This window comes from Natrix helvetica (genome assembly GCF_964273705.1).
Source record: "Natrix helvetica genome assembly, chromosome: 1".
NCBI classification, from domain to species: domain Eukaryota; kingdom Metazoa; phylum Chordata; class Lepidosauria; order Squamata; family Natricidae; genus Natrix; species Natrix helvetica.
The window spans coordinates 234253290-234509895 of NC_138548.1; the positions used below are offsets into that span (position 1 = coordinate 234253290).

At 39.1% G+C, this 256606-nt stretch overlaps 3 protein-coding genes across 4 annotated transcripts; 1 reads left to right on the top strand and 2 right to left on the bottom strand.

Annotated features, from left to right (window-relative positions):
* The first annotated feature begins 22184 nt into the window (after positions 1 to 22184).
* On the top strand, positions 22185 to 85434 carry LOC309399122 (ABC-type organic anion transporter ABCA8-like). 2 transcript variants are annotated; one of them, XM_081966634.1, is made up of 39 exons: positions 22185 to 22332; positions 22933 to 23048; positions 24136 to 24337; positions 25146 to 25322; positions 27569 to 27669; positions 28118 to 28344; positions 33751 to 33889; positions 35820 to 36005; positions 36336 to 36468; positions 38381 to 38552; positions 39330 to 39388; positions 40231 to 40341; positions 41838 to 42013; positions 43020 to 43139; positions 43529 to 43667; positions 44780 to 44870; positions 46680 to 46819; positions 47501 to 47620; positions 47887 to 48070; positions 49720 to 49883; positions 51090 to 51217; positions 52078 to 52215; positions 53946 to 54059; positions 59004 to 59180; positions 62898 to 63011; positions 64208 to 64333; positions 66337 to 66408; positions 68145 to 68236; positions 70704 to 70827; positions 71764 to 71896; positions 72814 to 72905; positions 73799 to 73965; positions 74230 to 74305; positions 75673 to 75767; positions 76408 to 76527; positions 77524 to 77664; positions 82461 to 82540; positions 82932 to 82987; positions 83383 to 85434. In XM_081966634.1, exons 2-39 carry the CDS (start codon positions 22944 to 22946, stop codon positions 83458 to 83460), a joined length of 4869 nt encoding a protein of 1622 aa, XP_081822760.1. In that variant the 5' UTR covers positions 22185 to 22332; positions 22933 to 22943; the 3' UTR covers positions 83461 to 85434. The 2 variants fall into 2 exon arrangements, with proteins under 2 accessions (XP_081822760.1, XP_081822761.1); XM_081966635.1 differs by having other exon boundaries at positions 22276 to 22332; positions 22937 to 23048.
* Positions 85435 to 96105: 10671 nt separating this feature from the next.
* LOC309399117 (cholesterol transporter ABCA5-like) lies at positions 96106 to 152396 on the bottom strand. The gene is made up of 40 exons (XM_081966623.1): positions 152265 to 152396; positions 151420 to 151616; positions 149023 to 149147; positions 146220 to 146424; positions 145410 to 145571; positions 143386 to 143483; positions 141221 to 141450; positions 137562 to 137703; positions 135051 to 135239; positions 133712 to 133859; positions 132153 to 132321; positions 131284 to 131342; positions 130919 to 131029; positions 130523 to 130698; positions 129821 to 129940; positions 127119 to 127257; positions 126926 to 127016; positions 125129 to 125268; positions 122568 to 122687; positions 121970 to 122171; positions 120503 to 120675; positions 119866 to 119996; positions 119522 to 119659; positions 119109 to 119222; positions 117875 to 118045; positions 115801 to 115914; positions 115173 to 115307; positions 111083 to 111148; positions 109682 to 109773; positions 106573 to 106696; positions 105794 to 105911; positions 105597 to 105688; positions 103424 to 103599; positions 101781 to 101856; positions 101593 to 101687; positions 100539 to 100658; positions 100285 to 100434; positions 98303 to 98382; positions 97628 to 97683; positions 96106 to 97209 (listed from the first exon to the last, which is right to left on the bottom strand). The coding sequence occupies exons 3-40, from the start codon at positions 149125 to 149127 to the stop codon at positions 97102 to 97104; spliced, it is 4935 nt and encodes a 1644-aa protein (XP_081822749.1). The 5' UTR covers positions 149128 to 149147; positions 151420 to 151616; positions 152265 to 152396; the 3' UTR covers positions 96106 to 97101.
* Positions 152397 to 155986: 3590 nt separating this feature from the next.
* Positions 155987 to 234528, bottom strand: LOC309399111 (cholesterol transporter ABCA5-like). The gene is made up of 40 exons (XM_081966609.1): positions 234126 to 234528; positions 228797 to 228909; positions 226873 to 227077; positions 224967 to 225128; positions 223915 to 224012; positions 221021 to 221250; positions 217619 to 217760; positions 216493 to 216681; positions 215605 to 215752; positions 213666 to 213834; positions 211390 to 211448; positions 210983 to 211093; positions 209035 to 209210; positions 208084 to 208203; positions 206231 to 206369; positions 206015 to 206105; positions 204036 to 204175; positions 203614 to 203733; positions 202888 to 203089; positions 198035 to 198204; positions 195248 to 195420; positions 193290 to 193427; positions 192032 to 192145; positions 187920 to 188090; positions 186679 to 186792; positions 185112 to 185249; positions 182071 to 182136; positions 180046 to 180137; positions 178693 to 178816; positions 177845 to 177962; positions 177650 to 177741; positions 176937 to 177109; positions 174494 to 174569; positions 173980 to 174074; positions 168366 to 168485; positions 168069 to 168218; positions 163814 to 163893; positions 160950 to 161005; positions 160415 to 160559; positions 155987 to 157147 (listed from the first exon to the last, which is right to left on the bottom strand). The coding sequence occupies exons 1-39, from the start codon at positions 234127 to 234129 to the stop codon at positions 160455 to 160457; spliced, it is 4983 nt and encodes a 1660-aa protein (XP_081822735.1). The 5' UTR covers positions 234130 to 234528; the 3' UTR covers positions 155987 to 157147; positions 160415 to 160454.
* Between the last annotated feature and the right edge of the window lie 22078 nt (positions 234529 to 256606).

Consider the following 256606-nt stretch of genomic DNA (forward strand, 5'->3'; position numbering starts at 1 on the left):
TGAGAAGTATTATTTCTTAATTTACTCTCTTGGAATTAACAATTTACTGTAGAATAGGTTTTTAAATTCTCAATAGCATGTCAGTACATGGAGAATATTTGTTTAAACCCCAGATTTAAGTGAGTATTGTCTTGTATTGTGATAATATCTCTGGCATCAACTAAATGGCTGTTTGCTTTTTGCTTATTTAGCTTCAGGGTTTATTGGATTTTTGAAGTCATCCTGGTTTCATTTGCTTGATTTGCCTCTTCCCTGATCTACTAAAAGTCTAAATATTTTTATCTTGAATTATAATACAAGACTCAGGATTTGACAGTACCATTATGAAATCAAGACTCACATAGATTTAAATAAGGAGTTTTAATGCGTGCATTGGGTAGACTATAGAATCTTAGAAACCACAATAAGAACCTCCAGCCTTTTTTAAAAGTCATAGTTGCATATGTGAAGTTAAGTTGAAGAATTATATTTAATACATTGTTCATTATGTGACTTTAGGTTCTAATATGCATCACTTTATACTTATAGAATTTTATCATCGGATTTCCCCTAGTTTAAATATACTGGAAACATGGATTAATTTTCAACACTTTCCATTTTAATTATAATCATTGACCAGAATTAGTGGTTACGTCATAAGAGGTCCTCTTTGCCTCAGCCTCAAATAAATTGCTTGATTCCATTTAAATCCTGATAGGTATTGAAATTGGTTATTGGTTAAGGTACCCTTAATGTTTAATTCATTAAACATTAACATTATTAGCTAACCATATCTTTAAAATACACAGTAAGTTCCATGATGGCTATTTCCAGCCACAGTCAAGAATAAAACTACCAAATAATATTCCCATATTTCAATTTAGGGAAGAGACAGCAAAGAATTGATAACCATGGCAGACTTCTGTTGATCTGTTATTTCTCCAGACTAAACAATGGCGGAAGTAATTATTTTCACATAAACTCTGCATGCGACAAATCCTGAGTCTTGTATTATAATTCAAGATAAAAATATTTATCTATATTTAACATGTCTATTGGATATATCATATCGGCACGGCTTGGTGAAAACCAACTCTAAAGGTTTCCTGTGGTTATTGTTAGATCTGGGCAACGAGAGAACAGACTGCGGACACGAAGTGACTTAACAGCTCTTTATTAGTAGTAGTAGTGATCCAGCTTGCTCTGTGGCCGGAGGGTTCCCCTTTTATAGTACTCGGGTACGCCTCTCGACCAATCAGAGCGATACCTGTTTCCCGCTGTAGCAGCGGACCAGAGAGGAGACTTCCTCCGATATATGTTAATATCTAACACCCCTCCCCTCCTAGACGGAACGTTGCGGTTAGTGACATAGTCCTTTAGGTACGTTGGTGTTTGTCTTACTCGGGAGGAGCGTCGCAGTTCGGGTTGGTTGGAAGTAGTTGCAGGATTGGTTTCTTTCTGTGTTTCGTTTCCGGGAGTTTGCAGGCTCTCGTTGCTTTGGCGTTCGGGGATCTGCTCCCCTTCGTTGCTTGGGGGTTGTTCCGTTTCGCGCTCGATCTCTTGTTCTGTCCTTGGCTCGCAGGTGTCGTAGATCTCTGTGTTGGGGCTCTCGAGTGGCTGGCTTTGCAATGGCAGGTAGTTCTCGTTTTCTGTTCGTAGATCTGAGTGCGCCAGGCGATCCCGTAGTTGATCGATGTGCCTTTTCCAGTTCCGCCCATCTTCTAGTTCCAACAGATACGATCGTGGACCCGTGATTCCAATGACCTTTGCTGGCATCCACAATGTTCCCCCTGCATAGTTGTGGGCGTATACTGAATCCCCTATGCTAAAACTCTGAATTTTGCTTGTAGAGTCTGGGGGAGCTATGGCAGAGTAATTTGGGTGAAGACGGTCCAGGTGAGACCGTAGACGGCGGCCCATGAGTAGTTCAGCGGGGCTCCTACCCGTCGTTGCACTGGGAGTAATGTGTTGGATTAATAGGTAATGGTCAATGCGTGTTTGCCAATCACCTGGACCCATCCTAGCGAGGGCCTCTTTTGCAGATCGCACCATTCTCTCCGCCTGTCCGTTTGATGCCGGATGGAATGGCGCGACGAGGGCATGCCGAATTCCCTGACCTGCTAAGTATGTTTCGAATTGCATGGCCGTGAACTGGGGCCCGTTATCGGATACCAGGAGGTCGGGCAGGCCATGAGTGGCGAAAAGTCGCCGTAGAACCTTAATGACTGCCTCTGCCGTGGTTGAAGTCATTAGGACTACTTCTAGCCATTTGGAGTATGCATCCACAACTATAAGGAACGTCTGACCTTGAACTGGCCCTGCGAAGTCGATGTGTATTCTCGACCAGGGTGCTTTTGGCTTTTCCCATTCAGTGGCGGGCGCTTCCGGGGGTGCTGGTCTTGATTCTTGGCATGGATCGCAAGTGGCCACCCACTCCTCTATCTCTTTATCCATGTTTGGCCACCAAACATAACTTCTCGCTAACGCCTTCATTCTAACGATCCCCGGGTGCCCTACATGTAATGCCTCTAACATGTAATGCATAAGGAATAACAACTCGATCCCCCCACAATAAACAACCTTGTAACACTGAGAGTTCGTCCCGTTTTGACCAAAACACTTTGAATTCCGGGCCCACGTTTCCCTTCGGCCACCCCCTCCAAACCCAAGTTTGAACTTGTTTTATTAAATTGTCTTTAGAGGAGAACCTTGCAACGTCGTAGGAAGAAACCGGTCCAGAGTCCAAACAGTCAATGAGCAATACCGGTACTTCGGGAGTGGGGTCTGGCAGAAGGTCAGATAATGGGCAACGGCTGAGTGCGTCTGCGTGTCCAAGAGTGGAGCCCGGCCGATGAATTAACTTGTAGGAGTACGCTGCCAGGAAAACAGTCCACCTGGTCATGCGTGGAGAAAGAGAGACCGGAGTGGGGCGGTTTCCCGCCAAAAGTCCCAACAGCGGTTTGTGATCTGTGATTAGTTCAAAATCGCGGCCGTAGAGGTATTCGTGGAAACGTTTTACTCCAGCTACAGCAGCTAACGCTTCCCTGTCCATCTGGCTGTAGTTCCTCTCTGCCGATGAAAGAGTCCTAGAGTAGAAGGCGATGGGTGCTTCTTTTCCGTCGGGCATCCTGTGGCTGAGGACTGCGCCAACTCCAAAAGGTGATGCGTCGCAGGTCAATACCAGCGGTAGGGTCTGGCTGTATTGGACTAACAGCGAGTCAGTGGTGAGCAGGCGCTTTACCCCGGCAAAAGCTGCTGCTTCGGATCGTCCCCATTTCCATGGTGTGTTCCTCTGGAGTAGACGGTGTAGTGGCTCAGCAACGGTCGCCTTTTGTCTCAGAAAAACGCTGTAGAAGTTAAGTAGTCCGAGGAAGGCCTGCAACTCGGTCTGATTTCGTGGTGTGGGGGCGTCCTGGATCGCCTTAATTTTCTTTGAAGTGGGGTGTATTCCCTGACCATCGATTCTATAACCCAGGAATTCTACGCTAGGCACGTTAATTTGGCATTTTTCCTTTTTTAGGCGGAGACCCTTCTCTCTGATTCTGGCCAAAACAGTTCTGACTCTTTTGTTTAATTGCTCCTCGTTTGCAGCGGACACCAAGATGTCGTCGAAATAGGGGACGACTCCCGGTATCCCTTGCAAAAGTCGTTCCATGACGCTCTGGAACAATCCTGGAGCAATACTCACACCGAATTGTAGCCGGTTGCATTTGAATGCTCCTCTATGCGTCACTATAGTTTGGGCCTCCGCTGTGGCGCTATCTACAGGCAACTGCTGGTAAGCTTGTGCCATGTCTAATTTAGCAAATACCTTTCCTGGCCCCAACGAGTGCAATAAGTGCTGAACTACTGGCACAGGATATGCGCTTTGTTGTAGCGTGACATTAATTGTGCATTTATAGTCGGCGCAGATGCGGACTGACCCATCTGGCTTGACTGGGGTCACAATGGGAGTTTCCCAACGCGCGTGATCCACCGGCTCAAGGACTCCTTGCTCCACTAACTTATCTATCTCCTTATCTATTTTTGGGCGCAGTGCAAAAGGCACTCGTCTCGGCTTAAGTCGGATTGGCGCCACTTTGGGGTCTAAATTAAATGAGATTGGTTTACCCACATACTTACCAAGACCGGGGCTGAACACATCCTCGAACTCCTTAAATATCTGCTCGGCGCTGCTGTTCTCCACGGCGTTTATTCCGGTGACTTCTAACCCCAAGGCTTCAAACCAATCAAGCCCCAGAAGGTTCTGTAATGGCGCGCTGGCGATGGTCACGGGCAGCTGGGCTATGATGTCCTTGAAACGGATCTGGAATGTGCCTTGGCCCACGATGGGGACTCGGTTCCCCTGGTAGTCTCGAAGCAGGATGTCTGGAACGTGTAGTTGGCTCTTTTTGAGGCTAGGGATAGCCTGTTTCATGGATGCCCATGAAATGATCGTCAGGGATGATCCTGTGTCAACTTCCAGCTCGCAAGGTGAGCCCTCCAAGAGGACTGTGACTTTCAGCTTTTTAGGCCGCTTGGTGCGGACCTGGCTTATTGTTGTGAGATACGTTCGCAACTCCTCTCTCTGGGTCAACTCTATCTCAGCATCTGTATCCTGAAAATACTCTCGTTGAGCGTCTTGATAGAACGCTCTTTCAGCTCTTTGTGTGTAATCTCTCTGGGGATACGCTCGCTCAGCTCTTTGGGAATTTTCTCTCTGGGTAAACACTTGTGGATTTCTCTCTGGGCGCCCTTTTTGATTTCGCCAAGCCCCTGGGTTGGGCTTCTGTTGGCGGTACATTGGAGGCTGCCGTGAGGCAGGGACTTCGCTCCGGCACACTCGTGCGATGTGCCCAAGTTTGTTGCAGTGCGAACAAACAATGTTCCTGAACCTACAGGTAGACCTGGGGTGATTCCCTCCACAGCTTGCGCAGGGCGGCAAACGGAATCCGGGTCTCCCCCCAGGCCTCAAGTGACTGCTCCGCATCAGGTGACTGTCCTCGAACTCGGGATCCTCGTATTCGGGGCTTGTGTCCTCGTAGTGAACTCTGGTTTGCCTTGGTGATGGCTGGTTTACGCTGAACCCGCGTTGTATGGTTACTGATGATTTCTCCGCTGACTCTGACGCTCTTGCTTCGTTTAGAGCTATCTGTAGGGTTAAATTTGGGTTTGCCAACAGCTTCTTTTGTAGTGAAATGTCTCTTAACCCACAGATAAGCTGTGCTAAAATATGCTCGTCCAGATCCCTGAACTCGCAGTGAGTTGCTGCTTTGCGCAGGGCTGCAACATATTGGTTGATTGATTCTCCCGCTTTCTGGTTCCGCGTGTTGAATTCCTTGCGGCAAACGTGGCGGGAAGGTTTTGGCGCGTAATGAGTCTGTAGAGTCTGTTGCAACGCCGTCCATGATACTGCCTGTATCGGAGTAGGCGCAGTGAGGTCTCTGGCCGTGTTGAAGACTTCTTTCCCGCAGTAGCCGAGGAAGATGTTTTTCTTTCAGGCGTCGGTGATCCCCGTGTATTCGTTCGCTTCGAGAAAACACTCGAAACGAATCATGAAGGCTTCCCATTCGTCGTTCGGGTCGAATGGAGCGGGGGGAGTGTGCATCGCCATCTTATCTCGTTCGAATTTGCCGCGCTGCGGTGACCTGAGATGGCTGCCGGAATTTCTGCCGAATTCCTGGGCTGGATCAAATCCGGAGATTCTGGAGTAGCGGTCTTCGTCCTATCTGTCTCTCGATCCCACCTTCGTCGCCAATGTTAGATCTGGGCAACGAGAGAACAGACTGCGGACACGAAGTGACTTAACAGCTCTTTATTAGTAGTAGTAGTGATCCAGCTTGCTCTGTGGCCGGAGGGTTCCCATTTTATAGTACTCGGGTACGCCTCTCGACCAATCAGAGCGATACCTGTTTCCCGCTGTAGCAGCGGACCAGAGAGGAGACTTCCTCCGATATATGTTAATATCTAACAGTTATAACATAATTAAAAGAGTAAATATTTCTCCCTAGATGTCACAATCACATAGTTAGATAAGCATAAACGTAGGGATTCTTTCTTGATGCCTTAATAGAGGAAAACTGCACATGGGGGTCAATAAGTGCTTTTATTTGCTCATTCGCTTTAGTGACAATATTTTTTTTCTCCATAGATATGGTAGTGAGGGGAGGGGAAGAGAAGAGAAGAAGCATATTAAATAGCACCCATTGTGATTTATTAAATGTGTTAAGCTGGTTGTGGGAAGCCTATGGGAAACATGCAACCCCCAGACCCCTTATTTTGCAGTCCTGAGTGCAACTCCACATCATATTGCCAAAATACAACAGTAAATCCACTGATTTTCAGTTATGTGATTCTTTTTTTCCCAATTTCCTTTGGGATTGACACAATGATTATATCACGACTTAAAATTAATGTAGTTGGCAGGCTCCTTAGTCACTCCTCTTTTCATTCAAATGACACCTGTGGGGATGACCTTGGTCCCCATGGGAAAGCTCTTTGTTATGTCTGTGAAACGTCCCATTTATTCTCTCCCTCCCCCCAGAATGTTCGGCAACTATGAAGTGGCAAAGGAAAAAGGAAAAAAATGGCTTCAGCCAGATTAGATTCAGAGTTGACAGGTACTTTCTGGTGTGGGAGTTGACAATGAAGTCCATCAAACCACAACGTTATTGGTTTCCTTTTTCTCAACCCGTTCCCTCTGCCTTCATTTTTTTCCAATCCTTAATTTCTTTGAGTGATTCCTTCTTTTCTCTTGTTACCTTTGAAATGTAAATGGCATGTTTCCTAATCAATGATAGTCAAGCCTTAATTCATCAACTCTTACCCTGTGCTGTAATGTATTATCTGCCCTAAGGAGACATTGTGAGTCTTAACTGCATTGTTTACTTCTCCACACTGGAGCCAAAAGTCATCCAATGAACTTCCAGTGAATTCTTGTATCTGTGGGTTTGAATAAAACATGACCCTTAAATTTTATTCCAAAGCTGTAATCATTACACCACATTAATTTTTGTAGGTTTGGGTATCTCATGGCCTTTAGTTGCACTTCCTGCCATTTATTATTGCATTATAAAATTTCCTAAACTTCTGGACGTTAATTTACCAATAGAAATAATGACTGGAAACAAAAGAAAAAAACACTCTGTGTAACATGTCATCCTCCATTAAATATTTTCTCCAGGTAACAGTTACATTCTCATAGTGGATATAACCTGTGTCTTCTTGTGTTATGCTAGGTCTCCTTGTCTTTCTCAGGCTGAGTTCTCATTTACTGATTTGGTGGGAAAAGCCAGCATTTTACATATTTTCTTTGCAGTGGTGGGTTGCCAATTTTTGCACTACCGGTTTGGTCGCGCTCACGCACGTGCTCACACATGATGCTTCTGCGCATGCGCAGAAGTCTCCAGATGGGTGGGCAGAGCTTCCTGCCGCCACTACTACCGGTTTGCCCGGGAGCAACCCATCTCTGATTCTTTGTCACATCTGATTCTTTGTTACATCTCAGACACTTCAAAAGATGTTCTTAAAATGGACAAAATTAAACAGGATTCTTACACCACATATATTTAGGGCAAATTACGGGGGCTAGTACAGCTGTAACAGAAGAAAATGCTGCTGCTTTCTTGGCTACTCTCCTCAGGAGGAAGCCCTGTGGCCAACCCGACCATGGGGAAAAAAATGCCTGGAAATGTATGGAGATATTAAAGAGATAATACTGGATGCTGCTTTTATAGCCATGAATTGGTATAGGCAAAAATATCCTTTTAATCATGAAATCCCTACCACAAGATATTCTATTGCTTCCTGATAGGATCCACTATTACAGTACCATGCTATTTATTTTCTTTATGTGTTTGTTTGCGGTTGGAGTATAAGAAATAGATCAAGCATTGTCATTTCTACTTTGTTTTTAGAATAGCTTGTGCTGTAGAACTCCAAAGTCATTTTAAAAAAATAATAAAGAACCTTAGCAGGTGGGTTGACCAGAAAAGTAAGCTCCGTGTTTTGTTAGTCAGATAAAGATGGACAGATGTTAAAGGTTAGTACATATTTGATAGCAGCATTAAGGACAATTGGGCTGTCTAAGCCATCTGATTCATTTCATTCTTGCATTTGATCTCTCCCCTTTTTTTTCTGTAAAAGTCCAGGCCAAGTTGGTGTTGCTTGAAAGTACATTTCTATGAGAGATGGCAAGAAGAGAATAGCAATAGCAACAGCACTTAGACTTATATATCGCTTCACAGTGCTTTATAGGCCTCTCTAAGTGGTTTACAGAGTCAGCATATTGTGCGCAACAGTCTGGGTCCCCATTTTACTGGCTTCGGAAGGATGGAAGGCTGAGTCAACCTTGAGTCAACCTGGTGAGAATGCCCACCGGAGTATGGGAAGCCTTGGGTGGAGAATTACAAAGGACTGAGATATTTACGAGTTCTTCAATTGATGGAGTCTTGCTAAAACAACTTGAGTCATCTAGTTGCATTTTGCATCTACCTGAACGCTGATCTAAATTTCGCTACAGAGGTGAGCTTCACCGGGTTCTGAGCAGTTCGAGCAAACCAGTTCTTACTATTTTGTGCAGTTCTGAGAACCAGCTAATCACACCACTGGCTGGTCCCACCCATTCTGCTCCAGAGCTGTTGGAGGGGTGGCTGAGGCTGCAGCGCATACTTCCCAGTCCTTTGTTTAGGGGAGGGAGGGAGGAAGTATCTCCAAAATCAAATGCTTCCTTTTCTTGCAAGAAACATTGTTAAAGGGAGAAATGATGAGTGAAGGAGAAGGGAAGTTCTGTAACCAGAAAAACTGAGAATGAAAACAATGCATCCCAGTGAAATTAGAACTGGTTCTTTGTGAAGGATCTGTGAAAGTTTCGGAATATTGCAATACGGTCCAAGGAAAAAAAATTAAAGCAGAATGATTTAATTAAAAGAGAAGAGAAAAAATTGTAAGACATCTATTAACTAACTACTTTGAAAATGCCTTGCAAATGTGTTTTCATTTATAATGGATTGGAAATATTTGCTTGACTATATGCTTTAATGTTCAAAAAGAATAATCTTTATCATTATAAGCAGAGATGTATTCTTCAAGGTTTAGTGCATTTTGAAAAAATCATTATGAATGCCACTGTAGAACATCATTTCTCACCAAAAACAGGTATAGAATAGGTTGTGCTTCGCTGAACTGGAAGTGACTGTGAGACGGATCTGTGAGATGGAAACTTATCAGACAGATCCAACCTAGAAATAAGAAGAAATTTCCTGACAGTGAGAACAATTAATCAGAGGAATTGGATGCCTTCAGAAGTTGTGGGTATACCATTGTCAGGGGAAATTTCACCCTGAGCTAATGAGGTGTAGACCGTCGGCTTTCCTAAAAAGTATATCTTCAGAAAAAGCGAAAATAAGACCAATAAGAAGTTCTAATTAAAAACAAGCTTTAATATAAAATAAATAAATAAACAAATCTATCTAATTGTTACATTTTGGCAAGAGCAATTGTCGTCCACCTTCTTGGCAGACGAATAGAAGAATAAAAGTAAAGAAGTCTCTGGAATGTGTGATGTATTAAGAAACGTGTTAAGAAGCATGTGCAGTAAATCATTGCTGATAAGGCCTATGACCTGCGCAGTAATTATTCAGTTCAGCTAGCAAACAACGCAGTGACAACCATCACTGGAGGTTTTTAAGAAGAAATTTGTCCATAATATTATAGAGTCTCATGCTTGAGCAGGTGCTTTCCAAGTCTGTTATTCTTTATAAATCTCTCCATTCAGGCCACTAGGTGTGGTCGCGAGCGGAAGGAGTGGAAGGGAGGAGGAGGGGGAGGATATCGTTCCAATACATGGCTCTTTGATTCCAACTCCCCTTGTAGGGAGGGGCAGATACGAGGACAGATCAAGAACTCGCAGTCGGTTGGGAGACCGTGGGTGTTGGTCACACCTGGTCGCTTGTACCAACCTCCGCGTTCTAGGTGGTCAGGAACTGCAGACCCAGGGCCTGAGGCTGTTGTTATGCAATGCGAGGTCCGTTGTTAATAAGGCCCCCCTCATTTACGATCTTATTCTTGAGGGGGAGCCGGACCTCGCAGGAATAACAGAGACCTGGTTGGGCCACGAGGGAGGTTTACCCCTCGTGGAAATGTGCCCACCAGGGTACCGAGCATTTCACCAGCCCCGGGCCCAGGGAAGGGGCGGTGGGGTAGCAGCGATTATTCGGGAGGATTTAGAGCCGAGGGAGTCCACTGTGCCACAGACGTCCGGGTGTGAGTCCCTTGTCGTGAAATGGGGCCCTGGGAGACAGCTGGGCCTGCTGATAGTATACCTGGCTCCTCGCTATACATCAGCGGCCCTGCCTGAACTCCTCGAGCTGATCGCATCGGTGGCGGTTGAGACCCCCAAACTTTTAGAGATGGGGGATTTTAACCTGCCATCGGTGGGAGAAGCATCCGAGGGGGTTCGGGAGTTCATGGCTTCCATGACAGCCATGGACCTGACTCAATTGATTCAGGGCCCAACACACGAGGGAGGCCACACCTTGGACCTTGTTTTTGTCTCTGGCCAGTGGTTGAGTGATCTGGGAGGAGGGAATTTAACCATCACTCCCCTGTCATGGTCAGATCACTCACTCCTCCGACTTGACTTCCCTGGTGCTACCCCCCGCTGCGGGGAGGCGGAACTGGAAAACACTAGATGGTTCCGCCCCAGGCGCCTGATGGAACCAGATAGGTTCCAGACGGAGCTTGGGCCACCTCCTGCAGCCCTGACCCGCCCCCAGTTAGAGGACCTGGTGGTCGCGTGGAATAATGCGACCACCGGGGCCTTGAACCGGGTGGTGCCTTTGCGGCCTCTCCGGCGGCAACGATCCACCCTGGCTCCTTGGTTTACCGAGGAGCTAAGGGTGATGAAGCACCGCAAGAGATGCCTAGAGAGTCGTTGGAGATCCTCCCGTTCCGAATTTGACCGAACACAGGTACGAACCCATTTAAGGACGTACCTTGTGGCATTGAGAGCGGCCAAACGTCAATATTGTGCCGCTCTCATTGCATCCGCAGAGAACCACCCTGCCGCCCTGTTTCGGGTGTCCCGCTCCCTCCTGTTTCAGAGGCCGCGGGAGGCCCCTTTACAGGGTAGGGCAGAGGAATTTGGGAAATATCTGCAGGATAAAATCGCTCAAATCCGGAAGGATTGGGTCCCTTTCAGTGGTCTAGTGGAGACGTCCGCGGCGAGTCTTGAGAGACCAGTCTGGGAGGAATTTGACTTGGTTGCCATCGAGGATTTGGACAGAATGCGTGGACGACTGCGACCTACCACATGTTTACTGGACCCGTGCCCCTCCTGGCTTGTACTGGCATCCTGGGAGGTTACACGTGACTGGCTCCTGGGCCTAGTGAATGCTTCATTGGGTGAGGGGTCTCTTCCGGCTGCCTTGAAAGAGGCGGTGGTGAGACCCTTGCTCAAGAAGCCTTCCCTGGACCCTACGGAGCTGGCCAATTATCGTCCTGTCTCCAACCTTCCCTTCTTGGCGAAGGTTGTAGAGAGTGTGGTAGCTTATCAGTTTCCACGACATCTGGAGGAAAATGATTATCTAGACCCGCGCCAGTCCGGCTTTCGCCCCGGGCACAGCACGGAGACGGCCTTGGTCGCATTGGTGGATGATCTCTGGAGGGCCAGAGATAGGGGTTGTTCCTCTATGCTGGTCCTGTTAGATCTCTCGGCAGCTTTTGATACCATCGACCATGGTATCCTGTTGCACCGACTGGAGGGGTTGGGGGTTCGGGGCACCGTTTTGCGGTGGTTCGGCTCCTACCTTTCCGGCCGGACGCAACGTGTGTTGGCAGGGGAGCAGAGGTCGACCCTAAGCCCCCTTACTTGTGGGGTGCCACAGGGGTCGGTCCTCTCGCCACTCCTGTTCAACACATATATGAAGCCGCTGGGTGAGATCATTCGTGGTTTCGGGGTGAGATATCATCTGTACGCTGATGATAATCAGCTGTACATTTCCACCCCGAACCACCCCAACGAGGCCGTCGAAGTGATGTCCCGGTGTGTGGAAGCCGTACGGGTCTGGATGGATGACAACCGACTCAAGCTCAACCCCTCCAAGACGGAGTGACTGTGGGTTCCGGCCCCCCGGTTCAACCAGTTAATTCCATCTCTGGCCATCGGGGGCATACAACTGGCCCCCGTGGAGCGGGCGCGCAATTTGGGCGTCCTCCTGGATGCCCGGCTGTCCATGGATGACCATGTGACAGCCGTGGCAAGGGGGGCGTTCCACCAGGTTCGCCTGGTGCGCCAATTGCGCCCCCTATTGGACCGGGATGCCTTACGCACAGTCACTCATGCGCTGGTGACGTCTCGCCTCGACTACTGCAATGCTCTCTACATGGGGCTTCCCTTGAAATGCACTCGGAGACTACAGTTGGTCCAGAATGCGGCCGCGCGGGTGATTATGGGGAGTACAAGGTAATCCCATGTGACACCTCTCCTGCGTGAGCTGCACTGGCTTCCTGTGGTCTATCGGGTGCGTTTCAAGGTTTTGATAACGATCTTCAAAGCGCTCCATGGCACAGGACCTAGCTACTTGCGGGATCGTATTCTGCCCCATACATCCCTGCGACCAATTCGCTCGCACAGAGAGGGACTTCTCCAGGTGCCGTCCACCAGACAGTGTCGGGGGGCGGAGCCTAGGAGCAGAGCCTTCTCTGTGGCGGGCCCAGCCCTGTGGAATGACCTCCCCCCGGATATTAGGACTACCTCTGACCTCCGCTCCTTCAGAACAAAGCTCAAGACCTACCTTTTCCAAGTAGCTGGCCTGGCTCAACCATAGTTTGATCATATCGCTCCTGACGGGTTTTTAATTTTGTAATTTTACTTAGGGGATTTTAAATTGCAATTTTAATTTTTCTCCATTTATTTATCTACCTCCTCCATGTATACGTCTATATTTATGTGTATGTATTGTCTATATTTGTATTTTACGTGTTTTTATTGTACGCCGCCCTGAGTCCTTCTGGAGAGGGTGCGGCTAACAAATAAAATTTTATTATTATTATTATTAGTATTACCAAGAGAATGGTGATAAACTGTTAGATCAGCATGGGAAGAAAAGACTCCAGGATAAGAAACTTTCAGCACCTTTTATTTCCCTAGCTGTGCAATACAATCTGCTGGCAGGCTGCCGAAGCTCTCTATTTAATGAGCCGGCCAATGACTGCAGTTTAACTTTCCTGCTGCTTGGCGAAACAATCAGCAGTAGCATGCAAATCTGTGCAATGTACTTCTGTATGTAACACCCCTCCCCTCCTAGACTGAGCATTGTCCAATCCGTGGCCGACGTAACTCACATAATCCTGTAAGTAGGTGGGGCATTTCGAGTTCCTACTGGACCTGCGCGGTTCAATTGTTCCTATGTCCTCGGCCGGTGCGGTCAGGCCTGCTGTCTCTCCGGACTCCTAGGATGGAACCTCCTGGAATCCTTGTGCCTTCCCATGTAAGTGTGCCAGTCTTCGGAGTGTGGGTCGAGGATTGCTGGTGCAGGCGATGTGTGTGATCCCATCCTCGTTGCCAGTGTTAGATGACTCCAGGCTTATTAACTTTCAGCACCTTTTATTTCCCTAGCTGTTGCAATACGAACTGCTCGCAGGCTGCTGGAACTCTCTATTTATTGAGCTCTGACAGACCAGCCGGCCAATGACAGCAGTTTAAATTTCCTGCCACTTGGTGAACCAAACAGCGGTAGCATGCAAATCTGTGTGATGTACGTTTGTACGTAACATAAACAATACTTGGAAATGTACATCAGGTCTTCTAAAAATTTCATCTTATTGGCTAGTATCAAAGGAAAGATGACTTTAAAAATGCTTCCTCTCTCACCATAACATGCAAGACGAGGAGATGACTGACTAAGAGGGGAGGGGCTAAGAGAGGCCAGGGAAGGCACCCCTCAATGTGAGTGACATTGAGTTGCCCATGCCCACTCAGCCATGCCCATCAAGCAGTCATTAGGGCAGAGAAACTATTGTTAAATTATTTGAATCTCATCACTACATCACTAGTACCTGAGTTTTACCTTTGAAACTCTACCATATATTATTAACCTCAACACTATGACCACCTAATGCCTTGAATCATTGGTGGAAGATTATGAACAGATAGATGGTTTTATAATGCAGCTCAAGTAGTAAACTATGGCTTTTTATTTAACTTCCTGCTGGAGTTTCATTCATTAAATTCATGAAACTCATGATTTAATGAAACTTTGAAGAAAGTAATTGTGGAATCTGAACATCTGTTAAATAATTCACTTTATTTGTGTAATTATACTGATATAAATGATGCACTAAAATCCTGATTTAATGGTCATTATTCTATAAAACAGGAGTGGAGTCAAAATTCATAAGTTCCTAAAATACCTACCTTGAGTTCCTCACTGTTGTTTCTCAGTAGAAAATCAGTGTAGCAAGGAATGCGTGACAGGGGATGTAGCAATAAAGTAAGGAACCTTTGCCCCCACCCAGTTTAGTGAAGGAGGAAAAGTCCGGATATATCATGTGACCCCACTGTGACACCAGAAGTTTGACACCCCTGGTTTTGCATGTTGAAAACAACACGATCTTTCGAAGTGGCCTAGAAACCAAGAGACTAGTGATACCTTAGCCATGAAGGTCAGCTCAATAAGCCCAATTACTTTCCAAAGATTGTTATTGTAGGGGAAATAGGAGGAAGGAGGAGTATTAGGTATGTTCACCATCTTGAGCTATTTATCAAAATAATAAAAGTGGGAAAGAAACAAACAAACAGAGTTTCCTTGAAAATTATCAATAATGAACTACAAGACATGGGTAATAAGCATGAGCATCTGTATCAAGGGGTACTCATCTATTTAGATGATATCCTTATATATACCAAGACCATGGAACAACATGTAACTCTTGTACATCAAGTGCTTAAAAAGCTGCTGGAAGCACATTTATACATCAAATTGTCTAAATGTGAGTTCCACAGGATGCAATTGGATTACTTTGGGTTCCGCATTTCAGCTAAAGGGGTGGAGATGGACCCCACGAAAGTAAAGGTGGTGTTGGCCTGGCAGGCTCCTAAAACCTGCAAGCAATTGCAAATTTTTTAGGGTTTGCCAATTTCTATCGCCAGTTCATCCCATCCTTTACCCAACTGGCCCTTCCACTAACTGACCACTTACATACAAAAAGTCTCAGGACAAACCCTCAACCGGAAAGCCTGGTTGTGTGGGCCACAGTGTGTCAGCAAGCATTCAAGCATCTGAAGTCCTTGTTTGCAATAGAGCCAGTACTGAAACATCCAGATCCCACTAAACCATTTGTGGTCCAGGCAGATGCCAGTGATGCGGCAGTGGCCGCAGTCCTCTTACAAAAGAACAATGAAGGAGCCCTACAACCGTGTGCCTACACCTCGACGAAGTTGACAGGGACTGAACGCAACTGGCCCATTTGGGAGAAGGAGGCATTCGTGGTCCAGTGGGCCCTGTGACATGGCGGCATTTACCAGAAGGTGGAGGGATACCCTTCGAGGTCTGGATGGACCACAAGAATTCGGAGGCCTTCCAGATCCTGTGAAGATTGTTGCCAAAACAAGTTAGATGGGTCTTATATCTTTGGCAATTCAACTTTCAATTAAAATATATACTAGGTGGCAAGAACTTCTTAGCCAATGCCCTCTCCCGCAAACCACAATATGACAATAAAAGGGAGGATTTAGTGCAGGCTATCATTCTGATCTCACAATCTAGGGTGTTAGCCACTCAACAGGCCCCACCGGCACCAAACCTATATGCCTAGGGGAAGGACCTCCCCAAAGCAATCCAAGCAGCACTCTCAATGGACCAGTGGTTTCAGGAAAATCAAACTTTATTAACATAGCAAGAGGGCTTTGCCAGGAAGGGGTTGAAGTTATACGTACCAAGTGTGGTATAGGTGGCCATGCTGCGGGTTCCTCAAGACTCTGTATTTAGTAAATCACCAGTTCTGGTGGCCACTCATGAAGAGGGACATAGAGGATATGTAAGGAGTTGTGTTGTTTGCAGTACCATAAAGACCTGGCCTGGCCAGTGGCAGATCTGATTTGCCCATGGGAACAAATAGCCATGGTTTTCATTCGTGGATTTACCGGACAGCCAAGGGAACAAGGTCATTTGGACGATAATAGACCTGTTCTCAAAGCAGGCTCATTTTGTAGCATATACTGGCCTTCCCTCTGCTAGGAAGCTGGCCAAACTATTTATTGCCCATGTCTATAGACTCCATGGCTTCCTCAAAAGGATAATTTCAGACCGGGAAGTGCAATTCACTGCCCGGTTCTGGCGCAGATTTGTGGCAATGGTGGAGTCTTCAAAGCGACTTAGTACAGCCTTCCACCCCATGACCAATGGTGCCATGGAGATGGCAAATGTGATGCTGGAGCACTACTTAAGGTGTTATTTCCAGTATCAACATACCAATTGGGCTGAACTCCTCCCCTTTGCAGAAGTTGCATATAACAATGCAGTGCACAAAAGTACGGGGTTTACCTCATTTCGTGTGGCTAGGTGGGGGGGAGTTCATCCCAATTCCAAAGTATCATCAAGTGCTCCCAGATGACATGACCTCGCAGGAGTGGATAGCTTGGATGCAAAAAGTTTGGAAAGTGGTGAGGGATGTGTTACATCACTCTTTTGCCACATATAAAAAGAATACCAACAAAAGGCAGAAGGCACAAGGACCTTTCCATGTGGGCCAGAGGGTATACCTCTCCACTAAATATCTCAGGCTGCTGTTGCCATGTAAGAAACTCGGGCCCAAATTCATTGGGCCTTTCCCAATCATATTAGTCACAGTGCAGCTAAGGCTCCCCCCTATTGGGGAAAACACATCCAGTCTTCTACTGCAGCCTGCTCCAATCAATTCAGGCATCTGATATCAGAGGAGACCTGGTACAGCTGCCAGCCTCGGTTACTGTAGATGGGGAACAGCACTATGTAGTGCAAGATATACTAGATACCAGGTGGCACAAAGGGCGGTTACAATACCTTGTTTTATGGAAAGGTTATCCCCTGTCAGAGGCATCATGGGTTCACAGTAAGGACTGTAGGGCGCCCCACCTAGTAGCGAGATTCCACCGCAGACATCCCATAAAACTGGGGGAAGGGATCCTTCGGCTCCTAACTGACTGTAATGTTTACCTCCCCAGATGCCATCTCCATGGTAAGAGGGGCCGCATGTCAGCTCCGGTGAGCCTAAAGGTCCGGAGCTGCCATTAGGGGGGGAGAGGGGGCAGGGAACTGGGTCAGCTGCCAAGACTTGTGTTTACCAGATGGAGATTTCCCTCCTCCACAGCAGTCCAGCTGAGAACTCTACATAATTCTTCATGACTGACTGCCATGAGGTTTCCACTGAGAACATTCCAGAACTGATAACAATCCATGATTGATTGCCAGGTGGTTTTCACTCTGGGTCATGAGGTGATGGGTGTGAGCGTGTGCAGGGGTGGGGTTTAGCCTAAATACGAAGTAACTAAAAAAGTTACTGGGGAGCCCCGGGAGTCAGCTCTGACAATGTATTCATTGCCTTAATGCTTTGTTGGTCAATTCATGCCGGAGGAAGAAGATAAACTGCATTTTCAAACCGTCTTTGGTGTTTGGCTGTTTTCATTAATCCTTCAGAACCTGACATCCAGTTAACATGACTCAATTTTTAGACAACTCTACCTAGATGACTGAGACTCTTCATTAATATCTTGCTCAAAACTATGGTTTTTGGTGACTTAATTTCTTTATTAGATTGAGATAGGCAAATAAGCTCATAAATGATCACTTTTGAAGTAATGTGGCAAGAGGTGAAGCACCTGATAGACTCTCTGATACTGATTTCCAGTGAGTTGTAGTGAACTTTCCAGAAATGATGTTTCATGAACGCTGATATTTTTCCTAGCAGATTTTTAAACTAGCCACTTGAGCCTGTTTATTTATTTATTCCATTTGGAGACCACACAACTTCCACAAGTTCCTAGGGGAGGTTACAGTAGAGACAAAGAAACAGAAAACCAAACAATTAAAGCACACATATGCGTCTGGAAGAGAAAAACACCCAAACACGCCAAATCTGCAAAAACTAACAGACTTGGCATCCATGCTAATCCCGGGGCTGGGAGCACAGCCATGTTTTTAATGACTTCCTCAACAGCTGTAGGACTGGAACCATACGAATCTCTGTCCACTCCCACTCCATTGTTGTTGTCCCCAGATAATCTGTTGCAAATGTTTCTGTTCCATAGTTTGCATTGCAATATTTGATTTAATAAGTAAAACATGCATAATTCAGTAGTGTCTCCACTGTTAAATATTGAACATTTTGGGTTAGACTCCTATGAGTTTCTTGAGAAGAAAAATATTCCATGATAAAATGGGCACTTTGGACAAGGACTAAGCTAGCTTCAAAATTATGGGGAGGTATCATCTCAAGGGAATGGTCAGAGAAAACCATAGGGAGTGCATGTGCAGGGGAAGAAAAGCAAATTGGTTTTCAAGCCAGGTCTAAATCAAGTAGATATAAGCAATGTAAGTTTTTATACAGTAGAACTCTGCTTCAGTCTTGAGTAGCACAGCCTTTCTTTGGAAGAGGCAATTGGTTTGAATAAACTAATAACCTGATGTAGTATGAAATCCCTCTTCCAGACACCAAATTGGAAAGATTTAACACCCTGAAGTGACTAAGTCACTTTCTAAAGGCTTTCTGCAAATTCTTAATGATTTTTTAAATTAAAATATATGGAAACTGATCCTTCCCTGCCATTTCTTCAGTCTTCTGTCTGCTTAAAACGGTGCATACTGATCTGTACTGCAATATTTGAACATTTTGCAATTGCGAGGAAAATATTTGTTTTTGTACTGCTTTCAAGTTTTATGAAAAAAAATGGGATTCTAATGAAGTGGAAATGGAAACATATGCCATTCTTTTAAATATAGTCAAACAGATTTCTGACATCTCTCTGGAATAGCAAGCTAAACAGGGTCTCTTGAATTGATTTCTGATTTCTAAACAGACTGCCTGCCCTGTACTATCATTTCCTTTTGTGACATCAAAGCCTTAAACTAAGAAGGGTCATATGCTAGAACAATCTCTGATTGTTGTCTGACTATCTGGTCACTCGGACGTAGCCTTCTTTGAAACATCCTCATATCATTTATTTCTGTGCCTGCTACATGGGATGTTGGCATCTTGATTAGAGTGTGCATACTTAACTTTATGAAAAAGTACCCTACAGTATTTCAATATTGCCTGGTCTGGAGGATAAATAATCAGTGGAGTTATACCTTAATTCCTATTTCTTAAATATATGTATTTTAAATTAATTCAATTTTTACTGAGAGTGTTTTTTACTAAACACAACAAATCAAGGCTTGTGCATCTGACCTTTCTTTTCGCAGTGGTCAGTGTTCATATTTAATTTTATTTATTCAATTGATATGGTCACTCACCATACCGTGGTCACTCTGGGTGGCTAACACTGTTTTGCTGCTGTTCAGCCACTCAGTTGTTTCTGACTTTATATGATGAACATCGTTTTATCCAGATGATGGGCCAGGAATTATCTGAATGCTCATGCTGATGTCATTTGTGATAGTATCAAGTGAGCTTCTCTTCTCTTGGCCTCCTTTTTTAAATTACCTGCAATTGCGTTTGATTTTTCCAATCAAGGTTTCCTCCAGCGACCCTTGCCTTCACATGATGTGTCCAAACTAAGTAAGCTGTAGCTTTATATTAGTACTTCTAGTGAGCAACCTGGTCTTACTTCATCTGCTACTGAATAGTTTGTTCTTGTGGTCCAATTACTATCAATAATTTGTGGATGAGTTTTCATGGTCATATGACAATGTGATCTTTCCACCCTTTTGTGTTTTGTCCAGATACGTCTTAGCATTTTTCCTGAGTATTATTTCAAAGCTTGTCCCTGTGAATGATTGAGCCATTCTTGAAAGATAAAATCACCCGCTATCTCAACTTCTCTATTTGCAATGGGTTGGCGTTGACTGTTGGCATAAATGTAGTTATTTTTCAAGGTTTCTGAAAGGCAGAAAGGATGCAAGGTAACCTTTACTCTGTATATGTTTGCAGTTGTGTTCCATTTAATAAAATCCCTCTACTTCCTCCCCAACACTGCTGTGCTGTAAATCTGAGCCAAATCTATTGCCTTGTTGGACCAAACCTTTTGGCAAATACTAGCAGATATAAAAAACAAAAAGCTGAATGAGCAGGAATTATGGCTAGCAACAGATAGTAAAAACAAACACTTATTATACTTTGGCCCATTTAAACTTTTCTTTAAAATTTAAAGCAAATTCATTTAGATGTCATTATAAAGTGAGAATTTGATTGTTTGAGGGGATTTTGCAGTTCACTGGCCAAGCCTGTTTCACAATTTGTTTTGAAAATCGTGGAAGAACATTTAGTTCATAGTGACTGCATAGTTGAAAAGGAACATTGGAGGTATTACAACTCGGCATAAATTACCCAAAAAAATCCCATCAATTTTGCAAAACACAATACTGGACCTGTGAGGAACTCAAGGATGGGCCATTCTCTTAGATAGCTTATTCAAGGTTGTCTGACACCCTTTCTTGAAGTGACCTCTATTACTCATGCCATACAAAGCATCTCACCAGGGCAAAGCTAAGCCTTTTTACTCAGTCCTATGGGTCCTCAATTAGAGCTGAGATGCTTATCAGAGTGGCCTTGGAAGTCTGCTAGCATCAGAATCTGTGCAGGATCTGATGCTTTCGTCAAAACAACAAAAGTAGCCCTGCAATTCAAGTTCTGACCCATTCATGCAGAAGTGTGACATCATGTTGTGACAACAAAAAGGATGGAACAATGAAAGGGTATAATGCTGCTTTCTTCATTTGAAGCCCCTGTGGAGGCTTCAGCCCAGTATGACATTCATCTACCAGTGCAATTTTAATAACATACAGACAAACTCTATTTATTCTGTCAGAAATCTAAACCTGGAAGTTATTGAGAGTGGATATGGTCCTGTTGCAAAAACAGTCTAAGAAGAGGAACTCTTTAGAATAATGAGAAGTCCATTGGAATTTGTGTATGGACTAGGGTCCAATTAGATTTCTGGCTGCAAAAGAAACCCCTAATGGGGAGAGATCAATTTTTCATTAACAAAATTTTATTCCCCATGAAAGTATGAGAAATTGCCATGCTACTTTACCAATCTTGGGGGGGGGGGGTGTCTTGTTATTGAAAGTTGTATTTTTCAACAATATTGCAAAGTTGTTGAAATCAACATAGTGCACCAGCAGGGCCAGCTCAAACTACTATGCACCAAAAGACATTGTGATATTACGTATACAAAACTGAGCAGTTGATCTTTTTTCCTCCTTCTACCCCGGCCAATAACACAGTCCTGAGGAAAAAGCTATCTTTGGTGGACTATTATGAATTGCATAGTACACACAGAGCTTCCTCCATTCTCTCGTTTCTGTGTCCAAATCCACCCTGTTGTTTGTTTAAGCAAATGCAGACTGACACACACATCTAGCACAAGATGTCTCATTTTGTCCTGATTGATTGTTCTATCCAATGTGAAACATTGAGAGAATATAAGTAGCTGAGCCAATCAGTTGGACTACATTAATGCTGTGTAAGAATCCTTATCACACTGAAAACAAAATGGCTCAAGAGAAGCCCCATCTCAATCTCCATTCAGCATCTTCTAGCATCTTCTATATTATGCAGATTGTTCACTCTACTTCAAGTTTTCTCAAACTTGGCAATTTTAAAGTGTGTGGAGTTCATAATTCCCAGTTGCCAAGTTTGAGAAACATTGCTTTGTTCAATAGCAGGTCTTCAGCTCTAGGAGCTGAAGTCCACACATCTTAAAGTTGCCAAGTTTGAGAAACACAGATCCACCTCAAGCTAGGGTTGAACCCCCAAAGACAATGAATCCTACACATCTTAATCTCATTTCCAGATTTGTGTCTTTAAAAATGCATATTTTTCAGCTAGGTGCAAGAAAAAAATATAAATGTTAATAAGTTCTTTGTCTCTCTCAAACTCTGGAATATAACAAGTTCTTTTTCAGAAATACAGCTGTGTGAACACTGATGAAACCTTCAAAACAAAGAAATCTGTTCAGTTTATTGGGGGAGGGAAAATCGGAGGAGGGAAAATAAGAACACCAAAGTATTGTGAAAAACTGGCTCTTGGCTGGGTTAATGAATTGAAGGAATGAAAACATGAAAAAAAATAGTAAGCTGTTGTAGCCCCCCTCCCCCAAACAAATCACATTCCAGATGGACATTGGCTTGATTCTGTAGCTATCTTTAATTCCATTTCTTCTTCAAGTTGTTTAAGGTAAGGATTTCTCTGTTACTTTCTCCTGACTGCATTAAAACACAATCCAGTTGTGCAGAATACTATTTAGATTTCAAGCATTATGTTTGACTCAATCTGCATATGCCTTACCTGGATTTATCTTGTTGAAGTGGATCATGCTTCTGAGTAAAGCTGTGTCAGATTAAATTATGTTAAAAGAAAAATATTTACTCAAGTTTGTTAGGACATTGTGTTGTTGTTTTTTCATTGGCAGTCTAAAGATTATGGATAATTGCTTTCTGCATTGTTGGACGCTAATATGGACCTTTACTTGGACACCTGGAAAGGCTACTAAGGGCAATGGAGTAGATGGGAATTCTATACATGAGATTTGATTGTTTTATGTTTTTGTCAGTCTATTCTATTGTATTTAGCTAAGGAAAAAGTGGCTCAAATACTCTTGGTCAAATAATTTTAAGTCAAAACCCTGCATGGATTTCACCTGTATCGATCTGTTTAGGAAATAAATAAATGCACAGAACATGACCCCATAAACAAGGAAAGGAGGAGGATTGTAATATTTAACTTGTGCCTCTCGCTACAGCTTGCTTGAAGTTAAGATTTCTTTTTTATTTCAAGCAAGCCTTACCATGCAGATGGAGTACATGCGAAAAAGAAGCTTGTGTCAACAGACTGCTGCGCTCTTGTGGAAAAATATAATTCTGAAATGGAGGATGAGAATGCAGAGTTTTCAGGCAAGTGTCAAGCAGTAACTTTCACTTCAGTGAAAACAATACCTTTTCCCTGCCGTTACTCCCCATTGAGATTTCTTTTCTTCTGCTTTCCTTTCTCTATTTTTAAACAATGAAACAATGCAAAGAAACATAGAAACAATGAATAGTTGTGATTCTAATGTCAAAAATTGGACTAAAGATGATTTGTGTTTATTGTGCAACTTGATGAATATAATTGGTTTTGAAAAGAGAGGTTGATACTCATGTGCGTCTGGGTTTTGGTTCTCTATCAGCAACAGACTTTGCTAACGGTCTATGACGTCTCAAGAACTTTTAATGCGCGATAAGGGTACAGAATAAGATGGAATGGGTTTGGGTTCAGCTTACAGACAGACCACAATACTTGACTGCACACTGACATAGCAGGGATGGTCTCACATTTGGAGGACTTTGAGGATACAAAGACAAAAGGGAAAAAAATCAGTTTGTACACGTGAAGTCCAAAAAGTCCATTAAATAAGTTTAAGAAAGGGCAAGTTAAAAGATCTTTAACTTCTTGCTAAAGGAATTTTAACAACTTTCTTGAGTTGCTAACATTTCTTCTTATAACCAAAAAGAGGGCAGACACCATCAATTTAAACACTTTCCTTTCTGTGCAATATAGGGAAAATAAGAGTTTTTTTGAAAGGTAATCTTTTCAGTATCAAAATTAAAATTCTAACACTTTAGGAATAAGGGTGGTTCTAAAAGCATTTTTTAAAGCTTCGTCCCACCTCCCATTAACCAGTCAGCTGAATTCAAGATGCCTTTTGGGGTTAAGAATAAATGTGTGGATAAGCAGAGCTTCCGCATTGGCATTAGAACTTCTCCCCATGCATATTTTATATGTGCTTCTGAAGGGTGTGATGCCAATTGGCACACCTATAGGCGCATAAATGCATGATGTGAAAGTGTGCATGTATGCAGCATCCTAGATTCTCTTTTGCTATATTTTCATTAGTGTAGATCCCCCAATGATATGCCTATCATTCAAAATAGAGTTGCCTTGCTGCAATCATTCCAAAATACTGTAATGGGTGTTATAACTTGAACTTTTTCATATTTCCAGGAATGGTTTTGTTCCCTGGTTCTCTTCAGCATAATACTGTTATCAGCATTTGGATTTTTATATCAGGAAGCTGGCGAAATACCTCATGCTCTCCTCGGAAAACCTTCATTTAATATTACTGGAGTTAAACTTTTGTATGCTCCAAATACTAAGATGTCAAGAGAAATAATGAAGAAAATAGAAACACTCTCTCCTCTAAAAGGTATAAATATCTGTTTAATTGTTTTCAAAGACTTCAATAGATGCTAATTTCAACTGGGCAGGTTTAGACTGAATTTGGTAACTATGGAAAAAGGATTGCAGGTATCCTCCAATGCTGTTCAAACAGCACATCAATTTAGACAAAGTGAGCAAGAGAGCCAGTTAGGTCTGATGGTTAAGGCCCCAGATTAGGTTGTGAGGAAAATAGGAGGAGGAAGGAATATTTGATATGTTTGCTGCCTTGAGTGATTTATAAAAATAATAAAGGCAGAATAAAATAAATAAATACCACTGGTATATGAATTATGACTAGTTTCATATATCATGCTACCTGTGGTTTGTCTGTGATATTCTTTATATATTGTAACCAACTGATTTTGTATAACCTGCCAATAAAACATGTTTTCAGATGGCTATAGCACTGTTTTTCTTATATGAGAAGCAAAAATTAAACAACTGGGGGAGGGAGGATTGCATTTTATTATGATGGGTGAACCCAGCCAATACATTAGGCATGGAGATACGTTTGAGATCAAGATATCTATCGAATAGATGAACGAAAAGGCTTTGACCCTTCAATCATGCATTTCTGCTTTCCTATCTCCTTTTATTTAACTTAGGTATTAACAGAGTTTAGGCTACAAGATCAAATATCAATCTAGTTTTTTAATATTCTTTTGGCCAATTTTTTGGTAGTAACCCTTGAAATTGTTAAGTGATATAGCTAATAAAACATCAGCATGCAAAGACATTTCTCTTTCCCTGTCCTATGTAGGATTTCACTTACTGACATGATTTCTATGCTAAAGGTATTGAGACAAAAGTGATGGAAGATGAGAAGACCATGGAAGATGAGAAGGCCATGGCATCAGCGCAGGACTTCAACTTAGATATTATTGGAGTTGTATTTCAAGATGAAATGTCCTATCGACTCCGATTTCCTACCTATAGAACAGTTACACCACACAAAGAACTTGCTGTTATAGGTAATTCAAGATGGCTGTTATCTCCTAATTCTTTGTGTATGATCATACCAAGCCAGCAGACTAAGGCTCCATTTTATCTGAAGCAATTTTATTTTATTTTTAATAAATTAGTGTCTAAAGTTTGTCCTGTTGGATAGAAGTTGGTATTGTTAAGTAGGCATCAGTTGGTATATGAAACCCTAAAGAAATCTAGGGGATTGGTTTGTTTGAAAGGGCTGCATGGTTTTGGAGCATATGGGTATGAAAATGCTTGGAATGTATCCATGTAGTCACCTTGGATCTTGGGGGTGGGGGGGAGAAGAAACACTAAAGAAAGAAAGAAAAACATAAAAGGAGAATGACTGCAGGAGAGAAAATATAAGTCCTGTCTGATTAAGTTTTAGGGTTAGGGTTAGGATTGATCATCCAATGGAATGAAGAGGAAAGAATGCAAAAAGAGAAATAAATCAAGACAGATAGTAGCTACTTGGAACACAGTAAGGAGAATTATGTCACAAAGTACTAGAGATATGTTTGGAATTATGCTAACTGGGAGTTTTAAAGAGTATTTAGTGGAAAGACACTGTGAAGGAACCTGTAAATTTAAAAAAAAATGCATAAAAGAGACAGGCTTACTTAGATTTATGGCCTCCTCTGTGGGAAAGCAGACAACAAATTTCCTACCAACAAAGTGGTAAGAGAATGCTAAAAAAAATGAGGATGAGGGAAAGATACTGTGTAATCTGTAAAGGGAAAGTACAAATATTGGAAAGAATATAGATAAAACAGGAAATAGTTATGATTATAATAGGCAGAGAAAATGGAGAAAAACTTAACAAAAAAAGTATTTTGAAAATTAAGAGAAAATAATAATAAGTCTAAAATGGAATGATTAGAATTAAGCTGCAAGGAATGCTTGCTGTGGCGTTAGGAGCATATTGGATGGAAATGTGAATATATGAAGGGAAGAACTTGAATTGTTTGCACTGAATGTTAGACAGATTGCATAATAGCAATGAAGCGCATGGATCTGAAATTAATGTATCAAACCTTAAAATAGTTATGGTTCACATGGAAAAGGAAATGAAATTGACAAGTTGTAAATAAATGGCAAAAAAATAAAGCAAGTAAATGCATTTGTGTGCTTTGGTAGAATGTTTATTAAAGATGGAAAAACAAATGGAGAGGATTTGTTAATAAAACTCTACTAACTTGACTCTATTGGCAAGATCTCAGATTGGGTGGCTTACAAAACTTGCACCAAATGTGGTATTTTAATACTTTTTATGTTTCCTCAGTGTGGTGCATTGTTATTTCATTATTATTATTGGTCTCTATTTTGTTTTATCTATTTTTCTATGTCACCTTGAGTTTCTTTGTGGTTAGTTGGCTTATTAATTGAAATGATTAATAATGTGCAAATGCTGATTGGAAGGCAGGGGCTAGCTTGTTGTCTGTGACAAGGAAGGAAGGAATGTTGTCAAAGGAAGTAAAAATGGCTAAAAACACATTTCTGTCCACCTTGTTAAATGAACGTGGGAGTTGTATATGCCAGGAAAAACATAAATTGAATGTGGTATCAATAAGTTAAGCACATATGCAATATATTTACAGTGATCATACAGCCTTTATTATAAAGGATGGTCCTGTTTCAGAAATCTGTTCTTTAGATTAATTTGATTTAATTATTGAATCTTGAATTTTCCTTTGTAAAGCCAAGTTATAAACAGAAACATTAATTTTCTTATACTTATGGACCTCTTTCAGGATTGTCCTTTATTTTTTTCCAATAAACTATGATCATGTAAATATGTCTGACCCAGTTCAATAATGACAGCACTTAAATTAGAGTCTTCAAATCAATAGTTTGAGTGGAAATAAGAATTAGAAACAGCTCCCATTTTCTTCTTGACTTTAGATAGGAGGATGTATTATGCTGAGTATTGTTTAAGATGTCAGTGAGTTATATTGTCCTACTCTTGTGTAAGATAATTTTAGTTGGCTCCAGTACTTCAAGTGCCTGAGGAAATCAGTGAAGTTGGTAAAAAGCAAAGTTCTTCCATTTCTTTGCTCTTAGAAGAGAGGGACTTGGTGCTTCTCAAGCCTTTCTGATGGGCTGTTTTGTTCAAGGCCGCAGCGCAGTGAATCATTTTCCTGGAGATCATCAAGTCCAATGAAATATCAACTTTTCCCCAGTTAATAAGGACTGTAATTTATAAGATTGAACATATAATATTGTAAAAGCCTGCTTTTCTTCCTTTTTGTAGATACATGTTTCAACTTTTCTTCAATTTATTGTGAAAATCCAAGGTATTGGACTCAAGGCTTTGTCTCACTGCAATCTAGCATTGACAGTGCACTTATTGAAGTAAGTGGATAAGCCTTACTTTTACCTGCAGCAGTGGCAGCCACATTTTCTCAATTTTGTTTGAACAACTCCTCTGTTCCTTTAATTTTATTTGCAGTTTTATATATTTTGATTAACCGGGTTGCTGTTTATCCTACTCACTGCCTCTGGATCTCCCTGCACTGTAGAGTAAAGCTCATTCTAATCTACTCAGAGAGTACACAAGTGCTTTCCTTTTCCTAAGTATGTCCTTTTCTTGATTCCAGTATTACATCGTTAGGTTTCTGTATCAGGTCAACATACGTACAGTACATACATACATACATACATACATACATACATACATACATACATACATTAAGTAATTCAATCATCTTTTCTTTATAATGTAATTGTCCAGGCGGCCTGGCATATCATCTATGGAATAAGTTATCAGTAATTTTAAAAATGTTTTTGTCTTTTCTTCTAGAGGATCACCAATCACTCTGTTTGGGAAGAAATGACTTCTATTAATGGCATCCGTATGAAATCACCTTCTGTTACAATAGGATCTGAATTACAAAATGGTGTGTTCCTTTGGACCTTATCACTGTGTTTTGCTCCATTTATGTATTTCTTGGCACTAACTCTTTCAAGAGAGAAAAGGAAATTAAAGGAGGTGATGAAGACGATGGGACTACGAGATGCAGCATTCTGGTGAGCTATGAAATTGGCTATAATATCTTTTTCTTAGCTTAGTCTCTCTGGCAGGTTCTTACAAGAAAAAAAGAGGATGAATACATGCCAGCCGGAAAGCTCAGCACAGAATTTAACAAAGCTCTGATCCTGGAGCTGGTGCTGTAAATAGTAGCTCCATGTTGGGTTCTATTTCCTTTGGACCTCTAAATACTTATGTGACTGATGCAGAAGTAGGTTTTGACCAGTTTGGTACGGTACGGCTGAATAGGTAGAAATCGACCGTACGGTAGCGTACTGTTAGGACTGATGTCCTGGCTACGCACCCTTATCGGTACGGTTCCCTGGCCTGGGTCTGCTCACTCCCTCGCCTGCCCAGTCACCACTTGCTTGCTCTCTCACCCCACCTGTCCACACCATGCATGCCCCGCCCAGCCAAGGCTCCGAGGCTGCAGGTACCCAGGGAGGAGGGGGGAATGCTGCCCATCTGCCTGCCCCCTCCAGAAGCAAACGGGCAGGCCCTGGGACGGTCAGCAGCCCATGCGCCACCACCATGTGTTCACTGTGGGGGCACAGCACCTGGCCGGACGCGGCTGCAGCTGTCAACAGGACGTGAAGGAGCCGCCGTCCAGCAGAGTGTTCTGAGGTCAGTGGGTTGGCGGGGAGGTTGTGTGGGGCTGGAGGTGGCAGGGCAGTGGGTGCCGAGGCCGCCCTGGGTACCTGCAACGGGACACAGCAGCTTCTGGGCAGCCGCTCCTTCGCGTCCCGTTGCTCCTTCGCGTCCCATTGCAGTTGGCTTTCTTCTGATGATCCTTCCTCTCAGGGGCAGAAGGTCACTCCCAGCCAGGTAGGATCTCTAGGAGAAAGCCTACTGCAACAGGATGCGAAGGAGGCACGAAACGCAAAGGAGCGGCCGCCCAGCAGCTGCCGTGTCCCGTTGCAGGTACCCAGGGCAGCCTCGATGCCCGCCGACTCCAGCCCCAGTTGGTGGGTCAGCTTTGTAAGGTGCCATATATTTTATGGTGCACAACATCTAGTTAGGTCCACCTCTTGTATCCCTTTGGAAAGAAAGAAAGAGTAAGAGTAAGAGAGAGAGAAAGAGAGAGAAAGAGAAAGAGATAAAGAAAGAGAAAGAAAGAAAGAGAAAGAAAGAGGAAGGGGGAGAGAGAGACAAGAAAGGAAGAAAGGAGGGAAGGAGGGAGAGAAAGAAAGGGAAAGAAAGAGAACTCATGACCAAAATTTTGGTTGCTAAGCGTTGTTAAGTGAGTTTCACCACATGTTACAAGTTGGCCATGCCCAGCCAGTCACATGACTGCCAAGCTACGCCCACAAAATAGGCCACACCCACTTAATAGGTAGTAAAAAATTTGAAACCCACCACTGGACTGATGGTGTCACCACTCAGGTGCTTGTTTCCTCTTTATGTAAATGGCAATTCTGGCCAGCCATTCTGCAACTTAGTTAAATATAGCTAAATATTCTCACATTTGCAATTTTGTAAAATACTTTGGTAAATTTTTCAACTTTGATGGGCAATCATATGTACCACATACTGTGCCTGTTTTCTGTTTTTATGCTAAACAGTGTTATTTATTTACAGAAATAATTGTATTCTACCTATTTTGAAGCCTTGAAACTTTTCTTTCCCACAAAAGAAAAAGTTTCAAGTCTTTAAACATAAAGCCATCATAAATAATAAAACCTATGTATAAGTCAAATTTACCACTGTTAGCACTCATATATTTAAGGGGGAAAACAGTAGAGTCTTCTTGAAGATCAATAAATTGGGGACACCATTACCTCAAGCAAGATATTCCCTCAAATGGGGCAGCCACTGGGAAAGATCATTGATAGGACTTTTACCTTACATAGGGTAAGGATCTCTGATATTGGTCAGAAGAGAAGGTAGTGCAGGCATTTGAGAGGGTAACTTCAACTTATGAATTTATTATGAATTGGGTCCTCCCATAGCTGTTGCTCATTGGATAAAGTTTACAGTTGGCTCACCTCCTCTTCTAAGTAAACATTTATGTTTAAAATTCTCTCTTTTGACTCGCCCATTCTTTTCTGTATTTTATGCAACTAACTCTACCCCAGAGTCTGCTAACATTCACTGCTGCTTCTAATTCTGCTTCTACCACTTTTAATTTCTCAAAGATATATCTGCACCCACTAAGTAGATCCTCAAGTGGAACAGACACTTTTTTATCCCCTTGAAAATTTCTTTACACTGTTGCACATTTCCTTATGCTCCTAAAAACTCAAATAATGATACTCTTTGTAGATGCACCTTAAAGCATCTTTCTTTCCAGGGATCACCCTCCAGTTTAAATACCCAACATCTCAACGTGGAGCAAATGTCTTTGGGATGTATTTAACAACCTTTGCAAGTATGTTTTTAGGAGTGGGATTGGAAGAGGCGTAATGTCACTAGGGTCTCCTCCAAAACTGGATCATCTGCTCATTTTAGAAAATTGCTTCTAGCCACCGAAGATTCACCATGCTCTAGGTCATTTGGATCAATTTTGGCAGGACCAGAACTCAAGCCCAATAGCATTCTAGATGGATTTTACTCCACAGCTCTGCTCTCTTAAAGGAGAATTAGCTGTGGAGAAAAATGGAGAGTACAAAAATAAAACAACATGTGAGCTAAAAGGACTTCAACATAGAAGTAATTCCATACAGAACAAGGAGCCTTACAGCAACTTCCTTAATCAGCCCAAGATGTCACTCCTCTGTCTAAACAAAAGAGATGCCAAAAATTGATAGCCATGGAACTGTTTTCTAGATTTCTTTAGTTGACAAAAGAAGTTTTCAAGAAGAGCCAGTAAATCGGTTGACTTCCGGTCGCTGCAGGCGACAGACATTTCGTCTGCCGCTTGTCTTCTCGGTGGGCTCCGTTCAGGAGCACAGGAGACCTTGGAGGGGTCCCCTGCTGCAGGGCAGCTTGTTGGAACCCCCCAGACTCGGCGGCAGCCAGTGGGGGGTTTTCCAGCTTCGCCCCAGGAGCTGGGGAGCAGAAGGGGGGGGGCATGCTTGCTCCTTCGCCGAATGGGTTCCAGAAGGAATAAGTTAATCAAAGGAAGCATGGCTGAAATGTTGGTCATGGAGGATCCTTCCTAATCTCTTCAACTATCAGTAACGGATAAGCAGCAGGCTATCGTAAGCTCCTGTTCAATCTATTTAAAACCGAAGATTAGAGGGGGGAGTTTTTTTTAACCCCCCCTCAGACAAAGCGGCATTTAAACTCTCTCTCTCTACTTTGGAACGGAGAAAGAACAAAGGCTGACCTGCCACTTGAATTAACTATGCGGGAAAGACTGAAATCACAGTTGCAAGAGTGCTTGCTGAGCTGTTTTTAAAAATCAAAACTTTTGCTCTTCTCCCTGCGAAAAGGAGGAGTCAAGATGGCTCCCCTCCGTTCTCGTTTTTGTACTTATAAATGAAGTCTGCCTTTTGAAACCACCCTGGGGAAAAATGATAATTTCTGGCATCTTTTAATACTTCCCTTGAGGGTGCTCTGGATTTCTTCTGCTACGTGGACTTTTTGGATTTTGATTATTTGGTTTCTCTCTTTCTGGTGTACCTCTGTGTCTTGGAACAGTGAAGAAGAATTAACTTTTTACTTTCGGATTTGCCTGCTACCTTGGACCAGCCCAGCTGCGCACTCCAGTGATGCCATTTTCTTTGTAAAAGACTTACCATCTCTGAACTTAGACAATGGGACCTAAGAAACCACCAACGGGCAAGTCACTATTGGCTCCCGCCTCAGCGACTTCCAGACCAAGTACCCAGCAGCCGAAAATTACTTCATTGCTACAAAAAGAAGCGGCTGGAGAGAGCTCAAAAGAATTATCTGTCAACCAAATGTTTCAGGAAATTATGAGAGGTCAAAACAAACTGAGGAAGGAAGTGGTAGATCTCAAAGACGAACTCAGAGGGTTACAACATAACACAACAGAAAATTGACAAAGAATTGCGGTGCTGGAGGAGGGGGCAGCTGGGATGGGGGAAAAGGTTAAGGAGGTCCGAAAGGGAAATTTAGAACTGGAAAATTTTATGGCCAAAATAGAATCTGAAAGAATGTCTTTTTTTCTCAGGTTACAGAACCTACCAGAGACAGAAAATGAAGATCTTAAAGATATTATGAGCACAATTTTAGCAGAATACCTTAAGAGAAACAAAGAGCAAATGTGGTGGGATATGGACCTGGTCTATAGAATTAATTCAGCATATGCCAGAACCCATAATGTTCCAAGAGAGGTACATGTTAAATTCCTCAGGAGGACCATGAGAGATGAGGTGCTAGGGGCCCAAAGGGAGGGACCTTTAAAATACCAAGATAAAGAAATTACCATTCTAAAGCAAATTCTGAAAAAGATAAGAGAAAAAAGAAGGAAGTATTCTTCCTTATCAAAGAAACTATACAATAGAGGAATTTGGTTTAGATGGTTATTGCCAGAAGGAATGCTGATCTTCTGGGAGGGAAGCCGAATTAGAATTAAGACAGTGGATGAGGCCGAAGCCTTTATTAAAAAACATTTTTTCTCTCCCAGAGGACGAAGATAGCGGAGGTAGGGAAAAAGGCAGCAATGTACAAGACATGGGGAAGGGGGTGCTATGGCTCCACCTGGGGACAGGGAGGAGGGAGCAATATCGAAAAGGCTCAGGTCACAAAAATAAATATATCTGAAATATTATTGTAATTGTTGATATACTAGAAAGTGACAAAGAAAGAGATGATTGAACACATGGTTGATATAAAGTAAGAATTCTGTTTATGCTTATCTTTTATATGTTATTTTTAAAATTGTAGAAGTGTGAGATTTGGAGGGATTTCTACTACTATCATGGGAGCTACCAAAATTTTCTATGTACCCTATTACCTTTTCCCCATAAATGTTTTAAAACCAATAAAAAATTTTACAAAAAAAAAAAAAGAGAAGAGCCAGTAAATCCTCGCTCTGAATAGCAAAAGGAAAAGACCCACAAAGCATATTACCTTATGTGGATATTCTTTGATTACATCGGTCATTATTTTAGGGATACATCTGCTTTATCTTTATTTGGAAGAGTCATCCTTGGCTCCTTGGTGTTGATCCGCCAAAACATTTAAATAAAATAATAATAATTTTATTTTTCTGACACTCCTTGAATTGTTGTAGACAAGGGGTCATGGAAAGGCTATTGAAGGCCTCCACTCTTCTTCATATTGGTCTTCTGTTCCTAACAAGACACACCTGCCACATACCATTTAATAAGAGTCTCAGTTTCACAGTCACAAGAGAAGGCTTTCCTGCAATCAATGTTTTTCTCCTGTAGGCTAGGGCCATAATATTGAGCTAAACTGGACAAATAATTTAGGGAAGGTGGAGAAAAATCAGATAAATGTTATCAAGAAGCTTAACAATGTCTTTTTCTTCATAGGCTCTCCTGGGGTTTGCTGTACACCATGTACATCTCAATTCCAAGCATGGGGCTGACGTTTTGTCTGAAAGCTACGTATTTTTACCTAAGCAGCAATTCTATCTTATTTGTCCTATTTTTCCTTTATGGCATTTCATCTGTAAGTCTTGGGCTTTCCTTTTCTCAGTTAAAATTATATGTTTAATGCAATATTTAGAATAAATATTTCTGTTCTGCTGGAGGACAGTTTCTGGACCAGATTAAGAAGAAACTTTTTAAATAGTAAATTAAAACATTTATTTCTCAAGTATTATCTCTTTTTAATAAAGCACCCAAACCTGGGAATCGTTTGAGGGAGCCTGGAGATACCAGTTCAATGAAAGTGCACCTGGACAGATTATTTCCTTTAGCAGAAAGCTCTTTTGTCTAGTTATATGAAAGATAGGAAAAACCATACCTCTCTGTTTGGATTCATTGACATTTATTTGATAAGCTGACTGCACCTTTCCAAAGAATATTGAAAATATGGGTACATCATTTGTTTCTTGAAAAATTTGTGATTAGATAACTATTAAATGTTTTATAGGCAATTATTCAGAATTTTCAGCTCATCCCAAATGTTGCGGTCTGCTAATTGGCTTGGATTGGTTAAAGAGAACCTTTTCATTTTTGGAAAAGGTACCCTGAGTATCACTTGACTGAAGTTGCTATATGGATGTTCCTGTTTAAAATGTGTATATAATAAATGCTAGATGCAAGAGAGAATGTGAAGGTGATAAGGAGGGGGGAAAGGAGATGGAGGAATATTGGAAAGTTTCAAATTGTTCAATGGATCAGAGAAAGTAGATTAAGTGGAGGAAAAGATGGATTTACTGGATAAATTACAAGCAGGAAAAAAACCCAAATGTGTGGAAAATGTGTGTGAAGGTGGAAGATGAAGAAAGATGGAGTCAATAGCTAAAAGAGGAAGGAAGTATATGGAGATGTTAGTGCCCAGAAGAATTGTGAGGGGGTAACAAAATTAAGTATGTACATATTACTAGGGACAACTGGAGAGTTAGGGTAGAAGATAGAGATGGCTTTTTGGTGGTGGAATGCTGGGAGAGTGAAACAAAACTTTCCACTCCCTCCACTCCTTTACAGCATTGAAGGTGGGACACCATCTTCAACACATATACCTTAAAACAAAAACAGTGAAGTGAGAATAATGTCATTTGGCATTGAGAACGAGTGAGAGAGCAGAACCAGGATAGGGCAACTGAGAGCTTCTGCTTGTGGCCAACTAATTCACCATTATAATAATCACAAATGGAATACACAGGTCTGTGTTGCTCTCTGAAGAATCTCTTGCAAGTTTTACTGGAGAAGATTCTTGGGGAAGATCCCCACATGGGATAAGAAGACTGGGGGTTTCTCTAATTTGTAATAGTTAGGGCCAAGGGTGGGGAAATGGACACCCTCTAAAATAAATGTATGAGGGGGAACATTTTTATGCAGTTGTGATATAGTAGGAAAACTTTCCAAAAAGAATGAAGTTCAGTAGCCATGGTTCTAGGTTAAAAAGTTCAACCATCAGTACTGAGTGGCTAAGCAATGAAGCTGAATAGATTATGGAGCATGGTGGCATTAGGAGTCTGTGCAAAAATAGGAAGCAGAAGTAGGTGCCATATTCCATCTGTGGTCCCACAGTCTTTTCATGTTGAAAATGCTGAATGCCTCAGCACCCAGACAATATGGACTCAAGTGGACTCTACTGCTGATTGAACTCAAATGGACTCAATTCATTCTGCTGATGATTTTCTAACTCTCTTAAGTTGAGCATTTACAGTTTGATTGGACTCCATCTCCTCTTTTTTAGAGATATAATAACATTTTGGGAAACGTGGCTATGGGAAGGCATTATGCACTGTCTTCCTATTAATTCACCTCAGTTTGAATCCTGGCCAGCAAGTATCTACTGCAACAATTTATCTTTTTAATGTAGAGCGCAACAATTACATAAAATACAGAACAATAATTCCCTCATTATATTTTATCTTGCATATTTGTAGAGACTGTACTAACTGGCAATCTTCTTTCTTCTTTCACAGATATGTCTCTGTTTCATGTTGAGCTCTCTCCTAAAGAAATCCAGAATCACTAGTTTTTCTAGTTTCATCTTGATTTTTTGTTTGGGAGCCCTCAACGTTCCTACAACAATCAGGTTGATACCTCCAAGTTTGGAGTTGATTTTGAGCATCTTCTGCCCATTTGCCTTTGGCGCTGGGCTTTCAAAGGTAGAGTGGCGCACAGTATTTTACTTCAAAATTCTATCTTCCTAATCATGATACAACTAACAGAAAACACATCTGACACTCACTCTGGTGGCATTGGTATTTCTCTTCCAAAGATATTTTGATAGGAATACATAGCAAACTGAGCATGGGCACAAAATGGCATTCCATTCTAATCCTTCCTTTCCATACTGCTGAGACCCATGCTTCCATTCCAAGGGGGTTAGAATCGGATCAATAGTTTAATTTACTAAACAATTAGTTTCATTTCAATTCTTTGATCTTTTCAATGAGAATTTGATTTACAAAAAAAACTTTGTTCTTTTCATGCAGATTCTCCATTTTCAAAAATATGGAAGGACCTTTGATTTTACTGACTTAATGTTTGAACCGTATGGTTATTGCTTGCTTATTGACAGCCTCTTATACATGCTGCTGGCTTTCTATTTTGATAAGGTTGTGCCTGGTAAGAACATTACTATGAATATATTACAGTTTGCAAGTTGCTTTTCATTTCTCAAGTTGCTTTTCATTATCTCAGAAGCATTTTTGAATTAGGAATTAACTGTAACTGGCCTGAAAAATGGGGGGGGGGGATAACAAAGTTGAGACAGCAAGTGTTATATCTTTCTTTAGAATAAGTTGCCTGAAATTCATCTGAAGCTCCTAATACAACAGTCTTGTTCACATATCATGCATACATGTAAGAGCTGTAGACCATTTTAAAGAAACCAGTGCTATGCAAAGCACTGAAATTGCTTTGTAAGCAAATGAAATTAAAGGTGGATGATGAGAAAGAAGGAAAACTTTCCCTTTGTTTTCTAAACCTCAGTCATTTTGTGGAGCTCATGATTTCCATTGGCTTCTTATTTTTGTGTTGCAATTCCATTCGCATTTATTTTCTCTAAATGACCAATAATTCCAATGCATTGTTTTCATACAAATCAGTCACTTTGCATTCAATTCACAAATATTCAGCATCCATTTTAGTCTCTTGTTTCACCATTAACACATTTGACTGCATTTATGGTTCTCCTGACATATCCAGCTTCCACTTACATCCACAGAATTGGCAGAAAACTGCTTGTATACTTAGCTATTCTCTTGACAAACATCTTCACAACAGAATTATTCCATCCAATATTTTTCTACCAGCATCTGCACATCTTAAATATTCCCATTCATGATCCTGTTTTTAGTAAATATTCTACCAAGATATACAAATTCACCCACTTATACCAGTTTTTTTAAATTTATACATACTTGCAATTGTTCATTCCATTTTTCCTGTGAAATACAACTGCTTCCTCTTGGATACTATAATTTTCACTCTCTGTTTCTTCATAATGTTTGCTGCAAATATTTGGGCCCTCAGCCAACAGTATGTAATCATCATTACCAATGGCCATCACATTCCTAACCAACACAATTAATAATACCACAATAATTCCTTATACAATGCTAAAAATATGCAAATCAGCCAAAGGAACATCACATCTTTTTCTCTTGCTCCCTGGTTAGTATTAAACCTTTTGCCAAGCATCCCATTTATTCTCCATCATCTACACTTCATGCAAACAGTTCTATAATTCACACCTATTAACACCATCTACTTCTTCTAAATTTAATTTCTTTTAAATTCACAAGCACATAGTATAGTATGAAAACAGAATTGTGGTAAGCCATGTTATTCCGTGATGTTCTATGGAAGTGAAATTTGAATTTTCAAGAAGGATAGGAAGAGTGCTAATATTTTTGAACTTTGGTAGTAGAGAAGGGACCTGAAAAATACCAAGGACAAGCAAGGAAACAAAAAGATGAATCAACAAACAAATCAATCCAGAATACTCACTTGAGTCCTAAAGAGCAGGCTCATATTGTCTTACTTTGGACACATTTCACAAAGACCTAAGTTTCTAGAAATGATTCTAATTCTGGAAAAGGTAAAAAAAAAGAGAAAAGAGAACAACTAACAGAAAGATGAATAGACTCGGTTATAATGGTGATGACTGTATTATTGACTCAAAAGCATTTGCAGATAAACAAAATGTAGGTTACCGGCCTTAGTTATACCAGTGCTACATGCAAATTTGTCTGCTAATGACATGGATATTAAGATTAGCAAGAATTCTCAAATGGATTATATATACCTGTGTGTTGCTTTTGCCTATTTTCCCCCTTTTTAGTTTTGATGTAGGTTATAGGTAGAGAGCTGAACTGAATGCATCAATTCAGTTTATTGTCAGGTTCACAGTTACGAAAATATTACAAAAGAACAATGAAGTCTAGGGTTGTACTTTATTGTAAGTTCAATGCGAACATTAAGAATTTAGTTATTTTGGATTTATGACAACTTGCTGTTTGTAAAATACTTTTAGACAAATATGGGGTGCCTTATCCTCCATTGTTTTTCTTGAAGAAGACCTATTGGTGTAAACCAAAAAGCCCCTATACTGGGGATGTTCCTACGAGTGAATGGAGTCATGGGAGTATCTTCAGTGACAATGCTGAGCCTGTGCCTCCTGAATTCAATGGGAAGGAAGTCATAAGGTAAGAGACATTGAATCTGGACATTCAATAGTGTGAGCATACTGTACATTTATTTTACTTATAGGTTCTGCTCTCAGAGGACATTGGGGAAGATTCATTCATAAGGAGAAAATAATATGCTGTAAGAAATATATTTCTGCTTCAACAGATAGTCTTTGATTTATGACCATCTGAATGAGGGGGGAATTATCACCAGTCCTTGCAGTTGGGGCTGTTAGTCACATGAACACAATTTATCCACTTGGCAACTATTATGATGGTTGCAGCATCTCAAGGTCACATGATTGCCATTTCAACCCTTTACGATGGCTTCTTACAAGCAAAGACAATGGGAAGCCTGTAGGAGGTTACAAGTCGCTTGCATTCCCACTGCTTTTCACCCCGTCTGGTTGTGTTCTGTAGTGTCAACCTTCAGTTTCCACCTGGTCTGCTTACTTGAAATTTCCTCTTCCATATCATGTTACATGGGGTCCTCACTTAATGACCTATATGGTCCTGGTGTTAAGCTTTACAACCACATCGCTTAGCAAAGTGCTATCATAGCCTGAGGACTACCTGCATTGTCTTTTATTATAGTTTTATATTATAGTTCTATATTTATTTTATTATGTGTATTGGACATATACCAAAGGAAAATGCATCCCATGTCCAATATTTACTATGACATATTGAATGCTAAATTAATATTCTCCTATTTCAAAGTGATATTTTGAGTGATTCTGAAATTTGTAAGAATCCCACAATGTACTGACAAATAACTATTTCACTATTTTTTAGACTGAATAACATTAAAAAAATATATAAAATGAAAAGCACAGAAACAGAAGCTTTGAAAGGTAAGATACCTACACTTTAGAATATATATTATTGCTTTGATTCTATGAAATAGGACAGAAATGACACAAAACATTTGGGAATCAGGGCATCTGTAACATATGCAATACCATTCTTGAACCTCCAAAGTTAGACCATTTTTTTAATAAAATGGGCACAACTTACAATTGCCTATTTATATTAAATGTTTGGGTTTTTCACATGAAATCTCATAAAACATTTGTCAAGAAAACAGAATAAATATATAAAATATTTCAAGTCTTCTCTGACTTCACATAATATCTCAGGGATCAAAGTGTCAGCAATTCATGAGATACAGTAAACTGTCATGATTTTATTAACATATGGGATTTTGGGGACAAAGAGGGTATTCAAAACTATTGTGTGGCTCATGTGAAAAAATAGCACCTAACACAGACATTTCTGCTCTCCTTTTTTTTTCATTAAAGTTTTTTCTTTTTCTTTTCTGCTCTCCTTGTAGGGAAAGCTTCCTGAGATGCTTTAAATTTTAGAATTACATTTAAGTAACTTTCAAAGGTCAGCTTTCTGGCCAATCTCCAGGCCTTTTACACCTCCATCTCTACATTCTCCATCAGTCTCCTAGGCACTGGTTGAAAAAAGAAAAGCAAATTGATTTTTAATTTCCTCTCATACCTTGATAGGAAGTCCTGGGAGGAACTGGTTGCATGAGTGCGAGCAAAAAGAAAAAAATGACTGGCACTAGAAACAGTAGCAATTATAAAATTCAGGATTAAAAAATGTGAAGAACTTGGTGTTTTCTCTTGTTAGATGCCTCAACATATCATTTAATATATACAGCAAATATGACTTCTTTATATATTAGGATTGTCCTTGGATATTTATGAAGGTCAGATCACTGCAATACTTGGTCATAGCACATCTGGAAAAACTACATTGCTAAATATCCTCAGTGGACTTTCCAAACCATCTGATGGTAAGAATCAAAAATTTAAAATGAATTTAAATGCCAGCCCAGTCTCAAAGTAGGTTCAGAAAAGTGCAGCCCTGTTGGATTTGATCATGGTCCAGTTTAGTCCCATTTCCTGTTTTCCACATAAACAACTAGGTATCTTGGGAAAAACCACAACAGCCCTTTTCTGCTGTTGTTCGCTAGCAAAGCATCATCGATAAATTGTTGTGACTCTATAGGTAGTTTTATTTTTCATGAAGTTGTAAAACCCAATTTTCAAGTTTTGAAAGTTTGAAGTTTCTTTAACATAAGATTGTAATTTATGATTTCCTAGATCTGTGAAATTTCATATATCTGGCAGTAATTATTTTATAATTTGAACAACACAGATTAGATCAGATTAGTCCTAGTTAAATGCAAATAGTCCTCGACTTACAACAGTTCATTTAGTGACTATTCAAAGTTACAATGGCACTGAAAAAAGTGATACATGACCATTTTTCACACTTTTGACAGTGGCAGTATCCCCATGGTCATGTGATTTACATTCAGATGCTTGACAACTGGTTCATATTTATGATGGTTGCAGTGGTCATGTGGTTACCTTTTGTGACCTTTTGACAAGCAAAGTCAATGGGGAAGTCAGATTCACTTGAAAACAGTGTTATAATTTAACAACTGCAGTGATTCACTTAACAGTTGTGGCAAGAAAAGTCATAAAATGGGGCAAAACTCACTTACAATTTTTTTCCTTAGCAACATAAATTTTGGGTTCAGTTGTGGTTGTAACTCAAGGACTGCTTGTATTATTTTAGTACTGACATGACATTTTAAATTGATATTCCAATATGCAGATTAATATTGATGTCTCTTTGAAAAATGTTTAGTTATTTTCTTCCCAGTAGTCTTTAAAGGGGAGCTAATTTGATACACTGGTTTAAGGCACAACAGAAATCGGAAGACTGGGACATGTAGTCTTACCTTAGGCACAAAGCCAGGTCAGTGACCATGGGCCAGCCATTCCCACTCAGCACTAGGAAGGAGGCAAGGACAAATCTCTTCTGAAACATTACCAAGAAAACTGCAAAGACCAGTCAAGGGAGTCGCCAGGAGTTAATCCTGAGTTGAAGCTCCCACTGTTTCAAAGGCAGCTCCAAGCATAGTGTTAGGTGATGAAGGGATGAGTAATGGAAACTGGAGCATACTTCTTCAGGAATGGCTTCACCTGGTGCAGAGGGAAGCTGGAGGAAGCTTTTCCTGTCCATGGAGCTCCTGAAGAGCTCCCAGACTGCACTACAGACCAGCCCCTGTTGGAGCGGGGGAGGGGGTGATAATCCCCTTTAGTGCTAAAGTTAAAACTAGCTTAGGAAGACAGTCACTATAATATATATTATAATAAATTGGGTAAATAACAGAAAAGCCCATTTGAAAAGCAGCTTTTTAATTCATCCTATTCTAAAGTAATAGCTGTCTGTTGAATTGGAAAATTCTCTAAGTAATCTTTTTGCTATTGCTTACAGGTTTTGCATCCATATTCAAGTACAATGTATGTGAAAAGGAACAGATGGAAAAGATTTGGGAAATAAGTGCTATCTGTCCACAATGGAATATTCAATTTGAATTTTTAACAGTGAAAGAAAACTTAACAACATTTGCTAAAATAAAAGGGATACCATCCAATGCTGTAGAAAATGAGGTAATAATGGATTCAGTTATATTCTTTGTCCTGCACAGATTTGTGTTGCACAGGTGGTTATCTTCTACATTTTTCCCTTTTAAGCTTCTTCCGTTGTAGAACATTGCTCCTTTAGATTTGATAACTATATTGTCCTCTGATTGTTATTTAGCCAGACCATTCTAGAAAACTTCACATACACTTTGGAATCAGTAGGACAAATGTGTAGATAACCAACTAAATATAAAGCACCAGGGAAGTCAGGAGATTCAGACAGTTCAAATGAGTTCAAATAAAGATTTATTGCAAGTTTAAGCTCTCTACAAGAATCTGACCAACTAACAGTGAAGGGAAATAAATGGCAGGAAAGAGAGGCATTCAAAGTGGGCTGGACTTAGATCTCTTGTGGGCGCAAGGGGACTTGTGACTTTTGACGTGTTTGACCCCTTCCTCGGGCTCAGCCTCATCATCTCCTACACTTAATTGCTTGATGAATATTTAAAACTTACTTATTTTATTTACCATCCCAAATTCCACAAAGCACTATTTGAGAAAAACCCCGTAATAGACTATTTGTCTGCCAATTGGATCAGGGTTTTTAGCCAATAGATAGGTAGACTGCCACTTCCACAGCAATGAAAATAAGATGAATAAAAAATGCAAAAAATTAGTAGAATATAATTTGCCTTCTTCAGGAAAATGATATGCAAACTACGGCCATGTAAATTTTAGGTATATGATCCGCCTAAACAAGTACAAAAGATTCAATTTTCAGTGCTTGATATTGATTTGCAATGAAATATTACTTATCAGTCGGGAGATCAATACAACTGAAAACATCCAACATCCAATAGTCAACAAAATTTTAAAATGCTTCAGACATGAGCAACATAAATAAGATCCAAGCATACATTAAAAGCTAAGTAAATAAAATATATGGACTGCCTGTTTATTTCTTTCATTCAGTTAAGAGACTGACTTTAGTCTAGGTAAGGTGCAAAATAATTGAAATGTATATATTTTATAGGTTGAAAAATTGTTGACACTCTTGGACATCAAGGCCATACAAAACACCCAAGCTAACTATTTAAGTGGTGGACAAAAACGAAAATTATCTCTTGGGATTACATTTTTAGGAGAACCACAGGTAAACCCACTATTAGGCAAAAAGTCCCATTGTAGATATACCATTAGTTATGCTTTTTTGACTAATACAGTGCTTTCATCCTTACTTATGACTTGCATAGATAGTAATCATGGAGATCCCTAATTCTGATATGTTTCCCTTTCTTTCAGCTTTAGCCTCTCAACCCCTTTCCTAATATATTTTTGACCTTTACAAGTTAAATGAAATTTGTAATAATTTTAATAAAATTATTTTCTATTACCGGTATATTAAAAAAATCTAAATATTATTTCAAAAGTCATACAATTTTGCAATATTCTTGTGACTTCATAATGAGAAACTGTATATCAACAATGAATGCTATGTGCTAATGTGTTGGATTAAGATATGCACTCAAATGTCTACTGTAGGTGTTATTATTAGATGAGCCAACTTCTGGATTGGATCCATATTCTAGACACCAAGTGTGGTCTCTCCTGAATGAACGCAAAGCAGATCGAGTCATTTTATTCACTACCCAGTTCATGGATGAAGCTGATATCCTTTCTGGTGAGCAGACCTCATACTGAAGCAGATTAAAATGTAGGAATGAAGAAAAATTATAGAAATAGTACTTATTGTAATTTTATTTCTTCAAAAACCATTATTTCTCCTACTGTTCTTATTGATCGGATATGTACAATACAGTACAATACAATAGTAGAGTTGGAAGGGACCTTGGAGGTCTTCTAGTCCAACCCCCTGCCTAGGCAGGAAACCCTATACCGTTTCAGACAGATGGCTATCCAACATCTTCTTAAAGACTTCCAGTGTTTGGGCATTCACAACTTCTGGAGGCAAGCTGTTCCACTGATTAATTGTTCTAACTGTCAGGAAGTTTCTCCTCAGTTGTAAGTTGCTTCTCTCCTTGATTGGTTTCCACCCATTACTTCTTGTTCTACCCTCAGGTACCTTGGAGAATAGTTTGACTCCCTCTTCTTTGTGGCAACCCCTGAGATGTCTTTTGTTGAATTGCACTAAGTCAGCTGATCCATGTAACTTCTTAAATCCAGTCACATATTACACATCAGTCTGCTTCTCCTATCAGTTTCAGGATTTTCATGGATTGCAGTTGTTCCTCTCTCCCCTACTAAGCCCATTGAACCTCTTACTCACCTTTTACTTTCAGTGACTTTTTAGATCCGTCAATGTTACTTCCTGTTCCTTGTATATTGATTGTTCTATCTGCAGATAGATGGAAATTTATTTATTTATTTATGAACTTCTTACTGCCTATCCCCCTGAGATGGATTCAACTCAAAAAGTACTAGAAGACCTCCAAAGTCTCTTTCACCCCTATGATTCTATTCCCTCTTCCATTTCAATGAAATCTAAAAAAAAACAAAAAACATTTGGATGTGGATATGTAAGTTACCATTCTAGCCACTGTTGGCTCATCCTATCTTAAAGGTTCATGCTAGCCTGTCTACTTTAAATTTGCTTATTTCTTATGTCTGTAAGAATTAGGTCAAATTCATATGCCAGTGACTATGAATATTTTATGCCAAACCAGTGCTTTATTTTATGCATGGACTCCACTAAATCTCCAACAACTATATGCTTAATACTTTGAATTTGGCAAATATTATCAAACTAAAAAATGCTATTTGCTTTTTATGTAGACCGGAAAGCTATTATCTCACATGGGAGGCTGCAGTGTGTTGGTTCATCCCTGTTCTTGAAGAAAAAATGGGGCATTGGCTATCATTTAAGGTACTAGTAATATGTTAGTGTTATGGATATATTTTCATTGTAGTTTAAAAGCTTAATGTTAATTCTATGCTGGAATATTTAATCCATTATTTCATTCCTTCATTTGTTCTTTTCAGATTTACACCTTGCTTTTCCATTTTGAAATACAGACCCTTGAGGCAATTTAGCTAAATGTAAAACCAAATCTCAATAGTGGAGAAAAGTAACATAGAACCAAATAAAGAATAAAATTAGTGAAATAATAAATATATTTAAAGTTTGTTTGAATGTGTGCTTGAATTGTAAGAAAGAAAGGCACCGAGAAGCATACTTGAGGGAGTTTGGAGTTCCTGCTAGCCATATATAAATTGAATGTGTTTAGAAATGGCCAGAAGGGCCTCACAAAGGCAAGAATTCAAAACAGAGCTGCTCAATTTGATTGGGGGACAAAACTGTTCTGCTTACTGATTTGGTAGCTTTATAGCCCATCTTTCCTCCAAGGATTCAAGGTGGCCTACACAGCATTCATTCTTTCATGATTTCACCAAAACAGGGAGGAAGATGAGATAGTGAATGGCCTCAAGTCATCTAGTAAGCTTCCAAACTTAAAGGAGGATCTACTTCTATCCCACCCTGTTCAACAGCTTAACTACTGGCTTTTCTTGAAATTATGTCAGAAAATCTGATGTCTGAAAACATCATTGTAGAACAACAGACTAAATATCTACTTCCTCAAGGATGCCAACTGATGTTGCCATTGTGCCATCAAACAGACCAGATGAGCGAGACCAAATACTTATATTTGCACCTGTAATATTATGTAGAATTGGGTCATCACATTTTGAAAGCTATGTAATAAAGTTGGGAAAAGTGCAGACGAGGGCAACTAGAAATGTGTGTTTCTGCGTGTTGAGCTTTTTTGTAAGATTTGGCTAGAATGTAAAGCACTCTATATTGTTAAAAAGGCAACTCAGGGATTATGAATGACATAGAGGGCACGGACAGGAAAGATTTGATTCATTCAAAAACACTAGACTGAAAGTGAGTGGAAGAAGTTTTAGAACAGATAGAGCATCATTAACCTGTGGCATTAATTATCATAATGTATGGTGATGGCCGTTAATTTGGATGGCTTTACAAAAGGAGTGGATGAATTCATGGAGGAAAAGTCTACTAAGAGCTATTAATTCTAAACGTTCGATATTGCCTCCAAATATTATTGGGAAAAGAACAATGTTTGGTCGTCCACTTACTGCTTGCAAAAACTCCCAGAAGCCCCTGATCAGCTATTATGGGAAACAAATTACTGGACTATGGATGTCTTGATCCAGCAGGATTACCCATCTTATAACATTAATGTAAGAAGATGAGCCATTATTTAAAATTCTTTTAAGAATCCAGTATTTTTGAATTCCAATGTAAATATACTTAACATACCCTTCCTTCAAGGTGAAATGATTAAAATATGTTTAATGGTCTACTTTTATATTTCCCAAATGTTTTGAGAACGGTCTTATCACATATGCCCCAATCAAATCTAGTTTAAAGATGCATTTGAAAGAAAATAAAGTTTTTTTATATGTATGCTATTTTTTAAATTAAATATGAAGGAGGGTGAATTAGTGAAGCAATTATAAACTAGGATACACAGCCTATTTTATTTAAAATCATTTTAATTGTAGCAAGTCAGCTCTAGTACCAGCTCTATATTGCTTTATGAAAGTTTAGAAAGCATGAGATAAGCTGAAATCTGCTTTTAGTTGGAAGGATTCATTGAATACTCTGAATAAATGGATGTCCTGGACCTAAATTGTTATTTAATATGAATAGGATGCATACAAATGAGTTTTGTGACTTTGAGAGAATAACATCACTGGTCAAACACCACATCCCTGCTGCAAAAAAAACAGGACAACGTGAGAATGAGCTAAGCTATACCCTGCCCTTACAAAATGTGGATAAGTTTTCAGGTAATTTTCAAGATGTATAAATAAAATGAATTTAACTGCTGTTTCCTAAAAAACCCAAACAGTTGAGACAATGAACCATCTTTCCTGGACAACAGAGGAAGGTTGTTTAATATTATTTTCTTACCAAACCAGATGAAATTTTGTATTACCCTATGTCCAATCCTTTGAGCAACATACAGATTAAAATATGATAACAACCATTAAAAACTAAGTTCGTAATTAACATTTCATATGATTAACCACATGAGAACAGAGAACCAAATAATTTAATCCTGCTCTATAATAAAGAGAACATAAGACCCATCTTTCACAGACAAAAGCTATTATCATTAAATGGCAGTAAAGTAAAGAAATCAAAATTCTAACTTTGATTAATAAGACCAATGAAAATAAATGCATTGCCCATAAAATGCATTGCCCATATAGCAATGCAAATTTGTTGTAGGTAAATTGTTTGTAAGTTTGTTGTAAGTTTAATTTATAATATGTAGTGAATGCAGGATATTTTTTGTGTCAGAGTATATTTTGCTCTTTTATCAATTTATATACTATAGTTATAGAGAATGTTTTATTTCACTGTTAGGGAATTAATATTATACATCATATATACTTGGGTATTTGCCCCTTTAAGTTAAAAGGATATATCAATTTGGTATGTGTTTTCCTTTGTTCAACACGTAGATTTGTTCAATGATATGGATCATCAGACAAACCTAGGGCTCATTAATTATGGAGTTACCATGACGACTTTGGAAGATGTCTTCCTGAGGTTAGAAGGAAATGAAAATATGAAGGAAGAAGGTAAAGTATTGTTTTCAATATTGTATTATTTTCAGGCTTCCTTCTGAGAAAACTGTGTGTTTGGAGTGATAACTATGGATTTTCATTGTTTTCTTCTATCTTTCTGGAGAGCCATGGGAAGGTACTAGACTGATCTTTCAGTAACAAGGGATGTAGCAAATAGAAAGAATAGGACGTGAGAAGAGGAAAGAGCAAGCATGGATAAACAAAAGGATTTTCCTTCAGCTGAAATAAAGATATTGTTTTGACTTTTAAAATGGTTTTAGAGTATGGAATTCTTCATGAAGGGGAAGCTGCAGGAAAGGATGAAACGGAACAGGATCGGCTGTTTCTCTCAGACACGGGAAAGGTGACTGTGAAAGGCACAGACCTCTGGAGACAACAAGTTTGTGCCATTGCAAGAATGCACTTTCTAAACCACAAGAGAGAGAACAAACTCTGGGGAACCTTGTGAGTGCCCTTTTTAAAAAAATGATTTATCAATTTTATCTTTAATGCAAGAAGACTAGTATGGAAGACTAGGCCACAGGCTGTGATCATAGAGTTTCGATGCCTCTATTAACCTCGAATAAGCTAAATAAAAAACAGATTTTAGTAACACTTCAAATTTGCAAACCTACAATCAGGGGTAAAATTCAGCAGGTTCTGAAAGGTTCTGTAGAACCGGTAGTGGAAATTTTGAATACTCAGAGAACTGGCAAGTATCACCTTTGGCTGGCCCCAGAGTGGGGAGGGAATGGAAATTTTGTAGTACCCTTCCCCTGCCACGCCCACCAAGCCACGCCCACAGAACCAGTAGTAAAAAAAATTGAATTTCACCACTGCCTACAGTGATTTGGAACAAAACTCAAGAGAAGATAATGTAGTTCACATTTCTCCCTCCAAGTTTGGAAAGAGAACAATGATCTCTGATAGGGGACACTAATTCAATTATTCCAGCTACTTCATTTCCCTTGCTATGCTTCCAAACTACCCCAGCCCTTTATTCTACTCAAGCCTAGAGCTGGCCTATTTATATTGCTTCTTCTTGCTCGTCTCAGAAGGAAATCATTTAAAGCAAATCCCGAAGCTAGGAGTGAGACAAGATCATTTAGTTCTGCCAAAATCAGAAATTTCAATAGTTTCATCATTCAAATCTTTCCATGACAACAGATCAATTCTTGTCCATGCCTTATGTTGGTTGTTTCTTATTTTTTCAATTTACAAAAGTATCTTTTGTGTTAATATAAAATATTGTCAAAGCCTCTGAAATGCCATAGTAGCACTTGGGTAGATAATACTATTTTGAGATTTTGAAAATATAGTATTTATTATATAGATGCAGGCAGTCCTGACTTACAATAGTTCATTTAGTGACCGTTCAAAGTTACAATATCATTGAAAAAAGTGACTTAGGACAATTTTTCATACTTACAATGATTGCAGAATCCCCATGGTAACATGATCAAATTCAGACAGTTGGCAACTGACTCAATTTATGAGGGTTGCAGTGTCCCGGGATAATGTGATCATCTTTTATGACCGTCTAATAAGCAAAGTCAATGACTAAATCAGATTCACTTAAGAAATGTATAACTATCTTAACAACTGCCATGATTCACTTCACAATTGTGACAAGAAAGGTGGTAAAATGGGGCAAAACTCACTTAACAAATGTCTCGCTTAACAACATACATTTTGGGCTCAATTTTGGTCGTAGGTCAAGGACTACCTGTACTTAATTATGAATAGAATATTCATTCAATGAAGTTCCCCAGGAGATGACTGTAGTGTAAATAGATCTGACCAAAGTAATTTTTAGGATTAGTTTACTGCTTCCTTCTATACGCAGAGCACAGGAGGGAGATCTCAACAAGTAGGAAACATCTACTTTCGTTTCTACTTTCACAAAGCTACTTTGCTTCTTAAAAACATTTTAAAACTTTGATATAAAGTTCAGTCTGTATGGAAGACTGAAGTTGCTCCCCAGTCCTTCAAGAATAACACTTCATTAATTATCAAATGTTTCTTCTCTATAATGACTAATTTTATAAATGCAATAGAATGGAACTGATCAAGTATCACTTTCTCCTATCTTAATCAATATTTCATTATCCTAGGCTACTACTTACTGGAGTTATGTTAGCACCTTATATTATCCAATTTACAAACTACTCTGTTTGGTTGAATCTTCAGTATGAAGAGATTCATCCTGGGCTTTATTTTGAGCCAGGGAAACAGTTTTTCAAGGAGACATCAGGGCTTCTGGTCCTTAATAATACAGGTAAGAATGCAAAGAAAAATTGAGGCATTGATAGTTTTATGATATTCCTAATGGGGGTTAATTCTGTTGGCTGCTAAATGGGATTGAGAACGTTCTCCTGAACATGAGCTGAACTTAAATCGGCTGAAGAATAAAGTCAGAGGTTTGTGAGACAGTTGGTGCCTTACCAATTCTTTATATCTAGTTTCAGACTGCAGGAGAAAAACCTAGTAGAATTCCAAGCTGAACCATCTCTGTTCAAATGCATTGTTAAATAATACCAATTTTAGGAACTTTGGCACAGTCTTATTTTAAAATGATTTGATTGGAGAAAATCAGGATGAAACACCAAGTGGTTTATGCTGGGAAATCCTATCTCTTTCTACCAGCCAAAGTGACAAAAGGGAAAAAAGACAGAAAAGGGACCAGGTGAAAATGACATTGAGTCACACACTGAAACTTCAAGAAGATACCTGAAATATAGCACAAAGTTAGCTAAGGTACAGCACAATAAATCTAAAAGGAGATTTCCTCCCATTCCTCACCCATTCCTTTGCTGAACTAGGACACATTTTGATCCAACACAGTTTCAACCATGTTTTAGCAATTTAGAATTCAGCAGTTTGTTGGCTTAAAACGTCTACAATAAATAAATACCAAGATTTATGAGTTTCAAATTGGGAATCTCTCCTTTTAGTGTTGGTTTACAAAACACAAATTAAAAAAAAAAGAGGAGCAGAAAATGGGTATACTGCAATGGAGGACTAGTTCAATCAGCAAATTTTGCAATCTCTCTTATTCTTAAAAGGCATTTGGAAACCAGCATATCATTCATAAAATATTGTATCAAACAATTGAATAACAGCTAGAAACCCTCTCTAAAATTGTTCCTTTTAATGTAGTAGATCTTCTTATAAGGATTGGCACCCTCAGCACATTTAAGATCCTAGAGACAATACCTGCTGAATTATATTATCTTAAAGTCAGGATATAAGAATTATACCTTTTACATAAGCTTCACTAAGGGGCATTATGCTGGATGAGAAATTTCACTCAGCAATGTTTGGAGGCCATGGTTTCCCAACCTAATGGCAGGTATAGAGATAATTAAATTTAAATTCTGTACTGTTCATTGATTGGATGCTTTTGTCTTTGTTTATTTGTTCTGGTCTCTGGTCTATGACTACCTTGCAAATTCATTTTGTCTTTTTTTTTTACCGTTTCCAGGTGGAAAAATTGATAATTTTATCCAGGCACTGAAAAGTCAAAACATCCTGATGGACGTCATCTCTGGTAACATAGTCAATGACCAGCTGGTTCACAATGGGGCCATCAAAGTAGAACTTGAAAACAAGGTAATTATAAGTTCTTTTCCTCCTTTCTGAGAATGGACCAAGGAATCTAATATGATTGCCTGAAGAGATGATAAGGTCTCTTCAAGAAAACACTGTGGTACTTTAGTGAAGCCATAATAACCGGGGGGGGGGGGACCACTACTTCTTCATGTATAATCTAAAATGGACCCCATTATAGAGATGCTAAAGAAAAAGTAACGTTTCATCAAAAGGAATAGAAATATACAGTATTTCTACTAGGGATACAAATAACATTGCATTGATGCAAAGAAGGATGTCATGTGGAAAATTATATATTTTTTTATATGATGAATTTTTATTTTATTACCAGTATGTTAAGAACATGGATTTTTTTTTTAATGAGCAAGACAGATTCTAAAAAAGAATTTAAAACTCAATTAAATTAATAATGAGACTTCTCTGGGATGGCTGTGTTCTGCTTTAATGGATGGTGATACCTAAGAAATAGCATATGTATGTCAGAGATCCACAACATATGGTCCACAGTGAATGGTCAGAGTAACTGCTAAATCAAAATTTTTAATGAGCCATAAGGAGAAAAGTATAAAGTATATCTGGGATAATCACACTGTTACTAATTTGCCCTGATCGTGCCTACTTTTTTGTTGAATTATGATCCCACATACTTTGGGAGGAAATTAAGATCTCAGTTCAAAGGTCAAATTAGACCTTAGCTTGAAATAGGTGCATTCATATTTTTTTGCCTTTTTTCAAATTAAAAAAAAAAGGCTTTATAAGAAGTTAAGTCTGCAATTATGTAAATTACATTCTTTAGAACTGTTCTCCCAGCACTTTCTTCACTTGGGTCCCTCGTGTTCTGACTTTTTGTCTTGGTTCAGAAATACAGGTTCACACTTATGTGCCACATGGAAATAACTAACTGCTTTCCTGTGCTTGTCAACACTATCAGCAATGCACTTTTGCATATGTTTAATTCTACTGCCCATCTTCGAACCTGGAGTCATGTATTTATCAGAGTAAGTGTTCCAGAGAAATATCAAATGAAGGAGTTTTTGTATGCAGGAAGCAACAGGGAAAATATTTCTGTTTACTTTTCAATATAATCTATTCATAGTTTTCAGGATATTATGTAAAGGTAAAAGACGATTGCTAGAAAGCATCAGTGGTGGGAGGGCTTAAAATGTTCAAGGAGTATCTCCTGTAATGTTGTCCCATCCCTAGTCATTCAAGGGGAAGTTGAATTTTATGCAATCAATGAGATTGCATTCCAGATGAATGTTGTTTTAATGACACAATTGTATGTGGTTAAAAGAATAGTCATGTGACTGGGCTAGACTAGTATTTATATTAAGACTAATAGAGTACCACAAAGTTACTCCTGAACCATGAGACCATAGTGTTTCTCTTACAAATATAAAATTTATTTTACAATATCATGCACTTTCCACTTAACATATTCATCAGTACTTGTTTGCTCTCAGTCCATTGAATCCTGTTGCTCCATTGTGGGCTTTGCAGAATAGTATATCTGAGTTCTCAGTTTTGAAAGTTAAGTTAAATTTGGCAAGCACAACTTTTTCAACCATCATAAGCATGGTTCCCACTCAGTTCTTGTGCAATTGCCACAATGAAAAAAAGTCAAGAAGCATCATTAAAATCATTTGAGCCCCAAACAGAAAATATCCTTTTACTAATAAAGGAGAATATTTGTAGCTCAGGGTTGAAATGAGGGGCCTCTGGTTTTCTCTGAGTTTGGTTGTTTTCTTGCAGATGTTTCATTACCCAACTATGTCACATCATCAGTGTGAGTAAGGAATAGGGTTTGCTTTCAATTAATATTATACTGGCTTGTCCTATCAATGTTGGTGAGAGTGGTTTTGGAGGTTGCTTGGTTGGGTTATTTACTATTAGCTTGTTTGACAGTTCCTTGATTGAGGTACTGTTTACTTCTTGATTGTTGGTCTGGTGTTAATCTTGGTGTTAAACTATGCTCATCTGGGTGTTAATTGCTGATGGGTAAATATTTCAATTTTTTTGTTCCTTTTGGGTTTGTTGATTGCATCTTTTGCACAATATATAGATATTGCTTATATCTATGTTTCTATTCATGGCCAATTTGTCAGAGTGCCAGGCTTCTTTTTTGGACTTGGCTTGGCCCAAGATGGTCACAGTTTCCCAGTTGAAGCTATGGTTAAGTTTGTCCATATGTTGTGAAATTAAAGAGTTTTCAACATAAATCAAAAGGCTCAGCAGTCTCAGAAGAAGAAGAAAAGGCGTCATCTACAGCATAGAGTGTAAAGATTGCAACATCCACTATTTAGGACAAACAGGCAGAAGACTGACAGAATGCATCCCTGAGCACCAACTAGCAGCCAGAGGACAAACTATCCTTACTATTCTCACTTTATGGATTATTTCAGAGCATCTCCATTTCTCTCAGAAGGCTTAAGTAGTAGCAGCCTGGTCTGGACATTCCCTTCCTTCGGAAAATGAGTGCACTGAAATACTACATAATCAATAATCAAAAGGTACAACATGCAACTAAGCAGGAGGGAGGCAGGGCCAAAAGTTACAGCAAGAAAGTCAAGATCCTCCAGCTATGGTTACACTTATTTTAAAGAAAATAAGTACATAAGAAATGTTCTTTGTTCTTTCTACGCTTACTGAGTAAACAGGTTAATAATAGCTATTCTATTATGACATTTTATCACAAGGGAATTAAAACATATTTTAATTTATTCCTCAGGATAATTTACATTCTGAATTCTGGGTTTTTATGGAAATATACATGCTTGCAGCCTCAGTTGTTTTACCTGCTTTTCCACCACAATTTGCAATGCGAAGCAATCAAGATTACATGGTAAAATAATTATATTTCTTTGATTTCTTCAATATTTTATGAAGATATGCCTATATTGTACTTCCATCTGGCATCTGCAAATGTCAGCAGGAGTGAGTTAAGAGGTTCTATCACATGCTACTGGTGGACAATATTTGTATTCAGATTTTACTTCTCATTATAGCAACAGTTTTTTTTTAATAATTGCAATTCTCTTGACTTTGTGCTAATGCTATTTAAGAAAAATACAAATGTAATTTTTTAAAAAAAAAATTGATTGATTGGATTTCAAGGTTGCCTGAATTCCAAAAAAACAAAAATAGCTTTTTGGGTAAAGGTTCCCCTCGCACATATGTGCTAGTCATTCCCAACACTAGGGGGTGGTGCTCATCTCCGTTTCAAAGCGAAAGAGCCAGCATTGTCCGAAGATGTTTCCGTGGTCATGTGGCCGGCATATTAAATGCCGAAGGTGCAGGGAACACTGTTACTTTCCCACCAAAGGTGGTCCCTATTTTTCTACTTGCATTTTTTACCTGCTTTCAAACTGTTGGGTTGGCAGAAGCTGGGATAACTAACAGGAGCTCACTCCATTACACAGTGCTAGGGATTCAAACTGCTGACCTTTCTGATCGACAAGCTCAGCGTCTTAGCCACTGAGCCACTGCGTATATATATAGCTAGCGTTTTGGGTAGCTTATAATATTTCAAATAATACATATATACTTTAAAAAGTATAAAACTACATAAATAATACCTGGGAAAAATCATGAGGGGCGTCAAAACATGTTAAACCCCAGCTTGGGAAGAGTCTGGCCTTAAAAGACTTCCAGAACATTTGAAAGGTAGAAGTTGTACATTTTTCTGAAAGGATGGTCTTCCAGTTTTCTTATACCATGATGATGACAAATTGATGACATGCGAACAGTGACATCAGCATGCCATCATTACATACATGCAACCTTATTTTTGAGGCAAGTGTGTAGGTTTTGCTGCACATGTCCTTTGCTCTTCTTATACCATAACTATTACATTAAAGAGTGATGCAACACTGAAAGAAATTATATCTTACATTGAGAAACAATGCCCAATACAAAAAGAAAAGATATAATTGTTTTAACAAGATTTTAGAAGACTTAAGACTATTAAAAGGATCTTACATCTAAAACTGTATTAAATGAACAAGTAAGTTTATCCAGAATGGTCATTTAACTGGCAAAACCAATAATAATGTCAGAATATGTGTGCATGTATACAGTGGTGGGATTGGGCGTTGGAACTTACCTGATACGCTCATTCTCACTGCAGGTGGAGACAGCAGTCACGTAGGGTTCACTCTGTCCAGTAACTCTGTCCAGGGCTGAGTCTACAGATTATAAAGCCTTCCTCCTTGCTGCTCTTTCCCAGCTTTTAGATGAAGACATGATGTAGACTGACATGTAGTTGATATGGAGAAAGAGAATAAAGGGAAACCAAGAAAAGGAAAAAAAGGACCAACCTAATACTAATGAAGGAGAACCTTGACCGGAACAGGGCGGGGGTGACTGCTGTCTCCACCTGCAGTGAGAATGAGCATATCAGGTAAGTACCAAAGCCCATTCTCCACGATTGGTGGAAACAGCAGTCACGTACGGACATACCCAAGCTAGTCCCTAATTAAGGGAAGGATCTGGTCCCCGTGGAAGAGGAGTCCAGGGAATAGACTTGCTGTAAAAAGAGGTGACCGTAGAAGCAATGGCTTTAGAGGCAAAGCGAGCTGAGTTAAGCGCAGCAGAAAACTTGAGAGCTTGTTTTAATTTGTTTAAATCCTTGTGGATCCTAGTGTCTTTATTTGGGATCCTGCTCTGAAGTTGCTTTAGCCAAAGGAGGGCAGATCTGCTAAAAATGAGGAAGAAGTGGAAGCCCTAATAACCCAGGCAGAGGCCTGGTGACCTTTGACAAGCATTTGTTCTAAACGCTTGTCTTCAGGCTTAAGTGAATCCTCAGGAGCACTGGCAGATGCATTAGGAGAGGCCAGAGCTACCATAGGCAGGTCGATAGCTGGAAGGTCTAGAGCCTTAACTAAGGCAGGTCCTATATTATACAGGTGCTTATCAAGAGAATTAGGAAGAGGACCGGTGCCAGGAGAGGCCCATTGCCTTTGCACCACGTTCATAAAACTCCTAGGAGAAGGAACTACCTCCTTCTCAACAGTAGGTTCTGGGAAAAAAGAATCCTCAGAATCTCCAGTGTGAGAGGCTGCAGGCTCAGGATCCAAGATAGGCTTAAAACCAGCAATCTTCTTTGCCTTAACGGCAAGGACCTGAAAAGAGCCAATTTGAACAACCACACAAAGGCTGATTGGTCAGGGGCCAGTTCCTCGTCCTCAGAGAGGTCAGAATCTCTGGGGGGCTGCTCATCCTTATCCCCTGCTGCGGCAGACCTAGAAGCCAAAGGATCCACAGTATCCTTACTACAAGAGTGTTTCTTTTTACTCTTGGATTTAGACCCCTCCGATTTAGATTTAGAACTGTGGCCAGAGGATCTCTTACATTTGAGGCCAGCGGCTATCCCCTTTTCAATGGCAGAAGAGATAATGGCAGCTACATCAGGGGTAATAGGAGGGGTAGAAGCAGGGGTTGGTTCAAACCCCAAAAATCCTGGGGAAGAGGAAGCCTGATCTGCCACCAGAGAAGGGCCTGCAACCTCTAAGGTGTCATCCTCACTTTGAGGAGAATCAAAAAACCCTGTACCATCCTCTATCTGAGAAGGAGAACCAGGTTCAGAAAAGGAATCCTCTGAATCAGAAGAAAGACCCACAGGAAGAAGGCTACCAGGAGAGACAGGGATCACCTGGAATGGGTGAGGGCTCTCTCTGCCATCCTCTGTGCGCTTGCTGGGAGCTGTCTTGTGCGATGAGGACTTGAGCTGCCCCTTTCCCCCTTTTTTTGTGGTCTTAGGACAGTGATGGCGAACCTTTTTTGGCTCACGTGCCATAAGTGGGGGAGTGCAGGGGGGGTTGTGTGCGGGCGTGCCACACCCATAATGCAATGCACAACACCCAGTGCGCATGTGCACACTACAGTTGCGACCCCCATTTTTGCAAGCTTTTTTCACCCTACCCAGGCTCCAGAGGCTTTATAGGAGCATGGGGAGGTTGAAAACAGCCTCCCCCGCCCCCCTGGAAGCCCTCTGGAGACTTCAGGGGGCTTCCCTGAAGCCTTCGGAGTGCTCAAAACGACCCTCCGAGCAAACCGGAAGTCACTTCCGGTTTGCTCGGAGGGTCGTTTTAAATGCTCCGAAGCCTTCAGGGACCTTCAAGACACTTCCCTGAAGCCTCCGGGGCAGTCAAAACAACCCTCCGAGCAACAACCCTCTGAGCAAACAGGAAATCTGTTCCCGAACTTCCGGTTTGCCCATAGGGCCGGTTTTTTGCGTTCCAGAGGCTTTAGGGAAGCTCATGAAGCCTCCGGAGGGCCTCCGGGGGGGACGGGGGAGGCTCTTTCCGCCATCCCCAGGCTCCTATAAAGCCTCTGGAGCCTGGGGAGGGTGAAAAACGGCTTTAAAAAAGGGTGAACTCAGCTGGCCAGAGCGCGCGTGCGCTGGCCAGCTGACAGGGCAGCGCCTTGCGTGCCCTGACAAATGGCTCCGCGTGCCATAGGTTCGCCATCACTGTCTTAGGAGCCTTTGCAGGGAGCTCCTCAGCTGCCTCAACTGCCACCCTTTTCCTAGAAGTCTGAGCTGATGAAGAGCCAGCAGTAGGGCTCTCTGGTGGAGAGGGCTGGGTGGAGATTACTGCCCCATTTCCTGTGCTGGAAGCCATTATTAGAAGTCAAGCAGAAACAGCCACCCTCAAGGTAAATGCTGTAAAAGAGCCCCGTTATCGACTGTTGGCTTCAAAATGGTGCTCGCTGCTTTTCGCACCAAAATCAACTGTCACGCACTCTCTGCTGCTTGAAATGGTTCCTGCTGCAATCTCTGAGGGAAACAGCGATCTTCCTGAGAGCTTTGCAGCCCCAGCGTTGTGTTCCTGACAACAACCGCAGGGTTACCACCCTTGAGCTTGTCACCGGGGCAACCTCCAGCAATCCGCTGGAAAGAGAAGTGTCGGAGCCGCTCCGCTGCCTAATACAAGCCTCCGACAATCGCTGAGAGGAAAAAAAAGCCTCTGTTGCTTTAAAATGGCTGTCCCAGCTGTGCGGCTAGCTCCGCGGTAAGGGACAAAGCCCCTTGCTTAATATAACCACTCCCCCTGCCTGCAAGATCTTAAGAATGGAAAGGAATGAAATGTGAAAGTTTTAGAAATAGCCAATTATTAAGAAAGAACAATATAATCAAAGAAATACAACTACAACTCCAGCCCAGAACTGGCTGAGTCTAAAAAGCTGGGGAAGAGCAGCAAGGAGGAAGGCTTTATAATCTGTAGACTCAGCCCTATTGGTTACTGGACTATCACTAAGATACAACACTTAGTGATAGTCATAGGTTACTATTAGCAATCAAATCATAATAGGAAACAAATAAAACAATATAAATTGTAAAGATTCAAGCAACATGGTTAAAGTCATAAATTGGAAGAGATAGGTACTAGGAAGGATGAGAAGAATCATAGTAATACAGTCTTAGTAAATAATTTGACAGTATTGTGGGAATTAGTTGTTTAGTAGAGTGATGGCATTTGGGAAAATATTTGTAAATAGGAAGAAATGAGAGAGGAAGGAGGGGCATTCAGACTTGTAAGGTACTGTTACTACAACTTTAAGTAGTAGTGGCCTACATAACTTTCATTTTCTAGGCTGGTTGGCCATGAAAGGCTGTTAGGCTTTGCTGTGATATATCAACTTACTACTTACTGATGAAAGGTGTGGGAAGGAAGGAAAAAGTAGCATTTTATTTATCTCTGTCATATTCATGAATTGAATTTATCTAAACCTTTAATTAAATAGTTTAGTCATTATTTGGTATTTTTATTTCCTTTTTTTTTTCTAGATAAGAACTCGCTCCCAGCTGCGGATTGCAGGACTTTTTCCTTCTGCCTACTGGTGTGGACAAGCTCTTGTGGATATGCCCCTGAATTGTATTCTACTTTTTTTAGTTCTTTGGCCATGGTTTTTAAAAATAGGAGTTGCAGATCCTCAGTTTATACACAGCTTGATTTTCTGCTTGGTAATTGAATTTCATTCATTTTTAACATCTGATTTGCCATTTTTAATGACAGGCATTTATATCTACCTTTTTATAATAATTGTAATACAGGTCGTCCTCAAGTTTAGTGACCATTCAAAATTACAGTGTTGCTGAAAAAAGCGCCTTATGACCATTTTTCACACATCTATTGCGGCATCCCCATGGTCATGTGATCAAAATGTGGATGCTTGGCAACTGATTCATATTTAGAATGGTTGCAAAGTCAATGGAGAAGCCAGAGTTACCTAACAACTGGGTCACTAACTTAATAAATACAGTACAATACAATACAATAGCAGAGTTGGAAGGGACCTTGGAGGTCTTCTAGTCCAACCCCCTGCCTAGGCAGGAAACCCTATACCGTTTCAGACAAATGGCTATCCAACATCTTCTTAAAGACTTCCAGTGTTGGGGCATTCACAACTTCTGGAGGCAAGCTGTTCCACTGATTAATTGTTCTAACTGTCAGCAAGTTTCTCCTCAGTTCTAAGTTGCTTCTCTCCTTGATTAGTTTCCACCCATTGCTTCTTGTTCTACCCTCAGGTGCTTTGGAGAATAGTTTGACTCCCTCTTCTTTGTGGCAACCCCTGAGATATTGGAACACTGCTATCATGTCTCCCCTAGTCCTTCTTTCTCTTAAGCTAAACATACCCAGTTCCTGCAAACGTTCTTCATATGTTTTAGTCTCCAGTCCTCTAATCATCTTTGTTGCTCTTCTCTGCACTCTTTCTAGAGTCTCCACATCTTTTCTACATCATGGTGATCAAAACTGAATGCCGCATTCCAAGTGTGGCCTTACCAACGCATTATAAAGTGGCATTAACACTTCACGTGATCTTGATTCTATCCCTCTGTTGATGCAGCCTAGAACTGTGTTGGCTTTTTTGGCAGCTGCTGCACACTGCTGGCTCATATTTAAATGGTTGTCCACTAGGACTCCAAGATCCCTTTCACAGTTACTACTGTTGAGCAAGGTACCATCTATACCAGTGATGGCGAACCTTTTTTGGCTCACGTGCCATAAGTGGGGGAGTGCAGGGGGGGTCGTTTGCGGGCGTGCCACACCCATAATGCAATGCGCAACACCCAGTGCGCATGCGCACACTACAGTTGCGACCCCCATTTTTGCAAGCTTTTTTCGCCCTACCCAGGCTCCAGAGGCTTTATAGGAGCATGGGGAGGTTGAAAACAGCCTCCCCCGCCCCCCTGGAAGCCCTCTGGAGGCTTCAGGGACCTTCAGGGGGCTTCCCTGAAGCCTTCGGAGTGCTCAAAACGACCCTCCGAGCAAACCGGAAGTCACTTCCGGTTTGCTCGGAGGGTCGTTTTAAATGCTCCGAAGCCTTCAGGGACCTTCAAGACGCTTCCCTGAAGCCTCCGGGGCAGTCAAAACAACCCTCCGAGCAACAACCCTCTGAGCAAACAGGAAGTCTGTTCCCGAACTTCCGGTTTGCCCATAGGGCCGGTTTTTTGCGTTCCAGAGGCTTTAGGGAAGCTCATGAAGCCTCCGGAGGGCCTCCGGGGGGGACGGGGGAGGCTCTTTTCGCCATCCCCAGGCTCCTATAAAGCCTCTGGAGCCTAGGGAGGGTGAAAAACGGCTTTAAAAAAGGGTGAACTCAGCTGGCCAGAGCGCGCGTGTGCGCTGGCCAGCTGACAGGGCAGCGCCTTGCGTGCCCTGACAAATGGCTCCGCGTGCCACCTGTGGCACGCGTGCCATAGGTTCGCCATCACTGATCTATACTGTACCTGTGCATTTCGTTTTTGTTGCCTAAATGTAGAACCTTACTCTTTTCACCACTGAATTTCATTTAGTTAGATCCCCAATGTTCAAGTTTGTCAAATCCTTCTGTATCTTAAGCCTATCTTCTGGAGTGTTGGCTATTCCTGCCAGCTTGGTGTCATCTGCAAATTTGATGAGTTCCCCATTTATTCCCTCTTCCAAATCATTGATGAAGATGTTGAAGAGTACTGGGCCTAAAACAGAGCCTTGGGGTACTCCACTGCATACCTCCCCCCATGTAGATGCAGTTCCATTGAGGACTACACATTGAGTGCGGTTGTTAAGTGAACAGTGATTCACTTAACAACTGTGGCAAGAAAGGTTGTAAAATAGGGCAAAATTCATTTAACAAATATTTCACATAGCAACAGAAATTTGAGGCTCAATGGCGGTTGTAAGTTAAGAACTACTTGTAGTTCCTTCTACAGACTTTGAATGACAGGACTATATATAAGTCTTTAATCATCAACAGTCTGAAAAAGCCACTCCCCAACCATGAACTAGCAATAAACTGGCAATAAACTGAGAGAGGAACTTTGTTTCCATTCGTCACTTTTAGAAGACATGATGGTTAATGGCCAGTGGGATTTGTGGGGTATGAGCATAAGTGAAGCCAAATGCAAACTGAGATTTGGAAATAAAGTTAATTAAGAAAGAACTGATTGTTTCCACTAATATACAAGCTGACTAAAACAATAAGAGGATTAGGGGAGGGGGGTTTCCCTGGAAAGGCGGATTTCCCCCCACCACAAAATCATTCATTTAGACACATTGCCCAAGCCTTGCTCAAATTCCCTACCACCAGCAAGAAAGATAAGACGCAGTCCTCAACTTAAGGTCACAATCAGCATGGAATTTTGGCCGCTAAGCAATGCAGTTGTTAAGAGAGACCTCACATGACAGGACCCAATTTTACAAGCATTTTACCTTGGTTGTTAAATAAATCATATGGTCATTAAGTGAATCTGATTTCCCCAATTGACTTTGCTTATCAGCTGCTGGCTGAAAAGGTTCCAGAGCATGCAGGAGGATGATCATATGACTGTGGGGTGGGGTAAGGGTGGTAAATTTGAGGATGGATCATGTCCCTTTTTCTGAGGCCATTGTTAAATGGATGGTCATATGTTGAGCAGTACCTGTAAGGAAAGCAAAAGTAAATTGAATTGGTCGATATGGTACATCATTCCTACCAATTCATCTCATATAATGAGGAAAAAATACTAAGAAATATAAAACATTGCAAAAATATTACCGGGCATTAGGCATAGCTTTTACAGAAATAAAAGGAAATACATTGATTCAAAATATATAGATTAATATACCTTCAATTTACAGTAGCATTTCCTAAGATCACTTTTTATTTTGCTACCGTTCTTGTCCTTCACAGTGCAAAGATTTTGACATTCTTTCTTTCAAGGGTGTGGATTTTCTCTAGCTGGAATGTTTCAAGTTTGATAACCAAGCTTTGCAATGTATGCATAAATTGTCACAAAAATGCCTTACAATGAATTAATTTCGCTCAAATTCACTCAACCAAACCACTTGCTATGTCAGTTTGGTAAATAAGTTCCTTGTACTTAAAGCATTGTATGAAACTTTTGTAAAAGAGCCAGTTTGATATAGTGTTTAAGATATCAGGCTGGAAACTGGGAGGCTCTGAGTTCTAGTTCTGTTTAGGCAAAAGCCAACTTGATGACCCTGTGTCAGTCATATTCTCTCAGCTCTAAGAAGGAAATGGTGAAGCACTTCTGAAAAACCTTGCCAAGAAAACTGTAGGGACTTGTCCAGGCAATTTCTAAAAATCAAACATGATTAACAGAATAAAAGACATTATTATTAGCTATTAAAATGAAGGAGACATTTTTGCTTTTTTGGTAAGACATTAGCCAATTGTTAATACAGAGCTTTCTTTTGGGCAGGTGGCATTTTTCCTCGGCTACAGCGTATCAATTGTTTTATTCCTATACATAATTGCCTTCATATTTCGCCAAAGAAAGCATGCTGCCAGTTTTTGGTCGGTCACCTCTATTTTAGTAAGTATATGCCCAATGTATCCATATGCTAGGAGCCGCTTCTTAGCAAGGGGTGGTTGGAGGCAACTTGATGTAACTATGTGGCCTGGAAGACTGTATGGTCACACTGCTAGGCAGAAAGGCTCCAGTTGGGAGAACGAACTAGAAGGTGGAAGCTGTCTTTCAAAAGTGGACTTGTATGGTCTGCATCTGGGCTTTAAAAGAAGGCTAAGCATTGCGTCATTCTGTTGCCACTTCCTGCCACGTACCAAACATGTGCTGCAGTGGCTGTTTCCTAGGGAGACAGATTGGTTTTATGGGACAGAATTTTTGCTGTTTGTTGCATGCCGGTTATAGACAGACAGAGAAATAGCCTTGAAACAGAGGTGGGTTACTCCCGGTTCGGCCTGGATCAGGCAAACCAGTAATGGTGGTGGCAGGAAGCTCCGCCCACCTGCCTGGACACTTCTGCGCATGTGCAGAAGTGTCATGCACGCTCAGGAGCGAATCGGTGTTAAAAAAAATGGAAACCCACCTCTGCTTTGAAGCAAACATTAAGTTCTGGGAAGAAAGAGAGTATTAAGAAGAGATTCAAGTTGACCCCTCCCTGTCACCTTGGGGTGTAAGAAAGAGGGGAGAAAAAGCATAATCAGACTTGGAAGATTCTGTAATTATAGCCGATTTCAATAATTTCTATAGAGTTATTTCCTGATTGAGTCTCCCTTGCAGGGCTGATATTGAGGGAGAATTTTGCTTTCCTCTTAGCACTACACTTATTGGATATATACATGCCTCTTAATGTCATTGTAACTTTGACAGCAAAGACCTGAGGCATTCAAGGAGATAAATCTCAGAAATTAGCAAGATACTGGTGCTCTTGAGATTTAAGGTGTCCTAAGTTGTTTGAGAATCCCAAACAAAAGAGTGATTCAATCAAAATATAAATTGTCTTATTCAATGGTGAAAAAAATAAGATTAGTAAATCTCATTTCCCACAGCAGGTTTAATTATAGAAGCACAATGAAGGAAGAGAAACATGAGGAGAAGAAAAGCAGTCTCTGTTTCATGGATAGCAATGATCAAATCGAAAAGTTAGGGTAGTTTAATTGAAATCACCATGTAATGTGTTAAGTCAAGACAGATGTTATAGAAAAGAAAATTGGATAAAGTGACTTCATTTGTTAAAAATATTAAAATATTTTCTTCTTTCATTTTAGGTCATGCTGCTTTTGTTCATAACAACTGTCATGATGATGTCAATTACAGAGCACTACATAGGCCACCTGTTAAGTTTTTTTGTTCCTATGTTTCCAGTTACAATTTTTATAATTTCTTTTACAAGGGTAAATGCAATATTATCTATTTTTTCTTAGCCTCTTCTTATGAAAACTGGAGCTGACCATAAACAGTTTTTCATCCACCCAGATTGTATAGGGCAGTGATGGCGAACCTATGTCACGCGTGCCACAGAAGGTCGTTTTAAGCGCTCCAAATGCGTCAGGGAAGCCTCTGGACAGTCCCTGAAGCCTTCGGAGCACTCAAAACAATCCTCCGAGCAAACCAGAAGTCACTTCCGGTTTGCTCGGAGGGTCGTTTTAAGCGTTCCGAAGGCTTTAGGGAATCCTCCGGATGGTCCCTGTTCGCTCTCCCCAGGCTCCTATAAAGCCTCTGGAGCCTGGGGAGGGCGAAAAAAGCATGTAAAAATGGGGGGGTCGCGCCTGTTGTGCATGCATGCGCAGTGGGGGGTTGTGCATTGCATTATGGGTGCGGCATGCCCTCACATGACCCCCCTGCGCTCCCCCCACTTGTGGCACGCGAGCCAAAAAAGGTTCGCCATCGCTGGTATAGGGAATACAGTAATTGGGTAAAAAAGAAAGTTCTCTGAATTTTTCTCAGGAAACAGAACTTTTCCAACGATTTCTCAAGGGCAGGAGTGCCTCTTCCCAGTAACCCTCCAAAACCTTGGGGATTTCACTAAAATTCATTTTTCCTTCAAAGTGAATTCTAGCGGAAACTTTTTTCTTCTTCTGGGATCCATGTGTCAGTTTGTTTTTGTGTGTGTGTGTGTCTCATGGCTGCAGCCAGTGGATAGTCAGACAAAGCAATGTCATAAGCCTACAACAAGCTTAAATGGTTGTCAACTTCAGTCACAATCCCATTTGCTTAAGTCTATGTAGAGCATGGGTTGGAAAGCCCAGAAGAATGGGGCAACATTCGTATAATAGAAATGGGAGATTTGGGCCCTATCTGACCAAACATCTCAAGTCCCAGACTTAGTTCTGAATTCTGCTAAGGTTTTATCAATCCCCAATATATCAGGTCTTGAACAACTTGCATTTGCAGGATGGGTGCAAATCCATTGTTCAGGATCAGATGAACCCAGGAGTACCTAAAAAGAGAATTAGAAAGAACCAATTCTACAAAAGTTCTGCCATTGGTTCTTATTTGAACTAATAATATTCAGATTTACCCAGGCTCCATACAGACGCACAATTCTGGAAAGTTAGTTAGATTTGTGGATCTCTGGTCAATGCCTGGAGGAAACTGATTTTACAAAAGAAGGAAAGCTACCCCTCCATCTCTCCTCCAAAGGAATCCTAAATTATAAACAGCTTTATCTATTTTAGAAACTGATTTAATAGTACTCAAACTATGTTCTGTTTTAACTATTATTTTATGGGCACTTAAAGTATACTACAGTATACCTGTTTCTTTTTGTTTTCACCTTTATACTGTAGTCACTTTCTCTAAAGCTATTTTTCCTATATCCTTTCACCTTTTGTTTTCACCTATATAGTAGCTATAGGTTTTTTTCTCCAGAGTTCAACCTCTCTCTCTCCTTCTTTTCTGTTTAGACAAAATGTCTTAACTTTTTTCTGTGCATTTTCTTTTTATTTATTCCCAACTGGGCTTCTTGACTCTTGTCCTCTTCCAAGTCTTTCCTCAGTCTGAGGGAAACAGCTGAAAGATTTTTCTTCAGGCCAGACCAGAGGGAAGGAATTCTCTATCTCTCTTCCCCCCCTCCCTTCCCAAACTGCTGCCTCCTTTTCCTTCTGTCTTTCTCTGCCTATCCTTGAGTATTCAACTCATCGACTCTTTGCTTTTCTTTCTGGGCTTTGCAAATAGTTGAAACTGTTTACTGTGAGGCCTGAGGCTGCAGAGCTCCCAGGCAGCCATCTTGGTTCCTTCCCCTCCATTGATTGGCAGTGGCTGAAGGGAAGGGCTCAGAAGGTAGTGGGGAGAAGCACAGGGATTTAGAATTTAATCTGGCAGTCTGCACTTTCTTGAATGAGCTAGAAATGTGGAAAATAAATGTCCTTTTTTATTCCTTCTGCTTTTAAAATAGCTGCTGGAAGGCTATTATGCTGATGAACATGATGATTCAACTCTCACATCGCTCTTTATATCTACTTTCATGGTGAGGGACTGAATGTATTTATTCATAGTACCAGGGGTCATATTCACATATGTACAAAAAGGTTCAAAGGAATGTTTTTGTTTAGCTAATATTGGGAATGGATTTTACATTATTTCTTTAGCCCTCCTGAGGCATTAAAATAACAACAACAACAACAACAACAACAACAACAACAACATCCAGTAGCTGTATCCAAAAAATCATGGGAGCACAAAATGGAAAAAGTTACCAAAAATGAGAAGGTGAAACCTTGTTGGACTTTCGAATACAGACGGATGTTGTATTCATTTGGAACACAACACGCCAGATATCACAGTTGTCAAAAACCGAAGCGTACAGTTTATTGATATCACTGTACCAAGAGACACCAGAAGAAAAAGAACTGGGAAAAATCATGAAATATTGTGACCTGGCCATTGAAACTACATGATTATGGATGAAGCATGTAACAGTGATACGTATTGTCATCATGCTTTATCATGTTCAAGAATTTTATAAAATACAGCTTACTGCAATAACAGCAGTGGAACTGCAAAAACTGTGCTGCTTGGAACATCATACATCTTGAGAAGATACTTGGTTGAGACCTAGGATGCTGGTAACAACCCGTATCAACCATTAGTCAATTATATTTGTGATACATTTTTAAATGTTCATTTGACTAAGTTTCATGTTTAATGAATAAAAGAGATAATAACAACTATGAGAGCAAGGGTCAGGAGCTTGCCCCAAACCATGAAATTCTACCTGTGAGTTTCCTCAAAAGATATCCACCCACTTTTGGTCTGGACCTCAGAATATAGCCATTGCACAAACAAAGGCAGTCATTAATACTATACACTGCTATCTTTTAAGTGGCACCACTGGCATAGTGTGATAGCAAGCAGATCCACTACGGGTTGCAGGGGATTATTATTGTCATGAGTATAGGGTTCCTGAGAATGTGATATGCCTGAATATCCTCTATTTGAAAGAATGAATGAACTTTTTGTGAGGAGTCTGGAGAGCAGAGCTTGGAGAAGGATGGAACAAGTTCCTTTTATTGCTTTTTATTGCCATGGCCAACAGAGAAGGACAACATCCTCCAAATAGATCTTTCAGAAATCAGCCTTTTTACTTAGCAATCAGACCATGATTGCACAATAAACTTCATGCTAATCAGTGTGATTACTTCTAAGTTGTTTTCTACAGTCTCCTCTATCTGTGGAGAATGATTCCATGGATAGATGTTGCCTGTTGTTTACCTTCTACAAACAGGATCAACAGCAACGGGGAAGTGAAATGGACTTGATTTCCTAGGACATTCTTTCAGTGCTCCAAAATATTTTAATTCTGTGTTGAGTACAGCAAATTGGATATAAAACCAAACCCACCACCAAATTTGTGAGGCTACATTGATTATGCCTTTATATCTATTTCATTTCTCAATGAAATTGTTGAACTATTTGCTTTATAAGCTTGATTCTACAATTGTGCTTAAGAAGTCAATTAAAAAGTTTGCATGACAATGTCTTGATTTCAAAAACTGTATGTGATTTATGTCCAAGCCATTTTAATGAAATCATTTGTAATTTATGACTGGTGGAGAGGACCATAGTTTGGATTGAACAGAAGCATAGTGTGAATTGAAAATTATTCTGATTCCTGCTGAACCAATCAGAACATTGTTCTGTATAATCTGTATAACTATACAGCTGGATGTCTGATTGTAATTTTCTATTTTTGCTTCCATTTAGCCCTACTTGCAGAGTATAATCCTCATATTTTTACTGCGTTATCTAGTGATGAAATATGACCAGACAGCTATGAGAAGAGATCCTATTTTTAGGTTTGTATATATTGTAATATGCATACAGTGTGTTTTGTATGTGTGTGTCAGTTGGATGAAAGCAATTCTATTAATAGTAACATTGATTAATTGATTGATTGATTGCATGCCATTAAGTTGGAGTCAACTCTTAGTGACCACATAGATTTTCTCCATGACAGTCTTTCTTTATCTTGTCCTTCATGCTTTGTAATGCTGCTGTCATCGCTAGTATCATTGAGTCCATCCACTGGTTTTATACTCTATTTTCTTATAACAACGGTCTCTTCCAGGTCCTTGGGAAGGATTCAATAGATTAATAGAAATGTCAAATCCAAGGTAAATATCTGGCTTATTGTGCAATCAATAATAACAATTTCCGTTTGGGCCATACTTTAGGATATGTTTGGGCCATTCATTGGCCCTCCACCAAATCATATTTGGTATGGTTGAATGTATAGTGGTTAAGCCACCACCAGTATAGTTCTTGATATCATTGAAGCTCAAGCTCTTGAAGCTCAAGCTCAAGCTCTTAACATGGCAGAAGATGCACAGCAAAAGTACAATCTTGGCACTAGTCTCAGAAGAATTAGAGTAATAACCATTGATTATTAATTTAGTATTGTTTTAATATTACTAAATAGGAAAATTATTAATATTTTATATATCTGTTTTTTGCAATTTATGTTCCCTCCCAGAAACAATCCTCAGACCTGATGACACAATACAGCAGGATTGGAAGGGGAATCTAAGTGATACCACTCATTTATATTGTGAAAAAATAATATTTTACATAGAATTTTTATTAAACGTTTTAAATAAGAAGTTAAAAAGTAATGTAAAGTAATATAAAGCAAGGAAGAAGAAAAAAGTAAAGGAAAGAAATCAAAAAGCAAAAAGTGCAAGAAAAAAAGTTCAAAAAAAAATAGAAAGGAAAGGAAAAAAGATGAAGTGGCTTCCAATATTCCTCACAATAGTTATAAGTAGAAATATATTTTGACTTTTCTGTCTAAAGTTACTTCATAGTCCTCTTTGTCAGAAGCTATTTTTATTTTATTCAAAAAGTCCAGAAGAGGCTTCCAGTCACCAATACATGAGTTAATATATTTTTTTCTAATCAAAGAAGCCAATTTATCTATTTCAGTAAAGTATTATTAACTTCCCTAGTTCTTCCTTCATAGTAGGTGGTGTTGAATCGTTCCGTCTCTGTTCATGTAATAATTTTGCTAAAGTAATCATATATTATAATTATCTTCCATGACTTTTTTCTAACTATTTAGTCATTAATCTTAAAAGATTAAGTTCTGGCTTCAATTGAACATTAATCTTTACAATCATCAACTGTATATCTAAGTATGTATTTTGAATCCATTTTTGAAGCTTTTTTTTCCACATCCACCATGCATGATAAAATGTCCATTCATGTTTTCTCACACTCCAACACATATTAGGGCTGTCTTTCTACATTCTACATAATTTCTCCAACATCACAAATCACACTTATTTTATAGAAATTCTCCTTTACACAATGTAAATTTAAAGTTTATCAAATAAAATAGCAACAGCATCTAGAGTTATATACCGCTTCACAGTGCTTTATAGCCCTCTTTAAGCAGTTTACAGAGTCAGCATATTGCCCCCAACAACCCGGGTCCTCATTTTACCAACCTAGAAAGGATGGGAGGCTGACTCAACCTTGAGCTGGTGAGAATTGAACTGCTGAATTGCTGGCAGTTGGTGGTCAGCCGAATTAGCCTGAAGTACTGCATTCTAGCCACTGCACCACCGCCATTTCAATGAACCATTGAAGAAAAGTAGAAAAACATTCATCTGTTATATATGAATGATCTGAAGCTATGTAGGAAATCAGAAAATGAAATTCAATTTTCTTCAGTTGTGAAGATATTAGTGAGAATATCAGACTGGAATTTGGATTTGATAAATATGTCATGTGCCTCATAATGAAAAAAAGAAAAACAAAATGAAGGAGTACAATTTACTAATGGGTCCAACATGGTTGATGGATCACTTTCTATGGCAATAAATGCCAACTTGTTGCCACTATCAAGTGATCATTTGGATGTTGACTGCTCATTTATGGTAGCTCAGTGAGAGAGAAAGTAAAAAGGTCAACAAAGTGTGATCTTGCCTGTGGTGCAGGGTGGATGGAAGGCCAGTTACAATCTGGGAAGAAGCATGTGACAAAAGTCCTCTACTTGCAGGCACTGATGTTCTATGCCAGATATCACTTAATATGTCAGGTTTCTTTCCCATAGTCATTTTGTTGAGGGATTTTTCCAATCATTTCTCATTTAATCTCAACATGGTTCAGAAGTTCTGAACCTTCTGCTACCTTCCTAATTGTGATAGTAATAGTATACTTTATTGATTAGTCAGTTGACAATATCAAAGCCTTCCTAATTGTAATTACCATTTATTCTTTGATATGTAATCACTTGAGACCTGTTGTTATATCTTTGATCCCTAGGTTTTCTCCACAAAGAAAAAGAACCCATCAGAATCCTGAAGAGCTCAGCCAAGCAGATGACAGAGATGTCCTAGATGAAAGGAGCAGAGTTCAGAGTGCACTGACTTCTGACAATGAAGGAGAGGTATAGCATAACTATTGGGCTTTCCCTATTTTGAAAAACATGTATAATTTGTTACAAATATATAATTGATTTGCTTATGAAATATAGGTAAAGGCACAATCCTGCACAGCGCCCTACCTAACACCTTTCACGCTGCAAATATACTTTGAATGCCTCAAGGACATTGAAGGGGAAAAAAAAAAAAAACCAACCTCACGAGTTCAAAACACCCAGATAATTCTGTGTGCAGAGCAAACAAAGTGTTAGTAGCAGGCAGGATTAGGCACTGAGAAGGGTATGGGCATAAGCTGAATCTCCCCAAAAGAGATGCTTTTGACTTATGCTGGTGTTGATAATGAACGATTCCTAGTCTTAAAATGGAGAGGTGTTGGTGGAAGCCAAAAATCTTTTTATATATTAACGTATAGCCCAATCCTCCAGGAAACCAGCATCAAGAAACAACAAGCAGCTTTTTAATGAAACCAAATGTCATAAGAGGAACAACATGCAGGAAGAGCATTTGAAAGAGATTGCAAAGTAGATTGCACACCAGAATGTCCAAAACCATTTACCAAAAGTTAAGGCATTTATGGAAGGTTTAAAACAAGCGGGATCTAGGCATTGTTTTTTCTATTGTAAACCATCATTGCTGAGGCAGTGACACAGTTATTGTTCTTCTATTATCCCAACCAGTTTAAGGAATTATTCTTTAGATAGCAGTTCTCATAGACAGATAATAATATGGCAAGCAGACAATGGGAAAGATATGTCTGAACACACTGGGAATCTGTTCCAGGCAGAAATAAGTTGAGCTACAATGGCCATAGGCTTGAAAAGAAGTAGCCACTCCTACTTATTTCTTTGAATTCCCAAAAGAGATTGTCTCATACCTAGATCAACTAAGTGTACAAAATGGACATGAGTATATAGTGTAAGCAATATCTTCTCTCTGCTTAGAAACCAGTTATCATTGTCCATGACTTGCGCAAGGAATACCAACATGGGAAGACTTGTTCCTCTTCTTGCTTCAAGAAGAAAAAGGAAGAAAAAAAAGTGGCTACCAGAAACGTCTCCTTTTGTGTTAAAAAAGGTTTGATTGGAACGAACAATATTCTTAACTCAGCCTCTATTATAAATCTATTATAGTGATTGATCAGTAAAAATTAAGTAAGAGAAGCATTGTGGGGTTTGAAACACTAAGGCCAAATCTGGGATAGCAACGCTCAGAATTTTACCAAGCAAATGATCTGTAGGGGTAGATTAAATGTGACATATTTCCCATCAGATTCTATTATTTAACCACAGAATTCAGTTAAACTGTTATCATATTAAGGTCAAACAATATGCCTTTTCTCAGTCCCCACTTTGGAGTGATGTTGAGGACCAGGGTATATTCTGGAATTTAGTACATAGCATACAATAAGACTACTGTGGGCCTGATGAACTTTGGTCCTCCCTTGCTTCAGTGTATGAAGATAGTTAATGCCCATTCATAGCAAGAAAACATAAAATGCATTGGAAAGAAGAAAGAAGTTTACTTATTTTTTAATGCAAATTTAACAAATAAAGTTAGTCTTTGACTTACAACCACAGTTCAGCCCAAAATTTCTGCTGCTAAGTGAGACAGTTAAATAAGTTTTGCCCAGATTTATGACCTTTCTTGCCATAGTTGCAAGAAATGAATCACTGCAGTTGTTAAGTTAGTATCATGATTGTAAAGTGAATCTTGCTTCCTCTTTGACTTTGTTTGTGGGAGACTACAACTGTCATAAAATTCTTGAACAGTTCTTTTCCAGTGACATATGAGTGCTGTATCTTTGTCTTAAGATTTTATTTATTGATATTTTGAATACAACTCAAAAAGATAAGCCAAGGTACTCCAGTATTCATTAAATTGACAATGTAATAACCCAGTTTGTATTCTTATGAATTTCTACTGAGTTCTCATTAATTCATTTCATATCAGTTCACTTGGCTCTTTTTTAATGGCAATATTTTATTTTGTAGGAGAAGTTTTAGGGCTTCTGGGACCTAATGGAGCTGGTAAAAGTACAACAATTAACTTGATAACAGGAGACACAGAGCCAAGTGCAGGACAGGTAAATGTAACTTTAACTATTTTAACAAGAAAGAAATTGCAGAGCATAGCTTCTAGAATTCTTCCCAGCCCTTTTTCCAGCTGATACCATAGGGAGCATCAGAATGTTTTCCTGTATAACGAAGTTACATATTGTGTCTATAATGTGTCATCTTTGTATGTGAATGTGCCTATATAGGGGAGAGGATGGGGTAGGCTTCATATATTCCTCTCTGGGTTATATGATCAGGAGGAAGAATAGAGTATGTGGCTAAGAATGGAGCAGATGGCAGCATTCAAAATTGTTGCTTAACTGACTCACCCACTGGGAGCACTGGGAGTTTTTCCCAATGTTGTTTTCCCTATATCCATCCATCCATCCATCCTTCTTTCCTTCCTTCCTTCTGAAAAAAAAAAAGATCAATGGATGGCAGAGTCCAGAATCCATTTCACATTTTTATATCATTGAGTTGGAAAGAACAAAAAGTAAACTTTGAAAATTTCTTGCTCTTCCTCATATTTATATTGCATTGTAAATGTTATTTAATTTAGGAGAATAAAGAAAATGAAATAACTTTGAACTAGTTTATTGGAAAACTACAGATGTGAATATTAAAAAAACAACCCGGGTGTTAATTTATCATTGGAAGTAGCGACTGGAGACACAAAAACTTCTTGTGAAGTTTCATATGTTGTTCATAAAATCTTTGCTCTAGTAGTTAATAGCTGCTGTTTTACATTAGGTGTAGCCCTATGCGATCTCTCTTCATCTTTCTTGGATTTGGTTCTGAGTGCACTATTTGGTATGAAATACTTGTATTTCATATACATTCCTTGTCACCTTACTGATATTTCAAAATATATTTTTACATTGGACAAAACAAATGAGATTCTTATGCTACCTATTTGGAACAGGTGCATATTAAAGGAACCAATGGAGCTGTGACAGAGGAAAATACTGCTCTTGGCTACTGTCCTCAGGAGAATGCGCTCTGGTCCAATCTGACCATGAAAGAACATTTGGAGATCTTTGCAGCCGTAAAAGGGATCAACAAGGATGATGCTACTATGGCCATAAATCGGTATGGAAAAAGAATCCTTTTTAATAATTAGATCCCTGTCACAAGATTTGTTATTAATAGAAGTCAGTTTGTATATTCAAAACTGAAATATATTAATAGTTATAATTTATTAAGTAATTATTTTCAGTTTTGACTTTTCTTTTTTGGCTATTGAACATCAGAATTGAAACATGAACCAATATTACAATGGAATGTCTTTTATTTTCTTAATATATTTGCAATTGCAGAATAGATCAAACATTGTAAGTTCTGCTTTGTTTTTAGAATATCTCAAGCTCTAGAACTCCGAGGGCATTTAAAAAAGACAATAAAGACTTTAGCAGCTGGATTAACCAGAAAAGTAAGTTTGGTGTTTTGTTACTCTGGTGCTAATGGACAAACATGAAAGGGTTGCTAAACGTTTGGTAGCAGCATCAAGACCAAATTGGACCTTTGTTATTTCCCCTTATTTCTCTCAGCCATTCTACTGCTTTATCTCTTGCATTATGTGATCTCCTTTTGTGTTTGTGAAAATCCAGGCCATGTTAGTGCTGTTTGAAAGCCAATTTCCATAAGATGGTGGCAAGAAGAGAATGCCTAATACAGTATGGCATCTCTAATGGCATGGACAGCCATGCTTGGAGCCCCTGGAAACCTGGATTCAGTCTTTGTTAAGCACCAAACCTTATATAGCACGTGACTGGCTCATGTTTTACTTGGAAATATTACATTTTTAAAATCTGTTGGACATTTGGAATAATGAGATGAGTTGTTGGAGCACAGAGCATCTAGTCAAACAATACCGCCATATTAAACAATGAATTTGCTTAACACATGTTCTGTTCTGCGTAGCAGGCAATTTAAAATTATTGATTGGAAAATTACCATCTAGTAAGTTAAAAAATTCATTCCCATATATTAAGGTTTAACCTGATTCATGCACGCTGTAAAATATTCCAAATTCTTTGGAAAATATTTTATTATTGGTATAAGACAAGATGAGAGGACTGGAACAAATTGTTAATAATGTGATTGGATAGAAGGATAGATAATGTACTAAGTACACTGGCAGCTGATGGATGAGCTTATGTGTATATACTGTGATTGTATGGCCATAACGGCTTCGCTGCGCTGCACTATTTTAAATGCAAAAACATTTTTTTTAAAAAAAATCCAAACTGATATATTTCTATAGGAACATCATAGAAGTATTAGTGTGATCCTAAATAATACGTGGCAGGAAATGTGATATATTTCATAATTTTGTTTTGTCAAGGTGACTTCCACTGTCTAGAACAAATTGTGAAAGATGAGGAATGTTGGTATTGGGATTTAGTAGAGTGTTGAGGCATAATGAACATTTTTAATTTCCTGGGGCTGATTATGCATTTCTGCCTTCATTATTAATAAACACTTGATTCATCCCGGTCCATAATAATTTCATATAATAATAATAATAATAATTTTTAATTTATTAGCCGCTCCCTCTCCAAAAAGGACTCGGGACTAACAAGATATTTTGACATTTTCTGGTAGGTTGATTAAAGCCTACTGAACATTTTAGCAGTCTTTTTTCTGACATATTCCTACAGAGCTTTACAGATTCAAAAATGTGTCATTGCAGAGCACTTTACAAATATCTTTTTAAAATTATGCCTTCACATTTCTCTTCTGTGTTTGCATGAAATATTGTGATTTCTAAGATAAGATTCATTTTCTACATTTTAGCTGTGCTTTGCTCTCAGCATGTTGGGTAATCCCACTCTGATGCTTTTGGATGAACCAACCACAGGCCTGGATCCAAAAGGGAAGCGCCAGGTGTGGTAAGTGACTCAGGGATTCACCTTTAGAATAAGAGTTGAACGCTTATAAAAAAGAATTCTAGTCTCCCCATTTCCTTCCTTCCTTTCTCCTTTAGTTCTATTGTGTAGGGTGGGGAGAACCTCTACAAATAATATATAAAGCCAATGACTAAACATTACTTCTTACACCTGAATACAGAGAAAGCATCTGACAATATTGTAAGAGGAAATACTTCCAATTCATACCTCTAGAATATCTCAAGTCACTGTTGGAAAATGTTTTTATGTTCCTATCTGTGCAGATAAAGAATCTGACTCATGTTGAGGAAAACTGGTTTCCTCCTAAATGGCAGATTCTCTTCCATCTTCTCTTCATGATCCCAAAAGTTAAAAGAGGAAACTCTTGAGTCTTCCTTGAGGAGACTTTAGTCATTTTCCATGAGGGGGTGGGGGGAGAGAGGTAAGGAGAAAAAGATGCAGGTTTTCTTATCTCTCTTTACAATTCCTTCAATGCAAAATTAATTTGGGACTAGATGGGGGTATTTTTCCTTCTGCCATGGAAGATGTGCCCATCAGTTATGCAGGATCAGAACAGAATGGCAATGGCCTTTGGAGTCGCTTCAAGGTTGCTTAAACTTCCTCAGCCATTTGTTGTCAACAGGAGAGCAATTCACACTATGCTGCAGGAGAAGGATGAAGGAGTCATTTTGACAACTCACCACATGGAGGAAGCAGAGATGTTGTGTGACCGAGTAGCCATCATGGTGTCTGGACAGCTAAGGTGGGTTTCTTTAAATATTTTACCTATATAACAGGCTACCCAAAAGGAGAAAGTATAGATAAAACCCAAATAGAGAATTGCATTAAGCAAAGTGATTGAGGTAAAGGATAGTTCTAGTTCTGCTTCTATTTTTTAATTCAAAGAAGCTTGCTTTCTTCAGTTGATGATATCAATATGTTTTCTAGGAACTGCTTAAGTAGCAATTTTCTATTTCTAAGTAGATTGTGAGGACACAAAGACAAATGCTGAAACTGAATGAATTACAGGGGAGTTCAGATGACCCCTCAATAGACTAGAAAAGATATCATAGATATTACACAAATATTACATCTCATAGATCAAAAACATATACCATGGGTAATGGTAACAGGTGTCCTGTGTGTCTTTGATACAGATAGCAGATGCTCTGGGGTGAAGCTTTTTTATAATGGGCAAAGAACGTCCACATGAACAAATGCCCAAACTGGGCCAAAATATGTATTCACCTTGGATAATTATCTAAGTAAAGCCATTTCCCATGCGGGCAAAATTCACGATTGATGGGAATTGGGATAGCACACAAGATCATCTGACTTCATATAGGTATTCTCTGAATGCAAGGGAAAGAGCAGCTGCATGAAATACTAGTGGAAATAAACTATATTTCAAAATCGAATTCACGGATACCATCAGTGTCATGTCCCCTCTGTGGCAGCAGCCATTTACCTGCCCATTGGTCTGCATGTGAACTGCCTGGGACTTGCAATTTTTCTGAGGCTTCCCCACTGACTTTGCCTGTTGGAAATCAACAATCCACAATTGTTGCTTAACAATGGCAACAGGGAATGCAGGGAATGCTGTACTAAGCGAGAAGGTCAGGTGACATCAACTTTTACAACCATATTTCTTAGCAATGCAAATTCCAGTCCTAATGTCTGTTGTTAAGTGAGGACCTCCTATGCTGAATTAGTAGTGCCTTGAGACCATATGGTATATGATAATCCTTTCTTGCTGCAGATGCCTTGGTTCAATTCAGTATTTGAAAAACAAATTTGGGAAAAATTACTTGCTACAAATAAAAGTAAAGGGAGTAGAACAAGGAGATCTTGTGAATACTCAGATTCTAAAGATTTTCCCACAAGCAGCACGTCAAGAAAGGTAAGTTCTCTGCAAATTGACAGGTTTTATTTAAAAAAATTAATTAATACATTCCATATTATTCTTCCATATTAATTCCATATTAATTAGTATTTTCCATATTATTCTAATAATGAATTTTTCAACTTTTTTTGTTTATGGGATGTGTCAAATTAACCAGCTGAATATGGCTTTCATCTGTTGCCTCTGTTCACTCTGCCTTTCATTAAGGAGCCAATACAGCCTGATTTATTTGGCATTAGTGTGTATTTTCTAAGCTGAATTAAGGTTCTCACATGAAGCTGTTTTCCGAAATTACTATCAACTACTGCATAGCTGGAGAGTTTCAAGTAAATGGAAGTGTAAATGTTCCTTTCCGTCAACCTCACATTAAACAGGAAGTTTTAATACTGTGGAAAACTCATATGCCGGGATACTGTACAGTGGTGGGTTTCAAAATTTTTTGGAACCTCTTCTGTAGGTGTGGCCTGCTTTGTGGGAGTGGCTTGCCACCCATTGACTGGGTGGGAGTGGCTTGATGCCCATGTGACCGGGTGGGAGTGGCTTGCCGCCCATGTGACCGGGTGGAGTGGCCAAGACAATGTCGCTGAATTATTTGCCCCAATGGATAAACTACAATAAGATTAAAATAAGTACGCAAAACAATAAAAGAGCTACTTACAGAAAGAAGATGACTGTCCTTGCCAGTCTTCAGTATCACTGACTCCAATGAATGGCCTGCACAAAGAAGACACACAGAAATGAACGCTTCCATTGCATGCACTGCATTAGGATGCAACAAGCACACAAAACAATAAAGACAGCTACTTACAGAGAGAAGATTACTGCCTTGCCGGGTCTTCTGCACACCACCACCTCACCACCTTGCTCCAATAACCTGCACAAAGAAGAGACACAGAAAGGAAGACTTTAATCGCATGCACTGCATTAGGATGAAACAAGCACACAAAATAATAGAAAAGGAAGGTTACTGTCCTTTTGTGTGTTGAGGTCACCCACTGACCACCTTGCTCCAATGAATGGCCTGCACAAAGAGATACAGAAAGGAAGACTTTAATTCCTTGCACTACTATATTAAGGATGAAACAAGCACACAAAGCAATAAAACAGCTACTTACATAGGAAAGATAACTGTCCTAGCGGTCATACTCTGTTGCCTCTTCATCCTGTTAAATAATACTAACTGCAGAAGAAATAAAACAATATTGGACTCAATTGTGGTTGTAAGCTGAGGATTACACTACAGGTAAAGAAGGGACCTCTGCTTTCACCCAAAAATGTTTTCAGGAAGGATGTCCCCCAACAAACAGGAAAGATATAGTCTTTCATCCAAGACGTTAGATCAAGAATGAATGTCATAGGTAGTTCACAAAGCAATACAGATTTCTTTTTCTGAAATTTAGTTCTCAGTTCAAAAAAACAGGAATATATGAATTAGGTTCAGTACTTAGGTCAGTCCAAGTAGCTATTCAAGAGTTAGTGGTTAGAAGCAATGGTAAAGCAAGATATGGATTTAAAACCAGAAATATTTTGTTGGCTATTTGAAAGGGAATACAATACATATTTAATTTTACACATGTTAGCAGCTGCTGGAATTGTGTTTGCACAACAGTGGAAAAACAGAGATATGAAAATGAATAAATATTAGAATGTGCAGGAATAAATAAATTGACAATTAAAATCAAGAAGGCTTTGAATACTTTTTCATGTGGGATTTGTTTTAGCAATTGCTAACTAACAGAAACAGAAATTAGAAATCTAAAAGTATGAAAGAAAACACCAATTATGTAAGGAAAGGTCACTAAAATGTATAAGGAAATATTATTAGTACTTGATCATTATTAATGCATATACAATTGCAGGACATTACACACCCACAAACTATGACAGTGCCAGGAAAACACCAAAAAATAACAATTTCCCCCCAAAAGACTGCAGATGAAACCAGTTTTTTTCCCTAACCCTAAGGACAGGAAAGATAAAGCCACTGGAATAAAAACCATCAAGGCATTGTGGGAAATTATAAAGGACAGTGCCAGGAAGCTCACAGAACCAGCAACCACCTCACAATTACCTAAACAACCAGGTATCACACAGAAACACACAAAATCTGGCAAAGCTGCCTTGCACCAACCTGACCTGCCCATAGAAAAGCAGCCACTTTGAGACACATAAACCATGCACCAACCTGCACACTTAAAAGTAACATATTGCATCACAAATAAACCATTTGCAAAAAGGAATAACATTTCTTGTAATAAACATATTCTATAAACAATAAATAAATAAAAATTCCCTAAAAATAATTTTAAAAATATATTCTATAAATAAGAAGAAGTCTTTAAAAACCATTAAAATAATCCATACACTATAAATTACAATAAAACCATTAAAATATTCTATACACAATACTTTTAAATGTATTGAGTATAAAATATTTTTAAATGGTTTATTTCAATTTATTGTTGATAGCATATTTTTTAAAATAGTCTAAGACAATTTAAAAAAAGATTCCACACACAATAATTTAAAATGAAACCATTAAAAATATTCCATACACAATAAATTACAATGAAACCATTAAAAATATTCCATACATAATACATTACAATAAAACCATTAAAATATTCTATACACAATACTTTTAAATGTACTGAGTATAGAATATTTTTAAATGGTTTATTTCAATTTATTGATAGAATATTTTTAAAAAATAGTCTAAGACAATTTAAAAAAGATTCTACAAACAATAAATTGAAATAAACCATTTTTAAAAATTCTATATTCGATACTTTTAAATAAAATGATTTTTAAAAATTCTATACACAATAAATAAAATATTCTTTTAAAAAAACATTAAAAGCATAAAAGAAAAAAAACCTGGATCACTTACCAGCAGGCAGAATCAGCAGCTCTCCGATGCGATGGATAGTGCAGGAAGCAGGCAGGCGACGAGGCAGCAGGTAAGCTGGACTGAAGGGACAAGGGACAACCAGGTCAGCTAGCCAGGCGAGACTGGAGACGGGCAGGGGGAGGGGGATAGCAGGAAACCCCCTTCGGCCACGAAGGCCTTCCCTCGCGAAAGCCACGAACTGGTGTAAGCTAACCTCTCCCCCCGCCGCCGCTGCAGCCCACCTCCTTTTGGCCATGCGGCGGATGCCAGCTCGCGGCTTTCGCGAGCAAAGGCCGCGAGCTGGCGTAAGCTAGCCTCTCCCCCACCACCGCCGCCGCAGCCCACCTCCTTTGAGCCACGTAGCGTACATCAGCTCATGGCTTTTGTGAGCAAAGGCCTGAAGGCCTTCCCTCGCGAAAGCTGCGAGCTGGCGTAAGCTAGCCTCTCCCCCCCCGCAGCCACAGCTCACCTCCTTTCGGCAACGTGGCATACGCCAGCTTGCGGCTTTTGCGAGCAAAGGTCTGAAGGCCTTCCCTCGTGAAAGCCACGAGCTGGCATAAGCTAGCCTCCTGCTGCCCCTCCTCGGGCTTACTTACCTAAGGGAAGCAGTAAGCTGCTGGAAGGCGAAGCGAAACAAAACGAAATGAAGTGAGGACCCGCCACTCTTTTAAACGGGTGTTAGAAGCAGGTGGGTCAACTCCAGCCCGCTCACTGATTGGCTGGACTCCAGCCAATCAGTGATCGGTGGGCTGGGCTAGTTTAGTGCGGACAGGCAGGGGAATGAGCGAGCTGCGACGGAATGGGCCGTGCGAGTGAGCGACAGGCCCGGGGCAGGCGTTCCAGAACTTACTTCCGAATCCACTGATGGAACCTCTTCTAACCGGTTCGGTAGATTTGATGAACTGGCTTTACCGAACCGGTGCGAACCGGTAGGAACCCACCTCTGTTGGTGGTCATGGTTAGGCAAGCCTCCAGAGAGTTCTCTATTTCTCTTGGGAGTAGTTAAACAAATGGCCCTCCACCGACCTGTAAGGCTCCACCGGCAAAATTGTCTGGCAAGTCCACATGGCAAAAGTCCAGTAAGACAAAGGTAGTTCTAAAGGCAAAGTCTTCAGGGCTAGGGCAAGACAAACAGCAGGCCATAAAACAAGGTGGTGTCCAAAAGAAAAGCAGTTCCAAAGGCAAAGTCTTCAAGGCTTGGGCAAGACAAGAACAGTCCTCAAAGAAAGGCAAACTACGTCCTCGAAAGCAAGGCAAAAGGACTGAGTCAAGGCTGGGGGAGTGTAATCTGAAAATAAACACTTGTTCCTGGCAAAAACTCCTCCTTACAGTGGCTTCTTAAATTCTCCTCATGAGCAATCAGTTCACCCTACACTGACTCTGACTCCTCTCCATTCTCCCCACTTGGGGATCGAGCGGGGAAGGCATTTGCTCATCTCCAGAGCTCCACCATTCCTCTGCTCCACTGCTTGCCCTTTCAATCTCCTCCTCCCTTCCTCGGTCAGCTTGAACCCACTCTTCCTCTCTGGCTACTCTTCCAAGACCCGAGGGACCCGGGACTACCTCATCCTCATCCCCAGGTCATTCCACATGGGCTATAGGAATGGCTCCTTCCCCTTCCATTGGCCCAGGCTCCCACTACTCCTCTGCCTCAGACCCTGGCTCCGAAAGGGTCAAGGTACAGGATCCGAGATGCAAAGGGATGTCACATTTATTTTCCTTGACAGATAGGGCATCTTGCATGCAGATTCCTTTCCAAATAAAGCAGTCATAGCTGTGCCCCAAAAGTATTGCTTTTATGTTCTCTGCCAACTTTTCTTTTTCTGTACAAGTAGATCTGGTTGCTCTATGTTAGTATTTTGTGTTAGCTTAATAACTAATGATTGGCCTCCCTTCCTCTTAGGATATCCACCTTGTTGGCCTATAAGATACCAATGGAAGATGCCTTGCCTCTCTCTAGAGCCTTTGCTATGCTAGAAGATGGTAAGTTGGAATAAATTTTGCAGTGATTTGTAAGGACCTGCAGACTGCCTGGCAGCTAGATCAGGGGAAAATTTGTTGGCCACCTCAATTTCAGCCACTCACAATGAACAGGTTCATGCAGTACTATGATTTCTTGCCAGGTTCACCCCCAATTTTGAGTGTGAGTTTCTCAAAAAGGGTAATCAAAAGGAATAATCTTCCATGTCAAAAGCATTCTTTGGATAAGGCACTATGTTAACTCTTAAAAATCTATGTAGATGGTATCACAGAAAGTAAAGAGATTTGTGTTGGATAGAAAAAACAATTGTGCAAAGAGGAAGGAAAGCAAATTATTACTCAAGTCAGATGTAAATCAACCAGCTATAACTGACTTAATATTTTATTTACACAGCTAAACAGCGCTTCAGTCTTGAAGAGTACAGCTTTTCTTTGAACACTTTGGAACAGGTAATGGCTTAGATATTCAAATAACACAGTGATGTTTATATGAGAAAGTACTCTCTTACATCCCAGAATTTTTTTAAAAAATAGCTGGTTTATAAGGTATTTTGGCTATTTGAGGCAGGAGGTGAAACTCTTCAATCTCAAGTGACTGGAACAATTGAAAGACTTATTTTAAATAAAAAAAAAACATTTTAATGCTTTAGCCTTCCATAGATAAATTTACCTTTGTGTTTCCACCTCAAACAAAACACAGACATAAACTGCTGTAATCCATTATGCAATTATTTTATATTCTCAGATGTGCCTAGATAGAAGCCAGAATAAATGCTAGTAGTTTATAAACCTAATATACTGTATGTGCAATTCCTTTGTAGCTATTGATTTCTTGTATTGTTTAGGTATTCCTGGAACTGTGCAAAGAACATGAGCGAGATTATTTCGAATTGGCTCCAACTTCTGAGTGGAGAGAACTGTAACACCAACAAGATAGTTGAAAGACTGATCAATAACCAAGACAAACAGCAGTTTCTTCCTCCAGCAAAAATGAAAGGACAAATAGGTTGAGCACTCTAAGAAATGTTGCATCTGGATGTCCCATGAACAAAAGATATTCTGTAGTCTTCTCTATGTTTAATGTATGCCTAGTTGTCTGTTAGATTAACCCTCATATTTATCATGTCTAGAGATATAACATTTCTGAATATTTCACAACTAACAGCAAAATGAATGTTTCTGCACTATTTTGTTTTTCATGAGAAAAACTGGAAATGGAAATATATATATTTAAAATATATTCTTTATAGTCTAGCATACAAACATGTATAGATGGTATATTTTTATCAGAATGTTTTAATATTTCTAATACAGATAACAATTCAATGTATGCCCAGTATTTATTGGGTGGATAAAGAAACACCTATACCAGTGGTGGGTTTCCATTTTTTTTACTACCGGTTCACTCGTGCGCGCTTGTGTGCACGTGGCACTTTTGTGCATGCGCAGAATCATCCAGGTGGGTGGGCAAAGCCTCCCGCCGCCGCCACGACTACCAGTTCATCTGATCCAGGCCAAACCAGTAGAAACCCATCTCAGACCTATACTCTAAATACCTATGTATTGTTGCATTCCTCATCTTATACAAGCTGTATACTCACTGCTTTGTAGCCAAGTGTCATTTTTTCAGTATTGTCACATGAAAAGATATATTTATGTAAATATTTACAAAATATGAAGAGGTGTACTGACTTTTGTGATATACTGTATGTATTGTTGCTATCCTCATCTTCCATTTTACTAAATAGTAATACAGCTGACTCAATTAATTATTGCACTAGGAGCCATTAAATATCATCACAAATTGTTTGCCAATCTGCTTCTTGTGAAATGACAAGAACAAGAGATGAACAAGCTTTTTAAATAAGAGAAATCCCCATATGCCATTGTTAAACCATTAATTTGACATAAAAGTATACTGTTCCATCTAAGGGACTATTTTTGCAGACTTTATAGATTTAAAACCTTTGATGCCATTCTCTGTGATATGACTTGGTAGAAATCTGAAAAGATCACAATAGATTGTTGGTGATTCCAGTTGACTAAACAGCTGGAAGTGGATGCTCCTCTTCAGATTAGAAGTAATAACAGGGACAATTTTCTTCCCCATCCTATGGGAGGAAGGGGATAAGGAAGACTGCGTATTAACATAGAGTTTGTCTATTTTTTATATTTTATATTAGAATTATCAAAAAAATTACTGACTTCATTTGATGGGTAGGTAAAAAACAGTTTTGTCATATACAGATATATTTATTAGCCCCAATTGGATAGAGAATATTATGGGCTTTAGCTCTTTGTAAGGAGAAGTCTGCTGATAAATTACCAAAAGACAAAGTTACTGTTTTCAAACTACTAAGCACACACAAAATTGGTAACTAAATAGAGACAATATTCCTGTAAAAAAATGAGTACATTTATAAAAACACAGTAACTCAAGAAACTAAAAGTAAAGAAACTCACATCCTGGACAGGATTGAAAATTGTTTCAACTCCTACTCTCAAAACAACACTATAGAGCGCTACACACCAAAACAACTAGACACAAGAACAGTTTTCCCCAAATACCTTCACTCTGCTAAACGAATAATTCCCTCAACACTGTCAAATTATTTACTAAGTCTGCATTACTATTACTATTAATCTTCTCATCATTCCTATCACCCATCTCCTCCCACTTATGACTGTATCTTTGTTGCTTGTATCCTTACTATTTATATTGATTGTTTCCTAGTATAATTTGATTGCTTATTTGTACCCTATGACAATCATTAAGTGTTGTACCTTATGATTTGTAACAAATGTATATTTTCTTTTATGTACACTTAGAGCATATGCACCATAGACAAATTCCTTGTGTGTCCAATCACACTTGGCCAATAAAGAATTCTATTCTATTCTATTCTAAATAACTATGCTCAAACTTTTAGTAATGTTTAGAGAGGGAGTCTTATTCCAATTGTTTTACATGCTTTTGAGATTTATAGCTCAGTTTATGGCCTCAAAGTACCCATACATAGTTACTGATTTTGGTCCACTGATGGACCAAATTTTAACTAAATTTTAACAGATTTAGTATCTGGTATGCCTGTAATTAAAGTCTCGCGTCATAATTGTTGGATAAATGCAATATTTTCTTCAATTATCTTTGTGATAATCCTAATTCTATTGGAGAAAAATTATAATACACATCTTAGTAATTGTGGTTGTAATTTGTAATTTTTATGGGGTTAGAGATAGTTAAAAAGACAGATCAACAGAGTTGAAGGGAATCTTGTAATCCAACCTGCCCAAGGAGGAGACTGTACACTATTTCTGACTAATGGCCAGTGATGAAGCTCCCACAACTTCTGATGGCAAGCTATGCCATTGGTTGATTGTTCTCACTGTCAGAAAAAATTCTTCTTATTTCTAGGATGAATCTCTCCTTGATCAGTTTCCATTCATTATTCCTTGTCTGGCCTTCAGATGCTTTGGAAAATAGCTTGACCTTCTGCTCTCTGGCAGCCCCTCAAATATTGGAAGACTGCTATTATGTCTCCCCTGGTCCTTCTCTTCACTAAACTAGCCCAGTTCCTGCAACTGTACATCATATATTTTAGCCCCCAGTCCCCTAAAGACCCTAAATAAAGAGTAAGCAATATAGAGGTTTGAAAAATTAATTTATTTGCTATTGTTTTCATTACAAATTGGCACAAAGAAACCTATGACTCCCCTTTCTACATATCCAGTTCACATATTCTGACCTCAAAGCCTACAGAAATGTGCTCATTTTAGTCTCCTATCTGTATAGGGCAAATTCAGCCATATTGCTCATGAAAGTTGCTTCTAGTCCTCCATGTTGGATGGAGGAAATCAAATACATTGCACACATACTTTTAATATGCTCCCAGTACAAGATGGGTGACACTTTTTGTGAGAAAAATGTGCAGTGGTGGAAGTGCAAACAAATACACTTTTCCTACTAGATCAGAAAGACTAAAATACAGATAATCATGGAAGGTTTTACTGGATGGCAAAATAAAGTTAAAGTTTATAATAATATTAAACTCTTAGTGATGTATCATTATTGAACATTATATAGAAAATAACTTGTTTAAGTAATAAATATATACATCATTGAAATACCACAGGATTGTTTCTTTAAACACAATTTATGTACCATTTGTTTCAAACTGCACTTTTGTTGCTCTAGAATTAGAACAATTGTCTTAGAAAATTTAGATTTAGTCAAAAATACTGTCACAAAATTGTTAACCTGATTGATACTTTACATTAGCTCTTATTGTGTTCTATTTTATGTTATCCTATCTATTTAACTATTATATTTCAAATATTTAGTTTATATGGCCAGGGAAGATTTGAGAGAGCTTGTTGTAACTGTGATATGGCAATTGAAGTGCTTATTACTGTTTGTTTTTTAGTTCAAAGTGAAGAGAATATTTGCATTCAGTTTCAACATCATAGTAAAAGGAGGACATAAATGTTAGTAAAATATTATTTAGAGATTGCTCTTCCCAGGTCAGAAAATTAGCAGAATAATTGAATGGAGGCCTGACCATGGACTGTAATCAGAAGCCCTGGATGGAATAGGAGAAAGCAGTATACAGTAAGTGTGTTGGAGTAGATGAATTTTACATCCAACCGTGAATTTTCAAGCTGCTTGCTACATAGAAGAAAAGTGCGGGAGTGAGAGGAAGTATGTTTGCATGACTGAACAAATGAGTATTGGAAGAAGGCAGAAATGATATCAAGACCTGATAGAATGAAAAGAAACTTGACATGGCAAGGAAAACCTATATGAAAAATAAAATATTACAAAATATTCCGACAGTAGAATGATGTCCAGAATTGTGCAGTTTTCTTAGGAAATTTGCCACATGAAACATCATAAAAATGACACAAATATTTCGGTGTTACTGATTAATATTGGAATGTCCAGTATGAATGGTTTTAAGTAGTTTACACAGTGGCAAAATAACAAGCAAAATGTTGTAAAACAACTATTTTAGAACTTTTCAATATAATTGTTTATTAATATACTTCTTACAGTTTTGGGGCATTACTGGTCATGAAGTACATGTTTATATATGAGTATGGACAATTGTGCAAAATTACTTCTGTGGTTAAAAATGTTTATGTTTTTAAAAATCAGATTATTTTATTTATTTTTCAGCTTCTAAGAGAAGACAATCAAGAATTCATTTCCAAAGTTGTTAGAATGTTGTTGCTGCTCTGTTGCACCTCAGGAAATAAAAATTGTTTGAGTGCCAAATTGTGACATGTTGTTTTCAACAATCCAGCTGTATGAAACAGGCAGAACACAGAAATATATTGAATTTGGTGATTCAGAAGGAAATGCTGGAAAACAGGGAAGTTGGAAGAGCCTGTGGCTTTTGGGAAGCTGTATTGATGAAATAAGATACAGAAAAATAGAAATAGTTGCTTGTAAGTCTTGCTGAAATTCCAACCTAACTTACTTGCCTCAAGTAAGTTTTTAAATAATCTCTTCTCATTTTGCAAATAGATGATATCATTGTCTTCTTGCCTCATTTGCTGGATGCTCGGACTAGAGATGATCATATCAATGGAAGTCCACCTGTGGGTTCCACTCAGAGGTGGGTTCCTACCAGCTCGGACTGGTTTGGCCAAACTGGTAATAACTTGGCAGCCTGGGTCGCTGGAACCAGCAGCAACCTAGGCCTGCCATGCCCCCAAACCAGTTCTTTAGTCATCGGCATAGGTGCCACCATCTTGGTGCCACTCCCTCTTTGTGCTTGAACTGAAGCCCATTGGTTGAGATCACTCACATTTCAAGTGATATGGGATTTACAGTACTATCCCATAATTCTCTCAGACATGAACATAATTATATTTGAAGCCTGGACATTGTACACCCTATAATTTGCTCTCAGAGCCTCACTACTTGCATGGATTAGGTTTATAATCCTATCCATGCATCCTTCCTTGACAGTAAGTCTTCTGGAAAACAATGGGCCTTCCTCTGAGTAGATCTTGATAACACTGTCATTGTCTGCTTGGAGTGTTTTCCTTGCTATTCAATTAGTCCAGTCAAAAGCTTAAACTGTAATTTTTCTCATCAGTCATACTAAAGCTGATAATCTTGTAATGCTTCATAATGCTGCTTAAATACTTGAATTGTAGGAATTAAAAGGAACAGTAAGAAACTTGGCATCATATCATTTTGAAATTCAAAATGCCTAGAGCAGTCCAGAAATCCATGGCCAGGGCTGAGCTCCAATTTTGCAGTCTAACAGCAGCATTTCAGTTGTTTACTCAGTTGGGTTGTAATTAGCTGAACCAGATCTCTAATGTATTTTTTCAGGGATGTGATTATGAAAGGTATATGAAGCACTTTTGCTTGCTTACTTGCTTGCTTTGCCTCTTCCGCCCCAATAGAATCTGTAGGTGACACTGAAGTGGATTTCAAGTAGAAAGTTATTCGTGTTATAACAGTAGGTTCCACATGTAGGTTTTCCTAGGTGCTTCCCAACCGATAGCATCTTAGAGAGGTGGAGCTGCTACATCACAAGCAAAGGTCCCTTGGGTCTTTTTCTCGGTTCCAGAACAGTGGGAGGTTATGCAACCACTCCCCTTCCCATCAGGCTTGACTCCCACATCCTTCCCTTGGCTACAATACTATTACATAGCTGTCATAGAAGAGAAGCCATGGTAATCCCAGGAATATGAGAAACAGGACAGAATGTGCAGGTACATTTTGGGCTGGAACATTGAAAGGAAAGCCAGATCGCCACCTAGAGGCCTAGTATGCTATTTCTTCAATTATTCTTGATTAACCTCTGCTGTATTCTAAGATCTTCACAAAGATTGTAATGGCAGCTATGATTTCACATAATCTGTTTTGTTAGAGTCCTTCAAACTTTACTTCATTGCCTAATGTAGCAATTATTTATTTATTGCCTTTATAGCCAACCTTTTCTCTGAGTGCTTATGGTATTTTACCTTGGACTCTCTCTTTGTTCATTTTCAGTGGCTCCTTCTGACCGTTTGTTTTCTGCCTCCAGCAACCATTATGGTTAGACATACACTCCCTGCACAATCGGGGCTTTCGCACATGTGCAGGGAGTGTATGGCGCCTGTGTGATGCTCCACTGAGTAGCTGGAGCATCACGGAGTATCATGGGCGGTAAGTAAGCATGCACGCTATGCGTGCTTGCTGCGCACATGCACATGGTGGACGCCCGGCCCCGTTGCAACGTACCCCCACTGATGTAAGGGTTGTGCCAACTTCACTTAGAGATTTACAGGTTAAAAAAAAATTGGTGAATAGGATATGCCATTTCAGTCAGTGCTTTGTGAAACTGTCTATGTCAAGAGTAACAGCTTCTAAATACTTCCTGTACAAAGTTAAGATCATTTCTCATCTTGCCTTTGGAATTTTTCTCTCTTTTTCTGTGCAGAACGTTTCTAGAAATAGAATGCCCTGAATATTTGACAGATATTCCATAATATTTAAGTCTAGGAAATGCCAAGATCATCCCCAAACATTTATTTTTCTTCCTGCAAATGCTTTTTTTAAAATTTGGAAGTATCAGATTGTTGTCATGTCAGATTTGATTGCTTCAGTAACTGTGGGACATTAACTTATTTATCTTTAATTGAATCTAGTCTTCCATCCCCTTGAACAATATTCTCTGTGTGGCTTGATGCCACAGAAGCCCAAATCATAAAAGAGCAATTCCTGTGCTTAACCATACTTTAAACCAGTGCTTTCCAAACTTTTTTTCCTTTATTACCCAAAACCGCTTATCAGAAAGTCTTCCTGAACTTCAAGGACCTGTCAGAAATCCTTTCCTTCAGCACCGCCTGCAACTTCAAATGGTTGCTGAAAAAATTGGTGTAACTTAAGAACTATCTGTGTTATAAAAAGAATGTCTTGAATGATCTTGCCATTTCATCAGTTATCATCTTAATAGGAATACTCTGGGAGATTTTCAAATACATTTAAGTAAGTGTGTAATTTTCTCAAGTTTGGTAAGCACTGCTTTAAACAATGACTATAGTGATGAGGTTAGAGAAAAGGGTTTCTTCTTTGTTAGTTGTTGTATAATCATAGTATAGATAGTATTGTAGATTTATGGACAGCTAATCAATGTCAGTTAAACTGATCTCTGGTAATCTTCATACCAGTGGTGGGTTCCTACCGGTTCGGACCGGTTTGGCCGAACTGGTAGTGGTTTGGCGGCCTGGGTCGCTGGAACCAGCAGTGACCCAAGCAAGCCACGCCCACGAACCGGTTCTCTGGGCAGCACTATAGGCTCTGCCATCTTGTTTTTTGCTTTTGCGCAGAACAATTTTTATTGCATTGTGCATGCGCGCACACTGCGTATCAAGTGTGCGCATGCAAAGTGCGCACACGTGCATGACGCAGCCATGAGCGAACCAGCAGTAGTGACTGCTGGAATCCACCCCTGCTTCATATGCTATATGGCAAAATATGTTTTCCAGTTATTCAGAATATTTGTTCCTTTTGAAATCACTAGTTAGAAATATTAAGGTATTGTTTTTATAACATTCCCCTATCCATGCATTAAATTATAATCTAAAAATGGTTTTGTATTAGAAAAATGTCTATTTTTACAAAGGTACAATTGCCTAATAGTGCAAAAGTCATTACTTCCACTCTGCCCATGGTCAATGGTTACATAGCACCAGTGAATAAATTTATCCCAGTGGAAGATTTGAATGAAATAATGACAATGTGATTAGGAAAGTGTTTGACTTCCCTGGCTGTATTGGTCAGAAAAAGCACAGAGAAGCAGAAGCCAAGGCAACAATTTTATTATGAAGCATCTCTTAATATTTTGTGGCACTCCTGATTGAAGCGACACATTTCCATGTGACTTTGGACCTTACTGCAGCAATGATATCTGGGTGCTTCTAGCTGAAGCTTTCATCATGACATTTGTATGTGGGGGGATAAATTTTTGCTTCTTTCAGAATGTTGTGTGAACTCACCAGATGTTTACTTCAACAAAGAAACAAAGCTGATTTCTATGTCACTAAGACATTAATAAATTATTCCTCTTTTTTATTTTGTCTTGTCTGTCCAAAAAGAATTAGCAGCAACATTTTAAAAGCTTGTGGGCTTGTGCGTGTACCTTTAATTGTTCATCTGGCTAGCAGGAACCTTGATGGTAATAATCCTGCCAACAGATCAAAAACTTATTTATGCATTATATTTATAAATGGACATAGTTCGTAAGTGAACTGGAATTTATTCAAGTATTCTGACTCTTTGCAGGATGTGTCTTTTTCTTGGCTATCACTAAAACCCAGAATTGGGCCAAAGAAAAACTGTAGCTGCCAAAGGCAGATATGTATAAAATATTGAAAGAATAAAGCAGTAGCTCCACCTAGAGGTCTGGGGATGCTATTAACTGTCATTTCAATTCCCTTGTAGTATTACATCCAATCAAGTGTGTAACTATTAATGTTCGGTGGTGGGTGAGAAATAACCAGGGAATTTGACCCGCAGAAGACTTTGTGACAGTAAAACTATGAACTGTCTCCCCACCCCCAAGTTAAGAGGCATGGTGGGTCAGTAGCTTAAAGGTGCCGGAGATGGTTTTTGCTCTGGCAGTTCGAATCCTAGAACTTCTGGAGTGAGCTCCCATCACTTGCCTCAGCTTCTACCCACCTAGAAGTTTGAAAGCATCTTACATATGAGTAGATAAATTAGTACCACAGGTGGCATTTTGGGCAGAAGTTCAGTGCTGGACCTGCCCAGATTCGACACCCAACAGCAAGGTGATATCAGTGATGAAAAAAAAACACAGATGACGCCACAGACGCTACTCATCTTTCTGGTGCAAAGCTAGTTTGTCCCATTGGGTGCACCCTAGAAAGCGAATGACCACAAACTAAAGAGACCAGGACTCTTTGGTAGCGAAATTACTTTGTGCTAACACTGTAGTCTCCTGACTAATTGTAATAACCATATGCTAAATAATAATAACTCCAAGTTAAGATTTCTTTAATCTTAACTCCTATAACTCTTTTTCCTGTTGCTGCTTTCAGGAGTTGACCTTTTTTATGGAACATCTTCAGTCCCAATTGTTCTGAATGCTTAGGACCGTGATGGCGAACCTATGGCACGCATGCCACAAGTGGCACGCAGAGCCATTTTTCCTGGCACGTGGAGCCATCACCAGTTCCTCTTCCAGGTTCGGTTGCAGCAGCCAGCTGGTCTTGACGCGCATTGCCGTGCCAGAAAGCAGATGTGGAGCCACCCGGTGTGCATGTGCACGCCAGGAAAATGATCTTTGTTTCCAGGGTGCACATGCTCATTGGCCATTTGGTGATCTGGTTCTTGGCACGCATGCACATGCAAAAAACAGCAACAGGAAGAGCAACGACCTCGCATGCCAAAAGACATGGAGAGGGGTTCCCGGCCATCGTTTCTTAGCGGAGTAGAGCTGTGATCGGGGCTTCCCTCTCTCCCTCCCTGAGCGGGCTTCTTGCATGGCCCCAGCCCTCCAGCCCATGGCTCATCTGCAGTCTGAAGTGCCTGGCCGGCGCGGTCGCCCCAGGAAAGCAGCAGCAGCCACAAGGGGAAGGGCAGGAGCGGCCGGCCGGCCCCTGCAGCTACTCCTACCCTAGCCAGAAGCAGCACTATGACAGCCACTGGGGGGAGGGGGCAGCAGCGGCAAGGATGGGCTTTCCTCCCTCCCCACCTGAGCGGGCTACTTGCACAGCTCCAACCCAAGGCTCTGATGACGATCCACGGTCTGGAGTGCCTGGCTGGCTCGAGCGCCCCAGAAGAGCAGCAGCTGCAGCCATAGGGGGAAGGGCAGGAGCAACTGGGCAGTCACCGCAGTTGCTCCGTCAGCGAGCCAGGCCCTCGGTGGCATCTTTATGAGGGTAGCTCACCTCCCTGCCAGCAGCTCTTCCAGCGTTCCAGCTGGAAGCAGCAGGGCAACAGTCGCCATTACCAGGGGTGAAAGGGTGGTGGTGGTGAGAATGGGCGACCACTGCCCCTTCGTCCCTTCCCCAACAGTGGCTGTTGCACTTCCGCTTCCAGCCGGGATGCTGGCCGAGTAGCTGCTGGCAGGGAGGCGAACTAGACGCCGCTGAGGGCCTGGCAGAATATGTCGCGGCTGGAAGTGGCAGCGCTCTGGACCGTGGATCCTCAACAGAGCCGCGGGCTGGAGCTGTGCAGGAAGCCTGCTTGGGTGGGGGAGAGGGAGGGAAGCCTGGGACTGCCCGTCCTCACCATCGCCACCTCATCACCCCTGGTAGCGGCAGCTGTTGCGCTTCTTCCAGCCGAGATATAATCTGCCAGGCCCTTGCTGGCATCCCGGTACCAGGGGCAAAGGGGTGGCAGTGGTGAGGACGGGCAGTCCCAGGCTTCCCTCCCTCCCCCCCGCTCAAGCAGGCTTCTTACACAGCTCCAGCCCGCGGCTCCGATGTGGATCGCGGTCCGGAGTGCTGCCCCTTCCAGCCGGGATATATTCTGCCAGGCCCTCAGGGGTGTCTTTATGCAGGTAGCTCGCCTCCCCGCCAGCAGCTCCGTCAGCATCCCGGCTGGAAGTGGAAGCGCAACAGCCGCTGTTGGGGAAGGGATGAAGGGGCGGCGGTCGCCCGTTCTTGCCACTGCCACCCCTAGTAACGGTGAGTGTTGCGCTGTTGCTTCCAGCTGGAACGCTGGAGGAGCTAGGCAGCAGCGCTCCAGACTGCGGATCCTCATCAGAGCGGACTGGAACTGTGCAAGTAGCCCGCATGGGTGGAGAGGGAGGGAAGCCCTTGTCCGTCCTTGCCACCGCCGCCCCCTCGCCCCTGGCGGCTGTCACAGTGCTGCTTCTGATTGGGATGCTGGAGCAGCCAGGAGGAGAAGCTGCCATGGGGGAGGTGGGCGGGGCAGACACTGATTGCAAATGCTTCTGGTGCATCTGATGGAACAGGTAGAATGACTACTGGGACCTGAGGCAGCGGCGGCATGAACATAGGCAACACGCCCGGCAGAAGCAGCAGCGGCAACAGCATTGTAGAGGGCGGAGGATAATGCCCAGGGGTTGCCCCAAAACCCAGGTCGGGAACATGGTCTCCCAGGGCGTCGGCTAGCCAAATCGCGGGCCTTCGCAGGCCGCAATAGAGACAAAGTCTGTGCTCCGGGCGGGGTGATCGCGAGGCTTGGGACTCGGCGCGGGACAGCTCAGCCACCCCCACCAAGAGGAGCAGTTTCCTGTTACCTCCGAAGGTGGCGCGGCGTGGCAAGCACGGCTGCTGTGGGTGTAAGTGGAAGGTGCTGGGTCCATTCTCTCCAAAACAGCCATTATATTCCTCCCTGGGCTCTGTCTCCTGGGCAGGCAGAGCAAGAGCCCAGGGCCAAGCCCATCGGCCACAGCCTCCATTTCCAAGAGCAGGCTGTTCAATCTCCCCCAGTGCAGTCCGGGAGACAGCAAAGAGGGCAGGGGGGCTGTTTTCGCCTTCCCCAAGCTCCTTGAAAGGCTCTCGAGCCTGGGAAGGGCGAAAAACAGGTCAATTGCGGGCCAAAAGGGGGGGCGCACGCAGATGCACAGGGGGGGGGTTGCGCACATAGCATTATGGATATGGCACACCCGCGTACGCCCCCCTTGCGCTCCCCCCGCTTTTGGCACGGGAGCCCAAAAAGGTTCGCCATCGCTGGCTTAGGAGGAGGAAAAGTAATTACCATAAGTTAGAAAAGAGATAGCTGAAAGTTGTTCTCATTTAGACATGAGTAGATACCCTGCACTTTTAGCAGTTTGCATACAAACAAAAAGAAGAAAAAAATCCACAGTATCAGGTGGCTGATCGGAAAGTAGCCATTTTGGCTACTCTCTGTGGAAAAGCAGCAATCTTGACACAAATCATCAGGAGATCAGTTAGTCTTTATGTTATAGGTTATATGTTTGATAGACGCAAAGCAGTGGTGGGTTCCGGCCGGTACAGCCCAGTATGGACATATCCAGTATAGAGCTTCAGAAGGCCCATCCGCCTGCCCACGTTCCTTACCTGTATTTGACCCAAGCAGGCCATTTGCACATGCGCACGCAGCATATGGTGCCTGCGCAACACTCCGCCGAGCAGCTGGAGCGTCGCAGGGCAGTGGCTGCACATGCACGCGCAGCGTGTGTGCACGTGATGGGCACCCAGCCCTGTTGCAGCATACTGGTTGCGACGGGATCCGGAACCCACCACTGATGCAAAGGATGCATCTTGATTTTCTACCTGGTAACAAGTGTGGCCCTTTGAGTTTAAAAGTGTTAAATGATCCCCACCCAAAGGGAACTCACTATGGAGTGCAACCCTGCACTAAAAGATGCACTCCTTCTCTCTTTCATACAGACAACGCAGGTTCAAAGACAGAGAAAAGATGGCATTACATTTCAAAGTATGTCGCCTAAAGATTCTTCCCACTCTTAGTTTCAGTTATTTTGATTCTCCAACCAAGCCGAGGTGGATTGTATAAGAAAGTGCTCATGTCACTACCAGGAATAAAAGTTCCCCTGGGTTACCACAACTTGCAAAGCAGTCCAACTTGCTTGTTCCTTCACATATCCATTTCAAAAATGATCTTTATTTGGTATGACATCTTCATCACAGAATAAATAATAGTTAATGGGAGGCAGCATTTTTTAAGTTTATTATAAGATATACCTGAGCTGCAGGTCACCTAAATAAAAACAATTTAAAAGCTAAGTACTTAGGCAACTGCATTTTTTAGGATTATATACAGTATGTTCAAATGAAAATTGACAAAAGGTTCCGGGAACCGGCAAATGCCTTTAGCAGTATCTTCTGAAAAATGATACTATTGATTATATAATGATTATTGTACATTGATCGGCAACATTAACAACAAGGAAAAAAAGGTACTTTGGAATACAAAGCGATTCTTAAAATAAAATTTCATAAAATGCACTGCATATAAAAAGTTTGATAAATATACATAAATAGTGGGGTAAATCCACTGCCCTATAAACTCAGCTCATGGAATTGAGCAAAATACAGTGGAGGCCCATCTCTTAACTGAGAACTACCTGAAGAAGGTGGAGATTGTTAATTTTTGCTAATCTTACCTTCCTCCTGCATCCTTGAGTACCCCCAACTATAATTTTTGAGATTTCCCAACCCTGCAGAGGGGAATATTATTTTCATAAATTTCATTGTACATTGATTTCTTTCTACTCCCATTGTAAAAGAAAATACAAAGGAACACATGACTGGGATCTTTTTCATAAAAATAAATAGTAGATTAATGCAAAAACTGATTCATTGGCTGCATTATCTGATATGCAAAATGCCATGCTTGCTGCAGACTTAGAAAAAGATATAGCCAATTCTATTGCCCCTTGATTGCAGGTTGCACCCTAATAAGATTACTAAAAAAAAAAGCCATTTCATCCTATCTATAGCATAGTAAGGCAAAGAAGGTGAATTCTTTCAGCTGTATAAGAGTATGTTATAGTACTCAGTGCATATTTTTTAAAAAGCATCAATTTTCAAGGCAAAAAAGTGCCTTAAAAATGAAACAGCCAAATTCTTCAGTGTGCAACAAATCAGAAAATTACTCGATCTTCCTGGGATCTTTCCCAACTAATTGTTCCATTTAATGTAGCAAAATTGCTGTCTTCTTCCTCTTGTTCTTTGATAAGTTCCACAAATACCTAAAAGAAATGAACAGTACATGAGTGCTTTAATGACAACTTTTCCTCACTAGAATGCCACTCAACAGGTGGGCAGATTTGTGACCTGAGTTTATTAAAAGATTCAAAAATCACAGTGCCTTTGTATCCCTTAATCATTTGGAGATAAACCTCAGAAGGAAAAGGTTCTCCATTGTTATGTGTTGAGACTCTGCGTATAGAAAAATCTTCCTGCTCTTACAACATTGTGAATGAAAAGTTGCCTCTAAATGACATCCCTATGCCCTTTGTTGCAGAACAAGAAAACAAATGGACATTTATGAAATTATGGATGGAAATGACAATTTCATATAACAAAGTGACTGCTTTGAAATTTGTGGAAAATATACATTTAGAGGGCATATTATGATTTTTGTACCATAAATCTTTATCTAATTACCTGGTCAAGTGTTGCTTGAGAGAAGCTGTATTCTTCAACATTAAAGGCATGTTTTGCTGTTAAGATTGTCAGAAATAATTGTTTATTATTCACTGAGAGACTATATATATATATATATATATTATACCAGTTATACAAAATGTGATTGGGGAAGGACTTTATATGCAATTTAATGACTGATTCTGACTTCTATTAAGGTTGTCAGAAGTGTCCATTGGATTCCTTTTGAAGGAATTGTCATGGTATTTTATGCATACAGCATGACAACAAATGTTAAAAGGGATGGGCCTTGCGGTAGTACAATACTGCTTTTCTCATTTTCTTGCTCCTGTGCACACTTCCAAAGGTTGCATATCATCAGTTACTAACATGGCAGTAGATAACTTTGTGACAACGTTTGACAACTTAATGCCATGATGCTTTAATGCTATAAATGTGTTCCATAAAGGAAGTCCAAAAAACTATAAGCTCTACTAATTAGAAAGCAATATGAAAAAAAGCTTACCAGAAAACAAAAGGTTGGATAAAAAGATAAATGCATATAGAAACTTAGTGTAATAGGATGATTTTAGTGATGACAGACAACAAGATGAATTTTAGTTAACAAAATTAAGGTGGGTAAGTGAGGTTGAAGGTTCTATTATATTTGGTGTACTTACAAAATTTAATCCTTACCTTCTTCCAGTTTAGAAAAAACCAATGCTAGTGACTGGACATCTTCTTTTGGAATTTTATATGCCAAAATTGAAGCAAAACTGTAAAAAAGTGTAAAAAAAAAATTGGATAAGCCTCAAGAAGAAGTACATGGCTTTAGCCATATACAGTAACTATTATGATGTACAATATGAAATCACATCTGCCTGTGCTTTAGCTGAATTGGCCTTCATATGCATTTAATTCTTCTCAACAATCTAAGATTTTATAATGTATTGAAGTATATGTGCAGATCCAAACATTGTGGCCTTTTGTAACTAACAGTTGGAAATTTTGTCAATGGACATATTTTCTGATTTTTTCCAAGATTTTTCTGATATAGCTCCCAGTGTGCCAATAACTACTGGGATCACCATGACCTGTTTAGGTCATAATCTTTCTATTTCTATTTTCCTATCTTGATACTTTGTGATGTTCACCAAGTTTTTTACTCTACTATCTCCTGCTATTGCCACATTAGTTATACATGTCTTCTTCTTTATAATCACAATTAAATCTTTATCAATTTGTATTCAGAAATTCCACAATATTGTAACCTATTTGTTCTTGAGTACTTTCTCAGCTTTATGTTCCCTCCAATTGTTCATTACTGGTACATGATAATTCTTGCAGATGTTCCAGTAAACCATTGTGGCAAATTTTTGGCAATCAGTTTGTATGATATTGTTGCACCAGTTGAGTATAGGATCTAGTGCAGTGATTGCGAACCTATGGCACACATGCCGGAAGTGGGCATGTGTAGGATGAGAGAGTAAGGTGCTGGAAAAGGGAGTAAGAAAAAAAGAAAAAACTTCCTCCCTTTTCCAGCACCTTAAAGCTACAGGACATGAAATTAATTTTGAAGGAACCAGGTTAATCTCCAAAACTGAACACTTCAACAAGAGAATAATTATGGAAGCTATCGAAATAGAGAAACACCCCAACATGAATAAACGTGACGACACGTCCCGCCTACCAGACATCTGGAAACCAGCCTTGGTAAACAAACGTGTCCCACCTACCACCCAGGCCGTTACAACACAAAACAACAACGGACCCACAGCCAGCACCAATCTACCAATCATGATACAGCCACACATCCAATCAATCCACTTACTGAAACAAAGCCAGTACTCCACACACACACACCAAGATTTATAGAAAGACGGCAGCTCCGGCCACGCTTTAAGCCAAAAACACCAGCCTGAGGATGGCGAGTGAGACCTCGCCGAAACGTTGCCAAGACAATCTCAATCTTACATGGGAAAAGACCCAAATTCAACAAGACCAGCATCCTACACCCGTGAAAATCTACGAATGTATGTATGTATGTATGTATGTATGTATGTATACATACATACATACATACATACATATATACATATATATACACACACACATTCGTAGAAGTATATAGCAGACTACAGTAGATATTAAAATATACAAGAAACAATATACAACAAATGTAAGAGAAAAGGAGAATAAAATAGAATTAAAGCACTGATTCACAAATATTACAAGTGACAATAGCTAGAGAAGGCCAACACAAAGACATATTTTAAGATGCATAAAATATCTGGCTCCTTTTACTGATTACTGCATTTGTATATGGCTTTTACGCACCCAGAGTCACTCTGAGAATGAGGTAGGAGATATCTATATTTGACAAATAAATCATAGCATAGGTTTCTCAAAGTTACCAATATATGATTAAAGAAGCCTTACTTTACCCCCTATAGTGGTCATGCTGATTTAAATAGTCTCAATGATAAGTAATAATCATTGTTTATAGGAAAACATAGGAAAACTCTTTCATAAATCAAAAAGTTTGATTTATGAAAGATGTTAGGTAAGTTCCTTATGTGATTGAAAGCACTATTCTGCCTTTAAATAATTCAGATTTCAATAGGCTTAATTATAAGGCTACACATGATCAAATCTAGAATCAATCCATTAACGTTTACCTTTTCAGACAATTTGCATTTGGAAAAATGCTCAAAATCTTCCTTTGAAGGTATTCCTTCTGCTGTGATTCTGGTGGTTCTTTTAATTTCATTTCTAAAAAATATCCCCTGCCAAATTTAGTCTTGAGATGTTGAACTGTTCCAATGTACCTATTTGTTGGATGGGGAAAAGATGAAATAGATAGATAATGAATTCACAATCATGTTTTAAGTTTCATTTTTTTAAGAAAAAAAATAAGATGCTAAGGAAATACCTTAACTTTCCAGATACCAAGACAGCCACACGATCGCAAATTGCCTCTGCTTCTGCCATATAATGTGTTGCCAGAATAGCCGCTCTCTCTTTACTTTTAAAGGCTGCTCGGATTGCTTTCCTATACAATATAATGCACAACTCAACAAAGAAGTATAGGTTCCTTAACTAAGCCTCTAAATGGTCTGATTTTAAACAACATAGTCATGTGTAATGATGTAAAATAATCTCCTAGCCCTTTCACAAACTTGGGCTCCAAGGAAAGGCAAAAGTTAGTACTAAACGTTTGGTTTTCTGCACCATGTAGAATGATAGACCTACCTATGAAATAGATGGACACATATATAATAATCCTTGCTGATTTCTATGGAGGGCCTAGACCAGTGAAGGTTAACCTTTTCGGCATCGAGTGCCAAAACTGGAGTGCACTGAAGCACCGGAACCCGGAAGAGAGCAATTGACCGGTGCACATGCGCACTACGGAACTCAGAAAAGCTGCTGGTGATAGTGCATGTGCCCACAGAGAGGGCTCTGCATGCCACCTCTGGCACAGGTGCCACCTCTGGCATGCATGCCAACTCTGGCATGCGTGCCATAGGTTTGCCATCACAGGCCTATAAGTCTGTTTCAGAACATTTTTTAAAACTCTGCATATGAACCAAGAAATGATCCATTCACTCATTTAGGAGAAAACTATTCTTATTTCTCTTCCTCCTTCTTTCATCTTTCAATACTATTATCGCCCTCATTTTCATTTTTTTATTCCATTCCATTCTGTTTTGTATTTTTTCTTCAATCTGTGAACTTTCTATTCTCCTGAATCCTGATCTCTTTTCTTTCCCTGAAAGTTTTATTAAACCTCTACAAGATTTAAACGTTGATAAATCCTTGAATAACAGTTGAAATTGAATTATTGAAACAAGAGCTTAGAAAGCCATGATTTTGATAGTGAAAGAAGGATACTAGGCTTTATGAAACACTTACGTTAAATTACAACTTAAATTACACAGAAAGCAACATGATATTTCCTTCCAGTACTATGGGAGGCTACTTACCACATGTGCTGTATTGCTATAGGGTCCATACCAGTGGATGGCTCATCTAATAGAGTGATATGAGGATTACCAAACATACTTAATGCAAAGCATAACTGAAAAAGAAAGAATCAGAAGTGATTATTTTGCTGTCCATTTGCTTTATATAACACAACTTGCACAATCATTTTTTTAAAAATAGAAAATACCTTTCGTTTGACTCCTGCACCAAGTTTTTTGACTCTCTTTTGTAGATGTTCCTTAAGGTCAAGTGCTTTGGAAAAACTGTAGAAAACAAGTACATTTTGTAGTCTTTAAAGAAGAATATTAATAAAGTGTTTAAAATTTGCACATTTAAGAAACAGCAATCTGACTCATAAAAGCATAGAAAATGAGGAAAAGGTAGGATAGACTCAGCACATCATATTTAATTAAAATATTTTCAACCCCCACTTTAGGACATAAAACTTTCCCAAATAACTAACAACATAAAAATAATATAATAAATGTAAGCATTAATAAAAACCAGTGATAATAACAAAACATAGTTCAACAAGAAAGTTGAGAATGAAAAAAAATTCATCACAACCATTGACATATCTATAAAGAGAAATTGGGAGAAAAATAAATGAACACTGGGGTTTTTTTCTTAAGGCCGATAGTAATCGGTTTTGAGAAGTATCACTGTTTTGTACAGTCCGGAGGTATGGGGCCACACAAACTTTTGAAATACCTTATGGCTGAAATGCATGAGTTTTCATTTTTTGCTAGCATAGAAGCCAGAGTAATATGTTGTCAATCTCTCATCAAGTATGATAAATATCAGACATGATTACCTATACTTTTTAAAAAATTATCATGCAGCGCTGTTTCCAAATACTTTATACCAGCAATAACTATAACCCATTTTTGGTGACTTCACTTTTGAAAATTTCAGCAGGAAACCGCAGAATGTTGGTAGCAAAATTTCCTGCTCATTTTGGCTGGTATTAAGTCTAAAGGCAGAGTTAGATCTACAGGATTTATATATGTATTTTCATCAAATGTGATGAAGGACCTGGTATTTTATTGAACTCAAATATAAAATATAAAGTTTCATAATAATTAGTGGAATTACAACTATCATGGTTGGCTACACAAGTAATTATTAAAATGCTTTTGTTCAAGGAAAATTATGAAGTATATGTACAAGAATGAAGAAACTGAGATTTTCTTGGTAATAATATAATAAACTAATGGTATGTGCAGGCACCTTGACTTGCATTAATCTATTGCATAAATAGCAACAGACTTAGACTTACATACTGCTTCACAGTGCTTTACATCCTTCTCTAAGCAGTTTACAGAGTCAGCATATTTTCCCCAACAATCTGGGTCATCACTTTACCTTCCTCAGAAGGATGGAAGGCTGAGTCAACCTTGAGTCTGGTGAGATTTGAACTGCCAAGCTGCTGGCAGCCAGCAGTCAGCAGAAGTAGCCGGCAGTACTGCATTCTAACCACTGCGCCACCATGGCTCATTCATGTTGATTTTGAACTATATGCAACTGAAGTTTGTATTAAACTATATGCAGCTGAACTATTCCCAGTAAATAAATATAAAATAATAAATATACAATTTGAAATGTGCCATCTTTTTTTAAAAAAAAGGCATTCTTTGGTGAAACGGTAGGTAATAAGTACTTTAAATAAGAAAACAAAAATGCCAAATGTAAATAAAAAGTCAATTATATTAGAATCTTTATAGCATTTATAAAATATTAATACAATCAGTATTTTCAATAAGATCGTGTGGTTGCACAATAAGAGAAAATACAATTAATGTATACAAAAATTAAATACGTGATTCTTACCATTTTATGACTTCGATCCTGTCACTAGGACTCATTCCTTTGATTGCTCCATAAATTTCAAAATGTTCTTGTAATGTAATATTAGGCCAAAGTGGGTTTGTCTGTGGACAGTACCCCATGTATTTCATGGAATTATCCACAATATTTTCACCTAAACAATAATCTCCCATCAGCACCTGCGGATACAAGAATTTCTTCTCAGTATTCCTTCATAGTGTTTCTAGTCAAAGGAGGTTGTGAAAAGTTGAATTCACTAAAATCTTAATGTTAAATAAATATGAGAGACAAAATGCAAATTTTTATTTTATCAAAAAATGTATTCTAATGACTATAAGAATTTATCCAGGAATTTATTTTCCAATAGTCTTCCGTTTTTTATTGTTTATAAAATTAATTCATTTAATTGCTTAGGTTCATTCCCATATTCTATTGATTACTGGGATTAATAGAGTGCATCAAATCTGTGCATGCAGTCACACAGAGGATGAATCCAAATGCTCAAATATTGTCAACTTACAGGGATCTTTTCTATGTTACTGACCGAGCTATAAATCAAATGTATAGGCCATCTGATTCACTATGGCTTTGGGTAGTGTAAAAGTTAAAAACACATTCAATGCAACACAAAGAAGGTACTAACTCAAAAGGTTCATATACCAAGCACATTAGTAAAATTACCACCAAGACATATATTAAGGTGACCAACCGTCCTCCTTTAGGGAGGATAGTCCTTCTTTTGTAAGTTCTGTCCACCCTCGAAAAGTGTCCTCCTACATGTTCTCCTTTTCGATATTTGAAGACTAATCTGTTGAGCGTTATGTGACGTATTTGTATTTGACATGACAATTCCTCAAGACTCGGTATAGTACGGTATAAGACGCGATTATGAGATGCATGCGCTCCGCACGGGAGACCTTGAGAGAGAGCGCCGCGTGCAAGTGGCTTTGTTTACTTCTTACCAAAACACAACACGGCACATACGCACGCAGTAGACTGGCGGTACATCGGCAATTGAATGACTCACGGTAATTATTTCTTTCTCAGTGAATATTCAATTATACAGAGGTAAGTACAATTCACATTTTATTAAACAGTTTTTAATGGTGTTTTTTTTACTTCATTGCAAGTATATTGAACAGATATTGAATCTTGTGTTGAATTTTTATCTAAAGAAATGCTAGACATTAAAATAGACGACAATTGTCTCTTTGAAGAAATTAGAAGACTGAATGTATATTTAAATTCTGAAAAATTAATACAATGGGAAAATCAACATGTTGAAATTGATAAAGATGGGTGGATATTTTCAGCCATTTCAAAAATGAACATATTCCATGTGAACATTTATTTATACTTGTTCAATTTATATTGTGCTGCCCTGGAACTAATGCAGCAGTTGAAAGAGTTTTTTTCAATTGCCAATGATTTTTCGACAAGTGAGAAATCGAGATTGAATGTTGATACTCTAGCTGCAGCATTTGCCGTAAAATTCAATATGAAGGATATTTCTTGTTCAGATATTTCCAATATATTGTTACAAGATGATACATTGACAAAAAATATTAATTCAATAGAAAAGTACTCATTTAAATAATAATTAACAGGCATGTAAGCATAATTACAATATAAAATGTTGCAAATGTTTTTATTATGCATATATCATATTTTAGTGTATTATTGTTGCAATGAATAAAATATTTCTTTTATTTACGATATATTTTTTCCAATTTATTTGTCCTCCTTTTCATTGTAAAAAAGTTGGTCACCTTACATATATCCCTAAAGCAGGCCTAGGAAAAGAGGCAGCTCTATAAAGCAGCAGAATAAGGGCAACTCAGAGCCCCCTGGTGGGAGGGGGGAGGGGGAAATAATTCCAGAGGGCAGGCTCTCTGAACATTGCTGCCTGGGTCCCATCAGTTGGCACAGCTTTGAAGTTATAAATATTTGGTTATCCATGTGAGTTTTAGGTAATTTTTTGCTAGTTAGAAATAAAATATTTATTTCAACTGATATTTTGTCATTAACAGTGCTGAAATACATATATTTCAATAAGAAATATCCATTTCCTTTGCCTAGAAAGCACTGTGAATCTTGTGGATGGGACCTCAATAGCGATTAATAAGCAAAACTAGTCAGAAAGAATGGATAAAAAGATTTGATCAAAATTATATACTTGGCCTGAGGTTGGTTCAACTTCTCCTGCTAGAATATTAATCAATGTACTTTTCCCAGCTCCATTGGGGCCTAAAATTCCAAGAACTTCTCCTAAAAAAGAAGCAAAAAGGGGGGGGGGGGAACCTGGTTTTTTTCAACAAGTTAACTGTTTCAATTTTGACAAAATGATTACGTAGTAAATAATTTAAAAGTAACCTTTCTTAACACAAAGTGAAAGATAGTTCGTTGCCATTTTTTTCATTTTTCTTCCAAGAATGAAATCAGTCTTTCCATCATATTCTTTATGTAAGCTGATGACCAATACTGCAGGTTTCTAAAGAAGAAAAATATATATTAAGCTTACACTGTATCAGCATGTATATATGATGCAAAATAATTCCTTTCAAATGTCATTATTTATTTTAGTCAGCATGATTAGCCAAAGTAGGAATAGCCTGAAGCCTTTTCTGTTATTATGAGAGAGATGGACATTGTAAAAATGAAAATGGGTGCAGGGTATCTCAGGTTAGTTCCATTTGACATTTCTCTACATACTCCTGTACCCAGGACTGAGAATGAGGGGAATAATATGGCTGCTTCAGGGATATAATCAATCTCATGAAGATCAGGTAAATGATAAAGATCCCTTTGTGATTTTACTACAGCTTGCTTTCTCTGATCCCTGGAGGGATTAATTCCCAGTATACTTTAGGTTTGTATTAATAACTGCAAATATGGCCTATGGACAATTATTTCATTTCTGTGTTATTGTCTGTGGAGATTCTCAGTCATCTAGGTCACGGTTACCCCAAAGGTGTTTTTTCAAGAAGCAACTGGACTTTCTTTGTTTTTCCTTAAAGATGTTCCGCTTCTGTCTTGCCTTTAAGGAAAAACCAACAAGTCCAGTTGCCTCTTGAAAAAGCACCTTTGTAACTTTCTGTATTATTGTATACATAGTGCCATTAGCATGGGAGGATTAAGACAGTCTCGTTTACCTCTTCACAGTCCTGGCAAGTTATCATCTCTTTAACTTTCAGCTTTTCGGCCATAACATCTTCATCGCCATCGTCTTCGTGTGATACATCTAAGAATTTACAGGCTTTGAGCCGCGTAGAAGCTCTGGATAGAAAAACATATTCAACCTCTGCTTTTGGGACTTCTAAGTAGACTGCAAAAAGATACAATCTAGTACGCCAGACAGTAAGTCTTATCCTATGGGCAGCTATATTGACCAAAGCCTAAGATCCTTGCTGCCAAATGATAGTGCATTCAAGTGAAGGACTTTGTCATTTGGAAGCATTTTCTCACTTCATTGCAAGGATTCTATAGTTGTTTCTCCCTCACCCTGACTCTTGGAAGGAACCCTCTAAGCCAGGTGTGTGCAACTGGCACCCCCCCCCCAGGCTGGATGTATCACGTGCAGGCCACACCCATCTCAGCTCCGCAAAGGCAAAGAATGTTGCAATACATCATGTGACACGATTGAGTTTCACACTCGTGCTCTAAGCAAAAACCATAATAAAGGGTGGCCCAATCCATGTTCTTATAATTACCAAGGGCTATTCTGCTGAGAGAACAACAGAATGGATGAGGAGGTAGTCCTCATAGAGAAACATCATAATAAAATCCCATTATCTGTACATTCATTTGTCACAATAGGAAACATACTGCTGGATACAAACATAATCCACAAAAGAAATGTGGGAGAAGCATAGGATGCCATGAGGAACTTACAAAAGACGGAGTAAATTTGGAAATGCAAAGAGGAAGGATAAAGTATCTATATGAAAACATTTTGAGAAGCATGGATTTTCCTGGATCAATAGTCTTAGCAAAGACAGTTCTGAAAAAGCCAAAAATCCTGCTACTTTAAGAGAACACTCAAGACCAGACTAGCCACACCTACTCTCTCTCTCTCTCTCTCTCTCTCTCTGTGTGTATATATGTGTGTGTGTGTGTGTGTATTTGTGTTACAACCCCTGGTATGCCCAAATATGGGAGGGAGCTCACTCCTCCCCCTAGTATAGATCTATACTAGTCTCCCTTTATTTATTTATCAGTACAAATACAACATATATATATATATATATATATATATATATATATATATATATATATATATATATATATATATATATATATATATATATATATATATATATATACACACACACACACACACACACACACACACACACACACATACATATTTGTTTTTGTAGATTTTCATGGGTGTAGGTATGCTGGTTTTGTTGTATTCGGGTCTTTTCCCATGTAAGGTTGAGATTGTCTTTGCAACGTTTCGGCAGGATCTCACCTGCCATCTTCAAGCTTGGGCTTAAAATGGGAATGGAGCTGCCGTGCCACCAAGACTTACAGCCCAAGCTTGAAGATGGCAGGTGAGATCCTGCCGAAACGTTGCAAAGACAATCTCAACCTTACATGGGAAAAGACCCGAATACAACAAAACCAGCACACATACATATATATATATACATACATACCAGTGACGTGCGGTGAAGGTTATGGCTGGGGAGGCTGGTGACGTCATCAGGAAGGCGGAGAATGGGACCACGTGTGCAGCACACGTGGTCCCATTCTCCGTCTTCCTGAGTGAATATTAAGAGGACCACGGAGTGCACTGATCCGCGTAGCATTGCTTCCTCCACCGGCGCCAGTCCCTTCTCCCCCCCACTCCTTCAAGGTCTCCCACCAACCCAAAGCCCGATCCCCAGCTCCCTGGGCAAGGCTTGAGCGGGGTGTATGGGAAAGCAACGTAAGGGGCTGCGCTTTCATCCCGCTCAAGCCTTGCCGCCTGCAGCCACCGCCCGCCCTCGCTGCCCCTTTTGTTGCTTTCCTGCCCACCTCTAAGGCGCGCCAAAGCCTCCTTCGTCCCCCCCAGCGCGCGCCCTTTTTATTTCCCGCGATACCCCCCCCATTTCGGGAAAGCTTTCCCCATTGCCTGGGCGGTGAGGGGGCCGGCTCCTCTCCCCCCACTCCCTCCGTCCCTGCCTCTCTCCTCAGCCCCAAAGCTCCGTTCGCGCAACTCACTTCCAAGGCGGTGGCTGGAGAGGCGTGCAAGAACGGCGAGCGGTTTCCCACCAAAGCGGCGTTTTGCGCACAACAAGGAAAAGTCCGCGGTGAAGCCCTTGTCGCCCTGAGCTCTTGTTTGCGCTTCCGCCACTTTTTCTTCGCTCCATCCCGCTCCGGCTCTGGAAGGGCCGGCGAGGATGGCTCCAGCCGAGAGCGACAGGGAGGAGAGGAGGGGGTAGCTGCGGGCTACCTTCCGCCCCTGCCGTGCGCACCTCGCTCTTGTCGGAGCCTCGGCTGCCCACAGCTTCCACTGAGAACCGCAACTCCGCCCGCCTCCCCAAACCAATTTCGAAATCATTCTTTATTCCAAATGTGCACGAAAAGCTGGAAAAGACAGCTGGGTAGATACGTGTTTGCGTTCCAGCTACCTAGCACTCTTTTCCACCGATCGCGGACACTTTTCGTGCGCATTTGGAATAAAGAATGATTTCGAAATTGGTTTGGCGAGGCGTCCGCGATCGGTGGAAAAGAGCGCTAGGTAGCTGGAACGCAAACACACATCTACCCAGCTGTCTTTTCCAGCTACCTAGCGCTCTTTTCCACCGATTGCGGACGCTTTTCTCTCCTCCCTGTCGCTCTCGGCTGGAGCCAAGATCGGTGGAAAAGAGCGCTAGGTAACTGGAAAAGACAGCTGGGTAGATGCGTGTTTGCGTGCCTTCGTCATCCGGAAGCGCCGACAACATTTCTGCCTCCGCAGCTCCCGGGTGCGGCCGGACGAATGTATATAATATTATAATATTATATATATATAGTATATAATATTATATACTATTATTTCATGAAGAGAGGTGAGGCCCTGCCTCCCCTGCCTCCCCTGACCGCACGTCACTGATACATACATATATACACACACACATACACACACACACACACACACATAGTCTTTATGGACAAAAAGCTTCAGTGACAACAAGCGTTCTTTTTCTCAAAGAAGCAGCTTATTGTTGTCAAGTTTGTTTTGAAAAAGTAATTTCAATACTCATTTTTAAAAGAAAAATGCAAAATACTTGCCTGAAGAAAGGGTCTGCTCTCATTGATTTGCCTCCATGTTTCACCTCAAGATGTCGCAGAAGAAAGAGCCAAATTATACATTGCAAATAAGGCTAAAAGAAAGAGAAAAAACAAAAAACAACATTAACACCGCTTTGCTCCAAATTACATTTTAAGTAATTGCATTGGGGAAGCAATTGCTTGCTGATTTCTGGTAAAAAGAAAACAGAACTCTCATAATGTATACTACATTGACATTGTTAAACACTGTTAAAGTACTTTCATCTCAAAGTTCAACAGAGAGAGTTGAATTTTGCCCAGAAAATGCAAATGAAAAATCTTACAATATTAAAGGCTTTTTTTCCATTTATTTCTTATATTCATTTTATGTCATATACTTTATTTCATATACTGATATGGCCTTTCCTCTCACCAAAGTGACTCTGGCTAGTAAGAAGAATGTAAATTTAAGCAATATATCTAATTATAAATGCAATATACGATCACAATTTAAGAAAAAGGTACCTGAGAATAAAATCTCAAACAAAACAAACCAATTAAGCTTCACTAACTTCCTGATTCTCATGCTTGGAGAGATATGGAGTATTTTCTGGGAGGCCAGCAAAGTAGGGGCAAATCTAATAATAAGTGATTAGATATTCTAGAGGGCAGGCACTGAGACCAAAAAATAATATATTAGTTTTCTGATATTTCAATTTTGTCATTTTTTCCTTGTACTTCATTACCTTATTCTTTGCCTCCAAACTTCTTATGTTCTTATGTTCTTCCCAAAAAATTATAATAATATATTAAAAGAAAACTAATAAACTGATGGAAATCTTTATCTTTCATTGTATTTTTTTGATTCTTATCTGAATGGTGCACTTAGAACTATTTATTGTTTATTTTGGAAACTTATAGGGCACTTCCATTTTTTTTAAAAAAAATGCTTAAAATGTTGGACAATGTTTAAATATTAAGAGTATGGTTAGGATAAAGGGTACACATACAGGTTGTAGTTCCTGTGCTAGACCTGAACTGAGATCCAGTTTTTCCCCCCAAAGTGTATCAATTGAGAGGAGGCATTTAAGAGGAAATGGGTTGCTTTTAAACACAGCTCCTAATAATCAGGATATAATGCTGTAAGTTGATTTCTAGGATATGTTCACAAAATGAGGATATATTTGATAGTAACTCTAACCAGAGCTCACCAAATTAGGTAGCTTTCACATGCCATGACTGTTCTGTTAAAAAGGAGTACGTGAGCTTTTGTTAATATATTGCACATGTTGCATGAGTTTAGAATATAGAATGAAGAATATGATAATTCTATTCAGAGTATAAACAAGAAAAATATATGTAACAAAAATTCTTAAAATGTATAAGATTTCCTGAATTGTCAAGAAAAAATAGGATTCTTACCGCTACTATTGAAACCAATAATCTTTCTGAACTTCTTTCCACTTCTTGGCCAATCTTCTTTGTCTCCTAGCAAGACAATAATTATTCCAATTATTTTTTCATTTTTGGGGGGATGATGAAGATGATTCATTTTAAAAAATCCTCTTCTTATGTTTCAACAATAATTCATATTTTGGAATACAACAGCAAATCATTTCTTGTCCCAAAGGTGTTTTTTTTTTCAAGAGGCAACTGGATTTTCTGGATTTTCTTTGTAGATGTTTCGTTTCTCATCCAAGAAGCTTCTTCAGCTCTGAGTTGAAAAAAAAAACCAGAAAGCCCAATTTCCTCTTGAAAAAGCACCTTTGGGACAACCTGAATAACTGAGAATTTCCATAGACAAATCTTTTCTTGATTTGATTCGGAATTCTATTTAGCAAACCCAACTATTTTCCAAAACAAGCAGTGTGGAATGTAATTCCACTGACATTAGTCCTATAAAACTTGTCTATCAGAAAGTTCCTAATAGCTGAAAAGACATTACCAAGCAATTTCTGAAAATGATTAGAAAAGGAAGGAAGGAATCTGGTGTCCATTTCAAGGCTCCAACTATAGTTTGAGCAAGAATCCCTTGATTCTCAGAGCTCTAAACCTGACAAAAATCATTGCCTTATGGTCTCATGAGTTGTAAGAGCATTTGAGAGAGATCTGAAGTCCTCTCCTTGTTCAGAGAATTATGAAGAGCTGGTCTGTTTGCCAGCTCTTCATCTTGCCATGGTCATTGGTCCTGCTTTTTGTGAAGCAGTCTTTAATTGGCCATTTCTTTCCAGAAAGTTCAAGGCTGTTTAATTCTGATGCCAAACCAGAGTTCTTCAGCTGCCATGGAACTCTACAGTCTTATGACTGCTATATAACTCTTTGGTTCCTTCTCTGGATGCATTTACTGATAAACTTATTCCTTTGGCAATTGAATATTGGACATTGTTTGAAAGATCCATCTCTCATGTCTTACTTGATAGGGCCCTTAAAAAGATACGGGCATGTGAGAGAATTCTCACAACAAGGCTGTTTTTACCCATAGCACTACAGATATGTAGCTGTTTTTACTCATAGCACTACAGATATCGGCCCGACACACGAGGGAAGACACACTCTGGACCTTGTTTTTGTCTCTGGCCAGTGGCTGAGTGATCTGGGAGGAGGGGACTTAACCATCACTCCCCTGTCATGGTCAGATCACTCACTCCTTCGTCTTGACTTCCCTGGTGCTACCTCCCGCTGCGGGGAGGCGGAACCGGAAAGTTCCAGATGGTTCCGCCCCAGGCGCCTGATGGAACCTGATAGGTTCCAGACGGAGCTTGGGCCACTTCCTGTAACCTTGACCCGCCCCCGGGTAGAGGACCTGGTAGTTGCGTGGAATAATGCAACTACCGGGGCCTTGAACCGGGTGGCGCCTTTGCGGCCTCTCTGGCGGCAACGATCCACCCTAGCCCCTTGGTTTACCGAGGAGCTAAGGGTGATGAAGTGCCGCAAGAGACGTCTAGAGAGTCGTTGGAGATCCTCTCGCTCCGAATTTGATCGAACACAGGCACGAGCCCATTTAAGGACATACCTTGTGGCATTGAGAGTGGCCAAATGCCAATATTGTGCCACTCTCATTGCATCCGCGGAGAACCGCCCTGCTGCCCTGTTTCGGGTGTCCCGCTCCCTCTTGTTTCAGAGGCCGCGGGAGGCCCCCCTACAGGGCAGGGCAGAGGAATTTGGTAAATATCTGCAGGATAAAATCGCTCAAATCCGGAAAGATTGGGTTCCTGTCAGTGATCCAATGGAGACGTCCATGGCGAGTCTTGAGGTATCGATCTGGGAGGAGTTTGACTTGGTTGCCATCGAGGATTTGGACAGATTGCGTGGACGACTGCGACCCACCACATGTTTATTGGACCCGTGCCCCTCCTGGCTTGTACTGGCATCCTGGGAGGTTACACGAGACTGGCTCCTGGGCCTAGTGAATGCTTCGCTGAGCGAGGGGTCTCTCCCGGCCACCTTGAAAGAGGCGGTGGTGAGACCCTTGCTCAAGAAGCCTTCCCTGGACCCTTTGGAGCTGGCCAATTATCGTCCTGTCTCCAACCTTCCCTTCTTGGCGAAGGTTGTAGAGAGTGTGGTGGCCTACCAGTTTCCACGACATCTGGAGGAAAATGATTATCTAGACCCGCGCCAGTCCGGCTTCCGCCCCGGTCACAGCACGGAGACGGCCTTGGTCGCGTTGGTGGATGATCTCTGGAGGGCCAGAGATAGAGGTTGTTCCTCTATCCTGGTCCTATTAGACCTCTCGGCGGCTTTTGATACCATCGACCATGGTATCCTGCTGCGCTGGCTGGAGGGGTTGTGGGTCCGGGGCACCGTTTTGCGGTGGTTCGGCTCCTACCTTTCTGACCGGACGCAGCGTGTGTTGGCAGGAGAAGAGAGGTCGACCCTACGCCCCCTTACTTGTGGGGTGCCACAGGGGTCGGTCCTCTCGCCACTCCTCTTCAACACATATATGAAGCCGCTGGGTGAGATCATCCGTGGTTTCGGGGTGGGATACCATCTGTACACTGATGATACTCAGCTGTACTTTTCCACCCCGAACCACCCCAACGAGGCCATCGAAGTGATGTCCCGGTGTGTGGAAGCCGTACGGATCTGGATGGATGACAACCGACTCAAGCTCAACCCCTCCAAGACGGAGTGGCTGTGGGTACCAGCTCCCCGGTTCAGCCAATTAATTCCATCATTGGCCATTGGGGGCATTCAACTTGCCCCCGTGGAGCGGGCGCGCAATTTGGACGTCCTCCTGGATGCCCGGCTGTCCATGGATGACCATGTGACAGCCGTGGCAAGGGGGGCGTTCCACCAGGTTCGCCTGGTGCGCCAATTGCGCCCCCTACTGGACCGGGACGCTTTACGCACAGTCACTCATGCGCTGGTGACGTCCCGCTTGGACTACTGTAACGCTCTCTACATGGGGCTTCCCTTGAAATGCACCCGGAGGCTACAGTTGGTCCAGAACGCAGCCGCGCGGGTAATTATGGGGAGTACTAGGTACTCCCATGTGACACCGTTCCTGCGCGAGCTGCACTGGCTTCCTGTGGTCTATCGGGTACGTTTCAAGGTTTTGATAATAATCTTTAAAGCGCTCCATGGCTCAGGACCTAGTTACTTGCGGGATCGTATTCTGCCCCATACATCCCTGCGACCAATCCGCTCGCACAGAGAGGGCCTCCTCCAGGTGCCGTCCACTAGACAGTGTCGGGGGGCGGCGCCTAGGAGTAGAGCCTTCTCTGTGGCGGGCCCAGCCCTGTGGAATGACCTCCCTCCGGATATTAGGAATACCTCTGACCTCCGCTCCTTTCGTATTAAGCTTAAGACCCACCTATTCCAAGCAGCTGGCCTGGCTCAACTTTGATCTAACCATATCGCTCCTGACGGGTTTTTACTGGGTATTTTAATTATATTTACTTATCTAGGGGTTTTTAAATACTGTATTTTAATTGTTTTATTTATCAGCCGACCTCCTCCTTGTGTATGTCTCGGTATATGTCTCTGCTATATGTTTGTTTTGTCCACATATTTATTTCATATATTTCATTGTACGCCGCCCCGAGTCCTTCGGGAGAGGGTGCGGCTAAGAAATAAATATTTATTATTATTATTATTATTATTATTATATCAATTTGACTACCATTAAAATGAAAATAAAATTTGATGAGGACTGTGCATGCAAGCTATATTCACTCTCCCAATACCTTGATATCTTTAGTGCCTGCCTTTTTACATAGGTTTTAGAAGTTTTAATTCTGAAATGAATAGAAGAAATTGACATACAAAAAAAAAATTTCAATACAAAAAGTTGAGAAGCGGTCAGAACTCGTAAAGGGTCCTAATTTGGCTTAAAGCTGAAATTTGGATAAAGCATTCTCCCTGTCTCAATTGTAGGCAAATTGCTGTTTTGAAGACCTATTATGGTTGTTTATCACATTTAAAATATGTAATATATTTTGAAATTTAAATGTATAGTGTTCTTTGGCACACTAGAATTCTGAATATTGAATTTAGTCTATTGTAAACTTACCTCTAATAAAGTAATCAGGCAGCCAATAAGAGGGTAGATTGGAATGAAGATACAAAAGGATATGTGAATTATAATGGCTGCTGTATACCATTTTATAAATGCAACATCCGTAACAATAATACAGATCAAAGCTACCTGAAAGAAAGAACAAATAGAATCATAATAAAATTCACGGGGAAACATCAAACTAGAGTTCTTCTTGTCCCTGTGATGTTCTACATTAATGCTGAGACAGTTGGGAATATCTTCAAAGCATCTTCTGACTCTTACAAAACTCATAGCTGCTTTTACAACTTTATCATGGTTTGTTAAGACAGAATTTGTGTGTTCCCCATAGTAGATAAAGAACTTCAAGGACTGGGATGGTACATTATGCAACACCTAAACTGGACATTATAACTTAGACAACAATGATTTGATTCATTGTAATAAACGAAGCTCAGAGAAAATAGACAGATATACATGAAGTTTACCGCAAACTAAATAAGAATAAGGGCACACATGATTTAATTTTTTAAAAAAGTTGAACTCATGTATATTCCAATGTGAAGCTGTACACATAAACAGAGAAACGTAATTAGAAATTTGAATAAATGAAAAAAAAATTTGGCTCTGCCTCTTTACTCACAGTTGGAAAAATGAATGACCAAAATTCTTTGGTGTTTTGTACACTTTTAAAAGTGAAAGAGACAACATAATGGAACAGAATTACTGAGGGTACATAGCCTATAATGCAAAAAGCCTGCAAGAAAAGAAATACATTCATTAATATGTAATTTTACACGTTTTTATTTTTTTACAAATTATCCTACAAGATAAAAATAGTAAGAAGCGGAAGCCATTAAGAATTGTGCAAAATGTCTTGAATTCAGTATTGTTTCAAATTTGTAACTTTTTTAAAGTTCAGATTAATATTTTCTGAATGAAATATTGCATCTGAAACAGGATGTTTTGATTGTTTGGAAGCACTTTATATGTAAAAAAAAACATCCAGAATAATTGAAACAACCTGTTTTGAATATGAATCAATAGATTTTCATTTAATACAACTATTTCAAGCTTAAGACAGGATGTTTCGTATATAAAATTATTAGAATTTAAGAGATTCAACATCTTTTTATTTATTTATTTATTGAATTTATATTGCTGCCTATTCACCAGGGCAATTGCAAGGTGGCTTACCGAATATAAAACCACATTTAAAATAATAAAAAGTAACAAAAAGAATCAAGTAAGTTAATATAGTACAATATAACAAAATCACCCCCCACCTCCCACTCCGGCAACAGATCACACAAGCCATTTAATGGGCTCCATCCCGCTCTGGGTTCCCGAGACCCGCTGGCAGAATCAGGTCTTCAGTGTTTTCTGGGGCCATTCTAATCTCTGGGGGAATGATGTTCCAGAGAGAGGGAGCCACCATGGAGAAAAACCTTCTTCTGGGTCCCACCAGGTGTATCTCCCTCAGGGATGGGACCCACAACATTCCCTGCCTTCATGCTCTGACAGGTCGGGTAGATGTGACCGGCAAGGGACGATCACTCAGATAACCTGGTCCCAAGCCATGAAGGGCTTTAAAGGTGACAACCAGCACCTTGATTTGCACCCAGAAGCAAATCGGCAACCAATGCAACTCTTGCAGGAAAGGTGATACATGTGCATACGAGGGTCTGCACAAAACCATGTGGGCTGCTGAATTTTGCACCAACTGGGGCTTCCGGATGCTCTTCAAGGGATAAGCATTTACCAGGGATGGACATTTTTAAAAAGGGAGGGTCCGGACAGGGGTGTCAAACTCAAGGCCCACGGGCCAGATCTGGCCTGCAGGGTGCTTAGAACTGGTCCACAGGGCTGGCCTGGAAACAGCAAAGGATTGGCTTGCAATGCCTCTGCTAGCAAAAACAGAGCTTGGGGGGGGGAGACTCAATTTTCGCTGGCAGAGGGTTGCAGGCCGTTCAGGCCAAAAACAGGGTGTGGGGGACTGTATGTGGGCCAATGGGCTCCGTTTTCGCTAGCAGAGGGCTATAGGCGGCCATCCAGGCTGAAAACGGGGGTGTTTTCGCTGGCAGAGGGCTATCAAAACAAACTAAAAAAAAAAAGGAGACATGTTTCCCCCTTTGCATTTGAGCATGCAAGAAGGGACAGGAAAGGAGAAAGGGAAAGAGGAAAGACAAAGAAAAAGATGAGAAGATGGGAAAAGAACAAGGAAGGATAAGTAAGGAAAGAGGGGAAGGAAGAAAAAAGGATAATGGAGAGGGAAGGAAAAAGAAGAAAAGGAGGGAATGAATGAATGAATGAATGAATGAAGGAAGGAAGGAAGGAAGGAAGGAAGGAAGGAAGGAAGGAAGGAAGGAAGGAAGGAGATAGATTATAATGAGAGTGAGTGAGGGTCTCAGGGAAGTCCTGCCTTAGCATTTGGGCTATACAGGTGAGTCCTGTGTAATGCCTACCATGCCCTGCCACGCTCACCATTGCCAGGTTCCCTGGCCGGCCACACACACACACACACACACACACACACACGCACACACACACTGGCCCACCGAGGTCAAACACACCCCTAATGCAGCCTGCAATGAAATCGAGTTTGACACCCTTGGTCTAGGAGTACAAAATAATACAAGACCTGAGTTTATTATCAGTAAGTGGAAATGAACTGAAGAAAAGCCAAAGAACAATTGTTGGAACGTAAGAAGACTTACAACAGCAAAAATCTTCATTGGGGAAAAAATAATTTCATGATAAACACCAAATAAGATCCCCGTCATGACAAGAAGAATAGTGTAATATAAAGGAATGTCGACTAATGCTTGTCCACACCAATACGCAGATGGATAAAGGCCAGACAACTTAAGTTGAGTATAAGCTTTAATCTGCAAAAAATAAATAGGTTAAAATGAGTATTTGATACAGCATATTGGAACAAATCTAACAACTGTAATCACAGCTTTTAGTGGGGTTCTTTTTGTTTGCTTTTAAACTCAGAAATCAGTTTAGCCAGGACAGGAATAGCTAAATATTCTAAACTAAATGTGTGTGCTAAAAAATTACATAGATATAGATAGATGATAGATGATAGATAGATAGATAGATAGATAGATAGATAGATAGATAGATAGATAGATAGATAGATAGATAGATAGAGGGAGAGGGAGGGAAGGAGGGAATGAATTAGATTGGCTTTTTATTCAAGTTGTTCTCAGGCATAGATATATGCTACTTGCTCTACTTTGTATTATAAATGTGGTTAAATACTGATTGATTGGTTTAATTAATTTATATAGCCACCCTACTCAGAACATAAATCAAAGCAGCTTACATCATCAATTAAAGGTACATTAAAATTGAAATATGAAAAACACAAAGGAGTAGCATATAAATTCATAACTACTGGGAAGTGGGGGGAACTCATCCAATCAGACATCCTATTTTCATATTCAATATGTGGAGAAAAACGACATGGCTTTGACCCTTTCCAAAATGCAGGCAGGTTTAAGCTAACCACATTTCAAGGGGGAAGTTGTTCCAAAGAGTGGGAACAGTAATAGAAGCAGGGAATGATTTTTTAAAATAATGTATGAGTTTCAAACTAAAATATATTCAAATATTGAAATAAATTCAAATATTTACCCAACATCTTTTATACATTGAATATAAATGTGGGCAGACAAATCAGGCTTTTTAGACCATGGAACCAGGCTTCACAAACAGCAGGTGAGGGTGTGCGTAGCTTCACCTGCATGAGTGGTAGGTATTCTCACAGCTCCATTTGTGCAAGCGAGTGTACTCACTTGCCACTTGCCCAAAACCACCACCCACCCACCCCGCTTCTAGTCTTCCAAGCCCGAAAGGTTGGGGGGCCCTGCTTTAGACTAATACATGGATTTTTTTTGTTGCTTCATGTGTTTTTTTTTAAATGATTTAACGTAAAGTTACCCTATGATTTTCTGCATTCTCCATAGTAAAATATGAAGGCAATCCAGTCATGGTAACACCTACTGTCAAACATTGAACAATCATCACCATTATGAAACTTCTATCAGTAATTTCCTGAAAGATAAAAGTTGTTTGTAATAGAAATGAGATGAAACTTAAGTGACACATAATTTACTTTCAGATGTTTATGACTGGTTCAATATTTTTTTATTCTAGCTTGTCTGGAAATGAGAAAACAAGAAGCACAAGGGAAATGGCAAATTGGCTGTGTTTCATCTTGTGACTCACAAATTGTACAAATAGACAATGCAGGAGAAGTGCAACTTGTCTTAAACATCTGTTTCTACAGAAAGTAGTACTACTTTCTATCATTTTATTTTATTATATCAGAATTTGAGTTTTCATTTACTTACTTGAATGAAAGAGCTAATCCAGACATGGATGTTTTCAGTTACATTTAAGTTGTGTAGGTACAAATTGCTAATGATGTTCATCATGAGAGGTAAAGAATGTAGCATGGTTCGGTTAAAAGCAACTTTAAGGACATAGCTCTGCAAAAACAATAAAGATTTAACTTGTTAGCTACAAATCCAAAGCAGCAACACATATCAGCTTTGCCCTAGTTAAAACAAAACTAAATCCAAACTAAATAGAGCGTTGGATGGAATTACTGGTTTTTAGCAAAACTTATGTTCTAAATAAACTGTTAAAGGCCATGCGTTACTAGCTGTGAAATATAAGTTATATATCTTCTCACCTTGCTTACATGAACTACATTTAATGCTGCATTGTGAGGAGAAATTGATACGTAATCACTGCCATTGAACATTTCTGTCAGTATATTCTGGCTCTGAAGTCGGTTTATGATCATGTCGTCAATGTTTATACCTAGAAGGTAATGAATAAAGGAAGACAGTGATCATTAACAAGTCTTTGTTATTCCAATAATCTCTCTCTACATTCAAATGAACATAATGGTTACATTGCACTTCCCCATTCATGCCACGGAGAAAAAACAGTTCTTCATATATATTCTCATTGAATGTATGGAACTGCAGTTACAACAGGGAAGTCTATCACTTCAGCAACACAGCTCTTCTAGAGCCTTGGATATCAGGAAAAAGAGAAACATTTGGCTGCAAAAATTGCTCACTCTAGTTTCAATAAATTGAAAAATTCAGGCTGAGACTAAGCATCTCAGCCATGTATGGAAAATATTCTTTCAGTTGATTTACAGTGTGTATATTATATTAGAACAACAACAGCAGCAACCATAATATTTAAATGTTCACTTGACTGAGTTTCATGTTTAATGAATAAAAGAAATAATAATAGAAATGAAAAGGAGTAGAAGAAAAAAACTGGAAAAAATACTGGTACTTTTTATTACTTACTAGTGCAGTTTTGAATAAGAAGGCTGGTTTTGTATTTATGATGAGTCTCATTTGGTTTAAGAAAGTATAAATCTGGAGAGAGTTTGATAGGAGCCATAGCATTTTTCAAGTATTCTTGATACACGTGAAACATAAAAATCTCAACACAAAGAAATACTAGGAACAGTGCTAACCTTTAAGAGAAAAAAAATAATAAAGTTGAGTCAAATTACATTAAAGGATTACTGTCCTTCAGAGTAAAAGTGGACTAACATCTATTTGGAGTTGATTTTTTTTTCTATTAAGAAAATCGGCCAATCTATCTATCTATATTAAATTTGCTAAGTACAAACGTATACTAAACATGTCTGAATGCATCATTGCTGAATAGTAAATAATTCTGATTTGGCACTTTTTCAGAATAATAAAATTTTAAATAATCTTAATTTCATCTGAGGTATTTTTGAAAATCATACACAGAAGGAAAATTAAGTATGAACAATGCGAGGCAAAAAAAATAAATGAAGTGAGCAATGAAGAATTTTTTCAATGGAATAAAAGTTCATGATAGAATAAAGGCAGAGAAAGAACAGTTTACAAGACTGGGAGAGTAAATAAAAGAAAAAGTCATAAAAGTATAATTATATTATCTTCAAAAAGTTGCACTTTTAATTGCAGAAATAAATTAGCAAAGTTCTTAATTTTAAAAAATAAATAAATTACGGAGGTCCAATAAGCTTACAAATATGTTCTCTTGACAAGTTCTCTTACTGGTGAGGAAAACATTCTAAATATGCAATATATGCACAAGAAGAGTTTTCCACTCCTACAATTTTAAAAGCTTTCTTATTTTAGAAAATTGCTTGAGATTTATAAAGTTAAGCATGAATCACAGCAGTACAGTTTGTACAGACTAAACATTAGATATGAATGCTGGTCTACATGTATAGTCCAAAAATAATCTCTGATTAAAATTAGATTTATATAAATATCACAGTTGGAATGGAATAGAATAGAATAGAATGGAATAGAATAACATTATTGTCACTTTGAATGTATATTAATGGTCATCCATTAAAATGAAAGTTCATTACCACATTACTGATATCTCTTAAGACTGTTGTGAGAACTGACATCAGTTTCTTTTATCTCTAATTAGCCTTTCTTTTTTCCCAGCTTCTGGGTACTTAACATTCCAAAGTAAGCAACCTGTGTTGCTCAGCTTGTTAGTATTAAAAATTACTGCCTCAGGTTTGCCCATCAACTCAGTTTTTCACTGATTAAATCCTCAAGAGAGAAATTTCCTATATTTAAAATCACAAACTGTATTGTTATTTTCAACAAGTTACATTTAATTCCACACAGGACATATTTTATAATTTTGGGAACTAGTATGATCAACCAATTAAGAACAAAGTTTCTTATTTCTATTTTTCATATCAATTAAACTTTCCAAAATGTGGAGGAAACTCAATTGAAGATACTTACACTTCTGATATTGATTTAATGTCACGATTAAAATTGTGAAAATGAACCTTTGCAATAACAAGGGCCTGCTTTCTCCAAAGTGATTTATTGCTTATCGCGCAAGATTTTCTCCTAGATAGCGTTAACAGACTTTGCTCCAGTTCATCAACAGAACTCCTGTTCATTTTGTCTTCAGCTTGCTCTAAGTTAAAAACACCAAAATCTAGGAAATAAAGGAAAAAGGAAAAAGAAAAAAATGATTATAAATTTATCTTTTCCAGCTAGCTCTGTAACTCTTGGCATCACATTGTTAGCAACATCTCATAATTCATTAAATTAAATTAAATATGTCAGCAAATGCTCAACAATATTTTTTGAGAACATCATCACTATTCATGGGAGAAAAAAACATCCACATCCACATACATATACTCTTTAAGGCACAATTCTTAGAAATAAATATATTACTATTTTCTTGGAGTTTTAATCATCTTGTACTATAGTTTTTTTTAAAGAATGTGATTTTGTACAGAAGTCTCCAAATTACAAATAAGAAATATGCTTTTAATTAATTCACCATATGATAAATACCACATGAAGTTATATAACTAATTCTTACCCCGTTGGTCAGTTTCTGCTTCAACTTCCAGTTTGAAAAACACATCTTCTAAAGTTGAGGTAGAAAGTCCATAAGAAATAACACCCAAGTGGGAATGAGTATCTAGATCAGCAAAGAGTGCTAGAGGGAGCGGAAGAGGAAGAAGAATTATTTCCAAAAAAAACCTTGGAGCACCTTTCTTCATTCCTCTCTTCTCTTCTTTCTTCCTTCCCTTTTCTTCCCTACCTCCCCCTCTTTCTTCCTTCTTCCTTTCCTTCCTTCCTTCCTTCCTTCCTTCCTTCCTTCCTTCCTACCCCCCTTATTCCTTCTTCCTCTCCCCCTTCCTTCTTCTTTCCCTTCCTTCCTTCCTTCCTTCCTTCCTTCCTTCCTTCCTTCCTTCCTTCCTTCCTTCCTTCCTTCCTTCCATATAAAAGTAGCAAGAGTGCTGTTGAATGCCTTTTCAGATTATATATTGATTAGATTTATAGTTGGGCTAATTCTATAAGACTTGGAAGGTCTTACAGGTAGTCCCCAATTTACAACCATTCATTTAGTGAACATTCCAAGTGCCTTGAAAAAGGTCACGTGGCCATTTTTCACACATATGACCACTGCAATATCCCCATGGTCACTTGATTAAAATTCAGATGCTTGGCAACTGGCTCACATTTATGACGGTTGCCCAGGATCACGTAATCATCTTTTGTGACTTTCTGATGAGCAAAATCAATGGGGAAACCAGATTCACTTTATAACCGTGCTACTAACTTAATAAATGGTATGATTCCCTTAACAGCTGTGGCTTAACAATGACTTGCTTAGTAATGGAAATTTTGGGCTCAGTTGTGGTCCTAAGTCGAGGACTACTGTACTTAGTGTGAATTCCAAATTAGGAGTTTTGAGGACTACCTGTACTTAATTTTTTTTAAAAAAATGCAACAAAAGGAAACAGAAATCATTTGCAACCAGAAAATGCAGTTCTTCAAGGATATAATACCATGTAGGGGCTCAATACTCTCCTAAATCAAGGGTAGGGGAACAACTATTATTTTCAAAGACTTCTTGAATATCACCAAGGTATTCATCATATGAATCTTGGGGCAGGGGAGATTGCTATTCCAGTGGGGATTGCTATTACTGAAAAGGTGTGTTTCCTGGATCCTGTTAAGTAACGGTTGGGAAACAGCCATGCAGGGAAGGAGCCTTAAGTGCAGTATTAGTCTTGAGACACTGTGCAGCCACAAGACCTCCAGAACTGACCTCCTACGCTCTTAAGTTCCATAAAACATTATCTATCTGTTCTCAGGCTAAGGCTGGTAGTCTGGGTGGATTCCTTATTATAGACCCGTGATGGCGAACCTATGGCACGCGTAGCGCCCACTCTGCGGGCATGCAAGCTGTTGCCCCAGCTCAGCTCCACTATACATGTGAGCGCACCTCCCGCCAGTCAGCTGATTTTTTGGTCTCTGCCGCACATGCACACGGCCTGTTTTTGCTCCTATGGGGCTGCAGGGAGGCCTCTAGGTCCAAAACTGGGTATGTGGGGAGGGTCATGCGCATGCACGGGGAGAGGGAGCATTGGGGGACACATAGGGGGGTGCATTATGGGTGCGGGCAGGCACACAGGCTGTTGTGCGCATGTGCACACGCTTTCAGCACGCAATTACAAAAAGGTTAGCCAGCACTGTTATAGACAGAATATAATAAAGTAATGTGGTTGAATATTACATGTGTAGGTCCGGTTACTTGTGCCTGAATGTAACATAGTTTAATCAAAGGGACCTAGGATGTGGCTACTCTGCCTGGCTTTACATGATAGGCAGAAACTATTTGACATATATGAAATATGTCATGGAGGATTTTCTAAGTGGCAACTGTTACAATGAACTGTGAAGTGCACGTTATGAAGCAATGGAATCCATTGCTTCACAATGTACCATGATCATATGGCTGCATTCCAGGCCAGCTGCAACTTCTGAGTGGTCCTTAAAAGCGTCATGCATGGTTCATTGCAACACTCGGCTCTGAGGTGATTAAGGCTTGAGTGATTGTCTAGAATCTCCTAATCTAGGAATTGGCACAGCTGGTGCCTGAAATGAATCTCTTCAAAGTCCTTCTTATTCACAGCTGCCACCTGCTCTTTGAGCAGGAGCTGCAAGTTGAAGAAAACCACAGACTGTTCATTGGTCCTGAATGGGGAACTACTACCCCATTCAGGACTGATAATGGAAAATTTCTGGAGTGAGAATCTTTCTAGGATTGATTCTAGTCTGTTTCTCTCCATACAGACTCACACAATCTCCAGACTGAAACAAGACATTGGAAGCATTACTTGGGCAGTCCAGGGTTAAGATAGTGTACATAAACTGGGTATTTTTGTTGAAATTCAGAAGAATGGAGCACAATATGGATAAGAAATAGACAATTGTTTACTTTAACTGGAACTGTTGGGCTCCAGGTGTGCAAAGAAAGAACGAAGAACAATAAACAGAAAGACTCCAGGTTAAGAATGAATTCTGTCCCCAAATCTAAGGTTATTTGCCTTCTCTCCCCCCCCTGCCGCCCAGAGAGAAAAACTGTACCTGAAAATCTGTCTGTATCTTTATATGGCAAGGCATAGACAAGTTGCTCTTCAGTCTCCTTCAACAGACTGGCTCCAGGGATATGCTGCCTGATCAAGAATGCTGTACCTTCCGTGTTACAGTACCTGTCTACCTGCATACTAAAGAAGATCAAATACATAGCAGGGATAAAAGCATTATTGCTACATCATGGATCTCATTATTTTTAAACATAACAAGCAAGATTATAATAGAGAATGTGTACCAGGATCCTCCTTAGTAGTTCATACAGTATATCTATGGTTGTGCTATCTAATTGCTTTAGTCTAGCAAGATTCTGTGTACAAGTGAACAACAATAAAGAAAAATATTAAGAAGTAACTCCATGGGTTGTTCTTGGTTCTTGGTCCTGATAGATAGGATCAATAGTAAATGTGTTGAAGTTTCTTGCGGGTGGCCCTTTTTCTCTGGAACATCATTTCCAGACCCGTATCTTGATACTTTCCCAAAAGACTAAAAATGTGGTTTTTTTCAGCAGTCCTGGGGACTTCAAAATGGAAATGGAGATGACCAAGTGATTTGATTGGGTTGCTGCTGACATGGAGGGATGAGATGGGGTTTTTGTGGAGTTTTCTGTTCTGGATTTTTAAATGTTGCAAGTCGCCCAGTCACTTATGAGTTTAATAAATAAATAAAGTGTTGAACTGCTACAAATGGAGCGCTGGAGGTTCATGGCCAGGATCTGTGAAGAATGTTCTTTTCTTCAGGATAGCAAATCTGTTTGAAGGCTCCTAACAATATATTCTATTTTATTTTATTTTTTTATTTCATCAAGCGTGTATTAGATATATATATATAAATATAAACATGATTTTGGATACATGAAATGGATACAAATAAAAAGAAACATTAAGGACAGGGACAGTAGGCACATTGGTCCGCTTATGCACGCCCCATTACAGACCTCTTAGGAATGGGGTGAGGTCGACAGTAGGCAATCTAACGTTAAAGTTGTGTGGGTTTGAGGAAGTAACAACAGAGTCAGGTAGTGCATTCCAGGCATTGACCACTCTGTTGCTGAAGTCGTATTTTCTGCAATTGAGTTTGGAGTGGTTTACCTTAAGTTTGTATCTATTGTGTGCTCATGTATTGTTGTGGTTGAAGCTGAAGTAGTAATTGACAGGTAGGATACTGTAGAGGAAAATTTTATGTACTATGCTTAGGTCAGACCGAAGGTGGAGTAGTTCTAAGTTGTCTAAGCCCAAAATTTCAAGTCTGGTTTTCCTCTACTGTTTTTGTTTTAATATCATTGTAGTGAAAGCTGTGCATTTTTTTTAAACTACAAACATTCCATTACAGAACCAGTACAGAAATGTTAAACTTCAAGAAGGCAGATAAGTTCTGATCTATTCATGTTTGATTACTTGAATATTTAATAAATTTATTCAGATAATTTTACTGTTATATGTACAGTACATACAATGGCAGCTACTTCATACTTGGAGCCAAGAAAATAGCATGTAAAGCTTTAAAAATATATAAAAGCTATGTAAAATACAAAGTGTTTTCATTTTAATTATTTAAAATGTTTACAGCCTGCCCACTCTTCATGGGTCCTCAGGCTGCGTTACAATCTACCTTTTTTATTAGGCTTGCTAATCATAATTGTCCTCCAAAATAACCAATTGTTAAGTAACTCACACTCTTCCTACACTTCAACCCTCTCTTTTGTGAAATAAAATTACGATGGTTCTGAAGTACTTTATAAAGCTTAGGTACAAGTAATGTATTTGAAATAGGCAGTGAAGCTAATAATACCTCAAACAATAGCCAATTCCCCATTTTGTCTTAAGGAAGAGAGAGGAGCCAAGACATTTCAGCATTCCGCGGGAAATCACAGCTTTCCGATCTAGAAACAGGAGTACATGGAATCTTCAGTTATTCTTTTTTTACACAATAAACATCAAAGGAATAACCACTGTATTCATGGGGTACCTATCTCTCAACATGCCTGCAACAATGTCTGCTTCATCCATGAAATGGGTACTGAATACTGTCACAGAATTGGCTTTTCTGTTTTTCAACAGGTTCCAAACAGTTTGCCGTGAGCATGGATCCATACCAGTTGTTGGCTCATCTAACAGCAATACCTAAATAAATAAATATAAGTAAACGCACGCACGTACACACACACTTATCATTACGTCATCATTTTTAACACATCATAAATAATCTTCATTAACTTTGTTACTACTTTCTATCAAAACATATGTGATATGATCACAAAATTATAAGTGATAAGGATATAACCATTACAAGGAAGCAATGAGCAAAGTAAAACAGAAGTTTTATAAATTAATGTCATCCAAAGTTAAAACTCATAATTTGGAATTCACAATAGAAATCACACTAAGTAGAGTAGTCCTTGACTTATGATCACCATTGAGTCCAAAATTTCTGTTGCTAAGCAAGATAGTTGTTAGGTGAATGTTGCCCCATTTTACGACCTTTCTTGCTACAATTGTTAAGTGGTGGTTAAAAATCTAGCATCCTCCCTGACTTTGTCAGAAGGAAAAGATAATCACATGACCCTGGCAGAGGTGATATTCTGCCAGTTCGCCCCGGTTCTGGCGAACTGGTAGTAGTGGTGGCGAGGGGCTCCACCCACCTGCCAAGACATCATCATGGATGCGCTGCGCATGTGCAGAAGGTTTTGTGCATGTGCAGAAGCTCTGCACGCGAGCTCCCGGTATCGAACCGGTAGCAAAGGTAAGTCGATTTCATGCCTGGAACCTGGACTAATGCAACTGTCATAAATACATGCTACCGTAATTCCCAAGTGTCCAAACTTTGATCATGTGACCATGGCACTGTTGCAATGGTTGTAAATCTGAAAAACAGTTATAAGGCACTTTTTTCAGTGCTGTCGTATGGTCACTAAGCAAATGGTTGTAAGTTGAGGACTATCTGTTATCACTTCTACAGTTTAAACTAGAATAACTTTACATTTCTAACAACATATTTTTACTGTGGGCAAATCAACCCCTAAGATTTACATTGCTTCTGCAGCCCTGTGGTTGTAGCAGAATGTCACCTTTTCCAGACTGAGGTACTTTGGCTCACAAGGTATTCAGAGCAAACTACAGGCTCTGACATCTTTTCATTAGATAATTCTCCTGATTCTGTGTTTCCCATCTTTCTGACCCATGAAAGCAACTGGCAACTCCCACCTGTCTCCCTCTAATTACAATATTATTAATTCCACTTCTGCTGACTATTGACTATCTGTTGATTATTCAATCCAAGATTCCCTGGAAAGGAATTTGAGAATTTTGGAAGCAGTCTCAAAACAACACAAATCAAATGATGCAAATATTCTCATTTTTATTCCCATTTAGGTTTTTGGCTTCCTCTGAATATTTCAGTATCAGGACAATCTCCAGTCAATACCAGAGGAGCTCATAGCACCATGAGTTCCTCATGGCACTATTATTCTTTTCAGAACCATAATCAATGCTAATGTGGAATTTCTCCATGGAGTTGAAATAGGTCAAAAATGAAACTTATTTCTAGGCACTGTATTTTTTAGTTTATTCAATCAATTGATCAATTTCTATATATGTCTGATTAGCATGTCTCTGATGGGTCTGGACAAAACATCACAGCCAACCTGTCACAGCTCGTTATGGGATAAGAGTTACACTAAAATTAAAGAAATTGGGGGAAAGAATAATTAAAGAAAGGATGCAAAAGGAGGTACAGAATAAAATGTGAATGATAAAAATTAAAAAAAAATTAAATAATTAAATTGAATTGTTAAATTGTCCCATGGTGAGTTGTCCCACAGCAAGTTGGCCACACAAGCTGACCGTAGCGAGTTGCCCCATTCCAGCCTCTCATACGTATTGCTGAAGTAACGTAGTGTAATAATCTGAGTAAATTTTGAGAGAAAAATGTACTAAGCTAATCATGGTAGTTTAACCAACTAAATTACCTAACTACCTAAACTAGTAGAGAAGCAAAATGAGAGGGAGGGAGGGGGAGAGAGAGAGATTTCATATATATGCATACACATAAGTATGTATGCATGTATGTAGGTTTGTGTGTATGTATGTGTATATATGTATGTATGTATGTATGTATGTACGTACGTACGTACACACACACACACACACACACATGTTGTATTCGGGTCTTTTCCCATGTAAGACTACATACATACATACATACATACATACATACATACATACATACATATAAAATAGCATAACATTCAAAAAATTAATCTCCCTTAGAAAAACTATAATATTGCTGTAATCACATGCTAATTGGCCCAGGTAGCACTGACAATATTTTGACATGTTGCTAGTAAAACACAGGCACCTGTCATCGTTCAGTTATCAGAATGGACCAAAGAGTACAAGCTAGTCAATCACTGAAACAATGATCTGTTTTCACCTTATAAATTATAATTTCTATGGCTGCTATGTATTTGATTTGTTGTATCATATGCATTTCATTTATTTTTACTGTAAGCCTCCCATAATCACATTCTGTATGTGAGATCGGCAGTTATATAAATTGATTAAATAAAAAAATATGGTCATTGGAAATTATAATTTTGCAATGGAATTAATTTTACAAATACTTGGCTATTGCACAGATACAAGAGAACTGGAAAAAAAATAAATGTTTTGTCTCTTTGGCATTTACCTTTGGATCTCCAAGAACTGCAAATCCAACTGATAGCTTCCTTTTCTGGCCTCCACTCAAGGTTTTTGCTTGATTATCTTTAAAGAACTGCATATCCAAGTCTAATAAAACGTTCTGAACCTTACAAAATCCAGCAGAAAGGGTTTTAATTATGTTGTTACATATTAATTGTGTGTTATAATAATAAAATATTATGCATTATTGTGTTTATTAATACAAGCTTGTATACCACCCAATTCAATCTAGATTCTGGGCAGTTTAAAATTGAAAACATTAAGAACACTCATAATAGTTTCACACCTTCTCTCACCCAGCAATCAGCTGAACAGGTCAGTCAAATGACATTCATTGGAAGAGATTTTGAGATGCAAAGCTTACGTATGTATGTACACACATAAGCATAGATATAAAACTCGTTAAAAACAAGAATTTTTAGGAACATTTGGTTTGATCAAATATATTTCCTTATGGTGTCCTTAGTTTATAGTTTCTTAAAATAAAGGAAAATATTATGAAATTAATCATTTACTAATCTGGATATATGTATGTTAACTTTTTCAAAAGGAATATATTTTAATGGGCTTCAGCTTGATGAATGCTATGATGGATTAAAGTCCTGCTGCAAAAAACATTATTGGTAATTTTATTTTATCAAAATTATAACACTGGGCATGGAATATAAATGGTATTTAACTGACTCACCTCTTGTATTACATCATTGGGAGGTATGCCTTTAACAGAGGCAATAATTGATAAATTCTCTTCCACAGTTAATACATCAAAAAAAATATCTATCTGTTGGCAAACTCCCATTATCTTTCTTACATCTAGCATTTCATCTATTTCAGAAACTTGATATCCATATATTGACGCAAAGCCTAATTTATAAAAATAATGAAGAGAGGAAATAATCATATGGCTAACAACAGACAGAATACAGTGAATTAGGTATAGCTATCATAATACATTAAAAACTAATAAGGGGAATGGGACATTCTATCTTAAGTATTTTACATAAAACAACAAAGAGGATTTTAATGGGCAAGATTTTAAAGTGGGCATAAAAAAGAAAAATGAAATTTTTTTAACAATATATACCATCAGATGGTGGACACAATCCACAAAGAATATTCATCAAAGTTGTTTTGCCTGTTCCACTGTGTCCAAGCAATGCTGTGATCTGACCTTCATATATGTCAAAGGATAAATCTATTTAAAAAAATAATTAGTAGGGGGATTATATATATATCAGTAAGCATTGCTACTAGCCCCATCATAAATATTTAGAATGTCATTGAAAGAACATTTTTGACCCTTAAGTAGCATACATTAGCATATACTGAACATAATTAAAGTTCTCGAAGAAGTAACAAATCATGATTGTTAAGAGTTACTCGCCCACATCACTGTTAACAAAGTGCAAGAATTCCAATGTCAGATTACCAAAAATTAAACACTCTTACTTTTCAAAGCTTCCACAATTTCATCCTTTTTAACAAAAGATTTCTCAATGTGGCTGATTCTGAAAAAAAGACAGGCAGATGCAATTTTTAAGAACAGATACATTTTTTTAGAAATCAGAGTACATTGTAGTTTTTACATGCATGATGTTTAGCTGGTTTGGGCCAGAACTAAAGACAACATGGAAAAATGGAGGTTTCTCCCAGTGGACAAGGATATTTACTGAGAATGTGGCACTATTCAAACAACTATCCAACTTTTACAATGCCTCCTGGGATCGACATGTACACAGAAGATTTGCTGCTTGGAAATACCCATGCCATCAATGTGGCCCGGTGTTGGGTTAGAACTATATAAATTTATGTTCTTTATTAAAGTTTTAATCTTTTCAAATTTAAATTAATAATTTTCTCTTTTCTAGTTCCTGCATTTCTGACACAAGATGAGATGAGACAAGGCATGCAAGGAAGTCTCTTTCTTGATCGGGTCTACCTTGATGGCTGACATACAAATGCTTTTTATGGTGCTGTAGTAAAAGGGTATGGAAACCAATGCCAACCAACATCCAATATGGATTGTTTTCCCTTGGGCTATAAATCACCACAGCCCTATAAAGAACACACACAAAATAACTTCACATGGCAGAGTAAAGAATACTTATATATGAAAATTATCATATATTTAAATGGCAGATGATAATTATTTTCCACATTCGTGAACCTTAAAAAGTGTATTCAACTAAAGTTGCTCTTTATTTGTGGCTGCACAAACAAATTACCCTGTTATTTTCCTTACATACAAAATACGTATTAATTGGCATTGGGGATTTAAATTTAATCATTTTAATTTACTCAAAATTAATCCGTCATACCTGATAGCTTCTTTTCCCCTAAATTCAGAAGGTATAGGTTCAATGACCTGATTGAAATCTAGGTTTTCATTACTACAGCTCTCATACAATTCTTCATAATTTCTTGTTTTTTTAATCCAAAACGAGGGCTTTAAAAAGAAGAAAAAACTCCGTCGCAATCCATATGCCCCTGGAAATAAAGTACATATATATAAAGGGTCAATATTTAATATTTTGGAGTACTGAAGCAGTTCAAAAAGATGGTTTTAAACTGTGTATGCAACAATGAAAATAAATGCTCCAATTGATCAAGCCCGCATTTCTCCCACTAGCTTGCACCATTTCATTTTTGAGCACTACTCTCTTTTTTCGCAAATTTATTCTCTTTTTAACTTTGCAAAACTAATACTTTTAAGTAAGATCAAGTATAAAAGTAATTTGAAAATGTTGTTCCTATTTAAGACAAACTAAGAAAGCAAAGTATATACTGGCAAGGCTTGCCAGCAAACATAGTCAATTTAGTTGTCAACAGATGCAATTTTAATGCTCAGATTTATTTCAGTGCTTAGCAAATGCACAAGACATTATTTAAAATGGTTAACCCTGAATGGGGTAGATCTTCATTTGATCCTGAGCAAGATTGATGATTTATGATTGGAGTTCCAGATTCACATGTGCCTGAAGTGATTTTCTCCATTTGTCAATTAGAGGTATGGCACTCAGTCTTTATGAGAGAAAAATGTAGGCAGAGGGCATGTACAACTACTCACATCCCTATATAATTTATGTAGTGTGACTCTATATTGCCTTATGCAGCCCATAAACTGTTATCTTGAAATATACATTTGAACGTTTATCCTGCTGATTTACACAATGAAACCATTCATAGCATGATTTCTTTTTGATTGCATGATATGCAGTCATGGATTGTGATTTGAAAACCATGTGTTATGGCATATTGTGCAAACTCAGTCAATTTTAGTTTATACAACAATTAGGGTTTAATATACCATGGCTTAGCACAATTTGTAAATTAGCAATAGCACTTATATATCACTTTACAGTGCTTTAAGCGGTTTATGGAGTCAGCCTATTGCCCCCAACAATCTGGGTCCTCATTTTACCTACCTCGGAAGGATGGAATGCTGAATCAACCTTCAGCCTGGTGAGATTAGAACTGCAAAATTGGAGGCAGTCAGCTGAAGTAGCCTGCACTATTGCACTCTAACCACTGCACCATCATGGCAAATTAGTTCATTGTGTATGTAAATAGTCATCAACTTGCAACTGATCACTTAGTGATCACCTGACATTATGATGGACCACCCCAAAATATACTTACAACCCACTTATGAAGTTCTGACAGCTGCCCACCTCCCAACAGTCACATGATTACATTTCTGATGCTTGGCAACCAACCTACCTTTACAGCGGTTTACAGCAGGGGTGTCAAACTCAATTTCATTGAGGCAACATAATTTGTCAGGGTTTAGGGCACCAGTGAGCCTTAATACGCCACTGTGAACAGTTACTGAATATATCTCACCATTTACATTATTTTCCAGTTGTAATAAACATACCTGGAATCACCTGATCAAAGTAAATCCCTAGGAGTAGATACAGCATGCTATCAAGAGCCAATAGCGTAAGAGTAATAATTAGTGGATAAGGGCCGTGGGTTAAATGTGAGAAAACAGCTCCGTGTTCATAATCTTCCAGATGTATAACCTGCAAGCAAATATGAAAGTGCCACGGCATTAAAATGTTAACGAAAAGTTAAGAGTTACAGAACTCTAATTATCAGAGAATAATGAGAGGGAAATCTCCCCCAAGCTTAATTCAGATTGGAACCAGCAGCTGCAAGCTAATTAATGCTCAGAAAATCAGACCTCTGCATTTATTAGGTTTTCTCCTCCCCAAGCCTTCGTTTCTGGTTTGCAGCTGGCAATATAACAGAAATTTGTGGCCAAGGCAGCAAAAAGGAATGTTGGGGAATGTAGAAATATGTAATAAAGAGGCTATATATTTTACATCTTTTTTATTTTACACTAAAGGCTGCACCCACAGATACCCACTACTATTTTGATAACAAAACATGGCTGAAATATGCATTGTGATGTTCTAATGCAAATCCCATCCTTTTGTATGTGCGTCCTGATATTGGATGCAAGAGGCTAGTTATAAGATTTCCATCAAGATATCATGACGTGTGTTGCATCCCTTGGCCTCTTTTCCTCCCACAGATAACCTATGATTGTAATTTCACAATTTATGCTAATTCTCCCTCCTGTGTTTCATCCCACTGCAACTGCATTCTGCTATAGAAGAATGCTGAAAAAAGCAATTTCTCCAGAGAAACCAATATATGGTTTAATATCATGGTTCTGGCACATAAAATGTACTCTAAGCAGAGAGAAAAACGGAGTGCAAAATTTTCTTGCCAAGAGGGAATAGCAGGAAAAAGGGTTTTTGCAGCTTGAATTTATAGCAAAACGAAGCTGACTGAAAGTGGCATTTATATCAAAAGTGAATATTAATGCTCATGAAAAACTATGCTTAGATCCAAGGCAATACTAACTTATGCAAACCATTGAACAGTATATTCACTGTGGTAATGCTATACATACAGTATAGTATGAAAGCTTATATGATATTAGTTCTTTTTGTTGAAATCAAATGCCAACCCACAAATTTCTGTGCAAATTTTAATTAAGATGGAGTTAGTGCACAGCTTTCAAGGTTAACAAGACATACTCATTTTAAAAATAAAATACCCATTTGAATTGATAAATCCATTAAAAAACAAGTATTACATTTGCTGAATGCTTAAATCAAGGATGTATGTGACATGTATCAAAGTAAAATAAAGTCCAGTCAGTCACAAATAATAGTAACAGGCCAATAGGATACTCTACTAACCTGTGCAACACCAACTAAAAATGTGCACTCACAAAGTGGACTTAATGACCACACAAAGGATTTTGGGAAGTCTTGCAGCAGGACAATAGTCACACCTATAGCACCAAAAGCCACAGTCGTGAAATACTGCGCTGAGCCAGCATTTGAGGATTTCTTAAAAAGTGATGTTAACATAAATGCAAAGGAAATCTAAAGAAAAATAGAAAACACGTTTCAGGGTGCAAGAAATCTCACTTCAAAATGTCGAAATGAGATTTTTATATGTGGCCACCTATTTCAAAAGACAAAAAGTGATGTCTATGTCACACCACACACAGAACTTCCTACAGAGAGTACAGTGTGCCGACTTGTCCAACTTAATGCCCTGCAAATGTATTGGGAGTACATTGTTTACAGCAATGGTATCATTTCAGGTACATTTCTGCCTATGCATATATCTTATCCTTGAAAGAGAGACTGTCCTCACATTTGAAATTTCAAACCTTCCACGCACTAAAATTATGGTGTTCCAAAGAGCAAAGTCCCTATTAAAAACTTCCTCATTCTGGATGATATGATTATAAATTTAGAACATTAAACTGAGCAGTACGTAGAACTTAAACTGAGTACAAGTTGTTTCAGCTTCCTCCACTTCTTACACATCGGACATGACTGTTATTAACCAGCAGCCAAAACATGAAAACTGATGTTTAGAAAGAATCAAATCAATGTTCCCTTACTGCAAGGCTTGGACTGCTATCTTGGATCACTCCTACTAAGATAATGGAAAGGCCTTAGTGCTGAGGCAGGTGGATCGCCTACTGAGATACTCTCCTTAATGTAGGGCAGTGGTTCTCAACCTGTGGGTCAGGACCCCTTTGGGGGTCGAACAACCCTTTCAGAGGGGTCACCTAAGACCATGGGAAAACACATATTTTCGATGGTCTTAGGAACCGAGACACCAATTTTATGGTTGGGGGTCACCACAACATGAGGAACTGTATTAAAGGGTCACAGCATTGGGAAGGTTGAGAACCACTGATATAGGTCTTTCCTGGGCAAATAGCTAGCTTTTTTTATAACTATGCAATTATTATTGGACAACATATTTATTCAGTGAGGCTTAAACTTTTTTCTTTATGCGCATAATTTTAATATGGCTATGTTAACACATTATGATGTTATGGGCAATATTATGATGCAATCTAGATTTTTGGTTTGTTTTATTAAAGGTCTTGTCTGGTTAAAAAATATATATGAGGGATTTTGTTTCGCTTTTTGCAGCTTGATTGTCTGGCTCTACAAGGGAAGAAAATTCTACATAAGTAATACATAATACTCACTTTGCCACATGGGTAAATTGCCATGATATTTTTATTTCATGTTTTGGATAAAGTACAGGTAATTCATAATGGATTACCCTAATGGAGCCTGCCCATTATGGTTGTAAGTAGGGACAGCATGAAGTTGCTCACCCACATGACTGACTCATTTTTTAATAGCAGTTGTTAAGCAAATGCCACAGTTGTTAAATTAACCCACTTTTTGCTATGGAGCATTTTTGCCAAAAAAATTAAGTGAACATTTTAAATTACTGCCTATGACTGAGGGATGTTGCAACCAGCTGTAAACGTAGACTGGTTGCCGAGTCCCAAAATGCAGTCACATCAGAGGTGGGTTGCTGCCAGTTCACCCCGGATAGGGCAAACTGGTAGTGGCGGGAGGCTCCGCCCACCCATCCGGACACTTCTGCGCATGCGCAGAAATGTCACGCAAGTGCACGCACGCGAGCAAACTCGTAGTAAAATAATTTGCAACCCACCACTGAGTCACATGACTGCAGGGGTGGTGGTGGTCTTAGCTGTCAGAAGAGTGTTGTAAGTACCTTTTGGGAGAGGTATGTTGTAAATTTAAATGGCCGCTAAGTAATCAGTCCTAAGCCTAAAATTACCTTTGCAATAATTATTTCTTAACTGAATGGGTTTTTCATAAATGGGCAATGTGTAGTAATGAGGTATTATCCTTAAGACTGAAATTCTTTGGAATTTATTTCAAAAAGTTTTTTCAAAGTGTACAGGAATATGAATATAGCTTTATCTATATTTCTTTAAAACAGCCTTGGCTTTTCCCAGAATTATGTGATAGCTGCAGAAGACAGTTCTGGGATCCTGAGTTGTGAATAACTTCTACATTCTCGTTCCCACATGTTTTAAAGCAACTTTTCCTTGGGAAGTGTTGAATATCCACGTATAATACTGTTCCTAATGTGGCAGAATACTTAGGGATGATTTGGATAATTACCCATTTTCCTGTGCTATTCTTTGTTTAAAACAATACATATGCCAGAACTACATTAACCCTAGCATATATCCCAAATGTAAATGTGGGAATTGTTGGCTACCTTTGTGAAAAGATCTTAGAATTATTCCCTAGGAACATCAACAGCCAGGTGAACTCACTATTGTTAACACAATAACCACAACAGAGTAAAAAGGAGTGCATTCACACACAAATACACACACACACACTTACGGAGGATAATCCATATAGGAAAAAAAGAAGAAATATCACAAAGCTGCTACTTTGAGGAAAGAGTGAAGAGAATGTTGCAATGATCGACATGAGAAAGGACATAACAAATATCAGACTGGAGTATAGCAAGACCCAAGACAGCCTAGAAAAAAGAAGCACAAAACAAAGATTTGTGAATTTAAAGTAACTCATGCAAATTATTAATTTGAAAGAAAATATTCAGGGCAATGAAGAGGGCCAGCACTTTCAGAACTTCTTACATGAAATAAATAAAGCAAAGAAACATAGAACTGTAGCAGATATTATAATAGTACAAAATAATTGCTGTGTATATCTCTTGTAACATATTAGATTAACTAAACTTCAAAAGAAGATAGTTTTCTTTTAAGTAATGGCTCTTAATGGGTGGAAAACAATTAATATTAGATTTATGGGTTTTTTTAGTGGTAGGAATATAATTATTCACAAATATTGTTTAATGAAAAGGCCATACTATTCCAACAGTTTAAAATAAATTATTTTAAAATTCATTTAAAAAATTACTGCTTGAATCTGAGATTTATCCTAAAGCTAATATTATCTCCACAGGTTTCCCTCTGGAATCCACCTTGCCTCCTAGGTTCCAGTCATTCTCCATTTATCCTCCTTCCCCAGCTGATACTCTTTATTTGTATATTTATATTTACATTTATACTTATTAGGACAGAGCCAGTTTGGTTTAGGATTAAGGCCTCAGGCTAAAACTGGGAGACTTTGAGTTCTAGTCTTGTCTTGGGCACAAAGCCAGCTGGGTGACCTTGGGCCAGTGACTTTCTCCCAGGGCTAGGAAGAAGCCAATGGCCAAGTACTTCTGAAAAACCTTGGCAAGAAAACCTGCAGGGACTTGTCCAGGTAATCTCTGTGAATCTGACACAATTAACAAGGGAAAAAATATTAACCACCCAACACCAATTAAAAAAACTAAAATTTCTAAAAAAAACATACAATAAGTGCAATGACATGTTTAAATCCATCTCTGGTTTGTCCCTCAATGACTAGTTACTTTGAAACTGAGATCTGGTTACAATTGATTAAGGTTGTTTAAATGTTCCTCCAACAAATTAGTCAAAGTAGGTTTAACATTTTTTCTATACTCCAGTTGTTTCATCTGCTTTCACTCCATTCTCACTCTGAATTTTTTACAAAATAGCAATAGCATTGAAAAATAGAAATTTTATTTAATTTAAAATAAATAGCAAACTGTGGAACTGAAAAAATGGATAAGGAAGGAGCAGGAAGCAAATATGGACAAATGGGAAAAGAGAAATGAAATAAAACCGAATGGGATAGTAAACATGTACCGAAGATGAAAAGTTTCCATCATTTCATGAAAACTAGAAGCATGGATTGAACAGAACAATGGAGATAGTCCTTTGTTACTAACCACAATTGGCACTGGCAGTTTTATTGCTAAAAACTGCAGTCACTAAATGAGGAATCAAATGACCACACCAGATCTGCAATGTCACTTCTGCTACCATCATTAAGCGAATCACCATGGTTGTTAAATAAGATATTTTATGGCTGTGACTTATCATTTCACTTCTCCATTGATTTTGCTTATCGAAAGTTGGTTGTGAAGATTGCAAATGGCAATCACATTACCATAGGATGATGTGACAGTTATAAATGCATACCAGTTATGAACAACCTGAACAGTAATTAGATCTCTGCAAGATGTTGTGACAATCATAAATGTCAGGAGTGATCACAAAGCTGCTGTTTCCCTCCCAACTGTTAACTTTGAATGTTTGCTAAACAAGGCAACCAGTAAGCGAGTACTACATATACTTTGGACAGCTACTTCAAAGACATATGGAAAAAAAATAGGCGAAGAACTAAGTTGGAAAGATGCTGATTCCAGGAAAACCCATAATCAGTTTTTTTATTCGTTACTCCACAATGTTTTTAGAAGAGCCCGATTCAAATTACAGAGAATTTTATTATGGTACTACAAATGTTGAAAAGTATCTGCACTTTAAAATCCCTCATTGTATCCTACAACCAAAGGTGGTATTCAGCCGATTCGGATCGGTTCAGGAGAACCAATAGCAAAAATTTTGAGTAGTTCAGAGAACCGGCAAATTCCACCTCCGGTTGGTCCCGCCCCCCCCGCCCCCATCGTTCCTTGTCCTATATTCCATTTTTTTTTAGCTTAGCTGATTCGCGTGGCAGAGCAGATTGTCACGCCTCAGCTGAGCTAAAAAACAGCTCAGCTCACTAGCGCTGACACCGACGGCGGTCTTTGAATGCTGCGCGCATGCTCTCATAGAACCGGAAAAGGAAAAGATTTGGAATCCCACCACTACCTACAACATAAATGCTTTGTTGTTCCTGCCTATAAGCATTGTGATACAGATGTTTTTGTATGGAGGTGATCATCACAAGATGTTGATACGATTGTGTAACTATACAGTTTTTAAAAGAAGTTAACAGTGTTGTCATTGTTAAATAAATACAGTCATGGTCAAAAATGACACACAGGTTGTCTTCAACTTAAAACCACAATTGAGCCCAAAATTTCTGTTGCTTAAGTGAGACATTTGTTAAGTGAGTTTTGCCCCATTTTATGACCTTTCTTGCCATAGTTGTTAAGTGAATCACTGCACTTGTTAAATTAGTAACACAGTTGTTAAGTGAATCTGGATTCCCCATTGACTTTGTCAGGAGGCTGCAAAAGGTTATTGCATGACCCCTGGACACTGCAATCCTCTGAATTTTGATCAGATGACCATGAGGACAACAATTATAAGTGTGATAAATCGCTTTTTCCAGTGATGTTGTAACTTCGAACTGTCGCTGTTTATAGTTGAGGACCACTAGTACTTTTGTGTAAAAGAGCTTGAAGTACAGATTAGGATACTTCTCTCATGATCTTTAGCAGCTTTATATAAGCAAAAAGATTCAATATATCTTGAATCACCTTTCAAAAATTCCACTTTTCTTAAACTACTATTTCCAAACTTTTTTGTTTTGTTTTTGGCATATATTTGAATTTTATAACATTCTAATAGCATTCAAAAGTTATAGATCTAATTTATATAATCATTAACCATATCTATTGTAGGTTAACAAATATTATTTCAAAACAGTAATTGTTAACTCAAAAGAACTGATTCCTATTTGATGGCTAAAGCACAAAGGAAAAACTCCAGTTGTTGAAAATTATTTAACACATTTGGAAGAAAATATATAAATAGTAAATAAGAAGTATTAAAAAAAGATAAAAGCACAGGAATAACCTTCAAACAATAATGTAGCAACACAATCTAGAACTTATACACACATTCATACTCACTCAAAGCAGTTTCTATTTTGTTATACAAACAACATTAAATATAATGTCCAGAACATTATATTTAATTAGAAAAACTGTTATACTCCAATGTTCTGGTCAATATGTGAAAAGTATTGGAGAAAGTATTATTTTTACTTGTTTGTGTTTGAGATTTCTGGACAAAAAACCCTATGCCAGTTTGGTGACTTTGGGCAAGTCACTCTCCCTCAGCCCAATCCACCTCACAGAGTTTTTGTTATTGGGAAAATAGGAGAAGGAAAGAGTAATTAGTTATGTTCACCGCCTTGAGTTATTTATTTATTAAATAAATAAGCTCACATACCAAAATGCCGTGTCTTGAAGTCCCATCACTATTAAAAATTCTTTCAGTTTCTTCTCTTTTTCTGTCATGATATGGATTGTCAAATAATATCCAAATGGCGAAAAAGCAATCACTAAGTAAATCAGAATGACTCCACGAAAAAAATAATCGATTTCCACTGCTGCAGGTTTTCCCATTATGACAAATTCTGTTTCCTCCAGGCCTTCCAGAACGGAATGATTGGTCTTAAACTTTGGGGGGTGGGGGGAGGAAAAGTTAAAATAAATTGAATATTACCAGAGCTCTTGCAGATTGTTTCTGTTTTCAAAGTCAGAGATAAGCTTGAATATATCCAATCTTGCCCAAGTGAAAAATCCGATCCTGGTTTTATTCCTCCTGTCTACAACCCCAACCCAACCCCTATGCTTTTTCAGGTCTGCTATTCAGGATCTCCAACCACCTCAAACAGATCAACTGACTGATTTCAATTTATACCCATCTCAATTTCATGGCAGCCTAACAATGTTAAGAGAAAAATATGAATGCATAAAAAATACAGAAAAACAAAAACAAAGCAACAGCTGAGGTTAAAAAAACAAGCAGGAACATCAGTTACAAGTTAACATAACTAATGAATGGGCTCAGCCCCACCTCCTGATTCCCAGGCCTGGTAGGTTATACAGGTTCAGAAATATTTCCTTACCATATTTATCAATGCCTTCAACAATAGTAGTTTTGTAAAAATTCAGAGAGATACTTCAGAGATAGATCTGCCTTAAAGTAGCCCACGTTGGAAATATATAGCACAGTCAAACATCAGGAGATGACTCATGGGAAATATTTTAGGACATTTTGTATTATTTTTCAGTCTATAAAATGCACTCCCCCCCAAAAAAAAAAATGGGTGGAAATGTCTGTGCATCTTATAGAACAAATGTTGCAGCAGCCCCACCCACCCACCAGCCTCTGGCTCCCAGCAATTTGCCTCCTTGCAGAAAACAGCAAAAAGTCTGATCAGTTTCAGCACAGCTTGACTTAGCATGAGCAACTGATTGATGGTTGTATCAGCCTCCCAGAATACTGCCAATCAGCTATTCCATGCTGCAGGGATCGCCACCACCCATCACCACCGCCACCTATCGTCACCTCCATTTTTGGCCTCTGTGTGTCCCATTTGCAGCCCGTTCCAGGTGATGGGGATAGGCGGCAGCAGCGGAGATCCCCACTGCCTGGAACAGGCCAAAAACGGGACATGTGGAGGCTGAAAACAGGGCCTGCGGAGGTGGCGATAGGTGGCAGCAACGATGGGCGGTGGCGATCTCCACAGCCTGGAGCAGTTGATTGGCGATATTCCGGGAGGCCGATAAATCACCAATCAACTGCTTGTGCTAAATCAGGCTGTACTGAAGCTGACCAGGCTGTTTGCTATTTCTTGCAAGGAGGCAGATTTTTTTTCTTTTTTTCCTCCCCAAAAGCTAGGTGCGTCTTATAGTCTGGAGCGTCTTATAGTCCAAAAAAAATTTTATATCATAAAATGCTTTATAATTTTTATGTTTTATAATGTTTTATAACATTTATCAAATTTCAATTGCATCAGAGTCATTAGTCCCAGATTTTGGATGTACTCTATTAGTTAGCCCATTTGAAGTACTTGGTTAAAAAAAAGTTTGCCCTATGATGCCCTATTTCATCCAGTTAAAGGTTACACAGCAGAGTTTTAGTAGTGTAGAAATATTAAAATTATATTGAACAGCAGCTTAGTAGGACCAGTTCTTTCCTTGGAAATGGAAACAAATAAATTACTAATTATTTACATTAAACATTGAAACACTGGGAGTTTTATTAATTGTTTCGTAGGAGTCTGAGAATGCTTTGCTCCTAATGGAGAAATTCTAATCTATGTCTTCTCAGATATGAATCAATGCTGCCAATGTTTATATGCCACACTATATACAAATGGGGCTTATGTATCTTGGTTTAGTATGGTAAATCTAAGCCATTGTAACCCATATTTTCTTACTACTGATTGTGAACTTAACCAGCTACAATTTATTTAATCAATTAATCACTTTAATAAATAAAAACTTATGTGATAAATAACCCAGCCACTGTCAAAATTCAAGAAAAAAACCCAGTACTTTTTAAAAACTTCAACTGTATAAAATTCTAAATTATTCAATATTTACTTCTATAATTGCTGCATCAATGCAGATCTGTAGTGCTGTAAATCCATGGTACCAGTATACTTCAGCTTCACACATTTCAAAAGACTTCGAACAACTAGCTGTGGAAAAAACAAATTATATTGAAGAAAATATTAGCTTACTTTAATTGCTTAAATATGCTAAAACTGGGCTGTTTCTATTCTATATCTTCAAATCCCAACAATCTGTGAACTCACTGTATCACCCTTGTTCTATATCAGTGGTTCTCAACCTTCCCAATGCCGTGACTCTTTAATACAGTTCCTCATGTTGTGGTGACCCCCAACCATAAAATTATTTTCGTTACTACTTCATAACCGTAATTTTGCTACTGTTGTGAATCGTAATGTAAATATCTGATATGCAGGATGTATTTCCATTATTACAAATTGAACATAATTAAGGCATAGTGATTAATCTGCCAATCTTGGTTTGGGAGAAGATCAGCCAGGTTGGGATTTTCCAGGATAAAACGACCTCCCTGCCTGCCTCCAGCAGCAGTTTGTGGTTTACATGAGTTTCACTTTATTAAGTTTACTTTTTTTACATTCCGTTCCCCACCCACCCACCCAGTTTTCTTTCTTTCTTTCTTTCCGTTCCTCCCTTCCTTTTCTTCTTTCTTTCTTTCTATTCCTGCCTCCTTCCCTTTTTTTCTTTCTTTCCATTTCTCTCTCCCTTTTCTTCTTTACTTCTTTCTTTCTTTCCATTCCTCCCTCCCCTTTCTTCTTTCTTTCTTTCCATTCCTCCTCCCTTTTCTTTTCTTTCTTTCCATTCCTCCCTCCCTTTTCTTTTTTCTTTCTTTCCATTTCCCCCTCTCTTTTCTTCTTTCTTTCTTTTTCTTTCTTTCCTTCCATTTCTCCCTCACTCCCTTTTCTTTCTTTCTTTCTTTCCATTCCTCCCTCCATTTTCTTCTTTCTTCCTTTTTTCCTTTCTTTCTAAGAATCGTTACAACCAGGCATGGGAGAACGTAGCAGTTAATTCGTGCGAGCAATCAATTTAACACAGATTAAGAAGTTGCCCTTTAAATGGGATTTTAAACAGAGGCTTAAACTACATCAAACTGTGCTTCCGTCCCGAGTGGAATTCCTCGGGACGGAAGGAATGGGTGGACGGGACCTGTCCTCCCCTCTGGCCTCTCTTGCCAGCCCTTCCTGGGAGCCAAAAAGCCTCCGAGTTTAGCCCGCAGGACAGGACCAGCGGCGGGGGCGGCAAAGGGAGCTTCCAGGCCCAAGGTGGCTTGAATCCCGGCATGTGCCTGCCTGGGCAAGAGTCCGTCCCACCGGCTGAAGCGGGTGGCCCGACTGCCCCACCAGTCTCCTGCTCTCTGGGTGCCTTCGATCCCCTGTGCAGGCAGCTTGGCTGAAGCGGCACCGCCAACAGCGCTCGCTTCGGACATCCATCAGAGCCAAGGCTGATCCGCCACCCAGAAGAACCTGTCTCTCTCCCCCTTCAGCGTCTTGGCCTTTCCCTGGCGTGGAGACCGGGCGGGGTGGCGTTTGGGTTGCGCCCGGAGCAGGGAGGAGGCTGCTTTGCCACCAGGCGCTCTTCCTGCACCTGCTGCTTCAGGATGTGCTCCTGAGCATGGGCGACGCCAGTGGAGGTGGATGGTCTTAGGCGACCCCCGTGAAAGGGTCGTTCGACCTCAAAAGGGGTCGCGACCCAAAGGTTGAGAACCGCTGTTCTATATCATGATGTGATGTACAAATGGCCCAATGGATCTATGGTGGCCAATAATAATTCTAATCTACAGAAATATAAAAGCATCTATTTAATGATATTGCTATATTTACTTCTTTGATATGTCATCCCTTTCACCAAATTACATAATTTGCATGACCTAAAATCACATCCAATAGCTCCTACTACCTATTACTGCTAAACAATTTTATTATACTATTTTTATAGAATAAATTCCTTACATTCTTATTTCAACATTGCACAAAATTAGGCAAGATAAGTGATCTGTTTTTTTTTTTCTAAAAAGCACATATATCTTATATACTTACTTTTTGATTCTAAATGGCTTGAAGATTCTGGAATCATTTGTCGAGGAACTCTGAGATGGTAGGACATAGAATCCTTAAAAATTATACCTATAAAGTTTTCTAAACTATGAAGGCTGGCTTCTTTCATTTCTTGTTCAGTTAGAAATTCTTGCACCTTTTTTCCTACAAAACATCAAAAGCTTATTTTATAGTGATAGGAGTGCAACAGTAGATGTTCAAATGTTCCACTCATTTGTGAACCCAGCAAAATAATAAACTATTCTATTTGTACTTACTCACCAGGGATAATGACATTTGCAAATTGTACTGGAATTGCCACATTCTCAATAACCAAATGATATTCATGAGATAATTGCACTGTTATTATTAACTCCTGGGATTTAGCATCCAGTTTATACATCTTGTAAATTAGGAATGAACATCCAGTGTAATGCATGCAACACTTTGTGCTAGTCCTTTCAAAGTCAAGCAGTCAAAGCTTGGTGGTGCTATATTTTAAAACTACTTAATTTAACCTATTTCTTTTTCTTAAAAGGGACCTTATTCTGTTTTTATTCACAAATTTTGCACTGAATGATCCAACAACTAGCTTAAGTACTATTTTGAAGCAAAAAAGAGCATCCTATTGTTTGTTTGGGACTTTTTGAATGTTTAAATTGCCAAAAACTGAAATCAAGTTTTAAAATTCTGTTTACATAGGAGGAAATAGATTTTCATGCAGGGATTGCAACTGATTTGCATTTAAGGATTGTAACTTCCAAAGGAAAAACAGTTTTATTTAGGACAAAATACCATACAGATTCTTAGTACCTTCTGGGCAGTATTCTGAAAGCATTTTGTGCATGATCTTTCTTGTCACATTAGTTACGGGTGTGTAGCCTACAATAAACTCAGAAACACTTGTGCGATTTGTTGAATAAAGAACTGTATCCGGCATCCTGCCTTGTCTTTTGTTTGGCTGGATCATGCTTATGATAATGAGTAAACCGAGTAAGGAAAGAGGGATGAGGATTTCCTGCATAGATGAGAAAAGTAAAATAGAAATGAGTAATAAACAATAATTTGCAATTATATTTGCAATAAAGTGTAGCACATACAACTGCAGCTTTACAACATACAACATTAATTTGAAAAAAACATATTTTAAACAAAGCACAGATAAACACAGCCTAGAATCTACCCATTCAGAAAACAGGTGGCTTGGTAAGAGGGATTCATCCACCCATTTATCCGAAGGCAAACTGATAACTGTTCCCCACAACCTTCCCAAATTCCCTGGAATATTTTCTATTATCCTGCTTGCCCAGCCTTTGGGTTTTTTTTTTCTCCAGAGGGCCCAAAGGCATTTTTGCAGATGACTTTAAGCTAAAATTGGAGGCATGAGTATTAGGCATGTCTGCTGCTTTTAGCTGACCATAATATGTCAAAGATGGGATTAAAAATATAATAACAATAATAGTAATCTGATTCCTTACTCCCAGGGAAGGATACTGCAAAATCCCCATTCCCTCCTGATCAGCTGGGACTGAAAATAGATGGGGGCAGGGGCAGAGGTAGAATTTACCGGTTCTCCAAACTACTCAAAATTTCCTCTATTGGTTCTCTAGAATTGGTCAGAATCTGCTGAATACCATCTCTGGACCAGAGCATGTCCAGAATATCACAAAATGCAGCCTATCTGGAACATTTATTTCCATGAAATGCCTCTTTATTTCTATAATGGACAGATCAATAGGGACAGAGGAAAAATAATCCAGAATGGTACATTACATCTCTACTCTGAGATGTATGTAAAACAGATGAGCAACTTCAGGTAAGTTTTGAATATTACATGCACTTATGTGTGTGTGTGTGTGTGTGTGTGTGTGTGTGTGTATGTGTGTGTGGATATTGACTGTTGAAGTAAATACATAACACACCATCTTATATATCAGAGTTGGACAATACAATTAGGTAGCAATCGTACGTGAAACTAAAGATTTTCCTCTTTGGATAGAAAATCCTTACACCCTTGAACAAGATGCATGGCCAGCTCCCAGTTTCATCAGTAAGTTGAGTTAATTGCATGAGGGAATGAGTAAGTATGGGTGAAGAATGCTCTAAAGCAATAACACTTAACTAAGTGTGGAAGTCAGTGTGCTTGCTTCTTGTTAAAAGGTTTTAATTGCTTTTCTAATTAGTAAGGAGGGAAAGGAGTCGTACTGAGCTTTGTGTGCATGTGCATCTTAAATAAAGTCTTTTTTAACATGTCTTTTTTTAACAATGTTATATAACAATATGCTCTTTCAAGTTACCTGATCACAGTCATGTGTAAATTGTTGATCAAAGCAAGCAGAAAAAATGTGTGCTTAAAGAGCAGAGTGATTGCCAAGAAGGGAAATTGAGAAAATTAAAGGATAGTTTAGATTTTTTAAATGAAAAACTGTGCAAGAAGCATCATTTGCCTTCTAATCCTTCAGAAGACTCTATACCCGTGATGGTGAACCTATGGCACGTGTGCCACAGGTGGCACGGGGAGCCATTTGTACGGGCACGCAAGGCGGTGCCCTGTCAGCTCCAGCCAGCTGACTTCAGCCTTCGTTTGAGGCCATTTTCCACAGACTTCTGGTTTGGCCGTAGGGTTGTTTTTCGCCCTCTGGAGCCTTCAGGAGGCTTCCTTGAAGACTCCAGAGGGCAAAAACCGACCATACGAGCAAACCGGAAGTGATTTCTGGTTTGTCCGTAGGGACATTTTTCACCCTCCAGAGCAACCTCCTGAAGGCTCCGGAGGTTGAAAATCGGCCCTACGGACAAACCGGAAGTCACCATTCCTGAACTTCTGGGTTCCCCGTAGGTCCGTTTTTCACCCTTCAGAGGCTTCAGGGAAGCTCCTGAAGCCTCCGGAGGGCTTCCGAGGGAGGGTCGGGGGGCAGTTCCACCCTCCACAGGTTTCTAGAAAGCCTCTAGAGCCTGGGGAGAGCGAAAAAACCACGCCAAAAGCGGTATGTGTGTGCTGGTCGCGGGCATAACATTATGGGTGTGGCATACCCATGCACGACCCACCTATGCTCCCCTCACTTTTGGCACGGGAGCCAAAAAAGGTTAGCCATCACTGCTCTATACCATTTCAGACACGTGGTTGCCCATTAAATGAAGCCTTCATCAAACGAACTGACTTCATGCTTTATCAGCTTTAGAGATATCTGAAATATCATGAACTTTAAGCTGCTCTGTATTTGAAGTAAAACCATCAATTCAATTTTATGCATTTCCCCCCCCCCCAACATGATTTTTTAAATATCTAGAGAAGTAGTTAATTCATTCAAAATTCTTATGGGGAAATGCATAAATCTGTGATTAATGGACTTCTCAAAGAGACATTGTAAAAAATGTAATGGTTGTCTGATTCATATGATTTGGCCAGGTCCATTTATGGTTTGTTTTTACTTTGTCATAACAAATGTTAACATTATTCTGAATAAAAATATAGTGGAGATGTGAGATTGCATTACATTCCTAAAATATGGAATTTTATTAATAGAATGTACCTGTATGCCAACTTGCTATGATTTATATAAATCATCTGGTTTAATGTTGAGATGAGGTTAAAATACAATACTTCTGATCAACTCACCTGAATACTTGTCCTTTTCGTCCGCCATTTAATTAGGCAGTTCTTATATAAAAGAACTCGAGTTTGTCGCCATGTTCCTCCTTGTCTTGGAGCCTCTGTAGACATTTTGTGTGTGTTTGTGTAGCCTGAAAAACAATGCATGTGATGTACACATAAAATTAATTTACATTTTCTTCAAATGGCCAGCTTTATATTTTTTCTATTTCTGCAAATGGTACTTTACCAAAACAGCAATGTAAAGTTTGGGGAAAAACATTATCATTCTTATAAGGCATTTTGTTATCATGGGAATGTTCAATAGAATATTTTGAGCTTACCCGTATTTTTTGGAGTATAAGCTGCACCTTCCCCCCCCCCCCCCAAAGAGGGTGAAAATCTGGGTGCGTCTTATACACTGAATACAGCATTTTTCACCTCCCAAAACCCCGCGCCCTTTGCAAAAATGGATGTGCAGAGGGTTTGGGAGGCTTGCAAAGTGCTCCTGGGGACAAAAACGAGTGAAAAACTGGCTGTTTCTGCCTGCTCTTTTTTTTTTTTTTTTTGCAAAAAAAGAGGCATGCGGAGGGTTTGGGAGGCCTGCAGAGTGTAAAATCTTTCTTTTTTATTTACCTCTTCAAAATCATGGTGCATCTTATACTCCGGTGTGTTTTATAGTCAGAAAAATACGGTACATTCTTAAACTCAACTGTTTAGTTTATATGTACAGAATTTATGTATCACCCAGCTTAGACTTAGACATAGAATAACTTTATTGTCACTTTGAATGTATGCTACTCAGCATACATTAAAATGAAATTTCGTTGCATACAGCTCTCAAAGGGTCACCACCTCCAAAATACACTACATAAACATGACAAAATAAATAAATATATAAATGCAAAATTATGCAGTTTTTATTATAAACTGCCAACTGCCAACCTAATACAAATGGGAATCCAATGCTTGCATTTATAACAAGAATATTGTAATGAAATCACCAATTGCTTAACATAAAAGAGTTTGAGGAAAACAAATGAGGTGGATGATGAATACATTTCCAGGGGAATGGTGTTCCCCAACAAAGCTTGAAGTAAAGGGACCCTGAGGTATCATACATAGATCTCAGGTTTAAGGGCTTGATCAATACTGCATGCCACATTTCGTAGTTTATCTTTAGAGGCAAGCTGGTGTGGAGTGCATTTTAGTAGTCTAAGCACATAGTGATGAGAATATGAGCTTTTGTTGACAGAGCTTTACAGCTGAAGTCCAGACCATCAGATTTGCAGCAGTTAGCAGTTTCCCAGACTAAACCAAAATTGGAGTACAACAAAAATTAAAATATGGTATACTGAGATGAGAAAGAACAGTAAGAAACAACCAAGAATATATTGAGAATCTGCAGAATCATTTATCTGCAATGACACATTTCAAATCATCTTTATGGGAGAAAGAAGCAGGAACTGGGCAAATCAATTTGTGATTGCATTTTAAGAGTGCATTGCTTGGAGTTCTGCTGAAGTAAACTGCCCCTTCAAGTTTCAATGTTATATGTCGAATCATATTTCCAATTCAAATTACATAGAGTCAAGGAGAGTTGCATCATAAGATGCTACCCTAGCATCTTATATAGCAGCAATCTGTATTTTGCTTTCAATATTGCACCCTCTATGTCCTAACTATTGATGAGAGCTCGTCTCACACTGAATGGCTGCTGTCCAGCATTATATTGTAGCATCTACTGGGTAACTTCACTTTCTATTATAACAGGCAAGGAAGGCAATGCACCCAACATTGCAAAACTACCTCCACCACCCACATGAATTCTCTGTTCTGAACAGCTCTGGATCGATGGCAGTCTTCACCTCCCCCACCCCTACCCCCAACCCCACTTTCTTCTCTGCTTTCCACCATCCATCGTTTTAGGTATCATTGCTGTATCCTCACTGATCTATTATTTTTCATTATTTGTTTTATTCTATTATCTTCTGTTCTGTTTACAGTTTTCCCATTTTTTCCCTTTTTATTGTTGTGAGTCACCTAGAGTAGCCCCAAACTACTCTAGTGTTAGTAGTGTTATCCTGAAAAGTAACTAAATCAAAACAAATATCATGCATTTCCCCACATACATGATAGGGGAGAGGGAGGGAAGGAGGGAAAGAGGGAGAGGGAGAGGGGAGAGAGGGAGGGAGACAGACAGACAGACAGAGACAGAGACAGACTACAAAATCCCAAGGAACTGGATCTAATAAGACTGAATTTATCTGAATGATAAATATTGTATATCACTTATACACACTTAACACTCTTTTTCTTCAGAATCCTTCCTATTAGCTTCATTGCAGCTGCCTCAGACCCCAAACCAAAACAACCCACCAAACCTAAATCCTAGTTTAGCTAAACTTTACTTCTGCCTCTTACCTTTTTTAAAACTTATCAGCACTCAGTTAAATGGCGACTTGGGACAAGTCACTTCCGCGGGAGCCAAACGTCAATGCATACTCACAAAAGGAATCAAAAGGCAGAGATCACTTTGTGAGGCTCCATTCACAGCACCGCTAAGCCCTGTCCAGAACTAACCACACCCCATTCATTGCAGATCAAGGAGGCAGGCAAGTCTGTAAAAGAACCAGGGAAAAGTCATGGAATACAAGATAGCCGGGCAAGCAGAAAGCAGTTGTGGTGACTTTTATGTAAAAGAAACTAAAAGGCCAGAAGGTTAAAGGGGTCAGGATGCAGCGGTAGGATTAGGGCCGATTGGGGTATTTAAGTTCCCATTGAAGCTCACTTCTAACCTTGGTTGTTATTGGTACCTAAGTTATTCAGGCTCGTACCCTGCGCCTTTTATAAGGGCAGCCGTTTCAGTCAGCAAGAAGCCAGCCTAAAATAAGTTTTCAAGGGGGCCTGAGAAGCAGAACGAAGAGGTGCTTATTTTTATTTAATCCCCCCGCCCTTCACACCGCTTCGACACCCTTCAGGTTTTGCTTAGTCACGGCGACGGCGGCGGCGGCTCGGTTTGAAGTGGCGCCATTGGAGCAAGTGCCGGCGGCGCTGCGCTGGGTCTCCGCGGCTGGCAAAGCAGGCAGAGTGATGCCCACTTTACGCAGTCTCCCCGCCCAGAGGGAGGGGGCAGCTCTCCCTACACCCCCGCCCCAAATTGTGCGCGGCTCCTCATCTTTCCTGACGCCACTTTTTTCTTCTCCCGCCCCCCTCATCCCCTCACCCCACTTTCGTCTCCCACCTTCCTCTCCTCCCCACTTTTTTACGTTACGCGGCGTTGCTGTCTTCCCGCGCCTGCTGCTACCTCGGTCCGCCGCCTCTCGGTCCCGTTAGATGTGCAGCCGGAAAACAGCCTTAAGGGCCACCAGCGGCGCTACCTGCTCTGCAGCGCCTCCTCGTCGATTCGGATTGGCGGAGGGGAGGCCGACGCCGAAGTCGGGCTCCCCCATTCCCGCACTCGCTTCCCCGAGCCGCCTCGGGGCGGAGCGCCTCCTCGGCTGTCCCCTTGGCAGCGGAGTTGCTGCAGGGCACAATGCCGCCGCCGCCGCCTTCTTAGCTGCTTGCCAGCGCTGTGGGTGGAAGGAACTTTATTAGGAGCAATTTTTTCCCAACTTTTCTTAGGGAAAAAGAGGAAAGGAACGGGGAAGGAAAGGAGAAGGAAAGGATTAAAAGTGTGGGTTTGCCTCCAATCTGAGTCCTTAATTGCATTAAGATTCAATGTTAGAGGCGGTCCAGGAAAAGGCAAGTGGATCCTTGGGTCTTGGCCCTATCCCGATCCCATGAACTTGGATGGTAAGAGTTCTGGGCATCTTAAGGATATCAAGGCAGAGAAATGGCTTGGGGCTTGCAAAGATTACTTCTTTCATATCCTGATCCTGATCAAGAGCACTCCTCAGACAAGAAAGAGACCCACCAGGAAGCATTTTGGGGCTGAGGGGACCCAGTGAGATGCTGGGCAATCCTATCATTTCTGTCCTGCCCTGGACTTGGTTGACTATCCCAAACCAGGAACCTTCTCAGCTAGTCCTCAATAACACCACCTTGAGGATAGATTATATCAGAAGAGAGAAGTTGGACAAGGTTAGGCCCAGCTGCACACAACTGTTAGCATTTAGGGATGTAAATACTCAACCTAGGCTTGGTATAAAGCCAATGGAATATTTTATAAAAGAATTCGTGGATAGAATTCTCCGCCACAAAAACATTTCTGAATTTGACACATCTTCTGACATATCTTGCCTGCTGTTTCTGATGCTGCCATTTTGGTAAGTCATAAGTGCTAAATTTGGGCTAAGTCTGCAACAGTGTGGTTAGCTTGACAATTTATTATGGCAATAACCAAATACAAACAAAGGTTTTTTAAAATAAGCCCAGGACAATTTAACTTCACATTCTCTAGGAAATAGGTGTTTTCTGTTTTGCTATGACTGATGCCATTTGTGAATATAGGTATTCAAAATTCTAAATATAGCTATTGAGCTATAAAATATTGCAGATTTCTAGGATATGAACTCATATTATAGTCCTCCAATTAGTCCAATTTCTTTTCCAGGTATTGATTGTATCTATATGAAACATTATTATAGGGATATCCAGGATGAAACTTGGAATCAACTATTACATATTATAGAGAAATTAAATAACAACTTTCACTATACCCTTTGTGCCAGAATATGTTAAACTGGGCCTCTAGTTTAGCAAATACCAATTTTTGAAGTATGGTAGATGTTCAAATGGATTTTTTAAAATTCAAGCTGGACTTTTTTTTTTCAAACTTTCAATATCTACATGAATTTCTGATAGGAAGGAAAGAAAAATTACAATGTGGTGTGCCAGCTAGCTCCTATTGGTCCATGGTTAGACAACTTGGTATACAGGCAGTAGCCATAGATACTCTACGACTGCTGGTCCTAGGTAGGCGATGGTCCCAAAGTAGACATTTGTTAGATGATGTTAGAAATTCACGGGATCCCAAGCACTCACATTCTCTGGACATTTCCTTTTAAGCCTCTAAGAGTCAGTTCTTTCTGGGAGAGCAATGAATATGAAAGAAAAATTAAAGTTAAGGAAAACTTGGGTATTAAATGAAAAACAATTTTTGGATCTGAGAATACAAAGTTATAAATCATAGAGCTGCAGAAGATGTCAGGGGCAGTGCATTTTTATCTGATTATATACTCAAAAGATCTAATTTCCATAATACTGGGAGGGGAAAGTGCAACTTTCCCAGTAAAATCCCAGGATCAGAAGCCACTAATGCTGGTTGCAAACCCCAAAAGAGGCTATCAATTTGTGCAGGCAATAACATCCTTGTCTTGAAGGGATCCACTGGAGTGAAAATACGATGGGTAGAATTAGCCTATATTAGCATTTAACAAATTGAAAGAGAAATGAAAGAAATTTATTCCCTCCCTCCAGCGAATAAAAGAAAATTGAATTTCAATTTGACAGCAGCAAGAATGCTCTATGAATAAAAATAAAAAGATTCCTTAATGCCCACAATGGATGAGTGGCTGCAAAAGCTGATGGAGTGAGCAGAGATGGCTAAATGACTGCTTTAATTAAGAATAGAAATTTGTTTCTACTTGGAAACTGCTTCTGGATTTTATGCTTGAGGGGGAGAAAATGAAATTTTGACTGGGTTCTGTTGATTAGATATGTTTACTGTTATAGAAATGGCTACTATGTAATATCATACAAAAGTAAAAGGTTGAGGTTGTACACTATTACTTTATTACACTAAAAATGTTGGAAATCATTGTTTTTCTTCTTCCCCTTTCCTTTCTTCCTTTCCCATTCTTTTCAGTTTTCTTTGTATTTTATATTTTAATAACTAATAAAAATTTAAGTTGAAAAAAAATCACTTGAGATCGAGAGGGATTTGAATTTGAGGTGGCTTCTAGGGTTTAAAAGGATTCTTCTTAAGGGACTGTGTGTACAATACTTTTGAGAACTTCAATTATATCTTAATATTAAAAAAAAACATTTCTAATAATGTTATAGTGTAATCTTCTGACTGTATTATATAATGTATAAATATTGATTACACAATGTAGAATTTTAATGGCAGTAAGTTTTTCAAAGTGCTTTAAGGCTAATGAGTGCTTCCATGCTGTTGCTTTGGAGTTTTAATTATTTACTTAGATATTTAAATCATACCAGTACAGAGTGATTTTAAAAAGAAATACTGAAATGGCAGCAGCACTTACTATAAATTGGCTAAGAACAGGGCTGGGACCACATATTAAATAAAAATAAGGACTCAATCTTACCAAGAATTCTTAGTTTATCTCATTTCCTTTCATTCCATAAAACATTTCTATTAACTTTTCGGTTTTGTTCTCATTGACAGCATGTAGGAAAAATATTTAAACACTATAAATTGTTGGGAAAAACTCTAATATTTAATTAAAATGGTAATTATTGGTTAAATTTAATTATCTGAATACATATATCTGCCTTACACCTGTACATATTCACATGGAAAAACCTTTTTCATAGAAAGTTAGGTTTGACAAATATCGAACTACAGTATGCCAAACATCATTCTCAAGGGAGTTTATTTCAAAAGATGGATGTAATGTAGAAAAAGTATCTCTCCTGCATGTCTAAAAACCCACTGATGGCAGGAAGAATATCATGAAAGCCTTTGCTTGTGTAATTAAGTTTGTAATGATTGTTCTGCAAATGGGTCTTACTCTGCTTTAATTATAAAATACAGCATTAATACTTTATGCTGTGCTCAGAAAACAGAAGAACAATTTGGCATTATTTTGTACCAACTTTAGGCAATTTTCAAGGATAGTTCCATGCAAAGTGCGGTGTAGTGTCACAGTCAAGACTAGCTGTAAAATAAGCCATGGAGTACGTGTAGTGGTGAAACTCAAAACAGTCTATCTGTGGCAGAAGAAAGATTCAGTAAAATGTTTCAATGTTTATAATATTATACAAATAAATTATTCATATTCTTATATTGGAATAACAAACAGACATTTTATAATGTTTTATTACAAGCAACAAAGTCCAGCAAGGCACTTTAACATAATAGCAGCAACAATACTATAGTACTTTACCACTGATAGATCTGCGAGTCTAATATATTATTCTAACTATTAGGATTTTGTACAGAAACTGAATGTTTTAAAATCAGAACAATTTTGACATCTACATAAAAGTAATTCATGAAATCAGTGGGATACAAGTAAAACTGAATATGAAAGATGAGGGCAAGGGCTACCAATTCTCTGAAAAGTATGTTTTGTGCTACTATTCAAATGAGGTTTTTGAAGCAGGACTAACCATCTCTTGTCCCAATGTTAATGAACAGAAAAGAAGACGATTTGAAGAGCTGAGCGAACCAAATGATAATTTTCAGTCTAACATTTAGGAAATACAGTGGTGCTTCTCTGGAAAATTGGGAACAAGAGAAAAAAATATTGTTATTTCCCTCTTGCTGTGAAAGTGAGAATGTTTAGAATGAGGGAACATCAAGATAATGGATAATCCCTTTCCTGTAGAAAATACAAAGTGACTGGCTCAGAAGACAGAAAAACTGCTATGAACAATCTTAATGTTTTAGAAAATATAATCCTAGCTTTAGAAGTACAAATTCCTGGGCTAAAATGTTCATCTGCAGCCACCATTGTAGCATTGTAGTTTTGTATTGAACAATCTTTTCCAGCTGTAAGAAAAAACTGGTTGAGTGGTGCCTGGAATGAGTCCTTTGAGAGCGATGGAGCAAAGAGTGCAACTTTGATACACATAACATGAATCCCTTACAAATAGACTCTGAGAGCGAAAACATGCCAGAAATTGTGAGCTAAGTCAAACAGGAATGAAACCACATGATACACAAATTAATTTCTGCAAGTCTACTGGAATACAAGTCTACAAACAAACTGGCTACTGCTCAACTAATAAAGAAAAAAAATATAGGTGTTGCACTGACACTCCCCCCCCCCCCCCCACACACACACCTCAGATAAGTATTAAATTCAATTTGGGAAGTCTCTTGAAAGCCAAATCAATCCTCAGTCTTCTGACAGGAAAGGCAGAAATCTCCAACCACTTTTTGACTGAGCAAATATATCAATAAACAGTCCCAAGAAGAAGAAGGAAGGTTGTCAATCTCAACTTAATTCTTCAAAGCCTGAAAAGACAAAGGGATACGAGAATGAAGGGATAGGATCAGATCAATGTGCAATGAGTTAGAAATCTCTTGAGCAACCACCATGATACATCAAAGCTACAGGTTAGATTGAGAATTTTGAAAACTCAGTGGCAAAACATTTAGGAATTGCTGCCAAGAAAACCAAATGGATAGAACCATTGTTAGTCTCCTGCTAATTACTTTTCAAATCTGTAGCTGCATATTGCCAACAAAGCCAGCCCATGCACATGGCAGTTTCTTAACAGAAGAATGTGTCAGTGGGATTTCTGTTTTTTTTTTTAAAGTAGGTCTACCACTGGAACATAACTTAAATGGGCTAGGAACATTTTAAATCGTGAAGATTCAGAATTATGCCGTTTATAGCTTCACGCTTCATGGTATGAAAACTGAATCAGGCAAACAAAGGGAAAGAAAAAGCAAGGTCATTTTAAGCAGCACAATCCTAACACAGGGAAAAGAAAGGCTATTTCATTAAAGAAAGCTTTAAGGCAATGTGTCACACAATAATACTGCTGCAATAAGAGTTCTTGACCAGTTGCATTTCCAAAAAATGTAGACTAGAAACATCTTTTTAATGTACTTATTACTTTTATCAAAGAATTGAAATAATTTTTAAAAACAGAGTATGGAAACTGAATTAAGAAACACTTAACGTAATAACCTAACTCAACATACAAATGTATAAGTTAATGCTCTCCAAATATCATTCATATATTTAGTTTATCATGCATGTTTATATAGTAAAATACTACTGCACAAGGTAAGCTTCTTGATTTTCCATATAATCCTTTTTTGGAATAGGAATGAGGTAAAGAGTGTGGGGTGGAGTGGAGTGGAGTGGAATGGAATAGAATAACAGCATTGGAAGGGACCTTGAACGTCTTCTAGTCCAACCCCCTGCTTAGGTAGGAAGCCCTACACTACTTCAGACAAATAGTTATCTAATCTCTTCTTAAAAACTTCCAGTGTTGGAACATTCACAACTTCTGGAGGTAAGTTGTTCCACTGATTAATTGTTCTGTCAGGAAATTTCTCCTTAATTCTAAGTTGCTTCTCTTGTTGATTATATTCCACCCCTTGCTTTTTGCTCTACCTTCAGGTGCTTTGGAGAATAGTTTGACTCCCTCTTCTTTGTGGCAACCCCTGAGATATCGGAACACTGCTATCATGTCATCCCTAGTCGTCCTTTTCATAAGACTAGACATATCCAGTTCCAGCAACCATTCTTTATATGTTTTATCCTAATCCTAACCGTTGTCCCCTAATCATCTTTGTTGCTCTTCTCTGCACTCTTTCTAGAGTCTCCACATCTTTTCTACATCGTGATGACCAAAACTGAATGCAGTATTCCAAGTATGGCCTTACCAAGGCATTATGAAGTGGTATGAACACTTCACGTGATCTTGATTCTATCACTCTGTTTATGTAGTCTAGAACTGTGTTGGCTTTTTTGGCAGCTGCAGCACACTGCTGGCTTATATTTAAATGGTTGTCCACTAGGACTCCAAGATCCCTCTCACAGTCACCACTATTGAGCAAGGTACCACATATATTGTACCTGTGCATTTTGTTTTTCTTGCCTAAATGTAGAACTTTACTTTTTTCACCACTGAATTTCATTTTGGTAGATAGCACCAAATGTTCAAATTTGTCAAGATCCTTCTGTATCTTATGCCTATCTTCCGGAGTTTTGGCTATTCCTTCTAGCTTGGTGTCATCTGGAAATTTGATGAGTTCCCCATCTATCCCCTTGTCCAATTCATTGATGAATATGTTGAAGAGCCCTGGGGTACCCCACTGCATACCTCCCTCCATGTAGATGCAGTTCCATTGAGGAGTACATGTTGAGTGCGGTTGGTCAGTCAGTTATGAATCCATCTGGTGGTGATGCTGTCTAACCCACACTTTTCTATTTTATCAAGTAGTAGGTTATGGTCTACTTTGTCAAATGCCTTACAGAAGTCCAAGTACATTTTGTTTGTTATTACTTTGTTTGCTTCTAGGCATTCACTGGTTCATTGCTTGATTATCTTTTCCACACTCTTCCCTGGTATTGAGGTTAGGCTGATGGGACTGTAATTTCCTGGATCTATTTTTTCCCTATTTAAGATGGGAACTATATTAGCTCTTTTTTCCCCACTCCTCTGGCAGTTCCCCGGTGCTCCAGGATCTTTGAAAGATATAGTTCAGTGGTTCTGAGATAACATCTGCCAGTTCCTTCAGAACCTTGGGGTGTAATCCATCTGGTCCTTATGATTTGAACTTGTCTAGGGTAGTCAGGTGCTCACTTACCTTTTTTTTTTTCCTATTTCAACTTGGGTTCCTAATCTGTTTTTGATAGATTGGACTGTTTTTTTCCCTGTGTGTAAAGACAGATGCGAATGGAATGGAATAGAGTAGAATAAAAACAGAACAGAATTCTTTATTGGCCAAGTGTGATTGGACACCCAAGGAATTTGTCTGCGGTGCATAAGCTCTCAGTGTACATACAAACAAGAAAGCGACAGACCACAGACCATAAATCATAGTTATAATCATTAATCATAGGATACAATTTTCTTTGATTTTATTGTACCTTTAATACCTCCACATGCAATCAACTTTCTGTAAAAAAATCATTTTTTAATCATCACACTGACAACTTAGGAAATAGCTAGAATAGCTGTAATTTTGTAAATATAAAGATATAGATCTTACGCTTGCATCCCAGTCTTACTGTGTATGTGTGTATTATTAATATATTCACTATTTACAGAGTAAATGCTGAAGATCAATTGGAGTATTTCAAATTGAAAGGAAATTTTTCATTCAAATTCTATTAAAGTTTTAACCATGCAGACAAAATTCTCAGTATTCTAGTTAGTAAAACGTTCTTTTGAAAATAAGATTCTAAAATGAAATATGTGTCATGGGTTTATAACCAGATTTTTCTAGAGTTATGTTTTTCCAACAATAATATGGAAATTAGATAGATCGTGAGTGATGAAATCAGAATATCATGTTCTTCAACAGAAAGCATATATTGATTCATTTAAAAATACTTTTACCAAAGACAAACACTGGAGGTACTTTATATAAAATAAATAAAGAGAATAGGGTCAATTTTGCATTTTTAGATGTTAAGAATCAGTATTATTTGCACTCCTAATTACTAGTAATCATTTTCTAATAATGATTCACATAATGAATGAACACTCCAGGAGAATAAAGTAATTTCAAGTAATAAAAATAATCCTTTTAAAAAACCTGAAGAATGTAGAAGCTGAAGTCTGCAACATGGAATATATCAGAAAACAACTCTTTCTCCTTGGGTTCGTTCCCACCAAAGCATGCTATTTAATGTTCCAAAACTGTCTTCTTCCTCTTGCTCTTTGGCAAGTTCCACAAAAACCTACAAACAATATAATTGTTTTAATACAACAAATTATCTAAAATCTTTGATTGATCAAAGCTATAGTAGATGGTAGAGGTCAGTATTCAGGAGCCAATTTGTTAGTGATTATGGCATATGGAAAATTTTGACTTGGCATGTAAAATAAGAATATAATGATGAGTTTAAATCAATCAATGAACTTTTGACTACATTCATTCATATCTGGTGAAGAGTTGAAAGTCAACGTTTACTTATGAATGAAATGAGTAAAATCAGAAATTCAGAAACTATGGATAAGTGAGCGTCATTTCAATTATTGTTGGTTTATACAGAATTAGAAAACATATGTATATAAGAATTAGTAAGTATAATACAGTACAATTATTTGGAAAAGTCTGTCTGAGTTACCTGTTCAAGAGTTGCTTGAGAAAAGCTGTACTCTTCAATATTAAAGGCATGTTTTGCTGTTTAAAAGAATAAAAAACTGTTAATTGTCATTGAAAGACAGGAATCAAAATATTTGATATTAAGATACTTTACAAAACAACCAATTCTGATGCCAAAACCATTGAACAGCTGCTAGATCATTCCAAAAGCCCATGCACATGATGATTTATAAAATTACTAAAACTAGTATCTAATTGCTGCACTGAGACCAAATCAAGTTTTGTGGGCACTCTTTGTTAATCTGTTGGAATGCTTTTCTCAGTGGAAGTTATTTCTATTAACAAGAGAAATTCTGTTGGATTTATTTTCCTCTTCAAAGTCTCCTTTGTGATTTTGAAAAATTCAAAATCAAATTGGGGGGGGGGGGAATCAGCAGTAGTGTATTAGTGTGAAACTGCTTTTCATTCATGGATGTACTTAGTCAAGCAGTGTTTACAGGTTAAAGAAAAAAGAATGTTCAATTCTCAAAACACACACTTCTGTAACAGTTCTAATGTTCAACTCACTTCTCTACACATCCTGAAAGCAAGTCAGAAAGGCTAGAAATTAGGATATGCAATCCTTTGAATTTAATCACCATAATGTGACTGGGAACATGAACACAACATCTGTCTGCAATATATAAAGATCATATCACGTGGCTGATCTGTGCAGCTGCCGCACATTCCTGCAAACAGTTGCTTCAGTGTATTGCAAATACCGTATTTTTCGCCCTATAAGACGCTCCAGAATATAAGACGCACCCAATTTTAAAGGAGGAAAATCTAGAAAAAAAAAGATTTTGGGGCTCAATTGCCACTCAATTTTGGGCTCAATTGTGGTCATAGGTTTTCTTTCTTTGTTTGTTTCTTTCATCTCTCTCTCCCACTTTCTTTTTTTTCTTTTCTTTTTTCATTTTTTCTGCCTTTCTTTCTCTTTCTCTCTCTTTCTGTTTCTCTGTGTGTCTGTCTGTCTCTCTGTGTGTAGCTCTTTGTCTCTCTCTCCCTCCCCCTCTCTGTCTCTCTCTGTCATTCTTTCTGTGTGTCTGTCTGTCTGTCTCTGTATCTCTGTCTCTCTCTCTCCTCCCTCCTCCATCTGTCACTCTGTATGTGTGTGTCTGTCTGTCTCTCCCTCCCTCCCTCTCTATCTCTCTGTGTTTCTCTCTCCTCCCTTCCTCTCTGTCTGTCACTCTGTGTGTATATGTGTGTGTGTGTCTGTCTGTCACTCACTCAATCACTCACTCTGTGTGTGTGTGTGTGTGTGTCTCTGTGTGTCTCTGTGTGTCTCTGTCTGTCTGTCCCTCTCTCTGTCCCAACTGGAGAACAACCTTTTCTGTCCCCTTACCAGCCCATCCGGGAAGATGAGGAACGCGAGGGGGATCCCTGCCCCCCCCGCGGATGGGCTCCGAACCAGCGGAGCCTTGTCCTTCTTTTTAAGCAGGCAGCTATCAGAGAGAAGGCAGCGCGGCTTGTGCAGCAGATCGCCTGCTTAAAAAGAAGGATCGCCTGCTTAAAAAGAAGGACGAGGCTCCGCTAGTTCGGAGCCCAACCGTGGGGGGGGATCCCCCTCGCATTCCTCATCTTCCCGGATGGGCTGGTAAGGGGACAGAAAAGGTTGTTCTCCAGTTGGGACGGAGAGAGGGACAGACAGAGACACACACACAGAGAGAGAGAGACACACACACACAGAGTGAGTGATTGAGTGAGTGAAAGACACACACACACACACATATACACACAGAGTGACAGACAGAGAGGAAGGGAGGAGAGAGAAACACAGAGTTAGAGAGGGAGGGAGAGTGAGAGACAGACAGACAGAATGTGAGGGGGATCTCTCCCCCTGCGGATGGAGCCTCCTCCTTCCAATTGGGGGGATCCATGCAGAGGATTTCTCCCCCATCCCCCAATTGGAAACGAGGTGGCTGTCAAAGCAAGGCAGCCCCCCCCCCTACCGCAGAAGAAGGAACAGGAGAGGAGTTCGCGCCAAACGCCTCTGCAGACGATCTTGAAAACCTGCGAGGTTGCTTTCGGAGGGGAAAGACGGGCAGCTGTGCAAAGGTTTGTTTTAAAGCTGCAGGCTCCAAGGCTGCAGGTGCCCAGGGAGGGCGGCAGGGGCAAATGCTGCCGCCTGCCCCCTCCCAAAGCAACATCGCAGGTTTTCAAGATAGTTCGGACAGGTGTTTTTTAAAAAGAAAACCCTGAAAAAGCCGCAAGATCTGGAGAGAGATCCGGCCAGCCCGAGAAGACATTTCTGAGAAGAGATCTCGCCATTTTTTGCATCGGGGCATGCTGCAAGGGGGGGGGGGGGAAGTGAAGACCTTTTTCAGCTGGCGCAAAGGACTTCCCCAGACTTGCTTTAGTGAGTACGGGCCCGCACCTCCACCACCACCAATCCGGAAAAGGTCTTTGCTCCCTCTCTCTTGCAGCAAGCCCCGATGCAAAAAAACGCCAAGGACTTGCGAGTGAGTGACAGGGGCGGGGCTTCCGGGTTCATTGACCAACCAGCAGAAACCCACCACTGCCCAGGTGACTACATTCGGCCTATAAGACGCACCCAGATTTTCACCCTCTTTTTTGGAGTAAAAAAGTGTGTCTTATAGGGCGAAAAATACGGTAGGTGCTATGTTCATGCTTCCAAGCACTTTATGAGATGGAATAGAAAATAGTTAAAACTTCATTTGTTACAATAGCTTGATATATATTAAATGTATCTGACTGACCAAAAATGGATGAAATCATGACATAAGATGGCAAAATGATGGGGATGGATTATTAAGAAAGTGAAAAGATTAACGAAGAGACAGACATTCTAAGATTATCAGTTCACTTAGTATTCTGTTACCTTACCTTCCTCAAGTTTGGAAACAGACAGGGCAAGTGAGTGGACATCTTCCTTGGGGATTTTGTATGATAAAATTGAGCTAAAACTGCAACAACAACAAAAAGAAAGGAAATGTATTCTAAAACAAATAGTTTGAGTAATATTAGTTTAAATATTTTAATGCAGTGTCATTAGATATTTCGTCAGACACCAGGATTATACAGGAGGGTCAATGACATCAAAATGGTAGAGGCAACCAACAAGTGAAGCCCTGCCCTCTTTTAATATGCACTGTACATTGCACACACACAAAAACAGTGTGTACAGTCACTCAGTCATGCTCACCATTTTGAGAATATTGACCTTGCTTATGGACATCACTGATAAATTGTTTTATCTTTGCTTTATCCATAATGAATAATAATAATAATATAATTACTTATTAGATACCTTTACTGAGATATAGTATAAATCAGAAAGAGTGATTACAGAATTCCATACTGTATATTCACAACTTAAAAGCCAAACTAGTAAATAAATGTTAATCACAGAGACAAACCAAGCATGTTTAGAAACAATGCACTCCGATACAATTGAGAATATGTCCTGCATAAAACCAGAATTAATGTAAAACTGACAAGATTAATTAGTAGGATGGGATAACCAGGCCCTAGACTAACTAACAGCCATATAGAAAAAAACTTTCCAACCCCTTTAAAAGTCTAATAAACTGTACAGAGATGAAAAGGGAGCTGATTGCAGAATTGCAAGGTCAGGATCCTGAAAGAAGCCAGACTACAATTCTGGAGGGAGAAACTGAAGGATGGTCTGGTGCAAAGGAAATAAGGAGTAAAAAGGATTCCAAGGGAAAATAAGATAGATATTGATAAATTTGTGACCAGAGAGCTCCAAAAATAAGTACCAATGGTTTTGGTACTGGGTGTTGGTTCAAATAAGTAGAGCCTTTTGGTACAGCACAGTGGTTTTTTTTTACTACCGGTTCTGTTGGCGTGGCTTGGTGGGCGTGACAGGGGAAGGATACTGTAAAATCTTAATTTCCTCCCCACTCCAGGGAAGGTTACTGCAAAATCCCCATTCTTTCCTGATCAGCTGGGACTCAGGAGGGACAGAATAGATGGGGGTGGGGCCAGTCAGAGGTGGTATTTACCGGTTCTCTGAACTACTCAAAAATTGGCATCATTCAGATCATTAAGAATGGAGCTATACTAGACTAAGAGCTGAGACACAATGAGGAACATCTGCCAAAAGACTTGCCGTAATCTAAGAGTATTTTAAAAAAAACCACCACAGCAAGCACTAACAAAGCTATTATCTTCTCCATTGTTCCCCACCATCTTCCTACAATTATTCATCACAACTCTATTTGTTTTTATAATGTTTATCTTTTTATTTATCTTTTTATATTTTTGTAGTATATTTTGTCTCTGTTATATTTATAATTTTGCTTATTGGTTTGTTGAATCACACCCAGAATCGCTTTTTGTGAAATGAGCAGCTACACAAATTTGATAGATACTGTAAACAGATAAATGCAAATTAGTAATCCTTGCTCTAAGATTGCCAAATGGGTGTTCTGAGATGGGAGGCTATAAAGAATTGATAAATAAATATACAAATAAAGTCAGCTAATCATCAATCAAAAAACTTTGAGGCTGCAAGTGAAAGAAATTGAGAACACCCAAGGTCCCTGGAGACAAATAAGCAAAGACACAATACAGGATGGGAAGTATAATCAGGCCAAATACAATGTCTGACTTATGCATATTCAACTTGAGATAATGGGAAGACATTCAAGAGGACATTCAGTGCTAGTAAGATATGGGCCATGCACTGTCATCAAGGGTCACAAAAGACCCTTTATCAGCACATCAATGATATTGAAAACCCTAACTGTAAATCAGGGAACTGATAAATAAATAATCCAGTAAATCAGGGAAGTCAAAGGATAAATAAAACAGAATATAGAACCGAACCCTGAAAGACATTTAATATAAATGAAAATTGCTGAGACTCTAATCCAGCATGCAGTATTGCAGAGAAAGGAGAAGACAAATGATTTTTATATCAATCAAGCACATTGGCAATGATGCTCAGCAATCATAATTTAACCAGCAATATTCAGTAGTTCAGACTCTCAAATACTGACATCAGGTCCAAAAAGGACTGGCAACAGCAATAAAATATTAGTTTAGTTTAGTTTAGTTTAGTTTTAGTTTTATTAAATTTATATACCGGCCCCCTCTCCCCGCAGGGACTCGGGAATTTTTAAAGATTTATTAAGATTTTAGCACTGAAATATCATTCAGTGTTTGACAAAGTGTTTTCTTAGTTGAGTTCCTGGCTGAAATCCTGATAGTTATGGATTAAAAATGTCATTAGAAGACAATAAAGAATCAATTATGGGAAGATACTCTCAGAAACCTCAGATCAGAAAAAGGAAAAGAGGGACCAAGTCCAGTAATCTGAAGATAAAAAAAGGATCCAAGGAAGATTTATCCAATAAAAGGCAAAGAGGAACATGCTTTAAAGTTTGAAAAACTACCAGTGTTTAAAGAAAAGTTCAGCAAGACAGAAAACAGGTTAGAAAAAGAGGCAGAAAAATAAGATAAATGTACAAGAAAAAAGATTCAGGAGGGAAAGTTGCATTAAAGGAGACCAGCAGAGTTTTTAAACACAGATGATGATGATTTTAAAAAAAATAGCAGAAGACAGCTAGTGGATGGAAATGAATGGGCATTCACCACTTTGTTAAAGGAAAAATGTCCCAAGTCCTTACAAGGAAGAGAAGAGCTAGGAGGCCATACACTCTGTAGTTCAGTGGTGGATGATGCTAATAACAAAACAGAAATCTGGAGACGTAATTTCAGACCTAACAATCAAAACACTAAAAAGGAGTTTAGAACATAGATACTTAAGCAAAAAGCATTACAAACAGGAAACTGAAGAACCACAGGAATGGAACTATGAAAGGATCCCCACTAATCCTATGGTGTACAGGTACACACAGATGCCAGCCTCCATTTTAGCCTTAGTGAAAAGACTGTACATCTCTGGGTAAAGGATAAGAAATTAAAAACTACAATGAAATCTTATCAATATGATTACCCTATAAAATTAGATGCGGTGTGGCAGTGGTGGGTTCCTACCGGTTTGGCCAAACCGGTTCGGCCAAACCAGTAGTGGTATAGCGGCCTGGATTTCTGGAACCAGCCGCGACACAGGCCTGCCACACCCCCAAACGGGTTCCCTCGTCGTCGCCATCTTGTTTTTTAGTTCTGCGCATGTGCAGAACAATTTCAATTAAAATTGTGCTTGCATGTGGAGCGCGCATCCAGCACGTACGCACACACTAGCAGTAAAGCTGGGAAGAAACCACCCTCTGGTGGGCGGGGCTACATTCAGAGTATAAGATGTACCCAAATTTTCAGCCTCTTTTAAGAGGGGGAAAAAGTGTGTCTTATACTCCAAAAAATACGGTAGATGTAATTTTCTATTATACATACTGAAAATTACAAAAAATAATAAATATGAATTATACAAAAGACATTTTGTCTTTGGAGACCAAATGCTCTGCAATTTTCAAAACATCCTATTCTGCCTTTGGACACAAAACTAGTTTGTTTCAGGACCATATTGTGAACAGACCATGTTACAGCTGGATCAGCATGGTCCATAAATTGTATGTATGTATGTATGTATGTATGTATATGTATATGTATATGTATGTATGTACTGTATATATCCAGAGTTCCTAAACATTCTACCTTTAGAGATGGAATATTTTGCACATACCTAGATAGTATGCATACTTGATATATTAGTATATCATAATTGTTGTGCAATCAATACTGCTGTATGTAATTTGGTGTTAAGTTACTATCATCTTTTAATAAGAAAAAGATCTACTTTAAAATGACTTATTAAGTATTCCATGATTTTTTTAAACAAAAACCAATTGTCCTTACAATAAATTTCATTTCATACATTGTTGAATCTGAACTAGAAGCTTGGGCCTCTCAAATTGCATCTTTATGGGTTTTTTTTTAATTGCTTAAAATTTATAAGCTAAGATTTTACCTAGCTGGCAAAAATCAGATTAGCTAATGGGAAGGGCCTAGAATGAATCAAGCACTACTGTAATCAGGCATGTTGCCATCCATCCATTATTCTCTCTAATCCTTATGCTGAGTGTAATGAGACAGCTCTAGTACGAGAAGGAATTGATTAATAGCCACTTGACTTGTAACAACAGCCTTTTACCTTTCCTGAGGTCTTCCATTGGGAAAGATACGCAAAACTGCCCTCTGGAGCTGTTCCTTCATCTGTAAATCTGGAACTTCTTTTAATTTCATTTCTAAGAAATATCCTTTGCCAAATTTAGTCTTGAGGTGTTGAACTGTACCAATGCATCTATCAGATGTTCAGGGCAGGAAGAAGAGAAAAGCAGGAGAAAATAGATTTGATATTAAAATCATTAAGTTGATATTTAATTTGATATTAAAATCATTAAATTTGGTTTCTTTTTTCCCCAAACGCCTCAATATCTAGAGAAGGTACCTCAATTTTCCAGACACCAAGATAGCCACTCGATCACACACAGCTTCTGCTTCTTCCATGTAATGAGTAGTCAGAATAGCTGCTCTCTTTTTACTTTTGAAGGCTGCTCGTATGGCTTTCCTATCAAACATAATAGATACTCAGGAAAAATTGGTCTTGCTAAGCCAACTCTTCTTTATATCAGTCTATACATTCCCAATCTGATTAGCGTAAAGAACTATATTAATCTTTCCCGAAACTAAAGCTGCAGTAAGGAAGAACAAATGGAAACTAAATCTAGATGAAATGAAGCTGCTGCTGGTAAGAAAACAAAAACAAGATTCTGTCTATTTTAGATAACATTGTTCATCCCTTGAAAGTCTGGAAATGCTCTTTGCTCTTCAACTCTTTCAATATAAATAAATGATGGCTATGGCAAGGAGTATTATTTATTTATTTGGTTTCTATGTTCCTCCATTCCAAAAAGCTCTGAGCAGCTTTCAGGAAATAAAAAAAAGCCAAAGCCAATTAAAAAAGAAAATACTTAACAATTAAACATAACCAAACAGTTATGCCACAATTCACAGGTAGAACAACTCACTTTGTTAGGTGCAATCAACCAGAGCTACATGTGAAGGATTCAAGTTGAATACCGCGTTTCCCCGAAAATACGACCTGTCCCGAAACTAACGCCTTGCCACATTTTTCGGGTGGGCAAAAATATAAGTCCACCCCTGAAAATAAACCCCATGGACAATTCCCCCCTCCGGCCAGGCAGAGCACCGCTCACTGACCTAGCAGTATCCCGAAGGCACCAAGCTATGGGAGCCGGGAGGGGGAGGAAAGGTGCTCAATGTTGCTTGCTCCTTTCGGGATACCGCTAGGTTGGGGAGTGGTGTTCTGCCTGGCTGGAGGGGGGAGTTGCAGGGCGGCTGCTCCCATGCGAGCGGGCTCCCGAAGAGCCAGGCATAGCCTCAGGGACGAAGCAGCCATGAGGTGACCACGCTCACGAGCAGCCGCCCGCCAAATCCCCTCTCCAGCCGGGCAGAGCGCCATTCACTGACCTAGCGGGTATCACTAAGGCGCCAAGCCATGTGGTGCTCTGCCCGCCCCCCAGCTCTCGCGGCTTAGCACATTTGGGATACCCCCTAGGTCAGTGCATGGAGCTCTGCCCGGCTGGAGAGGGGGGTTGCGTAAGCGCCTGTTCCACCCCCAGCATACATGCCTCCCAGCCTCACCAAGCCCTTGCGCAGCTCTCCCAGGGCACTGACACCGTCCGCCGCCGCCACGTTCCAAGCATAACTTCCAAACTCCAAAACTCGGCTGCCGAGTCTTCCAGCATCGGCCATTCTAGGAGTGCTCTCTATGGTGGGCCAGCTGCTGGAAGACTTTCTGTCCGACAGCCAGCCCGTCATAGAGAGCACTCCTAGAGTGGCCGATGCTGGAAGACTCGGCAGCCAAGTTTTGGAGTTTGGAAGTTATGCTCAGAGAGTGGCGGCGGCGGCCGGTGGCGGTGCTCTGGGAGAGCTGTGCAAGGGCTTGGTGAGGCTGAGAGGCATGCTTGTTGGGGGTGGAACAGCCGCTCGCGCAAACACCCTCTCCAGCTGGGCAGAGCTCCATGCACTGACCTAGGATGTATCCCGAATGTGTCAAGCCGTGGGAGTTGGGGGGCAGGCAGAGCGCCACGTGCTTGGCGCCTTAGTGATACCCCCTAGGTCAGTGAATGGCGTTCTGCCCAGCTGGAGGGGATTTGCTGGGCAGCAGCTCATGAGCGTGGTCACCTCATTGCTGCTTCGCCCCTGAGGCTGTGCCCAGCTCTTCGGGAGTCCGTTTGCAAGGGAGTAGCCGCCCAGCAACCCCAAAACAATAAGCCCTCCCTGATAATAAGCCAAAGGCCATATTTCGTGGTGCAAAATAAAATAACACCCTGTCGCATTTTCGGGGAAACACGGTGGACCAAGCCCTCTGGGGTCCCAAGCTCCGTGTTCACTGGCAGAGGCACCACAGTTTTCAGGGCAGTCCGGTGGGCCAAATCTAAGCACCCCGGGGCCACATTCAGCCCCATACCTTGAGTTTGACACCCCTGCTATCAAAGAATCTCCCCTGACTCTCCCTTCTTTAGGAACAAATATAAAGTTCCTGGATCTTAGGGGATACAGTCCTCTGTTTCAAGGCTTGATCCCTCCTCCTTGTCTGGCTGGTAGTTTCCCAACATGCCTCTCCGATAAACTATAATAAAAAGAGTTTTTATGACTTTTTAGATGATTAATTGGGAGGTTTTCCCAAAACAGGGAGTAAGCTGTTCCACACAGGAGAGGAAACTATTTATTTAGAAAATTTATATTGCTTCCTATTCGCACATGGCGACTCAAGGCGACGTACAGAAATATAAAAACTATCATTGAGAAAACTTGATAATGGTGTCTCTGCTGATAATATTCTCTCAGCAAAAAGATATTCAGAAAGCCTTTTTGACTGCATCAGGCAGGTAAATTAAACCTGGAGAAGGCAGCTTCAGAGAAATTTAGGCACCTGGATCCTTAAAGGTGATTGCACCTTGAATTGCACTTGGAAGCTAAATCAACAGATGATGCACCTTCCATAATAGAAGCATTAGATGGCCAAGTCAGGATGCATCCATAATTCCTTGGTTGCTGTATATTTATGTTACTAGTTATTTGTGCTACTTTTTACTAGAACTTTGCTAATTAATAAGGCGAGCTGAAGATTTAACTTTATAAAAAATGGGGTGAGGATTGGAATGAAGATGTTGTATTTTAAGAGATAGTGATGAGTTTTTAATAAAGCCACTTTTGGATTTTTTGTGAGAAAGTAGGGAACACAATTTTTACTTTGGGATTTATTAGAATTATAGAGAATTATAGAAGTAATATAGATTATCATTAATTTTAGAGTGAGAGTTAGATGTATTTTTTATTTGTATATGTACCAAAGAAAGTTGAAAGCCATTTTTTCCTTTTTTTGCATATTTTTCTTGCTTTTTTTGTATGATTTTTATTTCCTGTTTTCTTGCTTTGAGTTTACTTTTTATTTTTGTTTTGAAAATTTAATAAAATTATATTTTTTAAAAGGTGAATACATCTCATGCTGATTATCATAGCTAGTTCCATAGTCAACCAAATATTTAGACTAGACTTGTCATTTTTATCCACCTACCAAGCCCTTCCCAAGGACCTGGGATAGGCAGATCTTGGCTGATAGTGTTAAAGCAGGGGTGAAATCCAGCAGGTTCTGATAGGTTCTGGAGAACTGGTAGCGGAAAGTTTAAATAGTTCAGAGAACTAGTAGCGGAAATTTTAAGTAGTTTGGAAAACCGGCAAATGCCACCTCTGGCTGGCCCCAGAGTGGGGAGGGAATGGAGATTTTGTAGTATCCTTCCCCTACCATGCCCACCAAGCCACGCTCACAGAACCGGTAGTAAAAAAAAATCTGAATTTCACCAGTGTTAAAGGTATCAGTCGTAGGATGTAAGCTGTTCCAAGTTAAAGCTGCCTTTTGCAACAATTGATGGTGATTTTGTCAATGCTGATGGTACTCAAGTGGTGCTCCAGTTGTTTTGGAATTGCACTCAAGGCACCTATTACTATTGGTACTACCTTTGCTCTTATTTCTAACTGAAGGTCTTTGTATTATGTGATTTTTGCCAGTTCTTTTGTTTTGCTGCAACATCTACTATCCAGCCTTTTTCATCTCAACAGCTGTTAAGTCTAGGGTGTTATGTGATGACTGCTTGCCTTTTTGAATTCTAAAGTCCAAGAGCACTTTAGCTTTTTCATTTTCCATTACTTTGTCTATTTTGTAGTCTCACCAGTTGTCTCTTGCAGGCAAATGGTATAACTACATATATTTCAATGCACCATAATTGCTATTTTGTCATGCCATTGTTTGTTGGCATTTTGCGATCTTCTTGCAAGCTAATTTGACAATCCAGTTTCTTCAATTTATTTGCAGATATGATATTTGCAATCTGTTGCTGTCTTCTCAATATTTTATCTCACTTATTCTCAATTATGAAATGTAATGTTAACTCCCACATCCAAAGTATTGCTTTTAAAAAGTTTTCTCCTTCAAACTGAGCCTCAGCTATAGCCATTAAAAAGAACTCTTGAGTGAGGTAATGTGGGCCTGTCTAATCTCTAGCCATCTTTTGCTTTTTGAAAACTTATTACTGAGCCTAAAATAGCTGATGGGTATAATATTCTTAGGCTGCAATATTTTTCAGGGGAAAAATAAAGCAGTTTCCTTTGAACAAATGCTGCCTTGTGATACTTTAAAAACCACGTTCGGGCATGAATCCATGAAATTGAATCAAGACCTCTACAATCTAAGATTCCCCAAAATTATTAAGCTGTCAGTCCTGGCAGCCATATTTTTTGCTGGAGCCTCAGGGCTACCACATTTAGTGCTTGGGAAAATGGGAGGGGGGATTGCAAGGAGTCAGTGGAGGATTAGCCATAACAACATTCCTTTCTCTAGGAGTCAAGGGCATTCGGCCTGCACCTGGATGGGAGTGACCGAGGGTTGTCTCCAGTAGTGATGTTGAAATGATTGGACCATGTGATGGACCTGTGGGTGAAGGGGATGATCTTTGACTTTCTTTTGGGTGGGGAAAACCCAGAACTCTCCGATTCGGGCTTTCCCAGATGTGCCAATATGACATCTCTAATAAAATGGAACTTTGAGGAATTGCTAGCCTTTCGTTGGGGGGTGTTATTTGGAACCCTGACATTAGCTGGACAGTAAGACAAAAATGATTAAGGAGGCAAATGGTAACTGGGAAAGGTGAGCAGCATTTGAATAAATGGACATTATGCCAACAATCTGGAAATTTGTGGATTATTCTTGTACAACCTCTGCAGCAATAAGACCTGCAGTGTACTGTATGCCGTAATAGAAGTGTTAACTTTTCTAAACTTCCCAGCTGAAAATTAAGAAAAAGTTGCTTCTATTTTAAATTTTGCTGATATCTCTATTTTATATTTCAGGTTAGAGAACAGATTCTCTTCCAGTGGTGAATCCACCTGACCATCTATGTAGAATAAAGAAAAGCTTCCTTCATCACCTGTCAGAGGTTTATATTCTGATGCCTTTCCTGATTAGAATGTTGGGTGCCACCCAGTCAGTCTGGCACTACTGCATTCTCTCTCCATTCCTTCTTTTTAAAAAATGAAATATAATGTGTGAGTGAAGCCAGCCCTGGCAGCACTCTTGCAGAACTACTAGCACGATCAGTCTCACCTGCAATTAATTTTACACCTTCAAAGAGCAGAGAAGAAAGCAAGGAGGGTTGACACAATTGTTAGGTAAGAGAAGTTTCTCTCTGTGTGTATGACATATGGGGAGAGAATAGAAGCCTTTTTCTGCTTCTTGGGATCGCAACTTTCCAATATGTTCATTTTTGTTTCTATTATGAGCATTGACTTTTTGCTAAATTTGTTATGCTTAAGTTATTTTTTTACCAAGAGTAAAATGCCTTTTAAAGGCTACAGAGAGGATCTTTCATTAACCACTGCCCATCCTGACCCGCTATGCAATAGGATGGATATATTGAAAGTAAATAAATGGTTGTGATTTCACATCAAATATATTCTCTGTGTCTTTTGGAGACACTTACCACATGTGCTGTTTTGCTATGGGGTCCATACCAGTAGAAGGTTCATCTAGTAGAGTAATGTGGGGATTCCCCAGCATACTTAAGGAAAAACATAGCTTAAAAAAGAGATAAGGGTAGGGGAAATACATCAAAGATGGTTATTTACTTTAGGTAAGGCCAAACCAAGCCCCCCCCCCCCCAATCACTTTAAGATGCACAAATGAAGTCAAATCTTCAGAAACCCTCAAGGAGATTCTCTATATCCCCTATTTTCAAAGAAATGTCAAATTTCATTTTATGTAACAGAGCACATGTAAAGGAGGAGATAGCAACTAAATGACCTGATGGTAGTTTTAGTTCTATTCCTCTAGACAAAAAGATATTTGGGTTACTATCTTACAATACTTAATGGCCATGGTAAAAGGTTAAGAGAAAGAACCTTTTTCTCTGCTTGCATAGTCAAATGTTTATGCCATTATTTGTTATTCACCATAGCATGAATTAGAAAGGTAACTATTTCAGAAGTAAAGCAAACCTTTCGTTTGATTCCTGCTCCAAGTTTCTTTACTTTTTTCTGTAGCTGTTTCTTAAAGTCAAGTGCACTGGAGATGCTGGGGGGAAAAAAAACCTCACTCATCTTTCTGTCTTGAAAAGGTATTATACTTGTAAGCAATGTAAAAAAAAAAGCAACATGGCCCCCAATCCCCAATGTTTAATGACTATCTTAGAATTTTTACCCTTTTGATATTTGTCATTATGTATAATTTTAAATTTTTTAATCCTAATTTAATTTTAATGTTAATTTTAATATTGTTTTATTTATTATTTATATTGTTTCCCCAAAAATACGACATGTCCTGAAACTAAGACCATGCCAGATTTTCGCGGTGGGCAAAAATATAACCCCCCCCAAATAAGCCCCAGTGAAGGGGTAGATTTAGCCAGAACAGGGGGCAGCCCTTCCCTTCCCCGGTCACCTCATGGCTTCTTGGCCCCTTAATTGGATCAGCTGGGCTGCTCCATTCACAAAACAGCTGATTTGCGGGTGCCGCTCAGGCCTCTGCCTCCAGCAAACGCTGGTCACTTTTGCAGCCAATTGTGGCTGCAAAAGAAGCCGGAGGCCAAGCAACACAACCCAAATGCCTCATGCCCTCCTTGCCTAATGGTGAGTCACAGCTCACAATTCCGTCCATGGAACAGGAAAAGAAGGCATGGAAATCAATACACCTGGGACATTGGAAGAAGCCATGCGAGGAGACGCTGCTGCCGAAGTGCAGGAAATCTCTCCCCCCCCCCCCACCTGCAGATTGTCCTTTCAAAGAGGAGTTTCACCAGGATGAAGGCGACACAAACGCCGCCTTCAGCCACCTCTTCGTCCTGGTGAAACTCCTCTTTCAAAGGACGATCTGCAGGTGGGGGGGGGGGAGATTTCCTGCACTTCGGCAGCAGCGTCTCCTCGCATGGCTTCTTCCGATGTCCCAAATGTATGGATTTTAATGCCTATAGGAGGTTGCTTCTCACCTGCATATTCACATTGAAGGCTCAAAATGGGGCGTTTTTGCAAATGGCTTGAAAATGGGGAGGGAGATATTACTGCCTCTCCCCCTGTTCTGAAGGTCAGGCACAGACTGAGAACAGGATAAGAGACGAAATCCCCCCTCCCCATTTTCAAGCCATTTGCAAAAACGCCACATTCCAAGCCTTCATATTATCCAGGATTGCAGGCATGCGGGAGGGAGGATTTTGTCTCTTATCCTGTTTTCAGTCTGTGACCTTCAGAATAGGGGCAGAGGCAGGAATATCCCCCTCCATATTTTCAAACGGTTTGCAAAAACATTCCGTTTCAAGCCTTCAGCATATTCTAGGATTGAAGGCTTGGAATGAGGCATTTTTGCGAATGGCTTGAAAATGGGGAGGGGAGATTTTCCTTCCTTTTTCCTTTTGTGAAGCTCAGCACAGACTCAGAACAAGATAAGAGGCAAAATCCCCCCCCCCTTTCCTGGCAATCGTTCTTTCCTTGGGATCTCAGCGCAGACACACATCCTCCAAATGCTCTATCTGAAGCCTTCTCTGCGTCTGTGTAGAGCTCCCAAGGAAATGAAGGTGTGTATGTGTGTGTGTGAGAAAGAGATCCCTAACCCCCCAAGGCAGACATATCCCTCCACTAACCTGCTTTCCTGCTCCATTCTCCACTGCCATGTGCAGGGCAAGAAAAGCAGTTTGTTAGTTTACTTCCAACTTCGAAATTTATTTATTTATTTTGCGAGAACTTGGAAGGTATTTTCTGGTATTTTTTTTTACCATAGGCAGTGTCTACTTTTCTTGTCCGGCACGTGGAGCGGAGAATAGAGCTGGAAAGCAAGTTAGTGAAGGGATGTGGCTGCCTTGGAGGGGGAGGGTATGTGTGTGTGTGTTTGTTCGTTCTGTCAGGAAGAGCCCCCCCCCCCCCAGGCTAGACCAGCACAGTCAGCTGTTCTGCAGCCAGCAAGCAGGGTAGGCGAAGGTCAGTATGCAAGGAGAACTTGGGTCATTGTGGCCACAGGCAAGCAGATGGTGGGATGGAGAGGATGGGGCTGGTGGGCTTGCTGCTTCCTGCACCTGAAAAATAATAAGCCCTCCCCCTCTAATAAGCCCAAGGCCATATTTCGTGAGTCAAAAAAAAATATAAGACCCTTATTTATACACAGCCTCTGTTTGAGGGGTATAGACAGTTTAGCAATATGAAAATAAATAAATATACTCAGCATATGCTATGATGTTTTTTACCGTAATTACCGTATTTTTCAGAGTATAAGATGTACCCTTTTCCCTCAAAAAAGAGGTTGAAAATCTGAGTGTGTCTTATACACTGAATACATTTTTGCCTCCTGAAACCGTTGACACCATGATGTCAATACATGCAAATGAATTTATTAATATGTATTAATTAATCTTTTGCATATATTAATGAATTATTTTTGTCACTAGCAATGTCTTACCATTTTATGGCTTCTTTCAAGTCACTTTCGCTCATTCCTTTGATGGCACCATATATTTCAAAATGTTCCTGTAATGTGATTTCAGGCCAAAGTGGGTTTATTTGTGGACAGTACCCCACAAACCTCATGGAATCATCTTCATTATCACTTGAAGAAAAGTCTCCCATCAGCACCTGTTGATACACCATTGCTTTCAAATGATGATTCTAATTAATAGGCCAGAAACATTTAAAAGTTATTCTAAGCACACCTTACTGAAATAATAATAATAGGATATTATTAGTTCAAGGATTTCAGTTCTCTTTAATTAGTATGGTGTAGTAGTTCAAACAAAGGTCAAAGTTTCAATTTCCACTTTTCCACTGAGCTTCCTGAGTAGATTCTTGTTCATCTATTTTATAGGACAGCTATTCTCAATATGATGAGGGGTGAGACTGAAAGCATGAGATCTGGAGCTCCATAGAAGAAAAAAATGTTTGTGTGTGTGTGTGTGTGAAAAGCCATCAGTAGACACATCACTGGTAAGCAATGTACTTCCAATGCTATTCCTTTATCATTCATAGTATATAATAATGGATATGCAATCTCAGTATGAGGTATTCATATGATCAATTCAAAAAGAATTACCACCTGCATTATAAGATCATTTTTAGATGAGAATGCCCATAACATCCAGTTACAAAAACTGCTAAAAAATGGTTAAAATCAATTACCTGGCCCGAATTTGGTTCAACTTCTCCCACCAGAATGTTTATTAGCGTACTTTTTCCAGCTCCATTTGGACCTAACACTCCCAATATTTCGCCTAAGGAAACAAAAAAATCAGAGTTTGCAGTTTTTGCTTGTCAAGATTATCCATCTCGTTTTTTTAAACTATTGAGTCCATAATAAATAATTGTAACACTAACCTTTTTTTACACATAGTGAAACACAATTAGTTGCCACTTTCTTTATTTTTCTTCCGAGAAGAAAATCACTCTTTTCATCATATTCTTTGTGCAAACAATGGACTAAAACTGCTGGTTTCTAATGAAAAAAGAGATTACATCTGAGCTACAATGAATTTACAATGCAAAAACATTCCTTTAAATGGATGAAAAGTTAATAACCTGGTTCTTCTCATGTACAACATAGAAGTGAATGTACATAGATAAAACACTTGTAGGTTTTTTTTTGGGGGGGGGGGGGAGAGATTATCCACTCAACAGGAGATCACTATTTCCCCTCTCCTACACAACTAATATTGAACAAAAATATTCCTTCTTTACGTTGTGTGGGAAACAGGCTTAATTATGTTTCCCAAGTTGGTTGTGGTTTCTGCCATTAGGTGGTGTGGTCTGAACAATCATAGGAAAAGCACTCCTCTTGTTTCCCAGTTCCTGCTATATCATTGTGTGGTGGATCACAAAGGAGCTGAAATGAAGAAGTCCTGGCACGGCAACATACAAAATGTACAGAAACAGGAGAAATGTGCTATAACACTCTGCACAAGAACAGCAATAAACTGTTTTTATTTTCCTTGAATGCAGAAAGAAGGAAGTGTTTAAATGCATGGTGATGGGGGGGGGGGGGGGGAGCCAGACTGGTTTTAGGTTTCTATAAAATGTAACCAGGCCCGTCCTCATAGAGTCTCAGTTTTTTAGATTCAGAAAAAAATAGTACTCATCAGCTGTTTCCAGACTACTTAAGCAAATTACCCCTTTCAATCCTGATTTGCAGTAAGGAGAGAGAGCTAAATAGGGATAGGAAGATATACCTCTTCACAGCTTTGACAAGTGATCAGCTCTTTAACCCTCAGCCTTTCTGCTGTAACATCTTCATCCTCATTCTCATCGTGCGGCACATCCGGGTGTTTCCAGAGCTTGGGCTTCATAGATGTTCTAAAAACAGATAAAAAGATTCATTATCTACAATGGCTCTTTGAACAGGCAAAATAAACAGGAAAAATGTTCCATGTAATATTTAGCAATAAGGTAAGTCAGCTGCAAGAGCCCTCAAATTAGCCTGTTCTCGATTGGAAAAAGTTCCCAGGTGTCATGATGTGAAGAACAATTCAACACAACAGGAAGAAAAACTACAGTTCCAAGTCTGCCCCTTTGCTGAAACATCTTTCAGGAAAAAGAAAAAGCTTTTCAGGCCACATACTTTAAAGTGTAGGAGGCTGTTATATTCAATGAAAGATGATTAATAGAAAAGGTCAGGAGAAGCTGGATCTTATGTAGAAATAAATGATAATGCCCATTAATTGAATTGAAGCTGTATAGCGAATGATGGTCAACACAAGGATATTTGCAGATTCATCACCAAATAATTCATAAAACATACGATCAGCAGAAGGCATTCACAAATGTATTAGCAAAGGACTGGAAAAGGACACTGCATTTAAAAACATTGGGAAATATTTTTTAAAGGGATACAGGTGGTACACACTTAATGACCGCTTGTTCGGGGATTATTCCAATTTGTGATGTAATAGTTATGACTGGTCTTCAGAGTTCTTCCCATTGCAGATCCCCAGTGTCGCATGGTTGCCATTTTTATCCTTTTTTCCTGGCTTCTCATAAGCAAAATCAATGCCACCAGGTAACAAAATGGCGACCATGTAAGGTTCTCGCTTAACGACCCATAGTGATTCACTTCATGATAGCAACCTGGAGTACTGAAATTGTTGTTGCTAATTCACATCCCATCCTATCTGATCCCAATGCCATCCTCAATGAAGGATTACCTATATTTTTCAAACAGCCATTCTGCTATAGTCTGGAAGCAACACTAACCTATAAATTCTTGATTCTACATCTAAGAATATGTGTTTTCCTTGGAATTATACTTTGGATTTTAATGAACAATCCAAGCTTTAGTGCAAGAAACTGACTATTCTTTCCAATCCTTTTTTCTTTAATACTATAGTTTTCTGTTTCCTTTTGATAGATTTTTAAAAAATCAGATGCAAGGGTAAGCACAGATTTCCAAGCAGTAAATCTGAAATATCAAATAAATATTTATTTATTTATTTATTTGGACAAAAAAATTTTTTCAAAAGGTATTTGAAATTTATCATTACCTTTGATACTAGGATATTACATTTTCTTATCAGTGATATACCAACCTGAAAAATGGATCTTTTCTTACTGACTTCCCCCCACACTTCATTTCAAGATAACGCAGAAGAAAGAGCCAGACTACACATTGCAAATATGGCTAATATGAAAGAAAAAAAAACATGTTAAAACTTCTGTTTTACTAGAAACAAGAACAATTTGTAAGGAAGTACAATAGAAACAGACAACTGAAAACCGCTGCTTAGAATGCCAACTGCTTATGATAGGATGTTTTACAAAATAATTCATTGTAGCAGCCGACAACAGGTAGTCCTCAACTTACAACCATTTACTTAGTGACCGTTCAAAATGACAAAAGCACTGAAAAAAGTGACATTTTTCACACTTACAACCATTGTAGCATTCCCATGATCATGTGATCAAAATTCAGACACATGTAACTGGCATGTATTTAATGCTATTTGTTATTGTTTCATCTTGGACTTTAACATTCTAGCTTTAAAATTTTTATTTTATTTATGGTGATATTCTTTTGTGTATTATTTTTCTAAGATGCTGTGTATTATATTTTGCCTTAGGTTCCTGTTAAATCAAATGTGCACTTCATAAATAAAAATGCCTGACGCCATCAATTACTTATGCCACAATTCCACTCTGCCCTAATATAGCACAAAGTAAAATGACTATAATGGATTGAAGGTCCATTTTACATTCTATTATTTCACTTTTTAAAATCCATGTCAAAGCTGAATAATACAATTGTGATGGCATGCGAGAATGACCTTGGGCACAGCTTAGGCAACTTCTGATAAGAGAAAGCTCAGTCTACAAATTGGGGGGGGGGGGGAGGAGAGAGAAGCATGTGAGGAGTTTCAGAAAAGACCCTCCTTAGTTTTCTGGAGACTTAAAAGAGAAAGGAAAAAATACTTTCAGTCTGGCAAGATTAATTTTGACTCTTTTGAGTAGTCCAGACAAGAAACACAACCAGGAGCACCAACACTATATCTTTAGGAGCTGTGGTGGCACAGGGGTTGGAATGCAGTATTGCAGGCTAACTCTGCCCATAGTCTAGAGTTCGACTCTGACCAGCTCAAGGTTGACTCGGCCTTACAGCCTTCCAAGGTTGGTAAAATGAGGACCCAGATTGTTGGGGGCAATATGCTGATTCTGCAAACCACTTAGAGAATACTGTAAAACACTATGAAGCGGTATATAAGTCTAAGTGCTATTGCTGTTGCTATTGTAAGGTTACATTAGCAGAACCTTGCAAGATTTTTTAGACTTAGGAAAACTAGGGAGGGTCCCTTTGGCAACGCTTTTCTCCCACCTGCTGACTGTTGCCTCTTATCAGACTGTAGCCTAGACTGCAGCATCCCAAGGTCATTTTCACCTACCATCACAAGAACTGTTTCATATTTAAGAAACATGAAAATTAAATAAGAGATATTCTGCCCATCTTGAGTAATGCAACTCTGGGCAGGATGCCAGAAACAAATGAATATTCTTCAATATTTTTTAAATATAGCTCTGGCAAGATTGGCCTGTTGCTTTTATGCTGGCCTTTGAAGTAAGCCACTTGTACCAGTAGAAATACAGTTATTACAGCTGAAATGATCAGGTTTTTTTTTGAAATAATTCTTCAGGGCCAAGCAATAAATATGAACCTAGACTAAAAGGGTGACTGAAAACCCCATAATTCTTGTTAAGGTCTTGAAGAAAAGTTCTGTTCCTCCAAGTAGCTAATAAAAGTTGTGTATTCCTTTCCCACCCAAGTCTAAAAGTCTTCATAATATAACTCATTTTTTCATGAGACTGCATTTAACACAATAAAGTTGAATGTATGTGGTTTTTTATTCCATGTATAATCAATGCTCCTGCAAAATCAAATAATACTATTACTTTTTGGGGGAGAGGGAGTGTTCTTTACAATGGCTGAACCAATTTTTAAACCCATCATAGTTTTGCACAAGTTATAAACAGACTAACCATAAAATAAACAAAACAATATGTTATTATTTCTAGGTGTAACAAAATAGCTGATCTATTGGATCTTTTATTTAAAAGGTGCTTACCGCTATAACAGAAATCAACAATCTTTCTGAATGCTTCTCCATCTTGTTATCAAGTTTCCGCACTATCTAACAAAACAATAAAAACTTAATTGAAGCCAAGCTCAACAAACTTTAAAAAATGGTATGACTACTGAACTCTATAAACTATCTGAATGTTTTCCCATCTTGAGGGGATTCCAGGTGAACAAGGTAATACTTTTATTTTTAATTCTTCTAATATTTTTCACAGTAGTATCAAGATTAATCAAGATTAATCAATCTTACTTTTATCATGAGAAGTGATGACAATAACAAAATGACAGGAAGTGCAGCTAAATTTAAGAAGTATCCAGGACAGTCAAATGAGAGGGTCCCTCTGTTGTATACTTTCTGATTTGGTTGTAATAAATCTCTAAAAGTATTATGGTGGAAATTCATATTAATTGAAATGGAATGATACTAAATGTAGTATCCAAATTATATGCTGAAAGAGTCTTCTTCTAATCTTCATTCAGCCTGAAGGTAACTTTCTCATGTTTTGATTCTCAGCTTATAAGGAGCATCATCATAAGCGCATTTAAGATAAAATATGGAAATAATTTAACCCTCTAGTGAAATGACTTTTGTTATCCAAATGCTTTACACACTATCAATATTTACTCCTGGGGGTTGAGAAACACTTCACAGCACAATCTGCAATATTGTTAAGCATTGGTGGGGAAGACAACCAACAAAAACCCCATAAATATGATTAAAATGAAGGCAGAATCACCCTTTAAAATGTTTTCTGTTCCCATCCCTCCAGTGGTGGGTTTCTGCCGGATCGCACCGGATCGCGCGATCCGGTTGGCCAATGAACCCGGAAGTAAGTTTCCTGCCCCGCCCCTTTCACAGGATGGCACTTGCCTGCGCTCCACCAGCTCGGGCGTGACCGGAGAAGTTTCTCTTCTCAGAACTGTCTTCAGTGGAGCGGTGGCAGCCTGCGTCCCTTTCAGGAGCTCCACTGAAGAAGCTTCTCCGGTCGCACCCAAGCTGGTTCACGCTGCAGAGACGAAATGCCAGCCTTCGGGTTGCAAACCCCACCTGCCTCCCCTTCGCGCCTCTTGCAGCTGCCAGCTGCTCAGGAAAGGCAGGAGGCTTCAGCTGGCCAACTTGTGTAAGACAAGACAGGCAAGCTGGTGGGCACATGACTCTGCCTAGGACAACGTAGAAGGTGCAGAATCAGCTCTGTCTGAAGGCGAGAAGGCTCGGAGCTACCACCACCCCTGCTTGCCCACCAGCCGAAGCCTCCCGGGAGGTTTTGGCTGACGGGTGCGCGGGGGGAGGTCCAAGCTTTTTGCCTTCAGGGCAGGCAGAGCTGATTCCGTGCCTTCTACGTTTTCTTCGGCAGAGTCACGCACCCACCCGCCTGCCTGTCTTATCTTACACAAGTTGGCCGAAGCGGCTTCTCTCTCCTCCTCCTCCTGCCAGCCGAAGGAAAAGCCCCGGGGAGACGGGCTCAGCGCGCTGCTCTGCCGGGCTGCCGCTGCCACAGCCGATCCTCTGCTAACCCCTAAAGAAGAGGATCCACCACCGCTTCTTCTTTAGGGGTCAGCGGAGGATCGGCTGCGACAGCCCTGCAGAGCAGCGCACGGAGTCCGTCTCTCTCCTCCTCCTACCAGCCCTGCAGAGCAGCGTGCGGAGTCCGTCTCTCTCCTCCTCCTACCAGCCCTGCAGAGCAGCGCGCGGAGTCCGTCTCTCTCCTCCTCCTACCAGCCGAAGGAAAAGCCCCGGGGAGACGGGCTCTGCGCGCTGCTCTGCCGGGCTGCAGCGCGCGGAGCCCGTCTCCCCGGGGCTTTTCCTTCGGGTGCAGGAGGAGGAGAGAGAAGCCACTTCGGCCACTCTCTTCCAGACGCCCAGCTGGGACCGAAAAGGTGCCCTTTTGACCAAGAAGGGATCAGCTGTGAATGTGGAACTGTGGGGTCTTTTCAAGTGCGTAAGCTGAGCAGAAGGAACATCTGTTCCTCAAACCCAGCGCTACTCCCACCTCCCCATTGTCCGAGTTGCAGCAAGTGAAGTGCCACGGGCGGCAGGCAAAACGAGGCTTCTTTGCCAGCCTCCCAGCTGGCAAAACAGAATTTTTCGCCAACTGGAAGGTATGTGTGTGTGAGAGGGGGGGGGAGAGTGAGAAAGAAAGAGTAAGAGAGAAAGGAAGGAAGGGAGAGAGAGAGAAAGAGAGAGAGAGACAAAGATAGAAAGAGAAAGAGAGAAAGAAAGAGAAAGAAGGAAAGAGAAAGAAAGAACGTTGGAGAGAGAGACACAAGAAGGATGGAGGGAAGGGAGGGAGGAGGGAGGAAATAAGTGGGGGAGAGAGACAAGAAAGAAAGAAAGAAGGAAGGAAGACAGAGGAAGAGAAAGGAAAGAAAGAAAGAAAGAAAGAAAGAAAGAAAGAAAGAGGGAAAGAGAGGCACAAGAAGGAATGAAGAAAGAAAGTAAGTGGGGGAGAGAGACACAAGAAAGAAAGAAGAAGGAAGAAAGAAAGGAAGAGGGAGAGAGACACACAAGAAAGGAAGGAAGGAAAGAAAGGAAGGAAAGAAAGAAAGAGGGAGAGAGAGACACAAGAAAGAAAGGAAGAAGGAAGGAAGAAAGAAAAAGAAAGAAAGAAAAAGGAAGAGAACTTATGATCACAATTGAGCCCAAAATTTTGGTTCCTAAGCAAGAGCATTGTTAAATGAGTTTCACCACATTTACAAGTTGGTCACTCCCACCCGGTCACATGACTGCTAAGCCACACCCACAAAATAGGCCACACCTACGGAATAGGTTCCAAAAAAAATTGAAACCCACCACTGCATCCCTCCTACATTGTAACTTATCTTTCTTTCTATATCTTAACATATATAGTCTCCATTTTTATATTTATCCAGTATTTGTCTTAAGTGAACAATACACATATATACACATATAATTTTATAAACATACAGGTATATTTCCCTACACACACAGGTAGTAATTTATGTCAATTTATTTTCCTAGCACGTGCCAGAAATAAATTTACTGTTTCAATTTCTTAGAAAATCTACCTTTATAAAAGAAATGAGACACCCAATAAGAGGATAGATGGGAACAAAAATAGAAAAACAAACATGAAGAACAGCGGCTGTTGTATAATACCACATAAAGAAGGCTATTTCGATGGCAACAGAACAAACTAAAGCGGCCTGAAAGAGAAAAGAAAATGTAAAAGATTATGTTATTTATTTTTATCCAGTGGCATTCCATGTCTCAGGCAAATGGCATCAAATACAAGACATTGTAGCTAACGTATAATGGCATCTCAGGGTGCAGGGTTAGCCCTAGCCCATTGGCAGGTATAAGACTTAGTAATTTAGTAAATTAAGGAAAATGGAGAAAAGCATTAAATAGCCTGGAGGGAGGACAAACTAATCAGAATAAGTAGATTATCTGAATCCTTTTCAGTGGGAGTTCAGGATGAGTTATAGTACTAAGATACAGTTATGGCTGATCTTTGAAGGGCTTGAGGGGCTTGAAATGGGGTGTGTTCATCCTGGATTTTTGGTGGCTTTCAATACTATTGATCATAGCATACTTATGGACTGGTTTAGGGGCTTGAGAATGTTCTGCAGAGCTTCTCCTTCCTCTGTGGTCAGTTCCAGTTTGTATTCATAGGGATGGAGGGAAAGAAGCCACAGGGTGAGATTATTCGGTGGCATGGGGTGCAGCATACTGATGGTCCTTAGCTGTACATCTCCACTAAGGGGGCCCAAAATGGTGCCACCCAGGTGCTTATTCAGTTCTTGGAGGCTGCAAAGTTTTGATAAGAAAGAACTGGTTGCAGTTCAACTCTAGAAAGACAAAATGGTTCTGGGCTTTTTGTATCCCTCTGGATCTGGACAGCTGTCATCTTTAAATCTCAAAAGGGTAGCACTCCTCTGGAGAGTTTGTACACAGTTTGAAAGCCATTGCCCATGTTCATTCATGCTTTAGTCATTTTCCACTTATAGTATTGTACATGAAAACCACCTAAATTTCAACTGGTTCAGAATAGGTCAGGGCACACAGTTTTGAATGCTCTAAGTTTTGCACATATTACGCCACTGCCATCCAAGCTGCACTGGCTCCCAATCTCTTTCTGGATGCAATTCAAGACACTGGTTATTATCTTTAAAGCTCTGGATGCATGGGAGAGGTTATCAACAGGACTGGCTACACTTGAGAGTATCTGCCTGCTCTGCCAAATCAGATAAGATGGGTGTGTTCCAGACCTCCTCTATTAAACAATGTAACCTTGCTGGATCTAGGAGGTGTGCCTTCTCTGTAAAAAATACCTCTCCTTTGGAACAGCCTTCACTTCAAGATCTGGAGGCCCCTTTCCTCTTGGCTTTCCAGAAGACTTGTGAACACCTGGTTCTTCCCCCAGGCAATGGGCCAGGATAGAAATTTAAACCAACACATGTGTAACTGGCATAGAGTTGTTACGATGTCCTGGCTGGAGTGTGTCATTAAAAATGTGGGGCTCTGTTTTTTTTTTTTTTTTTCATACGTCTATAGTGGTATGTTTATTGCCAGCCACCTGGGTTATACTATAAGAGGGGGAGGTCATACAGACAACAAATAAGTTTAACTTACCATTGAAAAAATAAATGACCAAAATTCTTTGGTATTTTGTATGGTATTAGAGCTGAAGGAGACAATATAATTAAACATGATAACGGATGGTACGTAACCAATAAGGCAAAAAACCTGCAGGTAAAAAGAAAATTCTTAGTTGATTTTTTAAGATTAGGGATAAAGAAAGTAGTACATAAGCCTAAAGGAATTTTCTAACAAGCAAGCTATGGGGCAGCTTAATTCCTTCTCCTTTTTTTCTGTTCTCATCTGTTTCATACAGATTCAGCTGTCCTATTCTTCAAGCTGAAGCTGAGGCTCAAATATTTTGGCCAGCAAATGAGAAGAGAGGACTCACTGGAAAAGACCCTGATATTGGGATAGATTGAAGGTAAAAGGAGAAGGGGGTGGCAGAGGATTAGATAGTTAGTGTCACTGACACAACAAACATGAATTTGGGCAAACTCCAGGAGACAGTGAAGGACAGGAGGGCCTGGCATGCTATATCCATTGACTCATGAAGAGTCAGAAACAATTTAGCAAATAAGTAACAAAATTCTTCAAAACTCTTCTTGCAGTCACTGATGAAAATACATATTTATGCAACACTTTTTGTAGGAACTGTGATAAAAGAAGTATAGAGGATTCTGTGGAGTCCCTGGTGCTCTCTGAGCTTGGTTGGTTTGCTTGCACAGTCTGGAAACAAACAACCAAGCTAAGAGAGCACCAGGGACTCCACAGTTAAACCCGGAACTCAGATAGTCTCCACTGGGACAGAGGATTCTCTTGTTAACGAAAATGGCTGAAAAGTAATAAAGCATTAAAGTAATAATGCAGCACTAACAAAGAACGAGGAATTTCCGTATGTCTGCAATATTATAACCCATTTCCAAATGAAGCAAATTTTTAATTATGCTTCTATTGTTTTGCTAGCGACAACATGAGATCCTGGTTTAGATTTGGCATACTAGTACATGAATAAAATGAGCAATTCTAATACATCAATTAAACATTCTTATTACACCAAGCAATAATCAGTCTTTTTTTTTAAATGAATTTTAGAAAAGCATTTGTCTGGAATTTTGCTTCTTAAGATAAACCAATACGGGCTAACTGATAACATGGTTTTCAATTTGGGAGGGGGGGGGCGTAAAATATTCTTATTCACTTTTGTGGAGAGACTGTTTAAAATCCAAATGTATTCACAATAAAATGAAAAAATAATAGGAAATGTATTTAGTGTAATGTAAAATAGAACTTACCACAGCAAGAAACGTTTCAGGAAAAAAATAAACTCCATGATGAAATACAAATAAACTTCCTATCATAAGAAGAAGAATGATGTAAAACAATGGGATATCAATTAGTGCTTGTCCACACCAATAAGCAGAAGGATAAAGTCCAGAGATTTTAAGTTGGGTGTAAGCTCTGGTCTGCAAAATAAATAATAGATAGGTCAATAGATAGGTAGATAACATATTGTGGCAGTAGATTTCATCATTCATCCTGATTTTGCTGTTACAGTTTGTAGCTGATATGTTAATAGTAAACATATCTACATGATATACATGGTGCATTTTTGAAATACTAAACCATTATAAAATCCCAATGCTGGAAGAATATTAAAATTTATTAAATGCAATCAACTAAAACATTGTTATTTTTGAAAAATGGACAAAACATTGATAGATGAATAAAACTGGATCCAAAAACAATTCATCAAGTTAAAAAAAAGTACATCTTAAAGACTGGGAAAAAATTACAAGACAGATAAAATAGTACATACTAGAAGAGATAGTAATTATATAGTGCATTAGAATCGTTAGAGTGATCAGCAATTATAGTTAGGATAGTCATTAAATCTAAATATAGCTATGAGAGTCAGCCAAAATATAGCAAAACTTCTCCTAATGGTGCTTCTTTGAATTTTATCATGTCCATAGTATGTATGTTAATAATTTTGATACAAATTTCACTGGGAGCCAATTTGCACATTGCTTTCCCACTAGACTTTGCAATGGCACTGATATGTACATGAAATTAAGTCCTATAATAATGTTTCTGGAAATTTAAAAAGTTATACCCCATTGCCTGTTTAGCTTCTCCCTTCTAAATTGCATTCTGACTTGGCTCAATTGTTACAGAGCCCCAACAGGCCATGTCATGTGTGGCCTTCTCTTAATAAGCAATGGTCTTTGGGTTATGATGGCAAACTGGGATTGGCGCTGCTGATTGATGTGGTTTTGTGATGTTGCACTTTACAACCATGTCACTCAGCAATGGAAATTCTGGTCCCAACTGCTGTTGTAAGCTGAGAAGTACCCGTAGCATGAAATCAGTTAAAATGTCTTTTAAGTTATTCCAGCTCCTTTAATGGTAATTAAAATGTGATATGTAAAAGAAAATGATTATGGACTCAATCAAATATTTCTGTTGCTTCAGGAAAATATTCTAATTGGCATATAAACCACACAGGTTGTTTCACTAAGGTTTTGGCATTTTCCAGAATCATAGGATGGTATAAGGGATCTCGAAAGTCTTCTAATCCAACTCCCTCCTAGGGCAGATCAATTCAGACAAATGGCCATCCAACTTTTGTTTCAGAATCTCCAGAGATGAAGTGAGATAATTCCATGAGACAAGCTGTTCTACTATTTAATAGTTCTCATAGTCAGGAAATTCTTCCTTATTTTGAGTATGGATCATCTTTGTAAAATTTCCAATCACTGGTATTTGTTCTAACTGTGGGCACTACAGAAAATGAATTCATACTCTCTTCCCATACCTGACAACCTTTTAGGTATCTGGAAGACTGCCATCTTCTTAAGGCTGAACTTTTTTAAAACTATTCTTCTTCATAGAATACTATTTCCAATCCCAATTATCTTTGTTGCTTTTCTCTGTATCATTTCCGTTTCTCAGCATTCTTCTTGTACTATGGTACCCCAAATTCAATATGCCAGATGAGGTCTGTCCAGGGCAGCATACAAGCAAAACTTTACTTCCCGTGAAATTGACTATTGATGCAGACCAAGATTGCATTGGCTTTTTTGACAGCAGAAACACACTGTTAACCCATGTTCATTTGGTTGTCTATCAAAACACCCAGGTTCTTCATACAAGTACTATTGTTGATCCAGGTTCCATCTACATTATACCTCTATAGGTATAAAAGTCTACATTGCTTGCAATTTTGTTGGAAAAGAGCCAATATTCAAGTCTATCAAGATCCTTTTGACATTGAGCCTGTTTTCTGAAGTGTTAGCAATCTTTTCCATCCCCCACAAGCTTCACGTCATCTACAAAATTGCTGAGCACCCCCTTTATCATCTTTTTTTTAAAAATGTTGATAAATACTATGCCAGGACAGAATTCTGATGTATATTTCTTTTCATGGAGACATACCAGTACATTCATTGAGGACCATAAATTGGCTATAGTTATTCACTTCCGTTTGGTAGTGGGAACATCACACTGTTCTATTTAATCAAGATAAAACTTGTTTTTAACACAGTCATACTGGTTTTTAATAAACACTTTCTTCCTTAAACACTCACTGCTTGATGATCTTTTCTAGCATTTTCTCAGGTATTGATGTCAAAACCAGCTCAAAGGGACACCATAGAAATGGGCATATCAGTCCACAGGTTATTACTTTCTTATTTTTATTGTACTGGATATATTTTAATTTGTATATATATATAAATTTGTTATTTTTATATAAATAAATAAATAAATAAATAAATAAATAAATAAATAAATAAATAAATAAATAAATAAATATATATATATATATATATATATATATATATATATATATATATATATATATATATATATATATATATATATATATATATATATATATATATATATATATATATATAAAATTTGTTTATATATAGATAGTTTGTTTTTGTAGATTTTCACGGGTGTAGGTATGCTGGTTTTGTTGTATTCGGGTCTTTTCCCATGTAGGATTGAGATTGTCTTGGCAATGTTTCGGCAAGATCTCACTTGCCATCTTCAGGCTGCTGTCTTTGCCTTAAAATGAGATCGGAGCTGCCGTCTTTCTGTAAATCTTGGTGGGAGGGGATGGGGTGCTGGCTTTGTTTCAAATCCAAAAGGAGACTCCCCCAAAAAACCAAGACACAGAACAGGACAATGGCATCGCCCTCCTCCCTTACATCAAAGGCACCACAGATAAAATCAGCAAAATTCTCCACAAGCACAATAACAAGACAGCCTTCACCACTGACCAAAAAATAGCCAACATCTTAAGAAACCCCAAAGACAAAATTCAGCTAGAAAACCAAGGAGTCTACAAAATACCATGCAAAATCTGCCCGGCAACATACATAGGACAAACGAACAGGAGAATAAATGCACGCATCACAGAACACAAGAACGCAGTAAGAAAAAAAGAAAAAACTTCCTCCCTTTTCCAGCACCTTAAAGCTACAGGACATGAAATCAATTTTATTTATTTATTTATTTATTATTCGTATTTATAGACCGCCCCTTCTCCCGAAAGGGACTCGGGGCGGTGTACAGTCACTAAAATGCGTTATAAAATACATACATAAAACAGTTAAATAATTAAATACGTAGGTGGAGGAGGTTGCAAGACTGTATATAGAATAATAAATATAGTACATTAAAAGCTTATTAAAACCCCAAACCCAATTAAAATGAATAAATCCCCGGGAGGTAAAACTAAGAAAGTGCCAGGCCAGCTGATTGAAATAGGTGAGTCTTTAACTTTTGCCGGAAGGAACGGAGGTCGGTGGTAGTTCGAATGTCTGGGGGGAGGTCATTCCAGAGGGTTGGGCCCATCACAGAGAAGGATCTACTCCTAGGTGTCGCCCGCTGGCATTGCCTAGCAGACGGCACCAGGAGGAATTTTGAAGGAACCAGGTTAATCTCCAAAACAGAACACCTCAACAAGAGAATAATTATAGAAGCCATCGAAATAGAGAAACAGCCCCACAACATGAATAAACATGATGATACCTCCCACCTACCAAACATCTGGAAACCAGCCCTAGCCAACAAACGAACACCACCCACCACCCAAGCCGTTACAATACAAAACAACAATGCACACACAGCCAGCACCAATCAGCACCAATCATGATACAACCACACAACCAGTCATTCCACTTACTGAAACAAAGCCAGCACCCCATCCCCTCCCACCAAGATTTACAGAAAGACGGCAGCTCCAATCGCATTTTAAGCCAAAGACAGCAGCCTGAAGATGGCAAGTGAGATCTTGCCGAAACGTTGCCAAGACAATCTCAATCCTACACGGGAAAAGACCCGAATACAACAAAACCAGCATATATATATATAATATAATATAATTTATTACCTTGTGGTTTTCTGCATTCTCCATGGCAAAATAAGATGGCATTCCAGTGAAAAGAACTCCTAGTAAGACAGCTTCAACATACAGCACAAGAGTGAAAACTGTGTCAGTGATTTCCTGTGAATAAGAGATTTTTGTGTAAGAATTTTTAAAAAAAAAAAACACCTTGAAATCTAACGAAGTCTAAACATATGGCCTGCTTATTTTGATATGATATAAATCATGCCTTGCTAACTATGTTTTGTTTCATGTGTCTCATAATAAATCCTACAATACCAACTATTTCCAGTCTGTAATGAATTTGTATTCATACATCAAAAAATAGGCAGAATTCTAGAACTTTAAATAACATGTTTAAGCCCCAAAATTTATTAATACAATTTTCCTTTCTGATGTATTACCAGCTACTGACAAAAATGAATCCACATTACATTTCAAAACTGCTCTGCAACCATTTCTAGCCACTACCCACAAGCCTTAATACTAGAGTTTTTTCCCTTTTATATTATCATTTCCTATAATTGATAGATTTCAAGACACCTATACATTTTTTATAATATTAGAACGCAGGTTATGCCTACATTAAGATGCAGAGAATTTTCTACCTTGCCTTGGAGGTATGAGCTGTATTGTGTTATGAGCTATACTATGTAATGTATTTGGTTCCAGCATTCTTTCAAATCATAAAGCAGAGAAAATGAAGCGCATTACATGCATGACAGCACTAAAATCATTTTTGAGACAAGACTTAAAGACGTGTTGACTCTCATAGTTGGTAGTTCTTCAAATTATTACCAGAAAGATGGAGGCACAGCTTATAACCAGTTGAAAATCAGTGTATGTCATGAGCATTTTAAACCAGATCAGTCACTGCAACATTCTATTATACACAATTAGCAAAGTACACTTTCTTGAAAGCATATGTTGAGACTTTCCAGTTTTCATTTTTCAGGGAATCTCTGGCCTCAAGTGGCATTTCCCAGCTTAGAATTTCTTCAACATACATACCTGAAAATTATTCTGAAAATTTGTATTATGTAAAAGGCAAAACTAGAGCAAATGAAGCTTGAAAATATATGTACAAATGCCAATGTAAAAAAATGCTTAATGAATAACATCAATCAACTGAATCAGATTGGAGCTATAGTAGAATACTAGAAAGAATAGCCAAAATCTTTTAATTCCTAATATATAACATCATTATCCATTGTTATATGAAGAATGTACAATTATCAGCATTTGGACTTTTACCTTCACTTACTTGAAAAAAAGGATTACTCCAAACTTGGATCTTTTCAGTTATGTTTGAACTGTATAGATAGAAGTTGCTAATAATATTCATCATAACAGGTAAAGAATGTATCATGGTGCGATTAAAAGCAGCAGTAAAGATATAACTCTGCAACAACAAATATAAAAATTAAACGTTTATATTTATGAGAATAAATCTGGGTATAACGCAACAAGAAATGATAAATATCTCATTTTTAAAAAAGGAACTAAAATGAACTTTTAGAAGCATAAAATGATGCAATATGGTATCATTCATGCTATTTAAAATATAAATCAATGATATCATTAAAACAGATGCAAATTTCTTTATAATGTGATCACAAGGTATTTCTGCATCTCTGCTGAATCCTAGGTGCTATTGTCAAATGGTTTACTAGATTTGGGTGATTATCATGAAACCCTCTTCTTTCTTTCTCTTTCTTTATATTACTCTCTGATCTAATCGTTGAAATCTATTCATTAGTAACAATCCATATGGAGACGTTATTTCCTGGCACACGCGATTGAACAGACTAATTAATACACTTCTACGACCCTCCTTAGCAATTTGTCAGAACTGAATAGAACCTTGATGCAGGAGAAGAACAGGCAGAGCCGGGTGTGTGTGTGTGAAGTTAAGCGAGTCAGCAGTCTCGAGTCATTACATTCCCACAAATGGTCTAAATCCAACCACTCTTGAACCTCTCTTAAATTCCACTGACTCTTATCTAGTGTCAATCCTTGGTATTGAACAGTTTGTTCATCAGATTTTCATGTATAGGCTCGAGCAATAAATCTTAACTGCAACATAAGGTATGGTCCTGATTTTTCACACCTGATGGTTCATGAATAAACCTTAATTTGCCGAGAATGAAATGGGGAGAAGACCTATTTTCTTTTTGTGATGCAACTCATGGGACAGCCTTTGCTACCACAATAGGGCCGCAGTGGCTATACATTACCTCCACCTTTATTACTTTATAAGTCAAGGTGGCAAACCTACCTAATACTCCTTCCTCCAATTTTCCTGTCAACAACCTTGTGAGATGGGTTGGGCTGAGAGAGTGACTGACTCAGTCACCAACCAGCTTTCCTGCCTAAGGTAGAACTAGAACTCACATTCTTCTGGCTTGCAGGCCAGCACCTTAACTATTATATCAAAGTGGCTACTTACTTGATATTAAACATCTATGTCCCACCCAGAGTTGTTGTCCTGAGATGGGAAGCGCTCATCTATCTATCTATCATCTATCTATCTATCTATCTATCTATCTATCTATCTATCTATCTATCTATCTATCTATCATCTATCTATCTATCTATCTATCTATCATCTATCTATCTATCATCTATCTATCTATCTATCTATCTATCTATCATCTATCTATCTATCTATCTATCTATCTATCATCTATCTATCTATCGTTTGTTTATAAATAAAAATAAATAAATAATTATTTTTGTTATTTTAACCTTTCCCTATGTTTTATGTTACTTTAAAAAAGCACTTCACATTTAAAATGGATAGGCAATATTTTAATGGCTGGTAGGTTGCATTTCATATTTTGGGGACAAAGGATCAGTCAGTAAGAACGGGAGAGGCAAAATCAGCAGAGGCATACCATTCCTATACATAGGGCTAGAATTCCATGCCCTATTCGCCACACCTCTGGAGACTGGGCAAATTGCAGTCACAGAGGTTTCTGAGTGTCCCAAATGAGCACCAAATATTATTTAAAATAAATACTAATATTCATTTTATGGGTATGTATACATTTTATTCCCTCACAGAACTGAAGTATCCAGAAGCAATTCACCATCTACAAATTTATCAACATAGCAAATTTGATACATTTGTTTTCAGATCATATTGTACAAGTACATATAACTGCACACACATTTTACTAAATTCCTGTATATTCAAAGAGAATTATTATCTCTTCTTACCTTGTCTACTTTAAATACATTTAATGCTGCAGCATGTGGGGCAAACGAGACATATCCACTGTTGTTTAATGATGTACTGTGAAAATCTGCTGATTCATAATCACCGTCACTGCGTATCTCTGTCAGTATATTCTGGTTTCTAAGAGCACTAATTAAGTCATCTATGTTTGAGCCTAGATTTTTTTTTAAAAAAGGAGAACATGGCATAAAAATATCACAACTATTCCATACATTCAGAGCAATTCAAGTACATAAAATTTAACCACAGTTAACTCTTAAAAGAGATTCAGGTACAATGTAAGAATGATCTGGAAAGAGGGATGACAATATTAAAAAAAAAAAAAGTGGGCCCTTTCCAATTCTAGGGAGCCTTAGGAGATGGCATTTGAGTGGGGTGGACCAGAATGACAAAAGCAAAATTGCAGCATTTAAAACACCTTTTATAGCACAAAGGGAAAGACCTTATGATGCAAACTTGCTATTGTTCCTGCAGATGCATACAAGGTTAGGCTCGCCTTTGGTCATGTTACTTTGAAACCAGTGACGTGCGGTGAGGTTTATGATTGGTGAGGCACTGACACGGTGCTGGGTTTCAAATATTTTTAGACTTGTTGACTTCAACTCCCAGAATTCCACAGCCAGGCATGCTCAGTTCCAATTTAAAGCAACAGCATTTGTTTTTCTCCTTTGCTCCTTCTTTCTTTTTCTTTTCCTTCTCCTTCCCCTCCTTCCTCCCTCTCTCCCCCTCTCTCAAACACACATACACACACACACACACACAGAGAAGTTGGATTGGACTATCTCTCCTACCCCTTCCCTCTCTCACTCACTCTCAAACAAACCCCCACACACACAAAAGTTGGATTGGATATCTTTTCCAGTGGCTTGAAAGCAGCTCCTCTGCCATCCCCCCCCCCCCCCCCATTCCTCTGCTGCCTTTCCCAAACACCTCCACCATTGCAAATGCAGCCTGCTGTCTGGGTGGGAAATGCCTGGAACACAATAAAGCCCACCCACCACCTCCTGCTGGCAGGCTGGGGTGAGAGGAGAGGCAGAGAAGCAGGAGGGGAGCCGAGCCGAGCCTTCCAAAAGAAAGAGGCTGGGGGGAAGTGTGTGTACTACAGCATGGCTCTGTCTGGCTTCCTGCCTCCTCCTGTGGTCTCCTCAGTGCTCGCTTGTGCTCTCCCTCCCCAAGTGTAGTTTGATTGCAGATGGAGCCTTTTCAAACTTGTAATCAGTGAAGCTGGGCTAGATGTTTATATAGTTTTATCCAGCTGTGTGTGTGAGAGAGAGAAATGAATGGAGGCCTGGGGAGGAAGTCACTACACTTGGGGAGGGAGAGCACCAGTGAGGTTAAGCAGAGTCATCCACGGTGAGGCAGCAACTAGCTCAGCTTTTTCCTTTTACTTTTTTTTTCATGATGAGAGTGCCTCACCTGACTGCACGTCACTGTTTGAAACCTACATGCAAATATGCAGCTGAACCTTATAATTCATGGCCTCCTTATCTATAGTTTATCAATATGAACCTGAATTCATTATTCATGAATTCAATCCACATTGCACATCCATTTTTTGGGGTACAGGTGTTCTACACAGTCTGCCATTTTGCTCTGCAGAAATATGGATGTAGCTTTCAGTCAATTTATCAGTTACCCAAGCATTATGCAATGTTCCTAACATTTAAAACAAGCTACTACTTCCACAGTGAAAACAAAGAACTCTACAATGGCCTCCCCTACTCACTATAATTTCTCAGCAAACCACAATATTCCTTAAAATGCTAAATAGAGATGTGGAGTGTTGCTAATTTCCACTGTGGAATTAGGAACCCCGGGCCTTCTTTTATTTTGTAATCTTTGGGATTTTTTAAATTGCTATTATTTTTATTTTATTTTTATTATGAATACAGTGGTACTTTGTTATTCATCATTTGGTTCTGGGACGTGCTATGAGTACTAAAAACAATGAGTACCAAACAAATTTTTCCCATAAGGAATAATGTAGTGAGTCACAAGGCAGTCGGCATTGACAAGTTCTAACTGTGCAGTGAGTACTAAACAAACAATGAGTATCGGGACAAAATGTTCACTTCAAATGTGTTGAGTACCAAATCTGATGAGTTTCAAAGCAATTGAATACCAAGGTACCATTTTACTGTATCTTATTTTGAAAATTATTACCTTAATTTTTTTTTATTATTTATTCTTTATTTGAAATAAAACTGAATGAGAGAACTAAGATCTAAAGTGGCTACCGTACAGTTATTTCTCTTCTCTGATTTTTGGGAGAATCTCTGTCTTTTCAATCATTTTCCAGCTCTTGAACATAGCCCCAAGATATTGTATCAATACAATGTAATCCTCGCTTACTGGCTGTCTCGGTCAGCAATCATTCAAAGTTACAACAACGCTAAAATAGTTAATGACTGGTTCTCCAACTTGCAATCTTCACAGTCATGTGATCATGGGGAAGCTGGCAGGAAGTTGCAGGTCATCCTTACGTGATGTTGCACTTAACGATCCACAATAATTTGCTTAATAATTGCAGCACAAAAGAAGTTGTAAGTCTGGCACAGTCACATAATGTTTCACTTCACTACCACTTCAGTTAGCTATGGAGTTTCCAATTTCAATTTTATATTTTGTTTCGAAAAGCTAGGATATAATACTTTGGAACAAGATAGTCCACCTGTAGTGGATTTTATAAATATGAAATAAAGAAGTGGAAATGCCAGGAATTAGTTAGTAATTAATAGTTAGTAATTAGTAGTTGTTAAATTTCTTACCAGTAGAGTTTTGAATGAGGAGACTAGTTTTGTACTTATCGTATGTTTCATTGCTCTTAAGAAAATATAAAGTTGGAGATAGCTGTATAGGGACCGCAGCTTTTTTGACATAGTGATGTACAACAAAAATAAAAATCTGAATAACAAGAAACACTGTAAATAACAAAAATCTGGAAAAAAAAGAGCAGAGGTCCATTTAAGAACTAGATCAGAATTAGGAGGCTTGTCTTGAGGAATTCTTTACATTACACTGCATTACAGTCCATCAGTCTATGGCTAAAGGTATCTTCAGTTATTGAAAACTGTAACTAAGTGGTTTTGAATGTGAAATTTTCTTACATTGTGATACACAACGGTTATGAATAAGCTTATAAATACTTTTAAAACTCTCTGTATACAATAAAATGCAAATATATAGAAAAAAATATTTTTAACAATTACTGCTAAAGGCCTCAATTAACCAATCAGACTGAGCTATGCCAACATTTTTCCCTTCCCTGAGAGAGAAGGGCAACAAGACTGTAGAACTAGCAAGTGAGGTGTTTGCTAATATCAGTGTTGATATCCATCAGTTGTTGCTACAAGCTATCATTTTTAGGAATCATCATTATCTGAAAAAATAATATTGGCAGTAAAATGTAAAAATTTAAAGTGTCAATTTAACAGTATGCAAACAGACTTCGATTGATATATAAGTCTAAGTACTATTGCTATTACTACAGGAATAACTTTCGAAGAAACAGTACAAGAAATCGTAATAGCTGCCAGTGGAGACATTTGGAAAAACTGTTGTTGCCTTCTACACCATCTCTTGCCATAATGTTCCTTCAGCTGCTGTCACACATTCCTTGCCTCTGGAATGACTCTGCTGTGTTTGAAAAAGGGCCTCACCCATTACCCACCCATTTTGAAACTAGCCCAGTCTAACTGAAAGTGATCATATACAGGTGAAACTCGAAAAATTAGAATATCGTGCAAAAGTTCATTTATTTTAGTAATGCAACTTAAAAGGTGAAACTAATATATGAGATTAGACTCATTACATGCAAAGCAAGATAGTTCAAGCTGTGATTTGTCATAATTGTGATGATTATGGCTTACAGCTCATGAAAAACCCAAATCCACCATCTCAGAAAATTAGATAATTACATGCAATCAATAAAACAAGGATTGTACATAGAACAATATCGGACCTCTGAAAAGTATAAGCATGCATATGTACTCAGTACTTGGTTTGGGCCCCTTTTGCAGCAATTACTGCCTCAATGCGACGTGGCATGGAAGCTATCAGCCTGTGGCACTGCTGAGGTATTATGGAAGACCAGGATGCTTCAATAGCAGCCTTCAGCTCTTCTGCATTGTTCGGTCTCATGTCTCTCATCTTTCTCTTGGCAATGTCCCAAGATTCTCTATGGCAGTGGTTTTCAACCTTCCTAATTCCGCAACCCTTTAATACAGTTCCTCATGTTGTGGTGACCCCCAACCATAAAATTATTTCTGTTTTTCTCCCCTACTTATTCTGTTTTTCTCCCTCTTATTTCTGTTTTTCTCTATTTTTCCTCTCCCTTTCTCTTCTTCCTTTCTTTCTTTCCTTCCCTTTCCCTTTTTCTTTTTCATTCTTTCTCATTGAATACAATAACAAATCAAAAATAAAGTTATTAATTGTAGGAAATTGCATATCTGTAATCGTTTCATAGTGAACTCTAAGTTTATAGAAGCTGACAAGATTGTATAAGGATATATATTTTGATTTCTTTTGAGTTTGACAATATAATACATTGTCCAAAATTATAAATAATCTTATTTTCAGATGCATTTTTTTTTTGCAATTTCTGTTATTATTTTTTTTAAAAATCAGACTTGCTTCCAATTGGTGCCTTCTGGCAAAGTGCAGTTTTCTTGGCAAGAGATCTAGCTTACTGTTAAGTAATTAAGCTCCCCGTTAGGAGAGCGAGTATGCAGAGAAGCGTAATGAGAGTGATATGGAATAACACGCACAAACCAGCATACAGACACACTGAATAGTATAAAAATATAGTAGTTTACTATGTAGAAATATAGAAGCATTCAGAGTCCGGTTAACAGTCCAAGTCATACACGGTTCAGTAATTCAGTTATCAAAATAGTCAGTCTAACACACAAAGTATAGCTAAACAGTAGCAAACCACAATACCTCAAAATACACCGATCAGCTTCTAACAAAACAGAGAGCTAACAGCTATTCTCTTATGGCTGCTTGAGGTAACAAACCAATTACATCTCTTAAGCATTTAAAGTAACAGTAAAGTAATCATAGCTTATATACATTGCCAAGCCAAGCCTAGGGTTACATCCCTAACACTTGCCATTGCTTTCGTCATAGGTCTGAGAAAGTTAGTTTATTTATTTATTTATTTTCTCTTTCTTTTCTCTTCCTTCCTTTCCCCGATTTGTTTCCCTCTCTTTTCCCTCTCTCTCATTCTCTCCCTTCAGCACTCTTTCATTCCTTTCTCCATCTCCCCCTTCTCCCTGTAATTTGTTTCCCTCTATTTTCCCTCCCTCCCATTCTCTCCTTCCAGCTCTATTTCATTTCTCTCTCTCTCTCTCTTTCTCCCCTTTTCTCTTTCATCTCTTTCTTGCGCGTGCAAGCAAAATACTCTCCTGGGCCGGGATCACGGCGGCGGGGACAGCAACTCCTTCCACTGCAGCCACTGGAGACTCCTCAGCGCCAGACTCAGGTCGATCCCCTTCATGTTGAATCAGGAAAGAGCCAGAGCAGCCGTCTCTGGATGCAGAGAGGGAAGAGTTCCAGAGCCCTGCGCAAGGAGAGCCCTGTTCAGAGAAGGAGAACTGGAGTCTTCCCTCCTTGCACCCAACCAGCTGCTGCTGCTGCTCCCCATTCTCCTCCTTCCTGAGCGAACACAAAGGGGACCATGGCTTGCGCTGACCTGGTGCTGAGGAGTGTCCTGTGCTGCGTACCCAGTTACTCAACTCATTGCGCAGTGGCGACAGTGGAAGGAGAGTCGTTGTCCCCTCCGCCTTGATCCTGGCCGAGGAAGGTATTTTGCTTGCCCGTGCGCGAGATGAGCGCGAGAAAAGGGCTGGAGCTCTTCCTGACACTGAGTTGCCTGCAAAGGACGTTGAAGCGCAAAAGCAGGCGAGAGGCTCATGCCTTCTCAGGGCGGAGCGCAGATTGTGCAATTGGGTCAGGAGAGAGTCACAGAAGAGGGGCCAATGCCTATTAAGACTGTTACTCATGCTAAGCATGGATAACAGTCTTAATAGGGAATCTCAGCGTACGCGCATCACACACTCCTTTATTTTATTTTAATTTCCCCGCCTTGTTTTCCGCCTCAGAAATGGTACCTCCTGGCTTCCGTAGCTCTGCCCATCAACCTCCATCACTCAGAGCGAGCTGCTTTCCCAGCGTCTTCTGTGCTGCGCGCGTCTCTCTTTTCCCCCTCGCCTCCATTCCAGCTCCTACTTTCTTCACCCCCCCACCCCTCTCTTTCCGCCACACGGGGAACCCGAGCCGCTCCTTCACTTCGGGCCGGCTTCTCGCCAGCCTCTCTGCGGAACGCTCCTCGGTGACCCCTGTGAAAAGGTTGTGTGACCCCAAAAGGGGTCGCGACCCACAGGTTGAGAACCGCTGCTCTATGGGGTTGTCAGGCAAGTTTGCTGGCCAATCAAGCATAGTAATCCCACGGTCATTGAACCAGGTTTTGGTGCTTTTGGCAGTGTGGGCAGGTGCCAAGTCCTGCTGGAAAATGAAGTCAGTATCCCCATAAAGCTCGTCTGCGGAAGGAAGCATGAAGTGCTCCAAAATCTCCTGGTAGACAGCTGCGTTGACCCTGGACTCAATGAAGCACAGTGGACCAACACCAGCAGATGACATGGCTCCCTAAATCAACAGAGACTGTGGAAACTTCACACTGGACTTCAAGCATCTTGCAGTATGTGCCTCTCCATTCTTCCTCCATACTCTGGGTCCTTGGTTTCCAAAGAGATGCAAAAGCTGCTCTCATCAGAAAAAAGGACTTTGGACCACTGAGCAACAGACCAGGTCTGTTTTTCTTTAGCCCAGGTAAGACGCTTCTGACGTTGTTTGTTGTTCAGGAGCGGCTTGACAAGAGGAATGCGACATTTGAAGCCCATGTCCAGGATCTGTCTGTGTGTGGTGGCTCTTGATTCACTGACTCCAGCTTCAGTCCACTCCTTGTGAAAGTCCCCAACACTTTTGAATGGCCTTTTCCTGACAATCCTCTCCAGGCTGCGGTTATCCCTGCTGCTTGTGCACTTTTTTCTTCCACACTTTTCCCTTACACATAACTTTCTATTAATGTGCTTTGATACAGCACTTTGAGAACATCCACTTCTTTTGCAATTACCTTTTGAGGCTTTCCCTCCTTATGGAGGGTATCAATTGTGATTTTTCGCACAACTGTCAGGTCAGTCTTTCCCATGTTTGTGATTCCTACTGAACCAGACTGAGAGACCATTTAAAGGCTCAGGAACCCTTTGCAGGTGTTATGTCTTAATTAGCTGATTAGAGTGGGACACCTTTGAGCCTAGAATATTGCACCTTTTCACAATATTCTAATTTTCTGAGAGTGTGGATTTGGGGTTTTCCTGAGCTGTAAGCCATAATCATCACAATTATGACAAATCACAGCTTGAACTATCTTGCTTTGCATGTAATGAGTCTATCTCATATATTAGTTTCACCTTTTAAATTGCATTACTGAAATAAATGAACTTTTGCACGATATTCTTATTTTTTGAGTTTCACCTCTATAAGTCATGCTTTTAATTGCTTCTATTTTATTAGCAACACCTGCTTTTAAATCAGATTAAATCAAAGTTGAGATACTTACACCACTGCCACGGACTTAATTTCACGTTTTAAGTTGAGGAAATGAACCTTTGCCATAGTCGTGACTTGTTTTTTCCAGAGAGATTTCCTGTTCACCACGCAAGATTTTACTTCAGAGAGCATTAGTAGGCTCTGCTCTAATTCATCAGTAGATATTGTTTCCATTTCCTCTTCTACTTTTTCTGAGTTGAATATACTAAAATCTAAGAAACAGAAAAGAATAGCTTGGGTAACTTTAAATTTAGATTGGGCTACGTGTGTATGAATATATATATATATATAACAGCAACTGGCATGTATTTATGACGGTTCCAGTGTCTTGGGGCCATGTGATCACTTTTTACGACCTTCTGACAAGCCAAATCAATGGGGAAGCCAGATTCATTTAACAACCGTGCTATTAACAACTTCAGTGATTCATTCACTTAATATCTGTGGCAAGAATGGTCATAAAATGGGGCAAAACTCAATAACTATTTGTTTAACAGCAGAAAATTTGGGTTCAGTTGTGGTCATACGTTAAGAACTACAAGTAATTTGAAGGAACCAGTGAAGCTTCCATCCCAAAAATGACATTGTCCAACCCAATTTTAAAAAATGGAAAATTCTACTATTCTATAAGCTGAAATATAATTGAATAATGAAACAATGACAAATGAGACAACATTTATAATATTGTATTTAAAACACAGTAGAGGAAGTTGGGTAGTTCCCCTCCCCCCCTTACCTGCTTGGTCAATCTCCGCTTCAGCTTCCAACTTGAGGAAAACATCCTCCAAGGTTGTCATGGAAACACCATAAGAAATAACACCCAAATGAGCATGGGTATCTAAATCAGCAAACAGCGCTACAAGAAAAAGTAGCAGTGGAGGTTTTAGAAATGAATTTGTAAATGCAATCATATTCCTCTGCAGTGTCCTTTTTTACAGTTGCTCAATGAACGGTCTTCTAATCTCCACAAAACTTTATTCCAAAAGCAGGAAAACAATAATACTTGGGTAATAAATGTATCTGGGCTTGGCTGTTTTCTGTTAAAGTAACCACCAACTAACTCTCTGTATATTAATATTATAGTCTTTGAGCTCAAGTGCAATTAGAAACATAGCCTTCCGCTTTTCTCTGCAATTTAATAAAGAAAAAAAGTTATACCTGAAAATTTGTCCATATCTTTAAATGGTAATGCATATATCAGTTGTTCTTCGTTCTGCTTTAGCAAACTTGATCCGGGGATGTGCTGTCTGATGACAGATGCTGTGGCTTCTGTGTTACAATACCTATCTATGTGCATACTAAGAAACACATATAGTTATCATTGTTTTCCAAGGGGATGCACAACATTCATTATGGGAATAAGAAGAATTACTCCTATGCTGCTGCCTTTATCTGTATTTTCATACTCCAATTCATGAAGGGTATTCATAAATATCATTTATTAGTTACCATCCAAAGGGTGCTTACAAAATGAAGTAGTAAAATTTAATGATTTTCAGCAAAATCTAAACACATCTTAAAAATGACTACTGAATAACCCAACACAAAACTTCAACAATTTTACACTAGAGACCAGAGAAGTCAAGTATGGTTTAAATCGCCTTTAAAAGACACTAGACCACTCAGGAATATATAGGTAGCCCTTACTTACAAGCATTCATTAAGTGACCATTTAAGACTATAATGACACTGAAAAAAGTGACATGACCAGTTTTCATGCTTATAACCATTGCAACATCCTCATGGCCATGTAATCAGAAATTGAACGCTTGGCAAATGATACATACTTATGACCATTGCAGTGTCACAGGGTCATGTGATCCCTTTTTGCGACCTTCTAACAAGCAAAGTCAAGGGGAAAGCCAGATTCATTTAACAGCCATGTTACTTAACAATTGCAGTGATTTACTTAACAATGGTGGCAAGAAAGGTGGTAAAGTGGGGAAAAACTCAACAATTACCGTGTTTTTCAGAGTATAAGATGCACGTTTTCCCCCCAAAAAGAGGGTGAAAATCTGGGCACATCTTTTTTGGTCTCCTGAAACCCCGCCCCGTGCATCCCACTTTTTTACAAAAATTGATGTGCAGAGAGTTGGGAGGCTTGTGGAATGCTCCTGGGGACTGGGGAGAGCAAAAAATGAGTGAAAAAGGGCCCATTTTTCACAAAAATGGGGGTGTTTTTGCCATCCCAAGCCCCCAGGAGCACTCTCGGGCCTTCCAAACTCTCTGCACACCCTGTTTTTTTTTTTAAAGGCTCATTTTTTGCTCATTTTTGCTCTCCCCAGCAGGGGAGGGTTCCCACAGTCTCTGCACGCCCCGTTTTTTGCTTCTTTTTGACCTTCCCAGCCCCCAGGAGCACTCTACAGGCCTCCCAAACCCTCTGCACACCCCATTTTTGCGAACAACGGGCCCGTTTTTCGTCTCCCAAACCCCCATATGTCACGTTTTTGCTTTCCCTGGCCCCCAGGAGCACTTTGCAGACCTCCCAAACTCTCTGCATGCCCCGTTTTTCACAAAAAACAGAGCATGCAGAGGGTCTGGGGGCCAGGGAGGGATTTTTTTTTAATTTACCTCTTCAAAATCTTGGTGCGTCTTATTCTCCAGTATGTCTTATAGTCCGAAAAATACAGTATCTCATATAACAATGGAAATGTTGAGCTCAATTGTCATCATAAGTTAAGGACTACCTATAAAGGGTTCTTCACTAAGAGGTTTAAGCAATAAAGGAGGAGCAGGTAAATAAGACTTACTTGCTGTTTTCCTAGTACATTAATGCAAGCTTAAGCAGTCCTTCAAATAATAACTAGACTCCAATTGTTTAAAGATCAACGTTAAGTATTCTGAATTGAGATTTAAAACTGAACTAGCAACTGACAGTAGGATCGACATTACAGATGAGCAGTCTAGTCTTAACAAAAACTTGAATAACTATACTATACTAGCTGAAGTTCTCAAGTAATTTTCATAGAGTTTCAAGCCAAGCATGGTAACAATGTTAATCATACAATCCAATTCATATTACGATCACCTAACAATGAAAGAATTTCAATTTCAAAGTTATTTCAATGTGTTTAAAGAGTGGAAATACTGAAGCAGGATTGTGACAGACGTTAAAACAGAACAGAAAGTGGTTGTACCTCAAATGATAGCCAATTCCCCATTTTGTCTTAAGGAAAAGGGAAGATCCAAGACATGTCAGCATTCCTTGAGAAATTACAGCTTTCCGATCTAGAAGTAGGCCAGAAGGGATCTTTATCATAAATAGATAACACTTATACGGTAACAACCAAAAGTATCTTATTTATATTATGGATAATATATATCTAACCTAACAGGCATCTAATTGAACATGCCTGCAAGAATGTCTGCTTCATCCATGAAATGGGTACTGAACACTGTCACGTGGTTGGCTTTTCTGTTTTTCAAGAGGTTCCAAACTGTATGTCGGGAGCATGGATCCATACCAGCAGTTGGCTCATCCAATATTAACACCTAAACAACAGCCAGAGGGGGGAAAAACAATAGATAAAACTAGGTATTCATTTTACAAATACAAATGCTGCCTAGCACCAAACCTGTAGGGAAAACAAAATCTTCTAAATAGTGTGGGGAAGGTGGAGAGAAGTCCCATAAAGCCCCAGGATGGGCAGAGTAATTGGGAAAAAAATGTTTGCCGAGTACTGAAGGGAGAAGGAGGCTGAAATATAGTTAATTCCTGCTTAACAATGGCAACTGGGACCAAAATTTGTCTGCTTCTATATGCTGAGAAAGTCCTTTTCTGGAACCTCAGTTCACTGGTGTGGGTGCTATAATCGTTGAGTTGTTTTTGCTTGAATACAGTACTTATTTCTTTTGGTCGGCTGTAATTTTGAATTAAGATTTCTTAATTTTTCTTTATTGACACTGCATATTACTGAATTATATGGTTTAATTTATGCTAATGTTATTTTGAATCTATTTTATAAAGTGTTGTTCAAATAAGTGCCGTAAATATTTTAGATATTAAACAGAAGATCCCAGAGTAAAATTTGGTGTTATTTCTCCGTGAATATGGATGTATACATCTAAATAAAATACCCTTATGTTCTGTAACTCCTTCTAGTATTCTTCAATGAAATGTTTAGGCAACTAGAAAGCCATGTGAAATCTAACCAACTTCTTGTAAGGCTATGTGTTGTGTTTAGTTTAGTTTAGTTTAGTTTATTGTCATTTCACATGGTACAACAAAATTAAATGCTGTCTTTAGTGTACATTATAACTATAACAATAAAAACACAAACATACAACCTTTACTTTCTATATAATTGAAATTGAAAACAATATTGCACTATACCATAGAATTCAATTTGGTTACTGCCCTGGGATAGAAACTGTTTTTCAGCCTATTTTTCCTTGTTTTTATTATCCTGTACTGTCTGCCAGATGGTAATAGTTCAAAGAAAGGGTGCCCAGGATGAGATGGATCTTTAAGAACGTTTTGAACTTTCTTAAGGCAGCGGGAGCTATAAAGCTCATCCAAAGAGGGGAGATGGCAACCAGTGATCCTCTGGGCAATGACGTTGACTCTCTGGAGTGCTGTCCTATCTGCCACTGTGCAACCATACACAACGATGCAGTAAGTTAAAATACTCTCTATGGTGCAGTGATAGAAGGTCACCAGAAGTTTTTCATTCAGTTGTTGTTTCCTGAGAAGTCTCAGGTAGTATAATCTCTGCTGGGCACTTTTGATCAGTGCTGCAATGTGAGTGCCTCAGGTCAGGTCCTCTTTTATGATAATACCCAGACACTTAAAACTGGCCACTTGCTCCACAGAGTCTCCATTGATAATCAAGGACTGGGTGTCTGATCTGTTCCTTCTACAGTCCACTATAAGCTCTTTGGTCTTATTGGTGTTAAGGACCAAGATATTGTGTCCACACCACGAAAGCAACCATTCCACCTCATCTTGATAGAATGCTAATGTTTAAAATGCTCAGATTAAGTAGGGCCAGTTGAGAGGAGGCAGGCTATTCATGTGTGGAAAAAGGTATTAATTGTTTAGGCCTTTGTTGAGGGGACTGCTGCTGTTGAAGACCTGCTTGGGCAAGTATTATTTTATTATTCCCAACTCCCCTAATTTGTACAACACAATTATAGTTCAGCTTGTATGTGGTTTGCAATTGATAATGAGTATTACTACTAGTATTTCAGTTACTTTGCTATTTACCTTTGGATCACCAAGAATTGCAATTCCGATTGACAGCTTTCTTTTCTGTCCACCACTTAGTTTTTTTGCTTGATTATCTTTAATGGGCTGCATATCCAAATCCAATAAAATCTTTTGAACCTTTCAGAATCAAGCATGAACAATATTTAGAGATAATTAAAGCAAATAATTCCATAATTAATCAGGGCATTTATCATGCTATTGTTGCTAAAGCTCAAGGAATCTAAAAGTTTTGTAACTGAACATGATATAATACATTATGAAAATAACTCAAACTCCATTTATTCCCTGCAATTTCAGAAACAACCCTCCTCTGGAAGAGTTAAGGTGAGGTTTCCAAAACCAATACAGTATCTATCTATCTATCTATCTATCATCTATCTATCTATCTATCTATCTATCTATCTATCTATCTATCTATCATCTATCATCTATCTATCTATCTATCTATCTATCTATCTATCTATCTATCTATCTATCATCAATCTATCATCTATCTATCTATCTATCTATCAATCATCTATCTATCTATCTATCTATCTATCTATCATCTATCTATCTATCTATCTATCTATCTATCATCTATCTATCCATCCATCCATCTATCCATCCATCCAATTATTAAAATGTTTTTTTAAAAAAAATCAGTTAATCATATCTTTTTTAAAATATGTCAAACTGGTATTTTGAAAGTTCAGAAGGACAGGTAGCAGGAAAGCCAACAATTACTGATGCTTATACCTATCTCATATCATTCTATTTTATCTTAAATTCTGTAAGTTTTTCTGTTTTAGAAGAGTTCTCAAAATAAGCTAGAATACTATGGAATTTGAATGTAAAAGATGCAGTTAATACATTATTACGTATATGTCCATGTAAAATTATCTTTTATTGAAGGCATATATGGCACATTTTTTTCAATTAAAAATAAATACTTTGTATTCTGCTCACCTCTTGTATCACATAATTGGGAGGTATTCCCTTAATTGCAGCAACTATTGACAAATTTTCTTCCACAGTTAATACATCAAAATATACATCTATTTGTTGACATATGCCAGTTATCTTTCTGGCATCTAGCATTTCATCAATTTCAGAAACTCTGTATCCATAGATTGATGCAAATCCTGATAAAACACAAACAAGGAAGAAAATGATTGCTACTAAAATACATACATTCATGTATACATCACAAAAAATAATGGACTTTTACCATTACTGTGACCATAAAACAGTCAGCAAAATTAGAGACTTCTTCAACTGGAAATCAAGAAAATTTCTCTCTTCCTGAATTTTCCCCACATTTGGGGGGCTTAAAACTAGAAAAACAAAATGAAAGAGTGCAGTATTTTCTGCATGTATATTTCCATAGTTTGTAGAAAGGAAGCCATCGGGCATGGCTACTTGATGTCTTGCATAGCATCTGCCTGGTAGATTTAAGCCTGCAAGATTTGTGCATTCCTTTAATTAAACAGTATCATCTATCAGGATCCCAGAAGTGTGCCTTCTCTGTAGTAGCCCTTTGCACTGAGCTTCCTCCTGAGAGCCAAATGGCCTCCACTCTGCTGTTGTTTAGAACAGCCATGAAAACCTGGCAATTGGTGAGGGAGAGGGAGACCCCTTGCTTCATTCCATTTGGTTTCACATGCTTGCCATATTTTAATCTCATATGCTTTATTGTTTTTATAATACTTTCTTCTTTGATTGTTGTGAGCCACCCGGAGTTGTTGAGAATAAAGTAGCATTGGAATGATGGAGGATGGAGTGATGAAGATGAAACAGTAGGCTTGGCATCATATACATAGCAATTTATTTACAAACTGAAATGTACTTGTCATTGGTGCATGGGTAGAAAAAGAAATATATATTTAGGAAATCAAACAGAACAAAGGGATAAGCAAGAGAACAGCAAAATTACACTCTCAATATCTAATTCCAACATGCTGCAATTATAAGTTTCAGTTAGTTGAAATGGAACTCAATGTATAATTAAAAGGGAGCAGAAATAACTTATTCATAACAGAAATGTCAAGCTATATGCAAGTATTCTGCACTGTATGGGTAGGATATTGCTATGGAAAAATGTGCTATCCTTTCTCCTAAATTCTGGGGTTGAAGTCTTGATCAATATATATATATATGCTGGTCTAGTTGTATTTGGGTCTTTTCCCGTGTAAGATTGTAAAGCGTGATCGGAGCTGCCGTCTTTCTATAAATCTTGGTGGGGGGTTGTTGACTAGGGCTGGTTTCCAGATGTCTGGTAGGCGGGAGGTATTGTCACGTTTATTCATGTTGTGGGGGAATTTCTCTATTTCGATAGCCTCCATAATTATTCACTTGTTGAAGTGTCCAGTTTTGGAGATTAATTTGGTTCCTTCAAAATTAATTTCATGTCCTGTAGCTTTAAGGTCCTGGAAAAGGGAGGAAGTTTTTTCTTTTTTTCTTACTGCGTTCTTGTGTTCTGCGATGCGTGCATTTATTCTCCTGTTCGTTTCTCCTATGTATGTTGCCGGGCAGATTTTGCATGGTATTTCGTACACTCCTTGGTTTTCTAGCTGGATCTTGTCTTTGGGGTTTCTTAAGATGTTTGCTATTTTTTGGTCAGTGTTGAAGTCTGTCTTGATATTGTGTTTGTGGAGAATTTTGCTGATTTTATCTGTGGTGCCTTTGATGTAAGGGAGGAGGGCGATGCCATTGTCCTGTTCTGTGTCTCGGTTTTTTTGGGGGAGTATGTATGTATATGTGTGTGTGTGTGTGTATGTGTGTATGTGTGTGTATGTGTGTGTATGTATGTATGTATGTATGTATGTATGTATGTATGTATGTATCCTAAAATAGTGCATTTTCTCTTTACTTGCCATTAAATATGGCAAGTCAAAATTATTTTGATCATACTTACCATCAGAAGGTGGGCACAATCCACAAAGAATGTTCATTAATGTTGTTTTGCCAGTTCCACTATGTCCAAGTAATGCTGTAATCTGGCCCTCATATATATCAAAGGATAAATCTAATAAAATAATGACATGATTATGCCAACAAGGGAGAAGTAAATTATGTTATACCACACTACTAATCATTATATTACTATTAAACAAATACACTTAATACAAAACTGCATTCACCTTTGAAAAACAATTTATGTTTAACATAATATTAACATAATCAACTCACAGATTATTTAATATGCTATTTAACAGGAACTTGCCAACATGCAGGTTTCTAGTTATCAGAGGACAAGAAAACCCCAATTAAACTTCAAGGATTTTTATTACGATAAATAGTTGAAAATACCCAAATTCTTACTTTTTAAAACCTCCACAGTTTCACCTTTTTTAACAAAAGATTTCTGGACAGAGTTGATTCTGAAAGAAAACATTGTAATTTAATTGTTTTTAATGAAATATTTCAGCAAAATAAAAGCAAGCAATATGAAATGATCATTATGTTAGCATGAATATTACTCAAATCTAAATTAATACTAACTGAAGACTCACAAAGCACAGTTGAAAGTTTCTCAGTTTCTGAGAGCTCTTAAATAGGGAGCATGTCTAAATTCAGCATCCTATTTTTCCCTTGGATTTTAACTTTCTTGTCAATGTAAGAAATAGTTGTTGAATTCAGTACAATACTGGTATTAAATTCTAAAGACACTGTATATCACTGGCACTTACAGAACATCTGCTCAACGACTTTAACATTGATTCCCAATATAAAGCCAAATGGGTCACTGAACGTCCAGATATAGGTAGATATATAAATGACTCCACAAAAAGGGTACTACCATGTCAGCAATGGATAATACTGAATAGGATTTGCACCTCACACGGTGTCTGCTGGGACTCTCTGTATAAATGGGGGAATAGTATCCTCCTCTAATTATGATTGTGGGGTCTCATGCCAAACTGTAGATCACATTGTGACTGGCTGAGGGCATATAATGGTCCAGTATCTGATTTTAACATAAAGGATGCTGAGCTTCAATGGTTAGAAAGCCTAGACTTTGGTATTTGAACATAGAAATTTTTAACATTTATATTTTATTATGTTTTACTAATTGAGGTCAAATATTAATATATATTGCTAGTCCCTGTATGATACACCATACTCTAAATAAATGAATAAATTCATGTTTGAAATACTAAAAAAAAAAGTTGACAGAACAGTTCTACATGTGTGAAAGGATATGGATCAATTTGTTTTAGTACTAATTCATGTACAAAGATTTCCTAAGCACCTAGTAAAACAACTTTCATTATATTCAATACAAACCACGATAATTTTCTCTCTAGAAAGTTTCTACATGTTGAACATTCAGGCTGATGTAGCTACTTTATTTACCTCAGCCTCTAGGCAAAAATTACCGTCTGACTATGTTTGATGCAAGCAGTTTAACTTTTATGATCAATTAGATGCTTGCTATATACAACTCACATATCTAATGCAATTCCTACATGCAGATAGCATGAGTGGTTTTTACACGTAATGGCCAGATTTACTCATGCTTACTGACCATTGATTTAAATTATAGTTTATAAACACTGATAGTTTCAGTGTTTTCTTGCTATAATTCTTTATCTACCTAACCCAATTTTGGGATTTAGTAGAAAAATGATTTTTTTTTTCCAAAGTGAACTTTCTCTTTGCCAACAATTTAAAAAAAAATAAAGGATTTCGCAGAGCATCTGAATTGATGCTCTAAACAGAATGCCCCCAACATTGAAAAACCGCATTCCTTCAAGCCTCGTGTGGTCACTTTCAAGGGTCTTCTGTAGATACACAAGCATGATCCTCAATGACCATTCAAGCAGTGACTGTTCAAATTTATAATGGTACTGAATGACTCCACTTATGACTGGTGCTTGTATTTGACAGTCATGGCATCCTTGTGGTCACATGATCGCAATCCCATGCTTGCTCAGCATTCTTCTTTCAATTACAATGTTGCAGTATCCTACAATCATATGATTACCATTTGCAATCTTCACTGCCAGCTTCCAATAGGCAAAGTCAATGGGAAAGCTGGCAAAAGGTCACAAATGGTGACGTGATGTCATGGTTAATGATACTATGGGGTTCACTTAAGAATGGTCGTTGCTACGCAATGCAGTCATGTGACATTACATTTTATGACTGGATCACTTTGAGATAGAAATTCCAGTCCCAGTTACCATCAATAAGTGAGGATTACCTGAACACTTTATTTTTTGTTGTTACCAAAGCGAAATGACTCGCATGACATAAAAAGATCCTCAAAACAGCTGGGTCAGATATGGTGCTTAAATGCTTTAAACAAAAATTTTGGAAGTAGGTTTTTTTTTCCCCCGAAGTGAATTCTTTATACAGTCTTTTAAAAAAACTCTTGGCTTCAGGGAATTCACATATAAAATTCATTATATAATATTTACATTGTATGCACTAAAACCCTCAAACTCAATCTTAGTCCATAGTGGCTGATCATATAAGCTTCTGAGTTATCAAACTTAGGTAAGAAATTTAGGTAAGAAACTTCAAATTAGGTAAAGAAATATTAGCACCTGGCTTTAGCAATTGAAAGGAAACCACAGAATAGCCAATCATACCTGATAGCTTCTTTTCCTTGAAACTCTGATGATACAGCTTCAATGATCTCATTGAAATCTAAGTTCCCATTAATACTGCTTTCATACAATTCTTTGTAATTTTTTGTTCTCTTTGACCAAAATGAGGGCTTGAGAAAGAAAAAAAAACGTCTACGCAATCCATATTCTCCTGAACAATAAAAGAAAAATAACATCTACAAATATTAAATGCTGCTAGTTATAATATATAAACATTTAAAATATATATGTTCACTTATGCTGGTCTATGATTAAATTATTTTCATTAATTATAGGTAGTCCTCGACTTATAACCATAATTGAGCCCAACATTTCTGCTGCTTAATGAGACAGTTGTTAAGTGAGCTATGCCTCATCTTATGACCCTTCTCAGCACCATTTTTGAGTGAATCACTGCAATTGTTAAGTCAGTCACATGGTTTTTAAGTCAATCTGGCTTCCCTATTGTCTTTACTTGTCAGAAGGTCACAAAAAGCCCCCAGAACACTGCAACTGTCATAAATATGAGTCAGTTACCAAGTGTCTGAATTTTGATCACATTACCATGAGGATGCTGCAATGGTTGTAAGTGTGAAAAACGGTCATAAGTCATTTTTTTCAGTACTGTTGTAACTTTGGTCAGTAAACAAACTGTTGTAAGCAAGGAGTACCTGTACCAAGCTCCAGCAAAAGAACATGGTCTTAAATTTTCAGTATAAAATGAATCAAAACTCTATTGCTCAAATAGATCAAGAAGTATATCACTGGGTTCATATATCTCACTATGCCAAAATGCAAATTGAGTTTTCCTTATGAGCAACATATTTTTTAAGAGATGGTTTAACATCCAGAATGAACCCATCTGTGGTGAACTATTTTTTTAATGTAACAAGAGTATACATGAAATAAACTATGCACAATAATATTCAACAACTGGCATAATTTATTCTCATGCATTCCGAGTATTTATACTTTATAATGCCTTCGATACATTGGAAAGATGCAATGCGCAAGTAAAAGTTTCACTTGTAACTTTAACTCCGAGGTTAAGTACTTTCCCTACCTCAACATATAGAGAAATTTTCTCTATTAAACTAGAAGTGGTTTTGGACTGGAATATAATTATATGCACTCTAGCCCAGTTTAAATAGAATGGCAAATTCTGATTTGCTGCCAATCTAAAATGAAAAAGAGACATCTGAATGTAAATTGCTATTTTTTTTTATTAAAACAGACTTGCAACTTTTCAAGAAAAAAGGTATAAACAGTTCAAATATTTAATGAACTGTATGTCAGATTGTATATTATTGTCCTTAAGAGTTTTTCATACATTTTTCCTATGATTCTCTGAGAGACAATGGTTATGTAAACTATAACGGCTAAAGCAATTAGTTCAGGCTTATTAAGTGTCAATTTTTAAAAACTGAATGCTATATTGTAATACATATGAAATAACACCAGAAATAGTCATAAATTTAACTTTCAACAAATGTACTAACTAGTGCTATGAAGCAATCATACTATACTTTTGTATCAAGTACTCGGACTGCAAAAAATATCCCTGCAGAGAAATGTACTGAACCTTCAGAATGTAGGTATCGCTACAAATATATATATAAAATGCACATTGCTGATACATATATCTTTTTTTTTTATAAACAAAGTTTTATTGTTTTTTTTTAGAAATTTACAGGGAAAAAGGTAGTGGAAAAAGTATACAAATTTTGGCAGTTGCGAAGTGCGGTAGGTGCCCCCTCCCTCCATACTCATAATATACATCTAAACAAAGTCATTAGTACATAGTAGTATATAGTCAGCATATTAATTCAATTGGTAATTTCGATCACTTTATGATACATATATCTTGAGTTTTGAATTCAATGCAGATCAAATAAATGATTAAAGTTCGTTGAAATCATTATTCTTAGTCATTCAATCATACCTGGAATAACCTGATCCAAGTAAACGGCTAATAGAAGGTAAAGCACACTATCAAGAGCCAGGAGCAGCATAGCAATAATTAGTGGATAAGGTCCATAAGTTAAGTTTGAAAAATTAACTCCTTCTTCATAATCTTCTAAGTGCATAACCTGCAAGCAAATATGGAATTTGAAATATTATTTGGAATACCATCATAGCATTAAAATATTAGGGAAGTAATTAACACTTATGGCACACCATTGCAATTTAGTACAACTTGGCACATAAGAATTCTTCCATTTTAGCAATGAATTTGAAACCACTTTATTCTTAAGGATTCATCATTGATCTGGTTAGGTTAGGTTGGGTATTTTGGATACAGCTTGTTTATTGTTTACTTTTATAATTAGCTTTACTCATACTAATTTTAATATTTCTAAAGTTCATTCTTATCTTCAAACTCAGGCAATTAATACATATTAAAAACAAGCACACATTTTACTGCACATATAAGTATCACCATGTTTTCAAATGGTCATAGTCTTTTGTCCTGTTGATCCACATTTTTTATTGCAAATTTCAAAACCTGACTATATTGCAAACTTACTTTTTGATCTGATATGTCATATAAACTCATGACTCTTTATGAAAAAAATATTAAGCAGTAATCTGGTATCTTTCAATTCCTATTCTAAAAGTATTGGTATGTTACAGAAATCAATCCTTGATTTTTTTAAAAAGTATTTTTAACTGATAAAGAAAATAGCAACAAGCAAATAACATGTTTACTGCAAGTATAGAACAAGGCAAATATTGTATCTATGTCTGCCTTTCTCTCACTAGTGTCTATAGATGGGATCTGAATCGTAAAAAGTTGTATAGCAATATACAAATAATATATTTTACTAACCTGTGCAACGCCAATTAAAAATGTGCATTGACACAGAGGGCTTACCAGCCACACAAAGGATTTTGGAATATCCTCTACCAGGAAAATTGTCAGACCCACAATACCAAAAACCAGGGTTGACAAAAACTCAACTGTACCAACATGTTTTGATTTTTTGAAAAGAGGAGTCAACATGAATGCAAAGAAAACCTAAACAGAAAAGAAACAATTATTTCAATGCGTTAGAAACTTTACAGTAAAATGCTGAAATGATGATCTCTATGTTGATATTGCAATAATTACAATCATTTAAATTTAACATACCAATTGTTTTCATTGGATTTTTTTTTAATTTTTAAATTGTATGTTTTGGGGGTGGCCAAAGGATTTAAAAGTCAGAGATGATCAAGGTATTTCTAAATTTCTAGAATAACCTGGTTTTCATAGACTGCAATATTCAATTTTATTGAACGTATAAGTAAAAATATAAAATGTAATATATAAAAGAATTCTCCTAAAGGCAAGATATATTTTCATTGTGAGTTGAAAAAATAATACTGTATTCAAGGACAAATTATCTTTCCAAACAGAACCCTTTCCAGTTCAAGAATGTCAGTGACTGAGAGACAACTGAAATCATGACATTCTATGTATATTTAGTTTTGTTAATTGATGTGTAAATAATTAAAAATGAGAATAGCAATGTGCTGATTATATAATTTGCACAACTGTTCCATTGTAAGAATGGACAACAAATTCAATATACAGAACCAGACCAGAAACAAATAAAAAGCTAGATCACGTACTTATATTTTCATATAATAATGTCATGTTATTAATATAATTTCAATATTAGTGCATTTTGGACTACATAAATATTTGCTATTAATAGTGATGCCTGCAATCATCACAAATTGTTTCTGAAGACAGAAAACAGGTAAATCAGAAAATATACTCAAAACAAAATAAGAAACATCTGTTAAGCTATCTAAGCAAATAAAACTGCATCAGACCTTTGCCAGCTATCATTCAGTGAAAAGAAAACCACAGCAGTAGCAAATTGCATATGTAGGTCAAATAAGACTCTAAAACATAACTGGTAACCACAATATAGTAACACTGACCACACGTACACCCAAACACTTACGGAAGATATTCCATACAGGAAAAAAAGAAGAAATATCACAAAACTGCTACTTTTGGAGAAAAGCGACGAGAACGTTGCAATGACCGACATAAGAAGAGACATGACAAATACCAGACTGGTGTACAGTAGGACCCAAGAAAGCCTAAAAAAGAAAACATACAATGAAGATTCATGAATTCAAAGCTGTAAGTATTACTACACAAAGATAACTTACCTCTGCTTCAAAGATCAGCAATCTTTTCAGGCAGCAGGCACCATCATGCTATTTTGCACAATGTTGCAGACATCAAAAAAATAAATTTAGCAAATGTAAAAGGCAGAAATCTTGTGGTGTTTAATGTAGCAACAGATATTTTACAATATTTTGTTATCTGGAAAGACGGTGACCTAGGTATTTTTTAAATTGAGGATTCAAAGAACATAATTCAGTGGTATCATAGATAACATTATAACTGCCATTATTGTTAATCCATGTTCTAGCTCTTTCAAAAAGCAATCATGCAATTAAAAAATGAATCTTTTTGTGAGCATTATCATCCATCCATCCAATTTATATAGCTGCCCATTTCATCAAGTAATTCTTGGTGGCAATAAAACTGGGTTAGTCCCCTTTAAACAAAACGTTTTTAATTGAAAACCTCTTGCTCTTGGCATGTCCACAGACAGTATTATGTGTAAACCAAACTATTCCAATTTGTTGCACAAATTGTGTTCATAAGAAATTGGTTTAGTGAATGTTATCAATGTGTCTAGGTAGCCCACTAATAGGAACACAGAGGTGTTACATTCATGCAACCTAACATGAAGAATTACATAACTCTGCAACACTGTTAATACAAAAGACAAAAGCTTTGCAAATATCTAGGCAAGTAACCGGTAGGTATCTAGTAGGACTCCAAAGTATTTTGGATGTGATTCCGAAAAGATGCTCTAGAGCAGGTGGCACGTGGAGCCATTTGTCAGGGCACGCGAGGCGCTGCCCTGTCAGCTGCCCAGCGCACGCATGCGCGCGCTGGCCAGCCGACTTCATCGTTTTTAAAAGCCATTTTAAAGCACACGACCCCCCTGCGCTCCCCCCACTTGTGGCACGCGAGCCAAAAAAGGTTCGCCATCGCTGCTCTAGAGCAGTGGTTCCTAAAGTGGGCGGTACCGCCTTCTGGGGGCAGTGGGATGACTTAGGGAGGCGCTAAGAGGCAAGGGGGGTGGCAGGCGGCAGAGGAGCCGCGCTGAGCCTACAGCTTCAGCTGGCCAGCCTGCCATAAATGCCCCTTCTTCGTTGATCTACTCGATACTACCACTGCTGCTTCTCGTTGCTGCTGCTGTCCGCCGCAGCGACTTAAGCAAGAGCAGAATCGATCCTAACTGCCAGCAGCCTCAACCACCGCCCAGCAAAAGAGAGGGGGGGAAGAGGAAAAACATACAGAGAGCGTGCAACCGAGCAGAGGGGGGGGGAGTCAAAACAACTAAATCGGAAGACACTGAGCCGCTCCCACGCGGCGGCTAGGCACACATCGCTCAGGGCTTTTTCCCTCCCTCCCCTCCCCTGTCCAGACCGAGCGCCACGGCTCGGAACATGTGTGCTCCCTGAGCCCGCCGCAGACATGGGCCGCTTAATGTGCAATTAATTGTTAGTTTTGAATTTTACTGTTACTATCTTCCTTCCATCGTGCAAACTGCCCAGTCACATGACCCCCCAGCCATGCCTACCAAGCCACGCCCACAGAACCAGTAGTAAAAAAAATTGAATTCCACCACTGGGTGGGGGGCACTGAGGATCAGTTTGTAGCACCAAGGGGACGGTGGACTGAAAAAGCACAGGAACAAGAATTTGTTTGCAAACTATCTTCTTGGGAAAAGATGCTATTGTCTCAAAGAGTTAGCCACTACTTTCATACCTGTGCATATTCTAAAACAGCCTTTGGAAAACATATCCAAAACACCGCACAGCTCTAATATCGAAAGTCAGCATTGACCCCAACAGAGGAAGCAGCAATAATATTAGAACAAATTTTAATTACATGGCAGTTGTTTCATGACTATGGGGATTTTTCAAGAAAATAGAGGAATACCTTAAGACCTGCCCTTTACACAAAGTGTCATTGCTCTGGAAAAATCCTTCTATAGTATCTTAAAATAAAGTTCATTGAATTTCCCAAAATTTTCTTTTTTATCTTGCTTCATCAGTTCAAGATGCTTCTAAATTCACAAGAATACAAATGTATTTTTCTATGTATCTCTAACATATAAAAGAGCCATGGTAGCACAGTGGTTAGAATGCAGTTCTGCAGGCTGTTCGATTGTGACCAGATCAAGGTTGACTCAGCCATCTATCCTTCTGAGATCAGTAAAATGAGGACCCAGATTATTGGGGATAATATGCTGACTCTAAACCGCTTAGAGAAGGCTGCAAAGCACTGTGAAGTGGTATATAAGTCTAAGGGGTGTGTGTGTGTGTGTGTGTGTGCGTGCGCAATTTTGCCTTAAAATATGCAGAAATGTTTCTAATATAAGTTTTTTCCACTTTAAGGAATTTGTTTATGGAATTCCTTTGTTTAAGAAATTTCAAAAAAAGATTGTTTAAAACTAGGCTTTGTGATAACTAGTGTAAATCCTTCAAGAATGCTAATTATTCTTTGAACATACTATTTAATGAGAAAGAGAGGGAGGAAGGGAGGGAAAATGAACACAAGTGTGGTACTAAAATTTCTGGTAATGTTATTTAGAGGAAAAGCTAGCTGTCAATGGACATATTTCTTTTTTTAAACTAGACTGCCCCCAAATTTTCCAGAGGAAGAAAACTAAACAACTCTTATCATATTAATTACATTTTTAAAAAGGAGGGGGCGGGGGGGGTAAGAAAAGCATCTGCAGTTCCACCAATCAAGTGCTTCATGCATCCTCTTTATATCTGCCAATTTAAAGCTTTGTCATGCATATGCACCCGAAATTTAAACTGAGAATCTGTACACAAGCATGTCAGTTTTTTCAAGCATTCAGCATAACAGTATCAATCCAGAAAAGCAGTTTACATTTAAAGAGACATCTCTAAATTAACTTTGTACCTGTTTACAAAGTAACTCCGTTAACATATATACACAGTGTTGATAGGCCAGTGATGATATAATTGTGACCAAAGACTGCAAACATTTCAAGTGTCACTTTTATTTTCAAAATTGCATCTGATTCTTCACATAGCTCAGTGTTCAAAATATATCACAAGGTAGCCATATCTATCCAAACTAAGAAATAGTCTAGGAATGTTTGAGAGCAGCCTGAAATATTTTCTATAGACTTTTTCATTTTGAGCCACAATCAAGATGTTGTACCTTTTCTTTCAAACTGTATAACTGAACAAGAACTGCTGCGGTTGTTTAACAATGAAGAACTAAGGAACTTACTCACCAAAAGGCAGTGTCATGAAGACCCATTAACATTAAAAATTGTTTTAATTTCTTCTCTTTTTCTGCCACAATATGGATTGCCAAGTAATAACCAAAAGGCGAAAAGGCAATCACTAAATAAATCAGAATGATGGCACGAGGAAAATAATCTATTTCCAAAATAGCAGATTCCCCCATCATGACAGCTTTTGTTTGTTCCAGTTCTTCTAAAACTGAATGATTGGTCTTCAGCTGAAAAAAGAAAATGACTGTTAAAACCAGCTTTTGGAATAGCTTCTGCTAATAAAGAAACAGTATATCCAAAGCTGTAAAACAATTTACGACAGACCTAATTTATCACATTTTTCAGAGTATAAGACACACTGGAGTATAAGACGCACCAAGGTTTTGAAGAGGCATTTTTTTTAAAAAAGTAGGTAGGTAGGTAGAGGGATAGAGAGGGAAAGAGAGAGAGAGAGAGAGAGAGACAGTAGGTAGGTAGGTAGATAAAGGGATAGAAAGAGAGAGAAATAGAGAGAGAGAGTAATAGAGAAATACAGTATGTAGGTAGGGAGAGAGAGAGACGGTGTAGGTAGGTAGGGAGAGGGATAGAGAGAGAGAAATAGAAAGAGAGAGAAATACAGTAGATAGGTAGGGAGAGAGAGAGAATAGGTAGGTAGGTAGATGTTTCCAGATGTATTTATCCATGTGCTGGACAAAGAAATCACTGACAATCTGCAGCACCTAAGACTTTGTTTCTGCTGGCACAGCACTTGATCAATCTAATTCTCATCAATCACTTTAACTAAAGAGCTTTCCGAAAGGGGGGAAAAGTTTTTGCACTTTCCAAACCTCCCAAAAACAGCCCGTTTTTCGCGAAAATGGGTCCGGTTTTTTTGTTAAAAAGGCCTGAATAGCCTTGTGGGGGGGCTTGCAGTGTGCTCCTGCGGGGTGGAGGGGCCAAAAACGAGCAAAAAACGGCCCCGTTTTTTTGTCAAAAAATTGCATGCATAGACTTATGGAGGATTATAGAGTGCTCTTGGGGCTGGGGGGGGGGCAAAAAACAGCCCATTTCTTGCTCATTTTTGCCCTCCCCAGCCCCCAGGAGCTCTCTGAAAGCCTCCATAAGGCTATGCACGGCCATTTTGGTGAAGGGGCGGGGCTTCGGGAGGCAAAAAATGCTGTATTCGATGTATAAGACCCACCCAGATTTTCAGCCTCTTTTTTGAAGGAAAAAGGTGCGTCTTATACTCCGAAAAAAATGGTATCTATTTTATATCTCTACGCAAAGTATTTTAAGTTTAACAAAGGCGGTCTGGTTTATTTTATATATATATTTCTGTTTTTTTCTATTGACTGCTCAAATTTTAGAATGAAGTGGGATAAATAAAATAGGACATTAAGATAAAAATGCTCTATATCAAGGGATAGAAAACCTGGTTAAAGAACACCTACTAGATTAGGCAAAAAAAAACCTATAAATCAACTTTCTAATACATTTATATTAGTCCAGTTGCTGCCCAGTGATTTTTAGGTTGATCAGATTGAGGAGACTGAATTTCAATTACTGGTAATCAGGTTAAAAAGCTATTAAACTATTGGCACATTGTTTGAAGCAAAAGAACCAATAGAATTTAATTTCTGAAATTGTTGTAGTTGATAGGCAGAAGTTGTTAGATTCAGAAGCTTTTAATAATCAGTTTTCCCCCTTTTTTAGAAGTCGTTTTATAAATTGAATCAGTGGTAATTAATATATTAATCTCTTTATGAGTCAGATAAATATTCAGCAATATCACAAAGTAACATTGATGTTTTGAAAGCTCGTGCCACTTTATTTAAGAAGCATTGGAACTGATCCAATCATTGCAAAATGGTTCGGTTCCTGGTCTGGATGGTTTCCAAGTGGAATGGAATAAACTGTGGTACTGACAAGACTTTGGAAATACTATCAATAGCAAAAACAAAACAAAACAAAAATATTATAGATCAAGTCAATCCAAAGGAGGCACACAGGATTGGGCACAAATTATTAACAGCCGTGGTGGTGCAGTGGTTAGAATGCAGCAGCGCAAGCTAATTCTGCCATCTGCCAGCAGTTCAATTCTCATTAGCTCAAGGTTGAGTCAGCCTTCCATCCTTCAGAGATGGGTAAAATAAGGATCCAGATTGTTGGGAACAATTTGCTGTCTCTGTAAATCACTTGAGGTCTGTAAAGCACTGCGAAACGGATATAACTCTAAGTGCTAATGCTATTATATTCTGAACATATTATGCAAATGTAATTTTGGGAAAGGCAGAAGTAAAAAGAATCAGAAGATAAACAGCAACAAGGTGGATGGATTCAATTAAAAGTCCTGGTCAGTGCACAGTTGGAGGATGCCTGAAGAGACAGATAATCCTATTGTCCCCAACTATCAACAATGACTTATTGTAACTGCATAATGAATTAAACAGTCAATACAAGGAAACACAATTATATATATATATTTCTGGTGAAAATATAAATCCAAAATATACTTTGTTTACATTCATGTAGCATCTCAAGCAAAAGAATTTCATATTCAGCTATTAATTATGAACATTAATTCAAAATTCAGTCAAACACTTAGGTGACTATTACAGGGACTCAATTAGCTTGTGCACTGTCTAGATTTGAAGAGAAAACCATAATATCAAGACTTGATAGACAAATTTGACTTGGAAACATTTTTTCAATCAAATATAGCATTAAGGACCACTCAAAAAATGCTCTGTGTTCCAAATTACCTACTGTATTTTTCTCAAATTCAGATCACTGCATAGCTTAACTGCTCACTTGGATAAAGCATTTTCGTATATAAAAAATAAATAAATATTATATTGTATTTTGACTAATACAAAGAAATATTGAGTTGTATGCTAATCATTTATATTTACCTTAATAATAGCTGCATCAATGCAGATCTGGAGAGCTGTAAATCCATACCGCCAGTAGGTTTCAGCTTCACATATCTTGGAAGGATTTGGACAACTGGCTGTAAAAAAATTTAAAAAAACTTTTTTTTGCTATCTAACTATTCCACATCAAAAATAGGCTAATGTTTCTGCCATATAAATGGAAAAAGTTATTTTATCTTCAACTAAGTTGTTATCATATTGGCATGAATAAATTGATCTATAGTTTCATACTAGGATATAAGATTTCATATAAAATATATGAGAAAAGAAACTGATATTTAATATAGCCTTCTTCCAAATAGGCACTCATAAAAAAACCATAATGAAATTAAGACAAAAATATTAGCAGCATATATTCTTCTTCTTTAAAGTTTACAGTCATTCATAGTTGAAGCTGTACTACAGTATCTTTATTAGTGAAAAATAAAAGATATACATGTAAAGAAAGCGAGTTCATCCTGAAACATTTAAAACATGTACATCTTCTAAACGCATATGGAAGGATTACAAATATAATATCACAGTATTAGACATTTTTTTTATTTTATATAGTAAAGCATCATATTCTACAAATCTTCATTTCCAATCGATGGCATAAGTTACATTTATATCTTTATGCTGTTTATATAATTAAAACTAAAATCATTAAGGGTTTGTGAATCTAATTCCAACATTCAATCAGTTTGGGATCATCGTTTCAATTAAGCAATTCTAAAGGCTTCAGAAAACCAAGTTAATTTTATCTGATTTTCTAAACTGATTCAGACACATCAAATCAAACCATTTGGTGGAGCAAACTGACTTCAAATTAAATGTCCAGCAGATATAATCTCCATTTGCAGTATATTGAATGACTATATGCCTTTTTGGTAACAAAATAGGAATATTTTTAAAATACATATGGAATCTATGCATAAGTATCTAAAAGTATGGTAATTCTGTAAATTGAGTAATAAATTATAAACATAATTTTACAAAAGATCACTCCTATGTCTGAGAAAAATCAAATATTGATATATATATTTAAATACCTCTTGATTCCACATGAATTGCAGAAACAGGAACTTTTGTAGGAGGAAATCTAAGTTGATAGGACATAGAATCCTTAAAAATTACACCCACAAAGTTCCAGGGACCACGAAAAAAAGCCTCTTGCATTTCTTGCTCAGTTAGAAATTCTTCAGTAGTGATTCCTATAAAAGAAAAGTATTTCTTCTCATTATTTTCATCTCCGATTCTTTGTACCAATACAAGTGCAAACATATCTATAACTATCTCATTTATTAACCATATAATTTTTTTTACATATAACATTCAGCGTAAAGTATATCTGAAGGTACTGATGTCAAATTAAATTTTTAAGTCTCTTGTTAAAAATGTGGGATTTTTTAAATGCATAGAGTATGTATACTTGCAAAATACAGAACTTATTTTGAGAGGATCAGTTTAGGTCTATAGTAGTGATGGCGAACCTGTGGCACGCGAAGCCATTTGACAGGGCACGCGAGGTGCTGTCCTGTCAGCTGGCCAGTGTGCATGTGCGTGCTGGCAAGCTGAGTTCACCCTTTTTTAAAGCATATTTCGCCCTCTCCAGACTCCAGAGCATTTATAGAAGCCTGGGGAGGGCGAAAAGAGCCCCCCTCCCCCCCCGGAGCACAAAAAATGGGCCCTACGGGCAAACCGGAAGTTCAGGAATGGACTTCTGGTTTGCTCGGAGGGTCGTTTTGACTGCTCTGGAGGCTTCAGGGAAGCGTCCTGAAGGTCCGTCAAGCCTTCGGGGCGCTCAAAACGACCCTCCTATAAAGCCTCAGGAGCCTGGGGAGGGCAAAAAAAGCATGCACAAAATGGGGTGGTCGCACCTGTAGTGCGCACATGCGCACTGGGGGGTCACACATTATTATGGGTGCAGCATGCCTACACACGACCCCCCTGCGCTCCCCCCACTTATGGCACACGAGCCAAAAAAGGTTCGCCATCGCTGGTCTATAGAATAGAATTCTGTGTGCAGGTAGTCTTTGACTTACAATAGTTCATTTAGTGAGTGTTTGAAGTTTCATCACTGAAAAAGTGACTTATGACCGTTTTTCACACTTATGACCATTGCAGCATCCCCATGGTCTAATGATCAAAATTCAAACACTTGGCAACTGACTCTTATTTATGACAGTTGCAGTCCTGAGGTCATGTGATCACCATTTGCAACCTTCTGACAAGCAACAACTGCAGTGAATCACTGAACTGTGGCAAGAAAAGTTGTAAAGTGGGGCACAATTCATTTAATAACTATCTCACTTAGCAAGAGAAATTTTGGGCTCAATTGCGGTCATACATTGAGGACTACCTGTCCTCAAAAGGCATGGGTTTTCAACACAGACTGCATTATAACCAGATTCTTTCATCATGAGGAACAAAGATATAAGAACCATTGTCCTGGCCAGTGCCCAGTCAGATGAGGTTTAGCTCCATTGGATACATATCCAGTGGTTCTGGTCCTTGCTGTTAGGGGGCATTAATCGATTTGTTTTGTTCACATGGCACTTGCTGGACCCTAGGTGAAATTTGGATCTGCAGCCTCGGAACCTCTTTTCTATTATCAAATACGTTAGAATACAGCTTTTATTATTAATTTTATGTATTTATCACATTTGTATCCCAGTCCAATCACAAGAACTTCAATGGCTCAAAGAGAGTATAGGATGATTGATTCATTTGGGACACCAGTAAGAGGCATATTACGAGAATAAGCTTTAGAAGGAAAACAAAAATAAACAAATGGGTGTTAATATAAAAGAATATTTATAAATATTTAATATGAAATAACATGAATGCAATTATATGAAAATAACATGTTTAATCTATTTTTCTAACTGCATCTTCCTAGCAAATACAAGAAAAAATATAAACATTTGGGAGAACAGAAGTGTGTGTATATAATACCTTCTGTAAAATATTCTGCAGACATTTTGTGCATGATTTTTCTCGTCACATTGTTTACTGGTGTGTAGCCAACAACAAACTCAGAAATACTAGAGTGATCCACTGAATAAAGATCAGAATCAGGCACTTCATCATATTTCTTATTTGGGTACATCATGCTCAATAATATTAGCCAGAATAAAAAGAAAAGTGGAAGCAGTATTTCCTGCACAAATAAAACCAACATGTTAAAATGGGTAAGACCCAGAAACAACCACTTATAGCTATTTATAATACCGAAACAGAGAGTCTTCTTAAAAATCTGTTATTTCAGTATTTAAACATTACATATCTGGATATTTGTATAGCATTCAGTAATCCTGCCTACTATTCCCCATGTGATGAGAGAGAAGCTTTCTCTGAATAACATAAATCTAGACTTTTTCAAAATCTAGAGCTGAAGATGGGACAGGGTTAATTTCCACTCTCTAGCAGGATGGGATTTGATTTAACTGGCACTTACTGGGCAGTAGAGACTCAAAGATAACATCTAAACTCTGGCAACAACAAATTTGATTGGCCAGCAGAGCAGGCAGAGTTTGCTAAATTAGTATACTTATGAAATTAAAATAGAACATGAGGTCATCTAATGTTAAAAAGATATACAAAATGCAGTTTCATGCCCTGCTTATAGTCTTAGCATCCATATTTTCCCTGGCAAATATGAATGTTTGATAGAACAGATCATTAATAATTAAACAAGTATAATCGCATGTAAAAACTTCACACATATTGCTATTTCAGTGTGGTCATAAGGCTAAGACTAATATGAATGTAACGTTTCAGCATGCATTATTCAGTCACAATTACATACTTGACCCCAGGAAATGAACAACAATCCCAGTGTCTAAGTGCAATATTGCTGAAAGAGCTTAATTTTCATTTTTAAACATCCCTAACAAAAAAACTGGAGTTACAATCCATACCTTGTGCCCAACAAAAATGGATATGCTAAATCTAATGAAGCAAAATGATATTCTTTACACTCCAGTATATGTATCAGTATCTTAATCTATTTTTATTTTTTATTCCAACAGATATGAAAAGAGATAAAGCCCTTGGTCCACATGATTAATCCAGTAGAATTCTATAACATATAGTATATATTGAGATTTTTATTCTCATATTGCTGGTGGTATATAAAAATGTTTTTGAATGATATTTGAATGCTACCCTGTTGTTTTTTTTGTGAAGATTATGTAAGTAATATTGAAGCCTGTAGAAATTCTGTAGAAAGGTATGAGCAAATCCATGATTTCTTTAAAACCAGCTTGTAGTTCTGGCATTCAGAAACATAATATATTACCTACAATAATTCATTTTTCACAATTTGGCTTGATAAAAGACTAAGCCTTTTACTAAAGAATAAGCTTCAGATAATACTAGACTACTGATTAATATTTTAAAAGTAAAATCAGAAAAACTAGATTGTGTAGTAGTTGCTTCACTGGATGTAGAAAAAGCCTTTTTGATGTGGTACATCTTAAACTTTTAATGTTTTTCTGAGATATAGAGTCTGATAATTCATGATAATTTCTTGGATTAAAATATAGTATCTTAATCTATCTATTGTTATTGCAAATGGAATTATTTGTTCTCCAATTAAAATATCTCAGGAAGCATGTCCTTAATAAGATCATGGCATAGAAGCCTAAGAATAATTCTGATGTAAAAATTTTAAACACAGCTCAAATCAATGAACAAAATGATTTATTTAGCTACCGTAATTTATATCACTGCCCATCTCACAAACAAGTGACTCTGGACAGCACAATTAAAACAAAAATAAATATATAAAACTATTATCATTAACAATTATTTAAAAACATTCAAAAGATTCATCTTTTAATTTCTTCAAACCTTAGAAAATTGCAGATCAACTGACCTGAACACTACTCTTCTTGGTTCTCCATTTAACTAAGCAATTCTTATAAAGAAGAGTTCTTGTTTGTCGCCACACTCCTTTTTGTCTTGAAGCATCTGTAGACATTTTTGCATCTGAAAAGCAAAACAATTACATGCATCTTTTAAATGTATGCCCCTTTTAAGTCAATTAATTTATTTTAACCATAGTATCATTCACTATACTTAATTATATTACTAATCAATATATTAAATGGATACATTTCTTTAATATAGGTTTCACCATCTAAAAACAAATCCTACATAAACTATTAATTATCTTTAAGTGATATCAAGCAGGTACAGGATGATAATCGAAATGCCTCTCAGATAAATTTTAGGAAGTCAGACTTGCAGATTTATTGCTGCTCTAAATACAGGACAAGCAATCCTTGACTTATGACCATTCATTTCAAAGTTACAACAGTGCTGAAAAAAGTCTCTGATCTTTGCACTTACACCTATTGCAGTGCACCCAGTCACATGATCAAAATTCAGATGCTTGGCAACTGGCATTTATTTACAACAGTTGTAGCATGCTTGGGGTCCCCTGATTGCCATCTGTGACCTACTCGTAGGCTTCTGAATAGCAAAGTGAATGGGAAAAGCCAGATTTGCTTAATAACTCACAGCTGTGGCAAAAAAGGATGTAGAATCAGGCATGACTTACTTAACGACCAGATCACTTAGTGATGGAATTTGCAACCCCACTTGTGATTGTTAAGTCAAAGACTACTTGTATCATCTTCTTAATTGCAAATAAAGTATTAGTTTAACATGTTCTGATAAAGCCTGGGATATATACACTTGCTATTTGTTTTCAGTTTTTATTATTAAAATTGAATTTATCCAAATCCTAAATGATGATTAATATGACCAATTAACTCTTAAAAAAAACAAATTATATGACTCACTGTAGTACTAAACAATCTCCCAAAGTTTCTCATGGCAAATTTTTTGTTTTGCTTTTAAACTATTATTCAAAAGTACCTGCATTTTATTGACCACAATTTCATATTTGTTATTTGCAATAGCAATAATGCTAGATAAAATAAAATCTGATATTTTCCCCTTTTTTTGCCATTATGCAATTGAGCATGGGTGTGTGAACCAGCCAGTTTCAACTGATAACATTGCAACATTAAGCATAAAAGGCAATATTCAAATACAAAATGTGGAAATCAGACTACTCTTATGTATAATAAAAAATAGGATTTACAAATTAAATACATTTTATTGCATTAGTTTTCTGCAACTGATGCTGCTCAAATTATGTTCATGTTTCCAAGTCTCTGATAGGAATGCCATTTTTGAAACTGGGTGAAAGAGTGAGAATTTACAGCCTAAATGAACATTCAGAGTTTGAAGGAAAAACACTCTTTAAAAAATGTATAGTTGTTACAGATTCAAACGTTGCTACAATATTTTTCAGACTGCATTTTAGAACTAGATTTGACAAAGAGAGAACTTTGATCACCTTATGGAATAACCTCCAGGAAAGGGGTGGTGGTGGAGCTGACTTATCATGGTGTCATTTTGGAGTGCATGAATCAACTGGTTGCAATAGTTCAGCTCTTATCTCTTTAATTGTTATCAGAAGATGATGCTGGCCATCATCTATCAAATTCTGGTCACCCATGTTATGTAATATCTATATGAACATGCTGAGAATGATCCTTTGCAGTGCTGCAGCTCTTTGTCAGCGCTATATTCATGATATTCAGCTTCATTATGTACAACTGTAATTATTATGTTTATCTAAATCCAAATATTCACAGCCTAGATGTAGATTCAAAGATGTAGATCTACATCTATTCTCAAATGTTAAGATTATTGAAGAGCACATAATCTTGCAAAAGCACATAATCTAATCTAGCAGGCCTTCTTTCTCTGTTAGAATCTACTACCACATAATTCATTTAGACAAGGTTAAAGGGTTTTCTACTGAAAATACTAAGTGGTAATGACTATTTTCTTAGCAATGTAGAAAACAATAAATGCTAACATTTTGAAAGGTATCTCTTCTTGAGGTAGAAATGATCACAGCTTAAAACTGCACTATACTGAAATATAGTACTATACTGTACTGAAATAAAAGCATTCAATCGTTTATCTTTATTAAATAAAGAGGGGCAGCAATGGCACTAAGCATGAGATAACATATTGTATGAAGCCTGTTAGAAATAAACTGAATATTATGACACATGTAAATTAACACTGAAACTTGAGCTGATAGTGTTGTATTGTTGTGCCTGACTGAAATATCTATTAAAACCAATGTATTCAAAAATAGTATTTTTACTTTATTACTGTATGTTTTAAAAATTAAAAAACAAACTAAAAATAACTATTTCAGGACATTTCAAATACCAGTTAATCACAAAATCTGAAATTGCAAGAGGCTAACAGATACAGAATTTAATTTGAAGGTAAAGGGAGAAAGACAATTTTAAAAGATCATGGAAACATATAATTAGTTTTTAAAACTCAGGGAAATTTGACCAAATTACTTGAAAACCCTTTCTTTTCCCACAGTGAATTTTATATCTACTCCTTCACAGAATTATTGATACCACTAGTGAAGATTTTCTCTCCTCAGCATTTAGTGATCCAGTGCTAAGAAAGTAGCAACTGAAGTTTATCTGAGAAGCTAGGAATGATGACTCATAGAGAGCCCCCTGCACTAAGCTTCTGTAGAATGACATTGTTTTTGCTCTTCCAGTATCATGCCAAAGCAATGCTTGTTGAAAAGATTACCAAAGAGACAATATGTAATGATTGCCCAAAAAAAAATCTAACCCATCTAAAATAGCTCCCCTCCAAAAAAGAACAGCAATTTTCAAACTAATTGTTCGAAGTTTAGCATGCCTGTATTTTTCCACATATCTTAATCAAAAACAAGCTCCAAATTCTCCCACAGACTTTAAGCAAATAAAATAGTTATTCTAAAGTCTGCAAAAAAGGCTAGTAAAACCAATCTTATGAAAAATTGTGCAATAACCTAGGAGTAGATCTAAAATTAGTCTAGCAACAGGATTGATTTAGTGAATTAAGAAATGATTATACAGTACAACATTACATCTGTGGGTCTCTTATATCCTAGTCCAAAGAATAAACTGTTGTAAGTGATCTGCTCCTAACAAGGATTAGGTACTTAGATTTCAATTGGTTTAAATTCTTTTTAAATATGCATAAGCATGCAGCAAGCCTTCATATCAGGTTCAAGCTGACAAGAGGGTCATACTTCTATAGTTATCCAGTCAAAGTAAAATATCTAAGAAATGCTACATGTAAATAGGCATAGATTAAAACAAAATAGTTCTGATGTTCAATTTAGTATTTGCTTTTAGGAAAGCTGAATTTAGTAATTGTTTTTAGAAATGCATTTTGGTAATTACACTATGAGAGATCTCCTTAGATTGTAAAATATATTTACTTCAATAAATAAACTCACTCTATTGGCAAGTCCTCTTGTTCTTTCTGCTGAGTAGTCTACAGAGAACTGAATTTACACAAGGCTCTGCCCTAATTGCACTACTGAGATTGTTTATACAACATGGCATATTACAAGCACTTTTGCCTCATAGCACCTCCCAATTCCAGATAAAATGCTTATACAGAAAACATTTATACACTTAAATGTTAAATCCTGAAATATTTATTGGCATAATATGGTAGTGTACTATGGTAGAAAATTTACATTTCAGAACCTCAGCTGCCTAGCGATAATCTCCCTCCCTAATTTCACAAGAAGAGAGAAAGGTAAACAGGCAATGACAATTTATAGGAATAATTTAGTCGTTTTCAATTCAAACTCTGAGTAGAAGTGCTTATCAGATCAAGGGATCTATTACACATGTTTTTACTGCATTGAACAGAGCTTAGTCCTGGTTACATACAAATAATTATTTGGATGTGTTATGATTACCCACTCCAAAAGTTTCTGGGTGGCTTTACATCATCAGATTATACAAGTAAAGTAGATAAAATAAAAATCATGACAAGGAACAAATAACAATCAAGCAGCATCACAGGGGCTCCATAAACATATTAACCCAGACTTGGTGACAGAGCCACCAGAGTCTTAAGGGTCCTGCAAGAACACTTGGAGAGTGGCCGCCATGTGTATCTCAGGAGAGGGGGATGCTGAGGAGGTATATGGGATTGCAGCCTTCACACTTAAAAGGAGTGTGTTACAGGTTTCTAAATTTGTCAAGATTATAGGCCCGTTATTAAAATCAATCTTGTAGTATGAAGTCTAATGAGAGACAACTTAGCTTAACATCCTTCTTAACATCCATTCAAAAATACATGCCAGTTGTCAAGTGGCCAAATTTTGATTACATGATCACCAGATTGCTGCAACAGTTTTAAGTGTGAAAACTGGTCATAAGTCACTTTTTCAGTGCCATTGTAACATTGGTCACTAAATGAATGGTTGTAAATTGAGGACTACTTGTATTATTAGTATATACAATACATCTGCCAGTTCTTTAGTTGGCGTTCTCCTTCATTCACATCAAGTTCTCTTATTATTGTTTTATGCTTTTCATCTTTTTTCTTGGTATAAACAGTTACTTTAAAAATAAATCTGTAATTTCCTTTTAAGAACTTTAAATGTCTCACAGTGAATGTTCACAAACATTTTATTATATTAAATTACAGTGTTTTCTGCTCTTCCAGAAAATACTACCAGTGTTTTGGGTACAAGAAAGTGCAGCATAATTCAAAATCTGATGCTCTATTGGGAAAAAGAGATGGAGATAGCTATAGTCTCTTTCTCCCAGTTTCTTAATTAAATAACAAACTCTTCAACTCCCATAGTTTCCAAATATTTGCATCTTTCAGTTAACTACTCTGAAAATTAACCTTAAATAGTAACTGATCCTCAAATAAACAAGATGGCCTTTCCCTGTCTACAATTAAGTACAGACCCCTTTTCTTGTCCATAATGTATGCAATTATATATTTGATAATTGCTGCAACTGTATCATAATTGCTAGTGATTTGTTCAGAATAGCCTTAGGATCTATTTGAAGCAAATCATACTCATTCCCTACAAACCAAATAAGTCCCATTTGTCATCTCATGATCAACAATGCTACTCTAACAGATACGGTATTGTTTATTCAGGTTTCTCGTTGTTTGGATCTTTTCTCTTTGACTTCCCCACCTGTACCCTATACATTACACAGTCGCTAGCAATACAATATCACTTTTACATGTAACCACACAGCCTTAATGATGCTCTGAGGCGAGTAAATAGAGTCAAGGAAAAGAGAATGGAATGAGAAAAGCACCCCATGTCTCACCCATGAAGCCCCTCACTTAGATAGGCACCGTCTCAGGCAGTCGGAGATCTACACCTCGACCCAAAAAAAGACAGCTTGTCACATAATCGCCACAGCAGGCGCTGCGTCGTGGGTCAACAGGCGAGGGACATCTGACACCCGCAGCTCTCGCTGATTAGCTCCTCAATAATTGACCACGCCGGGCTAAAACACCTGCGGCCAAGCGGAGCGAAAGCCCGCTGTCTTTTTTGTGCATTTTCTCCTAGAGGCAAAGCGGGCTTAGATGCCCCCTCAGGAGCCGCCCAGCCGCCCCCGCGCAGTTTCCCCACAGCTGAGGAGCCGGCCACCCAATTCAAAGCTGAACCTGGAGAGCCGAGCCCAAAAAGGCGTCGGGGAAGCCTCTGGTTCCTCGCCTACCCGCCGCCTCCTTTCCCCCCCTCGCCGTGCCGCATCTCTCCCGCCTTTATACCGCGTTGACTCCCACCTCTGCTCCCCCTCCTTCCTTCCCTCCCACGCCGCCTCCTTTGCTTTCTCCTCACGCCTCGCCTTCTCCGACCTCCCCCTTCCCTCTGCTCTCCTGGTGGGCGGGGGGGGGGACCTCGCGCAGCCTCGCCGCGGCGCGCGCCGGCCCGGGGCAAAAAGCAGCCGCAATCCCCAGCCTTCCCCCCCCAATTCCCATCCTCGCCTCCACCCAGGCAGCCAACTTCACCTCAAGGCCGCCTGGCCGCAGTGGGTAGGCTGGCGCGTCGGTGCGGCTGGTCCTCGTCAACCCGGGCCTTTTGGCGCCCGCGAAACCAAAAAAGAAAGGCCGAACCGCCTTAAACGTAGCTCTGGGAAGAGCGCTTTCATTACTCTCCGCGCAGCTGTCGGCGGCAGGGATTGCAGCAGCCGAGGACTCCCCTTCCCTCCGGGGAGCCGTCGCTCCGGCTTTGTTTGGTCTTCAGAGGAGAGGAGGGAGCAGGTTTCCGCCAGCAGAGCCAGTCTCTGTCTGTCTGTCTCCGCCTCCCAACCCTGGAATAGCTAAAGGACGGCCAAAAGAAGAAGAAAAAGGGCGTCAAAAGGCTGTCAACATATTTGGGGAATTGTAGAGTTCTATTTAATAGGAATGGCGCCTGGACCTAGTGCTAACTATGCCGCTGTTCCAGCCTGGGTCACAAAACAGAGCTTTCTTCACAAGGCGGTTTCTTCACACCCCATCGTCACGTTCGCCACAGCTGCTGCTTCCTAACTCTTGCCCCAATGTGCCGGAATGTTGTTCTGCACCGCGAAAGAAAATTCAAAATTAATCAAGAAGGTGTCCCCGGTAAACGTTTCTCCTTCGCAATCGACGAGGCATCGGAAGTTCGTGTGTACAGTACGCCGAAGAGGATTCAGCAGAAAACGGGATTTAACACTCGATGCGGATGCCCTAGATGTGTCTAGCGAAAATAAAAATCCCGCCTGTCGACTTCACTGAAACCCGTTGTTGCTCGAGTGAACGAGAAGATCAATTGCAGCCTTAAAAGGGGGTACATATAACGGGCCCTTCTGATTATGTGCACATGGAGGTAAATGGATTGGTTATTCCTAAATAAAGACGGAGGCTTGATAAATGGATTACAGCATGTGGATTACTGCATGTTGTTGAACTCCTGGCAGCCCTGGATTCACTGGGGAGCATGTTGACTTCTGCCACATCTGACAAGTCACAGGTTTTCCACCTGTCCTTCATAACATCCAATAAATTATAATATAAGTGACAAAAATACCTTGAAACAAAAGTTTCTACCGTGTTGGCTTCCTTGTCTCTTTATCTGGAAAAGGTAGTACAGATAGTCCTCTGTTTACAACCATTCATTTAGTGACTGTTCAAAGTTACAACGGCGTTGAAAAAAGTGACATCATTTTTCACAGTTACAATCTTTGCAACATCATGTGATCAAAATTCAGATGCTTGGCAACTGGTTCATATTTATGACCATTGTAGGCTCCCAGGGTCTCATGTGATCCCTTTTTGCAACTTTCTACAAGCAAAGTCAATGGGGAAGCCAGATTCACTTAACAACCATGTTACTAATTTATCAACTGCAGTGATTCACTTAACAACTGTGTTGTAAATGTCATAAAATGGGACAAAACTCACTTAACAAATTCTCACTTAACAACATAAATTTTGGGCTCAATTGTCATACAGGTAGTCCTCGATTTATTATCAGGATTGAGTCCAAATTTATGTTACTAAGCAAGTTATTAAGTGAGTTTTGCCCTATATTACAACCTTTCTTGCCATAGTTAAGTGTATTGCTGCAGTTAAGTTAGTAACATAGTTATTAAGTGAATCTGGCTTCTCCAATGACTCTGCTTGTCAGAAGGTAACGAAAAGTGATCACATTGACCCCAGGACACTGAATCATCATAAATACATACATAAATACTTCATTTTGATCACAGGACCATGGGGATGCTGCAATGGTCATAAGTGTGAAAAATTGTCATGTCACTTTTTTCATTGTAATTTTGAACAGTCACTAAAGGAAAGGTGGTAAGATGAGGAATATTTATTACAGTGTATGTAATGTTTTGCCTGTAATATTTTATCTTCTGTTTGGGAGATAGATGGTTTTAGCATTTGATAATTAAAAATAAAGGATATACTTATTAAATTAATACACCTTATTTTTTTTTAAAAAAATGCTTTTGTTTTGTTTTGTGCTGTAAGGGGGGGGAGAGGCCTCGAAAATTAAAATGTGGTTCTAGGATTGGCTAATTCTGTGAAATGAAGTCCAAATATATGAAAGGCATTCAGATTGGGAGATCATAGGTCATAATATCACAATCTAGAAACATCTGTCAAGTATACAACCATCGTTCAAAGAGATTTCAATCTCGTATAGGCAAAATATATTTTAATAATACAACCAAGCATTGCATTAATATGATAGCTGTTTTGACTTTCTACTATTTTTCAAATATTCATTACTTGTAAAACAGTTACTTTCATATAATAAAATTCTTATCTCAAATTTCTTAACTTTTTACATTTTTTACCACATCCATTTTATCTAACTCTTTCATCACCCTGTTGTCCTTCAGTAATTCTGTCTTTCATCAGACACTCAGAAATATGTATTCTAAATGATAAAACTAATAACAAAACATCTGTTTTTTTTCCAAGGAGGAACTGAACTATGTGTACTTTAATATGCTAAGTTCCATACAAGCTCTTATTTTATTTGACTTTTGTTATTATTTCCCTCTCTTTATCCCTTATTTTATTATAATCTGTCTTAATATTTTGTTTAGTTTATTAGCTTTATTTAAAAGTCCCTGCTGTATAAGTAAGAAAAAAGAGAAGCAGAGAAGCAGTCCTGGAACTTTAAAAATCAGCAGAAGCAGCAAAATAATCATTTATTACCTTCTTACCTCAAAAAATTCAACTGCAGATTTAAGCTCTTGGAATTCTGAAAGCAGATTCAAACTGCTTCAAAACACCAAACTCCCTTCGTAATGTGGGAGACATATTCCTGTGGAGTGATGACTTCCAGGAAAATATTGCCTGTAGCAAGCACACTGCAAATTTTGAAGCTAATATTTGGTTCTACACCTCCAATGAGATTCTAGCTGATCAGTTAAATAATACCTCCTGAATACAGCTCCCTTCAGAATTTTTGGCTAAACATTGTCTGTTAACTGCTCAGACTATAATAGCCTTGTCTGAGCAATTAGCAATTATCTCTGTAAAACTTAATGGTTTGAAGAAAGTGTTTGATGCCTACACAGGATGGTTACCAGAGTTACAGAAAGCAAATTACTCTTGAGTTTTTGTGCTGATTATCCCACCAACTGATTAGCAGTTTGAAAATAGCAAATAATCTGGTCCTCCAAGCCCAGACAATAAAAAAGATTCTCTCCTCATATATCAACATAATCAGTTCTGTCTGTTGTAATAACATTAATGGAGGAAGATAGGCTTCCAGAGGCTTTGTTTGTTTTTCCTTGTGCCAGCTATTGTCACTGCCAGCCTCATGCCATTGATTTTGTTCATATTAACTGGCTTCCCAATATGAATAGAAATTGGAGGTTTTTTCAGCAATTTAATAATTTGTTGATTAAAATAAAGGCCTTTCCCCACACATTTAGAATTACTTCCATTCGGATATTCTCCAATCAAAAGATGAAATCTACCTTAAACAACATTTCAACAGCTTACATACTCCAAAATGCTATGTCTAATTTGGACAGTTGCCAACTTTCGTCTTTCTTATCCCTGACCTTGATGTTAGGGATTACAGCAGAATGTTCTACCAACTCAAGGAAATACAAGTTGGTCCTTTTGAAAGTTCAGTGTAATAGCACTAAGGTTGAAAATGAGTGGAGAGGTAATTCAAAAATTCTAAATTTAATAAATAATCGAAGGATTTGCACAAACAATGACACTGATACAAAAGCCTGCAAAGCACATTGCTCTAGTGTATATTTACGAGTGTACCAGTAATATAAAATGACAATCAAGGACAATAGGGAATTAATCAGATCCCAAAGGCACTATCCTTTTATCAATTAAATATAATTCTGACTTTTCGTGGACACGAATCTTCACAAGGTGGTTCAAATGGACATCTTGTCTAATAAACACAAGTTGCCTTCCTTTCTCCGAATGCCCTAGAACAGGGGTGTCAAACTGGCAACCCGCAGGCTGGATGCATCACGCACAACCACACCTACCCTAGCTCCACAAATCGGAAAAACATAGTGAAACATCACATGACAACAATGTGGCATGGTGAGTTTGACACCCGTGCCCTAGAAAGACAAGGTGAATTACATATGGCACCAGCTAATGGCAATAACAACCTCCCCCCCCCCCCATGAGCATGCTAACATCATTGGAGACTTTCTATAGCCAGAGGAGCAGGTAAGATGTAGTACCAGTATACCAGACAGGAAACATGACGTAGACCCTGACATATGATAGTTGTTTAATGACCATTAGAAGTACTGCTTGTAAAGCACTTCCAGCTGTTGTAAAACAGTGTACCAGCCCTCCTAGAATTACACAGCCAATATTTTAGATGCTTGGCAACCTGTTCACACATGCCTGGTTGCCAAGGCCCCACAATCGTGAATGTGTTTTACAATTTTCTCTTAACCAGCTTCCTCAAAAAGTCAAGGGGGGGTGGGGGTAAAACTGGCAGGGAAGCTTGCAAGCTGCTGCTGCCTGCCAAGGATTCCCCCTTGTCTCTTGGGGGCTGGATGAAAGAGCTTCTTGCCAAGGGGCTGCCGGGTTGTATCCACATGAGCAGGGACTGACACCAGCTAAACAATGTCCTCATCAGGGAACTACCAAGGGAAAATCTATACTCCCACCAACACTGTCAGGGCAAGCTACTCTTTATAAATACTGTTGTATAAATATAAATCACACCCATTAGTACTGATGATGTTAAGTACCTGGGTAATGCAACAACCAAACTTACAGAGCACCAAGGACTCCATAGGAAGGGAGGTGCCAAATGCTAAAGCTGGTTTTAAAAAGGCAGAGGAACAAGAGATGTTGTTGTTGCCATATGCTAGAACAGTGGTGGGCAACCTTTTTTTTCAACTGAGCCAAATCTCGCCAAAACCACGATTGAAATTTATTTTGAGAGCCACATTTTTAAAACCGAAAATACATAGGATGGTACACTGTTTTTAGTTTCAATAAACTGGCATTTGAAGCATGCAAGTCTTAAAGCTGTCAAGTTACAAGATCCTTGCACCCCTAACCCTTTAGAAAAAAAAACCCCAGGGGTCTTCAAACCTGACAGCTTTAAGACTTGTGGACTTCAACTCCCAGAATTCCTCCTCCAGTCATATTGGCTCAGGAACTCTGGCATTGAAGTGTGCAAGTCTTAAAGCTGTCAAGTTGCAAGACCCTTGCACCCCTAACCCTTTAGAAAAAAAAAAACCCAGGGGTCTTCAAACCTGACAGCTTGAAGACTTGTGGACTTCAACTCCCAGAATTCTGAGAATTGAAGTCCACCAGTCTTAAAACAGCCAACTTTGCAGACCCCTGTGTTAGCCCAAAGCCTGGTGCTGGGCCTTGCTCCCCCATTGGTGGAGCCCCAAGAAGCGAGGAGGGAGAAAAAGAGACGGAGGCCAAGGAGCTTCCCCCCCCCAGCAAAAATCTAACCGGGGAGCCGGGCAGTAGCAAATTAGCCAATCATGCGAGGAAAGCGAGGTCTGACCGGGTGGGCAGCGAAACTCCAGGGCTCTCTGTTCTAATTCCCTGTGAAAACTGTTGCCTCTGAAGCGTTTGCTCTACTGTTTGAACCTTTAAGCGCCCCTTTCCCTTTTTTTCTTTTCGACCCACAATGATTAGGGAGGATCCTGAAGTCGGGCGGGGATGAGAAGCGAGGAGGCAGAAAAAGAAACGGAGGCTAAGGAGCTTCCCCCGCGCCCCCTCCCAGCAAAAATCTAACCGGGGAGCCGGGCGGGCAGTAGCAAATTAGCCGATCACGCCGCGTGGGCAGTAGCAAATTAACCGATCACGTGGCGTGATCGGCTAATTTGCTACTGCCCGCCCAGCTCCCCGGTTAGATTTTTGCTGGGAGGGGGCGGGGGGGAAGTTCCTTAGCCTCCGTTTCTTTTTCTGCCTCCTCGCTTCTCGTCCCCGCCCGACTTCAGGATCCTCCCTAATCATTGTGGGTCGAAAAGAAAAAAGGGAAAGGGGCGCTTGTTTTGAAGTGCCCGAGAGGAGGGAGGGGAGCGGGCACCCGGCACACAGAAGAGCCGCATTAAAATGTGTAAAGAGCCGCATGTGGCTCGCGAGCCGCGGCTTGCCGACCACTGTGCTAGAATAAACGACAATAGCAGAAAAAGTCAGCATGTGTTTTGTTGATTATGGGATGTTGTCAGTCATGACAAGCTGTGGAATGTGATTTAGCAAGCTTTGACTCTTAGATCTTAGTTTTAGGTAAGATTTACTGTTTCAATTTTCCTCGGATGTTCACAACCATCTTGTCAAAGAATTATTAAGCCTATAAAATACTTATAGAATTCTTCCATAATTGATTTAATTTTACTGTTTCTTTTCCTTTTTTTAAGGTTGCTATGCCTGATACTAAAAGGGACACGGTGGCTCAGTGGCTAAGAAGCTGAGCTTATCGATCAGAAAGGTCAGAAGTTTGGTGTTTGAATCCCTAGAGCTGCGTAATGGAGTGAGCTCCCGTTATTTGTCTGACCTTCTGCCAACCTAGCAGTTCGAAAGCATATAAAAATGCAAGTAGAAAAATAGGAGCCACCTTTGGTGGGAAGGTAAAAGTGTTCCGTGCACCTTCGGCATTTAGTCATGCCGACTACATGACCATGGAGACGTCTTCGAACAGTGCTGGCTCTTCTGCTTTGAAAGAAGCAGATGGAGATGAGTATCGCCCCCTAGAGTCAGGAACAATGAGCACATATTTCCAAGGGGAACCTTTACCTTTACCTATGCCTGATACCATTTAAATTTCACCTATAATTTGAAGTGCTGTTTATGCTTTTTGGTTAGTTTGAGGATTTCTTAATATGGTCCAAATTTTGGTTATTAACAGGCTAAAAGTTAACAGAATTTAGTAAATTATATCAGTGCCACTTTGCTTTATGAAAACTCAAATAAATGGCAAGTTTGCATTTTCATAATCCCCATATTTATAGTATTTTTGTTATAGAGCTAAATGTTTTATTTCCTCTCTTTCCCCAATCAAATGCCTATAGAATCATCCTGCAGTTCTTTTAGCTTACTTCTTTATTGCAAGAGTCACTAACCTCACTTCAGCCTCAGGAATTTGCTGAATTGTTACACATGATAACACACCTGTGAGCCTTAATATATCCATCTTGTTACATTTGTCACTAATCCATCAAAGCATGAAAAACACATACACTTAAATGCAACTGACGCCATGAAGAACTATGATAAGCTCAGACAATTAGTTACAGTTGTGCTGACCAGATAAATTAAACTGTCTTGGCCAGAGCCAGCTCCAGCCACTTTGATGGCACCAAGGTCATATTCTGGCATTCTCTATGGTTTGGTTCATCTCCTAATTTTGTTTTCTTAGGATCTTCTAAAGGGGCTTTATTTTTTTTTGAGCTTTACACTTACAGTTTTCAGCCCTGAATTGTTTTCTTTTTTTCAGACATTTTCATCCTTTTCATACAAATATTAGTTATAATATCACCCACTGTCAAATGGAAACAGTTCTGCAAAATTATAATTAATCCATGACCAGGCACATTGGCTCAATTTCTGAAGTCTTTTCATGATGCCTCCTAAAAGTTTGTATCCCCAGAGCCAACACTGCTCTTGGGAGAGAGAACAATTGGATATTGAGACAATCCGTATTCAGACACCGTTTTATTGGATCCTTACAGCAGAAGCTAAGATTCTGAAACCTGATTATATGTATTATTTAAAATATATAAAAGCATAGCAATTTGGCTGTTATAAAATATGCTCCAGAATAAATACAGCAATTCAACACAATATTTTGAGTGTGTTCCTTGTTTATTATTCTGCACAATATAATCATTTCATTTTAAATGCAACTGCTATACATCATCTGCCAATTTTAAATAAAAAGCAAAAGTGCACTCTAGTTGAGCATGACTCCTGGTGATTTCATGGCCACAACCATGTAGTTGCACTTCAATATTTAAGTCAATTACATCTGAGACCAGTACAATAGATTATTTTCTTTCTCCTTCCATTGAAATATAGCATAATATTGTGTAAGTGAACGAAAACATTTTGAAGACTACAAAAGTAGAGATCAGACTTGTACAGCATCTAGAAGACCAAATAACGAATCCCAGAATTACTGTAATGAAAAAAAAAACACTGTATAATGGGAAAGATTGATAACAGCTGAAAATGAGTATTGAAGTCTTAAGAATAACTATGCATAATAGTTATATCATTTAAGTTTCATTGGTATAGTATAAGCATGTGCCTAAGGAAATGTAATGCTCTTGGGGGAAAAATATTTATTTATTTAACTAATATGCCATCCTCTTTGCCTAGAGGCAACTCTAGGTAGTTTACAATCAATAAAAACAACAATATGAAACATTAAAACAACAAATAAAATTGCTAAAATTGCTTTAAAATTAAAGATGGGAAGGAAAGGAACAACCGCACTCAACGTGTAGTCCTCAATGGAACTGCATCTACATGGAGGGAAGTATGCAGTGGAGTAACCCAAGGCTCTGTTTTAGGCCCAGTACTCTTCAACATCTTCATCAATGATTTGGATGAGGGAATAAATGGGGAACTCATCAAATTTGCAGATGACACCAAGCTGGCAGGAATAGCCAACACTCCAGAAGATAGGCTTAAGATACAGAAGGATCTTGACAAACTTGAACATTGGGCACTATCTAATAAAATGAAATTCAATGGTGAAAAGAGTAAGGTTCTACATTTAGGCCTGGGTGAGGCGCAGTCTTAGGGGGTTTTTAGCTAAATGTCTCATTCGTCTTTTAGGGGGTTCCAGGGTGGGGGGAGGGGCTAGTCAGACTGAGGGAGGGACCAATGACAAGCCGGCGGGTGGAGTTAATAAGGAAGTGAGTGGAGCCATTAAGGGGGGGGTAGTGATACTCCAGAAGAGGGTCTTTTTATTCCGACGGTCGTGGGGAGGGGCAGGTGCGAGGGTAGCCAGAGATCTCATCACCGGTTGGGAGACCGTGGCCGTGGTCGTTGGGTACGGCCGGTCATATGTCCCAACCCCCGCAATCTAAGTGGTCAGGCCCTACAGAGCCAGGGCCTGAGACTGATGCTATGCAATGCCAGGTCCATTGTCAACAAAGCCCCCCTCATTAACGACTTGGTGTCGGAGGGGGAGCCGGACCTGGCAGGAATCACGGAGACCTGGCTGGGCCATGAGGGAGGTCTCCCCCTAGTGGAAATGTGCCCGCCAGGTTACCGTGCATTTCATCAGTCACGGGCACTAGGCAGGGGTGGTGGGGTAGCGGTCATTGTGAGGGAAGGCCTCGAGCCGAGAGAGACCACTGTGCCACAGATAACCGGTTGTGAGTCCCTATGCATGAAGTGGGGCCCAGGGAGACAGTTGGGCTTGCTGATTGTATACTTGGCTCCTCGCTATGCATCAGCAGCCCTGCCCGAGCTTCTCGAGGTGATCGCCGAGATGGCAGTTGAGACCCCCAGGCTGTTGGTCATGGGGGACTTTAACTTGCCATCGGTAGGGGAGACATCCAAGGTAGCTCGGGAGTTCATGGCCTCCATGACAGCCATGGACCTGACCCAAGTAATTCAGGGCCCCACACATGAGGGAGGTCACACACTGGATCTTATCTTTGTCTCTGGCCGGTGGAGGAGTGATCTGGGAGTAGGGGATTTAGTTATTACACCCCTGTCATGGTCAGATCACTCACTTCTCTGGCTCGACTTCCCAGCCGCTACTCCCCATCGCGGGGAGGCGGAACCGGAATGTCCAAGATGGTTCCGCCCCAGACGCCTGATGGAACCTGATAGGTTATAGACGGAGCTTGGGCCATTTCCTGTAGCCCTGACCCGCACCGGGATGGAGGACCTATTGGCTGCATGGAACAGTGCGGCCACCAGGGCCTTGGACCGGGAAGCCCCTTTGCAGGGTAGAGCAGAGGAATTTGGGGAGTATCTGCAGGACAAAATCGCTCAGATTCGACGCGAGTTGGTCCCTACTAGTGGTCTAGAGGGGACGTCGGAGGTGAGTCTTGAGGCTCCACTCTGGGAGGAGTTTGACTCTGTTACTTCCAACGATATGGACAGGTTGCATAGGCGACTGCGAGCCACCACGTGTTTACTGGACCCGTGTCCCTCCTGGCTTGTACTGGCATCCTGAGAGGTCACACGAGGCTGGCTCCAGAAGTTAGTCAACGCTTCTTTGAGTGAGAGGTTCTTGCCGGCCGTCCTGAAAGAGGTGGTGGTGAGGCCCCTACTCAAGAAGCCTTCCCTGGACCCAGCTTTGTTAGCCAACTACCGTCCCGTCTCCAACCTTTGTTTTCTGGCGAAGGTTGTAGAGAGTGTGGTGGCACAACAGTTTCCAGGCCACCTGGAGGAAATTGATTATCTGGACCTGCGCCAGTCCAGTTTCCGGCCCGGCCACAGCACGGAGACGGCATTGGTCGCGTTGGTGGATGATCTCTGGAGAGCCAGAGATGGGGGTTGCTCCTCCATCCTGGTCCTATTAGACCTCTCGGCGGCTTTTGATACCATCGACCATGGTATCCTATTGCATCGACTGGAGGGGTTGGGGGTGAGGGGCACCGTTCTGCGGTAGTTCTCCTCCTACCTCTCTGGTCGAGTGCAATTTGTGTTGGCAGGGAGGCAGAGGTCGACCTCGAGGCCGCTCACTTGTGGGGGGGTGCCACAAGGGTCGGTCCTCTCCCCTCTCCTGTTCAACACATATATGAAGCCGCTGGGCGAGATCATTCGTGGATTCGGGGTAGATTACCATCTGTACGCGGATGATACCCAGCTGTACATCTCTACCCCAAACCACCCCAACGATGCCGTCAAAGTGATGTCCCGGTGTCTGGAAGCCGTATGGATCTGGATGGGAAGTAACAGACTCAAGCTCAACCCATCCAAGACGGAGTGGCTGTGGCTACCGGCACCCCGGTTCAACCAACTGATTCCATCACTGGCCATTGGGGGCGAACATCTGGCCCCCGTGGATCGGGTATGCAATTTGGGCGTCCTTCTAGATGCCCGGCTGTCAATGGACGACCATGTGACAGCCGTGGCAAGGGGGGCGTTTCACCAGGTTCGCCTGGTGCACCAATTGCATCCCCTATTGGACCGGAATGCCCTTCGCACAGTCACGCATGCGCTTGTGACGTCCCGGCTAGACTACTGTAACGGTGTCTACATGGGGCTCCCCTTGAGATGCACCCGAGGACTGCAGTTGGTTCAGAATGCAGCCGCGCGGGAAGTTTCGGGAGTCGCTAGATACTCCCACGTAACACCTCTCCTGCGCGGGCTGCACTAGTTACCTGTAGCTTTTCAGGTGCGTTTCAAGGTGCTGATTATCATCTTCAAAGCGCTCCATGGCACAGGACCTAGTTATTTGCGGGATCGTATCCTGCCCCACACATCCCTTCGGCCGATCCGCTCACACAGAGAGGGACTCCTCCAGGTGCCGTCCACTAGGCTGTGCCAGCGGGCGACGCTCAGGGGAAGGGCCTTCTCTGTGATGGGCCCGACCCTCTGGAATGACCTTCCCCCTGATATTAGAACAACCACGGACCTCCGCTCCTTCTGCAAGAAGCTCAAAACCCACCTGTTTAATCTAGCCGGCCTGGCCTAATTCCAGCTCTCCCACCTCAGTCTGTATTTTTAAATTTCACGGGTTGGTCTTAAGGCTAGGTTTTTAATTTTTATAAACTTGTACAGCGGTTTAAAGTTTAATCCGATTTTAATTATATTTATTATTATTTGTATGGTTTTTAATTTGGTACCTGTACACCGCCCCGAGTCCCTTCGGGGAGAGGGGGCGGTCTAGAAATCAAATAAAATAAAAATAAATAAATAAATAAATAAATAAATAAATAAATAAATAACAAAAACGGAATGCACAGGTACAGTATAGGTGGTACCGTGCTCAATAGTAGTAACTGTGAGAGGGATCTTGGAGTTCTAGTGGACAACCATTTAAATATGAGCCAGCAGTGTGCAGCAGCTGCCAAAAAAGCCAACACAGTCCTAGGCTGCATCAACAGAGGGATAGAATCAAGATCACGTGAAGTGTTGATGCTGCTTTATAATGCCTTGGTGTGGCCACACTTGGAATACTGCATTCAGTTCTGGTCGCCACGATGTAAAAAAGATGTGGAGACTGTAGAAAGAGTGCAGAGAAGAGCAACAAAGATGATTAGGGGACTGGAGACTAAAACATATGAAGAACGGTTGCAGGAACTAGGTATGTCTAGCTTAAGAGAAAGAAGGACTAGGGGAGACATGATAGCAGTGTTCCAATATCTCAGGGGTTGCCACAAAGAAGAGGGAGTCAAGCTATTCTCCAAGGCACATGAGGACAGAACAAGAAGCAATGGGTGGCAACTAATCAAGGAGAGAAGCAACTTAGAACTGAGGAGAAACTTCCTGACAGTTAGAACAATTAATCAGTGGAACAGCTTGCCTCCAGAAGTTGTGAATGCCCCTACACTGGAAGTCTTTAAGAAGATGTTGGTAGCCATTTGTCTGGAATGGTATAGAGTTTCCTGCCTAGGCAGGGGGTTGGACTAGAAGACCTCCAAGGTCCCTTCCAACTCTACTATTGTATTGTATTGTATTGTATTGTATTGTATTGTATTGTATTGTAAGATTCACAAATGGAGGAGGTAGGCCTTATCTTAGTCCATTAATCACCTCCAGAATGACATATCCCCATATTGTGTTGTATGATAAGAGTAACTTGTAAGCCTCTCAGAGTCATTTGTTTCAGTTGGACAGGTATAGAAATTGAATGAATGAATGAATGAATGAATGAATGAATGAATGAATGAATGAATGAATGAAGCCTTCTTAAGTGTCTTCAATTTTTTTTTATTTAGTAGGTCCCATTATAAACTTGAAACTTTGAAAACAATTGCTAATAATATAAGTGCTCCACTGCAGATAATCTTTAACTTACAATTTAGCCCACAATTTCTGTTGGTAAGCAAGACAGTTGTTAAATGAGTTTTGTTTCCTTTTATGACCTTTCTTACCACAGTTGTTTAAGTGAATCATTGCAGCTGTTAAGTTAGTAACACGGTTGCTAAATGAACCTGGCTTTCCTGTTTACCTTGCTTGTCAAACGGTCTTCACATGACCTCAGGACTTTGCAACCATTATACATATGAGTCAGTTGCCAAGCATCCAAATATTGATTATGTGACCTTGGGGATACTGCAAAAGTCATAAGTGTAAAAAACAGTCATGTCAGTTTTTTCAGTGTTGTTGTAACCTTGGTCACTAAGTGAATTGTTGTAAGTAGAGAACGATGTATAATATTTATTGTGGTCTAAGATCTCAAAGTATTCATTCAGTTCATTTATTTATTCATAATATTTTCCACCAGCAATGATAGTAGGGAATGTAGTCACGTAAGTAACTTAATACGTTAAAACTCAACTGTGTTGATCTAATAATGTGATCATACTGTTTGCAGTTCCTTGCTGGGGACTAACATGAGCCTGGGCATTCTTTATCTTCTAGGCCAACTTTTGGGTGAAGTGACTTTAAATTGCTACATCAGGGGTGTCAAACTCGTAATGTGCATGGTTGACACGTGACAAATCGCAACTTTCCCCCCTTTGCTAAACTGAGGGTGGGCGTGGCCAGTGTGTGATGCATCCGGCCCGCAGGTGCAAGTTTGACACCCCTGTGCTAGTTGAAACACAAAAAGGTTATCACCCAAGATTTTAACAAAAATTGGATAAACTTCTACATATTAGAAATAACAATCCTGTTCTTTAGCAAGATTTTGTGCTTAGTAAAAGAAAGTATGAAAATCTACTCTCTGAGAATGTACTGATGTCCCCTAGGGCAGTGGTCGGCAAGCTGCGGCTCGCGAGCCACATGCAGCTCTTTACACACTTTAATGTGGCTCTTCTGTGTGCCGGGCGCCCGCTCCCCTCCCTCCTCTTGGGCACTTCAAAACAAGCGCCTCTTTCCCTTTTTTCTTTTCGACCCACAATGATTAGGGAGGATCCTGAAGTCGGGCGGGGACGAGAAGCGAGGAGGCAGAAAAAGAAACGGAGGCTAAGGAGCTTCCCCCCCGCCTCCTCCCAGCAAAAATCTAACCGGGGAGCCGGGCGGGCAGTAGCAAATTAGCCGATCACGCTGTGTGATCAGCTAATTTGCTACTGCCCGCCGGCTCCCTGATAAGATTTTTTTGGGGGGGGGGAGAAGCTCCTTGGCCTCCGTCTCTTTTTCTCCCTCCTCGCTTCCTGGGGCTCCACCAATGGGGGAGCAAGGCCTGCCCAGCGCCAGGCTTTGGGCTAACACAGAGGTCTGCAAAGTTGGCTGTTTTAAGACTGGTGGACTTCAATTCTCAGAATTCTGGGAGTTGAAGTCCACCAGTCTTAAGAGCCAATTTTGCAGATCCCTGCCTGGGCTAATATGATTGATGCCCTTGGTGGACTTCAACTCTCAGAATTCTGGGAGTTGAAGTCCACCAGTCTTAAGAGCCAATTTTGCAGATCCCTGGGCTAATATGATTGATGCCCTTGGTGGACTTCAATTCTCAGAATTCTGGGAGTTGAAGTCCACAAGTCTTAAAGCTGTCAGGTTTGAAGACCCCTTGGGGTTTTTTTCCTAAAGGGTTAGGGATGCAAGGATCTTGTAACTTGACAGCTTTAAGACTTGCATGCTTCAAATGCCAGAGTTTATTGAAACTAAAAACAGTGTACCATCCTATGTATTTTCGGTTTTAAAAATGTGGCTCTCAAAATAAATTTCAATCGTGGTTTTGGTGAGATTTGGCTCAGTTGAAAAAAAAGGTTGCCCACCACTGCCCTAGGGTAACTGCCATAGGATTAAACTTGTTCCTGATTGTAACATGTAAGGATCTATTTGGAAGTTCAATAAATCACGAACGTTTTAAAGACTGGCCAAAGATTTTACTCACTAATGCAAAATATATGACACTTCTATAAGAGGACTACACTCCAAGGAATGAATCTGCCTAGTGTGAGTGTAGGATTGATACTGACAGCAATCATCTTATTTTGTCCCCACTAACCAGGGAGGTAGCAGCAGTTTTAAAGATGAAAAATGCTGTCTTCTTTCAGATAAAAAAAAAACCCTTCAATTTAACATAATTATTTTAGTAGATTTAAGAAACAGGTATATATATATATGCCTTGTTTATTATTGGGGATGACAACTGAAAGGAGAAGGCTGTGGGAAGATTGGGGAGTAGGCAGTCTGTAATAAATGCTGCTAAGGGGAGAACACACCTATTAAGACTCACACATCTTTGTTATCCTTCCCTTCTGTACCACTCCTGGTGGTGGTAATTTAAATACATGGCTTGTTCTGTAGAGGAGATTATGCATTTTTTATTCATGGATCAGTTTATAGATGTTTCTAGGAAAACTGCCAGGTTTTGTTCTGTTCTAATTGCTATTATAAGGCGCTGGATCTAAGATCGGAAGTGCCGCTAATTGCTTTTGCTTCAGGCTTTTTCAGCATTTTATATTTGTTAGTAGAGAGCCAGTTTGATGTAGTGGTTAAGGCACCAGGCTAGGTGACCTTGAGTTAGTCACGTTCTCTCTGCCCTAGGAAGGAATCAATGGCAAACTATTTTCTGAAAAACCTTGCCAAGAAAACTGGGGAGACTCGCCCAGGCAGTCTCTGAGAACCAGACACAATCAAACAGAAGAAAAGGAACTTGTTATTAAACTTCTATTATTGTAATTCCTTACATTGTTTTATTGGATGGCATTAGTTCTTGGTGTCCGATTGTAAATAAAAGTTGATTATTTTATTGTCACAGCTGTAATGAATGATATGTCATCAGAACCTCAAAAACACAAACTCCAAACATGTTTGTAAATTAGTAGTTAGAAAACACAAAGCAGCAAAGAGAAATAATAAGTGTTGGGCCAAGAGACGAAAAAGATTGAATTCAAGGGGTTCATCTGATTGCCTGATAAGGGATCATCAGCTATTTCTGAAGGGCAAGACTGGATGATGTCTTCTTGCCCCCGGTGGTCCCCTTATGAATGCAACCTATGTATTGGCCTATGTATTGTCTGTATTCAGCCTGCATTGTCATGCTCTAAGTTGCAAACTAGTGTTTTCAGGCTTCTTTTACTTGAAACATTATTGCTGGCCTGCTGGGCTTTAATTTGTTTTCTAGGCAACCCCCTGCAGTTTGATTGGCACAGAGGTAGGAAGCCCTCTTCATCCAGTTTTCTCAGCTTTGCTTCAAGAAGGTCTGACGTAGCCTCTGATATTTCACTCAGGCATTGAGTTCAATCAAAATAAAGTAACTCTAATACAATCTACCAATTACTGAGATGTATTTTCATTTGCCATGTAGTCTATGCATTCTTTACAACATTCGTTTAATGTAGTACTTATTATGTATAGCGTTTTTGAATGTGTCCATACCCCACACATCTGTACCTCCTATTTCAACCCCAGGTGGCCTGTCTCAGTCTGCCCTGATTCCAGGTCTTTCTCTATCTTAACTGCCCATTGGATTCTCATCATGGATCTGGATAGTAACTAGATTATCCCAATTCACAACATCAAGCATGCCAACAGGAGCAGTGATGGGATTTAATTTTTTTTACTACCAGTTCTGTGGGCGTGGCTTGGTGAGCATGGTAGGGGAAGGATACTGCAAAATCCCCATTCCCTCCCCACTCCCCTAACCTGATTTCCAGCTCCGTTCTCCTGTGCAGGGCAACAAAAGAAGACCCAGCCGATCAGCTGGGACTCGGGAGGCAGCGAATAGATGGGGTGGGGCCAGCCAGAGGTGATATTTGCCAATTCCCCAAACTACTTAAAATTTCCACTACCGGTTCAGTAGAACCGGTCAGAACCGGCTGAATACCACCTCTGAACAGGAGCCATTCTTAACAGAGGAGTCAGATGGTAGGCATTCAGGCAATGACAGAACATGATTTTGCAGCCTGGGATGCTGCTGGAGATTGTAAGCTCCCTTGCTCAACCTGAACTTGCTAGTTCTATCTCTTTCCTGGAGGAAGAAGAAAAAATTAATGGAATCACAAGAATCAGAATGAACGAGGTAGATAACACTCCTAGCTTTCTATATGGTCATGCAAAAAGACGCCTAGAGAGTGGCTGGAGGGCCAGCCGGTCCGAATCTGATCGAACACTAGTAAGAATTCATATTAAATCCTACTTAGTGGCGATAGAAGCGGCAAAACGGCAATATTTCTCCGCTCTTATCGCGTCCGCAGATAACCGCCCAGCCGCCCTGTTTAGGGTGACCCACTCCTTACTTAACCAAGGAACTGGGGAAGACCCCTTGCAGGGTAGGGCTGAAGAATTTGTTCAGTATCTGCAGGATAAAATCGCTCAGATCCAGACAGGCTTGGACTCTGACTCGATAGATTCGGGCGAGCCGACGGGGATGAATCTTTTTTTTTTATTTTTTATTTATTTATTAAAAGAGTTTTGTACAAACAAATTTTCCCCCTTTTCACCCCCCCTCCACACAATATAAATCTCATACAAATGCTATACCACCCCAACCCCCCCGCAAAAATTCACATTCAAATATTATACCAAACACTTTACCCCCTCCCCTCCCCCCATCTTAAAATAGATTACTCATAACCCCTCTCCTCCCAACAAAAACTATATAAATTACTCTTAAATTAATAATAACACATTGATCATTTTCTAAGCTAATTTAACATCTATAACTCTTAATATAAATTTCTCCTAGCCTAACAATGTTTCATTAGTCCCATCTTCTAATTTATTCATACATATATATTGCCCCACCCTCCACCCTAACCCTCCCCCACGTCCCACACAAACCCACCCCCCTGACTTCCGCTGTATACCACTCTAACAATTCCAAACATCCCATATACTATTTACTCTGATCATCTATCGGTCTAAACATTCTTACCTAAAGGCTAGATAATAACTCCTAGTCTGGTATTTATTCTGTATATAATCAATCCATTTTGCCCATTCCTGTGTGTAATCCTCCTGTTTCTGAGCTTTTAAGAAAGCTGAAATTTTTGCCATTTCAGCGAACCCCGCCACCTTCTGAATCCATTGATCAATTGTCGGCAAAAAATCTTTTTTCCAATGTTGCGCAATCAACAACCTAGCTGACCCAATAAAAACATTTGTGGAGTGAATTGTATTCTTTTCTTAAATACATTCTGCATAACCCACCATATTTTTATCCAAAAAGCTTTAACCTTGTTACAAGTCCACCATACATGAAAAAAGGTAGCATCTAGACACCCGCATCTCCAACATTTTGGTTGAACATTTGGGTACATGCATGATATTTTTTTAGGATCTAAATACCATCTGTAAAACATTTTATAAAAATTCTCCCTTAAATTCTGTGACTGTGTAAATTTAACATTCTGAACCCATATTTTTTCCCACGTTTCCAACATAACCACTTCACCAAAATTCTGAGCCCATTTAATCATACAATCCTTAACCAATTCACTTTCTGAGTCTCTTTCTAACAGTACATTATATATTCTTTTAACTTGTTTTGGACCAGTCTCTTTTATCTGCTTAATCAGTTCCACTTCTTTATCCATAAAGCCGACCCTGCGATCTTCTTCCCATCTCTTCTGAAGCTGTATGTAATGTAACCAATTTAAAGTAATTCCTTCTTCCAACAGCTGTTCCAAAGTTTTTAACTTCCATTCGCCCCCATCAGCAATAAGCACATCTTTATATAAACAACCCCCGAGTGACTTAATATTCATAATCCCCATGGTGTCTGCAAGATCCAACCAAAGCGGTATTTTATAATCCCAATTGGGCCGGTGCTTCTTCCATATTCTCATCAAGGCACTACGGAGAACATGGTTGTTGAACACTTTATCCACCCTGTCTTCATAAAAAAGATATGCATGCCATCCCAGAACAAGATCATGGCCTTCTATATTGAGCAATTCCATTTTTGTTTTCCCGAACCAATCTGCTACATGCGTTAATACCGCAGCTTCATAATACAATCGAAGGTTTGGGAGTCTGAGGCCGCCTCTTTCACGTGTATCTTGCATAATCTTCATCTTTACTCTCGGTTTTTTCTCCTTCCAAACAAATTTATTTAATGTTGTTTGCCAATTTAACAAGGTTTTATCTGACTTGAGCACCGGAATCATCTGGAATAGAAAGATAGATCTAGGTAGAATGTTCATTTTAATTGCTGAGATCCTTCCAAGCAAAGACAATTGTAACTTTTTCCACGCTTCAAGATCTTTCTGTATCTTTTGCCACAACACTTCATAGTTATTTGAGAAAAGTTTTGTGTTTGATTCTGAAATTTGTATTCCTAAATATTTAACTTTAGAAACTATTTCAAAACCTGCTAAACTTACAAGTCTCTTTCTTTGAGTCTCTGTCATGTTTTTAACCATCATTTTCGTTTTGTTTTGATTTAGTCTAAACCCAGACACCATGCCAAATTCTATTATGATATTTTTCATCTGGATTATTGATTTCAAAGGATGTGAAAGGGTAACAACCAGATCATCGGCGAATGCTCTAGTTCTGTATTCCTTTTGCCTGATAGCTATGCCATCTAAGGATTTTGAGTCCCGAATTGCGTTCAACAAGACTTCCAAAGTTAAAATAAATAACAATGGGGATAATGGGCAACCTTGTCTTGTGCCTTTTTGTATCTCGAAAGTTGTTGACAAATTTCCATTAATAATAAGTTGTGCATTTTGTTGCTGATAAATTGCTCCAATCGCCTGCCGCAATCGTGGTCCCATATCCATCTTTTCCAAAGTCTTGGTTAGAAAGTTCCAATTCACTCGATCGAAGGCCTTCTCTGCATCCAAGAAAACCAGCACTGCTGAGATCTGCTTATTCTTATCAAGATAGTCAATTAAATCTATGAGTTGCCTTACATTCTCCTTCATATGTCTGCCTTCAATAAATCCTGCTTGATCATGATGAATAATCTCTTGAATAACCGGCATCAATCTGTTGGCTAATACTTTAGCAAATATTTTATAATCTGTGTTCAGAAGAGATATCGGCCTGTAATCCTCTGGTTTCTTAGGGCCCTCTTTATCTTTAGGTATCAATGAGATAAAAGCCGCTTTCCATGAGGGAGGTATTTTACCTCCTTGTTGTATATTACAAAATAGTTGTGTAAGATATTCAATCATTTCCAGTTGTAAAGTTTTATAATACATTGCAGTCAAACCATCAGTCCCTGGAGCCTTAGCTAATTTAAGTTGATTTATAACTAAAGTGATCTCATCAGCGGTTATAAGACGTTCCAAATTTGCCTTTTGAAGCACAGAAATTTTTGCAACCCTTTTTCCTTCCAAAAAATCATCTATTAACTTGTTCTGTATATTATCCTGTTCATATAGCTTAGTATAATAGTCCACAAATGATTTTTTAATCAACTCTTGTTGATATACCATCTTCCCTCGAAACTCAATTTTATCAATAATTCTGTCATTCATATTCCTTCTCAAAGTATATGCTAACCATCTACCAGGTTTATTAGCGTTGGCAAAGGTGTTATGTTTAGCAAATTGCAAATGGTTGCTGTTTGTTCTGCTATAAGCATCTGTAATTGATCTTTCAACAGCTTTAGCGCCATCTGGAGCGCCTGGTCATTCGGGTTTATTATAAGCAGCTGTTCTTTGAGTTTTATTTCATCTTCCAATTCCATTCTCCTTTTCTGTCTAATTTGTTTGTGTTTAAAGTTCATATGTATCAGGACCCCATGCATATAAGCTTTACTTGCATCCCAAACTATTTCAATGGGAGTGCCCTTATTCATATTAAAACTGAAAAATTCCTTCATGTGTTTTTTAAGTTCATCAACATTTTTTTCATATCTAAATAAATTTTCATTTACTCTCCAAGACCTTCTTGGCCTCATCCCTAATTCAATTTGTAACCACACCGGACTATGATCGCTAAGTGACCTGGCGAAAATCTTGGATTTCTTGGCTTTAGGAAGTAGATCCGGTGTTAACAAAAAGAAATCAATCCTTGAAAAGGATTTATGTCTATCTGAATAGAAAGAAAAATCCATCTCATTTAGATGTTGCGTCCTCCAGACATCTTTTAATTTCAAATCGTCTTGTAAATCAAAAAAAGCCTTTGGTAATTTGGTAGTGAATTTCGTCTTTGTACTCTTGTCTATCTTTGGAGAAATCACTCCATTCCAATCTCCCATTATTAGAATACTCTTAAAGTTCCAGTCTAAAATTTTTAAATGGAGCATCTTATAAAAACTTTCTTGGCATTGGTTAGGAGCATATATTCCTAGCACCAAAATGGAACCGAAGTCTGTATCAAATTGAATTGCTATATATCTACCAGCGTCATCTGCCTCTATAACTTTAGTTGAAAATCTTTTATTTATATATATCACCACACCATTTTTCTTTACCAAATCAGAGGCAGCATAAAATGTTCCCAGTTCTGAATTCACTAAGTACTTCTGGTCTTGCAGCCTAATATGAGTCTCTTGAAGGCAAACAACATCATTATTAAATTGCTTCAAATAATAAAATATTTTTTTCCTTTTTTGTGGGGAGTTCATTCCATTCACGTTCCAAGATAATAGCTTAAGCATCTTTAGATCTGGTCTGGAGCGCTGAAAGCATTTGCTGAAGATCTCTCTCCACAAGACCAATCTTCGGCCCTGCTCCTCCCATGGCTCCGGTTTGCTTCTTAGCTTCTTTCTTAGCACATTGTGTTTGAGGGTCGACGCGCTTGTGAGATTCTAACATTTGTCTAGTCGTGGATCTGGTAATACGTTGTTCGACAGGTTTAAATATCGGCATTTCAG

Bases quoted from the DNA above. Each gene is read 5' to 3' on its own strand.
- LOC309399117 (XM_081966623.1), bottom strand. From the start codon at position 149,127: ATGTCTACAGAGGCTCCAAGACAAGGAGGAACATGGCGACAAACTCGA. The intron at 115,308-115,800 runs GTGAGTAAAGAG...TCTTTCTTTCAG, and splicing joins GGTCATTCATTTTTCCAACT to GTAGCTTTGATCTGTATTAT. The intron at 109,774-111,082 runs GTAAGAATCCTA...TCTTTCTTTTAG, and splicing joins TATTGGTTTCAATAGTAGCG to CCTTATTTGCAATGTATAAT.
- LOC309399111 (XM_081966609.1), bottom strand. The intron at 225,129-226,872 runs GTATTATATACA...TTTCTTTTATAG, and splicing joins TGCAGAATATTTTACAGAAG to GAATCACTACTGAAGAATTT. The intron at 174,570-176,936 runs GTAAGACATTGC...TTTTCCCCCCAG, and splicing joins TTGAAAGAAGCCATAAAATG to CATCTCCAGTGCACTTGACT.
- LOC309399122 (XM_081966634.1), top strand. From the start codon at position 22,944: ATGCAGATGGAGTACATGCGAAAAAGAAGCTTGTGTCAACAGACTGCT. The intron at 28,345-33,750 runs GTGAGCTATGAA...TTTTCTTCATAG, and splicing joins CTACGAGATGCAGCATTCTG to GCTCTCCTGGGGTTTGCTGT. The intron at 71,897-72,813 runs GTTTGATTGGAA...TTTATTTTGTAG, and splicing joins CTCCTTTTGTGTTAAAAAAG to GAGAAGTTTTAGGGCTTCTG.